Raw genomic sequence first — 283,291 nt, 5'->3', positions numbered from 1 at the left:
TTCTCCAAACGTCTGAGGGCTCCCAAGAGCCACTGAGTATAGATTGAGGATGCCTGCAGGAAGTCTGCATGGGCTTCTGCCCCTGACCCAAGAAGTAAAGGATGAATGTCGGAAATGCAAACTCAGGAGTCCTGATAAGAATCTCCATGTCATACATCCTAAGCTCTGATGATCTGAGAGTTGTTGGCTCACTGGGGCCTCTCTACATCCTTATGAACCCACTTCCCAGATGAGGACGTTAGGCCCAGATGAGGAGGGGTTGGCCCAAGGTCATGGTGCAGGCAAACAGCTGGGTCAGGATTTCACTCAGACCTGAATCCAAAGCCATGCACACACTTAACCATTATGTGGAATTGCTTCCCTAGCCAGCCAGCGAGTACTTTAGGAATCTATTGCAGGGATTTGAGAGGTGAGACCCAGCAGGACTATTTGGTCCTATAGCTCCTCTCCTTTTCATCAATTTCAAGAGCACAGATTCCTTGCCTTCAAGGAATCCAAAGTCACCTCTGGCAAAGAGGGTGAGACATGCCCATTTACAGAGTCCCCATCTTATGCTGGCTCAGACTTCTCATGGAGTCTCCTATTTATTCCTCATCACAATCCCATGAGGGGGGTCACCATCATTCTCCCCATCCTAAAGATGGGAAATGAAGGTTCAGAGAGGGGAAGTGACTTGCCCAGGGTCACTTAGCTTACATAGAGGAGAACTGAGGTTTGAACATGAGACTACCTCCAAAACCAGTGCTCTTTCCACCACCTCTCCTGGGATTCCAGCCAAAGACCGCCCACCTGTCATCCCTGTGTGACCCTTTGCAAGGATCTTGTCCTCAGAGTCCTGATCTGCCAAATGGGAGGTGGGACATGGTGATTCTGAGCATTCTCGGAATTTATGAGATGGGTGGGCATCTCCTTGGGGAAAAGGAAAGAAAACACGTGCCTGAGGGCTATAATTATGATGTAAACAATGTGTAATGTTGAGGATGCAAACAGGACACACTTGTTAATATCTGTGGGCCTTGTGCCGACTGCCAGTACTGCCCCAGACACCACCACCCCACCCGTATCCCCAGACGGTTTACTCATTAAAGAACTCTCTCTCCTCTGCCCAGAGGTGATACAAGAGGCCAGCTCTGAGCTGCTCTGAGTCCTGGTAATAAGGAGAATGAAGGGGAAGGGAGGAGAGCGAGCTGGCACAGATATCCAAGAATGGCTGCTGCTCAGAAGTACCTGCTGCTAAGTGTGGAAAATTGCTGAGGCTGGGAGGTCACAGGGGAGGGAACAGACCCAGAAGGGGGCAGGTGGCTTCATCTTTCTGTGCCTCAGTTTCCTGATCTGTAAAATGGGCCTAAAGCCTCCCAGCATGCAGAACTGGCAGGGGGATTAGAAAAGTGAGAGATTATGAAGGGCCCTCCACGCGTTCAGTAGATGAGCACTGGCTAGCACTTCTTATTAAGACCCCAGGATCAAAAGGCACCATAATGGACAATTCATCCCGGATCCATCCGATGCTCTAGTTGCCTCTACAATGTCCATGTCAGGTCCCAATTGGGCTGAACACCCATGCCACTCTGGCAAAGGGTACTTTCTCCCCGACTGCCCTCATTCCACTTCCAGATAGCTCCCACAGTTAGAAAGTTCTTCCTTTGACTGAACTGAAATCTCATGTGATGTCCACACACGTCTGGTCATGTCTGTGTTTGGTCCACAGTACCCTTCCCTATCAAGTCTGCTCCCCTGTCTCATGGATCTGCAGGCAGCTCTCAGGTTCCAAAGGTTCACCAGGCTATGTTGCTGGGGATCCTTTGCCCCTCTGGGGCTGACGTGGCCCTTGCTTTGCTCTCCAGAAAACTCTCAGGACATCAGTCGTCCCCTGGCCTGCCTTGAAAGGGGGTTGGAGATCTACACATCAGACTTTGGGAATATCAGCTGGAGTCCCCATAAGCCACCGGGAGAGTGGCCCTACCCTGCCATGCCTAAAGGTGGGATGTGAGATAAACAACCTCAGAAGTAGGTGAACAGCTGAAAAAAAATCTGCCAGACAAATCTAAATGCTCACAAGTTTCTGCTCAGTACTATGAAGGCTTCCAGGGCAAATGTGAAATGCCCCCCACCTGACCCCCTGTCTCGACCTGGCAGTCATCCATCCCACATCAACATTGCTTCCTTCTAGCGGGAATCATGTTGGACTACCCAAGCTGTGTGCCCTTAGGCAAGCTACTTTCCCTCTCTGTTCTCTCAATAGTTATATGGGACTAAAAATAGTAGCTCTCTCACAGGGCTTGTCCTGAGGGCTAAATGCAGGTACCTGCTGAGAACAGTGTCTGGCACAGCCTGGCTGAGTGATACAAGCTAGTGGTTATTATTATTCTTTTGTGTCTGTCTCCCTTGGGAGCACCAGGCCCAGCAGGGAGCAGGGGCTTGTTTGTCTAGTGAATACATAATCATAACAGGTGCCCCCTGTGAGCACTCACTATCTGTCAGAGGCTTTGCAGGCCTGAGACGTAACATCACCATCTCCTTTCTGCAAAAAAGGGAATCAGAGCTTAGAGAGGTCAAGTCGTTCGTCTGGATAATAGGGGCAGAGCTAAGACTCAGACCCAGGGATGGAGGCCCCCAGCCTGTGCCATTACCAACTCTGTTAACAATGACAGCACACCAGGGGGACAGGATGCTCCTGGCCTGCAGGAAAGCCTGGGTGCAGGGTGACAAAGGGCGCTCACCCTGGCCCCAGGCCCTTGCTGACCGACTGGTAGGGGCTGCCTGGAGCTCTGGGTAGCAGCCGGGCTCAGGGGAAAGGATGTGGGTGCATGGTGACACCTGCCAGTGGCGGGTGGGGATGGCCGAGCACGGGCCAGCTTTTACCAGGCAGACACATCAGGAGCCTGAGCCCTAGTCAGGCAGGAGGAAGGGGTGCAGAGCTCCAGTTCACCTCTTCTCCTCCAGGGCAGGATTCCCAGAGGCCACCTCCACCTTTTTAGTTAGAGTCTCCAGGCCTGGGGTGAGATGAGCGGGGTTGGTGGATGGACCTTTTCTGTAGGCAGCATCATTCTGGCTGCTGGGGACAGAGGTGGTTCACCTTCCCAGGACAAAGAAGGTAAGAAGGTGTGCCTGCAGGAAGGACAGCTTGTGGGGAGGGGGGACTCAGGAGCTCAGGATGAGGCCAAGGGGCAGCAGCCCCAAGAAGCCCCCGGGGGGCAGCGCACCATAGTGATGGGGGAAGGGGCTTTGGGGGTCAGGCAGGCTTAGGATCAAATTCCGTTCTGCCACTTCCTAGCTGCCTGACCCAAGGCAGGTCTCGTGACCCTTCTGAGCTCAGTTTCCTCATCTGTGAAGTGGGAGACTACTTCTGGAAGGCTCGTCCTGATGGTTTAAAGGGGATGAAACAGAAAAAGGGCCTGGCATGGGGCGGGCGTGCTGCAGCTCTGACCACTCAGCTACACCCCCCAGGTGGGCGCTCACAACCTACCGCACGCTGGGCCCCTTCCTCTTCCCTCTCTGCTTTAAGCTCTCACCACACACCTGGCTTCTGGGCTTCTATTTTAAGCCCTTATAGAGCACCACCAAGTACAGAAAGCCCTTTGGTCCAAAAGAGGACAGAGCTGACTCTTCTTGTCCATGGGGAAGATTAAACAGCCTGTTCTGAGCAGACTTTGCAGTCCAGCCCAGCAAACACAGCACATCATCCTGGCAGGGAGTGTGGCATCTGAGAAAGCTAAGTCTTCTGACTGCAGGCCGGCCTGCCAGAAACCACTCTTCCTCTGACCTGACCTCTACCCACCGCTTTGACCTCATATTGCCACCCCCACTTGCCCTGGGACCCCCGAACTCTGCAGCTCCCCCTTCACATGCCCCGTTCTCCCCCCCTCAGGCCTTTGCACATCTAACCCTCTGCCTTGAACAGCCTTTCCCACTCCCTTGTGGCTAACTTCTCTGATTTCCGGTCTCAGCTGGATAGCACCTCCTCCAGGAAGCCTTCCCTGCATCCTCCTCTAGGCTCTCACAGCCCCCTGGGCTTCCCCTCCCCCACTTACCAAACTGCCCTGTCCTTGTTAGTCTCTCCCACTAGACCTGGAAGTTTGGTGAGCCGATACAAACTGCAAAATGCAACCTGCCAGGCAGATTCTTCTCCTCAGAAATGAGGTGTCTTGGACAGGGCTCAAGGAACCCTTGGGAACTGCTGTCAGTGCTATGAAAGGGATGACTCCCAATCCAGCCCCTCAGCTCGGGGCTCGTGGTCACCTGGGGCAGAGCTTTCAAGGCAGGAAGCGAAGGGCACTTGTCAGCCAGCCCCGTCTAGGGACCCCAGGGGCAGGCCTGAGGCCTCTCCTGTCCATGGTGGCAACAATAACCATGACAATGACTGCCCTGGACACTGTGCTAAAGCCTCCGCCCGCTCTGTTCCGTTTAATGTTCACTCCCACCAACTGCAGGGAGCTACGAATCCTCCCCACTTGCAGGGAGGAAACCGAGGCACAGAGAGGGGAGTCCTTGCCCAACATCACTCCACTGGGAAATGGCCGTGCTGAGATTTGAACCCAGGTAGCCTGACTCCAAGATGCATGTCTAGACCCGGACACCAGACCTCCTGCTGCTGTAGACCAGTGAGTGGGCTCACCATAGCCCTTAACCACTGTGACCCATGGAGAGAAATGCATTTGACATTGCGACACGCAACACGCACAGGTGCACGCACACGTGCACAACTGAAGGCAAAGTTTCTGAGGCAAAAATACTCTTCCTACGTGAAAGCACTCGGTATTTTATTTTTTATCCTATTCTATGTCATTAGGATTTTTTTTGAAAGGGGGTCGTGCATGACCCACAGTAGACAGACAACAAGGCCAGGCCTTGTTCGGGGAGTTGGGCATCGGCCCCTCCTTCTTTGAGGCACAGGGTAGCAGCACCTTACGCTCTGCAGTGATATAACCAGTCACGTGACCTGCTCTACTAGAGCATGCTATCCCTCTCCCACCAGTGGCCAGCTCCACGGGGCCCGCCTGTGGCTGTCCATCCCATTCAGGGCGGAACCCCAGGGCTGGCACACGACACATGCCCAACAGATGTCAGATAAGTGAACGAAGGTGCACAGTCAGGAAAATGCAGAGCAGGGCACGCCCCAGGGTCACCCAGCCTGGGCGCACGGCACTTAAGCGGAGATCGGGATGGCTTTGGTGCAACTGAGCTACAGAAGACCCTAAAAGCAGGCAGAAAAAGATGACATTCGAATGGGGGAGGCAGACATTCAGTTGGACTTTCCTTCAGATGTCGCCTCCCCCAGGAAGCCTTCCCTACCCCCCTTTCCTGCCTAGGGAGAGAGAGAGGGAAGGGAGAAGAGGTGGGATAAGAGGGTAAAAACAGAGGGAGGCCCCAGTTCCTTCTGGCTCCAGATTCTCCACAGGCAACTTCTCCGTGTTTCCTATACATTGGACAGACCCATTCCTCTTCCTCACTTCCACTGATGGATAAGACTGCTCCATCCTTTCCCCCAACGCCCATGCCAGCCCCCAGCATCCTCGCAGGCCCTACCAAGGAACCTTGACTAGCCAGGGCCCCTGACCATGTGTTGACAGCCTGGTAGGTTTCAGGGCTGTTGGACGAACCACTATCACTTTGAGAGGCTCAGGCTCAGGCCTCTGGCTCAACTGGGAGGCTATAAAAGTGATTCTTCATGACCCAGTGGGAGAGCGGCAGATGGGGCCAGATCAGATGGGCAAGCCCAACCTAACTTTACATTGTGACTGGGTAAAGGAGGAAGAGCCGTGCAGAGAGAGGGGAATGTCACTGGTTGGGTCATCCGTGCAGCCACCGTGATGGCTGTGAGAGTGACAAAGGCTGCTGTCCTCCCTAGAGCTGAGACAGTCCAGATCCAGGGAAAAGAGTGGCTGCCGGGCCCTCGGAGCATTACCGCCCACTGCCAGAGGGCAGCAGATCTGACCCATGTAGGCCCAGTAGCCACACGGTTCTGCATTCAGGTCAAATAAAGAAAGAGGCTCTACAGGGAAGGCACCTGAGTGGCTCAGAAGGAGCAGATGCTTCCGGTCTGGACGTAGCATTTGCAGACTGACCATCTAGGTTAGGAAGATTGGTTCTCCCCCTTATACCGGTGAGCCTTTATCCTTTACCTCTCCAAGCCTCCATCTGCCTCCCTGTAAGATGGGGATAAATATAGCCCCTCTAAAGCGTTGTTATGAGGATCTGAAATAGGTAATGTGGGTAAAGCCCTTGACTCAGGGCTTGGCACAGAGCAGGGTCAACACGCTTCCCTCACTCCAGAGCTCCAGGATACCACTCACTGAACTAACACTAGAAAGGGCCGTTGACTGGGTCAAGCATGGACTGACTTAATGATTAAACCCAACTGACAGTTTGAATTCAGCCTCTTCCTCCAACCAGAACTACGGGTGAGCCCCAGAGGCGTGTGGAGGGAAGGGACTGAAAACATGCTGGTGGGAGAAGGGGGAGAGTTCCTCCTCCCATCCCCCTCCCTGCTGGAATTGTGCCCTCCTCTCCCCCCCACCCCACGCACGTTTACACGTTCTTTCTTTGCTTTGCAAAACCCAGATTAAGGCTAAAGGAGTGCAGAAAAAAGGACCATGTAGTATATTACAAACAAGACAGGCCTGGGTCTGCTAAGCCCAGCTTTACCACTGCCTTACTGTGTGAGTTGGGGCAGGTGTCTCAACCTCTCTGTGCCTCAGTCTCCTCATCTGTAAAATGGAGGAGAATGGCACCTTATTTTGCAGGTCTGAACTGCAACTAGAAAGGGAATGGGTAATGCACACAGTAAGAGCATAGCAAATGCAAATTCCCATGCTGAACCCTGCACACTTGTTTATAGGCCACTGATCTGAATTGCTGGTGCCCTTTGTGAGGGCCACCAAGGGCTTTCCTCAACCGATCATAAAAGACATTCTTTTCTGGGGACATTTCCTTACTGTATACAATAGCATGCCAGGTGTACTCTGGGGCACCCAATAAATGGTATCTGAACCATGGATGTCAGGGGAAGACTGCAGGACTTTGGAACTAAATAAACCTGGATTCAATCCTGGTTCTGCCAACTGGATGACCCATGTGAAATGGGATGAGTCATTTTACCTCTCTGAGGCTTGGTTTCCTTATCTGTAAAATGGAGATGATAATCCCTACCTGGCAGAGCTGTTGCAAGAACTACATTCATTTGTTCAGCAAATATTTACTGAACATCTCCTGTGTCCCAGCCACTGCTCCACATGCTGAATATACCACAGTGAATAAAACAGGCAAAATCCTCCCTGGGGAGACAGACAATACACAGCTACCTACATGTACAGCATGGCACGTGGTGAGCCATGCTAAGAAAAAACACAAAGCAGGGGAGAGGGAGTGGGAGACGATGGGGGGCAGGGGCAATGGCAGGAGTCGCGTGGAGCAGAGACCTGAAAGAAGCAGGGGGAAACCATGTGGAGATCTGGGGTAAGGATGTTCCAGGCAGAGGGATCGGCAAGTGCGGAAGCCTTAAGGAGAAGCATGCTTGGCATATAAATGAAGCCACATATGCAGGAAGCCTGGCATGGAATCCAGGTGCTCGGCAAATGCCAGCTCTCTATTTTCAAGTCCCGTAGAAGGAACCCCACGCATGTGTCCTTTTCCTGAGAATGAAAGCACAAGGATTTCTACAGGGCAACACTGAGCCAAGTGTTCTTTCAGCCTAAGATGCAGGCAACATGTGAGCTCCACCGCCAATTTTTGGGCTCCCGCCAGGCACCAGGCTCTGAGCTGGGCAATCAGGGATACAAGATGATCAAGACGTGGGCTCTGTCCTCAGACAGCCCCAAGGCGAGTAGTAGAGACGGGTGATGACAATGCAAAGTGGTCTGATGAACAAGCAGAGACAAGAAGGTATTTAGGTGGCAGAGCAAAGGTGTGGGTGGTCAGGGAAAGCTTCCTGGAGGAGGTGACAACTGAGCTGGGTTTTGAAAGATGGACTAGACACTGAAAGGATATTCCAGGTGTGGGGAGCATCACGTACTGAGCACAGAGGTGCAAAAAACAGCACAATGTGTGTGAGAAACTAATTACAGGCAGGTCAGAAAACAATAAATGTTTCTTCAGGTTTTTGGCACCTACAGCCTGATGTGGCACAGGAATGCCAGTTCTACCTCCTTCCTCAAACTCAACGCAAGCTTCAGCACCAGTGGAGCTTGAATTTTCCACGATTAGCTACTGCCATGAGTAACCGACCTTAACCTCAGGCTCCCAGCGCGGGGTGGCCCTGTCCACAGAGAGAGGGCCGAGTGGGATGGAGACTACATAAATATCCAGCTATATTTAGCCCGCCTAGCGTGCCTCTGTCCCTTCCTCTACCCCAAGGCTGACCCACAGGTGGCAGAATGGCTTTTCTACTAGAACAGCATAAACATTTTTTAATTAAGAAATCCCACAAAGGGGCTCATGTCTTTGTGGCTGGGAGGACATCTGCTGCTCTATTTGCCAATATCCCTGGACACCTCCAGACTGGGTGGTGGGTTCTCCCCATCCCATCCCCATCCCCATGCCGTCAATAGCCTTGGCCATAGGAGGCGTGGCCACTCTCAGGTAAGAGGACCTGGATTCGAATCCCACCTCTGCCACTGATTAACTGGTGGCGCTCTGCTGGTGACTTCACCTCTCAGAGGATTTGGTAAATTCTGTGTGCAGTGGCCTGAAAGCTGCCCAGGGGCTTATAGAGTAGAAGGAGGGGCTCCTCTCCTATAAGTGGGCCTTGGGAATGTGGGGCTCAGCATCATCCATTTCAATCCCTTCCAGGGGAAGAAATAATTATTTTTTGATATATAATTATGAAGGAGAGAGCTATATGGGACTGTTAGAGCACAGAGGAGGTGATATCTCCCTCTCCTCCTAAAACCTCACATATGTGTCTCTCACCTTCTGCCTAAAGGCTGCTACAAATGCCCAGCCTTAAGGCAAAATAAAGATTTATTCTAAAGACTTGGCAGGGAGGAGGGTGGGCAGAGAGACATAGGTCCCAATCCAGACCCCCTCCCCACTAGCAACATGGCCTTGGGTGTGTCATTTCGCCTCCAATGAAACTCAATTTCTTCATTATAAAATTGGAATACACACCTTTACCGTGAAGCTTCTTTGCATATCGCGCTGGGGTAGGCAAAGTGCCAGACACTGAGCCTCCAAGCCTTTGAGCAGCGCTGATCTATTCCCACAATTATCAGGTATTTTCTAGCAAGGCCTCCTCTGTCTTCACACCCCCACCTCCTTCCAGCTCTGGATCCCCTTACTCTGGCTCCGGAAATTCTGGGGCGGTGTTAACTAGGGGGCGATGCGCTCGACAGCGGCGACTGCAAGGGGCTAGAGAGCTCCCAGCTGAGCAGACACCAGAGGGGGGCGCAGCCAGGGTGCGCGTGGGAACGTGGCCAAACCAAGGGAGCATGTACCGCGGGGGCGCTGAGCGGCTGGTAACTGAGGTACCCCTGTGAGCACCCCCCCCCCAACTCTCAGCCGCTGCAGTCTCGGCACAACGGGCGGCTTTTGGCCGTCGGAAGCCCTGCGGAGCCTGGTTCCATTCACCCCCCTGGAGCGCCCCGGGCTCCTTCATCAGCGCCCTTGGGCTGGAACAAAGCCAAGGGGTCGCGCAGCATCGTCCCAACGGCCCCTTCGTGCATCTGGCCAAAGCCGGGAGAAAGAGCACCGGGGTCCCCAAGGTAACCAGGACGCGGTACCCGCCCTCCCAGAGCGCAAAGCTCAGCCGGCTCCGCGCGCGCTGAGCCGGGAGTCGGGAAGCACCAGAGATTCCAGCCCGCCGCGCCCGCCGAGGGCTCCAAGGGTAGGTGGGGTGGCTCTCCGGAAGTCACCCAGAGGGTCCCCCGAGGAGAGAAGAACCTCAGCGCCCGCCTCCCGGGAGGGGCTCCCCGGCGTACCTGGCAGGGTCCTGTGCACAGTGTTGCCCATAGCTGCGTCGGGGCGCGGCGTTGGCGGTGGCGCGCTCGGGACGCACGGAGGCTAAATAGGCGGTGGGCCGGGAACCCGGGCCGGGGTCGGGCTCGGGCTCCGGGGCATCGCGACTGCACTGGCGAGCCGGCGGGCTGCAGCTGGGGAGGGTGCGGTGAGGGAAGCAGCGGCGGGAGGAGGAGGCGGAGCCACCGGCCGGGGCCTGCCGGCTCCGCCCCCGCCTCCCGCCGCCTCCAACCACGCGGAGAGGGGCGGGGCCGCGGCCGCAGCATCTTTTGAAAGTTTGCACCGGGAGGCGGGAGGGGAACGGCCGAGCCTCCCGCCCTCGCGGCTCCCGCGCCCGGGGCAGGAAGGCGCGTTGGGCAGCTGGGTGCCCTCAGGGTGCCAGGCTCGTTAGCCTGCTGGCCTTTCTGTCATTAATTGCAACACTTTAAGAAGGCCTACTGTGTGCCAGGCGCTGGGCCACAGGGGGCCAAGCCCTCGCCCTGCGGAGCTTCTATGCGGGGTGTTGAAGGTGCGGGGGTAGGGGTGGGGGATGAGGAGGTCCGGGACGGAAACACAAGCACAAGGTCACCTCGGACAGTGTAAAGGGCTTGAAAACAGTTCAACCAGGGTGATGGGTTGGGGTGGGATCTCGTGCCTACAGGTAGGAGAAACCTAGGCAGTGTCCAAAGGTTGGGAGGAGGGAACATATATTCATCAATTCACTCACTCGCTCATTCATTAAAATATTTATTGAGCACATCCTATGTGCCACAGGCTGTGCCGGGCACTGTAGATACAGACAAGCCATGCTAGTCTGGTGGTGAAGACAGAAATAGCAAGCAATTAAGATCACATAATATAATGATCAAAGCCAGGAGGAAAATAAAACAAGATAAGACTGATGGGGTAACTCTGCGGGGCTCAGGGAGAACCTGGGGGCGTGTCAGCTCCATCTGATGCACGGCAAAGAATCGGCATGGGGAAGAGCTGGAGACAGTGTCTCTGGCAGAGGGAGTAACAGGCATTCCTTATTCATTCATTCACCCCACAGATCTCAGTACCTCTCCTGTGCAGGAACCCAGACCACACTCAGTGGGGCATGAAGCCTGCTAACCCCTGCCTTCATTGGGCTCCATTTTTCAGATCAGAACACTGAGGCTTAGGAGGTGAAATGATTTGCCCAAGAAGACCCAATTCCAAACCAGTTTTTTTTTTTTTTTCCGGCTTTACTTTCCATGCTCTTGTAACCTTTATGACCTTATGAAATGTGTTATTACCCCCACTTCACAGATAGGCAGATTGAGGCGCAGAGAGTGGAAAACAGGTACTCCAAATTTCCCAGTAAGGGGCAAAGCTGGCCTGGAGATATGTGATTGAAAGATGGGTATCCGGGAGAACAAGCCCCCGCCCGCCCCCAGCCCCCGCAGCTCAGTTTCTCTGGTGCCTTCTGCCTCGAATGCCTGACCCATCCCAAAAGGGTTCTCGTCCTTCAAGATCAGCTCAAAGCCTCCACCTCTGGGAAGCCTTCTCTATTCCCCACCACACCCTGATTTATCATATACGTCTGAACATAAGGTTGGCTTGTGTTTGAGTCACAATTTCTCATATTACGGGTACTCTCTCAGTCACTTATTTTTTAAACACAAAGTCCTGTTTGGGAAAGGTGCAGTATTTCCATATACCCTCAATCCATGTGAGTTTGGGATGGTCAGTATTATTATAAAAGGAGTCTAGGAAATTTTACTCATATAAAGCAGTGCAGTGCAAATAGGATTTTGTAACTGCAAGTGTCACAAAGGTAGGGTCACAAAGGGTGACGGCAAGGGAGGTTGTCGTAAACAGGCCTTTTAAAGGTCACTTTCAGAGCACCCAAATAAGTGGCAGCGTTGTGCAGATCACAAACGCACCCCTGCAAATGAAGCCCCAACTGTCCTAATGCAATGCAGATGGTACCTGCAGAGGGGACGCAGTGTCCAGTGGTCACCTGACGCTTGGATCCAAAAGGGCTGTGTTTTAGCATCTTGGTCCCTGTGATTAAGATGTGCTCTGGAAAACCAAAAATTCTTTCCCCCCACCCTCCCACCAGCTGATGGTGACACTAGTGTCAAAGCCACGTGTAAAGAGTTTGAACCAAGTAGTTTCTTGAAATTTTAGATTGGACAAAAGCAGTCTTTCCAAATTAATATTTTATTAAATAAATGAAATATTAAAAATTTAAATATATAAAAGTGATTTAAAATATATCTCTCTCAGTAAAGAAATAAATATTACAATAGCCGTTTGACTATTTCGTCTCCACGCCTTAAAGTTTATATTATTCAACTTTACTGTGCATCTTCTCATTGGGAGAATAGGGATTGCCCTTAACCTTTACTTGGGTGACCTAATATTTGGGCATATATGGTAGTTGCTCACCCCTCTGAGGTCCCTCTGCACTTTGTCTTTCCCTCAAGGCAGGTGCTTTAGCTGTTACCCCTCTGTCCTCTCCATTGGCAGATGGGAAGCCTCCTGTGGGCAGGACCCAGGACATATTCACTTATGAACCCCCAGTGCCCAGAGTAGGAGTAGCATGCCCAAATGCTCAATACACATTTGAAAAAGCTGACTGCAGAGGGGCATTGCTCTAAAACGGGAGAAGAAAGGAAAGAAGGATGGAAGAAGGGAGGGAGGAAGGGATGGAAGAAGGAAGGGGTAAAAAAGAGTTGTGAAGGAATGAGTTTTAGTTGATAGCAGCCCTGGACTTGGGTGTCATCAATAGTGATATGTGTGGGGAGAAACAAATAAAATAGGGATGCATTAACAGAAGTATAGTCTGTAGAGCAAAGGAGGAGCTTGTCGCTCCAGTGCATGATTAGACCATTCTGGGAGAAGTTGCTTTGGTTCTGGGCGCCACACTTGAGAAGGAAGACAAAGTTGCAGGTGGCTTTGGGAGAGAGGGAGATCCCAGTCACAGGAGGTGTGCAAACAGAAGCAGAGGATGCGGGGCATCCTTCGGCCGGGACAGCAGCCTCTAGTCATAACCTCTCCTGGCTTTGACTTCCACACTGCCCCCCACCCTTAGCCATATCCAAAACCGTGGAGACAATGCTACCCTCCCTTGGCACCAAGACCCGTGCTTGGGTTGCAGGGGCCCCTGGGTGGGGCTGCCTCTCTTGACTGTGCAGTGTTGGCACAGTCTCCCATGGCAGTGGGTAGAGGGAGGGCCCAGGCTCTGCTCCCTGGCATTGTTCCCTCTGGGCATGCCCTAGCAGATCCTGCCCCATGCATGGCAGGCCGTCAAGTGCACCTCGTAAAAAGGGCACGCACTGAGCTGGTGGGGGTTATGGCCACTGCAGACCCCTGGGTAGAAGACCCCTTCCTCCAGGGAATCCAGGGGTCTTTGCACAGACTCGTCCTTGCAACTCAAGAACTGAGAATCCAGGCTACAGTCAAACCACAAAGCTTGGTTTTAAAATTGCTACGGGAGGCCTCTACTTTTCAGCAAACTCTGCCCATCAAACCTTCGATTTCCAAACCCAGCGGTCTTCACCCACAAAAGCAATATATTTTCAGTTCCTGGTTACAAAGTGCCAATCATGCAGTGGGCACCAGGCTGTGCCCTTTGAGCGATCCTCCTCACAACCTAGTAGCGTGCTCATTAACATAATTCCTGTTTGACAGGAGAGGAAACGGGAGTGAAGGGCGAAGAGGGAATTGCCAAGTTCACACATCCAGGAGGAAGTAGAACTCAGAGACTTCTAGCTCTCTCTCTCTTTTTACAGAAGAGGAAACAGGCTCAGAGCCACAAAGCCACTCATCCAGTGTGGCACAGTGGTGAACAGAGGAGCCAGGTGTCTTGAGTTTTTCTGGCTCCCATACCTATGTTCATGCAGGGCCGCCCACAATGAGCAAATCACGTTTGTGTGGTACTAAATCTGGCCACAGTTTCCCTGGCAGCCAAGGCAAAAAGGGAAAGAAGCCCTGGCACATGGCTTTCCTTGTCCTGTTCCCTTGCAGATACATACTTGGTGCTGGCATCAGTTCCAAAGGGGAGCTCATCACTGGTGCACAGGAAGGCTGAATGGACAGAATCTTCCTCTAGAGTCTACCCAGAGACACGTCAACAGCATTCCGATGGATGGGTCCCATGGTGGCCATCCGAAAACGCCAAGCACTGGCATTTTCCTGAAATCCAGTGAAGGCCTCTCTGCCACAGGCTGGGGTCATGGGTGTCCTGGACTCAGCTTTCTCATAACACAAGGACAGAGCTTAGATGCTCTGAGACACGTGGTCGTGATGGCCATGGGATGGAAGCCTGAGGCAGGGGGTGAATTGAAATCAATTTATCATCCCAACAACTTGCACTTACTGTGCAGTTACAATGATAATTACGATGCAGTGATAGCTAACATTTATTGAGTGTTGGATGCTGTTTTGAGTCCTTTAGATGTATTAAGCTAACAACAACCCTAGGAGGTAGTATTATTAATATGCCCATTTTATAGATGGGGAAACCAAAGCCCAGAGAGTGTAGGTAGCAAGGCCCCGGTCACATAGGCAGAGAGCAGTATGACTGAACATGTTAGGTTCTGGTTTATTTAATCCTCATAAAAACCCTATGAGTGAGAAAAGGAGTGAAGGGTTGTTAAGGAGTTGCTTGTATTTGTTGCCTTTTAAAATCTTCATCCCCTCCAGCAGAGGTAGGGGCCATTATCATCTCCCTCCTATATGACATGCTGAGAGGCTCAGAGAGGTACAGCAACTTGCCCAAATCTACGGACCCAAGAGGGCAGGACCCGAACAGGAGCCCAGCCTGCTCTGACCCCAGAGTCTGTGTGTTCCTCCTGTTGGCCCCTCAGGTGGCTGAGAGTTTGCAAAGAGCCCAGCCCATCCTACCTAGAGCAACTTGAGGGCAGGCCTGTGCTGATCCATCCCAGGGTCCAGCGCACAGCTTGTCCTGGCCCTGGGAGAGCCCACTCTTCCCTGCTGCCTTCCTAGAGCTGTGGAGAACCCACCAGGGGGACATGGACTTTTAAAGAAAAACTGGAATAATGAATGTGGAAAGGGCCAAATCCTAGCTAGGCTACTTACTTGATTACCTTGAATCTTGTTGGCTATGTGTCTCTGCATAGTTACTTAACCTCTCTGGACATCAGTTGCCTCATTTGTAAAATGAGGATGATAGTAACGCCTACCTGATAGGCGCTATAAACTTTCAATGAGATTATGATTGCAAAGTGCTTGACACAGAATAGGTGGTCAGTAAGTGTTTAATTCATGAATGAATTGATGAGTCCATAGATAAACCCCAGGGACAGGGGTTGGATCTCATCCACAGATGATGTGCTGGCTAAGGGCTCAGTCTCTGGAACCAGACTACCTGGCTTCATAGTCTGGCTTCCCTCCTATCTAGATGTGTGACCCTGAGCATGTTACTCAAATTCTCTGTGCCTCACTCCCCTCGTGTAAAATGGGCTAATAAGGGTACTAGCCTCATAGGATTATTTTGAGGATTAAATGAGATAATACATGTCAAGTGCTTAGAACAGTGCCTGGCACATGGTAAATGCACAATAAAACTAAGCCACCATTATTATTAATTAGTAACTCTTGTTATTCCTGGGGTCAGTTGCTTGGGGAAGAGGACATTTCTTCTAGAGGGAGGGAACAGAGTGGGGACAAGGGGTGGGACAGTAGAAGAAGCTGCTTCTCTTGGCCTTGAACACTGTGGTGTCTCATGTCCTGGGGGAGCTCCTCAGAGCTGGGTCAGGAGCTGCCAGGTCTGGGGAGCCTGAGCAGGGGACAGGAGGGGTTATGCCAGCCTGGGGCCCAGTGGTGCCACTGCAGGCCGTGTGAAGCGTGGGTTATGCCTGGCAGGCCTGGGACGCTTGGCTTCCTGTGGCCCTGGGGTCTTTCAGGCAATCTTCACCTCCCTCAGCTGGCCCTGCACTGGCCAGAGAGCATCAGGGGAATCACGGAGGCTCTGGGGCCATGTGGGCTGCAGCAGGAACCTGGTTGTCAGGGATTTGAGGCAGATTGGGATCTGGGACAGCTGGGATGTGTGTATCTTAATGCGCAAGGCCGTGTTGGTCCAGGAGGCCAGGCCACTTGCACCACCAGTGGGTTCGGTGGGCTCCAGGATTGGGGGGCAGACCCAGGTCTTCCTCCGGCTCTGATGGGAGATGGTGCAGAGGGAAAGAGTCCAGCTCCGGGCCCCTGGCTTGGGTGCACACCCAGCCCGCTACTGCCTAGTTGAGGGTCTTTGAGCATGTCACGTGCCTGCTCTGAGCCTCAAGTTCCTTATCTGTAGAATGAGGACAGTCGTTCCCAGTGTGGGAATGAAATGCGAAGCAGCCTGGGAAGGGATCTGCGCAGAGTGGAGGCTCAGTCCAAATGGCCTGAGGTTAGAATTACCGCGAGTTTGGAATAAGATCCAGTGTGGAGCACACTTTTTCTCCAAAACACATCTGCAGTGTAAAACGCGATTGGGCTGCATTTCTTGAGGCGTTGCCAGGAGCGCAGTGAGGCTGGTAAAGGCCAGAGAACAGAGGCAGACCTTGGTGGGACAAGTTGGGGGTGAGGTGGTGGGAGGATGCCACCAGGGGCCACAGCAGGTGCAGCATGGTATGGTTTGGACCCTGAGGCCGGGCTGACTTGTTCAAAACCCCTGGCTTGCCCTTTCTTGGCCATGTGGCCTCTGACCAGCAACTTCCTTCACTAAGCCTCAGTTTCTCCCCCTGAAAAGTGAGGACGGGGGAAAGGGTCTGTTTCTCTGACTATTGGGAAGAGTAAATGAGGCCAGTGGCCCTTCCGTTGCCCCAGAGCCTGGCATGGAGACTGGCTCAGACCAGGCTCTTCATCTCAGCAACCACTGTTACTGTCTCAGGAAGAGAAAGGCTGGGGCCTCTGTCTGCTCTCTAGGCTGAGGGACGCTATTCCTTGTTTATGTAGGGAATCCATAAAGCCACCCCAGCCCGTGCTGGAGGCTTCTCACCATGGTCTGGTTCACGCTCAGAGGTTTCTTCATCATCGTCTGCCCAGCCTGAGGGAAGGTGTCTGTGCCGTGTGGCTGGGGGAGCTCTGGTACCGACTGGGACTTGGAAAGCCCAGGATCAACTCGAGGCTGCAGCACTTACACAACTGAGGCCTCAGGCAGGCCTCAGTGTCCTCATCTGTAAAATGGCCAGGAAAAATCAGTTTCTGGGTTTACTGGGGATCAGATGGGATTCGTCTTGGACTGTGATATTCAGGCTGTGCGTATTGCAACACTGCAGTCGGATGCACAGGACCAGGTTGGCAGTCCAGGATTTGGTCCCACAGACCAGGGTTCAAATAGTGATTCGCCTTCTTACTTGCCCTGTGACTTGCCCTTATGTCAGTGACAGGCTAAACTCTCGTGAAACAAGGACCATTAATTCTATCAGAAGTATAGATATAGAAAGATAAATACCCTCTTTTATCTCCCACTCCTTCCCCCAACAATTTCTGGTCCCTGCTTACTCTGCCCCCACTTGTCCCATAACTGGGTGAAATCTCACGAGGGCTCTTTAAAACTCAGTCCCCCAACAATTGCAGGAGCACCCGTTCTGCGCCAGGCCTAGGGTCGCACCCTCGCTGGCTGGAGAGGATCAGGCAGTACAGGTGGGATGGGAGGAGATGGGACCCGAGCCAGCAGAGGTGGGTGACTGGGAGGTGGCCCTGAGAGCTGGTGCCAACGCACTGGCCGTGGAAGCCCAGCACCCGGGAGCGCTGTCCAGTTCACCGAGCATTTCGCTTCGTGGCCTCTTCGCCCTTTTCACTGATGAAGAAACCGAAGCTCAGAGAGGGGAAGGATTTGCCCGTGTCACACAGCTGGACTCAGGGAACTCGTGCCAGTTGTGGGACCCTTATAGTCGGGTCCTCACTCTCACTGACCCCTCACCTGCAGAAGGAAGAGGCTCCTTAGACCAAGAGGAAGGAGACCATGAGAGGAGGCAAGCATGTGGAGAAGAGTCCACATTATCCTCCATCCTCCCGGAGTGGTTAAGGGTGGGAGCCCTGGGGGCAGAGTGCCTGGGTTCGAATCCCAGCTTGGGTACGCACTGCCTGTGACCTTGGGCTAGCCACTCCAACTCTCTGTGCCTCAGGTTCTATTTCTGTGAAACGGGGCAAATGATAGGAACTCCCTGAGAGGTTTGTGAGGAGGGAATGAGCTGACAGGCCTGAAGCATTTACAGGGGTGTCTGGCAATAGTGAGTTCCCAAGAAACACATGCGCCGCTGGGCAGCCACGGTTACAGGTTCTAACTCCTGCTTTGAAATGCCTCATAAGATTCTGTTTGCATTCTTTGAGTCTGAAAGACACTTCTAAGCATCTATCCTGAGGATGTAATCCCAGACGGATAGGGACTAAACTAAGAAATGCCCAGAGTTCTTCAGTACACATTGTGTACGCCAGTATGACTTCACAAACATCTCCCACCACAGGTAATGTTCAGTAAACAGGTGTTGCTCACAGAACCTTACAGAGCTCCTGGCCGTGATGCTTCTGAAGAGTCTGGAGTCACAGGAGAGAAAGCTTACGTCATAATGTTAAATGAGAAAAGGTGAACAATGCGTGTAAAAACAAGGTGAAAGGAAATGCGTCAAAACATGACAAGTCATTTTCTCTGAGTAATAAGGAATATGGGTGTTTTTTTCCCCTTCTATCTGTGGGTAATTTTTAAATGTTCTGTAATGAGCATGTACAAAACTTTTCTAATGGTAAAGGACTCAATAGACTACTTTTCAAAGGTAGAGTTTTATCTAGTAGCTGAACCACTGCCTGACCGGTCCTTAGCATTTTGGCATGGATTGGGTTGTCAGTTTTCAAGCAATGAGTTGAACGCTGTGGGATGGGAGTGTGGCAGGCAGTGCTTAGTTCATGCATATTTACTAAGTCCCAGCCCTGGGTCAGCTTCAGAGTGTGCAAAGTGTGCAAGGGAAGTGGGCCTTGGGGGAGGGCCCAGGCACAGCTTGAAGTCCCCTTGATACCAAGCTGGCAGGAGGTACCGAAAAATATTCTGGGAACATTGCTGTCTTCATGATGTTGCCATATCCAAATGTTGCCTGTACTATCACTCACTTCAGAGTTTTAAAAAAATTGGTTCACCCAAAAAATACTCAGAAAACTGTAAAACATTATTGAGAGGAATCCAAAAACTAAATGGAATGATATATCACATTCATGAATTGAAGATCCCGTGTTTTAAAGAAATCAATTCACTGCAAACTGATTTATAGATTCAATGCATACAACCCCAATCAAAATCCTAACAGGTGTGCGCGTGTGTGTGTATGTAGTATGTATTATAACTTGGAAAACAAGTTTGTAAAGCCTGTGTGGAAACACAAAGGGTGAAGGATAGCCATTTTTTGAAAAAGACATTTTTTGATAAAAAGGAACAAAGTAGAAGGATTTGCTCTACTGGATGCCAATACCTATTATATAGCTAAGTGACTAAGATAGTGTGGTATTGGTACAGGATAGACAAATAGACCAATGGAAGAGAGACAGATGCCAGACATACATGGACTCATGTTTTTTGACAAATGTGACATTACCAAGTAGTGGGGGAAAAGGAACATCTTTTCAATGACTAGTGCTGTGCCAATTGGATACCTATATAGGAAAAAAAGAAACTTGATCCCTACCTCACACCACTCACAACATCAATTTCAGGGGAATTATAGATCTACATGTTAAAGGCAAAACAGGAAAACTTCTAGACAATAACGTAAGAGAATGTCTCGATGACCTCAAAGTGATAGAAGAATTCTTTAACAAGACACAGAAAGTACTGACCATAAAAATGGATCGATAAAATTGACTACAGTAAAAGTGAACATTCTTTTTGTCAAAAGATATTAATGAGAAAATTAAAAGGCAAGTAAGTTACAGAGTGGGAAATATATATCATACACATATAACCAACAAAGGACTTATTTGTTTCCAGAATAAATACAACTACAAATTGATATGAAAAAGACTAACAACTCAATACAGGAATACTTCACTTTATTCAGTTTTGTTTACTGTGCTTGACAGATACTGAATGTTCTACAATTTGAGGTTTTGTGGCAACAATGTGTCTAACAAGTCTATCGGCACCATTTTTCCAACAGCGCTTTTTCTCACTTTGTGTCTCTGTGTCATATTTTGGTAATTCTTGCAATATTTCAAACTTTTCATTATTATTATATGTGTTATGGTGATCTGTGATCAAGGGTCTTTCTTGTTACTCTTATAATTGTTTGGGAGTGCCATGAACTGCCAACATTATAAGACAGAGAACTTAATTGATAAATGTCATGTGTGTTCTTACTCCTCCACTGACCAGCTGGTCCCCTGTCTCTCTCCCTCTCCTCGGACCTCCCTATTCCCTGAGACACAGTAATGCCAATTAATGACCCTATAATGGCTTCTGAGTGTTCAAGTGAAAGGAAGAGTCGTACATGTCTCACTTTAAATCAAAAGCTTGAAATGATTAAGATTAGTGAGGAAGGCATGTCAAAAGCTAAGACAGACTGAAAGCTAAGTCTCTTGTGCCAAACAGTCAGCCAAGCTGTGAGTGCAAAGGAAAAGTTCTTGAAGGAAATTAAAAGTGCTACTTCAGGGATTCCCTGGTGGCACAGTGGTTGAGAGTCCGCCTGCCAATGCAGGGGACACGGGTTCGTGCCCCGGTCCGGGAAGATCCCACGTGCCGCGGAGCAGCTGGGCCCGTGAGCCATGGCCGCTGAGCCTGTGCGTCCGGAGCCTGTGCTCCGCAACGGGAGAGGCCACAACGGTGAGCAGTGAGAGGCCCGCGTACCACAAAAAAAAAAAAAAAAAAAGTGCTACTCCAGTGAACACATGAATGCTTAGAAAGCGGAAGAGCCTTCTTGCCAATATGGAGAAAATTTTAGAGGTCTAGATAGAAGATCAGACCAGCCACAACATTCCCTTAAGGCAAAGCCTAACCCAGAGCAAGGCCCTAACTCTATTCAATTCTATGAAAGCTGAGAGAGGTGAGGAAGCTACAGAAAAATGTTTGAAGCTAGCAGAGGTTGGTTCACTAAGTTCAAGGAAAGAAACTGTCTCTATAACATGAAAGTGCAAGGTGAAGCAACAAGTGCTGATGTAGAAGCTGCGGCAAGTGATCCAGAAGATCTAGCTAAGAGAATTCATGAAGGTGGATACACCAAAAAACAGATTTTCATGTGGACAAAACAGCCTTATATTGGAAGAAGATTCCATCTAAGACTTTCGTAGCTACAGAGGAGAAGTCAATACCTGGCTTTGAAGCTTCAAAGGACAGGCTGACTTTTTTCTTAGGGGGCTAATGCAGCTGGTGACTTTAAGTTGAAACCAATGCTAATTTACTATTCTGAAAATCCTATGGCCCTTAAGAACTATGTTCTTATGCCTGTGCTCTATGAATGTAACAACAAAGCCTGGATGACAGCACATCTGTTTACAACATGGTTTACTGAATATTTTAAGCCCACTGCTGAGATCTGCTGCTCAGAAAAAAGATTTGTTTAAAAATATTACTGCTCATTGACAATGCACCTGGTCACCCAAGATCTCTGATGGAGATGAACAACGAGATTAATGTTGTTTTCATGCCTGCTAACACAATATCCATTCTGCAGACCATGGATCAAGGAGTAATTTCGATATTCAGGTCCTCTCATTTAAGAAATACATTTCATAAGGCTATAGCTGCCATAGATAGTGATTCTTTTGATGGACCTGGGCAAGGCCAGTTGAAAACATTCTGGAAAGTGTTCACCATTCTAGATACCATTAAGAACAGTCATGATTCATGGGAAGAGGTCAAAATGTCATCATTAATAGGAGTTTAGAAGAAGTCGATTCCAACCCTCACGGATGACTTTGAGGGGTTCAAGACTTCAGTGGGGGAAATAACTGCAGACGTGGTGGAAATAGCAAGAGAACTAGAATTAGAAGTGGAGCCTGAAGAGGGGACCGAATTGCTGCAATCTCATGCTAAAATTTGAACGGATGAGGAGGTGCTTCTTCTGGATGAAGAAAGAAAGTGGTTTCCTGACATGGACTTTACTCCTGGTGAAGAGGCTGTGAAGATTGTTGAAATGACAGCAAAAGATTTAGAATTATGACATAAACTTAGTTGATAAAGCAGTGGCAGGGCTTGAGAGGATTGATTCCAATTTTGAAAGGAGTTCTACAGTGGGTAAAATGCCATCAAACAGCATTGCATGCTACAGAGAAGTCATTCATGAAAGGAATAGTCGATTGATGTGGCAAACTTCATTGTTGTCTTATTTGAAGAAAGTTCCACAACTATTCCAACCTTCAGCAACCACCATGCCGCTCAGTCAGCAGCCATCAACATGGAAGCAAGACCCTCCACCAGCAAAAGGATTACTACTCCCTGGAGGGTCAGATGACGCTTAGCATTTTTTAGCAATCAAGTCTTTTTTTCATTAAGGTTTACCATTTTTAGACATAATCCTATTGCACACTTAACAGACTGCAGTATAGTGTAAATATAAAATTGTATGCGCTGGGAAACCAAAAACTTCATGTGACTTGCTTTATTGCAATATTCTCTCTATTGAGATGTTCTGGAACCAAATCCTCAATATCTCTGAGATATGCCTGTATAAAAATGGGGGAAAAAAACAGGCATTTCAAAATAAGAACATTCCAATGGCCAATAAATATATAAAACAGTACTGAATCTCATCGATAATCAGGGAAATGAAAAATCAAATTCACGATGAGATAACCATGGCACCCCAGCCGGATTGGCTAAATTTAAACTTTTGACAATACCAAGAACTGGCAAGGATGTGGAGCAACAGGAACCCTCATACACTGTTGATGGGAGTGTAAAGCCATACAATCACTTTGGAAAATCATTTGGTGGTATCTGTTAGAGTTAAACATACATGTACCCCCGTGATCCAGCAAAACCCTCCTAGATGTAGACCCAACAGAGACCTGTTCATGAATGCTCCTAGCAGTTTTATTCAAATAGCCCCAAACTAAGAACAACCCACATGTCCATCAACAGTAGAATGGTCAATAAATTGGGATATACTCATACAATGGAATATAATTCAGTAATGAGAATGAAGTACAGTCCACATACCAACCTGGATGACTCACCAACATAATGTCCTGTGAAAGAAGCCAGGCACCAGAGAGAACATACGACATGACTTTATTTATGTGACGTTGAAAAACAGGTATGTGTAGGTTATAAAAGTGTAGAGAAAAGCAAGACGTGACTATCATAAAGTTCAGAGTAGTGGTCAACTTTGAACAGGAGGGAGGGGTTCCGTTTGGAGGGGCCTCTGGGGAGCGAGAAATGTCCTATTTCTTGACCTGGATGTTTGCCTTTTGATAAATTATTGAGCTGTACATTTTAGTTTTGATGCAAGCTTTAGCCCCACACAATGTGGCTTCTCTGTGCATGTTATATTTCACAACAAAAAGTTTAAAAGAAAAAAAACTTCCAGGGCACCAGAGGGAAGGCAATTTGAAAGAGTCCGGCTCCTGAGAGAGCACCCCTGGGGCAGTAGATCAAGATACTGTCAGTAAGAAACACAGAAGACATCAAAGCCTTATTTTATCTAGGCGTCAAATGCCTTACCCATCTTAGAATTAGAAACAGAATTCAAGAGAGAGAGGGGCAATGCAGAGATGTGCATTAGCATGTTTACACACTGGAAAATAAATGCATATAGTTTTCTGACTGAAAGTCAGGCAGACCTGGCTGCACTGTTTGGCAGAGATGGTCAGCTGTTCAGTTTGCGAGGTGGAGTTTTTTGGAAAATGTATGAGTGGAATCTACAGCTCCAAAGTTGTGATGAGATTTTATTTAAAGCACTTGTTGGGTATACAGCATGCCGGAAGTTACATCCTTTGCAACTATTTGCTTCTATGATGAAAACATTTAGGTGCCAACTAAAAATGTTTGTGTGCTGTAGGTAGTTTTCAAAATTCTTTTAGGGGCTATGTGAGCTCCCAGTGTGAAGACCCCTGTATGAATGGACAGGTGGAAAGAGGCAAGCCGGGGCCTTCTAAGGGTGGTAGAGAATGGGCAGAGGCCTGGAAGGTCAGCTGCGCTGGGAAGGGGCTGGGGGAAGAAGAATGGTTGTCTGGTCTGTGGCGGAGCCCCGAAGAGTCACCCCTGAGGGCCTGCAGGAGGGAGAGCAGGAAGAGGCCTAGGGACTGGGGAAGTAGAGCCCAGGAGAGCCAGCAGGAAGAAAAGGCCAGGGGCTGGGAGCCTTTAGGTGAACAGGTGGTCAAGCAGATGTAGGAGAAGAAAGCAAAGAAAGGGGGCATCCCTGGCCCCCGTTGTGTGCGGCCACAGCTCTTGAAAAGACCCAACAAAGCCGGCCCCCTACTCTGGCAGCTGCCTTGAAAAGGCCTTGTGCCCACCCATCTGCCACCAGCTCCCATCCCCCACTAGCGCCAGGGTCTCCCAGCAACACTGGCCTTTCCTGGCCAGGGGTGGGGCAGGGGAGGGAGGTGGAAGGCCACCCAGCCACCTAGCCCTGTGCCTGGGGACAGAGACCGCTGGGGGCGACTCTGTCCTTCACATCTCTCTTCTGAAAATTGTCAATACAAAAGATAGTGGCTATAATAAAATTTGAAATTTCAAATAGTGCCAACATTGACAGAAAGATCAAAGTGAAACTGTGCTCTCTGTAAATCTCCACTGCAGCCGGTTTGCTATGTATTCTTATTACCTCTGGTCAAATTCTCCCCAAAAGAAAATAGCTGGGTCTTTAGACTCAGCCAGTTAGGATGTGCATCCCAACTCTGCCACCGCTGTGGGATCTTGAGCAAGTTCTTTACCTCTCTGAGCCTTATTTCCTCATCTGCTAAATGGAGCTAGGTTTAGTACCAGTCTCAGAAGATTGATGCAATATTCTGGGTCCTCCACGGCATGAATTCCTACCCCCATCCCTCCTCCACCGAAGTTGAAAGGGGTGGGTTGTGTCCCCCAGGGAGGAGAGTGGAACACTCTGAGTACTGTCCGCAGCCCACCCACACACTCAGAGGGAGCTGAGGCCCCTGAACTAAGGAAAGTCCATTCTAGTGGACAAGACAGATAAGAAACCAGGGTGATATGTGGAATGAGGGAAAACAGATCAGTGGGATGGGTGGGTAGCAGTGGCCTTTCCAGCCAGGCAGTCAGGGAAGGCCTCTCTGAGGAGGGGACCTATGAGGGAAGCAGGAAGGAAGCCAGGTGGACGTCTGAGGAAGGGTGCACCAGGCAGAAGGGCCTGCAAGGGCATGAGCTGGGAGGCAGCCTGGTGTGCTTGCACATGACATAGGTATCACCTGAGGAAAGGGGAGCTCAGGAGGACAAAGGATCTCGCTCAAGGCCACCTAGGATGCTGAGTGGCTGAGCTAAGAGATTTCAACCCACATCTTTCTGACCCCAGAGTCTTTGACCCTGAAGCCTCCCCCAGCTGAATGCTGGCTGCCTTGCATCTCTCACCTTATCAAAAGGTCAAAGTCCTCCTCTCTTCCTTGCAAGAGCAGGGGTGGGGGTGGGCGGGGCTTAGCGCAGGATGGTTCCCACTCAGCCAGCCCTGGTCACAGCCCAGTGGAGTGCTCCCCACTGATCCCTCCAGGTTCCTGTCCCTCCGGTCTCTACTGCCCCTGAGCTGGACCCTGCGGGAGGAGTTCCAGGATCAGGCATCACTCTAAACTGTCCAGCCACTCTCGGCCACCTTGTCAGAGACTGGGATTCCCGCATAGCCCAGCTGGGGTCCTCTGGGGTCCTCGCGACCTCCTAGGACTCAGACAGCTGAGGGCGCAAAGCCATCTCCGGCCTGGGCTTCCTGCCAGTGCAGGCCACTCTCTGGCCTCAGGTGCCCCAGTTAAGGACCAGGGCCACTGCTGAATATTAATGAGGAAATGAATGAATGAAGAGGGAGTGGCAATGAATGAAAGGGATGCGCAAGCCGGGTGGCCTGGAGAGCTGAGAGGCAGGAGGGTCCAGAGAGGTCAGACAGGGGAGGAGGTCAGAGGGGGATGCCATGAAAGGTTAGACTCAGCTGGGCCTCCTTTAACCCCAACCCCGAGGCTCATGTGCCCATCTCTGAAATGGACCCATTATGGACTCTGCGAGCAGTGAGTGCCTCTCCCTCCAACTGACCCAATTCTGGCCACTGGCCAGAGGCCATCAGCTTCTGAAGGCCCCTGGCCACACTTGAACTCCACAGCACTCACGATTGCGTGAGGGGAGCCTCTGGGATAAGCAGCTCTTGTTTGCGGTGCACATCCCTGCCCTGAGTGTTGGCACTGCCAGTCTCTAAGCAGCCCTCACAGTGGGCGCTACTGTCCCTGTAGTCTAGGGGCAGAAGCAGCCCCTTGGACCTGGCATCCCAGCACAAGATTACACGGGGTAGTGAGAGCCAGAGTCACTCCTGGGAGTTGGACTCTGGAGGCCCTGTGTGAGCGCTTGCCCCCCGGGGGGCAGGCCCTCTGTGGCCGCAGATCCTTTCCCGGGCAAAGCTCATCCTGGGCGGGTCTCTGTGAATCTGTCCTGACCTTCAGCTTGACATGGGGGTAGGAAAGGCGGGGGCTATATTTCAGGACCCATCACATGAAAACAGACTGAGGATCCCCCTATTTTTAGCAACCAAGCTGCATGTACCTGTTCCCTGCCACCCGCCACCACCACCACCCCCACCACCAGGAGCAAAAGCTCAGATGAACATTCATTCACACCAAATAATTCCTTAAGTAAAGACAGCTACATTTCGGCATCCCCTGTGCTCGAAATATATGCTCCTTAGATTTTTAATATCACATGCAGTCTGCATAATTTTAACCCAAGCGCATCAGCTGTTGACTGTCTTATGATGTGAGTCACCATTTGGGGTCTTAAGATAACAGGAACAGACTGGTGGGCTCAGTGAGTGTGGATATCTTGGTGCTCAGTCCTGGTGGTCTGTCTGTGGGGTTCTCCTCATCCCCCAGGGAAGGGGCTGTAATCATAGTGAGGCCTACCACCTACTGAGCTGGGCTTCCTGTACCCATTTTGCTCACAGCCGGCAGAGTTCTCATCCCTGCGGCACGCCCTGGCTGAATCCCTCCCGTGGTGTCGCGTCCAGTGCATAAAAGCTCACCTCCTGCCCTGCCCACAAGGCCCTCTCTGATCTGGCTCCTGAGGACTTTTCCAACGCACCTTCCACTAGGCTGGCCTGTGCTCGCCGTGCTCTGTAGGTATTCCGAGCTTCACCTGGCCTCAGGGCCTTTGCACCTGCTCTTCACCCTGACTGGAATGTTTTTCCCCCAGATCTCCTAAGTGGCTTCATCTCATCACTCAGGTCTCAGCTCAAGTGTTGTGTCCTCAGAAAAGCCCCCTAGACATTGACCATCCTGACTAGCTGGGCTTAACCTTCCTGCCCCTCTTCCCTCAGGCACAAGTTATCTCAGCCTTCTATTTTATTGTCTTCAAAGACTTCCTGTAATACAGATAGGGCTACTCATTTATCGTCTTCCTAGGAGGCCAGCAACATGAGAGCAGGAATCTCAACTGCCTTGTTCACCACTGTATCTTCAGAGCCTATGTGACACACAGCAGGTGTTCAATAAATATCTGTGAAACCAATGAATGAACCCTCAGCAATGCTATTGCTATTTCTCCTGTGTTACAGATGAAGAAACTGAGACCCAGAGAGGTTAAGTGACTTGTCTAAGGTCACACAGCCTGTACACAGGGATCCCCCTGGTCCCATGAGCCCCACAGGAGGTCTGGGGTTGAGAATCTCACCTGGAGCACAAACCCTCCTTCTCTCCTCAGGGAATAAATCTTGAGAGGCAGGCAGTGAAAGGCTGAGCAAAGTCTGTCTAATTAACTGGTGCAGGGGCCTCCATGCAGAGAGGATGGACCTTTGATCACAGCCCACAGGTGACAGGACAGGAACTCCACCCATAAAGACGATTGTGTCATTCAGGCCAGCGGCACTGACAAGCAGCTCACCAGAGCTTGCTCTCATCAAGTCAGGTTATTACAGGGCGTTACTGTCCATAAAGGGCCTTGGAATGAAGGTGACTAGGGAGAGGTCTTTTTAGAAATTTCTGAGCCAACTCCCAAAACCTTTCACCAGCTTAGGGGGAAGGGAGCTCCCGCTTACTGGGTTCCTACTGTGTGTCAAATGCCACGCTAGGTGCTTTCCTTACATTTTTCCATCAAATCCTCCCCTCAACCGTGGGAAGCAGGTACTTTTGCCATGGTGAGCCAAAATTAAGATGCCATCCATCGTAAGATGCGTTTCGATTTCCGACACACAAAAAATGTGAACAAACGTGCCTTGTAGACTCGATGAAACCTGGAATTATCCTCATCTTACAAACAAAGATGCTCAGGGCTCAGAGAGGACAAACGATGCTCAGTTGTGGGTGGGGGAGGTCCTCCAAACTGCTTGGTCTGGTTCCCCACCCTCTCCACTGTGTGGCCAGCCACCAAGCCTTTCTGCTGTTCCTTCTGTTTGGAGCATCCTTCCCAGTCATCTGCCCCACTTCAGCCTGGTGAGATGCCTGGCCCCGACATGACCCCCTCTTTGGCCCTCCCTGGCCTCTGTGCTCTGTGGATGAGCCTCTGTTGGCAGCCTGATCTGGAAAGCGGTCCATCAGTTCTTCCAGGGCTGTGACAGTCCGGTTCCCCATCGTCTGTCAGCAGTGACATAGATAGGATCACCTGAGGGGCTTCGTTCCTCCTTGTCATGGACTATCAGACCTCAATGGACTTAAGAATCACAAGGGGGAGTGTGTCTGAAATGCAGAGTCCTGGGCCCTCCCCTTAGAATTCCTGATTGGCTAGGTCTGGGTGAGGCTCCGGAATCTGCACTTCTACAATCCTGCCCTGTGATTCAGTTGTGGGAGACTTTGCAAACCACTGCTCTAAGCTTTAGAGTCTGAGGTCGTCTTGACTGGCAGGATGGCCCCCAGGGAGGTTGCCCCTGTGAACTGAGCAATCAGGACCCTCTAGTTGTAAAGTGGGAAAGCAATACAATAACAAACCTACCTGCCCCAAACGTTTATTAGTGTATTACACCATCCCACCCAGGCTGACCTACCTGTTTATCCCCACTGGAGTCGAAACTTACCCCTCCTAAATCAACTGTACTTCAATAAAAATAATAATAATAAACAAGTCACGGGGATGTAAGGTTCAGCATAAAGAATGTAGTCGATAATACTGTAATAACTTTGTATGGTGACAGACGGTTACTAGACTTACCGTGGTAATGGTTTTGCAAAGTATTTGAACATCAAATCACTATGTTGTACACCTCCAACTAACATAATATCGTATGTCAACTAAAATTTAAAAAAAAAAACAGACAAAATACCTTACCCCTCCTATCCATGCATCGCTTAGAGTTCTGGTATTACTGGTAGAGCTCCGGCTCCCTGACACCCTAGCCTTTTTGGGGTGCCAAGGTAAAAGTGTACAGTGTAGGCGCGAGTGTTCACTGCTCTGTGTTCACAAGGGCTGTCGGGAGATAACACCTTCACGCAAAGGAGCAACGCCAATGGTGGAACTCTAGGCCCGGTTGCAAACGGCTGGTAATAGGTGGGGGACTGACAATGTTCCTGTGTATGTCCCTGGCACTTGGTACGTGGTCCAGCAATAGTTTATAGAAAAACCGAAGGGCCCGGGCCTTCCTCCTGAGCTCTCCAATTTATAGCCTTGCTTTGATGTCCTTATGGCTCCTCAGACACCACTTACCAAAGCGCAAGGCTGGAGGGATGAGCGCGAGCCTGGATGGTGAGAGGCCTATAGGCCTGAGAGTTTGCCTGCTACTCTAGGATAATGGGGATTTTGAGCAGGTGGCAAAGGGATTGGAGGACAGAGAGAGTGGAGACATGTACCCCGGTGAGAAGGCCGTTGCAATATTTTCTCCAGCCATTTACGGAGTGTATTCGGGTGAATAAGGAAGGTCCCTGCCTCGGAAAGCCCACAGCCTGGACACTCAGCAGTAGCCAGAGGGCATCTGTCATGCTCTTCCAGGAAGCACAAGTTTATTTTACAATGGATGACAAGGCCGAAAGAATCTGCCCGCTAGAACTCTCCTCTATTCTCGTTCTATATCTTAGAGGCCAATGACCTGGGGACTTTGATTCTCCTCTCTTCTGCTTAGAACCTCAATTGCCACCTCTGTAAAATGGGTACCAAATAAAATCTGCCTCATAGACTTGTTGGAAGATTCAAAGAAGGAAAGAGATATGTAACCATGCCTGGAGTGTAAGTGGCCTGTAAGGGTTAGGGGTGGGGACTATGTCGGGGACATGCTAATAGAAAGAAGGAGAGGGGCAGATATTTCTACTAAGTCTCTCAATGAGTAGGAAGTGCAAACAGATCAGAGAGACATTTGAGAAGGAGGTTGATTTTCTACAAGACTGTACTGTGTGGTTGTTGCCCCAGTGCCTTCTACCTTTCCAGCCAGCCTGACCAAGGCAGCACCTCCAAGCTTACAGATAGCCCCATGCAAACTAAAGCTCTCACCTGCAATAATCTTTTTTCTCCTCAGGACCTAGAGTCTCTTCCCCACAAATCTGATCATGTCATACTTCTGCTTAAAACACTTAAGTGGTTTCCTACCATCTTGGTGTCAAACCCCAGTTCTTCCCTATGGCCTTTTGATCTTTGCATGGCCTGACCTCTGCTCATCTGACTTTATCTCATCCCTCTTGGTTCTGCCCATAGGATCTCTCCCTCCAGGTACCTGTTCTTGGTCCATTCTGTTTCCTTTGCCTGGAATGCTTCCCACCCCTCCTTCTTCCCCTGGGTACAGCCCTCAGACCTCAAGGAAGCCTTGCCTTTACCCCTTCTCTCTCTTTTCTTGCTCTGAGCAACCTCCCTCCCCCATCCCGCCACACACACACTTTTCCTTTGTGGAACTTTTCAAGGGGACAAGTATGCATTTATTCATGAGGTTATTTAGTTGTTGCTTCTCCCCGCTAGACTAGGAGCTCACGTGGGCAGCAACGTAATCATCTGTTCATGTGGCATCCCTGGCTTCTGGCACAGGGCCAGCATGTAGTATGTACTCAACGAATGCTGGCTGAATGAACAAAGGACAGACAGAGCACAGAAATCATTAGGGAGGAAGGACCTACTATGTGCACAGAGCTGAGTCGTGCAGAGAGATCCAGATGGGTGAGGGGAGGCTGGGAAGAGACCAACCTTGATTCCCTAGGCCAGTGGCTTCCGCAAAGGACTCGTTCAATCCCATGCAGCCCCAAGGGTAGGGGACTTCTTCCCCATATCTGAGTCAGAGAGGCCTGGACCCACTTCCTCGGCCCGCACACAACTTTCTGTGTGACCTGGGCAAATCCCTTGGCCTGTCTGGGCCTCAGATCCCTCACCTGGGAGATCATCACAGCTGCCTTCTGCATTGTCAGAGGTGAGCAATTGGAGACAGATGCTGACCCTGTGCCCGACACACAGTATGTGCTCAATAAACATTCATCTCCCTCCTTGTTGCAAATAAGCTTGTAATTTAATCCATCAGGAGAACCTGTTTATCCCAGGATCTTTCTCTCTTTACATTAGCTAGTAGGCTTTAAAAATCCCATTAACACCATATTTTTAAAAGCTGTGTTCTTGGGAGGAGGAAGGGAAGGGAAGACATTTCCTCGTGAATTTGATTTAGTGGGAAATGATCTTTGAGTTAGGAAATTCTTGTTTGGGGTCCAATCGCATTAACAGTGAAGAAGGCATGATGGGAATGGCCAGTGGACCAAGGCCAGCTCTCGCAGCTCAGGGTACGGGATACAGCCCGTGCACCCATGGCACCTACGGTTCTGCCGTTACCATCACCCTTTGCATTAACTGTGCTCTCTAGAGGTCTCTGTAGAAAAATAGCTCTTTGGTCATAATGGGTCCCTGGGGGGATGCAGTGGGGTTGGGGAGACACAGTGTGTGTGTGTGTGTGTGTGTCTGTGTGGAGTGCGGGGATTTTGTGTTACGCCTGTAAAGTGTAAACCTCCTCTACCTGAAAGAAGCTGATAGAGAAGCAGAGAGGGACCCACACACAAAGAAAACAAGCTAGGGTTTGTTTTTCCACAGCTTAGGAGAGACCGTGAGTCAGCGGGTGGATCAAGAGGGGGAAGGTTCCAGCTGGAGACGCTCAAAGCAGCCCTCGGTTCTCTGAGGGAGACGCATGGGAGCTGGCCTCAAAGCTGGAAGGCACCCCCATGAGTCAGTTCTAAGGAAGTACCAACACCGTCCTGCTATGCCATTCATGTCATAAAAAGGAAGTAGCTACTACATGCCACACAGTGTAACGTGACGACTGCTCTGAGAGGTGAGGGATATCATACTCTTTTTATAGATGAGGACCCTGAGGCTCAGAGAGATTAAGTCACTTACCCAAGGCAGCACAGGGAGTCAATGGTGGGACTCTGGGGGCTGTGAAAACTACCTACGGACAAGCTGACAATATGCAGAAAAAGCCCTCAAAATGTGCCTGTTTTTGACCCGGTTGCCCCACTTTGAGAAACTGAGGAATATAATCAGGCAAGGGCCACCACCTCAGCTCTGTGCATGTTCTAGGAAGCGTCCTTCATCATGGGAAAAACTAGAGGCCATGTTTCAGCCATGAGGAATTTGTGAAATAAACTCTAACAATGGAATACTATGCAGCCATTAAAAATAATAGATGCATGCTGTTTACTGTTGTCAAAAACAGTCACAGGGCTTCCCTGGTGGTGCAGTGGTTGAGAGTCCACCTGCCGATGCAGGGGACGCGGGTTCGTGCCCCAGTCTGGGAAGATCCCACATGCCGCGGAGCGGCTGGGCCCGTGAGCCATGGCCGCTGAGCCTGCGCGTCCGGAACCTGTGCTCCGCAACGGGAGAGGCCACAACAGTGAGAGGCCCGCATACCGCAAAAACAAAACAAAACAAATCCCAGTCACAAATGGCAGAGCCAAGATTTGAATAGTCCGTGAAGATCCTGGATCCCAGGCTGGGCTCAACCACTGATCAGCTGTGTGTTGTTGGGCTATTGCTTAACCCTCCGGGCCTCTGTTTTTTTATTTTAAAGTGGGGATAAATCAAGAATTATAGAGCTTTTATAGGCATTGTAAGAAGTAGATGAGTTAATGTGTGTAAGCACTTAGAATGGCACCTGGCACATAGCAAACCACCTGTAAGCAGTAGCTATTATTTCCTCGGTTGGGAAATTTGAGGCCATTATTTCTTCAAATAGTTTTTCTTTTACTCACCTAATTACACGTATATTAAGCAGCTTGAAATTGTCCCACAGCACCAGTGGATGCTCTATCCTTTAAAAATAATTTTTCTTTTTTTGTTTCATTTTTGGTAGTCTCTACTTCTGTGTCTCCATATTCACTAATCTTTTGCCATGGAGCCCATCCAGTGTAATGTCTCAGAAGTTGTAGTTTTCATCTCTGGAAGTCTGTTTTCTATCTTCCAAGTCTCTATTTAACTTCTTCGACATATGGAATGCAGTTATAATAACTGTTTCAATGTCCTTGTCTGCTTGTTCTAACATTCATGTCAGTTCTGGGCCGGCTTTCGTTGATGGATGTTTCTCCTTACTATGGGTTGTATTTCCCTGCCTCTTTGCCTGCCTGGACATTTGTAATTAGATGCCAGACATTGTGAATTTTACCTTGTTGGGAACTGAATATTTTGTTCTGGGATGAAATTAAATTATTTAGAAATGGTTCAATCCTTTCAAGTCTTGCTTTTAAGATTTGTTAGGTTAGACTAGAGCAGTGCTTAGGAATTAGGGCTGATTGCTCTCTACTGCTAAGGTAAGATCCTTCTATGTATCCTGCGTGTTGGTCCGTGCATAATGAGGTTTGCCAGTCTGGGTGGTGCGAACGGGCACTGTTCCTGGCCCCGTATAAGTACCAGGCACTGCTCCATCTAATTCTTTCAGGTAGTTTTCCCCCCAGCTCAGATAGCTTACTTGCTGTGTGCACTGGTCAAAGGAGGCCCCCTGAGTTTCCCTGGATGTCTCTGTCTCTGGAGCACCCTCCTGTCCAAAACTCTCTTCTGGAAACTCTAGCCACTTGGGACTCCCTGGGATCTCAATTCCACCTCTTCAAATTAAAGAGACCATCGAGATCTGCCTGGTTTCCACCCCTCGCTCTGCCCCATGCTATGGTCTGGGAACTCTCTAGCCAGTGAGCCTGTCCTCCTTTGTTTCCTGACACTCCAGAATCACTGTTGTCTCCTGCCCAGTGTCTTGAAAAGTGTTATTGTGTATATTATGTCCCGCTTTTGTTTGTTTCAGGTTGGAGGGTCGATCCAGATTCTGTTCCTCTGTGGCGGTCAGAAGCAGCAGTCCCTGCGTTAGCTGTGATTAACGACTATCATTAACCCCATGCTCTAGTGCGTTTTTCAGGGCCCAGGATCTTTGGCAAGGGGAGACACAGAGAGGTTAATTGACTTGCCCAGGTTGCACAGCTAGTAAGTGCTAGAGCCAGGATTCGCACTAGACTTGGCTGATTTGAAGTCCCTTCCCTCTACTCCAACTATTGCCTCTGGGCAGAGGGCTGGCCTGAACCGGGCGTGGCTGAGTAGCAGCGGGGCAGGAGGCCAGCTTCGTGCTTCAAGCTTTGGGATTCACAATCACCAGCTGCAGGGTGGGCTGGGACTGAAGGCCAAGCTGAGGCAGGACAAGGCCTTCGCGGGTTCTGGAGCCCAGGTTAGCTGTCCTGCCTGTTCCCTCCATCCCCTGGACCTTGGTGGTGTGGGAGTCAGGAGTGGGGCTTGCCAGACCTCTGCAGCTGGGGTGGGGTTCCCAGTACAGGTAGCAGGCAGAGGCGAGGGCAGCAGGTGGGCCTGTGTGACAGCTACCCTTGCCCTCACCTATGGGGCAGGACCCCTTCTGCGCCCTGCACGGCTGTGGGGTGGGCTGATGAGCAAGGGCCTCCTCGTTCATCTGTGTATGGAAGGGTCAGTGGGTTTGCTGCTGCTGAGAGGATGGAGCAGGGAAGGTAGAGTGAATTTCCAAAGACTGATGATTATCTCTTAGCCATGGCCATCCTGCAAGAGTCCCTCAAGTCTAGAAGGAAACCATGTCCTCCAGCATCAGAGAACCTGCATCTAAAGAAATACCTGGGCAAGTGTCCTCGTCTCCCTGAGCATCAGTTTCCTCAACTGTTAAATGGGAAATATTCTCATCATAATTCAAGGCTTAGACACAACAGGTATCTAACCTGGATCTGCCCCAGAGGAGGTACCTAGGAGCTAGGAGTGAAAGAATTCACTGTAGGAATGAATGAATGCATATTTGATCACAAAGCCACCCTGCCTACTCACCTCCCCAGGCTCGCAAATCTCACTTCCTCCCCAAGAGAGGCCTAGGCTTTCCTAAGCCTGACCCTCGCACAATATCTACCCTCCCACCTTCACCTCCCAAAACCCATGCAACGGAGGCTGGTCACTAAATTCCCTGACCTCAAATCTGCCCTGAAAACCCCACAGCAGGAGTCAAGTGATGGCAGCCTTTACTCGAACGCAGCGGTTTTGCCGGCTTCCCCTTGGGACCCTGGAGCTGGGAAGCCATTTTTCCTGTTATCACCATAAAATCTTGTTTCGTTTTAAACGGATGCTCTTGACCCATTAGAACTGATGATCCTAATTCTTGCAACACGCTCTTATTCCTCCCAAGAAAAGACCTCACACGTGAATCAGGTTGCCATTTTTCTGAAAGAATATTGTACTCGTATGCAGAAAAAAGCATGAAGCAAAGGAAACCCAAAAAAATAAATAAAACTTGAAAAAAGTCCTCCATAGTCTGCTAACTAACAGATGGTCCTCCATAGTCTGCTCCGCAGTCCTGCTAACACTTTAGCATATATATGTCCAGTCTTTTTTTCTGTGCTGGAGTTAGAAAGGTGCTGAGTTACATTTTGATGAATGTATTCTTGAAAAAGTTTAAGGAAAGCATGCTCCTAACAAAATCTCTATGGTGAAAAGAGTCCATAGTGAGAAAGTAAGTTCCTCTTCCAACCCGGCGCAGCCCCCCTCTTTGCTTTCCCTAGAAATAACTCATGCTACATCTTGTAGAGACTTCCATGCAGTCTGTCGTTATAGAAGGTTGTGTGTGTGTGTATGTGTGAGCACACATATGTGTGTTTGATATCAGAATGTACCTACTGTACTGTAAATACTTCTTCACTCAGCCTCCTTTGGGAATGCGTTCCCATGTCCATCAGTCAACACTCCTTCCCACACACTATTCTATTTGATGGCTGTACTTATTTATGCAACCAATTTCCAATTGTCGGGCATTTCAGTTGTTACCAATTGTAAATCATCTTGACCACCCGGTGTGTTAAATGGGTAAATGTTAGGCTGTCTGGGGGAGAAAAAAGCCCTGCTTTACGGTGCTTGCCCATTTCTATGGTGTAAATATTCCCATTCCACCGTGGCTGATTTTAGGCTACTGAAGACCCCAAAGGAGCACAGTCCACGGAACCCTGTGTAAGCAGCTTCCAGCACACCAGAGCCCCACCGATGACCCTTTGGGACCACCTTGGTTCATATTCCTAATTCTTTCCTAAGAATAAATTCCCCAAACTGAAGGATTGTCAAAGCATATGCTCGATCCCAAAGCTGTGGATGAGCAATACCAAAGTGCCCTCCAGAAAGATGTGATCAGTGTATGCTCCCTCAGCCTAGTGTGAGAGACCCTTGCTCATCTCACCCTGCCCCTCCAACCATGCCTGTTATCCTGCCTTTTCATGTCTCCTGTCTGATAGATGAAATAATCGTAGCTCATTGCTAGTTTCATTTGCATTGTTTTGGGTGAATAACTCTTTTTCTCAAGCTTATAGTCAAGTGAAATTTTATTTGGGCAACTTTCAGAACATTTCACAAAGTCTCTGGGGATTGTCAGTGTCCGAGAAGCAATTTGAGAACATGGCTTTTCTTGCATGGCTTTGTTTATGGATGAGATCTAACAGGAGATCCATTCACTCACCAAACAGCTTCAATGCTTTGCCCAGAAGGTACCTTACTTGCCGTGTTACCCAATCTCATTTTGTCCCAGTCACTCTGCCCCCTACACCCTCCCCGCTCCTACCTTTGTCTCAGGCAAATACATCTGGAAATACCAGAGCATCCACTCAGCATGCTGTGGATACAGGCGCCAACTAAGAGCTGTGCTTGGGGAAGGTGGAGGTGGGCAGTATGAAGTATCTGAGGCGCTTTACAAAGAAAGGAGATGTTCTGGAGAGGCAGCTGTGTGGCCTTGGACAAGTTATGTCGCCTCACTGAGCCTCAGTGCTCTTATCTGCAAAATGGGGGTAGGGGGTGAGGTGGCAATAACACAGCCTATGCAAGATTGCAGTGAGAATTAAATGAGCAAATGCATTTTAAGTGCTTAGCACAGGGTCTGGCATCTGGTAGATATGCAGCAAATAACAATCGTCACCATCATCCTCATTTTATCGCACTGTCAGAGTGCCTTGTAAACCACAGGGGTATATGCAAATGTGAAGTAGTACCATTACCGTCCTCCATGTTTCTTCTAGCCCCTCTGCTCTGATCAGAGAGGTCACCATAGACCTCACATGTCCAGTTCCAAAGCCAGTCTTCTCTGGAATGGACTGGACCCCCTTTGAATTCTTTGAACACAGTGCCTTCATTTGACCAAACATGACTTTTCTCAGAGCAGAGCTGAAGGCTTCTTCAAGGACCTTCCTCCAATAGGTCCTTTCTGCCTTTGCTTGGGTGGGGACAAACGTGTCTTAATGGAGCTCTTGCCTCCTGTCTCCCCCAGCCAATTTGTCCTGCCCAGATGTCTTCATGAGTCTTTCAGGACACAGCCTTTAATCCATCCATCCATCCATCCATCCATCCATCCAACAAATTGATTGCTTACGTCTGTTCTCAGCTACAACACAGTATCACAGAAATCCAGGCATTTGCCAGGGGTTCTACTTTCAAGCAAATTTAAAAAAACAACCACACCCAATTTTACCCTGACCTTCATGATATTACCCTAGCCATCTCTCCAATTGCATCTGCTACCACCCTCCCCCTCATCCACCACATTCCAGCAACACAGTCAACTGATAGTCCCTGGAACACACTCAGCTATTTCCCTACTCAGGGCCTTTGCCCATGCTGTTCCTTGGCCTGGAGGGCTTTTGTCTCTCCTCTTGGCCTAGCCAGTTTCTTTTCATCATTTAGTTTCCAGATTAAATGGTATTTCCTCCAAGACCACTTGCATTGCCCCACCCCAGTAGAAATCATGCCCCCTTCGTGATGCTTCATTCACAGACTTATCATACTATGTGAAGCTGTGTTTTCTCTGGGTTTTTACTCATTTAAAGTTTGTCTCTTCTGGAAGATTGTGGGTTTATGAGGATGGGGATCCCGCTTGCTGTGCCCATAGTGGTGGGACTGGAGCTTAGGACTCTGCCTGGCAGCATACAGCCTCAAGATAAATGTGTTGAATGAGGGAGGCAATATTTAGCCAAAGCTCAGTGAGAGAAACAGTATTGAGAAAGAATTGCTTTAAAGACAGATTGTCCACCTTCCTTTCCAGATATTCTCCAATCTTTCCTGGAGGCAGCCAGATGGCAGCCATTTGGGAATGGCGACTCTCCATGGGAACTGGGGCTGCAGACATGAAATGTGTGTTACCGGGAAAGTGTAAATGCGTAGATGGATGGGATAAAACATGAAATTTCTCCTGTGCCTACTTCAAGAATGTTGGTCATTACACACCATCCACACTTGTGAGAATTCTTGGGAGAGACTCTTGTCTTAGAACCACGAGATGGATTAGAGCTGAGGCTCTGAATTTAGATGGTCTGTATTCCAACGTTTGTTCCACCAAGCGTATGACCGGGGACAAGTTGTGGATCTTTCTTTTCCTGTTAGTGAGGATAAAAATAGTGCCTCCCTTGTGAGAAGTAGTAAACACCTAATAGATGCTAGCTATTATTATAATTCTCCTGGGTAACTGGTTTGTTCAAATGGCATGATCATTGTGATTTATGTCACTGACCAAATTTCCCTTTTCACACTGGCTGCTAGGAAGCTCAGCATCACTCTTGTTCCCCAACCATAGCAAATTTCTAGAACCTCATGTGTGCTTTTTGTAAGTGAGCTTTAGTTGTGGTTTCATTTATGTCCCAGCTTAGTCGTTTGTTTCTTCACTTGCTCTACTATTTATGTGTGTAGCTTGCTCTAATTTATGTGTCCTTGGAGACTGCCTTTAATCTTTCCAGTAAGAGCTCTGCTATCTCGTATGAGAAGTTTCTGCTTGCATGTGGCTACTTTCTTCTCCTTAGTGAAACGATAGTGCCTTCTAAGCTGAGTGGATGAGCTGATAAAATGTTAGAAAGGCGAGGAACTCAAAGAAGCCCCCTGCCTTAGCCCCAAGAGAGGATAGAGCTGACCCAGGAGATCTCTGCTCTCTCAAGTGTCCATAAAACTGAAAACAACTCCATGTGGGAAAGGTCGGTGACCAATGGGCACGTTTCCTGTGCTTTAAGACCACAGAGAGCAGTGAGGATGTCTGGAAGAAGGAGACGGCAACTAGGGGGAGACTTTAGTGGTCTGGGAGCTGCCTCATTGGTTGGCCAACATGAGGAATCAAGTTCCATATTGATTCCTGGGAAGGGTAGAGATTCCAGTGGCTAATGGCTCCCTCACCGACATCTGTGTCACCCTCTTCTTTCTGGATTCGGAGGACTCAGATCGTATATTTCGTACCTTCTCATGAAAAATTGGACCATTGGGCAACTCTGGGCCCCTAGTCCTATATGGCAACCATTGGTGCCTCTTCTGATGGGCACAGATCTTTGAGTGTTGTGCTGGTCCCCACTGCCTGGCCTGCCTCACCTGCCCACTACCTCTGCCTGCCCCAGTTGGCATCTGATTATGGTGGCCCTGGTTATGGTGAGACCTGGGCAGTTTTCCTGTCTCCTTGGAGACTTTTACCACCCTGGCCGACCCTGGCAGGCCCTCGTCCTCTCAGACACCCTCTGTTTTCCCATTTGTAAGTTGTAGTCTTCTCCGTGGCAACTCCAGTCCCTTCAGACAGCCATCCTCACCCCAGCCCATTCAGCCAAATCTTTCCTGTCCTTCAGACTTGAGACGTCTCATTTCTGGAAGAGCTGCCAGGATCCCCAGGCAACCCTGTCCACATGCCCTCGTGTTGTTCTGTAATTATTAACCCATAGTCCTGCCACAGATCCATAGACCTCGCACCCGCTCGGGGCTCAAAACATGCTTGTTGAATGAATGAATGAGTTAGGGAATGAACCAAAGCATGAGTGAATAGATTATAGCTGCCCAAGTGCAAGTGGGCCCAAGGAGCAGAACCCAGAGTTGAATATGGGACTCAGAATCCTGTGCTCTCCTACAGCATCACTCGGCTGGGAGACCCTGGCCCACCTGCTGTCCCCCTGACTGTCCCTCCCATGTCAGGCTTTGACCACTGAGCCACTGTCAGCCTGGCCGCCCTCCCCAGGCTGATGTCCAGGGAAGAAAGATGTCACAGCACTGGACAGTCACACAAGCCTTTGCTGAGAAGAGCCGCCCCCTCCCCCCTACCGAGGAGTCTTTCTTTTCTCCTCTCCTTCCCCCCTCACCCAGTCCTCTGTTTAATTGCTCTTCCAGGGAGCAGGAAGAATGTCGTAGATGGTTGGTCTGTTTCTCTGGAAGACTGTGAAGCCGCATTAAAATATGTGCTCTGTGCTGGGGCCTCTCTCACAGCTTAATAAGGGGGGTGAGCTGAGGAAGGAGGAAATGGGAGGGGCAGACAGAGAAGGGGACACTCAGAAGTAGAGAGAGAACACAGAGAGTGACAGAGACTCAAAGAGAGATGGAGAAACAGAGAATCAGAGTCAGAGTCAGAAACAGATGAGAGAGAGAGAGAGAAATGGGAGGAGGATTTTGAGCTCGTGGCCATCGCCACGTTCCTCTGATTTTCAGCATTTTTCTAACGGGCCCTGGACAGAGATTTACGAGGGTTTATCTTAAACATCTGCACGAGGCTGACAAGATACACATTGCACTTATTCTCAGGAGCAGCCAGTGAGCTGTTCGTGGAAACCCAGACGGGCCAGGGCCCCGAGGCTGCTGCCCGCCTCCCTGGTCCCCTCTGTTTCCGTGTCTTCTCCGAGATGCTGGCAGGAGACAGGACTGGGTTTCCTTCAAAGTTCATGGGTTCGAGTCGCCGAGGCTGGGAGAAGGCCCTTTGCGTAGACTGGGCTGGTTTGCAGTGAGTGGGGGTGGGGCTGGGTGGGGGGCGGGCAGCCTGGCCTGCGGAGGAGAGACGCCAGGATGAGGGATGCCTAGAGAGATGGGGAGGAGGTAAGGAAAGTGGGGGAGCAGCCCAGGGGCTCTGGGAGGGAATGTTCTGTGAGTACAGACTACGTTTAGTCATCATCGCTAGTCATGTGGTGAGAGTCATCAGTCCCCCCATTTCACAGACAGAGAAATGGAAGCTCAGAGAGGGAAGGGGCCTGCCCAAGGACACACAGCCAGGGGGAGTGCGTATCTGACCACTGGCCTCTCAGTGACCATTCCCTGGGTCCCTCTCCCAGCAACTCCTGTTTCCATTTAGGGATCTGAGTGATTTGGGGATGCTGACTCCACTCGGAGTCTGGGAGGAGCCCGTGAGCCAGCCTAGACAGGGGAAACCATTCTTTCCTTCTGGCAACAGTGGCTGTAGCAGTGGGCAGGAGGCAGGGTTGCAAGGATCATGATGCCTGACCAAGGGGCTTGGACAGGGTCATATGAGGGCAAAGATGTCTTTCAGGAGGATCCTAAGCAGAGCCTGGAGAGGATCGGGGTGAAGGGGTAAGGTGGGGTGGGTGATCAGACCAGGACATGGGTGACAAAGGCAAACATTCAAATATCAATAAATCCAGTTACCAACGTGCTGTCCCAAGCCAGGGTGTGACTGATTAAAAATAAATAATAAACCTACATACAAAGGCCACAGAGAACACATAGTCTAGCTGCTCACCCATTTTACAGATGGAGAAACTGAGATACAATTTTATTCAGTACTGTGTGCTCAGAATTGTCTTAGAGTAGTTCATCAAGGAGAGTGGGGTGGGAGTCTTAATGATTTCCTACACACCATCCTCTACCCTCTCTCTATCCTAGTTTTCACTCAACAACCTGCCCAGCTCCCCAGATCGTCTACCCTCCATGGAAAGCTGACACTCATCCCAGACTTGGGTTGGACCCTATCGCCTTAAGGCCCCTGGCAACAGTCATTGGTTAGGGGGAAGAGAGAGCCAAATATACCTAATCACAGTGAATCTCCAGAGTCTTGTTTGGAAATGCTGGGACAGAATGCTCTTTCTGACTTTTTGGATTTGTTTGAGGATGCATGAAGATTCCTTTTCTGGCAGATGTTAGAAGCCATCTGGCTACCAGGAGGGAAATCAGCTTAAGGATGAAGCTTACAGACACACAACGGAAGGTAGAACTGAGAGAACAACTGAAAAATGGAGTCGGAGCCCTGATCAAGCCTCACCCGAAGCTCATACACTCTTAATTTCCCAGCTACGTGAATCAATAAGTCTCTTCTCTTATCTGCATCAGCTTGAGTTGGGGTTTTTTCACTTGTATCTTGAATGATGCATGTGGTATAGTAGGGTCAGGCCGCAGACCTGAATTTCAGACCTAGCTCCAGGTGTGGGATCTCTGGTGGGTCACTTCCCTCTCTGAGCCTCAGTCTTCCCACCTGTAAGATGCTGATGGCAAGCCCTGATGGACTGGGCTGTTGGGAGAGACTAGCATGATTGACACCTCTAATGTAGTGCTTGGCACCAAGTGTGGCTCCAGGATTGCATGCTCTGGGACCTTGCCCTTGGGCTACGGACCAATCTTGCTTCTGGGCTTGTAAGAGGAGCCTCCTAAAATCCTATCCCATGGGCCTCGGGTAAAGCAGCTTCTTGGAGCAGGGGTTGGAGGTACTCTGATTTGGGCCCCGGGGGACCATCCAGGAACCTGGGTGCAGCACCCCAGCTGGCTCTCAGGCCTGTCTCTGGTAGGCCAGGTGGCCAAAGATAGTTGCTTTGCTAGGTTTTTAATGGGAACTTGATTCCAGGCCCAGGGAGAAGGACCTCTTGACCTGTCCTCTTGGAACCTCAGGGGCCTCTACACCGGCCCTCACAGCCCCAAGGCCTGCTTCCCAAGGAAGGCAGGGCCAGCCCAAGGTGACCAAATGCAGGGCGGGTCTTTGTTTTCATCATGAAAGCAACACAGGTGGTGAAAACTTTACACCCTGTACTTTATATTGAGACATAGAGCTCCCTCTGTGTGCAGCCCCAGTGCCTCTCCTCAGAGCATCCCTAGCAGACAGTGTGTTGGCGACACCTTTCCAGAGGATTTAATACCCAGACAAGCATACCCATGTATGTCTTTTTTTCCTCACACATGTAGAATCATACTATAACTGCTTTTCTACAACCTGATTTTTCAAAGAGCTTTATTGAAATAGAATTCACATGCCATAAAATTCACCCTTTTTTTTTTTTTTTTTTTTTTTGCGGTACACGGGCCTCTCACTGTTGTGGCCTCTCCCGTTGCCGAGCACAGGCTCCGGACGCACAGGCCCAGCGCCCATGGCTCACAGGCCCAGCCGCTCCGCGGCATGTGGGATCTTCCCGGACCGGGGCACGAACCCATGCCCCCTGCATTGGCAGGCGGACTCTCAACCACTGCGCCACCAGGGAAGCCCAATTCACCCATTTAAAGTGTACAACTCAATGGCTTTTACTAAATACACAGTTGTGTAAGCTTCACCATAACCAGTTTTAGAATATTTTGTGTACCCCAGAAAGAAATCCCCAATCCTTAGCCATCACCCTGCAATCCCTCTATACTCCCATCCCTAGGTAAACACTTACCTACTTTCTGTCTATACAGACCTGCCTATTGTGGACATTTCATGTAAATGGAATCATACAGTATGTGGTCTTTTGTGACTGGTTTCTTTCATTTAGCGTAATGTTTCTGAGGTTCAACCATGTTGTAACACATATCAGTACCTCTCCTTATGGCTGACTGATATTCCATTGCATGGATAGACCACAGTTTATGCATCCATTCCTCCACTGGTGGACATTTGGGTTTTTTCTACCTTTTGGCTATGATGAATAATGCTGCTATGGATGTTCATGTACAAATTTTCGTCTGGATATATTTCTCCTGGATATATACCTAGGAGTGGAATTGCTGGGTCATGTGGTATCTCTTTGTTTAACCATTTGAGGAACTGCCAGACTGTTTTCCACCCCAGCTATATCATTGTACGCTCCCACCAGCAATGTATGAGGGCTCCAATTTCTCCACTTCAACACCAACACTTGTTATTATCTGTCTCTTTGATTCTAACCATCCTGGTGGGTATGAAGTGGGAGCTCACTGTGGTTTTGATTAGCAACGTGGCTTCTTTTTTTAACTTAATATATCTTGGTGGTGTCATGGACCCATTTCAACCTTTTCAATACTCACACAATATTCCTCTATAAGATGTATCCTATTTAATCACTCCCCTATTGATGGGGACTTGGATTATTTCCTGCAAAGAACACCTCCAAGGCAGGGGAGAGGTCCTGAGCAGGTTCTTCCCAGGCCCCTGGAAGGGTGTTTGGAGGAGAACTCCTAGCCTCTGGCTAGAATCGTCTCAGTGGCACAGAGAGAGGGCTCCCTGCCCAGTTCTAGCCCAGGCTCTGCCCCTGAAATGCTATGTGACCTTAGGGCAAGTCACACAACTTCTCTGGGCCTCCTTTTCCTTATCTGTAAAAAGCAAGGTTTGAACTAAGTTCCCCAGCATCTTGCTTTCCTATCCCATAGCCTCCTTATTCTGACGATCACCCTTATCCCCTTGGCAGATGCGTTGAAAACATTTTTCCTTGCCATCTCTATCACAGACCCTCTGCTATAGTTTCATGGCTTCATTTGCCTCTCCCAGAACTCTTGAGACAGAGACCCTGCTGGGCTTATGGTCTGACTGGAGGTTCAGAAAGGTTCAGAGAGTGTAAGTGACCAGCCCACGGACTCCCAGAAGGTATATGGACTCTTGTACCCATTTTACAGAGAGGAAAACAGAGGCCTAGAGAGTGAAGTGGCTTCCCCACGGACACACAGTGGGACAGAGGTGGAACAGGGGTTTGAATCTAGGCCAAGGACATTTTCTTGGCAACTGTGCTCATACTCTTGTGTTCCAACCTGCTCACTGCAGGAGACAGGCTTGCGCTCAGCTATTCTAAAAATGGTGAAAGCAAGAGGCCAGCCAGGCCATGCGTGGGGAGGGGACAGGATGGCGAGCCGGTGCTGGGGGCACTGGGGAATGATGCACCATGGGCCTTTGAAATAAAGTTGAAAAGAAGACCTGATTTATAAATAGAAAAAAAAAAAAAAAAAAAACCAAGGTAAAATGACAGCTGTCCTGCTTTTTTTCTTTTTTTTCTTTTTCCCATAGTTTCTGTTATTCCCAAAAGCCAGCTGGTGAGGGGTGCTGCCAGCTTTGGAGGTTCCCTACTCTACCTGCGGCCTGGTCCCCTGCTTCTCCCTAGACTCACCATGAGAGGACAGACACCCTCAGTGGGTCCCAGGTCAGCTCTGCAGTGGCCCCCTTGGCCGCCCCTCCTTGGATACCGCTGCACACATGGATGAGTGGATGAGAGAATCAAGGATGAAGGGACAGGTTTTTCCCAAGCTTCCTTGCCAGTGAGATCTTCCCTTGTTACTCCATGTAGAATTGCCACCCCTCCCCTAGACAGTCAGCCCTTCTCCCACCCCCAGCCCTGCCTCTACTCTCTTTCCTCCACAGCACCTGCCACACCTGATGGACCTTGAAGACCTTCTCCCTTCATCATTGCCTTTGTCCCACACTAGTGCAGAGGCTGAGGGCGGGGATCTTGGTCTATTTCATCCTTGGGCTGGGCCCAACACAGGCCTGGTCCAAAGAGGGTCACCTCCTCTCTCCATCCCCCTCCTCACTGGTCTCCCTCCCTCCAGTCCATCCTTGGCATCTTCTCTACAACCAGAGCGCTCTTGGTAAGATGCAAACCTGACTTTGTCATTCCTCAGACCAAAACCATTCTCCCTGCTCAGAAGGAAGCCCAGGTTCTTTAGCATCTTTGCAAAGCCCTCCATGATCAGGCCCTGCAGACCTCTGTGGCTGTCCCCCACCCCAAGCTGCCACCAGCCTCAATTCACTCCTGGCACTATGCCATGTTTCATCTCGCTGCCAAGGCTTTGCCCTTCCTGGGGTATCTGACTCCTACGTACCCTCGGGTCCAGACCTCTCTTGCTCCAGGAAGCCTTCCTGGACCCAAGGCTTAATAAATGCCTCCTGGGCCCCAGAAATTAAGAGCCTGCTCATTTTTCTTGGTCTAGCTGTGGGTACTGTGGGGGCAGGAATCACACATTTTCTGCCTCTTCCTGAAGCCGCTGACCCAGCCTGCGCCTGGCATATTAAAGGGGCTCAGGTCATGGCTACTGATCTGTATCAAGATGAAATAAACAGAATTGAACTGAATGAATCCAATCAAAGTGAGCCGTCTAACTGGAAATTTAAGGTAAAGCCATATAAAGCAGTTTTGAATTCACATTTTTGATCCACAGGCATCTAAGATCCTCATTTACAGATGGGGAAACTGAGACCCAGAGATAGTAAATATCAGAGTCCGGATGACATCCTCTAACTTATTTCTCCCAGTACAGGAAATATATATATTTTTTTCTTTCTTTTTTGAGACTGTGGCTACAAGGACCTACTGCTCCACCAAGCCTTCTGGCCTTGTAAAGACCCTGAGGCAGCGTGGGGGGAGGAAAAGCTCAGAGAGGTAAAGTGACTTACCCAACATCACACAACTAGGAGGAAGCTGAGCTAGGAATAAATTTGAGATCCGTTTGACTCCAGAGCCCCTCCATACGCTGTAAAATAATGCTCATAACAAAGGGTAGGAGGTGGACCTCAAATGGTATTATTCTGAGATTCTGCCTTCAGTCTACGTTTCCTAACCTTATCTTAGCTGTTGTCAGTGATGCTGCAATGAACATGAGAGTGAAGAGATCTCTTCGAGATCCTCATTTAGTTTCCTTTGGATGTATACCCAGATAGGGGATGGCTGGATCATATGGTAGTTCTATTTTTTATCTTTTGAAGAAACTCCATGCTATTTTCCATAGTGGCTGCACCAATGAACGTTCCCACCAACAGCGTATAAGGGTTCCCTTTTCACCACACCCTCACCAAACCTGTTATTCTTGTCTTTTTGATAATGGCCATCCTAAGAGGTATAATAAGGCAACATCTCATTGTGATTTTGATTTGTATTTCCCTGATGATTAGTGATGTTGAACACCCTTTCATACACCTGTTGGCCCATTTGTAAGTCTTCTTTAGAAAAATGTCTATCCAGGTCCTTCGCCCATTTTTTAATCAGGCTCTTTGGTTTTTTTCTTATTGAGTTGTATGAGTTCCTTATGTATTTTAGATATTAACCCCCTATCAGACACATGATTTGCAAATATTTTATCTCATTCTATAGGCTGCCTTTTCAGTCTGTCGATGGTCTCCAGTGCCCATGCTTTTGGTGTGATATCTAAAAAAATCATTGCCCAGACCAATGTCAAGAAGCTTCTCCCTCGGTTTTCTAGTATTTCTATGGTTTCTTTTCTTATGTTTAAGTCTTTAATCCACTTTGAGTTGATTTTTGTATATGGTGTGAGTTAAGGGTCCATTTTCATTCTTCTACATGTGGATATCCAGTTTTTCCAACGCCATTTATTGAAGAGACTAAGCTTTCCCCATTGTATGTTTTTGGTACCCTTGTCAAAAGTCAGTTGACCGTAGATGCATAGATTTATTTCTAGGATTTCTATTCTGTTCTATTAAGACTAATGTATCTGTTTTTATGCCATTACTATACTGTTTTGATTATTGTATCCTGTTAGAATGGCTATTATCAAAAGGACAGAAGATAACAATTGTTGGAGAGGATGTGGAGAAAAGATAATCCTCACGTACTGTTGGTGGAAATGTAAATTGGTACAGTCATTATGAATAAAAGTATGGAAGTTCCTTAAAAAAATTAAAAGTGGAAAAACCTTATGATTCTGCAATTCTACTTCTGGGTATATATCTGAAGGATATAAAATCAGTATCTCAAAGAGATATCTATACTTCCATATTCATTGCAGCTTTATTCATGATAGCCAACATATGGAAACAGCCTAAATGTCCATCGATGGATGAATGGATAAAGAAAATGTGGTATATATTTACACAGTGGAATATTATTCAGCCTTTAAAAAGAGGAAACCTTGCCATTTGCAGCAACGTGAACGGACCTAAAGGATGTAACGCTAAGTGAAATAAGCCTGACACAGAAGGGCAAATACTGTCTGATCTCACTTATATGTGGAATCTAAAATAGTCCAACTCATAGAAGCTGAGAGTGGAATGATGGTTGCCAGGGCTGGGGTGGGGAGGGCAAGGGGGAAATGGAGAGAAGTTTGGTCAAGGGGTACAAAGTTTCAAGTATGCAAGATGGATAAGTTCTGGAGATCTTATGTACAGCATGGTGACTCTAGTAAACAATACTGTATACTTGAAATTTGCCAAGAGACTAGATCTCAAGTATTCTCACCACACAAAAGTTAACTACACAAGGTGATGGATATGTTATTTAGCTTGATCGTGGCGATTTTTTTTCACACTGTATGTATATCAAGACATTGAGTTGTACACCTTAAATATATACAATTTTTATTTGTCAATTATGTCTCAATAGAGATGGGGAAAAAAAAAGGACTCCAGGGACCACACCCTCTGAACAAGCCATCACACTTCAAGGATATATGTATACAAAGCAGTCATGGTATACAGTAGATTCTCGTGATTTGCGGTAGTCCTGTTCTAAGAAGTCACCCGAACGCTGAATTAGCAAATGCTGAAAACATTGCTTCTAGGGGAAATACAGGGTGAGGGTCCTGCGAACATCTGGTCACTACATTTGATCAACCGATCAGTACATTACCCTGTTTTATGCGTGTTTCTGTTTAAAGACACCTTATTTAATATATACTGTTAATTAATTAACACTGAACCCACGGCCAGTGGCACTATAACTCATGCCCGAAGGACGCTTATCTAACACATGTATTTTCTTCATAAGACACATCCCGGCTGTCTTGAGCTTAGCATCACCGGACAGCACTTCAGTGCTAGCTTGGGGGGCCATGTCAAAAAGCAGAATCACCACCAAAAAGCACAAAAATGTGGAAAACGTGGCACTAAATAGATCGCAGAAAGAGCTGAGACAAGAAAGCAGCACCTCCCCTTGTTTGCCCTCAGCTGGGGATGTCCGTGTGGGGTGACTCACATTTTTTGCTGCTCTGCGCGTGTCTGCCAATGACCATGAAAGCGCCGCAAGTATTGATTTTGAGACTGCAAATACATTTTAGTAAGTAGGCAAATTCGAAAGTATGGAATTTTTGAATAATGAGCATCAACCGCGTGCCAAAAAGCTGTTGATGGCGACATTGTGATAACACAACCACTGGATGTGGCCTAAATGCCAATTCGTAGGGATTGACTAGGCCGAGGTTTCTCAGACCTTGGCACCATTGACATTTGGGGCCAGATAATTCTTTGTTACTGGGAGTGGGGACGCCGTCCTGTGTCTTGTAGGATGCCTAGCAACATCCTGGACCTTTATCCAGTAGTTGCCAGGAGCACCCCACTCCCTCCAAGTTGCGACAACCTGAAATGTCCCCAGACACTGTTGAATGAGAATCGCTGGATCAGGTAAACTAAGAGGCAGCCGCACAATGGAATGCTGTGTGGCCTTTCAGAAGGATGGTTTATAAAATGACTTGGAAAGATTCCCATGACATTTTTAAGTAGAGAAAAAAGACGGGTGGCGAAAACTGGATGTAAACTAAAATCCCATTTTTATACACGTAGAGAAAAGAGAAAATAAGAGAGGGACGGTGAGTACTTTAATGCTTTCCTGCTGAGCAAGCATGTTCCAGGCCTTTGCACCACAACAAAGTCTTGAACCTGAATTTTAGGGTCTACTGGAGACACAGACTTGAGGGCCACAGCACTTGCTGCCCTGGACTCAGACCCTTGCCTAGGATGGTTTGGGTTATAGAGTCAAGCCTTGCTCCTTCCTCGTACTCCCAGCAGCTGTCAACAGCCCCTTGCCTGGTATGCAGGACCTCTCTGACACTGGCCTGCCCCCCACCTGTATCCCCAAGGCTTCAACCTGCTCTCCACCGTACAACCTTGGTCAGTGGTTCCCGCTCAGTTGGGACTCTGGCCCTCTGCTCAGCTGTGGCCAGCACCCTCCCCTGGGGACAGGATCTGTCCCTATTACCAGTCCCTAACTGGGGTTACCCTCAATAGATCAAAAGCCCTGGTATAGGCCATGCTCCCTCTGCCCCCCAGCTGAGCCCTGCCCCCAGTCTGGATGCCTTGGTTTATCTAGACAGTTCCCCAGCAGACCAGAGTTCCTCCTCACCATCTTCTGGGGCTTGTATACGAATTGATGTAGCTGCACCCCCCCAGGGAACAGCGTTGGCAGCTGGGCTAGCTGGCCCACCTGTCCCCTCCAGTCTCGACAGCCTCCAATGGCCCCCTCAGACATGGTGGGCTCTGGAGCTACACAAGCCTGGACTCCGATCCTGCCTTGGGCACTTACAGCCTGTGTAGCTTTGGGCAAGTTGCTGTCCTTTCCTGAGCCTCGCTCTCATCTGTAAAGTGGGTTCATCTCAAAGCTATGGGGAGGGTTAGCTGAGCTGATGAGTGTAAACCACATAGTACGTCCCCCATCAGTGGTAGCTTAAAGGGTTTCTGTTTGAGGTGATGGAAAGTTCCGGATAGTGGTGATGGTTGCACGACTTCGTGCATATTCTTACTGCCACTGAATTGTACACTTTAAAATGGCTCAATGGCAATTTTTACGTTATGTGTATTTTACTACAATCAATCAGTCAATCAACAGTGGCTCCCTTCAAGGCCCTGTTGCAGAGTTCATGCTCTGGCCTGTCCGGGCTTAATCTTTGGACGCCTTTGCCTCCTCTTCCACGTCCACGTGCTCCTTAGAAAACTGCCCTGACCTTGAAGCTGACTAAGACATCCTGTTTTTCCCTCTTCCTGGAAGGCCCCGCCCCTCCAGAGACCTTCCACAAGGCGGTCAGGCGGGGGGGAAGGACCAGAGGAGGCACAGCTGACCCTCCTTCAAGCCCTGTGACTACAGCTGGCAGCCTGAGAGGGGAGGACCCCACCCAGCCCAGGAGTTTGGAACGAACCCTTTGTCTCTCAGGGCGGTGGCTCTCAGCAGCTGGCGGTCCACCTCAGGGTCCGTAGCTAAGCCTGGTCTGGGGAAGCCCCTGCCTCTGACTCTGCCCCAGAGTCTCCTCTGTCCACAAGCCCCCTCAAGGCAACCTGTCTAAACCAAGCTCACCCTCACCATCTCTGCCACTTCTTTTCTCCCGGGTTCCCATACCCAAGAGTGGCACTGTCCACTCAGCGTCACAAGCCAAAAACCCAGAGCCCGTGTCTCCCCTTATGACCTCACTCCAGACACCCAGGACCCCAGAATTCTCTGCCCGCATTTCCAGGGCCTGAGCCCATCCTCCTGAGGGTGGACTGTATCGCTGGCATGTGGGTGCATCCCTAGACCTGAGGGGTGGACGAGGACAGCTGTTTGAGGCAGGGTAGGACACTGCTTAGAACTTGGAAGTACAGGCTAAATCCACTACGTGGCGGGGGGCAGATGAAGGGAATGCAAAGAGAAGAGGGGCAGATCCTGGGCAGCAGCCTCTATAAAAGACTAGGGTGGGCCTGCCTTCACCACCCCGAGGAGGAATTGTTTCCTCCATTCCCAGCTGCCCAAACTTCCCAAGCAGGAGGCGGGGCCTGATCCCCATCTCCGGGCTTCAGAAGGGTGGCTTTATGTCAGCTCCTAAGTGTGTAATCCTGTGTTTTCAGTACATCCATCACTCCACTTATCTCTGTGCCTTCCTTGGCGAGGAGCCAGGCTTCCCACCAGTGAGGCTGAGGCTTTGCCTGATGCTACCTGGGAGGTACCCTGCCAAGAAAAAGAAAAGATGGCAGTAGATGCCCCCTGGGCAGCTGTCAGCTGGGGCTGAGCTGGACCCACTCAAGGCATGGCTCACACTTCAGCTTTCCTCAAAGACTGAGGGAGCAGCTGTGGATCCTCCAGGCCTGACTGCTTTCCCCACCCCTATTTCTCCTTGTACAACTGGTCAGCCTGCCCCATTTCTCCCTTGTCTCTCTGCCCCAGCCTGCTTTTCCCATCCATCCTCCGTGCTGCAGCCAGAGTGTACTCTCCAGAATCAGCTCTCTCCCTGCTGACACATTTTCAGGGGCTCCCTACTGCTCTCTGGATAACGCCCAGACTTCTCACAGGGCACAGCCTTAGCTGACCTTGCCCAGCCACTCCCCACCCCTCACCACACACTATAAGCAGGGAGCAAGTTCTCCCTCCCAGGGTGAGCTGGTCAGTTCTTTTGTGCCCTTGCAGCTACCATATCCTCCACCTGCTTTTTCACCTGGCAAATTCTCCCTCACGCACAGCCATCAAGACCTGTGGGGTGAATCTGAATAGCATCCTGACGTAATAATGTCTCAGAGGCATCTCCATGAAAGAAGGCAGTGTCAAGTATTATATTAGTCTGCTAATACTAGATGGGCCTGGGTGCAAATGCCAGTGTACTGATTATTGGCTGTGTGACCTGGGGCAAGGTACTTAACCTCTCTGTATCTATTTCCTTACGTGTAGAATGGGACCAAAAATATTGCCCTTATGTGGTGGCCATGAGATTTACATTAACATGAGATATGCATGGACTTGATCCTGCCATTGTAATGGCCCCAAAACCTACAGCTATGACCACATCGTTATTATTTTCTGCATCCAGAAGGAGACGTAGGTAGTGGATTCCCAGATGTGATAGGGAAGATCTAATCCAGGGCGTGAAAAACAGCAATTAGAAAAGGCACTACATAACATCAGGTGAAATAAACAGATCCCACTGGTGTGCACAGGATAACTGAATTTTTGCAAAAACAATAACATAGTTTTGATAGAGGGGAGAGCATCCCAAGATATTGGAGTGGTTATCTCTGCGTGAAGCAAATTTTAAATGATTTTATTCATTTATTTATTACTCATCTTTACTTTCTATATTTTTTCCTATAATGAGTGCTGTGGGTCGAATGGCGTCCCCCTACAAGATATGTTGACATCCTAACCCCTGGTACCTATGAATGTGATCATATTTGGAAATAGTTATCTGTCCAGATGGAATCGGGTTAAGAGGAGGTCATCATGGATTCACGTGCACCCTAATCCAATATGACTGGCTTCCCTAATAAGAAGAGAAAAGACACAGAGACACACACAGGGAGAATGCCATGTGACTGCAGAAGCAGATCGGAGCGATACATGGACAGGCCAAGGAGCACCGAGGATTGCCAGCAGCGCCAGCAGCTAAGAGAAGGACGAGGAAGAGTTCTCTCCTAGAGCCTCCAGAGAGAGCACAGCCCTGCCGACACCTTGATTTCAGACTTGTAGCTTCTAGAACTAGGAGGGAATGAACTCTTGGTGTTTTAAGCCACCCAGTTACGGCAATTTGTTACGGCAGCTCTTGGACTTGTCATACTTGTGTACTAGAAAGGGCTGAGAGTTTAAAAAAAGAGACAGGAGGAGGAGAGGGAGGGAGAGGGAGGGAGAAGAAAGCAGGAGCAGAAGCTTGGAGTGTGTCGGCTCAGGGCTCAGCCCAGAGGTGCATGGAGTGTTTGTTGAATGAATAAATATATCTCTTTCCTATAAAGTTGTCCTCCCTGTGCTGTCCCCCCACCCATCTCCTGCTCCAGCCCAGGGCTCCCTAGGCCTCCCTTGTCAGCCAGGAGCTCTCCCTCGAGACCCTGCCCCATGCAGGCCGGCACAGGGCGGATGGGTGCGGGACTGAAGGAGCTGTGCGTCAGCGTCTTCACCACCATCGATCTCACCGGGGTCCCTGTGGGACACATGCCCTCCCCGCCTTCTCTAAGCATCAACCCTCTGCTCAGGCCTCTCAGCGGAGCCGTGGAGGGCATGGCCTTGCTCAGCTCTCCTTCCAGGAAGAGGGAACTGAGGCCGGGAGACTTTTAGCTGGATGGGGACTCTATCTCCAGCAGGGGAAGAAACAGCAGATGTCTGTCTTCTGTTCCCCCGTGTGACCCTGCGGGCCTTGAAGAATGGCAGGAAGTGGCTCTGGGCCTTGCTAATTAGCTTTGGCCGGCTTCCCTAAGGCCTGGTCCCCCTTGACCTGTCACCTTGGCCTGTCTTCTTCCTTCCAAATGCCCCCTTCCTCTTCCTTCTCCAGGAGGGAAACACATGATGACAAGCCTGCAGGTAGAGCGGCAGCCCAGGCAGAGGAAGCCCGGCTTGTCTCCAGGTTGGGTTCGCTGTAAACAGTTCTTTTCTTCAGCAGGGTTTTGAGGACACCTCAGCTTGGTCAGGGACTGCTTGTTTCTCAGGAACAGAAAACCCCGTCAAGATAACCTGGAACAACATGCGACACGAGGACCAGCCTACAGAGGAAAACTGTCAGACACCAAGGTGGTCACATTCTCCCTCTATCTGGGCCCACCTCTCTCAGCCCGTCTGCACCCTTTCTCTGATTCTTTGGAGATCAGTTCCCTTTGTTTACTTCCCAGAGTCCCCAGATGTCAGCCTTGTTCTCAGACCTTACACGGTCCGCAGGCCCAGCCGACAAATCCAGTTTCTTCATACCTGGGAGCAAGAATTACCAACTCACCTGACTGCAAACACACGACCACAAGCACTTGCACCCCAGTTGTGTGCTGGGCACTGGTCTAAGCCTAAATATGGGCTTTCTCATTTAATTCTCAGAATAACCCTACAAGGCAGGTTTTATCAGTATCCTCACCCTAGAAGGGAATAGGAGCTCAGAGTGATTGAGTAACTTGCCTAGGATCACTCAGCTCGTGAGTGGGGAGGTCGGGGTTTGAACCCTGACAGCCCAGCTCCAGTGTCTCAGTCCTGAAATTGATTAGCCCCACTCAGCTTCTGAATGATTGTCCTGGATCAGGTGTCCCTTCCTGGTCCCATCAGCAATGGCCACAAGGGTGGGGTGTCCCCTAGCACTCCAGAGCTATGGAGAGAGGAGGGGACAAGGCTCTGCCCCAGGACAGAAGTTCCTCCAGGGCCGGAATTTTTGTCTATGTTGTGCCCTGATGTATCCAGTGCCTAGAACAGTGCCTGGCATACTGTGCGAGCTAAGAGACGGTTTGCTGAATGAATGAACCCCAGCACCTTGGAAGAGACAGAGTTAGATGTAACCTTATTCGGGCTATATTTGACCATCTCACCCTTCGAAAAAAGATAACCTTCCTCTGCAGGGGCCTCCTTGTCACTGGTTTCATACAGGAGCACCCGCCCAGGAGCTCTGCTCAAGGCAATGCCGTAGGATGTGAGCAGCTGTAAAAGGCAACAGGCTCTGTGTTCAACACGGTGAAACGGCCAGTCTGGGTTAAATAAGACCAGGCCTGCATTTCTTTCAGAGTCTTCCTTCACCAGCCTAATGAGCCCTGTGACTTATACGCATTTCTTCCCATAGTTATTTGACCATGAAACCCTCTGTTCCGAAGGCGTCTCGGGAGGCCAGTAGGATGAACAATACACTATGAGGAGTGAAATTTCAATCCGTGTTGTTGCACCGATTTCATTTGAACAGCACTTAAGTCCCTACTGTGTGCACAGGGAGAGTCTCTAGTTCCCCCAGCATTTCTGAGCTTAGAAGGGCTTCTGGAGCAGCTCGTCCACCACGCTCTCTGCCCACCTTCATTATCCTTGCTTGTTGGAAATCTCTCCTGGGAACTCCCTGTGCCTCCAGGCCTCCTTGGCCTCTGGTTGGTCTCGGAGATGGAGCTTCTCTTCCTGCACTTGGGTTGCCTGGCCTCAACCCCTTTCTTTCACACTGCAGTTTAGCACGCAATTACATTTCTCTACACAGGTTCTAGGCGGCATATTAAGCTCAAAAACAACTGCAGAAGATTACAGTAATTATTTTCTTTTCATCTTGTGAACCTGGAGGTTGAGATCTTACATCAGGATATGCGAATGAACGAAAATGAGACAGCGTCTTGTCAGTTAATGGGTTTCTTTGGTGCCAGGTAGGTGGCTCCATGCTCTGGAGATTTACATTGTCAAGGCCCTTTCTGCGTTCCTCTCAGCTGCCTGATGCGTGTATCATCTTCTGGAAGTTTCCAAGGCACGTTCTTGGAGTCGGCTATCCTTTGTTTTCTCCTGTATACATTGGCATAATGAATTAAATCTATTATTATCAAAAACTTGTTTTGGGAGTTTGATTGCTCTTAACCATTCACTCCAAGCAAAAATGATGCAGGTCTTGGTGTCTGCCTTTCCCCTCCCCCACTACCAGAGAGCATCCTGGCGTGGATGTCTGGTCTTTGTCTCTCCAGGCCCCTCTCCTCTTCCTACCTGGCTTGGTGCTGCACTGACCTGACCTGTGTGGACCTCATCAAGGGCCCTTCATGTCCTTTGACTTCCAGTTGGGTGGCCCAATGGGTAGCACTGTCAGGAAAAGGGAGGGAGGCAGGAGAGTGAGGTCATGGATAGAACCTCGGGGTTCTGCTGAGTGGCTTCCTCCCCTCTTCCCTTCAGCCTGAGGGTGGGTACCTTGTGGTTTCTAGCATTTGCCTGCCCCTCTGCAACTGAAACTCTGTAACCCCTCTTTGGGAGACTTACTTCCCCTTGTACCATCTGTCTCCTGGGACCTGCACTGGTAGGGCCACTTGGCTTCCCTCCCCGCCCCATCCCTCCCAGAAAAGATAAACTGCTGCTGGCAATTCCTGGGGGCTGTGTATGATGCCAATCTGGGAGAAAAGAGGAGGGAGAGAAGATTCTGGCAGATCTGTGGGGCATAGAGGAGACAGGTGGAAGCGAAAAAGAGGATTTGGGGGCTTCCCTGGTGGCGCGGTGGTTGCGAGTCCGCCTGCCCATGCAGGGGACATGGGTTCGTGCCGCGGTCTGGGAAGATCCCACATGCCGCGGAGTGGCTGGACCCGTGAGCCGTGGCCGCTGAGCCTGCACCTCCGGAGCCTGTGCTCCGCAACGGGAGAGGCCGCGGCAGTGAGAGGCCCGCGTACCGCAAAAAAAAAAAAAAAAAGAGGATTTTGAGAAAAGTTGTTACACGCTAGGAATTCCTTTTCTGGTGTTTGAGAGACACAGGCCGAGACGCCTAGCTACTCTGAGCATCCTGTCTGGGCTGTACGGGGCTTCTGACCTCAGCAGCGGGCCTGGGCCCAGCCCGCAAATTCCCAAGTTAACTTATTTTGCGGTCTCTCTGTAGTGGCTGAATCTCTAAACCCCCGCATCCATTTATCCTACCACTACCAAAATGGAAACCCCCAAAACTAAGCTTGATCTCCCCCCGCCCCACCCGAAAGCAGGCCTTAGACAAATCCCCAGGCTTCGAGGCAACCAGTGGAAGGCTTGGCAAAGGAAATTTATCACACGGAAGAGAGCCACCTCCAACCCTGCATGTAGGGGCATGGTGTGTTTGATGAGAACCAGGGTTCAAATAGTTCCAGAACTGACTGTGCCGGGCACCCTACCCTGGGCACTGGGGAATCAGACGGCTCAGACATGGTGCCTGCTCCCCAGGAGCAGTGGAAAACGTGGGTCCCCCCAGACAACTGTGACATCATGGAAATCTTGAGACAGAAGCCCTGCTGGGGCTGTGGTCTGACTCTAGGAGCATCTCAGAGGGGCCTGTGGCTTCCTGGGGTAGGAGCGAATGTCTCTGTCAAGTCTTAACCCGTAAGGAAGAGTTGGTAGCAGAGGAATGGGGGAGTTAAAAGGCCATTCTAGGTAGAGGAGCACAGCAAATATAAGGCTAGAACCAGCATGGGACACGGGGAAGCTGAGCTGGCCGGTGTCACCAGGGCATTATGTGGGGGCCACGCATGCAGTTGGGAGGCTAGAGAGCCAGGTGGGGCTGGGTCCAGGGGAACCTTGAATATCGTGCCCATGAGCTTGGATGCTAACCTGTAGGTTAACCTGTGCGCTACCGCAAGGGTCAGGCAGGTGTGTATTGGAGGATCATTTGGGGGCTGTGGAAAAGTGCGACAGAGGAGAGATCCTGAAAGCAGGAGGACCAGCTGGAAGGCTGCTGCCACACACCAGGGGAGAAGCGGGTGGGGAGTAGGTGGAGATAAGCGGCAGTGACGAGGCCTCGGTGGGCTTGTCTCCTACTCTCCAGGTGGAGTGCCATTTCCAGGGGCCATGTGGAAGCCAGCCAGCTTGGGCCAAGAGCGATGGTATCACTGTGACACTCAAAATCTAGAAACAATAAATGTTGGAGAGGGTGTGGAGAAAAGGGAACACTCTTGCACTGTTGGTGGGAATGTAACTTGATACAGCCACTATGGAGAACAGTATAGAGGTTCCTTAGAAAACTAAAAATAGAACTACCATACAACCCAGCAATCCCACTACTGGGCATATACCCTGAGAAAACCATAATTCAAAAACAGTCATGTACCAAAATGTTCGTTGCAGCTCTATTTACAATAGCCAGGACATGGAAGCAACCTAAGTGTCCATCATCGGATGAATGGATAAAGAAGATGTGGCACATATATACAATGGAATATTACTCAGCCATAAAAAGAAACGAAATTGAGTTATTTGTAGTGAGGTGGATGGACCTAGAGTCTGTGATACAGAGTGAAGTAAGTCAGAAAGAGAAAAACAAATACCGTGTGCTAACACATATATATGGAATCTAAGGGAAAAAAAAAAAAGGTCATGAAGAACCTAGGGGTACGGTGGGAATAAAGACACAAACCTACTAGAGAATGGACTTGAGGACACGGGGAGGGGGAAGGGTAAGCTGGGACAAAGTGAGAGAGTGGCATGGACATATATACACTACCAAACGTAAAATAGATAGCTAGTGGGAAGCAGCCGCATAGCACAGGGAGATCAGCTCTGTGCTTTGTGACCACCTAGAGGGGTGGGATAGGGAGGGTGGGAGGGAGACACAAGAGGGAAGAGATATGGGGATGTATGTATATGTATAGCTGATTCACTTTGTTATACAGCAGAAAATAACACACCATTGTAAAGCAATTATACTCCAAAAAAGATGTTAATTTAAATAAAATTAAATTAAATTAAAAAAGAAAAAAAGAGATAGGCTCTTTGATACCTGCCCCCGCCCCCAGCTCCAGCCAGCAGCACGTCGGGTGAAGGGTGTAGAATGGGGCAGCCAGGAGTCAGGTGCCCGTTGGTCTTCTGCCTGTGGGGGACCAGTTCCCATGGTATTTAGAATCCTCTGGGGTGCGTGGTCCTTGGCTCAGAAGACAGTGAGGCTGTGAGGTTTTTGACCCAAATGGGGCTTTCAGCTCACAGGACTGGGATGGGATTCTGGCTGTGGTTATCTGTCCTTGTCCCGTGCCGGTTCATTTGGGAGGGGGGTGTCCTGGGAATGTCTGACACAGAGTCATGCTCTGGCACAGATGTCTCTCCATCCTCTCTCCCAGGTCACAGTGTGGACTGACGCAAGGCTGCTCCGAGCACGTCCCAGCTCCGCAGACCGGGAATTGGAATGAGAGACCTGAGCTGGAAGCAGCAGGGGCAGAGGTGTATAGCTCTGGATGTTGAGAGGCCAGAGGGCCACAACCAGCCATGAGAACGCTGGAGCCATGAGAAAAAAGGAGATAGAGGAGAGTGGGAAGGAGCCCATTGGTGGGAGGATGAAAATGACAGTGACCCAGAGTCCCAGCAGGCAGAGTGCAGGCAGGTCACATCATGGGTGGAGCAGAAGAGAGCGAATCTATCACCCCCAAGGGCCCCCTGAAATATAACCCCATGCCGCCAGGCCGGAGTTCCTCATTAGCCTCTGTGTATCTTACGTCAAACCCCTGTCATCCTGTAACCAACAGAGCCAAACCAGATGGCCCTGTCTACCTTCAGATGCCAGTTTAGGGCATCCCACCTCCCAGCTGCATTTACACCTCTCCCAGACTCGAGGGACTGAGGAAACCTTGGTGGCCCCCTAGGACAGCACTCCCCAGGTGGGGGCCACTGGGGTACATGAGAGGATTTGGGGGGACACAGACAAGCCTTTTCTTTAAAAATTTAATATGTGTGCATTAACTTTAATTAGAAAAATTACATAACTAGGCCATAACCTATGTGATTTAATGATACAGTTTAGAATGAGGATACATTTAATTAAATAAAAAGTGGGAGATGATAAATGATAAATGTGGAGCCTCAGTATAAGTGGTGGGGCTGATGTGGTTGATGTTGAACTTAAGAGACTGACATTCAGGAAAAATTGCTCATGGTTGGTCCTCTCCTCTCCACCATGCTCCACGCAGGAGCCACTCACCTCCGCTTGAATGCTTCTCAAAATGGGCAACTCACTACCTAGTGAGGCAGCCACGGCCCTCTCTAGATCTGAGAATCCGACTCGCCCCAGTCCTGCAGCTTACCTCAGCCAACACGCATCAGTCACCAATTATGCACCGCCTATGAGCTAGGGGCTGGCAATATGAAATTTAACAAGACACAGCTCTTCCTCTTTGCCCAAGGGCCTTTCCCTCTCTGAGCCTTCCATTTCCCCATCTGTAAAGTGGGTATAATATCCCGTTAAATAAAGTACTTGACACATGGTAGGTGCTTAGTGAATGTTACATCGCTTTCCTTGACCCTCTTACCAAGCTCTTGCTTATGCAATACAGATACTGTATTAGTGTAATCGAAAGAGCATGGGCTTAGGGGCTTCCTTGTGTGACCTTGGGCAGGTCATTCAATCTCTCTGAGCCTCAGATTCCCCATCTGTAAAATGGGGAGAACAGATACCATTTATTGTGTGTTTATGTGGATAAAATGAGATGTGACTTGCAAAGCACCTAGCACAGCATTTGCTCAAACTTCCCCTTAAAAACTCTTCTTGTTTGAACGAAAGCCATCTCTCTGTGGCTCTCTCTAAGCGCCACCTGACTGCAGAAACATCAAGGTCCTGTGAACCCACTGGGGCTGTGAACCCATGAGCTCTGGCATATGATACAGAAAATAAACACTGTCCCTGCCCTGGTGGCTGTGAGAGCTTCTGCTCCCCTCTGCCCAGCGATGTCACTGGAGGGGTGTTCTCCGAGCTTGGGGGGGCTCTCAGATCCCCTTCTAACAATCTTTCTTCTGTTTACTGTGCATGTCATGGACTAAAAGCAGAGTGGTCATCTCACTTTCTCAAGCCCGGCCCTGTGTGCAGCACTTGGGATCCAGTCAGGAAATGTTTGTGGAGGGGACGGAGCAGAGCCTGGAATGGTGGCGTTTGCATGACAGCAGCCTTCTTTCACTGCCCACTGATATTTCTTTGCAAGGGGCTTCCTCAGGCAGCGTTATCTGGCCAGTTCCAGAAATGCATATGGTGGTCCGTGGCCTGGGGCTTGTGCTCCGGTTGGGAGAAGTATCATTTGCGAGGCCAGTGAGAATCCCCACCCTTGGGCCTTCGTGCGCGACACTCAAGCACCCCTGTGCCTACATGGGTAACATGGCCAGGGCCACAGCGCCTGTGGGCAGGAGCCGGTGCCACGGGCTGGCCCAGCAGGGCAGTTCTCCAAGATCGTCATCGGGACAGCGGCAACGTGCCCGGCCCGGGGCCCACGGCCCACACGGTGCTTCTCACGCATACCCACAGTGATCCCCTGGCAGGTACCCATGCCTCCATCATGAGAGGGGGAGACTGAAGCACACAGAGGTGGGGAGATTGCTTCAACTCACACAGCAGTCAGTGCTGAGGCTGGATTTGAACTCCTGTCTGTCAAGTCTGCCCTTCTGAGCACAGGCTTTGCAGCAAACAGGGCTAACCGAGAAGGGACATAGGGACTCCCCACAGTGCACGGGAAGCTGTATGCTGGGGTGGTATACAGTGTCTTTGGCATGCCCAGATCAGAAGACAGAAATCCCCTCCAGGGGTGAGGGTGGACAGGGCCACAGTGGCTTAAGGCCCACCGGATGCCTGCAGGGCCGGCCGCAGAGAGGGCTGAGAGGAGTGGGGAGGGAAGGAGAGGTCCTGTGTCCCAAGTCCAGGACTGGGCCAGAAAGCCTGTGCTCTGGGCCCAGGTGGACCTCTGGCCAGCTGTGTGACACGGGGATGTCACTTCACCTCTGCTCCAAAGTCTGCACAGCAGGGTGGTTACAGAGAGGCAGCGCTCTGTCCAAAAGAACGTGGCACAGAGGGGGCGCCTAGCAAACCCGTACCCTCTCCTTTCTTTCCTTCTCTTTTTCCTCCCTCCCTCCCTCCCTTCCTTCCTTCTCTTTACCTCTCTCTCTTCCTGTCTTTATTTTCTCCTTCTCCACCCCTTTCTTGGAAACTTCTCTTCAGAGGCTTTGCAGACCCCTCGTCCTCCTTACAAGGTGGATCCCGATGCCCTGTAGGACGCCACATGGAGAGTCGACTCCCAGTCACCTTCAGTGGGTTTTGGGGGTGGGGGTGGGGTGATGCTCTGGGGGCCCCTCCCAGGTGCTCTGCACAGCCACAAAGGCCGCCTTCCAGCAGGGCCAGAAAAAGCAGGGCTCCCAATCCCCCACAGACTAAACCTAGCAACAGACAGGGTTCCTATGGCAACCCAAGATTTATTTTTAGTCCTACCTTAACATTAACATGATGTGAGGGGATCTGAGACTTACATTACTCTCTTTTAAAAAGTACCAAAGAGGGGGGCGGGAAAAAAGGAAAGAAAGAAAAAAATGAATGTCTCTTTGCCAGGAGGTATGAACCACTGGGGGGAATAAAATGACTGCCCAGTGGCGCTTGCAGGGACTGTCTCGGGGAAAGTCAGCAGCTCCCTGTCTCCTGTGTGGGGTGGATTTGGGGAAGACGACAGGGTTGTGAGCTGGGTCATCCTAACCTGGCAGGAACAGCTGCAGCCCTTCCCCTCTGCAGCCTCATGGCCAGAGTTGGGGCCGGGTGCATAAAGCAGCCTGGTCACTCTGTGATCAGGTCACTCTAACAAGCGAGGAAAAAAGAGAAAGCCTCAGGCAGGCTAAATAACTGTGTGTGACCTGGGTACCAGCCCCTCAGAGATGCCAGCCGGATCCTTGGGGACTCAGAAGGAAGCAAGGGCTGGGCACCTGCCCGCCACCTAGAAGAACTGGGGGTCACATGTCCCCCAGGAGAAGGCAGGGCTCGGACGGCAGAGAGCAGAGGTGGGTTCAGATGCAGGCAGTGGAGAGGATGCAGGATGCTGGTTGTAAAGATGTGGCCTCAAACCCTGCTCTGTGCACAGCCCCAGGACGGACATCAGGGCCACAGAGGTGCAGAGTCCAGTCCCACCTTGAGGCACGCCCAGGCAGGGCAGACCCAGTGTGGAAGGTGCTTATGGGGCAAGGGGCGCTCAGGGCGGGAGAGGCGCCTAAACTTGTTCTGGAAGGGAAAACTGGAGCTGGACAGCTGAATAGAGCAAGAAAGGCCTTAATAGGTTTTCAGCTGTATAGCTTGGCCTTCTCTCTCATAAAAACTTCCTCTTTTCTGTCCAGTGAGGGCTCCTTATTCCTCTGGTATTAGACGTTGCCACCTGGCCATAGGCCTGACCACTTAAAATACTCCATCCCTGATCAGAGTGATTGGTCCAAGAAATGGGCACTTGACCCAAGCACAGCCAGTCAGATTCCTTCCCTGGGACTGAGCTATAGTCCCAGGAGAAAGCACCTCTCCCTCCCCTGTTTGCTGAGCAGAGGATTCTGAGAGCCTCAGTCTTGGCCTCTTGAAGATGGTGCAGCAGTAGGAGGAAAAGACAAGGCTGACAGGCAGAGAGAGGGAGAGACAGAATGTTGACTGACCAGCACCCACACTGCCTCCTTCAGTGCTGGGCCCTTTGGCATTAGCCTCTTCCGTTTTCCCTTAAGCCAGTTTGAGTTGGCTTCTGTCTCTGACGACAATTAAACCAACCTGACTAACTCAGGTTGGTCACTGTGGTTTTGCTAACATAGCAGGACAAAAGCACCCTGTGAACGAAGGGAGAAAGAAAGAAACCATGTCTCTTGTGCCTGCTGTGGATCAGGCACCATGCTGGGTGATCTATTTCAGAGCTAATCCTCATAACCACTTTGGAAATTAAGCCGTAATATTACCTGCAAGGAGCTCAGGGCACAGAGAGGCAAAGTAACTTTCCCAAGGACACACAGCCAACAATGCCAGAGCTGGACTGGCACCCGGGTCTTTCTGCTTCCTTATGGAACTACACTGCCTTTTCTTCCTAACCCTGGAGCAGTGGCCTCAGCGCTGGTTGCTTAGATATAGCCTGTGATTCCCAAAGGGTAAACCACGGACAACTCACATGGGGAACACCTGGGCGCTGACTGAAAGCCGATTCCTGGCCTCTTGACCCCAGACTTCCTGGATCAGAAGCCAGTCTCTCCAGCCTCCCCTCTGACCCGCTGCCACTCACACACCCTGACCCCCACCCATGCCCCGGCAGCCTGTGCTCCAGCCACAGCTCTTCCCCAGACACACCATGGGCTCTCTGGTTGCCATGCCTTTGCTCACGCCGTTCCTGCTGCCTGGAGTGCCCTCCCTCCCGTCTCTGTCTGTCCGCCAACAGAGCTCACATCTTACCTTTCTCACCTTAGCTATCCATGACTCCCAACATGCCCCTGCCCTAACACACACATGCCTGGCCCTCAACCCAGGCAGAATTCATGGCCCCCTGCCCTGGTCAAGGTCGTTGACTCTAAGGGGCCATATAGGGCTAAGGCGGTGATTACATCCCCCCTCCCCCCTCCCCCTGTGCAAACTCTTAGAGAGAACCTCAGCATCCCCAGGCTGCCCAGGCACTTGGCCACAGTGAAAGATGATCTGACAGAGTCATTCCCTTCTTTGCCTTTAAAGGAAATGCCCAGTAAACAGCGTTTCTGCTCTGAATCAAGCACAAATCGTGGGGCTGTAGGCTCTCAGGAGGGAGATGTCTTCAGGTCAGTGTACCACTGAGAAGTGGCCCCATCCTTGCAGATGATGAGAGCTCACCCTTGAATGGACGCAGCTAGGCTGCCTAACAGGGACAGGTGGGATGGGACTGGGGTGAGGGCAGGAGAGAAAGCAGATCTCTGAACCCTGTTCCAGCAGGGCTGAGCTGTAGTACGCTCGCCCCCAAGAGCTTCCTGAGCAAGAGGCTTTTCAGCCAAAAACTGGGGACTTTCCATGTGGACAACGTCAGATTCCTGTCTAATTCAGGTTCAACGTAAACAAGGTGGGGTGGGAGTGGGGAGCACTGGATGGTGAATCGGGAGCCGGGGGAGGGCTAGTCCCAACCTCATCCCCTACCCCTTGAGGCCATGAGCTTTAACTCCCCAAGCTGAGCCTCAGGGCCCATCTGTAAGTGAACCACTAGACCAGGCACTTGGGAAGGTCCCTCCCAGCTCTGCCCATTAGAACAGCCATGGCAGGAAGAGGAGGGGGTAGAGATGGGGAATGTCTACCAATTTCCTGGCCATTGAAACCAGGAAGTCTGAGGCCTTAACGAACAGTGGACACGGAGGTTTGACAGGCCACCCGAAGAATACCTGTCAACCAACAAACAAGTGTCGTAGGAGCCGGGTGGCACTGTATCCCAATCCCAGCTCCACATCCTTTTGGGCCACCCAGGCCTGAGCTTCAGTTTCCATTTCCTCTCCTACAGTTCGCCCCGCTGCCCAGTTGTCAGGGCCACATTGTGACTTATGTGCATCCTGGCTACCTTCCTCTTCATAGCCCTTACTCCACAAAAATTTATGAGAAATGAGAACATTTTCATGGGTCCCTAAAGGTCTAATAGGCTTAGGCACTGTACCTATGGTGCCTGGTGGATGTCAGTCCCGGGCCCTGTGATATTTCTAACACTAATTGTGAAATGTCACATCAGCTATTGAATCAAGCTTAACACACCTGAGAAAACCACTGTCCTTCTGGGTATTTTCAGGGAAATCCTACTGGCATCAGCGATGCCCACAGCAGGATGGGGCTGGAGGCTGGCAGTCTCCGGGACTGTGGATGGGGATGGATTAGGCAGGTGAGGCAGAGCCTGCTGATTTCCCACCCAGTCAGATCCAGGAAGCCAAGCATTTGAGTCCCGGAGAACCAAGCGTCTGATTGGGGCACGCATGGAGATGGGCTCAGGACCTGGGCTCTGCGCGTGCTGGGCTGACACCAGTTCTCATTTACCCACAACCTTCCAGGCCAGGTCTATGCCACACCACGTGATCTCATTTAGTGAGGGCAGGATGGAGATCCCAGTTTCCAGATGGGGAGACAGAGGCTCATAAAGGTTTTACCTTCTCTTTCCAACTCCATCTCTCTGGCGTCTCCTTAACTTCAGCAGATCCTGATACATCCTGGCAGTCCTACCTCTGGGTCTTTGCACATGCCATTCCCTCTGCCAGGAATCCCCTCTCTCGTCCTTCCATCCCCTGCCTCGAGGCCAAAGTCAAGTTCCACCTTCTCCAGGAAGCCTTCCCTGATTTGGGCTCCTTATGACCATTCTTCCCTTTAAACTCCCTGGACACTTGCCATCGGTACACTCATTTAACTCAGTAAATGTTTATCACACATCTATCTACCCTGGGCCACGCCCTGTGTTGGGCTCAGGGGGCACAAAGGTGACGTGTCCGTAGGCTGGACTGGAAGGAGCTCCCTTCCTGTCCTGCTGGGGAGATGGGCATCCGCAGAGTGTAACAATGCAAAGGGATCCAGGATTCAGGGGTGGGGAGCCCTGATGCTGAGGAGGCTGAGAGGAGAGAGTCCTCACCTCTCAGGGGGCTGACATTTGAGCCAGGTATGGGAGGATTCACAGGGTTTCACCTGGCCTGGAGGAGAGGACAGGTGAGGGGACAGGAAAGGAGAAAAGAAAGAAGGACAGAAGAAAGGAGGGAGGACGGAGGAAAGAGCGACTGAAGGTAGGATCCAGAAGGAGCCTATGGTACACTCAAGCTGGGTAACTCGAGGATGTTTTCAAAGGTCTGGGCCGGGTGTAGGGAGACCAACATGGTGTAATGCTGGTTACCGGGGAAGCCAGTTTTACTTAATGAAAGGGTAAGGGGACAGGTTACCTGTGTGGTCATACCAAGCAGGAGAGCTGCCCTGGTGGAAGCCCCGTGGGGAGGCAGTTGGGGAAACAGTGCCCTGACCCCTGCCAGACTCCTGTCGACCAGAACCAGCTAGAAGCCATTGTGCAAAGGAGCAGCTGAATGAGTCCAAGCAGGTCGGCTTCCTGAGGCCCAGGTCATGGAGCAGAGGATGGAGGGTGAATCCAGAGCAGCGAAGGAAGAGTGGAGGCCAAGCAGGCGTGGCTCTAGGGACCACAGGGCTCCCCTGAGGCCCCATCCCTATTGCTCAGCTAAAACCCAGCTCAGGGCTGCACTGGGTCAGGGACACCTCCCTCCCTGCCCATCAAGGCTCGGATCCTTGGTAGGAAATGGTTGTTTCGCCAGGTCCTATCTCATTTCAGCATTGTTAAGATGTCACTAGGTGTCATCTGAAAATAGAAACACCGACCAGGTCTGCCATGGAAACGCTTTGGCTTCCCGATGCCATGTGGGCAGACTGCCCGCCTGCAGATGGAAGCTGCTCTCACCCAAGCTTGTTCAGCCACCAAGAGAGGGCCCGCGCTTCCTGAGAGCGCCCTTGTAACAAGCGCCAGGTTACACTCCTTACAGATGGGGTCACGCCATTTTATTCTTGCGTGAACTCTGAGGCGGCCTCTTCTTCCCATTTTGTAGATGGGAAGCTGAGGGTCAGGGTGATCATTACCTGCTCAGGATCACTGCTGTCATCCCAGAGGAGGGCATGGCTCCTTCCTCCCCTCTTCAAGTCTGCCAGGAGGCCCCCGCCTCCCGATTTCATCACTGCCCCCAACATCTCGCAGGCCTGATCCCCCTCCCTATCCTGCTCTTCTTTTTCTGGTGGGGGATAGGGTGGGGGAACATAACCATTATCACCTAACACACCAGGTAACTTATTTATTATCTTTACTGTTTGTTGTCTGTCTCAGCCATCCTGCTTCCCCTGGAATATCAGCTCCAGATGGGCAAGGATCTTCATTCTGTAAAAGCACCTAGAATGGCGCCTTGATACGCAAAAGGAACTCAATCAATATTTGCCGAAACCATCAAGGAATCAAGGAAGTCCCCCAGCCCCAGAGGCGCTCTACTGTATCACCCTGTTTTATTTTCTTCATAGCATCTATCATTTTCTGAAATCACAATATTAATGTTTTTAGTCTCTTTCCTCCCCCTAAATGTTTAGCTCCAAGAGGGCAGAGACCTTGACTCTCACATCTCCCCCTATATCTCTGGCACTGGAACCACACCCAGTATGTGGGAGGTGTTCTCCCAGTATTAGCTGAACCACAAGTGAACAAATGCAAAAATTCTGGGAGTATGGTGTCAAGTCTGAAGTAGCTGGCCTTGACAGCAAGATATCTCTTTGAAATCTTGCTTTTTTTTCTTAAGACTTCATGTAAATTTTGCATTTTGATGCATTGTATCTGTGTTTTGATTTTTGAAAATGGGTTTTTGACCCTTAAAAAGATGAGTAACACTGATGCTCTAAGAGGATGCATTTCATTTCTCCTGTATCTTGCGAATGCTTGCACTGTGTGGAGAATGACAGATCTAGCCCAAGTGCTAGCCAAGTGCACAGACTCTGTGTGGGTGATGCTGTAGGGAAATAGTCCTTCCTGCCCATTGCCCACGCGGTGCAGACTGGACCAACCACTTGGGGGGGCAATTTGGCCGCATCCAATTAAATGGGATGTGTGCCCACTCAAAAACTGTGGTGGATTGATTGCAAAAAATGGCCCCAATTCTATCCCCACCCCCACCTCCATCCACATACTTTGCAATGTGACTTGTCACTCTTCCTATCAAGAGGTGGATTTTAGTTCCCATCCCTTGAATCTGGGTGGTCTTGTGACCTGTTTTGGCCAATAGAATGGAGCAAATATGATGGTGAGCCAGTTCTGAGCACAGACTTCAAGAGGCCCTGCACACTTGCCCGTGCTCTCTTAGACCCCTGCCTCCACCGTGAGAACAAGCCCAGGCTAATCTAATTGGGGAAGAGAGGCCATATAGAGCAGAGATGTGTTGTCCCAGCTAAGGCCATTCAAGACCAGCCATCCTCCAGCTGACTCGTCAGTGAACCTCAGACACATAAGTAAGCACAGCCACAATCAGATCTGCAGAGCTGCCCCACCACCTTGTTAACTGGTTAGAAAGAATAAATGATTGTTTTTCTAAGCCATTAAGTCTTGGGTTGTTTGTTACACAGCATTATTGTGGCAAGAGATAACTGATACAACAACTACATCAAGTTCTACTCCTTAGAATCTGCTTTGAGAAACACACATGGCAACAAAGGAGGCAAGGACAAGGATATTCCCTGCGTCATTGTTTGTAACAGCAAAATACTGCAAGCTAACTTAAATATCCAGCAGTAGGGAAATTTATGAATAAACCCTGATTCACCTTACAATGGAATTCTTAGCAACTAAAAAGAACAGGGCAGATCTATAGGTAGTGACATGGCAAGGTCTTTACGATAGTTTCATTACTGGAACAAGCAAGCTGAAGAGTTATTTGTATAGAATTATATTATTTATATAAGAACACACACATACACACACACATACACACACACAAATAAATACTTGGTATTTTTCTATGGGAACATGTCTGCAAATATAAAGAAGGACCTCTGAGGAGATGCAAGTGGATTAGGAGGGAAGCTCTTGGTCAAAGGGATCTCAAGTCTTACACAAAATGTTTTACTATTCTTGTCATATGAATTTATTTACATATATTACATAATGAAAACTTCAAGTTTAAAAATTAAGTTAGTTGAGATAAGATTATGGCACATGGTCCTCTAATTCCCTCCCAAATCTCCAAATTCTCCTCATGAGAAGGTCAAGGGCCTGGTTCAGGACTCACGTTTCATTTTCAAAATCCCATGAAGGATGTAAACCTATGAAACGATGCTTCACATTGTTTATCACCAGAGAAATGCAAATTTGAAACCGTGATAAGATACCACTACCTACCACCTGAACGGCTACTATCTAAAAGATTGCCAATATCAAGTGTTGGTGAGGAAACAGGGCAACTGAAACTTTTAGACATAGCTAACGGGAATATAAGATGGTATGACTACTTTGAGAAAAGGTCTGGAAATTCCTCATGAAACTACATGTACACTTATCATATGACCCAGAATCTCCATTTCCTGGTATTTGCTTGAAAGAAATGAAAACATGTGTTCACGTAAAGACTTGTACGAGAACATTCATAGCAGCTATATTCATAAAAGCCCCAAACTAAAAGCAACCAAAGTGTTTAACAGTAAATGAATGGATAAAGAAATTGTGTTATATACACATAATGGAATACAACTCAGCAACAAAATGGAATGGAGCACTGACACACCACCAGGTAGATGAATCTCAGAAATGCTTCATGAAAGCAGCCTGATGAAAAAGAATCCATGCTGGAGGACTCCACTTATATGACATTTTAGAAAAGATAAAAATAACATATAATGACAGGAAGGGGATTAGCGGTTATTTGGGGTAGCGGTGGGAGTATTGACAGAGGGCAAGAGGCAAGTTTCATCCAGAGAAGGAAATGTTCCATATCTTGATTGGGTTGGTAGTTTTATGTGTTTATTGGTTTTATTGGTTTATGGGAGTTTTATGCAAACTAATTGAACCGTGTCCTAAATCATGTGCATTTTATTGCATATAGATTATTTGTCAGTAAAGCTGAGAGCATGCAAAAGACTTAACTCATCTGCCCAGCGCTGCTGCCTCCTTAACCAGGAGAAAAACAGCAACCAGCCTCCTTTCTCAGGCTCCTGGGCCAGTCCTCCAAGACAATGAGTAATTAGCCATGCAGGAGTCTTAGATGGAGAGCCAAAAACAACAGCAGTATCACATCAAATGCCAAGACATCTCTGGCTAAGAGCTAAGCTCAGCCACCCCTACCCCCAAAGCAGCCACAGCCAGCCTCAGAAGGAAAACAGCTCCGCGGGGCAGAACACAACCAGGGCTCCCTTCTCCACCCTGTGCAAGCCATTCTGAGTTTCCTGCCGCAGAAGGAATCGCTGGGAGGTTACCAGTCCCACGGAGGCTCGCACAGAGCCTCTGGGCCAGGCACAGTTCTAGGCCCTTCCATATGCTGCTTCATTTTCTCCTCCCGCCAGGCCCAAGTTACAGGTGAGGAAACCGAGGCTCTGAGGGATGACTGGCCAAAAGGGCAGGAATCTTGACCTGCGTGACTCCCTCCCACCTGCCCCAGCCCCTGGGGCTTAGGGTCCTTCGTGACAGAAAGGCCCCCGACCCCAGCCCACCTCATCCCAATGGTCTCCAAGCCCCTTCCCCTCAACACACCACCTCCTCTAACACCCGCCTCCACCTTTCCTGGTGCGGAAAGACGGCCAGGCTGGGCCGGCCCCCAAGCTCTCCCAGGCTGGCCTCCCATATCCTCCTAAAGCATCATTGTTCCCCTCTCACGCAAAGATCCCTCCTGAGGGAGGCCCTTGACGAAGAAGGAAAGGATACAGGGGATTTCTGGTCACAGGGAGGACGGGGTTGGGAGGAGGAGGGTTTCTGGGGGCCTTGGTGTCATATCCTGCCCCTCTCAGAGGCCCTGGGTGTGGAGTCTGGACGTGAGTTTGGCCGGGCGTGGGGCTGTGGTCTGGGAGAGTCTGGCTCCCGGCAGAGGGGTGGATGCTACTGGGGCTGGAGCCTCTAGAACGAGCCTTCTAGAGTCTGCCTCTGCATGCCTTGCTTAACAACATGTCCACTCAGTCTCAAGTCCAAGCTACATAGCAGAGCCCTCAGGGTCCCACACATTCTGGGCCAAATTTTCCAACACCTGAGACAAGAACTAGCCCTTGAGGAGGCTCTTTGTGCAGTGTAGCTGTGACGTGTATTAGTTATCTGGAGGCAAAAGACCTAGTCCTTAGTGACCAGTTGTAGGAATCTGTCACATTGTCTCCTATGTGCCCTTGGGCAACTCACTCCACCCCCCTGATCTCTGGATACCGGCACAATAACAGGACCTAGAGTGGTTGAGAGTATTTAATAGGATCACATGTACCTTTCTTGACCACGCTGATGCTTCTGCCTGCAGTCACTTTCTACCTGTCAAGTGCCTCTTCACCCCAGCAAGGCTCGATCAAGTGTTTTCTTTCTGGGAAGCCAAAGAACATTTAACTCCAGGCCAGGGGATCCTACCCCACTCTGTCCCCAGGGGACTCCTAGGACTGTTTGGAGTCCATGTAGAGCTGCTCTGAGGTTTAAATGTATTAATGCTAACAGGTACTTAGAACAGCTCTCGGCACATAGTGGGTATTCAGGGAAATGTGATGCCTCCTTGTCATTACTTTAGTAACTTTCGTCCTGGGTTATAGCCATTAGCCCTCCCTACTGGCCTGCAAGCTCTTCTAGGGTGGGAGGAGGCTTTATTCTCAGCTATATCCCTGTTGCTGGCACACCGAAGGAATCCTTACTTGGAATCCTTACTTGGAGGAAGAGGAACTTGCCTTTGGGATGGGGATAATAACACTCAGTAGTCCTTGGAGGGTTCATGATTTAGCCCGTGTCAGTTTTGTGTGTCCACTTAACCCTGGCTTGGCTTGGGCCTGTCAAACTCTGGGGGATAAGAAGAGCAGACCATGATGCTGAAAACACACCCCAACCCCAAACCACTCCTATTTCCGGGACACACATGGGACAGGCTGAGATAAATACTGGTGGTTTGTCACAGGAAGGTCTGTCCTGGCTCAGGGAGAGCGAGCGTGCATGGGTATGCAGCCAGATGATTTATGGTGACCGGAGCGAGCGAGCGCCGAACAGAGCGAGGCCATTTATCTACTTGGTTGGAGGAGGGATCAAGAGAGAGAAGCCAGAGATTAAGCTAAATGCGTGACTTGAGTGGAGATAGGAGCTCAGTGCCTTTGTTAACTCCTGGGTGTCTCTTAGTTGTGAGCCCCTATGTGAGTAGAACCCACATGTCATGGGGAGGGCTGGATTCCTCCCTGGGGAAACAGCCCTGGCCCAGGGCAGCAGTGATGGCCGAGGATATTCTCGGCCTCCCTGGGTTGCCATAGGGAAACACAGCCTATAGGAAGGAGGCTGAGGGTCTGAGAAAAAGAACCCATAAGAGAAGAAGACGTCCTGTCAAAACGGAACCACAGTCCAACTCCTTCTCACCACTTCTGCCTCCGTCATAGCTCCCCTGAATATAACCTTCCAAGTGGTCTCCCTGCTTCTACCCCATCTTGCCCAGAATAAAGTCCAAAGTGCAGTGAAATGCCACCATAACCTGCCCCACGGTAACTTCATTGGTGATTGGTCTCCTTCCTCAGCTCAACCTCTTTTCACATTTCACTGTCTTTCAGTAGCAAATTCTAGTGTTTTATATTCCTGAATATCTTGGCTCCCACACACAGCATTATGGCAAGGTTTCACCATAGCCCCCCCCCCTCCACTATTCCCTCTCCTTCACTTCTCTGACCTATTTTTCCCCCTCGCCCACTGTGCTCCAGTCCCACTGGCCTCCTTGGTTTTCCTCTAACACTCCAAACACACTTGCACCTCGGGGCCTTTGCATTTGCTGTTCCCTCTGCTAAGGATGCTCTTCCAAACAGATACATTTGCTTTTTTCTCTCCTTCAGATCTTTGTTCAAATATCATACTTTCAACGAGGCCTCCCTGGAGCATCTTAGTTAGACTAGCACTCCCCCACACACAAACAACACCCTGATCACAGTCGATCCCTTCCCCTGCTTTATTTTCTCCATAGTGCTAAATGCCACCTGACGTACCTATGTATTTATTTGTTCACTTATTGTCGGACCTGTTTGGGATTAACTGTTAGATCCTAGCTCACATGTTGAACTAGGCACTTTGTAGGCACTCAATAAATATCAACTCAGTGAATAACTAATGATAGCTAATATGTCATGACTGCCTAATATATGCCTAGATAAATTGTGTATCTAATCTTATTTAACACCTCAGTAACATGATGTAGATACAGTCTTTAGGCTCAGAGAGGTGAAGTGACTTGTCTGTGGTCACACAGCTGGAATCAGGATTCAGACTCACCAGCTACCAGAGCCTGAGCTCTCAGCCTATATCCAAGAGTGGACATGGGCCATGGACTTGTGTAGAGGACTAGTCATGCCCCAGCCCAGGGCGTACTGGGGGAAAAGGACCTTGATCTGAAAAGAAATACAAAAAAGCCAAGTGCGGGAATATGTTTTTTTTTTTGCCCCAAAATGACTCGGATGATTGAAGAGGAAACTAAATATCAAAAGCGAATTTCACCTAAAATGAAATCACTACCATTTACTGAGAACCAAATGTGCACCAAGCTAAGAGCTTCACACGCATAACCCTGTTTAAGCTTCACAGTAACCCTGAGCAGAACATACTGTTATTATGCTATTTGACAGTGGAGGAAAGCACAGCTCGGAGAGGTTACGTAATTTACCTAAGGTCACCAAGTTATTGAACAGCATGTCTACCTTATTCCATAACCTGGGAAGTCATCTCTTTAACCTGCTTCCTCTAATTTCTCATTCTGTTAGACATAAATTTGGATGCTCCCAAATTGCCCTGTGTACTTGGCAAGGGGAGAGTCATGGTCAGGCTTATCTTTTTACTCTCAGCACATGCCTGGCAGAGGTGGTGCTCAGTAAGGACCTGCTAGTTGGCTGGCCGGCTGAATAAATGAATGAATGACTTGGGTGAAAAGGGAAGTGGTCTCCGGCTGTATAACTTGATCTAAGCCCAGGCCAACATCTCTGCTCCTTCAGAAGCCCACGTGGGGTTCTGAGATGTGCAGATTCCTGGACCGCTGGGCAGACCCTGCATCAGAAGTTCCCTGAGGCCCGGGAAACTGCATTTTTAATACAGCCGCCAGGAGATTCTGACATTCCCCAAAACTTGGAGAGCCCCAGCTCTAAGGTCAGCTCAAACATCTCATCTGAGCTGAGGCCCCTCTCACACGAAGCCCTTGGACTCTCCCAATGGTCACCTGCCTGCTGCATACACAGAGGCAAGCTGAAGGCGGTTCAGGGAAAAGTCAGAGAGATTACCAAGGGTGAGGAAGATGACTTATTAGGAAAGATGGAAGGAACCGAGGGGGCAGTGTTTGTGTGAGGGAAAGCAGGAGCCACACGTAAATCCTGGGGGACGGCTGGCAGCCCCATCCGAGAGGCATCGTATACCCTGGTGTGCAGGGCTTAATGGGGGCAGGAATCATACATGGGAAACTCGAACTCTGTCCCAGGGAGACCTTTATAATGGACAGCTTAAACTGCTACCCCATCACGATTTTGCAAGAAAATTCATCAGCTCTGAGTCTGGAAGGCCCTTAGAGAATGTCTCATCCATTTGTTTGTAAGCTTTCAAAGAGATTTTTTTGTTTTAAAGCAATAGATTCCTTTGTTCAAATGAAATCTTATACATAATCCCAGTATATAAGACAAATGAAGATAAAGATACTTAGTCCACGCCTCCCTGGGAGCATCTCCATAGAACCCCAGGGTTCCAGGGAACCCAGTGTGAAAAACTCTGATGTCAGCTATGGTCCTCATTTTGCACAAAGAGAAGCTGAGACTCCGGATTGAAAAGGGACTTGTCCAGGGGCACCCGAAATTGGGTTGGGGCTGCTGGCGACACGTCGTGGACCAGACAAGTGTCGCATCCTAGAGGAGCACCCAGACAAATGGCAGAGGCAACAGTAACAACAACAGTAAAAGTAATTCAAGCATTGAGTGCTTCCCTGTGCAGGCCCCTGCTTTCAGTTCTTTACTTGCATGATCTAGTTTCATCCTCACCACAGCCCCGTGGTGGGTTATTAAGACACGTTTTATAGATGAGGAAACAAGGCACAGAGAGGTTGAGCACTGTCACCAGGATCACACCGCTATAGGAAGTGGAGATGGAATTTGAAACAAGGCTGTGGGCCTCCAGAACATGTCCTTTCACAGCTCCATCAGGCTGCCACCCCAAGAGCACAGAGGTCTCAGCTTAGTAAGTTGGAGCTGCTCTTGCCTCGTTCACATTATTCTCCCAAGAGAATCCAGACTCGTTTTTAAGGCACAAATCTCAATGAGCCCCTCTCCTGCTCAAACACCTTCAGTGGCTCCCCATTGCCCTTCAAGATACCCCTTCAGCCTTATGTCCATGCACTGCCCCACCCCTTTCTGAGCTCCAGCCACACAAGCCTCCCTTGCTCTTTCCAGCCTCCCTACCTTTGCATATAAACACCAGGGGCCTCCAAAGTTTGTTGGCATGAACCCCACTCAAAAAAATTTTTCAAACCCACTCCCAATGTCTGCACATTTTTAAATTTTAATAATTATTCCCATGTACGTCTGTGGGATATATTTGTATATATTTAAAATATACATATTGTATATATTTATACAATATGTATATATTGTATATATACATATTGTATATATTTATAATATACACAAATATAATTTAAATGAATGAAACGACAATAAAAAATAAATAGGAATTTTATTGTTTTCTTCCAGTACCTCCAAGGAACTGCCTTGGACACTCCTCGGGGTGCCTGAAGATCATTCCTAGGCTCCAGATCTATAACATCCCTTGGCTTGGTACTCTCGGCTGGAGCCACCCGCTTCCTTGCCTGGTAACTACCACTCTTTCTTCAGATCCAGCTTCCTCCAAGGAGCCTTTGCTGTACCAGGGCACCCTGCATCTCTCCTTTACAGCATGGGGGTTACTCCTGATCATTTGATGGACTAATTTAAACCAGTTATTGTGTCTGTCCCCGCGTCCAGACCGCGTATGCTCTCCATGAGGACAGGGTCTGGTTTCCGTGTGACCCCAGCGCCCATCACTCAGTAGCTAAGATCGTTTGTTGACTGATTAAGTGACTAGCACAGGGCACCTCATGGGTGCTGTGGGCTCTGTTTGGGTGGTTTCCACGCTTGAGCACCCACCAGATCCACCCAACCGTCTTTAAAACACAGACTGCTCTGTCCCAGAGTTTCTGATCCATGAGGTGTCATGGGCTGATTTACGTCCCTTCAAAATTCATAGGTTGAAGCCGTAACACCCAGTTGCTCAGAATGTGATTGTATGTGGAGATAGGGCCTTAAAGAGGTAATTAAGTCAAAGTGAGGGTGGTGAGGGCTTTAATCTAATCTGACCGGTATCCACTTACGCAGAGAAAATTAGGATAAAGACAGTGAGAGACACGTAAGCACACAGAGGAAAGACTGCACTGAGGATATGGTGAGAAGCTGAGAGGAGAGGCTTCAGGAAAAACCAGCCCTGTGGCCACCTTGATCTTGGACTTCCAGCCTTCAGGACATTAGAAAGTACATCTCTGTTCTTGAACCCGCTCAGTGGTATTGTGTGACAGCAGCCCAAGCAGACTGATACAGGAGGTCTGGAGTGCAGGTGTGAGTTTTGAATGGCTGACAGGCACCCAGGGGTTGTGGTTGCTGTGGGTGCAGGGACCACACTCAGAACTGCTGCTCTGGACTCCAAGTAATGGGGAGGGAGTGGCTGAAGAATGAGGGAGGACTGGAGGGGTGGAGGAGGAAATTACTGGCCAAGAATGCTGCCCTGGCATTTCCTGGGCTCCAGGGAAAGAGCTCTCCCCCACGAGTGTGAGCCCTAGAATGGGCCAATACGTTCTGAGCTGTTACTCACTCTCCCTGTCCCTGGCCGGAGACACTGCGAAGGAATGTCTGGGAATGGGGGTCTCCTCAGACACCTCATATCTCCCAGGTGGGGCTCCTAGAGCCCAGTCACAAGGAGGCAGGCTCAGCCTAACCCCTTCTCAGAGAGCTAGCAGTCCCAGGCAGGCAGAGGTCAGTGAGAGCCAGCAGGTAGATGAGGTCCTAGCTTGCTGGAGATGCTCCTGGCTAAAGCCCACCACCCCGTATCCTAGCAGGGGTCCTGGAATGGGAAGCCAGGCTCAGCTCACATCCTTCAGGGGAAGATCTGGTGAGCCAGATCATTCCTGTGGGCCGTGAACCTTCTCTGAGACTCAGTTTCCTCATCAATAAAATGGGTGTGATAACATCTACCTCAAAGGATGGTGGCCAGGATTAAATATTGAAAATAAGTCAGCTTTTATCCTATGTTTATCAAGGGGGATTCAATTTCATGTCAACCTTACAATAACCAAGAGGCAAGTATAAGCCCCATTTTATGGAAACTGAGGCTCAGAGAGGTTAAATAAGTTACCCAAGTTTTCAGGACTAGAAAGTGAGGTAGCAAAGATTCAAGCCTGACTGCCGAGCCCACACTCAACCATTCATAAACTTCCCCTTAATGTTCTGGCTCAGGAAGGCAGTTGCTGTTCCCTTGGCTTAGTTCAAATTCTTTCAACCCAAGTTAACTCCTCTGCCAATTCTGGAAGAAGGAGAGAAAAGGAGACTTACTATGTGTCAGGCCCTGCCCTATGCCAGGCACTTTCCTCCCCTCTCAAGGAGGGCCTCAAGGCTGGACACCATGCATCGTTTTTCTGCCACATCTCCTTTTTGTTAGATAAATGACCAATCTTGCTCTATCCCCACAAGAACCCTATGAACATGATTATATGCCCATTTCACAGACATGGAAACAGAGGCTCAGGGAAGTTGAGTTAGAGATTGTCCAAGTTCTCCCAGCTATAAGAAATGGTCATCCTGGAGCAAGACCCCTGATCTGTCTGATTCCTAAGCCTTGCTGATACTACATTACACTCCTCTCCTGGTTCTCTCATTCAGATTCCTTCAGATCCCTTCCTTGAGACAGAAAGCTCTGCCCAAGAGGGAAGATGTAATTTTTTCTCCCAAAGCTCTGAGTCAACTCATAGGGTGTTATCTTGCTGGGCAAATCAGTCAGGCAAAGGAAAAGACCTTTGCCCAACTGTCTGTGGCAGTCAGGTTCTACCTCAATGAGAAAAAGAGATGGAGAGGGAGATGCAGATGGAGATGGAGATAGAAAGGGAGAAAGAAAGTCAGAGAGAAGACCAAACCAACACCATTTTGGCTGGTTGAATTCTCCCAATCCTTCAAGGCACAGTTCAAATTCTCCCTCATTCAGGAAGCCCTTTCTCCAATTCAGCCATGCCAGTCACGTCCTCCTCCTGGTTTGTCATTTCACAAGGCTTGTCTGGTCTCCCACGCTAGATGATTCTAGCGGGTACTCTGGTTTGGGTTGCAAGTGACAGAAACCCAACTCAAGCTGGCTTCAGCCAAAACACGCATGTATGTATTTGCTCGCAAAACTGAAAGCCCAAGGGTAGAGCTGGCCTCAGGGGCTTAACCGTGCCATCTGGAACTGACCTCTCTGCGTTTGGGGCTCTGCTCTCTGCGTTCACTCCAATCGCGGGAGGCCCACCCAACAGAGGCAAGATGGCCAGCAGCACCCTGGGCCCCATCCTGCCAGCTCAGCTGCCCCAGCAGATAGAGCACCTCTTCCCCGACCCCTTCTGGCCCTTCTTGTCTCCATTACCCACTCCTGAACCAGCCACCAGGGGTGGGTACTCTGAGCATCCAAGCCTGGGTCACATTTGCGGAAGGGTATCTCTCCAAAGGAAAATGAAAGCCTTACTGGCAGACGAAGGGAGCAGAGGCTGGGTGGGCAGAAACAGAAAGGCACACTCTCCAGGGCCTTTATCCAGCTTCCCAGCTCGCCCTCGGCTTTGCTGTGTGACCTTTGACAAGTCATGTCCCCTCTTGATCCTCAGTTTCCTCATTTGGAAAATGGAGGTGATACCCTAACTCTGAAAAACGTTTGAGAGTGTTCAATAAATCAAGGCACATAAAAGACCTCCCACAGTGCCCAGCAGACAGGAGGCATCAAGGTTTTGCTGCTCCTTCCCCCCGCTGAGCACCCCATACCCTGGCAGCAACGCCCTGCATTTGGAACAATGGTGCTCCTTAAACATTTGGCTATTGATTTAATTAAATGCATTTCTCCTTGCAGACATCTCCGTCTGTGTGAACTGTTCCATCTGTCTTTTCTCTTACAAATCTCTCCGAGGCTTATGAAGCTCTAAGTGGAAGTCCCCAGAGACAGGCAAAAGCTGTAACAATTCATTCAACACATACCCACTGAACCCTGTTAGGACATGATCTACGCACTGGGAACACGGCAGAGAAGACAGACCCAGGCCCTGCCCTCGTGAGTGGGGAGGGGAGGGTGTCACACTCACTCACAGGTGTGCTCCACACTGAGTTAGACCCATGTGTGTTATCTCTTTAAATCCTTCCCAGGATTAAGTTAAATATCGTCTCACGGATGCCGTCAAACATTATCATGCCCATTTTACAGATGAGGAAACTGAGGTGCAGAGGAGCTAAATCTCATCAGGGGAGTTGGTCCCTCAGCAAGTGAGTGGCAGAAACGAGAAATTGCTTGCCTATTCTTCCCCCGGGTGAAGCCTTAGTCAGGCCCCAGGCAGAACTCAATGAAGGTTAATTACGATGACAGCGCTTATAAAAATCAAATGGGACATCTTCCAGGAAGCCAGGGGAGACAGGGAAAAAAAAGACATCCGTGTAGAAAGTCAAACCAGGGATGAGTCGTGTCAAGTCCATACAAGGAAATCCACATCCACCAGGATTGGAGGCGGGCGAGGAGCCCCCAGTGGGGCCCTAAGTGTAGGAGGAACCGCATGATCCAAACTACAACCTGAGGCTGAGAGCAGCCAGGAGCTATTGAAACGGTTGGCGGAGCGGCCACTAGGCCCAAACCCACACTTGGGGAGAGCCCTGGGGTCCACCCGAAGGCCCACACCCCCTTACCCAGCCCACCAGCAGCCACCAGCCAGGACAATAAGAAGGCCAGGTGAGGTCACATCACTCCCCTGCCTCCAATCCCTGAAGAGGTTTATGAAGGCCGAAGAGCTAGCCTGCCCGTGCCTGAGGCAGAGATTAGCAGTTAGCAGTGACTTTGGAACCCAGCAAAACTAACTTCCCAGCTGTGTGACTTTAGTCGATTAACTTCACCTTTCAGCCTCGGTGTTCTCATCTGCAAAGTGGGGATGGCTAATACCTACCTTACAGAGTGAGGAATAAATGAGGCATCGATGCAGCCACTCTACACGCATCATACCACACAATCCAGGCAATTAGGGATTCACATTCTCAGTGCCCTTGTAGAAACCGAGGCTCAGAAAGGTGAGTCCCTTGTCCCAAATCACCGTCACCCAGCGGGTCAGCAGCAGGTAGAGGTTTGGAACCCCACTCGGCCTGACTCCACAGCAGGGCTGTGCCCACCTCTCCCAATTCACAGTAGGCCCTCACTGCATGCCAGGTGCCTGCTCTGCACACTAACATTCTAGCAGTTTCCAGCTTAATGCCGCATCCGTCCTGCTGGGGTGATGGTTCTGAAAGGGGTGGCTGTGTTTGCTCCTGGTATGCCGAGGAAGACTTGGGGGTTCGAATATACTGACGAAATCCAAACAGATGCATTTATTAATGTCCCACAATCAGGCAGAGCCTATTAGCCAAACAAGCAGACAATAAAAGGGCTTCTTCCCGTGCAAGGGAAACAATAGACTTTCTCGCTGCCAGAGGCTGGGCGGCCACTTACCTCTCTGGGGAGAAGGCAGGTGGGGACAGCTGCAGCTCAGGCCTCTGCTCGAGACACAGGATCCGGACAGAGGAGGTCTCGTCATACATCCTCCCACCTCCCACGCCCTCTCTGCGGTCACGAGCACACTTTGTTGTGTTACCTCGCGCAGGCGTGAGGGCTTCCCAGGACGAGGTGGTACAGCAGCCTTGCAGGCAGCAAGGCTCAGAGAGTGAAGGTACCGGAGGACAAAGAAAAGAAAGGCTGGGGCACCGGCTCCCCTTCCCAATTTGCAGTCAACACCCTAGCCTCGAGCCCCTCACCTGCTGTGAGTAAGGGGCCGCACATTAAGTGTGAGAAGAGAGTCAGAGAGGGAGCTGACCGAGGCCCAGCTTTCAAAAAGCAAGGGGATGTGCTACCCCAGCTTCCCCGGAGTGATCAGGCTTTGGGATGCTAAGGTGAAAAGGTCAGAAATATCAGGCCTTGAGCAAGTTCAAGGTTTCCTGGCTGTGTGATTTCTATCCCCCTCCTGGTGGTTCCCAGCAAACGCTTCGAGCCTGACTCCATTTGGAAGGGGGATCATGCTGCCAGAATGGTTTGGAAATGATGGCACCGACCTTCCTAGGCTGCAGGGGGATGAATTTGACTGGCTAGTCTCCAGTTTAACCCTTGAAAGTTTCCTGGTGCCCCTGCAGACCTGCTTCAAATCCCAGCTCTGCCTCTTCCTCCCTGATGACCTTGGGCAACTCCCTTCCCTTGGCTGAGGCTCCTTGTCCCCATATGCAGAATGGAGGTCGTGTTGATGGGACCTCAGAGGTGTGGAGGATGTAGAGCCCAGCACAGCCCTGGAGCCGGCCAGTGAGTCACTTGATGGACACAGCTCTTTAGGATGACTACCCAAAGCTCTCCCTGGTGGGGAAGAGCACCCTTGTCCCAAGCAGACAGGAAGGACTTGGATTTGGGACCCCCACGTCTATATCTCTAGCCTGGATCTCTCCCCTGAAATGGACTCATATATCCAATGGTCTCCTGGCCCTTCCCACTTGGTTGTTTAATAAGCAACTCACACTTGACATATACCAGGCTGAACTCTTGATCTCACCCCTACCCTCACCAAACCTGCTCCTCCCATACCCTTCCCCATTTCAGTACATGGCCTCTCAGTCACTAGGGCCAAAAATCTTGAGACCATCCTTGATTTTTCTCTTCCATCCCATAATTCACTTCAGTTCTTCCTCTAAAATGTACCCAGAATCCAGCCATTTTTCACCTCCCCTTTGCATCCACCACCCTGGCCCAGGCGCCCACTGTCTTTCTGGGAGATGATTGAAAAAGCCTCCTGACCAGTCTTTCTGCTTCCTCCCGACACCTTCTTTAGCTTATTCTCTGCGGAGGAGCACAAGCTGTCTGTATCAGCTTCCTGTTGCCGCTATAACAAATGACCACAAGCTTGATGGCTTAAAACAACACAGATTTGTTCTCTTACAATTCCAGAGGGCCAAAATCGGTTTCACTGAGCTACAGTCAAGATGTCAGCAGGCTACGTTTTCAGGAGTCTTCAGGGAGAATCTGTTCCTTGTCTTTTCTAGCTTCTGGTTTCTGCATTGGCTCCCATCACCCCAATCTCTTGCTTCTGTTGTCACAGTTCTTTCTCCTCTTATGGAGCAGTAAACTCTTTCTGCCTCCCTCTTATAAGGACACTTGTGATGACATCAGTGGGCCCACCTGGATAATCCAGGTTCCTCTCCCCATCAAGGACTTTAATCTTAATCACATCTGCAAAGTCCCTTTTGCCATGTAAGGCAACGTATTCACGGGTCTGAGGATTAGGATGTGGACATCTTGGGGGGGCGCATTTTTCAGTGGATCACAGGATCACTTTTAAATGTAACTTGGGTCATGTTAAATGTAACTCTGCTCACTCCTCTATTCCCAGGCGCTCCCCTTCTCAGTGTAAAAGCCACATCCTTACAACAGCCCACAAGGCCCTCTGTGATCTGGACCCTACACTTCTCTGATCTCAAATTCTCACACCCTTCCCCTCACTCACTCTGCTCAAGCCACACTGGCCTCCTTGCTGTGCACTGTAAGTGCCAAACCCAGTCCCACCTCAAGGCCTTTGCACTGGCTCTTCCTTCTACCCAGAATGTTCTCCCAGGTACTCTCATGGTTCACCCCCTCCCATCAACGTAGGCCTCTGATCAAGTCACTAATGAGAGGCCTTCCTGTACCTCCCTGTACAAACAAAGCTCCCCACACATCCCTCCCCCATCCCTCTCTGGCCCCTTACTCTGCTTTATTTTTTTCTTGACCCTCATCACCACCTGTGATATATTTATTGGTTTATAATCTGCTTCTCTACTAGGATGTAAGTTGATTCGGAGCAAGCGTTCTGTTCATTGCTGTATCCCCAGTGCTGAGATCAGTGCCTGGTACATAGTAGGTGCTCAATATGTACTTGTTAGAAGGATGGATCCATCTCACCCAGACCCTCAGCTCTTTCTGAAATGGTTGAACTCTAACCATTATATACTGTGTCAATGCCCAAATTCCCTCAGTACTTTAGCTGGGGATATGCCAATTCAAACATGAAAATACAGAAAATAATAGGATTTAGAATATGGCCCCAGCCCTCCCGCTCCACTACTGGCTCCTGGGCTTTCTCACCAGACAATGTGCAGAGCTAACAGTGGTTGCAGGTCCTACGTGCCTACACCCTGTACAGGTATTAACTCATTTAATCCTCAGCATAGCTCTCTGAAGTAGGTGCTATCACAGTCATCCCCATTTTACAGATAGAGAAACTGAGGCATAGGGAAGTGCATGCTGATGGTCTGTACACCATGCTTTGTTTTCCCCAGGGCCGGGGCCTAAGCCTGGTTCATCCCTGAATCTTCCTGAGGAGCCTGGGAATGGGCAGAGGGTGGGTGTTTAGAACTTCAAAAAGGCCAAGAGGAATGGAATCTGAGGGCCCATGGATCCCAACCCCAGGCTGTTCTGTGAATGCTCCCGTCATTGGTTTAGGGGCCCTGAGGGGGTGGGTGAGGGTAGGAGGCTGGGGAGAGAGTGGGGGCCTGAGGCACTGATTTCTAAGGGTCACTGAAGCAAGCCTGGGGGTGTGATGAGATGGGGACCCTGGGGTATACCCCTTATCTCAGGAAGGGACTGGAAGGGTTGGGAGGGGTTCTTCTACAAGCTCCTCTGGGTGGAGGTTCGACCCCACCCCAGTCTCACCCCTCAAGGTGAGAGCCTCTGTACACACATAGGGGCATTCCACTGGGTGAGGGGACAGTGGGTGTACAATGGGGCTTGTTTGGAGGCTGGGGTTCAACTGCCAACCACAGTACAAGAGCAGCTGTGGCCACCACCGGAGGGGCCCTGCCTTTCACTGCACAGGGAGCACATTCAGCTCATGCAGTGAATGAGTATTTAAGGAGTGTGTGTTTGAGGGCAATGCTAAGTCATATCCCACCCAGGGTACCAGCGTGCTGGCCTTGCCACATGCATGGTTCGGTCTTCCCATCAGGAGGAGGCAGTCTGGGCCTCCAGAATACCGAGACCAGTGCTATGGGCTGGAGCTGGCTCCATCTGCCTGCGTCTAGTGGGCAGCCACCTGCACCAATAGGACCTCTCAGCCCCTGCCTGCCCCTGCCCCGTCCCCGAACAATCTGGGTCAGCGTGCCAAGGTGGAGTCTGCAAAGCAAACAAGGTCTAGGGTGATTTTGGTGACTTTGGGAGGGTAGGGCATAAAGTCAGTGAAAATATAATGAACGAATGAATGGATGGATGCACGCATGGATGCATGACGTGCACCCCAGAAGGGCAGCGTTTGTCAAAACCAAATACTACCTATTCTCCCTGACAGACACCTTTCCATGGCTAAGATCTTCCAGCATCTGACCTCACAGATTAGATGATCTCCAGCTCAAAGCCTCCACCTCACGAGAGGAGATCTCCTCGTTCACAAGCAGTAATAATAACAACCATCTCATATTTCTCATATCCACACCCCAAAGCCTGTACTGAGCTCTTCATATCAGCATTCTCAGTCATTTTAACAGCCGTCTGCAGTAGGTCTTATTATTTCTATTTCACAGGTAAGGAACCCAAGGTAAAAGGAGGTAAATTCACTTGCCTGGGGACACACAGTTTGTAAGTGGGAGACTCAGGACATGAGCCCAGGTCCTTCTGCTCCAAAGCTTGCACTGCTAACACTCTAGGTAGGCACTACAAACCTGTGACCCATGTCACAGTGACACAGTTAGCTCATGGACCCTGTGCTTGTTTATCCCCGATAACGATCTATATTAGTACACACATGTGCACACACGCCCCGACAGGAACACGAGCTCTGTGGTAGCAAGAACTTTGTAAACCACGTTGCTGGCACGTAATAGGTGCTTGTTATAGACTGAATGTTTATGTTCCTTCAAGTTATTGTGTTGAAGCCCTAACCCCCAATATGACTATATTTGGAGATGGGGCCTTTATGGAAGTCATTAAGGTTAAATGAGGTCATGAGAGTGGAGCCCTGATCCGATAGGATTGTTGTCCTTATAGAAAGAGATAGGAGAGTGCACACTCTCTCTCCACGTGAGAGCACAGTGAGAAGGTGGCCATCTATGAGCCAGGAGGAGAGCTCTCACCAGAAATCCACACTACTGGACCCTGCTCTGGAACTTCCAGCCTCCAGGACTGGGAGAAAATCATTTTCTGTTGTTTAAGCCACCCAGCCCGTATTATATTGTTATGGCGGCCTGTAAAGACTAATATTGAGCTCAGTACGTTTTGGTTGTGGAACACAAATCTGGTTTGCTGCGTCTGTTTTTAAAAAGAGGATTTGAATGTCCCAGTACCCACTGGCCTCCTCCCCCCCCTCGGCATCCCTCATCTTCCTGCTCAGCCCCACGGGCCCTGGGTTTGCCACTCTGCTCTGAGCTGGGCTGCTCTGAGGCTTCAGGCTTGAGTCAGGGCTCCATCCTCGTGCATTGCTGGGTACATGTACGGAAACAGGTGCTCCCTCTCGTGGCCCCCAGAGTCCCCCCCCACAATCCCACAGTTGTGTGTGTGCTGGGGAGGGCTCTCGGGGCCAGGAGGCCTTCCCTACCTTGTGGCCACTGGCAGCTGCTGACCGTCAGCTCGCTCCTCACAGGCAGGGTCTCGCAACCCCCGTGCGGCCGCTGAAGACAGGTTCTCTGGGAAACTGCTCTCTCCATGGTGGCTGGTCAGGGCTCTCCAGCTCAGGCGGCACCCCTTGGCCTGGGAGCAGCAGAGTGCAGTGAAGTCTCTGAGCGCTTCACCAGCCCCCAAATGCCCACCCCTTGCGGGTCCCTCGAGTGAGGAAATCCAAGAGGGTAACCAGAGTGGCTGCCAATGCCCAGGGGAGAGGCCCGCCCCTCAGCCACCTGGCCGGCGGAGCCCAGCTGCCACACTCACCACCCCGCCACAAAGCACAGGCACCTGGGCGCCAGCAGGACTGTGGGCTCTCCAACTGGGGTGGGGGCAGTTGGGGGTACAGAGAACGAAGTCCAGCCTCAGTGTGGTTGCCAACCACACCCGGATCAGGGGTCTATCCCTTTGCCTGGCTGGGCCTTGCTTTTCCTCTCTGTAAAGTGGGGACAGCAGACTCTGTACATCACTTGCCTCACCCTAGTCCTGGCCCTGGTGAGAGCGCCCCACATCTGAATACGGTACAAATGTGGAAGCAAGGGGAGGGACGACGCAAGATGAGGGCCAGCGGAGAGACAAATACTGAGGGAGCACTGTTGGGTGTTTATTCATATCTTAATCATCATAGCTGGCCTTGACTGAGTACTCGCAGAAGGCCAGGTCCCGCAACCAGCACTTGCCACGTTATCTCAATTAATCCTCACAAGACATCTAAGGACAGATAGTATTAACTTTGATTAGTGAACAAGGAAATGGAGACGCAGAGATGTCATTTGACAGCCCCGCGGTCACGGTCACACAGCTAATGAGCCACAGGGCTGGAATCCACACCAGGGCTCCCACCACTGTTTTATACTGCCTAATGGATAAAACCCCAAAAAGCTCAAGTTCATGGAATGCTTACTGCAATCTTCTCCGCATCTGCGTATATTAACCTACTTAATCCTCCTGGTAACACTTTAAAGTATATACATCTATTATGCCTATTTTATAGATAAGGAAACTGAGGTGTAAAGAGGTTAAGTGACTTGCTCAACGTCACACAGCAGCTAATAATGGTACCAGTAGGATGTGAACGTAGGCACCCGACTGCTCTAAAACCACAATGCAATGCTTCCTCTCTTCACCTCTTGGAATCCTCATAGGAACCCCCCCCCCAATACAAGGTGTTATTACCCCCATTTTAGAGTGATATGGCTTGTCCAAGGTCACCCAGAGGGCTAAGGGCAAAGCTGTGGTTTGAACCCAACTGTTTCTTGTTATACTCTTACCATAATAATCATTATAGTTACCATTCAATGAGGACTTACTACCTGTCAGTTCAAGTACCAAGAGTGTTGCACACAACTTCACACTGGATTTTCACAATCATCTGAGGAAGGAGAGATTTGTATCAGTCAGAAGAGGCAAGATTATGCTGTGGTAAAAAATAGCCCCCTGCAATTTTAATGGCTGAAATACAAAAGGATTTGTTTTTGCTTACAAGACATATATTAGCAGGGGGTTCTGTTCTCTGCTATCTTCACTCGGTGACCCAGACTGAGGGAGGTCCCATCTATGTGCAGACACAAGACACCAAAAGGGAAGATTGAATTCTACTAGTTAAATGTTTTAGCCCAAAAGTGACATGTCACTTCTGCTCACAGTTCACTGACCACAACTAGTCATGTGGCCCCACCCAACTACAGGGAAGCCAAGGAGCACAGCCCTACTATGTGCACAGAAGGCAGAGAGCCATACAACCCCAACATTATCCCCGTTCTACAGAAGAGGAAACCCAAGGTCCCAGGTTGTAAGGAACAGAGCCCAGGGCCAATCCAACATGGAGCCCATTGGCTTTCAATCACACACAGCCCCTGCAACACACAGCAGACCCACCCATAAAACCAGATTGAACTTTATCATTTACAGTGAGCGATGCCACCCGTTGTCTCACTTCACTCACTCAGTCTTGGTGCAGGTGTGAGGATAATGCTCCCCAGCTTTCTATTGGCTTCCTCCAAGTCTCTTAAAGCACAGTTTCCTCAGCAGAGGAAACTGAGGTTCAGAGAAAGGCAGTCTCGGTGAAAGCCATGACTAAGAGTTGAAAGGTGGGACAGGGATAAGAACTCGATTCTCCTGGCTCTCCACCCTCTTGCTTGATGTCAGCCTTCCTTCCCCCTCAGCTCCAGGAAAAGGAAAAGAAATGTACACCTCTTTTCTTGTCTCCCCTACCATTTGGAAATTGGAGGGACAGAATTGGTATTTTGAGACTTTCTAGGAGCAAGGTGGAGACACAAGCCGGTCATAGACCGAGGTCAGGGAGCCTGACGGTTCCTTGAAGACCTCCACTCTCGGGCAGGAACTGCTGGGAATACAGCCCTCATTGAAGTCCTTATCAGCTTCTGTGTTCCCAGAATCTTATCCAGTCCTCACAACAAGCAGGTGCCATAGATATAATCATTTGGCCCATTTTATAGATGAGAAAACTTCCTAGTGGTCCATTGGGTAAGTCTCCGCCCTTCCGATGCAGGGTACATGGGTTCGATCCCTGGATGGGGAAATAAGATCCCACATGCCGTGTGGTGTGGCCAAAAAATTAAAATTAAAAAAGAAAAAACCTAACAGAGAGACTGACCCAGAAGACTCAACAAAAGTTCTGTGGGCAGGTGGGTGACTCGATCAGAGAGGCTAAGAGATTAGCTCAAGGGTTCCCAGCTCACAAGGGCAGGAATTGGTCTAGATCCCTGGTGAGTTTACCCAGACCTTAGGTTTACTGAATGAGAGGCAGTGTGCACTCCAGAGCCATCTGCCCAGGGCAAAATCTCCAAGCTCTGCTGCTGCCTAGCTGGGTCCTTGGGCAAGTCACTTAACTTCTCACCTACACAATAGGGATAAGACAGATCTTCTGGACTTGTCATGGGGATTGGTTAATACCTGTGAAGCACAGTGGCTATCACATAGGAAATGTTCCATAAAGGTCAATTCTTGTTGCTGTTGTGGTTATCCGGTTTCTAGTTTGAAAAGAAAAACACTTCCTAAATCAAAAGAATAATATATACAAACTAATAGTGAAGGCAGTCCATGAGCCTGAAACAACAGACAGGAAATATAAAAGTTCAATTGGACGACAGTTTTGAACAAAGGGGGTAAAAATAACTATTGTAAGAGAGGTCAAATTGCTATTGGCTTTTTCCAAGTCTCTTAAAGCACACAAAATTGTAAATGGGCAGCGTTGCTGGAGTTGGTAAACAGCAGCATACCAGTTCTGGAAAACATTTTGGCAATATATACCAAAAGCCTTAAAGCTGTAACTGCCTTTTAACCTACAATCCTATACCTGAGAACTAATGAGTATCTAATGATAATCTTGGAGGAGAGTTGTTTTCTCCCATTTTACAGTGATGCAACAGAAGCTCAGAGAGGTTAAATAACTTGCTCATAGTCACACAGCTGGGAAGTAAAGGGACCTGAATCCAATCCAAACGTTGGTCTGATGGTAAAGCCAGACTCTCATCAGCTACACTTCACGTTCTCAGAAGGATGAGTCTACAGGACTACCATAAAGGTTCGACTGTCCCTATTTGCAGAGATGTAATCTCTATGTGGAAAATCCCAAAGAATCTATGAAAAAGCAACTTGAACTAATAGGTGAATTTAGCAAGGTTGCAGGATCCAAAGTCAACACGCAAAAGTCAGTTTGGCAATGAACAACAAATTTGAAATTTTTTAAAGAGTAAAATTTACAATAGCATCAAAAACCATGAAATACAGACAAATCTGACAAAATATGTGAGAGGTCTATATACTGAAAACTATCAAACTATAAGGCATTAAAAGACATCAAAGAAGTCCCAAATAAAGAGATATACTATGTTCATAGATTAGAAAACTCAATATTCAATATAGTTAAGATGCCAGATCTCTTTGAATTGATCTACAAATTCAACACAGTATCAAATAAAATCCAAATAAGATTTTTTTTGTAAAAATGGAGAGGCTGATTATAAGATTTATATGGAAAGGCAAATGAATTATAATAACCAAAACAATTTTGAAAAAGGAGAAAAAGTTGGAGGATTTGTGTTACCTGATTTCAAGACTTATTATACAGCTACAGTAATCGAGACAGTGTAGTCCTGGTGAAAGGATAGACCCATAGATAAATGGAAAGAAGAGATAGTGCAGAAGTCCAGAGTTCAGTGGTTTAGCAGAAGTAAATCCACAGGTATAGGCCAATTTATTTTCAACAAAGATGCAAAGGTAATTCAGTGGAGAACGGATAGGCTTTTCAATAAATGATATTGGAACAACTGGACATACAAAACAATGAACCTCAACCCCTAACTCACAACATATACAAAAAAAAAAAAAAATCACTTGAAATTGTTCATAAACCTACATGCCCAAAACTGAAAACTATAAAACTCCTAGAAGAAAACACCTTGTTTTTGACTTTGGTTTAGGCAATGATTTCTTAGGACACAAAGAGCACAAACTATAAAAGGAAAAAAAATAGATAAATTGGACTTTGCCATAGTTTTAAATTCTGCTCTGCAAGAGACATTATTAAGAGAATGAAAAGACAAGTTACAGATTGGAGAACATATTTTCAAAGCACATATTTGATAAAAGACTTGTATCCTAAATATATAAAGTGTTCCCACAGCTCAATAATAAGAAAATAAACAATCCAATTTTTTAAATGGGAAAAAGATTTGAATGCATACTTAACCAAAAAAGAGAAGTGGATAGCAAATAAGGATGTGAAAAATGCTTGACTCCATTAGTCATTAGGTAAAGGCACATTAAAACCAAAGAGATAACACTACACATCTATTAGAATGGCTAAACATTTCTTTAAATGCTGACAATACCAAGTGCTGACGAGGATGTGGAGGAATTGGAATCCTCATTACATTGCTGATAGAGCCACTTAGGAAGACAGTTTGGCAGTTCCTTAGAAAATTAAACATATACTTACCCATGTGACTCAACTATCCCACTCCTAGCTATTTACTCAGGAGAAATTAAACACAACCACACAAAGACCCACATGCAAATACTTGTAGCAGCTTTCTTCATAACAGCCCCAAACTGAAAACAACCCAAACGTCCACATATTGAGACACAGTGGAATTCTACTCAGACATACAAACACATATGTGCAACAACACGGATGAATCTCAAAAACATTAATGCAAATGAAAGAAGCTGAACACAAAGGCTACATTCAGTATCAATTCCATTGATACGACATTCTGAAAAACAAATCTATAATGGCAGAAATCAGGTCAATCATTGTGGGGGGTTGGGGCTGGGGTATTGACTGCAAAGGAACAAGAAGGAACTTTGGGTAGTGATAGAAATTCTCTGTATCTTGATTGTAGTGGAGGAAATACAGCTATATACATAAATTCATCAAATGGTACAGTTAGAAGTGTGAATTTTACTTTAGGCAAATTATGTCTCAATAAACCTGACTTAAAGAAAAAAATGTACACCAACAAAACATTCATTTGACAACAAAAATGTATTGATCATCTACTATGCACCAGCAACAAGATGGACAAGGGTCTCCCTCACACAGAGATTCTGTCCCTCTGTAATGTGTATGTGTGTGTGTGCGTGTGTGTGCATGTGTGTTTTGTGTGTGTCAGTATGTTGGAGTCTTTCTTGTTTCTGTCTGCTTTTGTCTGCTCTCTGGCATCTTTAAATGGTTGTTTTAAAATGTTGTCCAGAGTTTATAATTGCTGCCTGTGGAAGGATTAGTCTGATACAAGCTACTCCAGCAGAACCAGCACTGGATCTGAAGCGAGACTAGAACATCAATGCTGACAAAATGTGATGGCTTTGAAGACAGATGTCAAATAAATCCACAATAGTCATATATGATTCAAGAGTCAGTGTATGGTTCAGGTATTCTTGTATTTCATGCCAGCAATTCTGAGTACATACAGCATTGTCAGGAAATGGAAAAGAATGAATGTGTTCCACTTTTTAATAAAAAAATATTTATTTGGTTAGTCTTTCATTCAACACACATGAGCTGGGGCAGGGCCAGTGCAAAATGAAAATTCAGAGGTCCTTGGTCAAAGAGTAGGAAAAAGTGCTGTTAAAGAAAGGTGCATAGGGCTTCCCTGGTGGCGCAGTGGTTGAGAGTCCGCCTGCCGACGCAGGGGACACGGGTTCGTGCCCCGGTCTGGGAAGATCCCACATGCCGCGGAGCAGCTGGGCCCGTGAGCCATGGCCACTGAGCCTGTGCGTCCGGAGCCTGCGCTCCGCAACGGGAGAGGCCACAACAGTGACAGGCCCGTGTACGGCAAAAAAAAAAAAAAAAAAAAAAAAGGTACATAGAAACTTTCTTCTTCCTTCCATGGTCTCTCTCTTGACTTACGGTGCTTTTCATTTGTTATCTGGTGTCGTTCTAAGTAAAGAAAAATACAAATTTTAAATTATTAACATGAATTTACTGTCTGTCTTTATATTGTGTGATTCCAGTTTTAAACGTAAACACCAGGGCGTTTAATTCGTAAACAAAATCACTGAAATTACACCGTTTGTATTACGTTGTTCATCCCAAGAGGATGTTTGAAGCTAGCCACAGAGATAAACACGCCAGACACAGGAAGGTTGAAAGGAGGAAGAGGATTCTGAGACATCGCCTCTCTCCCCTCCCCCGAGGCACACAGCCAGCTGCAGGAGCACTCCAGGATTCAGCGATACGAGTGGGGAGAGCACAGAAGCTCACAGGTGCCCAGGGATCACCCCTGCAACATGGCACGGGCGTTCTTATTTGGGTCTGATGAATGCTAGGTTTCCCCTACTGCTAGTCACAGGCCCTACACCATGGCCCTGGCTAGGGCAGGGTCTGGAGCAGTGGATCCAGGCATCAGGCCCAACCTACCACAGACTGGAGATCCTCCAGAATATTTAAACCTCCATGCTAACACACGCTGGGAACCTGGATCAGGCTTGACCTCCTTGCCACACGGCCTCTGGCTAGCCACCCACCAGACTGCTGTTGTGTTTAACCCAAGGTGGGAACCATGCCTGCTACAAGATGCCACCTAGTGTGCATGCCTGGCCCCAACCCTCCAAGTGCCTGGCTCTGGCCTCTGCTAGGGTAGCGGTGGGAGGGGGAGGCCAGGCAGTATCCTGGAGTGTCCTGGGCACCAGGAGAGAAGGAGTCAGTGTCCGAGGCACAATCCTGGGGAAGTGATGGAAGGTGGGACTGCACATGAGCTGAGGCTCCAAGTCCCTAGTGCATGCTCTGTCGTCCCACCACAATTCACTTATAAAACACAAATTCAATGATACAATCATTAAAAATTTCAAGATGGTGACCATGGAGCATTAAACCCCGTGTGCAGAGACCTTCTGTGCAGGGTGCCCTGTGTGATTGTTATGGTCACAAGTTCATGAAGCTGGCCCTGGCTGGAGCTGGTCCAGGGATGAATCAGACACAATCCCAGCCCTCCAGGGGCACTCGGAGGAGGAGCATGGGTCAGGCTCTATGGTAAGCATCAGGGAGAGAGGAGAGACCTCGAGGGAAGGTGGTTTTTCTGGGTTTCTTTATCTTTTTCAGAAGGAAAGGAAAGGTTTATTCTTTGATCAAAAGCATGGAGAGGCACGAGTTTGTGCTTTAGAGTACGTGCTCTCCCCAAAAACCAGCAGGGCTGCTTTATAGGGCTGGCTTATATGGTTCTTGTCAGTGGGGAGGGCAACGGAGTTCCCTGGGTTGGGGCAGCTGTGCGGCTCACAGCTCCAGACCACAGCGCCGGGCGCAGGATCGCTGTTCCCCGCCCACTGCCGCCATCTTGAACGGCAGTGTCGCGTGCAGCGCTTCTGCACACGGCCCGCGGCCCGCCGAGCTGAGGTGCGGCCATTTCACACTAGGGACTCCGGGCTGAAGGGCCGTGCGAGGCCTCTGCACGAGGCACCCTGTGAGCAAGTGAAACTCGACCCGGCTCCAGATTGGTTCGGCCAGGTTAGGCAGCCTGGTTTCTGCAGCCAAGCGGCTTTCCCAGCGGTCTGTCTGTGCTTTCTTCTGGATACAAGGTAGACTGACCTGCGCACGCCGCCTGACTCAGGGGAAGGAGGGGGGAGGGAGGTCCGGGTGAAACCGCATAACTCAGATTGGGACTTGAACTCATGCTGGGTTTTTTATTTAAGATTTATTATTTATTTATTTTATTTATTTATGTTTGGCTGCGTCGGGTCTCAGTTGCGGCACGCAGGATCTTTCATTGCGGTGCACCGGCTCTTGGTTGTGGTGTGAGGGCTTCTCTCTAGTGGCGTCCGGATTTTCTCTGTCTAGTTGTGGCGTGCAGGCTCCAGGGCACATGGGCTCTGTGGTTTGTGGCACGTGGCACGTGGGATCTTATTTCCCTGACCAGAGATGGAACCCGCGTCCCCTGAGTTGGAAGGAGGATTCTTTACCACTGGACCACCAGGGAAGTCCCGAACCCACGGTCTTTTAATTGAGATCACCCACGTGGTCTCAGGACTTAATGAAGCTCAGGTTCTTTATGTCTCATCACAAAAAGAATTCAGTGAGAGACAAAGTGGTAGGTAAGAAGTGGATTTATTTAGAGAGATACACATTCCATGGACAGGATGCCCTCCGTCTCAAAAGACGAGACTGGCTTTGGGAGAAACACACTCCACGGAGTGTGGGCCAACTCAGAAGGCCAGAGGCCCAAAAATATGGGGTGGTTAGTTTTTATGGGCTGGGTAATTTCATAGGCTAAGGAGTGGAAGGATTATTCCCACTATTTTGGAGAAGGGGTGTCATTTTCCAGCAACTGGGCCACCACCCACTTTTTGGCCTTTGATGGTCAGCCTCAGAACTGTCATGGGGCCTGTGGGTGTGTCGTTTTGCATATGCTAATGTATTACAATGAGTGTATAATGAGGCTCAAGGTCCACTGCAAGTCGAATCTTCCATCATCTTGGGCCAAGTTGGTTCTAACCAGTTTATGTCATCTCCTCAACGGCTACGCCATTCTTTTAAAGGTTGTGCCCTGCCCCTTTCCCTCCTGTTTCACAGGCAGTCCTCTGAGAAAAGTGGCACTTATGCTGCTACCTGGCACTTATGCTGCTACCAGGTGGAAGAGATGGAGGCAGAGCGTGTCAGGCAAAGGGAATTGGGTGTGCCAGAGCCAGAGGCTGGAGCGAGCCCAGCATGCTGGAGGTACTGAAGGAACATATCATTATTCAGAGTGACAGGCGCTGTGCCATCCCCCAGAGAGGTCCGAACTGGTGTTTCTTTTTTTTTTTTTTAACTGCATCTCAGTCTCCTGTTTATTACTGTGAGATGAAATACAGTTGCCTGATGACCCACCTTGGACACACTGTTTCCACAAGTCTTGTGGGCGGTTATTAGTGAAAGTACAAGGAGTGCCTGATTCTCTCCAGTTTCATTTATAGCCCTGCTCCTCCACAAATGAGCTCTGCCTGCTGGGTTCAATCAGGGGCACTGCTGGCTGCCAGAAGCCAAGTTAGGGCCGGGGATTCCGCCCCCCTCCCAACTGTGGACTGAAAACAATGCACAACCTAAAAGTTGAAAGTTATGTTTTATTCGGCAGGCATTCTTAGGCCTTCGGGCCCGGGAAATAGCATCTCGGTTCTGAGAAAACAGCTCTGAAGAGGCAAGGCGGGGGAGCCAGGATATATAGAAGTTCTTGCCACAAAGGGCAGGCAGTCAGAAAGTCAAAAGATTATTGTTAATTAAAGAAAATCAGATATCTCAAGTTAAGGAATTTAGCGCTTTTCTGTGTCTGGGAAGATGCAAGAGCCTGGGGTTGCTGAAAGCCCTCCTTTGATATGCGCCTCAGCTATCTGGGCCAGTATCCTGAGTTTTCTCACCCTGAGTTTCCTCAGGCTGCACCTTTGCAGGTAGCCGCAGTCTGACAACTGCTAGATTGTATGCATTCCTTGTTTCCATCCTGAGTTCCCTCAGGGCTCGCCTTTGGGGGTCGCTGCAATTGCTAATGTCTGTGACATCCTTGGTTTACTGATACGGCAGGCAGTATCTTGTGTCTCACAACCTTCACGTGTGGTGGGCACACTGGTTCTCCTACCCACCACATCTGCAGCCCTTGCCCCTGCATTTCAAGACCACTGCCACAGCGCAATCCTCATCTTCTCAACGGAAGCTTCTGCTCCCACACTCCAGCCTGCCCCTGCCTTCAAGGTAGGCAAGAAGGAAGCCTCTTTCCAGAAGCTAGTCTTCAAGCACCAGAACTCACTCTGATTGAACTAGCTTGGGCCACGTGCCCACCTCTGAGCCAATCGCTGTAGCTGGGGAGTGTCAGTATATTGACAGACAGGTCAGGAGCAGGGATCAGATCTCATTGCTGTTAATTTCCAGCTATAGGACTGGTGTAGTGGAAAGAACACACTTTGAGGATGAGACAGACGTGGGTTTTAGGTCTGCCTTCTCTCCTTTACTGTCTGTGGGTCTCTGGCCCACCCCTCCTTGAGCCTCAGGCCCCCCTTTATAAAACTGCAGATAAGAATCTATAGAAATCTGTAAGGATTAAATACATGTAAAGTGCCTGGAACGTGGTAGGTTCTCAGTAGATGGTAATTAGTAGCCATGTAAACCATGTCTTGCACCCACACAAATATACAGCCTTTGATAACACTGATTCATTCTCCTGGAATATACTTCTTTCTTTTATCAGCGCATCCTCTCAAACCCCACTTTCCACATCCCATCCCCAGTGACTGCCTTCTCCTTGTACCATTAAGTAGCAGAGTGGTGAAGAACATGGGCTTGGAGTCAGAAAGGACCAAGTTCAAACCCACCTTACTTCTCTGAGTTCCAATTTCTTCATTTGTAAAATGGGCCTAACAATACCCGTATCACAGGGTTTTATGGAAATTAAGTGAGGTCATTCAGGCAAAGGCCTCAGCACATAGGTGCTCAATGAATATTAGTCTTTATTATTATATGCATCCCACCATTTTGCAATTATCTTTCATATGCCAGCCTCTTACACTAGAGTGTGAGCTTCTAGATAGCAAGAGGTCTCCTGGACTCGCCTTCATTTCACTTTCTCATAACCCTACCCCAAATACCCAACCAGAGCCTGGTTTCAACTCGCTGCCCTAGAAATGTTTATGGGATGCTTGGCTAAAAGCCAATACTTGCTGCAGGAAAGCTTACCCCCTTTCTCACTTGCCAGCTGCTCTTACTGACTCTCCTGGGATTGGATAGGCACGTCAGGGAGAACAGAGGAGAGTAAGAGGGAGCAGGAAAGATCTCACTTGGTGGGTACTGCCTTAAGCCACCATCTAGTCACATGTCTAAAGATGACACTTATGGGGTACTTTTGTGAGTTCTTCAGAGACTCCCCAGTACTAGTCCCTCAATGTGAGTGACATCCTCTCTTGAGGCTCATTGCTCCCTCCATCCACAGCCTTTTGGAATCAGCTTCCCCTCCAGCTGCCAGCTGTTGAAGGCCCATCACCTTCCAGGTGGTCCTTTTTTTTTTTTTTTTTGCGGTACGCGGGCCTCTCACTGTTGTGGCCTCTCCCGTTGCGGAACACAGGCTCCGGACGCGCAGGCTCAGCGGCCATGGCTCACGGGCCCAGCTGCTCTGCGGCACGTGGGATCCTCCCGGACCAGGGCATGAACCCGTGTCCCCTGCGTCGATAGGCGGACTCTCAACCACTGCGCCACCACGGAAGCCCACCAGGTGGTCCTTTTGAACAGAACTAGGATGGACTCATTTCAGCCCTCTCCTCTAAGTGGCTCCAAATGTCCATGGGAAACATGTATAAATGTCTTCCCGGAGAAACCTGGGGAGTTGGTCAATCCCAGTACAGCATCCACCTCTTTTCCACATCTGCTGTTGGAGCAGTCAGCGAGATATTCTTACCTTGTGGGTTTTCCAAGGGACAGAGATCAAGTCCTCTGAGTGGTCTACTGAATTTCCTCTCTCTTGACTTGAAGTAAGGAGAAGCTCTCCTTAGAGGTATGGTGGGGCTCCCAGCACCAACTCCTCTCCTAGACTTCATTCCCTATCCTTTTGAATCCTCGGTGACAGTGAAGGGCTTAAAAATCAGGTAACCAGAAGTTGAGTAAACCATTTTACATGTGCCCAGAGTGATCCATCTCATTGTGTACTTTGAATTCTGAAATTTATTGTGTAATGGAGATTTCTCTGAAATTTCCAGTTTAATTGCCTATAACTTGAACTAGTAAATGGCTCAGACTTCATTTCTGAGCGTACAGTTGGCTGAATATTCCCCTCCCCAAAAATGTCCATGTCCCACTGCCCAGAGTTCAAGAACCCTGAGAGAGTCACTTAACATTCCCAGGCCTTAGCTGACCCATTTTTCAAAGGAATAAACAGGCTCTGGAATCCTACATCTGCAGTTGATTTCTGGCTTCTCCTCTTATTAGCCGTAATTTTAGACCACTTGTTTTTATCCACTCTGTGCCTCAGTTTCCTCATCTGTAAAACAAGGACGATAATAATAGGGTATGCTTGAAATGTTGTTATGAGGGACCTGACAGGCCTGTGTCAAGTGTGAGAATGGTGCCAGCAAAGGGCTCAGCATGGACTCCTGCTGCTGAGAGGATCCAGCCCACAGCCTGCGTACCTAGCACGCATCAGCAAGTTGGAGCTCCTTTTGCCTCGCCCTCAGCAGCCTGCACATGCAGTGAAGCCAGAGGTAGATCTGAAGAACTCGGGAATTGGCCGTTCTCCTCACCACTAGGCAGTTCCTGTCCCTTGACATTCACTCAGTGTCTTCTACCTTCTACCTTGCAGCACCATCCTGAGTATTTTCTTTAAGTCTCTGTCAATTTCAAAATGCTTCATCGAGTTGGACATCTGTCTTTTTTGAGGCTTCCCGGCACCTGACCACCACCTCAATTTAGGAAACCTCCCACCACATGTACTCCTGGAAGATTGGGGGCCCCCATTGCTCCCAGGGGCTCTATTCTCCCTCTCACCACTCCCTGTTGACCAGGGTACATCAGATGCTCCCACATGGGGCTTGGCATCGCAAGTGCCAAGTAGTACCAAAGGACAGCCGTGGTCAGGCAGGCATGTCTGGGCTGTACTATTTCTCACGTGGACAGAAGCAGATAGCGTTCCTCGCCTGTTACCTCTACACTCACCCAGCAGAGTCTTATCTGCTCTGGAAATTCAGGATTGGAAATCTTGAAACTCCATCTCCCAGTCTCCCTTGAGATGGCTTCCTTTTAGGATCTGCCAGTGGGAAGCACTCACGGCAGATTGGAAGGTGGAACACGGGAGAAGCCATCTCTTTCAGGCTTCCGGCAATGTTTTTTAGCAGCAGGCAACTGTGCATGACTTCCGGCAGCATTGGTGGTGGTTCCAGCAGCACCTGCAGGAGTAGGGCCCTGGGATTCCTGCTCTGAGGTTCTAACAGCAGGACCGGCAGCACCTCCAGCAGCTTAGCGGGTCATGTGGATGCTAGATTCGGGCCCACGGAGTGGCAGCAGCTTCCTATCCTGCAGATAATAGCCTTATTTCCCCTTCTGTTCCTTCTCTCTTCCGCTCTTCAGCTCTTCCAGCATTGTTGTAACCAATCCCCTGTATCGGGTACCTGCTGCTTGAAATAACTAGAGTGGCTTCTTCTTCCTTTGGTCACAGTGCTTCCTGATTCTCGGTCCCCCAGATCTATCTTGTGTTCCACCCGTTGATCGAACCCGAGTATCCAGTCTCCTGTCATTTCTGTGAGCCCTAATATTCCCCCCTAAAAGTCCCCTTTCTCTTGAAAAGTCAATTTCTATAACTTCCAGTCAAGACCCCCGATGCTACAACCATTCATTTGATTTCATCTTTGGGGATTTACAAACATGTAAAAACAATAGCTAACTGTTATGGGGATATTTCTGTGTGTCTGATAATGTGCTCAATCATCTCCGCCTTCTTATTGACTCCTCACAACTCGACAAAAGAGCTATTGTGACTGGCACCATGTTGCACACAGGAAATAGAGGTGCAGTATGGTTAAGTAATTTGATCATACAGCTAGGATTTGAATGAACTAAAGTCATCCAATGATAGATTTCTCACTTTTAACCAACACACCCTACTGCCTAGTAACACATGAAATATGCACTTCAATTGCAAGATGCCTCCTGATTTCAGAAACATAAAGCCCCACACCGTTCTAATATACAGTAGATACACGCTAAAGTCTTTCGTTCTGGGAACTGGCTGATGAGACACCTCTGGCAATGCAAGCATTTGCCCGTGCTCTCCCCTCACTCCTGCCTCCTGACCAACCCTGGTGCTTCCCCATGTAGCCCTGTATACAGGCAGTGGCTCCTGTTTCTAGGGATCTGTGAGTATAAAAACTTCTTCCTCTATGACAGTCATTTCTGTGTCAGAATGTCTTACCACACCTGATTGTAAAAATCATTTTAAAACAGAAGGCCTGGTTTCAAATCCCAGCCTTGCCACTCACCTTCATTGGAACCTAAGCCAATCATTTTCTCTCTCTGAGCTTCTGTTGCTGTGTTGAGAAAAATAAGGCTGAGGATAATAATAACTGCTTCATGGGGTTGTTGGAAGGAATAATATAAACCCCAAACAAAAGAAAACACACACACTCTAACTGGAAACCACTCTGTCCATATGAACTATTACGTTAGTCCTCACTGGCAGTAAAGACCAGCCCCAATTAGAGCATAAAGAGCAGATAGCTTCAGGTCAAGGCCATAGAGACTTCCCTGATAGACACGCACTCCTGAGTCCTTAAAAATCAGGGAGCAGTGTGGCCATAGAGAAAGGGAGGCCAAGGAGCACTCCCAGCCAAACAGAGAACCACTGGTGGGGGAGCAGCAGCCCCAAATGGGGAGCCACAGTCTGTCCACCAAGTTTCCCTCACCCGCCCTGGCCTGGCTGCGGACTCCACAAAGAGAGGGAGGATCCAGGAGAGGGGACAGAAAATCAGGATCCAGAAGGGTTACATCAAATCCCAGGATTCAGCTGCCAAGGAGAAACTTACACACTTAGCTTTGAGCATTTCTGGTTATTCTCTGCTAGTGCTTTAAAAAATCCCTTTTGCAGATGAATACAATTGATAATATCCAGTGTGGGCAAAGGGGCAGAGAGATTGGCACCCCTGTGCCCTGTTGGAAATTGTGTAAATTAATGTACTTTTCAAGTGCAATTCATCACTGAGTATTGAAAGTCCTAAAATGGCATGTTATTCTTTGGCCAGCAATTCTGCTCTTAGCATTTATCTTCAGGATTTACTCAGACAAGCACACTAAGATGTATATACAATGATATTCATCACAGTAGTGTTTATAACAGCAAAATACTGGAAATTATCTAAATATCCATCAGTAAGGGATTGTCTAAATAAAGTGTTACATCCCTACTATGGAATGCCATGCAGACTTCTAAAAAGGATGTTGCAAATCTCCATTTGTTTACAGTGGAAAGATGCCCGTGGTATACTGCTGAGTGGAAAGAAAATGGGCTGCAGAACAGCACGTATAGCATGAACGTGTTTCTGTCACATTATACACATCTATAAATTTACATGTACACACGCAGAGAGAAATTGGAGCCAAGATCACCAAAATGTAGACAGTGGTCATTTCTGATTAGGGAGATTTGGGGGGATTTTTGCTTTCTTCCTTATGCAAGAATTGTATTATAGCAAGAAATAGACCTTTTAATTCAGCAAAATTCCTAGAATGGGATTTCTGAACCTCAGCACTGGAAAATTTTTAATTGGGCTGGAGGGTTCTTTTTTTTTATTTTAATTTATTTATTTTTGGCTGCATCGGGTCTTCGTTGCTGCATGCGGGCTTTCTCTAGTTGCGGAAAGCGGGGGCTGCTCTTCGTCGCGGTGTGCCGGCTTCTCATTGCAATGGCTTCTCATTGCAGAGCGCGGGCTCTAGAGCGCAGGCTCAGTAGTTGTGGTGCATGGGCTTAGTTGCTCCGCGGCATGTGGGATCTTCCCGGACCAGGCTCGAACCCGTGTCCCCTGCATTGGCAGGTGGATTCTTAACAATTGCGCCACCAGGGAAGCCTGGCTGGAGAGTTCTTGGTTGCACAGGACTGTCTTGTGCATTGTAGGATATTTAGCAGCATCCCTGACTTCTACCCACTAGATGCCAGTAACACTCCTCCATCCCCCCAAGTTGTGACAACCAAAAATGTCTCCAGACATTGCTAAATGTCCGCTGGCTGAGAACCACTGTCCTAGAGGAAGGGGAAGACAGGCTGGATGATAGGGCTGCTCCCTAGATAAGATTTGGAATGGGAGATCGGAAGACACTGCCCAGACTCCAACCTATTCCCCCTCAAGTCTCCTGTGAAGTTCAAAATCCTGAGTGAGACTGGATGTATTGCAAAAAATTGTGATGAAGCCAAACAAAGATGGCAGGCTGAGTGCAGAAACAGGGACTTGGGAGGATCAGCAAGAACTCGGCTAGGAGCTGACAACATCGAGAGAGCTCCAAACTCACACAGGCTGTGAATGTGAGGTTCCGAGCCTGTGAAGTTGGGGGCTGAACAGCTAGCTCCCTCAGGCCTTTACTAACGCTGTGCGGCACAATTCCTTAGTTGTCCCATGCAAATGGTATCTCCCTCCAAAACAGGGCAGTCTGGAGTTTGTCAGGGCTTTGCGCCCAGGGTGGACTCTGACTAATAAAAATTATTAACACTTATTGAGATCATAAGTAAGTGCCAGGAACTGCTCAGAGACCTTTACATGTTATCTACTCAATCCTTGCATCATCCCTGTGAGGTAGGGGATAGTAACGATTCCCAAGTTACAGATAAGGAAAGAGAGGCACAGAACAATAAAGTTAAGTCACCCAAGGTCCCCTAACTACTGCATGTCAGAAATGGGTTTTAGGCTTAGTCAGTCTGGCTCCAGAGCCTGTGGGCTGACCCCACCCCACCATTCTGCCTCTGGAAAGGTATGGGTGGGGCTACTGGAACCCCAAAGCAGGAGTGACTACATTCCTGGCCACTCTGCTGAACTGCCTCTTTAATGAGAACACTTGCCACCAGTCCAGGGCCCCACATGTGCCAGTCCAGTAGAGGGTGCTTCACACATGCTATTTTTATATCTCTAACAGCCATATGAGACAAGCACTATCATTACTACTCTCGTTTTACAGATGGGGAAACTGAGGCCGGATTCATTGTCGTCTCCCCCCCACTGTGGGGCTAACACTGTACCCCTTGGGTCCCTATGTTGCAATTGTTTGTGCATCTGTGTCATACCCCATGGCAGGGGATGGGCTGGATTCTCCTCCTCTCCTTGGTGTCCAGCCCTGGAGGCCACAGTCAGTATTGCTCATCACTTTGGGGGCTGCCCAGCATCTGAGCCCCCTTCCTGGGTTTGGAGAAATGGCCACCATGTGAGTCCTGATGAGCCGCACCTCTCTCTACAGAAGCCAAAGACCCAGACACGTGTTCTCCCAATCCCAGCAGTTCTGCCTGCCTGTCAGATGACCCCGTTCAGGACACAAATCTGGATGAGGGACAGAGAGAAGAAGAAGTTCTGATTCCATTTCATCACCAGGGTGGTGTCCTCTGGGATCCTGAGTGCTGGGTGGCTGTGGATGGAGTTGAGAGTCCAGGGGTCCAGCGGCCAGTGGCAGCCAGGGCAGCAGCCACATTCTAATCGGACTGCGCCCTCGCGATGACTTATCTGTGCCCTTGACCCATCCGCATCCCCTTCAATCCATTCTGCGAGCTGTCTACCCAGTATCCTTACAACATACCCCTTTTCTGTAAGTAGGCCAAGATTTATTCCTGTTGTTTGCTCCTGAGAATCGTAGTGTGGACCAAGAATAGACAAAATAAAGAAGAGAGGGAGGGGGGGAAGCCATGCATCACTTTCACCCCACAAGAGTCACTAGGTCAAGTTAAACATCCCCAGCCAGTTTCCACTCTTACTGCTTGAAGTGGTCAGGGAGTGGCCTGCAGGTGGTCCGAGTGGAAGCACTCACTTGTACAAATTCCCTAACCAACTGCAAACGTGGCCAAAACAGATGCAGGCGAGGGGTGGATAAGGCCAGCTATGGGGACCTGAGCAGAAGCCACTGTTGGAAAATCCAGTTTCTACCAAAACCCCTCTCCAAGCTGACCTCATTGTAGGACCTGCCTGAGATCATTTCATCTTAATTACTCCTGCAATATACAGGTGTTAGTGGGGGCCCCTTTGTTCAATGCACTTGAGGGAGAACTACCCTGAACACCTTCAGTTCCATGGCCTGTGGATTCCATGACCCCAAGCTTGCAGTGGGTCAGCCAACTGGGAGTAAGGGTCACGTGATACTGAATATGGCCAGCCAGCCCAAAGGGCAGCCCAAGAAGGTCCCCAGCACTGGCACACTGGGGCCAGACAGGACAGGCCAGGGAGATGAGGAGGGATCTGATCTCTCCCGCCTTGCTCTGCCCTCATCACCCTGTCCCTTGGGACCTAACCTGCACTCGTTAAGGGGTGGTCAAGGAAGCCTCAAATTGTGGGTGGTTGTGCATGCGCGCCCTGGCTTCATAACTTCCCCTTCTTGCCCTGGTCCCTCAGTACCATGGGCAGAGCCTTGACCCTTCCAGATATAGAACCTGCCAAACACCTCCTTGTATTTCTGGGGGAAGATCCCTCTCAATGTAGACAGGCTGAATGGGGCCTCCCAATGGAAGCATAGTCGCTTCCTTGGCTTTTTACAGTGTAGACACTTAGGTACCTCCCTACATAAAATTATTTAGTTTTGCCTGTTTTTGAATACTTTTGTAAGTGGAATCATACTGCATGAATTCTTCTGTGTCTTACTGCCTTTGCGCCACATTATGTTTTTAAGAGCCATCCAAGTGTTGTGGGTATTTATAGCTCATTCATTTGCATGCACGAATATACCACAATTTATCCGTTCTACTCTCCATGGATATTTGGGTAGTTTCAGTTTAGGGTGTTACAAATGATGCTGTGAACACTTCTGCATCCTTAAAGTGTATTTTATAGGAATTTAATATTGCTATGTTAATTTTCTTGGTCAAAAGAAGAGTATTTTCTTTTTCCATATTTTTATTTTCTACCATTCTGTATTCTTATGTTTAAGATGTGACCCTTATAAATAGCATATATTTCGATTTTGTATTTTGTCCTCAGTCTGACAGTTTTAATCTTTTAATAGAATTATTTAGTCCATTTGCATTTAATGTAATTACTTAGAATTACTTATTTACCTATGCTGTTTTCCTCTTATGTATTAACTTCCTTTGAATCATTTTTTACCTCTTCCTGTTTGGAAGTCACATACCTTTCTAGTGCTTAACATGCATCCTTGACTTAATTGAGGTATAATTGATTAGTGCCTTTATCTTCCTCATAAAGAGAAAAGACTTTAGAACACTTTAACTCCATTTATCCCCATCCTGACTTTTACATCATAGTTTCTGCGTATTTTAATTCTACATATATTTTTAAGACTCCAGGAGACATTATTAGTATTGTTTTATTTAGATTTACACTCACGTACCACTTTCTTTGCTGTTCTTTCCTTCTTTCATTTCTTTTTTATTTTGTCAGTGCTGAGGGTTTTTTTAAACCCAAGTTAATTGGGTCATAATTTACATATCATACAGTTCACTCACTTAAAGTGCATGATTCTGTGGATTTCAGGGTGCAACTGTGACCACAGCCAATTTTAGAATACTTTTATCATCTTAGAAGGGAACCCCAAACACTTCAGCTATTACCCTTCTGTATGCTCATCACCACCGCCTCCTCAGCCCTAAGCAACCACTAATATACTTGCTGTCTCTATAGATTTCCCTACTCTGGACTGTCATATTAATGGAATCCTGTAATATGTGGACTTTTGTGACTGACTTCTTTCACTTAGCATATGATTTCAAGGTTTTTCTATGTTGTAACACGTATCAGCACTTCTTTCTTTTTTTAATTGATAAACTTTTTATTTTTTAGAGCAGTTTTAGATTCACAGCAAAATCGAGCAGAAAGTACAAACGACTCCCATACACATCCTGTGCCCATACATACACAACCTCTTCTACTATCAACATTCCACACCAGAGTGGGTATATGTGTTACTATCAGTGAACCTACATTAACACATGATTACCACCCAAAGTCTGTAGTTTACATTCAGGCTCACTCTTGGTGTTGTACATCCTATGGGTTTGGACGAATGTATAATGACACTGTAATATCATACAGAGTAGTTTCACTGCCCTAAAAATCCCCCGTGCTCTGCATATTCATCCCTCTGTCTCCACTACCCCCCACCCCTGCAACCACTAATCTTTTTATAAGTCTCTATAGTTTTGCCTTTTCTAGAATGTCATATAGTTGGAATCTTACAGTATGTAGCTTTTTCTGATTGGATTCTTTCACTTAACAATATGCATTTATGTTTACTCCATGTTTTTTCAAGGCTTGATAGCCAATTTCTTTTTAGTTCTAAATAATATTTAATTGTCTGGAAGTACCACAGCTTATTTACCTACTGAAGGACATCTTGGCTGCTTCCAAGTTTGGGTGATTATAAATAAGGCTGCATCTGTGTGCAGGTTTCTGTGTGAACATAAGGTTTCAATTCATTTGGGTAAATACCAAGGATCACGATTGCAGGATGGTATGGCAAGAGTATGTCTAGCTTTGTAAGAAACTGCCAAACTGTCTTCCAGAGTGGCTGTACCATGTTACCTTCCCACCAGCAATGAAAGAGAGTTCCTGTTGCTCCACATCCTTGGCATTTGGTGTGGCAGTGTTTTGGATTTTGGCCATTCTAATAGACATGTAATGGTATTTCGTTGTTTCAGTTTACAATTCCCTAATAACATATGATGTTGAACATCATTCCATATGTGTCTAAATTCTTTTTTTGCACATGGATGCCTAGTTGTTCCAGCACCATTTGTTGAGAACACTATCTTTGCTCCATTGTTTTGCCTTTGCTCCTTTGCCAAAGATCTGTTAACTGTATTTTGAGGGGTCTATTTCTGGGCTCTCTCTTCTGTCCCATTGAACTATGTGATTATTCTTTTGCCAACACTGTGTCAATTACTGCAGCTTTTTAGTAAGTTTTGAAATCAGGTAGTATCAGTCCTCCACCTTTGTTCTTCTCCTTCAATATTGAGTTGGCTATTCTGGGTCTTTGCCTCTTCATTTAAATTTTAGAATCAGTTTGTCAATATCCACCAAATAACTAAATGGGATTTTGTATGGGATTGCATTGAATCTATAGATCAAATTGGGAAGTAATTATATCTTGACAATATTGAGTCTACTTAACCATAAACACAGACTATCTTTGCATTTATTTAGTTCTTTGATATCTTTCATCTGAGTTTTGTAGTTTTCCTCATATAGATCTTATACATAGTTTGTAAGATTTATACCTAAGTATTTCTCTTTTTTTGAGAGCTGATGTAAATGGTATTGTATTTTTAATTTCAAATTCCACTTGTTCATTGCTAACACATAGGAAAGCAGTTACCTTTTATATTAACCTTGTATCCTGCAGTATGGCTATAGTTGCTTATCAGTTCCAATTCTTTTGTTAATTCTTACAGATTTTCTATGTAGACAGTCATGTCATCTGTGAACAAAGAGTTTTACTTCTTCTTTCCCAATCCGTTTACTTTTTATTTCCTTTTCTTGTCTTACTGCATTAGCTTGGACTTCCAGTATGATGTTGAAAAGGCATGATGAGAGGGTCATCCTTGTCTTGTACTTGATCTTAGAAGGAAAGCTTCTAGTTTCTCACCATTAAGTATGATGTTAGTAATAGGCTTTTTGTAGTGTTCTTATCAGGTTGAGGAAGTTCCCCTCATTTTAGTTTACTGAGAGTTTTTTATCATGAATCAATGTTGGATTTTGTCAGATGCTTTCTCTGCATCTATTGGTATGATCATGTGAATTTTCTTCTTTAGCTCGCTGAGTTGATGGATTACATTAATTGATTCCTGAATGTTGAACCAGCCTTGCATAACTGGGATAAACTCCACTTGGTTATAGCTTAGAATTCTTTCTATGCATTATTGGATTCAATTCGCTAATATTTTGTTGAGGACTTTTACATCTATGTTCATGAGAGATACTGTCCTGTAGTTTTCTTTTCTTGTAATGTCCGTGTCTGGTTTTGGTATTAGAGTAATAGGAGTGACATAGAATAAGTTAGGAAGTATTTGTTCTACTTCTGTCTTCGGGAAAAGATTATAGAGAATTGATATACTCTCTTCCTTAAATGTTCAGTAGAATTAGCCAGTGAACTCACTGAGCGTGGTGCTTTCTGTTTTGCAAGGTGATTAATTCTTTTTTTTTATATATAAATTTATTTATTTATTTATTTATTTTTGGCTGTGTTGGGTCTTCGTTTCTCTGTGCGGGCCTTCTCTAGTTGCGACGAGCGGGGGCTACTCTTCATCGCGGTGCGTGGACTTCTCATTGCCGTGGCCTCTCTTGCTGCGGAGCACAGGCTCTAGATGCACAGGCTCAGTAGTTGTGGCTCATGGGCTCAGCCGCTCCGCGGCATGTGGGATCCTCCCAGACCAGGGCTCGAACCTGTGTCCCCTGCACTGGCAGGCACCTGCGCCACCAGGGAAGCCCAAGGTGATTAATTCTTAATTCAAATTCTTTAATAGATATATGTCTATTCAGATTGTCTGTTTCTTCTTGTGTGAGTTTTAACAGACTGTACTTTCAAATAATTGGTCCATTGCATCTAGGCTGTCACATTTATGGGCATAGAATTGTTCAAAATATCTCTTTATTGTCTTTTTTTAAATATCCATGGGATCAGTGCTCTTTTTTTTCATTTCTAATATTAGTAATTCATATCTTCTTTCTTTTTTTTCTTAGTTAGCCCAGCTAGAGGATTATCAATTTTATTGATTGTTTTAAAGAACCAGCTTTTGGTTTTGTTGATTTTCTCTGTTGATTTCCTATTTTCAATTTCATTGATTTCTACTCTATTATTTTATTATTTCTTTTCTTCTGCTTACTTTGGATTTAATTTGCTCTTCTTTTTCTTGCTTCCTAATGTGGAAGCTTAACTTATTGATTTAAAAAATTTTTTTTCTTTTGTAACATATGCATTCAATGCTGTAAATTTCCCTATAAACATTGCTTTCACTGCATCCCACAAATTTTAAGTTATATTTTAATTTTCATTTAGTTCACATTTTTAAAAATTTCTCTTGAGATTTCTTCTTTGATCCGTGTGTTATTTATAAATATGCTGTTTAATCTCCAAGTATTTGGAGATTTTTTTCAACTATCTTTCTGTTACTGATTTCTAGTTTAATTCCATTGTGGTCTGAGAGCAGACACTGTATGATTTATCATCTTTTAAATCTGTTAACGTGTGTGTTATGGTCTGGAATGTGGTCTATTTGGTGAATGTTCCATGTGAGCCTGAAAAGTACGTGTAATCTGCTGTTGTTAAATGAAGGAGTCTATAAATGTCAGTTATATCCAGTTGATTGATGGTGCTGTTGAGTTCAAATATGTCCTTACTGATCTTCTGCCTACTGAATCTGTTCATCAGATACAGGTGTGTTAAAGTCTCCGATTATAATAGTGGGTTTATCTATTTCTCCTTGAAATTCTATCAGTTTTTGCCTCGTGTCTTTTGCCTTCTACGTCTTCTGAGGTGAGACAGGATGGCTACAGAGGGATGGAGTTGCCCTCCAGCTTGGCTACAGAGGGATGCCCTCCAGCTTGGGGGGCAGTGGTTTGCTCTGCAACATCACTTCTATGACAGATCTGAAAGAGTTGATTTTTCAAAACTTCAACTTTTAACTTGTTGTTAGAGTGGAGCTCCTTACATAATGGACCTGAAAACTGAAGTCCCCTCCACTCCTTTTTATAGCCAAATGCCATTGCATTTCATGGATATGCCACATATTGTTTATCCATTCATCAGTTCCTAGATATTTGGGTTGCTTCCATCTTTTTGCTATTATGAATAATGCTACTATAAACATTCACATACAAGGTTTTGTGTGTGTGTGGACATATGTTTTCATTTCTTGGATATGTATCTAGGAGTGGAGTTGTTGGGTCATATGTTTAATCATTTGGGGAACTGCCAGAATTTATTCCAAACTGCCCGTACCAGTTTACATTCCCACCAACAGTGTATGATGGTTCCAATTTTCCCACATCCTTACCAGCACTTGTTATTATCTAACTTTATTCTAGCCATTCTAGTGGGTATTAAGTTGTAGCTAAGTGGTTTTGACTTGTATTTCCCTGATGACTAATGATGTTGAGCATCTTTTCATGTGTTATTGGCCATGTGTATATCTTCCTTAAAGAAATCTTATTCTGATCTTTTGTCCATTTTTAAATTGTTTATTATTGAGTTGTAAGAGTTTTAAGAAGTATATTCTGTATACAGATTCCTTATAAAATACATTATTTGCAAATAGTTTCCCCCATTCTATGGGTTGTTTTTTAACTTTTTTGATGGTGTTCTTTGAAGTAGAAAAGTTTTTAATTTTTATGAAGTTCATTCATTAATGTTTTTCTTTTGTTGCTTGTCTTCTTTCATTTCTAACCTTACGTTTGAGATAATTTTCTTCTGAAGAATACCCTTAGTGAATGTCTACTGGTGACATTTTGTCAAAAATTATATTTATTTCACATCCATTCTTAAAGGATATGTCTCTGGGTATAGAATACTATGTTAGAATTATTTTCTTTCAGTGCATTAAATATATCATTTCACTGTCTTCTTGTTTCCATCGTTGCTCTTGAGAAGTCAGCTGTCCTTCTGTCACTCCTTTGAAACTACTATCCCTTTTCTCTCATTTCTTTTAATTTTTTTCTTTATTGTGGTTTTCTTAAGAATCACTATTATGATCTAGATATGGATTTTTGTTTTGTATCCCACTTTGGCTTTTTCAATTCACAAATATTGAACAGAACTGGAAATTTTTCAGCCATTATCTCTTTATATTTCTTTTACCTTGTAGAACTCCACCCCAATTAAACATGCGTTAGATGTTCTCACTGTATTCTCTCATCCTTTCTTCAATATTTTTAGTCTTTTCATTTCTCCTGCTGCATTCTGGATACTTTCTTTTATTCTGTCTTCCAGTTCATTAATTTTCTCTTCAGCTACATCTAATCTGCCATTAAACTGACTGAGTTTTTAATTTTTCAGTTCTCAAAGTTTATTTTGGTTTTTTTCAAATATGCAATGTTGCTTTTTATAGTTTTTACCCTTTGTATTTCTTTAAAAACAGTAAACATTGTTATCTTATAGTCTGTTTCTGATAATTCTAATAGCTGAAGTTTTTATGTATATTTCTGCTGTCTGTGGTTCTCACTCAAGTTTATTATTTCCTTGAGTCCCTGATATTTTTCACTTTGTGCTGGACATTTTATTTGAAAAATTACTTGTAAGAATAATTTGTCACCTAGGGGGCTTCCCTGGTGATGCAGTGGTTAAGAATCTGCCTGCCAATGCAGGGGACACAGGTTCGAGCCCTGGTCCAGGAAGATCCCACATGCCGCAGAGCAACTAAGCCCGTGTGCCACACTACTGAGCCTGTGCTCTAGAGCCCACGAGCCACAACTACTAAAGCCCATGCGCCTAGAGCCCATACTCCGCAACAAGACAAGCCACCGCAATGAGAAGCCCACGCGCCACAACAAAGAGTAGCCCCCGCTCACCACAACTAGAGAAAGCCCGTGCACAGCAACAAAGACCCAGTGCAGCCAAAAATAAATAAAATAAAATAAATAATTTTTTTTTAAAGAATAATTTGTCACCTAAGATAGTGCTATTTTCTCCAGAGAGGATTTTCTTGTTTGCTTCTGCCAGGAGTCTGGGTACCCTACCAGCCTGGAACCGTTTTAATAGAAGTTCAAGGCTTGAGGTTCCCTGGATTACCCAGATGATTAGAACTGGAAAGTCCATGAGATAGTTGGTTTACTTATGACTCATCATAACTTTCAGTATAGCTGTTCGGGATCCCAGCTTAAAATGAGGAAGGAGGAACATTTAAAAGTCCCCACTTTTGGTAGATTCTGAGACTTAAATTTTTTTCTGAGGCCACCAAAACCACAGCTATTTCTTCTGGATTAGCAAATGTCCTTAGGGAAAATGCAGCTTTGGGTAAGAGGCTTACTTCTCTGGGTTCTTACTTTTTAGTATATTGTGGTCAGAAAATTCTTTACTCTCTTACTGGCGCTTTGGTGCTTTAAAGAGGTTTTTATATTCCATATATCTTTTTCAGTTGTCCTCTGTGGAAGATTTGGTCCTAATTAACTATCTCCCTATTCAGTGCCTCATGCAAGCTTCACACCAATCAGATACATAGGATTATTTACATTTTTGTAATAACAGGAATATTTACATTCTTGATGTAGAAAGTAAGACTCAGAGTAGAGAAGTGATTTGTTCCAGATCACACAAAGGATGTGGCAGAGCATGGATTGGACATCAAGAAGCTAAAACTTCTTTGAACCACATCCTTCACAAAGCAGGTGACCTAGAGTCTGTCATACAGAGTGAAGTAAGTCAGAAAGAGAAAGACACATACCGTATGCTAACACATATATATGGAATTTAAGGGGAAAAAATGTCATGAAGAACCTAGGGGTAAGACAGGAATAAAGACACAGACCTACTAGAGAATGGACTTGAGGATATGGAGAGGGGGAAGGGTAAGCTGTGACAAAGCGAGAGAGAGGCATGGACATATATACACTACCAAACGTAAAATAGATAGCTAGTGGGAAGCAGCCGCATAGCACAGGGAGATCAGCTCAGTGCTTTGTGACCACCTAGAGGGGTGGGATAGGGAGGGTGGGAGGGAGGGAGACGCAAGAGGGAAGAGAGATGGGAACATATGTATATGTATAGCTGATTCACTTTGGTATAAGGCAGAAACTAACACACCATTGTAAAGCAATTATACTCCCATAAAGATGTAAAAGAAAAAAAAGCAGGTGCCAACTGTATCTATAAAACAGGTACCATGAACTTCTTTTTTTTTTTTTTTTTAACTTTTTTTTTTTTTTTTTTTTTTTGCGATACGCGGCATGCCGCGGCATGTGGGATCTTCCTGAACCGGGGCACGAACCCGTGTACCCTACATCGGCAGGCAGACTCTCAACCACTGCGCCACCAGGGAAGCCCGGTACCATGAACTTCTGCACCACTCATCTGGGTGGACCAACTGAGATAACAGTTACGAAAGAGTTTTCCAACATGGAAAATTCTCTTCCCACTGCAGAAATGATTACAGTAAAATGTTACTCACTGGTGACAATGACCTTTCATAGAAGTGGCTTTGAGTCTCCCTGGGAGCTGCATCTGTTGGTTAGGAGCTGAAATCACATTTAGAGTCACCTCCTCATTCACTGTATCCATTCTTTAGCATTTAATTAGCACCTACTATGAGCAGGCCTGCTCTTAGAGATCTCCTGTCCAAGGGAGAAGAATTGAACAAGAACTGTGTCATATGGTGGATCAATGCCTGGGAAGTGCTAAGAGCAGAGGAGAGATAGCAGTGAGAATAAATAAAACAACTCCTGTTTACTGGGCAATTCCCATGTGTCAGGCACTGACTGCCCTGAAATACACACACACACACACACACACACACACCGGTATCAGTATGAACATTCACAGATTCTAGGAATTAGGACTTAGATATCTTTAGAGGTCATTATTTAGTTGGTGTATATATATACACACACACACACATATCACATATGATACATATAACACATGATAATATAACATACATTATCTCATGTTTTTATATGTAGCATATTATCCATATAATACAGCATATAGCACACACATATACATATATATAATTTGACCCTTAAAAGAGGTCTAGGGAGATACAGAGATCTTGGGCAAGTTATTTTACATCTTGGTGCAATGAGGCTAATGCTAGCACCTACCTCCGGAATTCGTTGGTAGGAAGCACTTAATAAAGGCAGCTCTTGTACACTAGCCCTGCTGTCAGATGAGGACACCAGGGCCCAGAGAGTAGATTCCACGTGTCTGCATCCCACAGATGATAAGCCAACATTCCTGATCTCCTCCTGTGTGCCAGCCTCTGTGCTAGGGGCTGGGGACGTACATATACAGTGCAGACCGGCCCCCTTTCTCAGGCAGCCTAGACCAGCCCAGTAGCCAGCTCGAAAGGCTATTACTTCACCTGCAGCCTGGGCAGCTCAGCCTGGAGGAGCGGTGGAAGGCTGCCCTGGGGAGCTCTCTCCAGCCAGTTTACGAAGCACAGAGAGGGGTTTTCCAGATGGAAGAGCGGATTAGGGGGTTTTAGGCAGGTCGACAAGGTTTGGAACATATCAAGGCAAGGGCCTTTCTCTTTCTTGCTCCACCCAGGGAGGAGTGCGTCCTACACCTGCGTTTTCCATCCAAATGCTGAAGTAGCTTCCTCGTTACAAGGAAGTAGGTCACATTTCCAGTCCCCAAAAAGGAAACTGCTATCTCCATTGTGACAGGGTGTAAAAGAGCCACCTCCACTGCCTCCCCCACCTGCCTCCCCAGGGTCCTCTCTTGCTGGGGTCCTCTGTTCCCAGAGCAGCTTTCCTCTTCCTGCCCAGGGTGTGAGGCACACTGGAGAATTCATTAGCGGCTCCCGAGCTGGCCCTAATAGCAGTGCGGGTGGTGTGGGCAGAGCCTGCTGCTGGCATGGGTGCTGCAATCCACTTTCTGGCCCAGCTGATCCATAGCAACTAGGAGGTGGCTTTTCCCAGAAGAAAGTTCAGGCAGCGCACCTTGCAAGCGTTAGCTCAAGCTCCCCCTTATCTAGGATCTACTTGCAGGGAGCTTTGTCCTTCTTTGGGGACTGTGGAAACTCTGAGGACATCTCTGGATGAGAGTAAGCCTAAACCTGGCATCCAGTCACATGAGGACCTGCCTTGGTAGGTTCCATGCTGCCTGCACCTGCTTCCTGGAGTTGTCACAAAACTTCCTGAGCTGAGGCAGGAGTTATGTCCCCAAATGTTAGATTCAGGCTATGGACACGAAGTTCTCCAGGGAAGCCTGCAATGCAGTAGAAATGGTGTGGATCTGGGGACAGACTGGTGCAGTGGGCAGAGCTGTCTGAAAAGGGTTCCAGAATCTGGCGCTGTGTCGTCCAAGCAATGAGCTATCGGGGGGCAGCCTGCTCCCACAGGCCAGCAGCTCTCTCTCCCCACCACCACAGAGGGCAACTGCAACATCCCACTTGCCTCCAGAGGCTCCAAGGCCCCTGGGTGCTGACAGGCAGACAACACCTGTAATCAGCCAGCACCCCGACTCCACTCTGCCTGGTTTTAAGTGGTCTGTGATTCCCACTGCCTGGGCCACTCTCTGGCATTTGTCCTTCCAAAGGGAGACCCAGGGGAGGTCCCTCCACTCTACTAATGGAGGGGACATGGGGAGGCCTCTGGTTCAGGAGGCTTCAGCCCTCATGGCCACATCTACCCTATCGGGAGAATCATGTTTGCTGTCTCTTCCAACCTACGGTGAAGAGGGAATGAAGCCCTGGTGTAGAGAGTGCCATCCAGAAAGGGTTCCTTGTGGGCCAGCAACTTCCGTCTATTGTTTTGCCAAAGTTCATTCTTGTATTAGTTTCCTGTGGCTGTTGCAACAAATGACAACAAACTGGGTGGCTTAAAACAACAGAAATTCATTCTCACACAGTTCTGGAGGCCAGAAGCCAAAATCAAGATGTTGGCAGGGCTGGACTCCCTTCTATCCCGTGCCCTTCTCCTAGCTCCCGGTGGCTGCCAACAATCCTTGGCATTTCTTGGCTTGTAGCCACATCACTCCAGTCTCTGCCTCCATCTTCCCATCACCTCCTCTGTGTGTCTGTTGTAAATATGACACCCATCATTGGATTTAGGGCCCACCACATAACCAGGATGATGTCATCTCAAGATACTTAATGACATCAGCAAAGATGCTTTTTCCAAATAAGTTCACATTCACAGGTTCTGGGGATTAGGACATGGACATACCTTTTGGGGGGCCACCATTCAACCCACTACAACCCCCTTCCAATTTCTCCAGAAGATGTGATGGGTCTTATTACTTCACCAGCTAGAGAGAGGTAAGAGAGAAGAACCTGTTATGTGTCAGGTACATAACATTATCTACGTTATCTCTATACTCATTATCTTGACTCTTCATCCAGCATCTCACCAAGCTAAGGATTCTTATTTCCTCTTTCCAGATGAGGAAGTAGAGGCTCAGAGATGTTAAGTGGCTTGCCCAAAGCCACACAGCTAGGAAATGGCACAGGGGTATTGGACCCCAGGTCTGTCCATGTCATACAAGAGGATCCCTCCTAGGTGTCCCCCGTCACGCACCAGGGCTTGGGATGACTCCTGCAATATCGCATGGGATGGGTTAAGGAAGATGGTTTATTGGAGAAAGGGACCAAGGGTCAGTGAGAAGACAGGGAGCTCCCAGAAAGAGGTGCTGGGGCCAGGGCGCCGCCGTGGTGCTAGGTGTACAGAGGCCAAATTCTGGGGCTTACATTCTAGTCGAGGAGACTTGATGTATAACCTACTGGCGAGTGAAGAACAGTATAGCAGGATAAGGGGGGTGGGGAGGTGACGCTAGAATGGGAAGGTGCGTCTGAGGGTGGAGGTCAGGGTGCTGAGTGGAGAGAGCAGAGGGGCAGTGGTGGGGGAGTCAGGCAGCGACTGTGCCACGTCGTCATGGACCTGGTGTGGAATTTGCATTTTCTCTGTGGGTGTGATGGACAACCATGGCGGGGTGGAAGCCGAGGAGTGAGGAGATCGCCTTTATTTTTTGAAAGCTCACCGTGAGAGGAAATATCAGACAAGCCCAAACTGAGGGACGTGCTACAAAATAACTGCACTGTACTTCTCAAAGATGCCAAGGGCGTGACAAGCAAAGACAGACGAAGGGGCTGCGCCAATTGAAGGAAGATTGAAGGGGCGCGGCGGCAGAATGCAGTTTATGCTCAGGACTTTTCTTTGGGGCAGTAGGCAGAATATGAAGAAGGTCTGGAGATCAGCTAATAATACTAGCTCAGTAGTGCATTTTTTGGTTTTGTTTTGTTTCTTAATTTAATTAATTTTTTATACAGCAGGTTCTTATTTGTTATCTGTTTTACACATGTTAGTATATATATGTCAGTCCCAATCTCCCAATTCATCCCACCACCACCAACACCCACCCCCAGCCCCCGGCCACTTTCTCCCCTTGGCGGCCATACGTTTGTTCTCTACATCTGTGTCTCTATTTCTGCCTTGAAAACTGGTTCATCTGACCATTTTTCTAGATTCCACATATATGTGTTAAAATAGCGCGTGTTTTTAATCATGGTACCGCAGTTATGTAAGAGAGTGCCCCTTTTTATAGGAAATATCCACTGGAATGTTTAGGGACAAAGGAGCATCATGTCTGCACTTCCTCTCAAATGTTGTAGAAAAAAATATGTGTATATACTGAGATAACAGATGATAAGGTACATGTAGGGGATTGAGTGAAGAGTGTATGGAGAGTTTTCATGCTGTTCCTAATATTTTTCTGGGAGTCTAGAAGTTATGTCAAAATAAACAGTTAAGAGGAAAAGGAGAGGCTGCCGTGCAGTGAGCTGGCTGTAGAAGAGGCAAGGATGGGAGCAGGAAGCATGGGGAGGGGGCTGTGAGCAGACCAGGAGACAGAGTGGAAGGTGGTGTGGACTACAGTGGTGGCAAGGGGGAGATTTGAGATGTATCCTGAAGGTGGAGGCAGCAGGATTTGCTGATGGTTTGGATTTGGGGGCTGAGGGAGAGAGAATAATCAAGATCTTTCAACTGAATGGAGGCCCTTTCCCAGGATGGGAAAGGCTGGGGGTGACAGTTGCTGATTGGGGGGAATATCAAGAATCTGTGACCAACAATAGCAAAGGCACCACAGCTTCAAAGGACACCTGTCAAGTCGATGTCATGGAAATGGGGTTTAATGCTGAGGAAGTGGCTGAGCCCATGCAGGGAGTCAATGTAGGGAGTGAGAAGAGGTGATGGGTACCTCTGATACTTAGAAGTTGCTTGAGCAAACAAAGGGAGTTTCATTTTAGCTCTAGGATGAGTGATTTACAATGACCTTTCATTGAGTGCTTCCTGTGTACCAGGCACTCTGCAAGGCACTTTAGACAATTTTTTTTCTTCTTCTCACAGTAGTCTTGTGAGATGAACGTCGGTATCTCCATTTAAAGCATAACGCAACTGAGGCTCAGAGAGGTGAAATGACTTACCCAAGGTCACACAGCCAGGAAGCAAGAGAGCTGGCTTTTGAACCCAGTCCATCATCCCTCCTTCCCCCACAAGAGAACCTGCCAGGGAGTTCCTGTTTTCTATAACATCTTGCCCTGTCCCCTCTCCCCCCAGGACTGAAGTTTCCCTTCTTTGATGGGAAGCCACGCAGCTGTTTTTCCTGACAGCTGTGAGGGTGTCTCCAAGGGAGGGAGCGTTTTGTTGCCGATCCAGCCCCTTCCAGGAAACAACCCCCGAACTGCAGGATTCCGCCCACCCTCACTCCTCTGACATACAAAATTATACCTGGCCACACCCAGTGAAAGCTCCGCACCAGCTCCCGCCGTTCTCCATTTCTCCTTCTCTGAGAACAGCTCCCGAGAGAGTGGGGCTCAGCATCCTCCACTCCTGATCTACCTCCTGGATGGGTGCCCACTTGCACTCCCTTATCGCTGTGGTTAACAGAAATCAATAGCAGTCGCTGTGAGTCACCGAGAGCCTACTGAGTGCCGGGCTCTCTCTGTACGTCATGGCTCATTTCCCCAGGGCCCCCAGTGAAGTTGGTATACCCATCCACTTTTTCAGTATGGGGAGCCTGAGGCTCAAAGGGGTAAAGGAATCTGCCCAAGGTCACCGAGCCAGAGAGCAGCTAAGCCAGGATCCTGCTCACCAGTGCATCCCGAGCACCAGGCACAGGGCTGCCCCACCGGAGCTCCATAACCACTTTCTGAATGGACTCAAGCCTACCTAGGAGTCTGACCATAAAGCTTCGATCTGTCTCTGTGCTTCAGGGTCATGAACACAGGCCAAGCTGAAAGGCACGAAAGGTTTTGCTCCCCTGGCCTCAGCCCCCGCTGGCTGCTAAGCTCTGGGTTTCCAACATCTATCCCTTCTGCCTGCTCTCTGTTCCAACAGAGCCTCACCCACCACACCCAGCCCAGCCCAAGCCGAGACATGGCTCGGAAAACTCTCTATTCCTGATCCCGTCTTGGGCAGCCCAGGGCCTGGAAGGAGGAAGAAGTAGGAGGTAAGGGCTAGTAGGGTGGGTGGGTGCGGCTGGGTGCAGCTGGGCCAGAAGAACAAAGAGAACTACTTCTCAGAGAGCTAGAAGGTTTGGCATTCTTCCTACTTTAGGCCCAGACACATTCCTCTGTGCATTGCACAGCCTAGAAAAACAGGTCAGTTATGTTCAGTTCAACAGCCAGGTACCAAGGTTCCATTGCATTAGTCAGGGCTGGCTAATTGCTGTGACAAGTGGCCCCCCATCTCAGTGGCGTAGCACAATAAAGGGTGTTTAGATTTTTGTTTTGTTGTTTGTCTCGTCTTTTTGCATGATGTCTGGGAATTACTTTCAAGTACACCAGCAAACAATTTGAAAAGTTGAGTGGAAGTGGTGAATGAAAGAAGCCTGGGAAAATGTTGATAATTTGTGAAGCTGAATGATGGATGGCTAAGGTGGGTTATTATACTATACTCTCTACTTTTGTGTATTCAAACCGTTTATGGATATTTATTTCTCACTCACACAAAGCCCAGTGCTCATGTTCCTGGCCTGTGGCTTTCCTGGGTGGCTTCCCTCTAATGGATGCTGCAGGACACAGGCCCCTTCCATCTTGTGTCTCCTCTGCCATCTTTTGGCCTCAAGGTTATCCTGGAATCATCTAAACAACATACAGGGAGAAGAAAGAAAAAAATGATATACCCACTACTTAGCACCTCATCTTAAAAGCACCCTGCAACCCTCTGCTCGCTTCGCATTGGTGAGAACTGGGCAAGGGATACTGGGAAGTGTAGTTCCTGGCTGGACGGGTACATCCCAGCACCACCACTTTATAATATAAGGGGAACTTGAAACTTGGTTGGTCAGCTGATCGTCTCGACTATACCCACTCTGTCAGTCCATGTTAAAGATGATGCCCAAGGTGGGTAGCCTGGTCTCCCATAAAGAGATAGAAAAGGGATTTGTAAGGGGTTTATAAGGATGAACTTGTAAGTTGCTATTACAAGGCTTCCCAAACTTGCTCCGTGACATACCTATGAGATGGTCTTGGCTCATAGAGGAAGGGGAGGTGATGGGAAAGGAGGCATCCAGATGCCCAGTCCTGGGCATCTGTCCTTCAACACACTGATGCCCCCATCCCAATATCCACCCTCCATATCAAAAGTGGCGAAAGAATCACTTTGCAAAATGTTACCATTGAAGGAAAATGGGCACCGTGTACAAGAGATCTCTCAAATTATTTCTTACAACTGCATGTGAATCTATAATTATCTCAATAAAATTTTCAATTAAAAAGGGAGAGTGGCAAAGGAGAGACTCTGGAGTGCCCTAAGGCACTAGAAGTTGCCCCAGGATGGACGCAGGGTCCCTGTTTCCACTCTCTGTGCCTCCCTCCCAGGCCCCCAGAGTGGTCGTTCCAAAGTCCAGATCGGCCTGGCTACTCTGCTGTGGCCTATAGGATAGTGTCCAGTCTCTGCAACAATGCATCACAGTCTGACCTTTTCCCACACCATCTCTTCCCTCCTTCCCTGCCTGCTCTGCACCCACCCCAACATACACACACACCTCAATCACTCTGAGCCACAAGCTGTTCTCCAAACTCATCGTGCTTTCTTCCACCTTGGTCCTTACGCATGCTGTCCTTTGGAGCCCCATCCCATACAACAAACTCCTACACCTGTTGCAAGACCTCTGCCCCTGCCATGTCACCTTCTCTGAGCTCTTACTGATTTTTTTTTAAAATAAATTTATTTATCTTTGGCTGCATTGGGTCTTTGTTGCTGCGCTCGGGCTTTCTCTAGTTGCGGCGAGCAGGGGCTACTCTTCATTGCAGTGCGCAGGCTTCTCATTGGGTGGCTTCTCTTGTTGCAGAGCACAGGCTCTAGGCGCACGGGCTTCAGTAGTTGTGGCACGTGGGCTCAGTAGTTGTGGCTCGCAAGCTCTAGAGCGCAGGCTCAGTAGTTGTGGTGCACGGGCTTAGTTGCTCTGTGTCACGTGGAGTCTTCCTAGACCAGGGCTCGAACCCGTGTCCCCTGCATTGGCAGGCAGATTCTTAACCACTGCACCACCAGGGAAGTCCCTAGGCTCTTACTACTTTATGTTCATCCTCAAACTCACCATTCAAATGCCTACATTCATTTGTGGGTCTTTCTCTCCTGCTGGACTGTGAGCTCCTTGGGTGAGCATTCATTTTGATGTCCCTGGTTCCCAACACAATGCCTGGCAAGAACTAGTTTTCACTAATATGTTAATGATTGGCTAAATGGAGAAATGAATAAGTGAGGGGATGGGTGTATATAACACTATGACCTCTGCCTGTCTAGCAGGGTTGTTGTCAAGTTTAAAAGGGTATTTGAAAAGGGCCTTTGAAAAGGGTCACTCTCACGCTGCTACTACCACTCTCCCTGACCCACACCTGTCCCACCACCTACCCCCAGCTTCATTTAGTCAACCCAGTGAATCCTTCTAGGCCATGGCCAGGCATCAAAGTGTAGGGAAAGACAAGGGGCTTTGCACTTGGAGAGACGTGAGGTCAGAGCCTGACTGTGCCAATTGCTAGCTGTGTGTTCTTGGCCAGATTAATTCAACTCTCTGAGCCTCAGTTTCCTCTTTTGTAAAATGGAAGCACCATTCCTCCCAGGGTTGATATGAGGATTACAGGAAGGGTGTATGTAAGAACGTGGTACAGCTCAATGAGTGTCTTTCCTCATCCCATAAAGCCCCTCCTCTTACCCACCAGTGACCTTTCTTTCCTTTTGAATCTTTTTTTTAAGACAGTTTTAGGTTTACAGCAAAATTGAGAGGGAATACAGAGTTCCCATACACCCCTACCCCATGCGTGCCTAGCCCACCTCACTACTAACATCCCCACATTTGTTACAACTGATGACCCACACTGACACATCATTATCACCTAGAATCCATGGTTTACGTTACTATTCAGTCTTGTGTACATTCCATGGATGTGGACAAATGTATAACAGCATATATCTGTCCTTATAACATCCTGCAGAGTATTTTCACTGCCCTGAAATATGCTCTGCGCTCTGCCTATTCACCTCCCCCTCCCCCCGCCTCATCCCTGGCAACCACCGATCTTTCTATTGTCTCCATAGTTGTGCCTTTTCCAGATGTCTTAGAGTTGGAATCTTACAGTATGTAGACTTCTCAGGTTGGCTTCTTTCTCTTAGCAATATGCATTTAAGATTCCTCCATGCCTTTTGATGGCTTGATATCTCATTTCTTCTTAGTGCTGACTGATATGCCATTGTCTGGATGTACCACAGTTTATTTATCCGTTCACCTACTGATGAAGGCCATCTTGGTTGCTTCCAAGTTGGGCAATTGTGAATAAAGCTGCTGTAAACATCCATGTTCAGATTTCTGTATGGACGTAAGTTTTTAATTCATTTGGGTACATACCAAGGATCACAATTGCTGAATCGTAGAGTAAGAGTATGTCTAGTTTTGCAAGAAACTGCCAAGCTATCTTCCAGAGTGACTGTACCATTTTGCCTTTTCACCAGCAGTAAGTGAGAATTTCCGTTTGATGCTTTAGTGAATGAATGGTGACCACTACATCGTCCGTGGATGCCAGCCCATAGTCCGTGTGAGAGAAAGTGTGAGAAGGCTGGGCACCACATGTGAAGCTTGACGTAGTAAATGGTAAACAAGATTTAGCTGTTGGTACTGTGAGCTGGGCCGCTGCAGGTATTTCCGTATTAAACAATGCATGAGAGCAGTTGGCTCAGGACCCCCTGAGCCAGGCCCTGAGGACACAGAGGGTGCAGCCACAGTGCCCCCTCAGGGGCTCACATACCAGCAACTGTGGAGGCAGAAACACAGACAATGACAAGACCTCAGAAGTGCCTCTGCCAGACAGGACACAGAAGGCTGTGGAAGCCCAGGAGGGAGCAAGAGACAAGAGACAGCTGCTTGGAGAAGGTGACGTAAGAATTTGTTTTAAAGGTTAAGGCCGAATTAGCCAAGTGAAGAAAGAAGGGCGGGCAGAAGGGCAGCGGAATAGTCCAGGCAGAGGACCAGCCAGCACAAAGGCACAGAGGTGTGAGAGGCGGGAAGCAGCATGAGGTGGGGCCCCCAGCCCTGGGGCTGGAGAGGGAGGCGAGACCGGTCACAGGCGTGCGGTGGGCCAAGCCAAGGGGTCAGCCTTCCTCCCCTGCATAAGGACAGGACGACGTAGGTGAGCGCTCACTATGTGCTAAGCACCAGGCACGAATTACTGATTTGTATCCCCACAGCTACTATAGGAGGTAGTTACTATTACCATCCCAGGATAGGTAATTTGCAAAGTTGCGCAGCTGGAGGAGATGGGCTGAAATTCCAGTCCAGACAGACAGCTGTTCCAGGACCCACGAGGGGCGACATAACCACAAGGAGGCTGGGAAGAGCTGCTGAGGTGGCGGTGGGGAGGGGGCAGGTTGGGTTTGTTGCACTGGGGGCGATGGGGACAGCCGAATGGAGGTCCCAGGAAGTGAGAGACATAAATGCTGGAAACAGGAATTGAGACCCACCATCGGGACCAGAAGTCTGCCTCGCTGTCAACGTTCATGGAGTGTGTGCCAGGGCAACTGCTTTTGCATCCCTTGAAATCCTCTCGCAAGCCCTGCAGAGAGGCTAAAATCATCTTCCTTTGGGGCTGAGGAGACTAAGGCCAGCAGCTAAGCCACGCCTTGCTGTGCGGGAGGCTGGGAATGCAGAGGCCTCTGGGCTGAGCGCGTTGCCACCCTGAGGAGGATCAGGGTTTCGTTAGGCAGGATGACTTGAGAAATGGCTGTCTAGTTGGAAATTGACAGTGTCTGCCTCGTGGAGGTTCAGAGAGGTCAAGATACTTGCCCAAAGTCACGCAGCTGATAAATGACAACTGGGATTTGAACTTGGTTCTGTCCACCCTCACAGAGCACATGGGTCCCGGACTCAGCTGCCTCCCAGGAATCTCTCTCCACTCCTCGGCATTGCACTAAAGCCACGTATCCACTCAGGCGCCGCTGGCTCACCCTGCCACCCTGCCCCCAGCCTCTGCCTCTGATTCCCATGTGCATTCCCCACCTCCTGCTACAACAGCTCTAAAGCTCCCTCACCACAGTCCACACGCCCAAAACTCTGATTCCTGTTTTCATCTGTCATTCTTTCCAGATTCTCTCCTCTCGAGCCCTTCCTCCCCCACCCCGCTTTCCCTAGAGGCTTCCTGAGCACCAAAGGCCACAGAGGATAAATGACATCATCTGTGCTCTGGACCTTGGGGGCCCAGTTATCAGGCTGTAAGTGGAAGCGCCCTGCATTTTCCCACAGGAAAGCGCCCTCCCTCACTCCTGACCCTGCATACTTCTGGGGATCTTGGCAGAGTCCATGGGCGCCTGCCTGAAGGAAACCGAGAGCCCTCTCCCCATGCACATGTCATTTGGGTATCTTTTCTATCCACTATAGACCCTCTTGGTTTCTTCCAACACAGGCACAGGTGGCTTTCGACAGAAGGGAGGCGTCACCACTGGATCATGAAAACCAGCAGTTTGGGAGTCTGATGGACCTAAATTCATGTCTAGCTCCTCCCCTTTCCACCTTTGTGAACTTGGACAGGTAGCTTCATGGCTCTGGGATTCTATTGTCTCACTTTTAAGTTAGGAATAACTTAAAACAGACGTCATCTCACTAAAACCTTTTAACAGTCCTCTAAGGTACAAGCAATGTCCCCAGGTTACGAGCGAGTTAACAAGGCACAGAGAAAGTTAGACATTTGCCCAAGGCCCCAAGCTAGCAAATGGTGAAGCCAGGGCCTGGATTAGAACCCCTGTCATCAGGATAGCTCTGAATTGCCAAGGAGCAAGCCGGAGAGGTGGGGAAGGCTTTTTGCAGCCCAGACATGCTGAACCTGGGGGTTGGGTGGAGTGAGATCAGGTGTCAGAGGACACCCAGGTTCCAGAACTGGCTCAGCCCTTGCCAGTTGTGGGGCAGAGGGAAAGTTAATTTCTCGGGGCTCAGCGTTCCCAGCTGTAAAATGGGGATGACAGTCCCCACTCCAGAGCTATCGTGAGGATCACAGGAGGTAACGCTTCCCAGACCTCCGCCACTCCTGTGTTGCAGGGCCAGTTTTTAGCACACCCGCATCTCCCCTGAATTATCCACTAATGTTTTTTTTCTTTAAATGGATCACAATTTATTCCTCAAATATATTTATTGGCACCTTATTGAAACTAACTTCCTATCGCTACCTTAAAATGGAACCTGGGCACATTTGCCACAAATAGAAGGTATTTATACAGTGAATGCTGGCAAACAAGTGTTAAAGTGTTAGAAGTGTTAAAGGACCCACTTTCACAGGCGGCCTGTCTCAGGTGCACTTCCTACTCCTTCCTGTCTCTAGGCTGGGTTATGGAAGGCCAGGTCAGGAGACCCTCAGGGCATCTTGTCACCTCCCTTCAAGCACACGGGGCGGGGCATGTCCTGGCTTGGTACACAGTAGGTGCCCAGAAACCTGAGCTCCTCTCTCCGGCCTCACTCCCCCAGAACAGACATCTCACAGGAAAAACCAGCCTTCCTCCCCCAAAGGACAATGTGGCCACAGCAGCAACCTCCAATTACACTCATGTTCCTTCACCACCATCACTTACTGCCTTAAAAAGAGGGCTGAGGTTTACTTCTGACCATGACTCAACGTGGCACGAGGCGTGGCAGGCCATGACGTGTTGTCCCTAGCCACCATCCTGAGGCTTCTGACACGGGAGCTAAATCGTTGCTCTGAGTACCGAGAACCGGCAGTGCTCTAAGACCTCCATGGCTCCCTAGTACCCAGAGGAGCGTGTCTACCTCCACATGTCTACTGACAGCACCCTCACCATTCTCAATCATGGTGCATTCTCTAACACAGTCCCCTGCATCTGAATCTTTCCTCAACTGTCCTAGAGGCTGAATGCCCTTGGTCAAGGCACTCAAAGTCCCTGAGGTCTGGAGACCCGGGAGGGGAAGAATATCCATTTCATTAGCTTGTCTTGGGGCCCTAACAGTAGAATGTCCATAGGCAGCACTGTCCCTGCTTTCTAATGGGCCCCTCAGGGCAGGTGCACTCCCTCTGGCTGTCTTAGCGTACACTTTTGCAGTCTGCACTAGTTTCCCCAGCACGCACCCCTCCCTTCTGCCAAAGGGCTTTTGCAGCACTGTTCCCACTGCTCAGAGTGCTCTTCCTCCACCTATGGGCCCGGTGACCACCTTCATGCTCAGCTGTCAGTTCAGGGTCACCTTCTCCAGGAAGCCTTCCCTGACTTCAGACAGGCTCAGATCCCTGTTACTGCTCTGGCAGAAACAAGTGCCCCCCTCAGAGCACTTCTCTAATTATTTGAGTTCCAGGCCCATCCCTAGACTCCATGTGGCCAGGAGCTGTGTCCCTTCTGTTGTCCCTGTGGCCCAGCACTTCATATAGAGCCTGGCACAGGACAGGAGCCCCAAAAATGGATGCCATTATTAGAATATTAGCATCTGCTGCTTGTGGGGAGGAGCTGGTGTGTTCTCCCCTCCACCCCTTGCTCCTGCCGGTGCCCCTACAATGCATGTCCCCCTCTTTCCTCCCCCATAAGATCCCAAACCCCCATCTGGCACCAGTTATGCTTTTCCTCTTTTTGCATCCTCTCAGCCACCTCGGGAGGCAGCAGGGTAGGTTGTCACCACATTTTAGATACAGAAAACAAGGCCCGAGGAGGGACATCAACTTGCCTGAGCTCCCGCAGCTGAGAAATGGGCAGAACTGGAGGCAACTGTGGTCTTCAGACCCTAGTTTGAAACTCAGCTGGGAGTTACAGGGGTTCTTCTATCCTTCCTCCTCCCCACAGTCTTCAGGACTCCAACACACGGCTCGTCTTGCTGCTCAACTCATTTCACAGACACTTAACTGTACTTCATTTCTTCTTCATTACAACCCCCCCCCACCACACACACACACACACAAACTGGTGTTATCATTCCCATTTTGGAGGTAGGAGAAGAGATGGATCCACTGGCTAGCAACTCACCCTGTACCACACAGTTGCTGAGAAGCGGAGCCTGGATTCAGACCCAGGTCAAGGAAGCCATGCGGTGATCTTCCCATCTCTACTACCCTTGTCCTGGTGCCAGCAGCCTGATTTCCTGTAGGGGTTATCATCCCCCCCACATCATGCATACAGTCCAGCGGGGCTGTCGATCAAAGTGCCTCGGCCTCCCGTGACCTAGACTAGCAGAGGGACTCCACACAGATGACCTTTGCTGAGTGGTTCCTGGGAGAGTGCCTGTTTATTCCCGCTGCCTGGATCCCCAGAGCCCCTGCCCTTTCTGAAGCCTCCAGCTTCTCTGTGGAATCTGGGAGCCACCCCATATTCCTCCAGTACATTCCTTTGAGCTGAAGTTGGACACTGTTTCTGTTGCTTGCAACCAGAAGAGCTGACTGCTTCTCCCGAGCTGGTGATAAGATCTGTGGGACTCGAGCCTTGTCTCCTTGTCTCACACGCCTTTTATATTCTCCTTGTGCCTGGCCAAGAGCAAGGCACTTGGTACACGCTGGAGAACCTGAGCAGCAGTGGGGCCCCTGGATGGTGCAATCCTTGGCCATTCTTAGTGTCGTCTTTACATTTTGTGTCAATTTCCACATTTTCTACAATAAACTTGTGTTGCTTGATTTTCTTCTAAAGAAATAAGTTATGGAGGCCTCAAAAAGTATCATGAAGTGACCATTGATTTCCCAATCCTCTGCCTCTATGGGAACTTTCGGGAGGTGTGGGATTTCACAGGCAGTTCTCCCACTTTGGATCACTGACTGCACACTCTCCAGAGAGCTCCAGAAACGAATGAAAATCCCTGGTTAGGAGCCTGATTCTTCAGCTTCAGCTGAGGAGAATCTGCCTCACTCCCCTCCCTAACTTACAACTGCAATAAAAATGGAAAGGTAAGATTCCCACCTTGGATTTTTAAAAGATATTTTTCCTAAGTACAGAAGTAATACAATTTGTTTTCTTGTATATACATATTTACTTCAACTTCTTTCTCATTGTATTACCTTCTTTTAATTGTATATATGTATCACCTGCATTGTTAAGGTTTTTAATGCAAATCAAAAAAAACATCATTTTTAGTCATAACAAATTTTAAACAGTAAAGAAAAACATGAAGAAGAAAATTTAAATCACCTCTTTTCCCACCACTCAGAAATAATATTAGAATTAGAATGTGAATGTATTTCCTTCCAGTCATTTTTCTGTGCAGATACCTGTGCTTTCAGGGTGTCTGTCTTTCTCTTTCATGGTATTTTATTCTTAAAGCCACCATCTTCTTAAATCATTTAAAAAGTATGTATGAGCTACATACTTATGATTATAAAAATGTCACATTATTGTACAAGTGTGATTTATCAGTGTATGCGCAATCATACACACTTACATATACACCCACATACTTTTAAATACTTTTAAACTGTCTATGTGCATATATAGTTCTGTGTTCATATACCTAGATGTTTGCTAGGTACTTGCATACACATCTACTCAGGTTCTCACCAAAAAGAAATATGTTTAAATGGATAAGAAAATAATACTGTGAGTGGAACAAATATGAAACCTGAAATAGAAATGTCAGGAAGTTATAGATCCCTGGGTAATGTATGAATCATCAGGGGATGGATTGACATTTTTAGGCCAAAAGTTGACCAGAGAAGTTCACCACATCTTTAACTTCACGTTCTTAATTCCATTACACAAAATAATTGAAAGGTACATTTTTTTAATGTATGTACATTACTCTCTTTCTAATTGTCCTAGTATCTCATAGTACTAAAATACACATCGTCTTAATTTGTTCTGTTTGATGACTCTGCCCTATAGTTGATTATTTTTCTTGTGTAATTTGTACACTGTGATTTCTGTGGGAGTATTAGGTGCCCTAGGTTGAAGAAATGTCTTTGAAAACAAGTTTTACATTTGCTCTTTTTTGCTCCTGACTTTCCGATAGTCAAGACCAATTTCTACAGTGTTTTCTTGGCTTGGCCTTCCTTTACTAATTGGATAGTATAAATTTAATCTCCACTCACTCACATGGTACAAGCTTGAGATTTCAAATTCTCCAGGGATGCTTATGCATTTCCACCCAGAGCCTGAAGTGGAGACCACGTTTTGGTTGAGGTTTATCCAGCTCCCTCCCATGGAGGGGGGCTATGGCAGTCAGGAAAGGCAGGGTTATGCTTGCTAATAAACAAGCCCAAACTCTTTGTGGCTTAACATAACAACAAAGGTTTATTTATAACTTATTCGCCATATCCATCAGGGATCAGCTGGGAATCCTTTTCAGTGTGTCCTCATTCAGGGACCCAGGCTGATGGAAAATCCGTCCCCAGTCTGGAGAACTGCACAGGCATTTAAATGCTCTGGAAATATTTGATGAACAATATAAGCAACCACTATAAAGGAAACGCCTTGCTGAGTTTCCTGCTTCATTAAGGCATGTCATTTCTACCTGCCACCACATTCGTGTCAAGCCCATGTCTCCTGTCCCAGTGGGGATTTCCCTTTATTTATTTTAAGCTCAGCTAAGTGTTTTTTAATACCTTTGTTTTATATTATCCAGCACTTCTAGATGTTTCTGTTCATTGTGGTGCGGATGGAGAAGTGTCAGCTCAGTTTGCCATGTTGCCAGAATCAGAAAAGTCTTTATCATGTCTCCTAGGCTGGGAGTGTGCTGTTTTGTAACCCTCTTTCATCTAACAACAGATTATCGTGATTTTCCCATAACCTTATATATTCTTCAGGAGCCCAATTTTCAACATTCTGCAGTAGTCTATGAATGTACCATCATTTATTTAACCAATCCCATCTTCTTGGACACCTAAGTTGTTTCCAGTTTCTTCCTATTAACATTAGGGAGGCAATGAACATCCTTAGATGCAGGAGCGACTTTCAAAATACGTAACAACTGGGATGGTCTGGGCTCGGGCACCAACGAGTTGGAGTGCACAGTAGTCATAAATGGCTGGCTTGGCGGCACCGTGTATCCCCACCGTGTGTACATTTACCTTTGCACACACCCTGTGATTCCCCCTGGATCCGTTCTAAGAAGCAGCATTTCTGGGTGGCCCAAAGGATAAGGGAACCCTTTAAGACGTTGACATCTCCTTCTAAATGTCTCCAGCCTCATTCTCACTCTAGAAGAGATTCTAAAAGAATCTAAAAGATTCCAACAGAACCTCCATTTTCCATTCTCACAGCTGCTCGTCTCGTAAGAGGTCAAAAAAGCGCTTGGATGGAATTTCTCACCAGAAACTCCCTAGTCAGCTGGGCTTGTGGTTCCCTATCAGAGGCTGGTAACGCTCATGACCGATGGGGTATCCAAGGTCCCTGCAGGAAGCCCGAGGGAGGGAGGTTGGAGATGTGAGCATCCAGTGAGTAAGTGCACCTCTGCCTCAACAAGGAGGGGTTGTGGGTCTGGAGGGGGGTCCCAGCAGCAGACATGGCAGCATCTTCAAAACCTGCCCTGGGCTAAGAGCATCGTCGCTGATGCCTGGGCTCAAATCAGCTCCACAGCCAGCTGTGTGACTTTGAGTAAGTCCATCCTCATGAACCTCTGTTTTCTCACCTGTAATGTAGGGATGCCTCCTCCCAGGGTTGCCATGAAACATACAGTAATCAAAATGCTGTGCACATCTCCCAGGCCTGGCACCTTGCAGCCAAGCTAAAGAAATGGTAGGCATGAGGTGGAGGTTGGTGGCAGCAGCTCTGCCGATGTGTGAAGACAGGACTTGTGAACTCCCATTTCTTTTCTTCTGCAGGCTGAGTGTCCCCTGGTTCCTTCAGAAGGGAAGGAGACCAGGAAACCTGGACTAACCCAGAGAGGCGATCATAAGGTACACAGTACAAATCTTCCCACTCAGGAACCACAGCACCTTGTGTTTCTACACAAGCATCTGTCCTTACCACGGCCTGCAAGGTCCCCCACATTCCGGCCCCTGCTCCCCCTCTGAGCCCAAGTCCTACGACTCTGCCCACCCTGCCTTCCTGTAGTGCTTTGAACACCCAAGAACCCTCCAGCCTCAGGGCCTTTGCACTTGCTGTTCTCCCCACCTGGAATGCTTTTCTGAATCTTTACAGGGTTCAATCCCTTGCTTTATACAGGCCTCAGCTCAAATGTCACCTTCTTAGAAAGGCCTGCCCTGGTCACTCCATCTATAACGGCAGCCTGCCCCTGCTGCCGCCATCCTGTCCTTCCTTGTCTCTCTTCCCTCAGCCCATTTGTTTTTCTTTCTAGCACTTATCCTTACTTAAAATTATGTCGTACATTTCTTTCTTGCTTGCTTACTGCATCCCACCTCACAAATAAAATATAAGCCCCTCGGGGGCAGAGACTTTGCTTTGTTCACTGCTGTATCCCCAGAACCCAGAGCAGTGCCTGGCGCATGGTAGATGCTGAACAAATACTGATCCCCTTTCAGATGAGTGATTCCCTTTCCTTCATTCCCAGTTTGGCCACTTCATAGCAGTGTGACCTTAGGCAAGTCACTTCTCCCTTCTGCCCCTCAGTTTTCTCATCCGTACAGTGGGGTTAACTAGCCATTATACATGGCACAGCTGGACGGCCACAACACTAAGGTTGCAGAAAGGCCTGGTGCTGAGGAGACCAGCTAGCGCGTGCCCCTCCCGATGCAGATCCTCTAGGAATAGGTGACACGGGTCACTTCAGAAGGCTTTAGCTTAGCTCCCCCTGACTGGGGAGGGAACTGGCCTGGAGGGGCTGCCACTGGGTGAGGCTCCTCCTGCTTCTTACCCCATCACCCCACCCTGCTCTCCAGCTGGGCTTTTTGCACGGGCTCCTTCAGGCCCCATGAATAATAGATGATGTGTGGGTCCCTTTCAGAGCCTCTCATAATCCCTGGGGAAAAAAGAAGTCTTTCTCTGTCTCGTTTGGATCCCCTGTCTTGGCCTCCCTCTCTGCACATGAGTCACCCTGTATTAATCCTACAGCTCATCTGGGCGGGTGGCCCAGAAGCAGGGCCCAGAGGCAGGGCTGGGGAAAAGAGCCTCCTAAGAGTGTGGGTGGCCAGTGGGCAGATCAGGCCCAGGAGTGGTGCTCCCAGGCTGGCCTGGATCATTCTAGAAGCAATTCTAGCCCAACCGTCAGACACCAGGCAGAATCCCCATTCCTTCCCAGGAGGAAGCCTGTAGCTACTCTGAGGGCAAGCATGTGCCCAGCGAATGGACCATCTGTGGCCCCGCTGGGAACCATGCACACTTCTTGGGCACTGGCCATGGGCAGGCACCACGCTGGACACTTCCCATATCCTATCTTGTTTCTTCCTCTTGAACCTCTGGAGAGGTAGGGGTGGTTGGTCTCATTATACAGCTGAGGAGGCAACAGAGAGGTGAATTTGCGTAGGGTCACACAGCCAGCAAATGGTAGGTCTCTCTGCCTCTGCATCCCCTTTCTTTCTATGACTCCAGAGAGACAACACCAAGAATTCAGGGTGAGCTTCTGGGATTTGCCCACCAGGGAGCAACCGGAAGCCTATCAGACAAGAGTGTAGAGCCACATCAGACTAGAAAGGGCCAAGCCCACCAGCGTAATGAAAAGACATCCCAGGGGTGATCCCCCGTGGCACACACCCCACTCATCTCCACTTAGGAGCATTTACTCACCATCCCGCCCCCCGAATGGGTGTGACCTTTGGTGCAGCAATTACAGCACTACGCTGAGCACTCCCCTGGGCATTAAGAGTCTTCAATTCTGCCATCAGCTGGGCCACAGCTTCTGTGTGATCCAGGCGAGTCATGACTTTCTTGTTTCCTCGTTCATGAAATAATGGGTCTTGTTCTTTGTTGGGAAATCCAGGTTCTAGAAGCTGGGATGCTCATAGGTGATTTTTAAAGCACTGCGGTAGTTACACCTCTTCTTCCAGGACACATAGCCCAGCTCCCGTGTATGGACACAGGCACCGCAGCCCTCACCTATGTTCTACTGAAACTCACTCCGTCTTCCAACCTTGCAGGTGTGAGTGAAGGGTGAGCGTTGCTATAGCCTTCAGGGCACAGGGGTTTGCTGCCCAGCATCCTCCCCAACCCTTGGTCTATGTGGCAATCAGGGAAGTTGGCTGACCCCACGCCAGGGTTGACCTATGAGTGGCCTGGCCACTTAACTGCCCATGGATCAGCTGGCCTGACTGGCTCGGGGGAGGGCCTGGGACCCAAGATGACCTGTCAAGGATGAATCTCGAGGTTTTGCTCTAAACGCTAGACTAGCTGCTTGTCCTTCTCTGCGTGATGTGAATGAAGAAAGATTGAACTCTGGGCGCTGCTGGCAGCCATCTTTAGACCACAGATGGAAGGTCTGCTTGACGCAGATGCCTTATGGAAGCAGCCAACCCACGGAGTAGATACAGAGAAACCCAAAAGTCCTGGATTGGTCTACCCTTGGCTGTTCAATTACATGAGCTCTTTTTTTTCTGTCGCATGCAACCAAAAGCATCCTAATGGATACTGACACACAGCAGAGGACCAATAAACGTTTATCAAATTGAAGTTTGCTTCAGAGTTCAGCACCATGACCTGAGGCACAGTAGGGCCCTTGGGTTAAGAAAATATAACCTGAGGCTGATGGAGAACCCACTATATGCCGGGGACAGAGCATGGTCAGTCAGGTAAGAAGGTGAAAGGCCCGAGAGGAGACTTGTCTCCAAGTGCAGCGCTGGGCAGCGAGAGCCTTGAGTCCTAGTTGATCTGATTATAAATTCTACAGAAGTAGGGTAAGAGGGCAGTCCTATTTCCTGCGGTCAAGAGGCTTACTTTATATCTCGGTGCTCTCTTTTTCCCTCCTGGAAGCTGCCTCCAGACTGGCCTCTTCTGTCCGGGAGGTCGCTGGACAAGCTCAGATCTCCTGGTCCATCCCTCCCACCAGAGCGGCTCTGACAGGCCACTCCCCCTCAGACACCGACTAGCCTCCCTTCAGAGGCACCATTAAGAACAGAGGCAGAGTTCAGGATATCTGATGTGGTGCCCAAGTGCCCAGGCAGAGGCAGTGCGGGGGCCCTTGCAAACACCTACTGTGCACCAGGCAGCGGGAAGACAAGGAACAGGACAAAGGCAGGGCTGCCTCATGGGGCAAAGTCTAGTGACATCAAACAACAGTTACCCAATGTGCACAGCCGGCTCCAGGCATGCTTAATAACCCTGCACACACATGTACACACAAGTACACACATACACAGATGTACACACAATACACATACACACATGTATACACACAGTACACACACAAGTATGCACACAGATATACACACACGTGTACACACACAGTACACAACAGTGAAATAGACAGTTTTATGAGTACAGGTAACTAGGTAGCAATGCAGGGGAGAAGCTCTGTAAGGATCCACATCAAACTGCTAACAGTGGTTGCTGGAGATGAGGGTTGTCCAAAAGGACTTGAGCCTCCTCTATAGTGTTCATCCCCGGAGGAGAATGTATTCTTGTTTGATTTGTGCTCCTAAAAATTAATTTAGAAAAAAAGATCAAATCTGGGAACATAGTTAACTCACGATAACTGCCTTTTTCTGGTAAAAGCATCCGGGGTGCTGACCACTTGTCTCAGGACAAAGAGTAGAAGAAACACACAAGGGAGAGGGGACAGACTCAACTGAAGGAGGAAGCCCAGAGGCCCCACCTCTCCCCACCTCTAATCACGCCTGGGATCGAGCACCCCCATCAGCCTGGCCCCCAGGGCTCGGGAATTTCCCGGAAGCCTGAGACATCCTGAGAAAACACATCTTCTCACGGCCTTTGGGCAAGTGCAGTTGGGTGAGTGTCTTTTAATTAGCATTTTCATCATTTTTCTGTATTTTACAAAATCCAACACATGATGGGGGTGGCAGGGGTGAGGCTTCAGAGAGGAGAGGTCAGGGTTTTACTAGGTCTGATACCCAGAAGAGAAATGTTTTCTGGACAAATCTAACCCCGGGGTCAAACAAACTTTTGACAATAATTTAAAAAAATATTTTGTATTCCATGTTTGAATGACACAAGTAATATATGAGAAGATTCTCTTAAAACTTAAAACCTTCCTGATGAAGTTGAGGTTCCCTCAGCCCTACACTCCCCATCCAGTCCCCTCTGGAAAGTGACCATCCTACACGACTTGATGAGCGCCCTTCCAGAACTTTCTTGAGGCCTTCATATATATATATATATATATATACACACACACACACACACACACACACACACACACACACACACACGGACCTATTGAAATGTGTCATCCTGGCTTGGCTTTGTTTTGTAATAATTAGTAACATGCTGTACATATTCTTCTGCAGCTTTTTTTTTCCTTAAGTGTTAGAGATCTAAGTCAGTTCACACACATCTTTTTTGTTCTTTTAAAATACCACAAAGAACCTAGGCGTTGAGGTGGCATACATTATTAACTATTTAACACAGTGATTATTTAAAACAAAACAAAAAATGTGTGTCGATTTATAAAGTAAAGAAAACTACGCCTCTCCCACCACAACACGTAACTCTGAACTTGAGTTTCCTCATCTATAAAATGGAGGCATCAGCCTACGTGATCCCTGTGGACATTTGTGATTTGAAACATTTTCTCTGTCCCCTGTGGATGCCCTTACTGGGGGGTCCGCCTGCGGCACCTGGTTTCCTCTTCAGCCATAGCTTTCCCGGGGTCTGTATGTGAGTCAGCCCTCCCCTCGCCCAGCCCCTGGCTTGCACTGGCCCCCCTGACCGACCTCTCAGGTTTGCTCCAGCTCCTCTTGACAAGCCTGTGACAAGAGAACGCACATGGAGCTCCTGTAGCTGCCTTAAAATAGTAGGTTTGTCTCACCCCCATGCTCCTCCGAAGCAGTCACGCTTGGTTTTGTCTGGAACTGTCTGGAAATGGAGAAAATGGGCCCTGGTATGCTGTCTCCAACTCTCAGAAGCTGGAGGCTTCAGACAAAGGACCAATCCTTTACACCAAGGGTCCTTTCTGATCAGTGCAGAGGAGTGGGGGGGCTCAGGCAGAAGCGGGAGGCTAGAATGGACTTAACGGCATGCCCCACTTCAGCAGGGCGATGGCCAACCCTCCCCTTGTCCTAGCTGCCCCCGAAGAGGGCTGCCCTCCTGAGGGACCCAGTTGGGGTCTGCCTCTGCACAGCTCTGTTCCCCACAAGATAACACCTGTGTGTTGTAAGTGCCTTTCATCCATAAGCTCATTTAGTGTTGCAAAGACCCTATGAGGTAGGTTCTGCTGTCATCCCCATCTGGCACATGAGGAGACTGAGGTCAGTACCCCAGGTAAGCACAGCTACTCAGTGGCAGAGCCAGGCCCAGGCAGCCTGCTTTCCAAACCATGACACTACAACTCTGTGATCCCACCCCTTTGGAGGGGATGGGAAGAACTTTTCATATTGAGGGTGCTGGTAATAAGAGGATTTACCTCAGGGTGTATAACGGAAAAGTCATTTATGGAGCCAAGGAGACATGAGTTCCAACTGTATTCTCTTTCTCACCCCAGGACCTTTTCACGTGCTATTTCCTGTGTCTGGAATATTCTTTCCATCCTACCCACCCTTCTGCTTATCCTCCTTTTACCTAACTCTTCCCATGGCTGATCCTTGTGAGGCTTATAGACCAGAGCTGGGCATAAAGTGTTCAGCCAAGAGACTGGCACATAGTAGGTCTTCAGTAAACAAAAGGCAGGCCTGAAGGAGTTATGACGAGGCACCACGAAGGACATGGAAGTGAGAGGGCATTGTACCTGGGCGTGTACCGAGCAGGCAGAGGCACTTGGCTGCCTCCCCCACCCCACCCCCATGCTTCCGGGTGCCCTCTTTCCAAGGTGGTGAGAATAGAGACTAACTGCCACCTCCCTGAGCCATTTCACAGGAAAATTACTGCCAAACCTCCCAGCTCCTTAGCAGCGCCCGGGCTGCTCTGAGTTCTCCATGTTGTGGTTGCCATGGCAGCCGAGTGGGTTCTCACCTGCCCCAGCATCCTGTTAACTTCATTGATTCTCTCTGTATTCTCTGAGGCTACTCTGTGCCAAGGCCTGTGCCAGACCCGCGGCACACAGAGGAAACAAGACATTCCTGAGTCCATAGAGAGCCCATCAGGAAGGAGCCTTGAAGGAGAAGATTGGTGACTTGACTGCGTACGCGCGCGCACGCACACACACACATACACACAGAGAGACATGCACATACACACTCTAGTACCTTGAGCACAAGCAAATGAAAAATCAAGGCATTCCAAGCTTGTGGGGGGCAGGGGAAGAGACATACACAGATTATGAAGTGATGCTCTGATTGTGAGTCACAGGCCATAGGAGGACCACCCCTTGGGTGGGGGGTACCGTGGTAGCCGCTGTTGTGTCCCAGCTGTATTAGTTATCTACTGCCACATAATAAATTACCCCAAAACTAAGCAGCCTAAAACAACAAACACTGATTATCTCCCACAGTTTCTAAGGGTCAGGAACCCAGGAGCAGCTGAGCTGGGTGGTTCCTGGCTCTAGGTCTCTCGTGGGGTTGCAGTCAAGCTGTCAGCAGGGCCACAGTCTCTGGAGGGACTGGAGCGTCTGCTCCAAGCATACGCACGTGGCTGTTGGCCGGAGGCTTCAGCTCTTGGTCGTGTGAGCCTCTCCTCAAGGCTGCTCATGACAGAGCTGCTTCCAGCGCAGGTGATCCAAGAGAAGATGAGTGTGCATGGGTGATCCACAGAGCAGCCAAGAGAGAAACCACAGTTTTCTGTAACCTAATCTCAGAAGTGTCATGCCATCTCTTCTGTCCAGTGCTATAGGTCACACGGACCAACCAGCACAATGGAAGAGGAGACTACACAGGATATGAATGCCAGCAGGTGAGATCATTGGGGCCACCTTGGAGGCTGACTGCCACACTAGGTAATAACCTTTCTTCCTCTCTTGCTAATAAAACCCCAGTTTCAATCAGACGATCCTTCCTTAGCTTCAAAGAGAGAATCTGATTGATTTGAGTGTGTCGGGTAATTCCATATTCCTCACCTGGAAGTGCTTCAGAACATGCAGTTGATCCAATCCAGGCCAAGGGAACCTGAGGGACTCTTGAGAAAGCTTTTGCCCCCTGCTACAAGAAAGAAATTATCACAGCTTCTCCAAATGTCATATGCAGATTTGTCTGGAGATGTGGCAGCCATTTTGCAACCCTGAGGAGAGTCATCAGCATCAATGAGATGGTAGAGAGGGAAAACCTAGTTGTGCCTAAATTAGCCAACTCTGGAACCGTCTTATCTCTAGACTATTCGTTAAATGAAATGATGTTTCTCATTGCTTCAGCATCTTTTCTTGGAGTATTCTGTTTTGTTCCACCGCAAAAGTACACCAATAGAAACAGGCACCTTGCCAAACATTGGGAACTCAGGCAGGCTTCTGAGAGGAAGTGCCTCGATGAATGGTTAGGAAGTCACCAGATTAACCAGTGGGAGAAAGCATTCTAGACAGTGGGAAGAGCATGACAAACGCCCCGAGGTCATGGGGTCAGGGGCTCACCTTCCAGTTAAGCTAAAGTGGCTGAACTCTATCCAGAGGGTGAGGGGAGCCGCAGGGAGGGATGTGATTTCGCTTTTCAGAAAGACCCCTCTAGAGGTGGTGAGGCAGGAGGAAAGCAGGTGAGCTGGCTCTACCTCGTGTTTGGACCTGTCCAGACCAGAAGCGTGGCTCCCTGCAGAGAGGTGAGCGCCAGGGCTGCACCAAGGCCGCTGGCTGGATGCAGGAGCCCTCACCACCCGGAGCTCGGAGGAGGGACTTAGATCTAGAAAGTGACAAGGTCAGATCACATCACACTACTGCCTGCTCTAAAATCACATGGAGAGTAAACTCCAAATTCCTCCCCTGGCCTCACAGCCCCCATGGGCTCTGGCCCTGGCCAACCAATGTCTCTGATCTCACCTTACCACACTCTCCTCCTTGCCCAGCATGCTCTAGTTACGCTGGCCCTCTACTGTCCCACAAACATGCCAACCCTGTTCCCACCTCAGGGCCTTTGCATGTGCAGTTCCCTGCCTGGAATGAGTCTTCTGTGGCTTCTCGCTTGGCTGCCTGTGGCTCAACCTTCAGGTCATGGCTCAGATGTCACCTTCTCAGAGGTGTCCTCCTGACCACCCCGTCCAAAGTAGGTCTTCTCGTTCCCTGTTACCCTCTATTACATCACCCTGCTTGTCTCCCCCTAGCACTTATCCCTACTTGAAATATCTTGTGTGTTTTTTCATTTGCTGTATATTGGCCGCCTGTATTATTGTCTGTCTGCCCCATTATCCTGTTTCCTACTATCTCTCCCTAGTAGTGGTAGATCCCAGTACTGTTTGCGGCACAAAGTGGGCCCAGATAAATATTTTTCAGCTCATACTCACGTCTTTGCCTTCATGTGGAGCATGAGGCCATTGAGGCAGATAAGAAATCACCCTCATAGGCAGTAAGATACCCAACCCATTTTCCCATCTTGTTGCTGTTATGTCTGAATCAATACCTGGCAGATTCTATAAGTAACTTTGAGGATGGAGACTGTGTCTTTTACTCCCCACAGGGTCTGAGTACAGTCCCATGTAGAGATATTTAACAAGCACTTGTTCGTTCAAACTGATGGTGATGACGATGACAAGCTTTGCTTTTAAGTACCAATTTGCAGAGATTACTCTGGACTTTCTGTTAGCCAATCATCAAACTTCTGGGAACTGTGGAAATAGTCATCTAAGGTAGAGCCCTTACCTTGAAGAATTTACAGTCTCAACAGAGAAGCCAATCGAAATTCTAAAGATTACAGCACAAGACAGAGGAAAGGGCATGGGCTCTGGAGTCTAATATGCCTTAGTTTCAAATTCCACCCCCACCACTTACTGCTGTTGACCCGGGAAAAGCCTTAACCTCTCCACGTCTCTTCTTCCTTGCCTACAGATGAAGATAGTCATTCTCACCTCAAAGGGTTGTAAAAACATAGTTCAGTAGGTAGCACTCCCCCAACAAATAATCGTCAGGAATATAACTGTAACCAGATTACAACACAGTAGTCTTACGGTCAACTACTGCTTGTGTTTGCATTCAGGTGTTCCAACAACCAATAAGAGCATTTGGAATATTTACTATAACTATTCTTTTTTTTTTTTTTTTTTTTTTTGCCATACGCGGGCCTCTCACCGTTGTGGCCTCTCCCGTTGCGGAGCACAGGCTCCGGACGTGCAGGCTCAACGACCATGGGTCACGGGCCGAGCCATTCCACGGCTTGTGGGATCTTCCCGGACCGGGGCACGAACCCGCGTCCCCTGCATCGGCAGGCGGACCCTCAACCACGGCGCCACCAGGGAAGCTCTATTATAACTATTCTTGAAAAGTTCTAATGGGAGTTCTCATCAGATCCAGTACATTTTATTAAAAATCCTGGCCACGGGCTTCCCTGGTGGCGCAGTGGTTGAGGGTCCGCCTGCCGGTGCAGGGGACGCGGGTTCGTGCCCCGGTCCGGGGGGATCCCACATGCCGCGGAGCGGCTGGGCCCGTGGGCCATGGCCGCTGGGCCTGCGCGTCCGGAGCCTGTGCTCCGCTGCGGGAGAGGACACGGCGGTGAGAGGCCCGCGTGCCACAAAACAAAACAAAACAACAACAAAAATCCTGGCCGCAGAGAATAAGCTCCGTGAAGCCTCTCCAAAGTTATGTTTTAAAAGAGAGTGTTTATCTTTTAGAGACACATATTGCAATATTTACAAATAAAATGCCATAATGATAGGGATTTGCTTCAAAATAATCCAGTGGGAAGGGGATGACATGGATGAAAGAACTAATGAAACAAGACTGTCTAGAACTTGAAGACTGTTGTAGCTACAAGGTGAGCACGTGAGCACATGGGACTTTAAACTGTATTTTCCATGGTTTTTATTTGTGTTTGAAATGTTTCCTGACAGAAAGTATGTTTTAAAGCTCTCTAAAGAACCTCATGAGAAAGATATTCTAATGTCCATTTCACAGATGAAGATGAAACACAGAGAAGTTCACTTACTTGTCCAAAGTCACACAGCTCATTTGGCAACAGAGCTAGTATTCAAAACCAGGTCAGCGTGACTCCAGAACCCAGACTCTGTCTACAGCACCAGTCACTAGGAAAAAAATGACAAGGCAATAAAAAAAATCTGTGCAGATGTTCACAGAAATATATGTTTAGTCAAACAACTGAAAAAGAACAGTTTTAAGAAGCCCAAGGTGAAATATAAGTAGAAGGAAAACATTCCTTTCGATCGTCAGTCTGGTGGAGGGGGAGAAACCCTGCTCCTTTATCCTCGAGCCTCGTTCTCTTGCTCTTCCTCCAGGGTTTCAGAGGGTAGTAATAAACAATAATAGCAATAAATGGGTCCTCTCTTGCCAACAAAGCTGACCCTTCTCCCCGAGTCTCCCAGAGACCCCCAGACAGGCCTGGGCACAGCGCTGACCCTCCACAAAGGCTGCCAGTTTGGTACTGGATGGAGAATGGGGGGACACATCGTGGTTCCTTAATGTCCAACAGCTGGGGTCAGATCCAGCTTGCCCCCTCCTAGCTGTGTAACCTTGGGCAAGTCACTCTCTCCCTCTGACCCTGACAGGGCCCTTAGTACATTGTTGGGCAGGTAGGACTCACTGGAGAAGTGTTTCCTCTCCATCCCCAAGCAAGCCTTGCCCGGGAACATCAAGCATTAATCCAGCCCCCTGAGTGAAACCGTCATAAACTGTGGATGAGTGAAAACCGACTAACTAAGCCTGGAGTTGAATCATGCCCTGCACCTTCCGCATCCGTGAGGGCTCACAGAGCAGAAGGCAGGTGAATGGGCTGAGTACGCATCTTGGACTGCGCAATTCTAGCATCTCCAAGCATGGCACTGCCACCAGACGACTCCCCTTTCACACGGAGGATAAGGCGGGGGCTCACCTGTGTACCTAGGCATGGTCTCTCTAGAAGATTGGGTCCCCAGCAGGGTGCCTGGAATGGGCGTGGCAGTCCCAGCCAGAGAGAGCTTGGAGCGATGGGCTGTCTGACCACCCATTTCAGACGAAGAAGCAATCGACTGAGAAACAAATTAGAATCTGATGGGTTTGTCTGTCACCCAGGACTCTTGTCTGTCCACTCAAGGATGCTTTTAAGAGAGGTGACAAAGCCCTCTGGTGGCGAGTGAGCCACCTGCTGGAAGAAGTCCTCCCCGAGCACTTAGGAAATAAGAAGGCAGTGGCTGCCCCCATGTGGCAGGAGTCAGGAAGACAGGACTCTTGATTAAAGAGCCCAAAACCCCAACAGCCCCCAGCTGACATGACAGACAGTAAAAGCTGCCTTTTAATGAGCACCTGCTATGTGCTGGGCTCTTTTCATGAGCCTTCTCATTTAATCCTCACCATAATCCTTCAAGGGCCCATTCAGAACACTGAGGCTTTTAAAGAGGTTTGCTGCTCCGGCCAGGGTCACTCAGTTACTCAGTAGGAGAACCAGGGTCAAACCCAGGCCAAAGAGCCCCAAAGCCCAGGTGCTATTTGCCAGATGGGGAGGAGAGAGGAAAAGGATGAAAATAACATTTTTTTGGCAGTACGCGGGCCTCTCACTGCTGTGGCCTCTCCCGTTGCGGAGCACAGGCTCCAGATGTGCAGGATCAGCGGCCATGGCTCACGGGCCCAGCCGCTCCGCGGCATGTGGGATCCTCCCGGACTGGGGCACGAACCCGTGTCCCCTGCATCGGCAGGCAGATTCTCAACCACTGCGCCACCAGGGAAGCCCCGAAAATAACATTTATTGAGCATCATCTGTGTCCCAGGCAGTGTGGCTCCCTGGTGATAAGAGCCACCAACACTTAAACTAAGTGCTTACTATGTGTCCGGTGTGTTCTTTTCTAGGGGCATTCCCCAAGCCAGGTCATTTCACCTTCACAATAACCCTGGGAAGTAAGTTCTATTCGTATTTCCAGTTTATAAATGAGGCCCCGGAGAGGATACGTACCCAGGGTTGCACAGAGGTTAAGCTGGGCTCTGAACGCAGGCAGTCTGGAGGCACAGCCTGTGTATGTAACAGCTCTACTGTGCAGCCTTTCGGATGAGTGCTCACCGCATCCGTCTGAGCAGGGGAAACTCGATGGCTGTCACCCTGGGTGAAGATAATATCGGCCAGATTGCTTCATTGTACCCTCGTCCTCTTGTAATTGATAAGTGTAGGACAGCTCTGCAGGATCATGTGACAGCTCTGTTCAGCAACATTTCATGCATGGGTTTTAACTTTCGCTCATGATCTTTGCCTGAAATCAGTTATTGGTTGCAAAATGGTGATTTTATACTTCTTTTATTCCTTCTAAATGTATTAGTTGATACTCTAAAAGAGAACTCTCTTTCCTCTTCTTCAATGTCATTATAAATTCATGGATTTTAAAAATTCAACATATTACAATCTATTCCCATTGCTTTTCTTTTTGATATTTAAATCATGCCCGAATTGACCAGTGGGAGCCCCTTCAAGCAGACTCCTGTGTCCTTTTTGTCCTTTCATCTTGTCCTCATCGGTCTTTATGCTCCAGACTTACCTTGTACTCTCCTTGCCCCAACCCAGGAATCTGCCATTTGGTCAAAGAGTTCCTTTTGGTGAGAAATGGTATTTAGAAACCAACACCTAGGGGATAGATGTGCTCACTGCTGCTTTATTTTAGTTTTAGTTATTAGTTTATGATGATTGTCCCTGTTCAAGTCCAACACCACAGGTTTCTTCGGCACTTGCCCCCATTCTTATTTGCATCTTCCTCCTTCCAGAGTGCGAACTCACTCACAATAACATCAGTGTATAACTCTGTTTCACAGTACACACAAACGACTACACCAATATCACTAGCAACAACAAAAACTCTACTAAGTAAAGTTCATGATTTATTTGAAGTCCTTTTCATCCTTATAATGTATCCAGTGGGGCTTCCCTGGTGACGCAGTGGTTAAGAATCTGCCTGCGAATGCAGGGGACACGGGTTCGAGCCCTGCTCCAGAAGACCCCACATGCCGTGGAGCAACTAAGCCCGTGCGCCACAACTACTGAGCCTGCGCTCTAGAGCCCACGAGCTACAACTACTGCGCCCACGTGCCACAACTACTGAAGCCCGCACGCCTAGAGCCTGTGCTCTGCGACAAGAGAGGCCACCGCGATGAGAAGCCTGCACACCACAACAAAGAGAAGCCCCCACTCGCTGCAACTAGAGAAAGCCCGCACACAGCAATGAAGACCCAACGCAGCCAAAAATAAGTAAATAAAATAAATTAATTAAAATATATATATATATCTGATGAAGAACACGTAGTCACAGTCATGGAACGACTTCCACTGTCTGGGTGGTTGGTATCAATTTGACAGACAGCTTCGTATGTTTCTATTTGTATTCAAATTTAGGGTTGCTTTTTCCATCATTTCTATTTCATCTTATTTTTTGATTAGGTAAACTATTTACATGGCTCAAAAGTTAAAAACTATAAAAGGATAGTGACTCTTTCTTCCATTCCTATCTTTTCTGCTCCATTCATACCTACTCCCATTGGTAAACATTCTCATGATTTCATTATTCTTCCCATGTTCCATTTTTACAAAACAAAAAGATAGATACATGTACATATATACATAGAGTCTTATTTCTCTTTCTCACAAAAAAGATCACATGCTATAAGTACTTTTTTGCCCTTTGCTTTTTTGCACATAAAAATGAATCTTGCCCAAATAGACAAAGCAATCTTGATAAAGAAGATCAAAGCTGGAGACATCACATTTCTGGATTTCAACTATATTACTATTACTATTACAAAGCTATGGTAATAAAAACAGTATACCACAAAGGATTAATATCCAACATTTATAAACAGCTCATACAACTCAACATCAAAAAAACAAACAACCCAGTTAAAAAATGAGAAGTTCTGAATAGACGTCTTTCCAAAGAAGACATACAGGTGGCTAACAGGTACATGAAAAGGTGCTCAACATCACTAATCGTCAGGGCAGCGCAAATCAATGAGATCTCACCTCACACCTGTCAGAATGGCTGTTATCAAAAAGACAAGAAATACCGGGCTTCCCTGGTGGCGCAGTGGTTGAGAGTCCGCCTGCTGATGCAGGGGACATGGGTTCGTGCCCCGGTCCGGAAAGATCCCACATGCCGTGAGCCATGGCTGCTGAGCCTGCGCGTCCGGAGCCTGTGCTCTGCAGCGGGAGAGGCCACAACAGTGAAAGGCCTGCGTACCGCAAAAAAAAAAAAAAAAAAAAAAGACAAGAAATACCAAGTGCTGGTGAGGATGTGGAAAAAGGGGAACCCTTGTGCACTGTTGGTAGGAATGTAATTTGGTGCAGCCCCCCTGGAAAACAAAATGAAGTTTCCTCAAAAAATTAAAAATAAGGACTTCCCTAGCAAACCAGTGGTTGGGACTCTGTGCTTCCACGGCACGGGGTGAGGGTTCAATCCCTGGTCGGGGGAACTAGGATCCTGCATGCCTTGTGGTCCAGCCAAAAAGTTAAAAGAAAAATTAAAAATAGAACTACCATACGATCCAGCAATTCTACTTCTGGGTATTTATTGGAAGGAAATGAAAGCACTAACTAAAAAAGATAAATGCACCAGCATGTTCATTGCATCATTATTTACAATAGCCAAGACACAAAATAACATAAGGGTCCATTGATGGTTAAATGGATAAAGAAAATGTAGTATACGTATGTGTATGCATGTATATAGATATACACTGGAATATTATTCAGCCATGAAAACAAAGAAATCTTGCTGTTTGCCATAACATGAATGGACCTTGAGGGCATTATGCTACGTGAAATAAGTCGGAGAAAGACAAATGCTGTATGATCGCACTTATATGTGGAATCAGAAAACAACAAAGAACAAAACATAAATACAGAGAAGAGATTGGTGGTTTCCAGAGGCAGGGTTCTGGCGGGGGAGCAAAAATGGGTGAAGGGGGTCAAAATTATCTTATAATTTCAAGTTATAAGATAAATAAATCATGGGGATATAATGCAGAGCATGGTGACTATAGTTAATAATACTGTATCGTATACTTGAAAGTTGCTAAGAGAGTAGATCTTAAAAGTTCTTACCACCAGAAAAAAATTGTAACTATGTGTGGTGATGGATGTTAACTAGACTTATTGTGGTGATCGTTTTGCAATACATACAAATATCAAATCATTTTGTTGTACACCTGAAACCAGTATGATGTTATATGTCAGTTATATCTCAATTAAAAAATGTATCTTGGAAACTACTCTGTATCAGTTCCTAGAGATCCTCCTCAATCTATTTGAAAAAGTAATGTTTAATTACACAAGCAATAATGGCTGTCTTCTGGTTTTTTAAAAGCTGGACCTTGTATGTAAAGCTGAAGGCTCTCTCAAGACCCCTCCAGTCCCCGCACCCCCATGCAGCCCTCCCCAGAGTTTGGTGTTCATCCTCCCAGATCTTTCCCCACACATGTGTGCAGCCATATGCATACTTGGAGAAGGTTTCTTTATGTAGATGGTACCACATAACAAACATCACTCTGCAGACAAGTTTTCTTGACTCAGCAATGCGTGGGGATTCAGCCATGTCACTACGCAGCATTCCCCCTTTCCTACCCAAAGAAATTCATCAGCCCTTGAAGGCCCAGCTCAAATGTCACCCCCTCTAAAAGCCTGGCACAGCATGGCAAGACTGAAGGCGTCCTTCCTACCCCTGGACTCCCACTGCCCATGGCTTAGCTTGACTTTATCTTGATAACGATAAAACACGTACAATCTGTGACACACAGCAAGCCCATAGCACAATTGTAGGCACATAGTAGGTGGTATGAGAGCTCCTGAGGACAAGGCCCATGTCTTTGTTCAATATTCTTTCAACAAACATGAACTGTGGACCTACTATGTGCCAGGCCCTGGAATGGGCACTGGGCAGAGAGAGGAAAAAAGGGCAGATGCAGCCCGTTGGTCAATTTCGAGTGCAGTATGAGGTAGTGGTTAATAGCATGGATTCTGCAGCCAGCTGCCTGAGTTTGGATCCTGCCTCAGCCGCTTACAAGCTGTGTGACCTAGCTGATTCCATTTTTATTTAAAATTCTGGTGTTTTATTCATCATAGATTTTTTTCTGCATTAATTATGGTTTCTTTAGATATTGCATTTGCGTAGTACTTATTACTTATCTTGATTACTGAGGGTCTTTTGCCCCCCACCCCTTTAAACTATGCATCTGCGGCAGGTGCCTCACTCAGCTCACCCTAGTCCCAGCTCTGCCTTGTGAAAAGATTTAATTCCTTTGTGCCTTAGTTTCTTCATCTGGAAAATGGGGATAACAATAGCACTTCCCTCTCAGTGTTGCTGTGAGGATTAAATAAGCTAATATATGCACAGAACTTACGCCAGAGCTCAGCAGGTGTTGGGTAAATATTAACTGTCATGTGACGTAGTGCCAGGCACATGGGAACACACGGTTAGTGTCGGCTAATAAATGAATACAACAGCTACCGCATGCTCGATATTTAATTCAGCACCTCTTACAATCTTCATTATCAAGCGGGGGTTTTCCACAGCTCTCTGCAATATGTAATGTGTTCAGCGCTTCTCTCGCCCTGCAAAGATTTGTTTCAAATGTGATCTTGCAGTTCTTTTCTAAAGGGTAAAAAGGTCTTCCCTCCAACCATCTCAGCATTCTTGAAAAACTCCATTCATCTTTGTCCATGATCATCTCTTAGTTTTCCTGCAGCAAGCCCTCCCCTGCTCCAGGACCCCTCCCCCGGACCTGAGTCACTAAGGCATCTCAATTGTCTGTCATCATTGCCTCCATGACCTTGCTTCCCATTTGCATTCAAGATACTAATTCATGAAGGACATTTACACAAACGTTCTTCCATTGTCTGTCTTCTGTCAGAGCAAAAACCCAAGGAGTGCCCAGGGAAGCCCTGCCGCTCTCATTACTTATGATCTTTCAACTCACAGCCATCCATCTTTCAACTCTCCCTTATGTTTACGCCAGCCCCTTCCTGCACTAGCTGGCTTTTAAATACAACTCAATTATTAATCTTTCTTTAATTGAATTGTTCCTTTTGCCTTTCTCACTCCATACATAGTCATTCTTTTCCCCCACTTTCCATATTATCTCTACTTGCTTTCCATTCAGAATCGGGATGTTCTAGGCCCAACTCTATTCTCTGGTTCCCCAGCCTGTTCAGATTCAAAGCAAGCAATATTGATCTCCATTTCTGTTTAGTACTTCCTGATTGTCCCCAGTGCCACTGAATGCATCCATTTGGAAAGCCTCTATCTTCCGGAATCCATTTCCCTTTTACTAATTAAGTTCACAATAAGGGCCACAGTCAAAGCCACTGTGGTCCTGGCTCCACTCCCAGGAGGCTCTTCTACCCTGGCCTTTGTCCCCAGGTCCTCCCACACCTCTCCATGCCTACAGAAAACTCCACTGTCTGTCCTTAACTCTGCTGAAAAAAGAAAATGGCCCTGGAGGCGGCGGTCAGACGCAGGGAAACCGGGGCACCCCTAACCCCTGGGACACAGGCAGAAATGCCAACTGATTCTTCATCACAGTAAAAGCACATTTATTGATTTCCCCCTGGGTCCAAGATCTATTCAGGAGAACGGTTTTTTGTTTTATTTTTTCCATTTCTAAGTAGTTCGGGTTTTTTCCTTTAGTTTAAACGTGTTATTCACATCTCATTCTATTGCTTTGTGAGCAAAGGGTATGGACAATACACTTTCTGCCTTTTGTGTTTAAAATAACTGTTCTTACTGTGCTTGGTCCTTGGGCACAGTAAAAAATGTATATTTTTTGCAAAGGACAAGATTTGGTGTGTCCATGAACTCCACTGTCATTCTAATGGTAACAGTAGTATGAGCCACCATCCACTCAGAGCTTGCTGTGTGCCAGGCTCTGTGCTGAGCCCTTTCCAAGAATTTTCTCATTTAATCCCCCCAGGATCCTGCAAGAAATGTCTCTTTTTTTGTTGTTGTTATTATTTTGTTTGTTTTGAGGTCTTTTTGTGTGTTTTTTAAAAATAATTTATTTTGCTTTTTAATTTTTTTATTGAAGTATAGTCGATTTATAATGTGTTAGTTTCAAGTGTACAGCAAAGTGATTCGGTTATACACATATATATATATATTTTTTTTTACAATTCTTTTCCATTATAGTTTATTACAAGATATTGAATATAATTCCCTGTGCTATACAGTAGGTCCTTGTATTTTTTATCTATTTCATACATAGTAGTCTGTATCTGTTAGTCCCAAACTCCCAACTTATCCCTGTCCCCTTTCCCCTTTGATGACCATAAGTTTGTTTTCTATGTCTGTTTCTGTTTTTTGAGTAAGTTCATTTGTACAATCTTTTAGATTCCACATATAAATGATATAATATTTGTCTAAGAAATGTCTCTGTGATCCTCATTTCACCGATGAGGAAACTAAGGCTTAGAGAGGTTCGATACCTTGTGTAAAGTCACATCACCAGAGACGTGGAGCTGGGGTTCAAATTTAAGTCTGATTCCTACATTTGGGTTCAATTATGATTAAAGTCTTCAGTATCAGGGATTCAGGGAGCTCCTGGCTGGTGGAATGAGTCCCTCAGATACATGTAAAATACTAACCTACCTCCAGATGTGCATTTTTCTGGAGCAAGAGTTCATCGAGCTCATTAGATTCTCCAAAAAGTCAAGAACCAATTCTCCGTGTCTGTATGTGGTTTTTACCTATTTGACCTACCAAAGAAAGAGATGGGTGCTTAAACCTGCCCATCTCCTCTTAGGTTTCTTTTTTCTTTCTATTCTGCTTTATCTGTTTTTTGCTGCAATGTTTTCCAGCACATCCAGGCTGACGATTCATATCATTAATTCAAATTGTACCTCTTTCTCAACATAAAATGACTCTCTACAACTAAATAATGAGCTCTGGAATCCAAGTTTACTGCTTGCCAGCTATGTGACCTTAGAGCATACATTTCCCTTCTCTGAGCTTTGGTTCTATAAAGTGGGGACCCCCATACCTGCCATGGGGACCCTGGTTAGACTCAGCAGAGACCCCCCTTCAAGCCCATAAGGCCAGAAACACGTGCCTACAAATGACTTCCTGTTTCCTCCCTGTGGACATCCCTTCTTCCCTGACATAAGCAGGTAGCAGGCTCCGGGCTTCCTTGCCTCCTGGGAGACTTAAAACAGGGCTTTTCCCTTCCAAACCTGAGCCCCCTGAGGAGAACAGGGTTTGAAGAAGAGGGTGAAAAAGGAGGAAGCAAGCCTGCTGGACGACAGCCAACAGCTGGCCTCTTGCTCCCGGCCAGGCTGTGCCAGTCCGTCCTGAACATACACAATTTCCCAGAACGTCAGTGTCAGATGAGGACGCCTTGTGACAGTGATGGAGCAGAACAAAAAGTGAACACTCCTTCATCACACCCAAGCAGAGGTGAAAACAGCCACCCTCAGGCCACCTCCAAATGAGCAAACATCCCCCTCCTGCCTGACCCAAGTGACTGCTGCTCCATTTCTCCTGCCTCCTAGGTGAAAAGTACTGCCCGATCATCCAATTACCCCTGCTTCCTGACAGCACCCAACCTAGAACAAACCCTGGTTCTTCGAGCCCTCCCTTACACCCTCCAACACAGACCCCAACCCCCTGACAAGCCCCTCCTCGTGCTCCCTCCCACAGATGCCCCAGCTCCCCATGGTGTGTGTCCCTCTTAAAGAGGCAGGTAACACACCCACAGGTGTGTCTTCCTACACGTGTGTTCTGGGGTGCTTGGCTAGTGGGCATCAACAAGGAATTTCCCCTAGGACAAAAGGAGCCGTCCCCAGGCTTGGGAGGTGCAGGAGGGTCTGTAGATCTGAGAGCAGAAGGGAGCTGTGCCTGCTCCCAGACTGCACCTTGACGAGGACGCTGGAATTACCAGGGACGCTGGACCCCAAGCTTCCCCAGGGATCCCGTGCCCGTAGCAGGGTGTGGACCTGCCATGCAGGGGACATGAAGGGACCATATGGGCCAGAGCCAAGGGTGACTCGGCATGAATGGCTGGACATGATGAATGGAAAGAAAGCTACTGGGGCTCCACTTAGTGTGAAATCCTGTTAGAACCTTGGGAGGGGTTACCCCAAGAGCGGCTGAGCAGTTTGGAGGCAGGATCAAAAATTAAGCTTATTTAAGAAAATTAAGAAATAATGTCGTTCACAGACACCTATATCTGTGACCTGAGTTTCATACCTACTACAAGTAAAAAGAGGGATTAAAGGGACACTGATGTGTATTAAGTAAATACAGGACAGAGATGCAGTGGGGCTTCTGGAAGGGTCTGACCCTGGCCTGAAAGGAAGCCCAGACTCTGTGTTCAACTCGCATTTCTGCTTCTCTCCACAGGTCTGTCTGATTCTTTTCTCTCTGCCATTTCACATGATCCACAATTCGGTCCCTGTGGCAAGAGGTGCCACTTCGCAGCTTCCAAACAGACCCCTCTCTCCCAGTCTGGGATCCTGGGAAAACAGAGCCTGAGGCCAAGGCAAGCACTTTGCTGGAGATGGGGATTCAGGGACCCTAGGAGACAAGCAGGAAGGAACCTGATTGTATCCCCCCAGTTGTCTTCAAAGCCACTGCAGCCTCCTTCCCTATCGTCCTGGCTGTATCTCGGGAACGCCTATAGCTCTGTCTCTCAGGGTAAGCTTTGTAGGGTCTTTTGAGGCTCCCACTACTACTGAGACTCTTTTCTGCCCAGTCCCTGGCATTGGTCTCTTTGTGACTCTCCTTCAGAACCCCTGCTCTGAAGGCCCACCCCTCAGTCTCTTTCTGGTGGGAGTAACCAGGCACAGAGCCCTCAGAGGTCCCTTGTCCTGGGGCAGGGGGCTTTCAGGTAGCTCTAGCTCAGTTCCCCTCCCAGTGTGTGTCCTGCTGGGTTCTGGAAGTGGAGGCCATTGCCTCCTGAGCCCTGCCGCTTGGATCGGTTGTTCATAACACACTTTACCTTCTGACGTGCTGTACAATTGCCTTATTCCTTATGCTTATTGCTTTTTAAACATTTTAAATTATTTATTTATTTTTGGTTGCATTGGGTCTTGGTTGCTGCACGCAGGCTTTCTCTAGCTGTGGCCAGCGGGGGCTACTCTTCGCTGTGGTGCACAGGCTTCTCATTGCGGTGGCTTCTCTTGTTGAGGAGCGCAGGCTCAGTAGTTGTGGCGCACAGGCTTGGTTGCTCCACGGCATGTGGGATCTTCCCGGACCAGGGCTCGAATCCGTGTCCCTTGCATTGGCAGGTGGATTCTTAACCACTGCGCCACCAGGGAAGCCCTGTTTATTGCTTTTTGTTTGCCTTCCTTGCTAGAACATGAACGCCACAGGAAAAAGGATCTTCCAAGCACCTCATACCGTTGCCTAGCACGTTAGGGACTCAGTAAACATCTGTTTGTATAAGTGATAAATACTTGCATACAAGTGATAGATAAATACTAGTGAATACATAACTGGGCTCTCTGAGCTACCTGCCCTTTGGGGTCCTGGTCTGATACACTTTATCTGAGTAGTCAAGGCCGAATCATAACCTTCATATCCATTGGAACAAACTTATAGGGTAACTAAGCATGTAGATTCACCTTGGAATGTTGGGTGTGAGAAGCACTGGGGATGATTAAGCAGTCATTGTTGCTGCTATGGGCTGGTGGGGGCTTGGTGGGGGGGGAGGGCGGGGTTGGGGGTGTGTGTGACTGCTGTGGTGCCTTGGCGGCCATGACAGGCTGCCACCTTGTGGCTAAATGAGGAAATGCACCCAATCTGACTGGGAAACAGCTCAATTGCAGGTGACCTCTACTTTTTTTTAACACACTTAGTCTTTGCAAATTTCTGCAGGCTGTGTGAACAAGATGAGAGTCACCAGGCCTGGTCCCCTCAGAGGCCTCTTGAGTATGTGCTCACTGATCTGAAACGTTAAGCCCAAATCTTTTTTGTGATCAACACGATCTTTCACACACTCATGCATTCATCCATCCAGTCATCCACCCATTCATTCATTTATTCAACAAGGATTTGCTGAACGGTTAGGAGGGGTCAGACACTGTGGGAAAGAAGAGGTCCTGCCCTTCCTGGGGAGAAGACAGCCATTCATTAGTCGGCAACTATTTATTCAGAGCTGGCACCGTGTTGGCATTGGTGGATAATAACTGATGAGACAGACTGAATTGCCCTCATAGAGCCCACCTTCTAGTTGATGATAGATAAAAGGATGATGTGAGATCGTAAAATATACACATATATTGGTCTTTGTCCACAGTTTCTGGCACAGAGCTCCTAAAACCCTTGTAAATTCCTAAGTGATAAGAACACTACGAGCATCTTTTGTTCTAATGAGGCTGCTCTGGATGGTCTCCTGAATGGCTCCTGGTTGGGGGCTGGTCACCAGAAAGACCAAGCCATCATGATTAGAAGCTTAGAATTTTCAGCCCCACTCCAATCTTCCAGAGAGGAGAGAGGGGCTGGAAATGGAGTTAATAACTTATCATGCCTACGTGAGGAAGGCTCCATAAAATTACAGTTGTAGGGGGTTCTTTGAGGTTCCAAGTTGGTGAACACATCCACAGCAGGGGGGCAATCCAGCCCAGCTCCATGGGGACAGAAGCCCCTCTGCACAGGACCCTCCCAGACTTTGTCCTATGTATCTCTTCACCTGGCTGTTCATCTGTATTATTGTTTTTTTCCTGGTCTTATTGAGATAAAATTGACATACAGCACCGTCTAAGTTTAAGGTGTACTTCCATACATCATGAGATGACTACAACAGTACGTTTAGTGAGCCTCCATCATTTCATATAGATACAGAATTTAAGAAATAGAAAAAAATACTTTTCCTTGTGATGAGAACTCAGGATTTACTCTCTTAATTTTCATACATAACATACAGCATTGTTCATTGTATTTATCATGTTGTACATTATTACATCCTTAGTATTTACTTACCTCATAACTGGAAGGTTACAACCTTGTCTACCTTCATCCAATTCTCTTTACCCACCCCCAACCCTGATAACCACAAATCTGATCTCTTTTTCTATGAGTTTGTTTGTTTTTGAAGTACAAAAATTACAGCACTGTGTTAGTTCCTGTTACACAGCATAGTGATTCAATATTTCTATACATTTCAAAGTGATCATCGTAATAAGTCTACTTATGATCTGTCACCATACAAGGGTATTGTATAATTATTAACTATATTCCCCCCACATTTCACCCCCATGACTCATTTATTTTGCAACTGGAAGTTTGTGCTTCTTTTTTTTTGCAGTACGTAGGCCTCTCACTGTTGTGGCCTCTCCCGTTGTGGAGCACAGGCTCCGGATGCGCAGGCTCAGCGGCCATGGCTCACAGGCCTAGCCGCTCCGCGGCATGTGGGATCTTCCCGGACCGGGGCACGAACCCGTGTCCCCTGCATCGGCAGGCAGACTCTCAACCACTGTGCCACCAGGGAAGCCCAGTTTGTGCTTCTTAATCTCCCTCCCCTATTTCTCTCCTCTCCCTTCCTCTGTACTCTTTATCATATCCTTTAATAAACCGGTAGACATAAATAAGCATTTCTGTGAGTTCTGTGAGCTACTCTAGCAAACTAATTGAACCTGAGGAGCGGGTCATGGGTAGCCTGGGGACCTACTACTTACAATTGGTGTCTGAAGTGGGATGGGAGCAACCTTGTGGGACTGAGCCCTTAACCTGTGGGATCTGATACTATCTCCAGGTAGATAGTGTCAGAATTGAGTTAAATTATAGGACACCCAGCTGGTGTCACCAGAGAGTTGCTTGGGGGGAAACCTCCAGATATTTGGTGACCAGAAGTAAAGTGTTCTGTGTGAGTAGTAAAGGAGACACACAGGAGAGAAACAGTTGTAGGAGGGAAGAACTGCAGTTTTTCTTAATACAGATGACAATGATGATAAGTGCTGTGAAGGAAATACACGTGGGAGAGATATGAGGGGGGCTACTTAAGGAAGAGCCACCAAAGAGATGACATTTAAACTAAAGCCTGAGAGACAGGAATGGGCCAGTTGAAGGAAAAGCATTCCAGGAGGAGGGAACAGCATGTGCAAAGTGGTGAGTGTTCTAGGAATGGAGAGAAGGCCAGACTGGGTGGAGGGAGTGTGCCAGGGGAGGGGCATGAGATGAGGGTAAGAGGTCAGCAGAGGCCAGATCCTGCTGGTCCTTGAGGTCTGGGGTGAGGACTTGGCTTTTATAGATATTATCTAACTGGCCTTTTCTAAAGACCCATCTAGCTGGGGATAGAGGATGGCTTTACAGGGTGTCTTTGTCCTTTTGGGCAGCTGTAGCAGAACGTTATACACTGGCTGGCTTATTTTTTAAAAAAGAAAACAGAAATTTACTTCTCACAGTTCAGGAGGCTGGGAATTCCAAGATCAAGGTGCTAATTTAGAGTCTGGTCAGGGCCTACTTCCTGTTCATAAATGCCTGTCTTTTCACTGTGTCCTCACATAGCAGAAGGGACAAGGGAGCTCTCTGGAATCTTGTTTATTTATTTATTTATGAAATATTACATTTAATAATAAAAGAATTAGGAGCCCTTTACAGCTCATGTACATCTAGATACCATGTAGTAACATAATGTTTCACTGTTAATTTTTGCAGCCTTGAAATTTTTTGTTTTCACTGGGCCTCATTTTCAGTCTCTGAAGTTTTTGCTATTGTATATTTACTGTAAATAATGAGCTCATGAATAAACGCAAACTGATGTTTTCTTTACATTTACATTTCTAAAAATGTTCGTTCATAAGCTTCCTTTTGCGTACATCTCATGACTTTTTGATTTTACACAATTTTGTTTTTTTAATTGAAGTGTAGTTAATTTATAATGTGTTAGCTTCAAGTGTACAGCAAAATGGTTCAGTTATACATATATATATTCTTTTTCAGCTCCTTTTCCATTATAGGTTATTACAAGATATTGAGTATAGTCCCCTGTGCTATACAGTAGGTCTTTGTTGTTTACCTGTTTTATATCTAGGTGTGTGTATGTTAATTCCAGGGTCTCTTTTAAAGGGCACTAATCCCATTCATGAGGTCTCTACTCTCATGACCTAATCGCCTCCAAGAGACCTCCCACCTCCAAATACCATCAAATTAGGGATTTGATTTCAACATGAATTTTGGGAGGACACAAACATTCAGTATATAGCAGAGAGACACCTATTAATGGAGGGGAGCGGATACAAACATTTAGAAGACACCAGCCCTTCCTCAAGGGGGCTCTGGCTTCAATGGAAAGAACACAGGTCAAGCAGCCCAGTTATTCTGAGTTCACATCCCAGCTTCACCACCTTTCCATGCTATGACTCTTGGCACCTTCTCTAAGCTTGGTTTTCTCACATGAAAATGGGGAAAATAATTCTCACACTGCAGATTTTTGGGGCAAATTAGGGAAATGGATATGGAATGCTTGGTGCTATACATAGCACTTGGTACGTGCTGGATAAAAGTTACATTACCACACACACAACTCTTTAAAAAGTAGGGGAAAAGGGCTTCCCTGGTGGCGCAGTGGTTGAGAGTCCGCATGCCGATGCGGGGGACACGGGTTCGTGCCCCGGTCCGGGAAGATCCCACATGCCGCGGAGCGGCTGGGCCCGTGAGCCATGGCCGCTGAGCCTGCGCGTCCAGAGCCTGTGCTCCGCATCGGGATAAGGTTAGATGAAAGCGGTACTGAAAGGATCAGGTCATGGTGGCCTTGAATGCCAACCTAAAGCACAGGAACATCTGTGAGCAGTGGGGGGTTCTGAGCAGGGGAGCATCACGAACAGAGCTTCCTTTTCAGAGCAAGATCATTTTGGCTTCCAAGAAAGAGGAAGAAGGTGGGAGATGGGAGGAAGGAACTCATGATTGCCTTCTTGCCGCTGAGGAAACTTCACTCAACCTCTTCCCCACTCCTGGAGGCTCTGCCCTGCCGCCTGGGCACCTGGAATTTTGCTTTAAGGCCTGCTTCCTTACAACCTATGACCTATTCCACGGGACCACATGTGCCTGGCTACTCGGTATTCGCAGGCCTTGCCGTGTTAGTTACGAGCCTCTTGCCATGCCAGCCAATCAGACAGCAGTTGGGGGTGGGGTGGGGAGGAGTCTCTTTCCAAGGCTCCTGCTTTGTCCTGCAAAGAATCCTGGTGCCTTCTCAGAGGCGGTTGACGGAGAGAAGCAGAAAAGGAGCAGGCCTCAGCTTCCTGGGCCTGGCTGCCCATCCTGGAAACTTGGGATTTGGGAAAGGTGCAGCCTGCCAGCCCGGCAGACACTAAAAATCACAAAAAGACCAGAACTTAATTTATGCTGATGGACTCAATGCTCCTCGAATGTGCAGCCCTCCTCCCAAATAAACCTGCCATGTGGAATTCTGTGGTCCACTGGCTCTAGCATTGATTTTCTATGGTCTGTAGCTCTCAGACTTGCAAAGTGCACTTCTGAAACAGGAATTTAGAAGGATAAAGTCAGCTAAAGCAGCGGATTTACCATCTTTTCTACCCTGTCTGCTCCACACTACAATCAGGAAGAATGCCAGTGTTCCCAGAAGCAGTGTGGATAGAATGGAGCTTGGCGTGAAGACGTCTCTGGGGCATGGGTAGGGACAAAACAAGCCCAGCCTGGAGTTCTGATTAACCAGGCGGGTGAGGACTGAGTTTCGAGTTGAGATGGAGATGGGTTCATTCATCCTACAAGTATTTCCTCAGGGCCTCTCTGTGCTAGTCTGTGCCGGTGCTGGGGGGATTTCAGACAAATAAGACCCATTCCAGCTCCTTGGGAACTCAGAGTCTGGCAAAGTCATCAGTTACAGCCCAGTGTGATGGCTGCAACAAGACACAGTGTTAGTGAGGAAAGGAAGTGATATCTGGGAGGCAGAGGTTCCTGTAAGAAGTGACATTCAGGCCGGGCTTTGAAGGCTGAATAAGAGGTCACCAGCAGAGAAGGTGGGGAAATAAATAGCTTATGCCAAGGCATGTTGGTAGGAAAAAACAGAACATGTTTTCTTCTGGAGATGACAAGTCATTTCTATTGTTGGGAGAAAATGGAGACAACTGGTGGCAGGTGAGGTGGGACACGCAATCAGGGGCTATAAAGAGGGTCCGGACTGGGAAGAGTGAATGTAGGTCAAGGCAGAGTCAGAATTAAAATTAGCTTTGGGATTTGGATGCAGGTTAAAAGGAGATATTTAGGGGTAACAGATTGGCTGGTAGCAAAGTAACAAAAATACACGTGCTTTACCTGTGTTATCTCATTTAGAGCTCAGAACAAGCCTATGTGGTCCGTGGCTATTCTTATCCCATCTTACAGATGCGGAGATGGAAGTACAGGCAGGTCGACTTGTCCAGGGCCTCACACTTGGTAAGCGGTGGTTGCCAGGGGCTTAGGGAGGGCGAATGGAGAGTTAGTGTTTAAGGGGTACAGAATTTTAGTCTGGGAAGATCAAAAGAGTCCTGGAGATGGATGGTGGTAATGGTTGCACAACCGTGTGAATGCACTTAATGCCTGGAACTGTACACTTACAAATGGTTAAAGTGGTAAATTTCATGTCATGTATATTTCACTACAATAGAAAAAAAGAAAAGAAAAAGGAAGGGTGTGGAAAGATGCAGGTATTGTATCTCTGCTACGGGCAGGTGGGGGGAAGGTTTGTCTCCCCTGGCCAGGTCTGCCACAGCGCAAGAGGTGAACACACTCGGGAGGGCTGGGGACTGGCTCTGCTGCTCAGGGTGCGACTGGGGACAGGTCTCTTTGCCTTTCTGGGAAAACTAAGGAAGCCGGCTGATTCACAGACTTCCTCTAGCATCTGCCCTCTGTGGTTCTGCCTTATTAGGAGGGCTTGGCTCATGCAGAGAATTGAGGCAATAGGCACAGAAAAGCCAGGCCTTCAACATACTGGACCTTTCCACACTCTTTGACTTGCAATTACGATTCAGAAGAAGGTGCCTTACAGGAGTTATATCAATGAGGGTCCCAGCATGAAAGAAATGCCACCCACAAACTGGGTCACAAAGGAAAGTTTATTAAAGAGTCCATTTATAAAGGTGTGGGCAGGGCTTGGGGAACCAAAGAAGGAGGGTGCAGTATTGGCAGGACAGTTACCACCCTTAGAGGGAGCCCTGAGAGAGCCGGTATGGGGAAGGTACCTTTGGCAGGGATAACCCAGCAGGAAGGAAGCTTGGGAAGTGAATACCCAGACCTCTCTCTTCTCCTGCCCTCAGTCTCCTGCCAAGGACCCCCCACTAACCAAGCCCAGCAGGAAGCCAGAGGACAGGAAACCCATCAGTGAAATCCATACCGGACAGCCTCCAGAACCAGAGCAAGGTAAAACCTGGCAAGAAAGTCAGAGGGGCAAGTGGTGGGGCAGATCCAAAGTGAGTCAGCACCAAACTCTCCAGTGGCCTGGCCAGGGCTGCTGAAAAGCGTCCTCTCTGGATGACTCCCACCCTCTTTCAAAGACTGACCTTGGACCCAGGGTGGTAAGGGGCACTGGACTCTTTCAGGCCTGGAGGGGAGCTGTGTGGTTTGTTGGAAAGAGCCCTGCTTACTGCTTACTAGTGTGAGAACACTGGCCAGGGGCCTAAACCTCCTAACCATGCATTATGTGTACACTCATTCAGATGTTTGCTCAGCCAATACCGCCTGAAAATGACTCAGTGCCCAGCCAGGGCTATAGGAGGCACTGGATAAAGAAATGTGGAGCAGCTCCGGCCACCCTTAACTTTAACTTGTGAAATATGCCTCAAGCCAGCCAGTGATGGGGTCCCTCCACCAGCTCTGTGACTCCAGAGGCTGCTCTCAGTCACCTCCTCTGTAATACGGGTGAACCACCTTCCCCCAACCCCCCACCGCCGCAGTTGTCCTGAGAATTCAAAGAGAAATTTTCAAGGAAAAGCAGGAGGCACTGCAGCTGGCATAGAGTGAGGGCTCCACATTTGGGAATCAGTGGCCTTGTTAACAAGCATCCACTGCCCATCACGCAGTCACCACCCTCTTACCCTGTTTTGCTGCTACTGTTGTCATTATTATCATACTTGCATTTGTTGGGGGGTGGAGAGGGGGCGGCTTTTCTTGCTCCTCCCTGAATCCCCATGGCTTGGGGCTGTTTACTACGACTGCCAACATTTATAGTGCCACCGACGTCACACGCACTTAATCTTGAGGACAGCCCCGGTTGGTAGGCTGTAGCACTAGGGCCATTTTACAGATGAAGAAACTCAGAGAGCCCAGAGAGGTTAAGCCACTTGCCCAAGGTCACAGAGTCGATTAGCATTAGAGCCAGAGTTTGAACCCTGGAGTCTGGCCCTCACATCCGGCGCCAGACTGCGGGTATCAGAAGGAGTGAGCGCGGGAATGAATCCACCGGTCAATCAGTGATCGCACGGCGGATGCGCGCCCGTCCCTCCCCCAGCCGCGGGGGCTCGCCGCCGGGACAAAGGCCCTGCCGAGGCCGGACGTGGGCCAGCCGGGTCCGCGCTCCGGGGGCGGGCGTGGGGGGGGGGGGGGGGGGGGCCGGGCCCTTTAAGGGGGGGCGGGCCAACGACGCGGAGGGCGGGCCGAGGGGGCGGGTCGGGGGCGGGCCGGGGGCGGGCGGCGGCGGGGCCGGAGGGCGCGCGGAGCGAAGGGCGGCGGCGGCGGCTCGTGCTCGGACCGGGCTCTGGATCCCGCTCGGCCCCCGGATCCCGCTCGGCCGGCTGTTCCCGGCCCGCTGTGGCGCGCCCCAACACCCCGCGTTCCCCGCACCCGCACTCGGCCCCGCGGAGGAGAGGCCATGCCGCCGCGGCGCAGCATCGTGGAGGTGAAGGTGCTGGACGTGCAGAAGCGGCGGGTGCCCAACAAGCATTATGTGAGTGCCGCGCGACCCCCACGCCCCCTTGAGCCCGTGCCCCATCGGGGGCGACCTAGAGCCCCCACGGCTCTGAAAACTTCTGCCTCCTGCTCTTTCTCCCCCACCTCCCCTCCTCTCCCCTCTCGGCACTGCTGCTGCGCGGCCCGGGTCTCTCCCGGCTCCTCCCTCTCTCCCCCTCCCCCTCCTCTCTTTTGCCCTGTTCCGCTCCTCCACCGTGTCCTCCCGCCTCGTACCCCCCTCGTCTCTTTGCCGCCCCTCTCCCCATCTCCGTCTGCTCCTTGTCCCCCCAACTCCCGTCCTGCCCATCCGTGGAAAAGTCTGGCCGGTGTAGGGGACAGAGAGACAGAGAGAGGCGCCTGTTCTCAGGCCGCCCGTCCTGTCCCTCCTTGTCTGGAGGCGCTCAGACCCGCAGTGCCCAGCCACAGGTAGCCCCAGCAGGGATCGCCAAGTTGGCTCCGTCCTTTTGGAGGAGCCAGCCGGAGCGATAGAGATCTCTGAGAATGGATCCTTTGAGTGCCTGCACCATTAAAAAGTTTTTTTAAAAAAGAAAAAGATCCCTGCCCTTTCTCTCCAATAACTTCTGTTTAAAAATGTATGAAAGTTTTCTCCTGGTTATCTCCCTGGCAAAATGGGAATCTTGTTTAGAGCTGGCGGAGACTTGAAAAAATGGGCCAGTAGCCTCATTTTGCAGACAGGACCCTCAGATGGGCTGAGGCGCAGGGAGGCTTCAGGTTCTGGAACAAGGAGGAGCTGCATTCGGTTTTCCCTGCCTCTGGAAGGTGTACCTGGGGTAGATGGTGACCCGCCAGATGGGAAGTGGGTTCCACACCAGCCTAGGAGCTGAATCTGTGGGTTCAAGGGGCCCTTGGACTACCTCAGAGGTTCTGGGTAGAGGGATAATGGGGCTGTGGGGTGTTGGGCCCAGGTGAGGCCTTGGGGAGGCCTCTCTGCAGGAGGGAAGGGGGCTATGGTGTCTCTGGTGGTGAGAAGGGAGCAGTGGCAGCGCCTAGCTGCAGAGAAGTTAACCAGGAAGGAAAAAAGAGCAAGAGGGAGGGAAAAAAAATCCTAACAAAGAAGTATAGAACAATAAAGAGCAAGGGGCGTTGGCTGGCTAAATTCAGCTCCTTGACCTCCCTGCAAGTCGTCTTTGGATCTCTTTTCTTAAGAGGCTCGTTCTTATAAAGCAGATCTACATGCCTTACACGAATAGTCTATACAATTCTGAAAGGAGATAGCGGGGAATCCACTCTGCACTCCCTGCGAGAAAGGGTGTGCTGTGTGAGCCTGTATTGTTATTGGCTGGGCAGCCAGTTATTCAAGCCTTAGCCAGGCGGTGGGAAGCTATTTCCTGGACCTGTGGCATCTTTAAATAGAGTGAAGTTTCCCTTGATTCCAGAGCTGGGCTAAATTGTCTCCCCCGCACCCCCTTTCTTTTTAACTGTTTCAAATGCTGCCAAATCTTGGTTCCTTGTTTGAGCCTGTTGAGTGTATAACTGAGTTGCCTCTTTGCTATGAAGACAGTTTTTACCAACATGGCAGACAGGAGGAAGTCTGAAATTCCCCATGCTGCCTCCCACCAGATCTGTGAGCTGTGAACACCAGAATACATACAGCCTCCAAGAAATGGGCATCATCATCCACTCTCTCCTGTCCTCTCTCATCACACGACTATCAGGCACAGGTGCTTAAGCCCATTTGACAGATGAGGAAACTAAGGCTCAGAAAGATGAGGTCCTATGCCTGAGGTCACAGTCAGAGCCAGAACAGGAATGTAAATCCAAGTATGTTCGACCCGAAAAAGTGTTATTCTACCAGGTCACACCACTTTGCAGATTTCATACCCCGTAGTTTCCCTACGCAAAGTCCTCTTAAAAACTGGGAATTTTGCCATCATTTGTGTTCACTCTGAGGCTTTTCATTCTGTTTAGATCCCTCCCTGCCAGTTTTTTGGAGGTGCGGCAGCTTTGAGGGGCATCTCTGTAAGGCTTCCACCACTTTTTAGGGGCTCCTTCAGACAAGTCTCTAAATATTAACATGGATTTGGGTTTAGATCTTGGCATCCAGCTTGCTGTATAGCCTCTCTGACCCTCAGTTTCCTCATCTGTAAAATGGGGGTAATGGTGCCCACTTCCTAGGAGAAGGGATCTTGTGACTGACAGGGTTGACATTCCATAACCGTTAGATGCCTGCCTCCCTGCCCTGTGGTATCCATGTTACTCTGACTGGGAACATGCCAAAGTCACATGAGGAGGGATTTCACCAAGAATTTATTTTTCTGCATGTGGGTTTAGGCACTCCTGTGATTCAAGGGAGCCCCCTCCCTTCTAGCCAGCCTTTTGGGTTCATCGGATGAATAGGGGCAATGGGTTGAACTGAAGCCTGAGTCATCCACAGGAACAGAGAAAGTTAAGTGCTGTGATGGCAGGAAACCCATCAGCAGCTGCCAGTGACCCCTGCTCCTGTTCCCAAACCATACCTGCCCCTGCCACTCTAGAAAGAATGGGCATGGAGGTAGCTATTGGCATGGGTCTGGACTTTTTTCCCATTTGGTATATCCTCCTCTCTGAAGTTGGCCCAGCCACTCTGGAGAGATGGCATGAGCAGAGGAGCTGGACAGCCCTGGGCTCAGCCACTTCCTGCTGTGTGACCTTGAGCTGGTCAATTTACCTCTCTAAACTGCTTCTATAATCTGCAAATTGTAAATAGTGCTGCGTCCCTCTAGGGCAGAATTTCTCAGCCTCAACAGTGTTGATATTTTGGGCCAGATCGTTCTTCGGTGTGAGGGGCTGTCCTGTGCATGGTAGAATGTTCAGCAGCATCTCTGGTTTCTACCCCCTAGGTGCCAGTAGCATCCTCCTCCCTAATTGTGACAATCAAAAATGTCTCCACACATGTCCCCCAGGAGGGCGAAATCACACACACCCTGACTTCTAACCGCCCCGCCCCAACCACTGCATGAGAACATACAAGTTAGTTACTGAGGCTTCCCACCACCATGCTCCCTATTTACAGCTACTTCAGCCTCCACCTGTCTCACCACTCAGTTGCCTGGGAGCGAACAGGTCACAGGTGCTGTAGATCTCGTTGGAGAGCTTCACCAGGAGCTCAGGGCTGCCCATCAAGGCTGGGCCACTTGTTCCACCTTAAGTGGCGTCTTCTCCATGATCAGGGCGGCATCTTCATCACGCCTGGCCCCAGCCTCCTTCACCTGTGGGCAGAGACATCATCAGTGGGCCCAAGGGCAGAGCCATAGGCCACATCTGGAGAATGCAGGGGCAGAAGCTCCCAGGACCTCCGAGATCCCCATGGGTGGGTAGGGATCATTGTTGACAGTATTATCATCTGGAGAAAGCTCCCCTGGAGCCACTGCACTCTGTCTGTTGGCCTTTCTCTGCCTGCATCTTCCTGCCGCGGAGCCTAGGGCTTTCTAAATGAATGGAAAGGGGGCTTTCAAGTGTGACACCCTGGGACACCCTCCCCAGCTAGGTTATCTTCCAGCTTGAGGGGAAGAGGAAGTGCTCCCTGTAGGTTTTGCAGGGTTTTTTTGGATCGCCCCATTTCCAGCACTGGAGAGGGAGGTACAGAAGCCTTGGGGTTAGAAAAAAGTCTCCCTTAGCAGGGGCCAGGAAATACTGGCTTGCTCTGTCTTAAGATCTTTAGATGTTAAGAAGAGCAAGGTGCTAGAAGTAGTTATAGAAGCAGTAACCTCAACAGCTGAAATTTAATCCATTGTTGTGGGCTAGGCACTGGATTAAGCTCTCTATGTGTATTTAGTCATTACAACAGCCCTTTAAAATAGGTACTTTTCCGATACACTAATACATGATTTCAAATATACAGATACATAGCATAAGTTAAATATCTGTCAGTCTACCATCCAGCCGTCAGATCTTTACCTTTTGCCCTGTTCACTTCAAATCATTTTTATTTTTATTTTTTAAGCAATGAAATATTGCACATGCAAAACCCCCAGTGCACCCACTCCATCACCCCCCCAAAATAAAAACAGTATCCTACATTTGGTGCTTGTCATTCCCATGCACATTTTAAAAATAGACCAATAGATATGATTTTTTTATCCAGTAGCTTTACTGAGGTATGATTTACATACCATAAATTCACCCGTTGTAAGTGTACAATTGGCTGATTTCTTTAGATAAATGTGTGGAGCTGTGCAGCCATCATCACAATTCAGTTTTATAACATTTCCACCACCCCCAAAAAGATCCCTTGTGCCCTGTGGCAATCAGGCCCCTTCCCAGCTAGGCCTCGTGTACCTTTTAATGTTTGTACCTTTTCAGCAGTCCCCAAGATCTTGTATGGAAAGTTTTAAAACTACAAAACATTCCACTTTTGAGATCTGTGTTGGTACATGTAGCTTCAGTTCATTTTAACTGCTGTTTCATATTCCATTTATGAATATACCCCTGTTTGTGCGAGCTCCTGTAGGAGATGTTTAGGATACTTTCTTGTAGCTGCTTCCTTGCACGTACAGCTGAGGTGGGATTGCTGGCTCTTGGGGTTTGTGCCTTTTCACCTGTGCATTTAACGTCCCTGGGAGCAGTGCCTGTGGGTCTCTTTGCTCTGGCTCCTCGCTAACACTCCGAATTGTCAGACTTTTTAGTGGGTACGGAATAGTATCTCATGGCAGTGCTTGTTTGCATTTCTGCTTGCTAGTAAAGTTACGTATCTTTTCACACCTTGGTCAGCCTTTTGAGTTTCCTCTTCTGTGAATTAATTGCCCATTTTATCTTTTGCCCCTTTTTTTGGTATATTGAGTTATTGGTTTTCTGTTCAGTTATAGGATTTATTTATACACTCAAGATCCTGGTACTTCAGATGGTTACGCTAGTGTTCTCGTTTTCCCCTTGAGACCGGAGGCTCAGAGAAGTACAGGCACATGCCTGAGGTCACACAGCAAAGAGTGGCAGTGTGGGGATTGGCGCACGTGTATGCGGCAGCCCTGTGATCCCACCCCTGAGCCAGGTGACCTTGGGTGGATCATTTAAGCCTCCAGGCCCCAGTTTCTCCATCCTGGCCCTTCCCTCATCTCACCGTTCATTCGTTCAGCCTGGACTGACGAAGCACAAGCCGCCACCAACCCTTCGTCGTTCTCGCCCCAGGGAAGCTCTGGGTTGATGGTGCCCCTGGAGTGATGGGTTGGCAGGCTCTGTGCTGCTGGCCTTGAAGCCTCCCTCTCCACCTGCCAGACTCTAAGAGCAACGGGTCTCTCCTCTGAGCAGCTGACTTTTGCAGGATGGGTCACGCCCTTATTAGGCATTATTATCAACATTCTTGTTTCAGTCTGTGGGAGACCTCTGGCTGGCAGGCTCAGTGGTCTGGAACAAACTGAACGTGCTGCCCAAATTAGCTGCATTCTGTTTCCCAGCCTGCCCCATCCCCTGCTGCCCCCAGCATCCCAGCCATCCTGGCAGCCTGTTTTACAGACACATGGCATGGCAGGCCAACAAACTTGAGTGGAAAGAACTTGGGTATCAGAGACAAACATTTAAGTTCTGCATGGTCTGGGGTGACTGACCTAACCCCCAGCCTTAGTTCCTGTATCTGGAAAATGAGGACAGTGTCACCCTTCTAAGATGATTGTGTGCTCGTTTAGATAATGTATGCCTTCAACCTATTCTCCATCCCTCCTGCCGAGGGATAAATGCCAGCTCCTAGCACATTCCTTATGGACGCACCATTACTGCATGAAGAAAGGACCTGGATTTGAGTTCTCTTCCTGAGCTCCTGGGCTGGGTGACCTTGCAGACAAGCTCCCCAAGGGTCTGTAAAATGGGGCCAGTAATAGCGCTTACCTACAGGTATAGGGCACTTCTCACACACTGCTGATGCCTTCTGTATAAAGGGCACTCAATCAGTGGTAGTCATGAAAACTAGCATTAACGATAGTGATAGCCATGCTCCACATCTCTGACTGTCTCCTGCCTCCTGCCCTAGGGGCCTGCTATTTGCTTTCCATGCTTTTTCATTCATGAGGCATTTCTGGGGTGCCGGGCCCCCAGGCGGGACACCCTGCTGCCCTGGGACAGGCCCGTGAGCAACGCAGAGCCCGCCTACCTCCTCTACAGGTGGTTCTTGTCCTGCACCCTGTCTGCGTCACACAGAGGTAGTACCCTCAGTAGGCGTTAAGCCCCCTCGGGTAGGTTTTTTTTTAATGGCTCTTGCTTTCTTCTGACTGAAAATTGATGGACTTTGTCACCTGTGCTGTGCCATCCTGTTCCCTCTGGTCCATGGTTGCAAGAAGCCAGGCCTCTCACCTCACCTGCCGGGTCATCCTCAGCCTGGACTCTTACACTCTAGGCTCTTGCAGTTGTCTCAAGATCAAAGCGGGTGGGGCTGTCATATCTTAAGAGTTACTTAAATGTCCCTTTAGTTCAGACTTGGAATCTGTGCCATTCCTTCCTTCTGGTAAGCAAGGAAAGTACACCAAACAGCATGCGTTCAGATCCCTGCCCTGCCACCTACCAACAGTGTGACCTCAGACAAATTACTTACCCTTTCTGTACCTCACCTGTAAAATGGGAATAATGATAGTTCCAATCTCATAGGGCTGATGTGAGGATTAAATGGGCCTGGCATAGAGTAAGGGCTCAGTAACTATGAGCTATATTAGGAGTGTACAAGCATAGTATCATTTATGATAGTAGAAGTTGGGGGCCACTTAAACACCCATCTGTAGAGAACAAGATAAATGAAACGTACTATATCCACAAGCTAGAATACCATCGAGCTGGCAAAAATTCCATCTTCTGTCATGGGAATATGAAATAGTAAAAGCTGTTGGCAAAACAACGTGCTCAGGCTGACTCGCACCTGGTCACAAGTGAAGGCATCTGTGAAAGCACAGAAACATAGCTGATAAAATATATGTCACTTTTTTTTTTTTTTTTTTTTTTTTGCTCATCTGTGCATTGCATTTCTCTATTTTCCAAATGTTCTGTGGGGAACACGTATTCCTGTTTTTAGTAAAACTAAAAAAACAGTGAATGCTCATTTTAAAAGAGAAGCAGTGCCACACCGTGGCGGCTCCAGCCAGGTTCCCACATCCCCGCCACCTCATCCTGTCCTGAAGCAGCAGAATTCTCCAGCTCCTCCGAGAGCCTGTCCTCCCCAGATAGATGCTGGCCTCCGAGACTCTCCCCCAACTCCTGCCACGGAACCGGGGCTCTGGGTGTGACTTTCCAGTCCTCCAGCCCAAGAAGTGGCAAGAGATGAGTTTAAAATACCACAAGGGGAGGAAGGCCTGAGCAGATGCTTTTCTGGTTGAAATGCTCCTTGCTCAGTGGCCTGGCCCTCCCTCCTGTAGTGCTTATATCTGAATAGGTTGGAGAGACTTGCAGGCCGGAGTTCAGCAGTCTGCACCCTGAGGTCATTCAGGTTAGAGTTGTGTCCCACTCCCCTGGGCAGATCATCCAACCGCTTGTCACCCACCCGGAGGTGCACGGGCGTCAGCAAGCGGCAGAGTTACCACATTGCCAAAAAAGGCCTAGGGGACCACTCCATGCATGGTACTACTTCTCATCTAGGACACTCATATCCTGTTGCAAATCATGCGTGCTTTCTTCCTTGGAGAAAGAGCTCTGATAGGGTGAACGGTCTTGGTTGGTGTGACTCAGTTTTCTCCTTCCCCTGGGAGGCCAAGGCCAGCTGCAGGTCACTGCAGCTGCAGGAAAGGGAGCCACTAGATGAGCATCCTGTCGGCCTGGTGGGCGCAAGTGATGAGGCGTGAACACCCTTGGCCCAAGGAGAGAAGATGAGGCTTCCTCAGTAGGCCGCGTGGCCGGAGGGTTGTGAGCATGGCTTCTGCGCCCAGCAGCTGGGCTCTGGTCTGAAGTTTGAATTTCAGAGAAACATGTAATATTTGGGGCCTACTGTCATCCACTCGCTGTTGGCCCTGAGCCTTCTCCTCTGGGAAGTGAGCAGCTTTGGTGGGGAAATTAAATGACCTTTTGTGCGGAATGCCTGAGAGGATGCCGCTGGGGCAGCCGTCCTTGCAGCTTCCTGGCCCTGGGTACTGCCCAGAAACTGGGGCCCTGTGGTCCCTTTCACAGAGCCCTTGCCAGTGGGGTCATCCAGATCCTGGGTGCCAGAGCTGGCATCCCCGCCCCCTGCCGGGACATGGGGGCGAGCTGACGTGATAGACTTGGGAGACCTGGTGTCTCCTGCCTGGGGGCCAGTGGGCAGGGGCTGGTGTGGCTCACTCCTCAGGGACTCTGCCAGGAGCCCACAAGCCCGAGCCTTGCCGCAAGCCATCCTTCTTCTGCCCCATTATCCAAACTACAGGGCATTCTCTCCTCATACGTGCTGGCCCAGGTGCAGGCCTGCGGGCGGGCAATGAGCCCAAGCCCGGGCCCTTCTTTAAACGGTGAAGGGAGAAGGGACCAGAGGTGCATCTGTCGTGCCTGCGTGTGTGTGTGTGTGCGCGCGCCCATGCGCAGAGCTCTCCCGCCTGCTTTTGCAGGCGTCTCCCCGGCCATCCCAAAACTTAGGGCTGCTAGATTTACCAAATGAAAACACAGGATGCCCAGTGATGTCCGAATTTCAGATAAACATGTAATATTTGGGACCTACTTATACTAAAAAATGATTCATTGTTTATTTGAAATTCAAATTTCCTGGGACATCCTGCGCTTTATCTGGCAATGCTGCCGAGACTACCACTTTCAATAAAACAACAACCAAGAAACCTTCGTACTTTGTAATACTGATAATGTTTCTTGAGAATCCACTGAACAAAGGTAAGTCCCTTTAGGGGCCATGCACTTTTGAGCACAGGGAGGATACACAGATATGCAAAGTGGGGATTCAGACCCCAAGGAGGTCAGTGTCCTGAGAGACAGGTAGATGGCCTTTCAGGGCTAGCCTGGAACTTGGGAATGAGCAGGGGCCTGTGCCTTAGGGTTTTGGGGAAATTGGACTTGGAGAAGGCAACGCAGTGCAGGTGACCCAGGGCTGATCACAAAGCATGGGAGGGGTGCTGTCAAGTAGAGAAGGGTAAAGGAATTTTAGTCAGACAGAACAGGAGGGAAAGGAAGCTGAAACCCTGGCGTGTGGCGTGTTTGAAAAGAGCAGGAGAGATTTGAGTAATAGAGATGGAGCTTGACAGGTGGCTGGGGGCCCCAAGGATCTGGGGGCTTCTGACTGGGCCAAGCCTGGTGGGGGACCTAAAATCCCACAAGCCACGTGGTGTGGCATAAATACATACATAAGAAAGCGTAGACTGTATCCTCAAGAAGGCCACGCCTTCCCCCCCCCACACACACACGCACACACACGTGGCTGGGTGGCCAGGGCTCAGGATCAGAGGTATCCAAGATGGAAGTGGTTGGGAGGAGCTGGGACTCAGGGGCACTTCCCCGGCTTGATGGGCTGGGGGAGCACCTTTCACAGGAGAATGGAGGGGGCAGACACAGACAGACCCGGGAGAGAGAGAGCACCTGTCCACAGGAGGACTGTGCAGACAGTGAAGATAGAGTTAGAGAGGGAGGGAGGGAAGGGAAATATTAAAGAGGTCTATGATAGCCAGTAGGAATTCTGAAATTTGGGAGGGATTAAATAATTCCAAATTCGTTTTGTTCTCAAGACTTAACAATCGTTTATTGTTGTTATTATTATCGAATAGCTATCGTTTATTTGAGTGCGTACTGTACGCCCCAGGCTTTTCATGCTTTATGTCGCTGGATCTGAGCAGCAGTTCTGTGAGGTAAGGAGTATTAGGATTCTTGGGCTGCAAGTGACAGAAACGAACCTAACGAACTTAAGCCATAGGAAATGTATTGGAAAGGTGGCTCTGGCAGAACTTGGCTCAGCCCCCAGTCACAGAAAGGACAGGGAGTTGAAACTGCTTGTGGGCATCAGAGCATCACCAGAAGCAGGCACCTGCTCCATCCCTCAGTCCCTTTGGCCACTCAAGAGTCCAGTTCTAGGAGGAGAGAATCTGATTGGCCCAGCCAAATCACCTGACCATCCTTTGGTCAGGCAAGGGCAGGATACTGTGATCCACAGTCCCACTGAAATTGCCAATGGCTGTAGGAGATTCAGAGCACTGTTGCTGGAAGAAGGGGGCATGGAGCCTGGACAGGTGGAAACAACAGATGTCTGCTACACAGGTACTGTTATTAGCCCATTTCACAAATGTGGAAACCGAGACTTAGAAAGATAAAGTACTTTGCCCAGGATGACACTCAGCTCTGCTGCCTATCGTTGAATATAAAGAAGGGTATAGTCAACTCACCCCCTAGATTTGAAGGGAAACGTTGCCTTAAAACACATAACAATAACTCTGCTTAATTAAGCAGAATTGCATGGACCCCCTGCCTACTGCACTGGCGAAGCAAGCCAGAAACCCACTCAGTGGCGTCAGCATTTCCTCCTCCCCAGCCAAGGTGTGAATCACAGCCTGTGGCTTTGGGCCACCATTGGCTGCCAGTCAGTTGCACAGATGTGGGTTTGTTGTCTGCCCTGGGCCAGGCCTGGCCCCAAGCCGAAGAGAGGCTGAGATGACCAGGCAGCCTTTGTCCTTATAGAGGTCACCATCTGTTTGGAACACGTCACCACGGCATAAGGGCTGTGGTGGGGCCTGCAGTAGGGCTCTGGGGACAGGGCAGGGGTCTGAGGCCTGGACTGCCCATTCCCCATTCCCTGCTGGACCAGAGAGGTGGCGCTCTGAGCTGGGGTCAAGAGGAGGTGGGTGCTCTGGAACAGGGAAAGCCAACTGGCAGAGTTTTTAATATGGGTGGAATTTGGAGGGTCCTTGAACTTGGAAGGGGGAAGAGTACATCTTTATTCTCACTAACCTCCAATAGCAATTTAGCATTGCCTTCCATTATGAATGAAGGCAGCGACCCTCAGTGATATTAGTACTACCTGTGACTTTGTCACCAGTAGAAATTCACAGATATTTTCACGTCACTTTACAGTTGTTGCATTTATCCTCATCACTGCTTCAGAACTGTGATGTTACTCGACCCACTGCTGGCTTTTGTTATTTATTGCATTAATAAAAGTGTACATATGTTCATAATTTTATTTTTTGAAACATTTTTATTACAATTCAGTATTTCATTTGGAATGCTATGTGCTTTAATTTAGTCATTTTTAAATCATTTTGAGAAGCGGACCATAGATTTCATCAGATTGCCAAAGGGCTCCATGGCACACAAAAAAAGGTGAAAAACTTCTGGGTAGAAGTTTAAGAGTTTGGACTTGGAAGTTAAGCATGGATTTCACCTGCCTCTGCCGGCGCCCAGCAGAGTGTGTGACCTTAGTAAGTGACTTAACTTCTCTGTGCCTCAGTTTCTTCATCTGTAAATTGAGGGTAAGAATAGTACCTACTGTGGGTTATTTTATGTAAAGGGTTTAAAGCAGTGCCTGACACATAAGAGTGCTGAATGAATAGTTACCTGTTAGTGTTATGTTATCTTTACCATCATCATCTTCACCATTCCCTGACTAGTGATGCACTTTTTTAATAAGCAACCTCGAATGACGTGACACAGGTCATCTGAAATGACCACACCTTGAGAAACATACTCTAAATGGACTAGTCCAGGATGCACCCCCCTAAGATTTAAAAGCAGTCTTCCCCAAAGATTTGTATATTTAGCAGTGTGGTAATTAAAATAATGCTGAAAATGTTTATCATTGGAGGCATGATTAAATAAATGGACTACTAAGGATCCTTTAAAATTTTTGCTGGAAGAATTTTTAATGAAATGGGGAAATGCTCACCATATAACACAGGTGAAAAAGATCATGTATATGCAATGTGATCTTAATTTCATAAACTACTTCAACATATAGAAAAAGGGTCTGGGAAGAAGTATAACCAAAGCTTCGTCTCTGGTGGTAGAAATGTGGATGCTTGTTAAGACCTCAGCCTCTGCCATCAGACTTTATTACCAACTCTGTGGAACAGGTTACTTCACATGCTGGGTCTTACTTTCCGCCACTGCTGGGTGGAGACAGTAATACAGTGTAGCTTTATAGGAAACACATCAAGACCATTGGTGGTTGTGAGCCGTTACATTGTTTTACATTGTATTATATGTTTATGTATTATCCCAGGTTTCTCTAGAGAGGAGAGGACAGTGTAGGACAGCAGAGTCAGGAAAGCTTCCTGGAGAGAGGGAGAAAGAGGGGACCCTGCTTCCCTTGTTCCCTTTTTTCCTGTCTCATAGACTTGTGTATGAAGTGCAGGAAGCTGGCAGAAAAGTCCACATAGGGGTTCACATCAAGGCCGGGAGGAATAGTCTCTGCCAGATGAGGAGCCCAGCAGGGCATGGGTGCGGGGGTGGCCAAGGAACCCACAGAACCTGACCGTCAGGGCCACGTACGATTTCATGTGGGAGAAGGGGCTACTTGGCTGTACAAAGTTTGGAACCCACTTCTGAAGCCCCCCTACTTTATCTGGTGGAGGAATCCCTACTCCCCTTCTGATACCCCCAATAGACGGCTGTCCCCAGGGTTTGAGAGCTCAGTCCCTCTTCATTCTCATCTAGTTCTTTTCTCCTCTTTCTTCATGTCCCCAAGCCCAGTGGGACAGGGAGATGAAGCTGCATTTATATGGAGGGGGCAGTTGTTCAGGGAGTATCCTAGAAATCCTAATTGACCCCTTTCTGCCTGTCACCCAACCAGGGCACTCAGCTTTGATGCTGAGGTTCCTAGTGGACCAAGCCCATCGTGGTGCTCATCCATTGGATATGACTCTGTTGACTCGTCTCCTCCTCTCCCACCAGACCCTGAATCCCTCATAGTCTAAGGACAGGTGCCAAGTGTGTTCCTTGAATGAAACCATAACTTCTTGGGCTCTCTCGGTCCCTGGGTCCCATGATTCTATGATGATGGCCATTGATGATATCCTTCAGCTGACTCAGAATTGGATTCCTTGTGATGACCCCCCGCTGACACCAGACTGAGCATTGTATCATAGCAGTTACGGCACAGGCTTTGGAGGCAGCCAGACCTGGGTGTAAATCCTGCCTCCGTCACTCTACCAGTGCTATTTAGGGTACGTCACTTAAGCTCTCAGAACCTCAGTATCTTCATCTGTAAATGGAGGAGTCATCCCAGTTCCCGACACATAGTACACACTCAAGAGAAAAGTAACTAATTCTCAGTCTAGTCCAGTGGGCACAGATATAATATTAGAACCCCTTGGGATGCTACTAGGTTGAACCATATGAAATTGTCAATTTTTGACTTAACAAGTGGCAGTTTCACTTAGTTCAGCCTAATGCTCTGGGTTTGATTTGGGCCTGAGGAACTTGCTTTTGCGTGGAAGGGGGTAAAGGGCCACCACTGTACCAGGTATCTTACAGACATTATCCCATTTACACTTTACGACAGCCCTGAGAGACAGGTAATACTATTCCAGTCATCCCCTGGTATCCACGGGGGATTCGTTCCAAGGCCTCTTATGGATACCAAAATCCACAGATGCTCAAGTCCCTAGTATATAATGGCGTAGCATTTGCATATAACCTTTGCGCGTCCTCTCCAATACTTTAAATCATCTCTAGGTTACTTATAATGCCTAATACAATGTAAATGCTACGTAGATAGCTGTTAAGTACAATGTAAATGCTATGTAAGTAGTTGCTGGGTCACAGCAAATTCAAGTTTTGCTTTTTAGAACTTTCTGGAATTTTGTTTTTTTTTTAATCTGAGCTTGGCTGAATCCTTGGGTGCCAAGGGCTGACTGTATTAGCATCCCCATTTACCAAATGGGGAAACTGAGGCTCCTAAGTAGCTTGCTCAAGGAAGTGGTGTAGCCAGGATTGGAACCCAGGTCAATCCAACTGAAAGTCTGTGCTATTTGCATCGCTGCTGTCTTGAGACTGGGCTGCCTATTCCACATGGTGTGGCTAGAGAGTTCACAGCATTCTCTTGGGCCTCCTCGCCCAGGAGCTGGCAGCTGTAGCCTGAAACTCCCCGAGACTCTGCCTGTGGGACCCCACATTTCTTGTTCTGGTTTAGACAGCTTCTGCAGTTTTCTTCTGCTGTGTCTCTGGCTTTGGTTGGGGGACTGGAAGGGGCATTCTGGAGTCAAACAAACCTGGGTTCAAATTCTGGCATCCTCTATAAACAGCTGTGTGGCTTTGGACCAGCCCTCTGACCCCTTTGAACATCAGTTTACTGTGGTGTGAAATGGGATGGATAGTAAGCTTCACTCCATAGGGTTCCTGAGAGCAGAGTGCTGGGGATTTCACAAGTGCTCATTAGTGTTGGTCCTCAGCTGGAGAACTCCTATGCATCCCTCAAGATCCAGAGCAGTTGTTTTTTCATCTGGAAAGCCTCTCCAGGTGCCACCAACAGAATTAGCCCTCATCCCCTCTATGCTCCAACAGCAGCTGTAAAGCGCTTCTCAGGGGGCCTGTGGCCTATGAGAAGACTCTACTACTGTCTTTTCTGTTGAGTACCTACTGTGTCCAGGCACTGTGCTGGGCCCTTTAGGTGTGAACCAAGACCCGTCTGACCACACATGTCAGGCTTTTTTCAACATGTCCCACAGCCCTGGTTTATTTTATTTTATTTTTTGGCCACACCACGTGGCATGCAGTTTCTTAGTTCCCCGACCAGGGATCAAACCGTCCCCCCCTGCAGTGGAAGCACAGAGTCTTAACCACTGGACCACCAGGGAAGTCCCCCATGGCCCTGGTTTAGATCTTAGCTCTGTCACCTGCTGGCTGTGTGACCTCGTCTGAGCCAGTGTCACCACATCCCGTGACGTAACATAAATGAAGGACTTAGAGTAGTGCCCAATCAGCCCAATAAACGTGGCTCATTTTGATTCTTTTTCATTACTCAGACAGCTTTACTCCTACTGCCTGTGTGCCCCGCACATAGTGGGTGCTCCCGTCGGCTGCCCAGTTCTCCCCCTAGGCAACCCTGCTAACACAGGAGAGGCCCTCTCTCGGCTCCATTTCCTGCATTGCCCCGGGCTCCTCTGAGGCCTGGCAGCCTCAGAGATCTCCACGAGGCCTCAGTGCCTGCCTTGGAGGCTTTCCTAGAAAGCTAGCCTTCAGGTTGGTTTCGGCCGAGCCTGGCTCCAGCTGCCAGCACCTCTGCTTGCCATTGGAAAGCTCCCCGTGCCGCTTCGGGCCAGATGTGTGCAAGGCTGTGAGTTGGCAGCCAGAGGCCCGGGCTGGCACTGCACACCCAGTCCAGCAAGTGTTTCCACCAGCTCCGTGTCTCCATCTAGAAGAATGGAGGTGCTGCACCCAGCCGGCCCTGCAAGTGGGTCATGCTGCTTGCCATCTGGATGACACTCTGGCAGTCATGGAAGGATGGGCTCCAGGGAGAGGCTGTTGATTGGATTTCACAGAGTGACATTTTGTGACTTTTCCCTTTCACTTAGTTCACCTCAAAAGATTTGAGTTGGCCGGCCTGAGCCACCAGTGCCTCACCTCTGTAATGGGGTTATCAGTGATTGCACTCAAAGCTTCCTGTAAGTCAGGCCATGTGCCAAGCTCCTGTCCTGCATTAGCCTGTTGAATCCTTAGCCAGCCCTATAAAGTAGGTACGACGATTCTCTCCATGTTACAGATGAGAAAATAGAGGCTCGGAGCCATGAAATGACTTGTAAAGTCCCACAGCAGCGTTAAGCTATAGAGCCGAGAATCATACCTGGGTACCCTAAAGCCAGTGCCTATCTTTTTTTTTTTTTTAATGACACTAAGGAGTGATTTTTATTTTTAATTTTTGACTTACACGTGTGCAGGAAAATTCCCTTTTTTGGTATAGCATTCCATGAGCCTTTACACATGCGTAGGTTCTCGTAACCACCACCCGAAACAGGATGCAGCGTAATTCCATCACCTCCTAAGAATTCCCTCGGGCTGCCCTGACTCTCAAATGGTATGGGATGCTGCCTCCACCTGCCGTTGGAATTGCTCCTGCGCTGTTCTCTTTTTCTCCATCGCCTGTCCATAGAGGTCTTGGGGTGAAACGCGGACTTCTCTCCCAGGGCTGGGCCCTGTGCCTGCATTCTTCTCTGTAACAAAGCTGGTTCTGTTTCCAGCACCCTTGGCAGTTGAGCTGTTCACTCAGCCATTCCAAGAGCATTGTTACCCCAGACTCAGAGAGCCTTGAGTGAGGTCACCTTGATTTATGACCGTGTGGCCCTGTCTTGGCTTTTTGTCTGTCTGTCCGCCTGTTGGTCTCCCACCAGGCAGTTCCTGAGAGCCCAGTGTCACCAGGCACTGGAAAGATCGTGGTGAATGAGACAGACCTGGCCCCTGCCCCTTGAGGGCTCCCAGGGGAGTGGGGTGACAGTCACGTGAACAGAACAGCACACCCAGAGGAATGTATGCTGAGCGACGGCAGCCCTAGTGGCTGTGGGAACCCAGAGAAAGGAGGCCAGACCCAGACTGGGGGTCTCCAGTAAGGCTTCCAAGAGGAGGCAGCCTCTAAGCTGACACCTAGGAAGTGAAGAGTTGCTACAAAGGTGAAGGGAGAGAAGATCCTCCCTCCAGAGGCAGTGGCAGGTGCAAGGACCAGAGGCAAGGGAGCACCTGGCCAGGTGCCCCGACATGCCTTTGTTGTCTTCCTGCACTAGGCTGAAAGCTCCAGGTGGACAGGGACTTCTGTCTTCCTCGTTCACGGCCATATCCCCAGCCCTCGGAAGGGAGCCTGGTCCACAGTAGGTGCCCTTGTCTGTATTTGCTGAATGAATGAAGGAACGAACTGAGGTGTTTGAAGCAGAGGAGAGACACGATTCAATTTGTGCTTTAGAGAGACCGACGCTGTCTCCCACCTCCTGACCTGGCACCCCTCTGCCCCCAGGTACAGTCTGAGACCTCAGCTTCACCACCCACCTGAGTGGGCTGGGGACAAAAAGCATCTTCTCTGCCACTCACACCACAAGCACTTGTCTTCGGGCCCTATTCCAAGCAATCACTTAATTGAAAAGAGAAAAATTGGCAGCCAGCCACCCCCAGAGTGTCACTTGCTGTGGCGCCTGAGCTTGGTGATTCCTGATGCTGACTTGGGACAGGAAAGCTCTGGCCTGGGACCAGGAGAGCCGAGGCCTGGCCTTGGGGGTCTGGAAGGAGGAGAAGGGACTTCAGAGGCTGAAGGAGCTGGGCTTGGAACTGAAGTCGCTTACTTCCCAACTGCGTGACCTCAGGCGTGGTGGCATCCTGGGTTTCCACCTCCCCAACCTGAGGGCGGACCCCCCCCTTCCTGCCAGGTGTTTCATGATGATTGACAGGATGTTGGTAAAGCACCTTGCACAGGGCCAGCGCATAGCAGCAGGTTCCTCAGCGTGGTTGCTGATTTTATCTCGCCCCCCCCCCCGCTCCCGCCACTCATCTTGGTCCTGCCTCACTCTGACATGACACTCAGGCGGCATTTCTCAGGATTAAACTTAATGTACCTTCTTTAAAAAGATAAATATGCGTTCCTCAGCACTTCCGGTGGCGATGCTGCTCTGGGTGTTAGGAAATCAAATACACTGTGGGTGTTGCAATTCCAAAAAGAGGTTGGGAGTGCTGACCTACATAGGCCAGATGCTGGGCAGACAGCTGGAGAGAGCTGACAGATCGGAACCAAAGGGAACGTGTGGTCTCCACGGGGACAGCAGAATCGTGTTTCCCATTAGTTAAGCCGGTGGAGCCCATCCAACTGCCTCTGCCCTCTCCTCACTCTCCCCCCTCTCCTTGCTCTCTCCCACTCTCCTCCACCCTTCTCTCTTTCTCTCCCTCCCTCCCTCCTACCCCCACCCACCCCCGCCCCAGACTGTGTCCTCCACCTTAAGCCTGGGCAGCAGATAGCCAACGAGGTGGATCTGGAGCCCAGCCAGTCATTACCAAGCTGCTCCCAGAAACCTAGCCAGTGTGGGAGCTTTATTGGGGTTGCCGGGGAGATCACACTTACCTTTTAAAGCTGGTTTCTTAAACCAGGGTTTATAGACTCTTGGACTCCCTCGGACATATTCCCAGGAGCCCTCTCTGCAAGGAGTGGGTTCATCTAGATCTCGAAACTAACGCTGCTGCTTGATTTCAGGGCTGCACGTGTTTTTGTATTTAATGAAGGTTGCTCTGGCTGCAGTGCAGGACAGCTTTAGTTATCCTGGGCTAAGGACTTGCTGCAGAAATTGCGTGATCTGTGAGCAGAAGCCATAGCCCCTCAGTATGCTGCGTGAGAGACAGAGTGTTTCCTCCCTCTGGCTAAAAAGGGCTCTGCTGTTTCTCAGGTCTGAGAAACAGCATTCTGGAGTGGAACTCCGACGTGCTCAGCACCTCCCAAGAGGAGCCCTAGGTCTGGTTCCAGCTCTCCTCCTTGCGCGCTGTGTGGCCTTGGCAAGTCCCTTCCCCTCTCTGACCTCGTAACCCCAACTATAAAATGAGGGACGGTCTAGAGCAGGGTTTTTGTATATTTTAAAGTCTTGGAACCCCCTGCTGTCGGCTTGAAGCAGGCAAAGGAGGACTGTGGGCAATGGAGGAGCCCAGGCCCTGTCTAAAGTCTCCACTGATGGTTGCCTTGTGGCAGCGCGGACCCACAAGGTCTGGCGATTGGGCCTGCAGGCTGCCAGGTTACACCCTCTTCCATATATAGAAGAGCTAAAAGTGGGAGTGCCTCGTGGAATCCAGGATGGAGAACCCAGAGCCCGACCCACCTCACCAGGAGCCTGGGGCTTCTTGCAGGACAATTTGACCGCTGGCCTAATCACCTAAGAACTCTCCAGATTTAAAGTCCCCTGGGGGAGTCGTTGTGCAGGAGACCCAGAGGGGCATGAGGAGCTTGCAAGGAAATTTGGATACTGCCGTGGAAGTGGAAAGAGTCCATAGCTAAGAGTGGAACCCTTAGTAAGTCGCTACACCGCTCAGTCCCTTTGTTTGTTTGTTTGTTTGTTTTAAACAGGACGAGACAAGGTGTAGTAAGCATCAGGAGTCAGGAAGGGCTTCACAGGGGAGATGCTTTTTTATTTTAAGAAGATGTTGGGGGTAGGAGTTTATTAATTAATTAATTCACTTTTGCTGTGTTGGGTCTTCGTTTCTGTGCGAGGGCTTTCTCTAGTTGCAGCAAGCAGGGGCCACTCTTCATCGCGGTGCGCGGGCCTCTCACTATCGCGGCCTCTCTTGTTGCGGAGCACAGGCTCCGGACGCGCAGGCTCAGTAGTTGTGGCTCACGGGCCTAGTTGCTCCGCGGCATGTGGGATCCTCCCAGACCAGGGCTCGAACCCGTGTCCCCTGCATTAGCAGGCAGATTCTCAACCACTGTGCCACCAGGGAAGCCCCCCTCGGTCCCTTTGTTAAATGGAGGGGTTGCTCTGGAATCAGGGATGTGTGCCGTACACATCCTCCCAGTCCCAGGTGCCCAGGGCAGACATTGCTAATGGAGCACGGATCTCTGTCTTGCTGATGTTCCTTTCTCACAGCCCTTGCAGGAAAACAGCCCCAACTCTCTGTCCCACTGGTGACCTCTCTTTAGATGTTTTCTTTGGTCTCCCAGGTCATTCCAGGTTCCCCACCAGCACTGTAGAGCCAGGAGAGGGCTTCCAACTTGAGAAATGTGGGCTTGTTGGCCTGTAAACAACAGAGCCCCAGACAGAGTGAGAATGGCAAGGAGTTCACTAAAACAGCACCGCCCCCATTGTTGATCATCCTACCGGCACCATCACATTTGGCATAGCCACAAACCCCCTGTACTACATATTCTTAATTCAGTATTCTTCAAAGTGACTCAGTTTTTTACTTCAATTATTTTTAAAGGGAAACTTTAGCTGTCCACCATAAATGGAAAACCAGCAGCCGTCGCTAGAAATAGAAGGAAACTAAATAGAAAGGAAGAAGAAAATCAGTGTGTTAAAGTTCTTCCTGGCAAGTGTTGCCTGCCGTGAGGTCTTCTGTCCCTTCTTCAGGAAATGAGACCAGCAAGTGTTGGAAGGGGTGTTGAAAAGCCGCTATTGCCAACTTTCTGAGCCAGTCAAGGCCGGAAGGGAATGGCAGAGGCTAACTTTCTCACTATGGGATTCCCTGCAGTTTAGTGCCGAGCCCTGAATCACCTAAAACCGGCTGGTGTGCCCGAGCTCCTGCCCGAGCTCCTGCATACGTTGAGACAGTGATCTAAGGACCGTCACTTTGAAAAGCGCTTGGACCAGACCCTCCCCCAGATTTAAACCTCTGGCCACTGCAACCCAGATCAAAATGTAATCACTTTGTCATGTGACTAGTGCAGAAGCCACACCCCTTCTAATTAATATCAGCGGGGAATTACAACCAGATTCTTTGCCAGCCCTAGAAACCCCACCATAGAGATTTGCAAAGCAAAGTGAGATTGGAGGACATTCCCCCGTGCCTCAGGGATCTTATTCACTGGGCAAAAACACCTTCTCGTGTTCTCTAGTTCACGTGATGAAAGCATATGAGATCACGGTGCTCCCGAGGTGGGGCAACAGCTGTTTCATATCATCCAGCCCTGGGGATGGCATATCGATGGAGTTCTGGGACCTTTCCAAGAGTTGCGGCCATGGGCAGAGGTGTGGGCCAGTGGGTCTGCAGGGATAAGGCCTGTCAGTTAAGCAGAGCTGCCTGGAGCTCGCCTGTTTCTGTTACGTAGCCATGCCCAGTCCTGGCTCCAGCTGTTGTTCAAGGGCCTCTAAGCTTTGTTCTGTTTTAAATCTTTATTCATGGATGACCTGACCTTAGAAATGGAACATAAATTTCTGTGTGTCTAGTGGGATCCCTCCAGGCACTGGGAGCCCACACTCCATTGGGCTGGGTTGGACCTGCCAAAGGAGGCGACTGTGGAGGAGTTAGGAAGCATTTATGGAGCATTCTCCCTCAAATCCCAGCCACAAGCAGAGATTCTAACCAACACAGATTTCATTTCTGGAGCTGTAAAAAAATATCTCATTCGATCTTTGCCGGTGAGGTAGGAAGGATGAGTGTCCTTATCCCCATTTTTCAGAGAACACAAAGGCTCAAAGGGGCAAAAGACTTTCCCGAACTTAGAGTGAGGTCAGGGCTAAGACACCCTCTGCCGACTCCCAGCCTCCTCCCATCCCACACTCCCACCTCTGTCATCGGCTGTACCTGCACCCAGGAGGTGCTCCGTGATCTGGAAGGATGTTCCAGAGGAACGGCCCTAGGACTGAGCCGAGATAGTGAGGGAAGATGGGGTTCAACCTTGGTGTTCCAGACGAGAGAGTGTGTCAGACACATTTCTTCCTGTTCTCCTAGGAAAGTGACATTTTCGTTCTGATTATAAAAGAAAATACACAGTAGAAAATCTGGAGAATACAAGAAAGCTTCAAGAAGAGAATTTTTAAAGTCTTAACATATTCCTACCAACCCAGAGCAAACCATATATATACATGTTTTTATATATATATATACGTATATATCAGTGGTTTATAGACATACACACACACTTTATATACAATATAGTCCATCCACATTATTTGCTGGTTCCATATTTGGGAATTTGCCTACCTGCTAAAATTTATTTCTAATCCAGCATCAGTACTTGTAGTGTTTTCCCGGTCGCTTGCAGATGTGGGCATGTGCGTGGCAGCAAAAACTGTGTGGCCTGAGGTGCATGTTCCCAGCTGGGGTTGAACGAGGCAACCTCTGCCTTCTTGTTCCAGCTCTTATACTCTGAACAAGTGTCTTTTTCATGGTCTCTTTATTGCCACATTGTATACATCTCGTGCTTTTTTTGGTCATTTCGCTGTTTAACATGGCCTCAAACCTAGTGCTAAAGGGCTGTCCAGTGTTCCTAAGTGTGATGTGTCTTTCGGAGGTGTTAGCTAAGCTTCGTTCGGGCATGAGTTACAGTGTCACTGGCCATGAGTTCAAGCTTAATGAATCAACAATATACATTAAATAAGGTGTCATTAAACAGAAACGTACGGCAAGGCTGTGTATTGATCGTTGGATGAAAATGTTGTGATCGGAGGCTCACAGGACCCCAGCCCTCATTTCCCCTGGTTCTGTGTTCACTAAGTCGGCATTCACCGTAATACACAAATGAAATATACACAAGCACACACATACACTTATATACTGTATGCATAATTTTTTTGAGATTAGATTGTTGTTTTAGACTGTTCTTTTACCTAAGATAATGCCTGAACTTTCCCCTGTATCACAGAATTCTTTTAGTGGCACACAGACCTTCTTCATGCTAAGAGGGAAATTAATTAGAAGGCTAGTCCCCTGCATCATAGCGGCCCTGGGTGGGCAGGTGGGCCCTAAGAGCAGGAGCTAGAGTGCGGACGGGAGCCAAGCAGGGCTCTCCCTGCCTCTCCTTTCTCCGCCTCTCCTTCGTTCGTCCCTCTCTGCAGACCAAATGTCTGTCACAAAGTGGAGGTGGCTCAGGCTGCAGGGGCATCCTCTCGGATGGAGCTGATATATTCAGGTCTGATTTCAGGTTCCTGAGAAACTGACCGTGCCTGGACCAGTCAGCTGTGGCTGTGAGATGGAACAAGTGGTACTTCTCATGGAGGTGGGGGTCCACAGATGAACTCTTGGCATCTGCCAGGGGGCTTTTTTCTTTTCTGTCTTCCAAAAGCTGTCTAAGTTGAAGAAAAGTGGCCTCTGGAGGCCCTGGGACAGGGTGGTCCTCAGAGGACAGGGGTCACTGTGGCCCAGGCTACAAGACACCTAATTCCACCTATGAACAGGTGGGATTTCTCACCCTCTTTATGGCAGCTCCTGGCAAGTCAGGCTGACCTGGGACTCCCTGGGATGGTCCTCACTCTCAGGTAGAGGAGGGAAGGCCAGGGCTGCTAAAGCCCCAGCACCAAGCAGGCTCACATGTGTGGTGGCCCAACATTTGCTCCCCTGCGCTCAGGCTGAGGCCCAAGGGTTGGGGTGGGAGGTGGCAGAGTCTTCCCCCCCAGACACCAACGGGGAGGTGTCAGGGCCCTGACTCACCCAGCAGCTGGGAGACCTGTGCCCCAGGCTCAGGAGAGCTGGACCTATGTTCCCAGGCCCTGGAGGGGCAGTCCCTCTGCACGCCCCTGGGGCCTGGAGAAGACAGTGGAAGAGGCAGCGCCCCGGGGGAGATGGGGACAGATGGGGACTGGAGGGTGGGCTGCAGGAGGGGCTCACCTGTAGAGACCACGAGCAGGGGTGAGGTCCCCTCAGCTTTATGTCCCTGTGTTTAGCTCACAGTGAGGGGGAGGATGATAGCTTCTTCTCTTTATGGAACATTTACCGTGTGCCAGGCCCCAAGCCCAGCACCCTCCATGCATTTTCTCATTTAATCATCATGCTGTTACGATCCCCGTTCTTTACGGAGCAGGAAGCTGTGTCGCAGAGAGGTAAAGCTGCTTTCCCAAGACGATGCAGCTAGTTGAGATGGAGGCAGAGGCTGAATCCAGGCCCTCTTAAGCCCTGAACTCAAAAGCCTCCCAGCAGGTTCTGAGGAAGAGGTAGAAAAATGAGCAGCCATCTCCTTGGTCCAGCTGTGGCCCAGCTACTGGGTGGGGGCGTGATTCCCTGGTGCAGCAAGGCCGTCAGGGTTAGAGGTAACCTGGGTCAGAGACCTTGCTCTGCGCTGTGTAGCCTGTGACATCAGGCAAGTCACTGCACTTCTGAGCCTCCATCCCTCTCTAGGACAACGTGGGAGGTATTAGCCTGGCCTGCAAGCTCGCGAGGATTTGGGGGAGACCAAGACCCAGTCGTCTGCCCACCTAGACCCCAAGCACCCTGGCGTGGCTGACTTAGAGGAAGTTTAGAAACCCAGGACTTCTGGCCCTGGTGACACAGAGGCCCTGTGAGAAACCCGGACCTGGGGAGTCTAGAATTTGCAAATCACGCAGGCCCTGATGCTGAGGTTGTGTAAGGAGGGATTTTGCTGGTGGCTAATTCCGGTTTAAGGCCTCCTCCGTGGCCCTCGGACACCATTGTGGTCTCTGTGCTTTGCTCATTCCCAGAGGGAGGGGTTGTGGTGAAGCAGGACAGGGGCCAGAGAGGGCTTGACTTCCTGGCATCTTCGTGTGTTCTTCATTTTTTTCCCACAAAGTACAGACTTTGCATTGTGCTCAGAGCTGGGCATACGGCATTCCGTGTTATGTACAAGACAAGCATGGTTCCTGCTGTCAGCAGTTGCTGTAAAGTGTAGTCGACTTTGTGATGGGACCCAACCTAATATTGGTGGGGCGGGAGCAGTCAGGGAGGGCTTTCTGGAGGAGGTAGCACTTGAGCTGTGCCCTAGGAGTAGACTTGTAGACCATCCCACATTCTGGATTATCTGATTGTTTCCTCTCATGTCATTTAGCTTGCTCCTCTCCCTCCTGTACTTCCTATGAAGTGGAACTTAGGTCAAGAGACTTGAGATTCAGGTTAAATATTTTGGTGACAGTACCTGACAGAAGGTTTTGTATACTTCCTATTGCATCACCTCAGGGTCTAATTATCCCTCTTATTGGTCACGCTAGGTTTGATCACCTATTACAGTTGTGGTCGCCAGATCTCTCCATTGAAAAGGGACATTTTTCCCTTTGCTGCGAGACTAATCCCTGGGGTGATATCTTCACCCTGTATGACTCTCCTTTTCTCCAACAACCTTTCATCCCATGGTTCAGCATCCATCAAGGATCTTTCCAGAGTGGCTGTGCCATCTTGTTTTCCCCCCAGCAATGTCTGAGAGTTCAGGTGGTCCCACATTTTTGTCAGCACTTGGTTTTGTCAGTATTTTTTTTAATCTTAGCCATTCTAATGGATGCGTGGTGATCCTTCATCATGGTTTTAATTTGCCTTTCTCTAATGGCTAATGATGTTGAATATCTTCTCATGCACTTACTTGCCATCCATATATCCTCTTTTTTTTTTTTTTTTTTTGCGGTACGCGGGCCTCTCACTGCCGTGGCCTCTCCCGTTGCGGAGCACAGGCTCCGGGCGTGCAGGCCCAGCAGCCATGGCTCACGGGCCCAGCCGCTCCGTGGCATGTGGGATCCTCCCGGACCAAGGCACGAACCCGCGTCCCCCGCCTCGGCAGGCGGACTCCCAAGCACTGCGCCACCAGGGAAGCCCTCTCTTTTTTTTTTTTTTTTAAATAAATTTATTTATTTTATTTTTGACTGCGTTGGGTCTTCATTGCTGCACGTGGCGTTTCTCTAGTTGTGGTGAGTGGGGGCTACTCTTTGTTGCAGTGTGCTGGCTCTAGGTTCTCAGGCTTCAGTAGTTGTGGCTCGCAGGCTCAGTAGTTGTGGCACACAGGCTTTGTTGCTCCGCGGCATGTGGGATCTTCCCGGACCAGGGCTTGAACCCGTGTCCCCTGCATTGGCAGGCGGATCCTTAACCACTGCACCACCGGGGAGGTCCCCATGTATCCTCTTTGATGAAGTGTCTATTCCGATCTTTTGTTTATCATGTACTTGGGTTGGTTGTTTCCTTACTGTTGAGTTGTGTTTTTTTGTTTGTTTTTTTCTTAAAATATATTCTGGATATAAGTTCTTCTTCAGATAGGCAGCACGTGTTTTGAGGGCTACACCAAGGAGAAAGTTATAAGTGTCACTTCCAGGGAGCATGACATGTACTATGTAAATCTCTGAAGGAAATCTGCTTATTTACTTATTTATTTAAATTGTGATAAAATATACATAACATAAATGTTACCATCTCAACCATTTTTAAGTGTACAGTTCAGTAGTGTTAAGTACATTCACATTGTTGTGGCCGCCATCACCACCATCCACCTCCACGACTCTTCATCTTCCCCAACCCATTAAGCACTAACTCCCCATTCCCCTTTCCCCAGCCTCTGGCAACCACCATTCTACTTTCTGTCTCTATGAATTTGACTACTCTAACTACCTAGTATAAGTGGAATCACACAGTATGTGTCTTTTTGTGACTGGTCTTTTTCATTTAGCATAATGTCCTCAAGGTTCATCCATGTTATAGCATATGTCAGAATTTCCTTTTTTAAGGCTGAATACTATTACACATTTTGCTTATCCATTCATCTCTCAGTGGACGCTTGGGTTGTTTCTACCTTTTGGCTATTATTGTGACTAATGCTGCTACGGAAAAGTCTGCTTTTAATTCCTTAACACCAGGCCACTGAGTATTAACTGGGTTTGGGATATAATCCAAAAGCCAAGGTCAGATGTGTTAGGAATACTTTGGTTGCAAGTAACAAAAACTAACTCATACTGACTTTAAATAAGAAAAAAGGTTTGGGCTTGTGTGTGTGGAATGTCCGGGATGCCGGGTCCAGGGGTTCAAGCAGTGTCACGGGACATATGCCACTTTTCTCTCCCTCTGAGCTCTGCTTGCTTCTCTGCTTTCTACATCTTAAATCACGGTGTAGAGTTCTCCCAGCTCGCCACTGCAGTGGGGAAAAGGGTCTCTTTCCTGATCATGCCGTCAGAAGTCCCAGAATTGAGTCTCATCAGCCTGGCTTGGGTGACGTGCCCATCCCTGAACCATTGTTGGGATCAGGGACTGGTAGATTCTGGTTGGCCAGGCTTGGGACACACGATACTCCCTATCACAAAGACTAGGGGAGGGAGAAAGGTGACCCTCCGAGGGAAATCAGGGTCTATTACCAAAAGGAGAAAGGAGGTACCAGATAAGGAGGAATACCGGATACCTGCCATGAGGGAAAAGCGAACCACACAGCTCGTGTGTACCGGGCATTGGCAAAGCCCTATATGTACCTTAGTTATTGCAGTGAGTCCTCAGGGGAGATTGCTGTCCTCATTTTAGAGAGAAGGACACTGTGGCCAGAGAGATTGGTACCTTGTGAGTTTCACCCAACAGCAGGGCTGGCATTAGAACCCAGTGCATGGGCTCTTTCACCAGCCCCCAAACCGTGGGCAAGGCCAAAGCCCTACATTGGGACAATTCTCATCAAAAAGTTAGATCTGTGCCTAAAAATGCAGACATTGTGCTCAGAGGTTGATTCCAATAAACCAGTTAGATCTGCTACAGAGTTCTTGTACCATAGGGACAGAACTTTAAAAATTGTAAACAGGGCTTCCCTGGTGGCGCGGTGGTTGAGAGTCCACCTGCCGATGCGGGGGACACGGGTTCGTGCCCCGGTCCGGGAGGATCCCGCATGCTGCAGAGCGGCTAGGCCCGTGAGCCATGGCCTCTGAGCCTGCGCGTCCGGAGCCTGTGCTCCACAACGGGAGAGGCCACAACAGTGAGAGGCCCGCGTACTGCAAAAAAAAAAAAAAAAAAAGTAAACAAGGACTTCCTTGGTGGCACAGTGCTTAAGAATCCGCCTGCCAATGCAGGGGACATGGGGTCGAGCCCTGGTCCAGGAAGATCCCACATGCCACAGAGCAACTAAGGCCCATGCACCACAACTACTGAGCCTGTGCTCTAGAGCCCGCGAGCTACAGCTACTGAGCACGTGTGCCACAACTACTGAAGCACGCCTAGAGCCCGTGCTCCACAACAAGAGAAGCCACTGCAACAAGAAGCCCACGCACCACAACAAAGAGTAACCCCCGCTTGCCGCAACTAGAGAAAGCCCACATGCAGCAACAAAGACCCAACTCAGCCCAAAATAAATAAATAAATAAATATTGGGAGATTGGGGTTGACATGTATATACTAATATGTATGAAATGGATAGCTAATAAGAACCTGCTGTATAAAAAAATAAATAAAATTCTAAAATGCTGGATAAATAAAATTTTATAAAAATTAAAAGAAAACTAGAAAATATTACTGACAGAAATGAAAAAACACCTAAATAGAGTGACACACCTAAATAAATAAATATAAATAAATAAATATTTTAAAAATTGTAAACAAGAGATCAAGAATGAATTATGTAAGCAGAATTTTTTTTCCTGTTTATGGGTGTATGCTTTGAGTTGGTTTTAAAATCTTTGATGATCTTTTATTTTTTTCTTGTTTTTAATCCACATTGGCATTGTCCTTCACAGATAGTCATACAGACTTTGTTTATACATCCCCCAGGATGGGGACCTTTGGTAGGGTATTTTCTGGGACTCCATTTACCCATCTGGAAGGTGGGGCCATTGGGTAGGCTGAGTTCCGTGGTCCCTTTCAGGTATGGAAAAGCCCCCTTGCTAGTTTCCCTGTCCCTTTTCAAAACCATTTTCTGCACAGCAGCCAGAGGCATATATAGATGGATATTTTTTTAAAACATACATTAAATTATGTCAAACGCCTCCTCCCCAGCCCCCTGTACCCCTCAAAACTTCAATAGAATAAAAATCCCTCACCGTGGGCTATAAGCCCTATAAGACCCTTGTGATACAGCTGCTGCCCCTCCTGGCCACATCCCCTTCCCTGACAGCTCTGTCCTGCCATAATGGTCTTCTGGTTCCTCAAACATTCCAAGCATTTTCCAGCCTGCGTGTCTTCATTTGTACTTTGCATTCTGTCTGGAATACACTTTCCTCAGCTCTTCCCCAAGCCAGTTGCTCAACCTTCAGGTCTCAGTTCAAAGGCTGCTCCCTCAGAGGGACCTTCCCTTCCAAGAACACCCACCGCCACCATCCCCACCCTGCGATACCACAGCAGGCTTTGGGGTCCTTCCTAGCACTTACTGGAACTTAAATTATATACATATTTCCTCATCTGATGGTTTATTGCCCATCTTCCCACTGTCCAAGGGCAGGGTCTGAGGCTGTCCTGCTGCTCATTGTAACCCAGCACCTGGCAGAGGGCCTGGTACACAAGAGGTGTTTTAATAAATGTTGTAGAGTGAATGAGCGAATGGGAGCCATTCTAAATCGACATGCTGGAGGCTTGCTTAAGCAGAATTGATGTTTTCTTTCTTTCTCTCTCTCTCTCTCTTTCTCTTCGTTGCTGCGCATGGGCTTTTCTCTAGTTGCGGCTAGTGGAGGCTGCTCTTCGTTGCAGTGCGCAGGCTTCTCGTTGCGGTGGCTTCTCTTGTTGCAGAGCATGGGATCTAGGCGCGTGGGCTTCAGTAGTTGTTGCACGGGGGCTCAGTAGTTGTGGTGCACGGGCTTAGTTGCTCCCCGGCATGTGGGATCTTCTTGGACGAGGGCTCGAACCCATGTCCCCTGCATTGGCAGGCGGATTTCTAACCACTGCACCACCAGGGATTCCCCTGCTTTCTTTTTAATAAGACTAATGACTATTCAGGTGGCTTTGGAGACGGCTCTTTTTGTCGTAAAATCACTTTTCCAGGGTGACTCTGCCTCCCAAAGGATGCCCTGCCCTGTCTTTTGGCTCTATGAGGTACCCAGGACTAGTGGACACAAACAAGGCGGAGGGAGGTGGGATACCTGAATCCCTGGTGTTGAAATAGTCTGTCTTTCTGAACTGGGGCCGGGTAGACACTGGGGACTCAGAGTGAAGGGTACTAAGATTTCTTGAACTTTTCCTCTCTGCAAGGAGCTCAGAGCTTTACCTCTGATAATCATCACAATTCTATGTAAGATGGGCTCGATGACCCCGTTTTACAGATGGAAACTGAGGCCCTGGGGGTTAGGAAATTGCGTGAGTCTAGAGTCCAAATGCCTTCCTTCCTGCCTTGCTTCGCTGAAATGAAATAGATGTTGGATTTAGAGTGGTTGTTCCTGGTGAACCCCTTAGCTGGGCATTCAAGGGCACCCCCCATCTTGTCTTGATTTGTCTTGACATTTTTCATCTCTTCTCACCTGGAAAATCTTCTCCCATAAGTCCCTGGTGTTCACAATGGGCTCTGGCTCTGGCCCCCCATAGCTCCTCCTTTTCCTGTTTTGAATGAAGGTATCCTAGCAAGAACTCATTTGGGAAGAGACTTTGTCTAAAACCGCTTTGGAAACCACTGCTAGGCGTGGTCCCCCGTACTCCCTGAGCTCGTCTTTGCTCCACCATCATCCCTTACCACCGACGGTCTCTTCTTTCCTCTCCTGCTATCTAGATCTACATGTCCTTCAAGGTACACCATGATGACTTCAAGCTTCAGAGATCTCTCCCGCTCCCCTTACTGCATCCGTCAGGACTAAATTACATGTGTCAGAAACCCAGCTTAAACTGGCTTCAGAAATAATCCCAGAGTGTGGGTGTTGCCCAGGATTTACTGGCTTAGGAAACTGAACAGACAAGGAGTAGATAGAGCTACAGGCAAGGCTGGACCTAAGGGTCAGACTGTGTCATCAGGATTCCACTGATACTGGCCTCATTCTCAGGCAGGCTCCTCCCAAGCGATGATGAGATGGCCCCCTGGCATCTCCATGTTACATCCTAACAGCCTAGCAACCTCAAAGAAAGAGAGCTTATCCTTCTCAGGGGTCAGAGCAGAAGACCCAGGGCTGATTCTTACTGGCTGTGATTGGCCCGGCGTGGGTCATGTGCTCACTCCTCAACCAATCACTGTGGACAGTGGTACCCACCTTGGTGTCTAAGGGACTGTGTTGAGGTAGGGAAGGAGGCTCCCAGGAGGAAAGTCAAGGCACTCTGGTTGAAGGAAAGGTTAATCAGTACCGGGCAAAAAATAACAGACGTCCCCTGCGCACATGTTACTTATCTTCACTTATGCACGTGCTGTCTCCGCAGCTCACCCTCCACTCACAGAGGCAGGAGCCCTGCCTGTGTACCCCCATGGCCTCTTTAACAACACCTAGCCTCTCGTGTTTATACAGCATTTCTCTGTTTCCAGATAGCTTTCACGTATGTATGTTTTAAGTGTCAAAATTACCCTGTAACCACAGATAATTTGTGCAAGCCAGGAATGGATGTGCTGATCCCTTATCCCTTGAGTATCCAGGTGGTGTCCAGGGACACCAGAGCCCCCAGCCAGATGCTGTGACCTCCTGCGGCCACCTTGGTTTGCCCGAATTTGTTGTCAATGCATTATTTTCTGTGTGTGCTGTGACTTGTGACAGAGATTGAAAACCTGGCCCTGTGGTTTATAAAGTGGCTCTCTCCGTCCTCCGTCTTAATCGAGTCCTCACACTATCCCGGGAGGCAGCGGAAACAGATGCTGTTAACCCAGTTTACAGAGGGAGAAACTGTCATGCAGAGGGAAAAGATGAGTCAGCCCGGGCCGTAACTGGAGAAAGTGGCACGATGGCTCAGCTTATGAGAAATACAAGAGAGCTGAGAGCCGCAGGTGGCTGTGCCTTCCGACAAGTCGAAGTGTTAAGAATGATACTGACGAAGCAGCCAGCCCTGTGGCTCTCTGAATTGAGCGGGGAGTAAGAAATCGTGACAGTAACAGCATCTCCTGAGATGAGCAGGGCGCTTATGCTTTCCTATACCTGATTTCATGTAATCCTTTTTTACAACTCTCAGAGGTGGGGGTATTTAGACCTATTTTATTGAAGAGGAAGCTGGGGCTCAGAGAGAGCAAGTAACCCGTCCAAGTCATACCGCTGGTCAGGGGCAGAGCTGAGATTCAAACCCAGGTCTTTCTGACTCTGAACTGCTTTGGTCTTGAGTCCTGGAGATGGAAAGACCCCCTTGGTGTTCACGCCTGTCTCCATCCCTCTCTGCAGGTCTACATCATCCGTGTCACGTGGTCCAGCGGCTCCACGGAGGCCATTTACCGGCGCTACAGCAAATTCTTTGATCTCCAGGTAAGGATTTGGGGTCTCCGGCGAGCTGCAAGGTGGGAAAGAGTTTATTTGGACTTACTTTCCACTTTGACCTCAGAGCCACAGTGTTCTTGTTTAAAATGATGTCTATGTGCTCACCTCAGCGGCACATATACTAAGATTGGAATGATGTAGAGAAGATTAGCCTGGCCCCTGTGCAGGGGTGACGCGCAGATTTGAGGAGCGTTCTATATTTTTCAAAAGAGGGCCCATCGCTCTGGGGACATAAGTAATGGGCTGTATTGCCTTATGCTTTGATATTCAATATTTTCCAAATAAAAGAAAGGCTCCTGTTGACTGCTCTAGAAGGGAGGCTGATCTGGAGATCGTTTCTGTTGGCCTTGAAGTGCAGATCTTGAACTGGTGTAGTCGTGTTGAGTGCGTTCAGACCTCGTGGACCTGTTCTGCTCTCAAGACAGACCCACGTCTGTTGCCTCACCTTGGCCTCCTCTCCCCATCAGGCTCCTTGCTCGGCTCCTAAAATGCCTGCCGTGTTCTCAGGGCACCGTGCTCGCCTTCTCCTCTCCTCTGAGGCCTTTGCATTAGCTCTTCCTCACCTGGAACACCTCCTGCACCCTCCAGCCCCCTCGTTGTCTCATCCTCTGGGAAGCCTGGTCTGACTTCATTCCCTGGCCAGCGAAGGCCACCTCCTCTGCACCCCACAGCTCTGCATCCCTCTGTCCTGACTCTGTATTGAACTTGTCTGCCTGTCCCCCTCTAAACTAGGACTCTCATGGGCAGGAACCACATCTTCATTATCCTCTCTTTCCTTCATGTTTTATTCAAGGACACCGTATGTATCCAGTGAATGTTTGGTGAATGAATGAATGAACAAACGAACAAACGAAGGAATGAACTATAACCCCCATGAGCACCACCAGTCTCACAGGAAGACTATGTGGACAGCTCTGTGTAAGCCCCTCCCCAGGAGGGTAAAAGATCTCTAATCCGTGGGTCAGCAGCATTATCCTGACGTCACCAAAGGCCAGCAACTCAAAGCAAGTGTGTCATGAAAAGTCACAGTGCCTGATATGATGTAACAAAATTCTTTAGAAAACACAGACCTCGGGAGGAGATGGGAACTTGCCCGGCTTCCTGAATCCATGAGTGTTCCCTGCCACTTGGTGAGGGGCTCACATAGCTCACAGGCCAACGTAAGGCCTCATCGAGATGACTGTCTTCTTTCCCTCTGTGTACCAGTTAGGATCCTTTGGTTGCAAGGGACAGAAACCCAACTCAAACTGGCCTAAGTAGATGGGGGGGATTTAGGGGGCTGGTGTGACAGAATGTCCTGGGAGAAGGAAACTGGCAGGCTTCAGGTGAAGCTTGATACGGGGTTCTCCTCTGTGTCCTCTCACCCAGCTTCTTCCTCTTGTTCTGAATTCCCAGTTCCTGATGTTGCTTTATCCTCAGATCCCACATGGTTGCACAATGCTCTGGGCCCACACTTAGCAGGAAAGAGTGAAAGGTCACTTTGCAGAAGTCCCAGCAAACACAGTGTTGTGTTTCATAGGCTCATCTCGAAGCCAGTCGGTATGGTTGAGGAATGTGATGGCCAGTGGGCTTATCCGGTCCCTGCTCTGCCTCTCAGTCAGGGAGGTGGGGACTGAGACCTGGAGAGAACAGCTGTGATCCGATGTACAGAAGGTATTGTGGGGACATCAGGAGACAGCCCGGGTCCTCCACACACCAGCCTGTCTTTCTGCCTTCCATGTTCTCTCTGGAGATGATATTAACCACCGTCATCCTTGGTTGAACAGACCTAATCTGCTCCTAAAAATGTCAAATGGAGAATTTTCAGAGCCTGTGCTCCAGTATTTTAAAAGGGGGAGGGGAGATAATAATATGCCCCTGACCTGTTTCCCCAGCATCACCAAACAATCTACATTATAAATTGCCAAGTCATTGCATACTGGACAGCAATTGACACCAGTTACCTAATTACTTAATATGTCATGAACTCATAAGTGATGTTTTGTGTTCAGTATGCAACAAACCAAACAGTATCATATACAAATGATATTTTTCTTCTGGTCCGCAGCAGACATGTACCAAATGTCAATACCCAAAGAGGCTCTATGTTAAAGATGTTAAGATACCATCTAAAAGGGACTTGGCAGGAGCAGACAAGGGCGTGGGCGGGGGAAGGGCTGACCCTGGAGGAAAGGCAGGAAAGATGATAGCAGTAATGCCCAACACCTCCGAACGTGGTCCTGCGTGAGAAAGACAGAGATCCATACCCCCTGCTCGGACGCAAGAGTGATTTATGTAGACCCATTTCGGCAGGTCTTTAGAGCGTGGGTGTCGGGTAAATATTTTGCAGGTTGCTAGACTGATTTTTCATGCACCGAGGGTCCATGTTACAGGGGCAGCGGTGCTACCTATATTTTTGCTTTCAGAGGCCTCTTGGCTGCCCGATGCTTCCAAGAAGGAACAGAGGGGGCAGAGATGAGTGACATGGGTGATTGCTAGCCTAGGGATTATTGGCATCCACAGAGCAGACACCCACTCAGCTAGCTTAGGCAGAGAGAAGTGGGGGTGGACTGATGAGAGGAGGCCAGTGTGCCCCCATGGAAACCAGAGCCGGGAGTACAGCCGGCCTCACAGGGGCCCGGAACCAGCAACAGAATGACCCACTGGAAGCCTGGCGGCTCCCGGGCCGTGTGTCACGTGGCCACAAGCTCTCCCATCGAACCCGCTCCCTTTCCTGCCAGCCCCTCTGGACCAGCTTCTTCCGCCAAACAAGCACCTTCAGTCCCCAAGTTGACGTGCCCTTCCCTGTGTCAAGGCACTGGAGTTGGTGGGTTCGGCTCCAGTCTCTGGGAGAGAGCATCTGAGTGTCAGCCTCCTGGGTCCAGAGTCCACCCCCCGAGCCTGCTAGCTGTGGCCAGAGGGGTGGGGCGGGTGGGACAGCATCATCTAGAGGAAGAGATTGAATGAGAAGAGGGTGGGGAAGAGGCCCTGGTGGCACGGACAGAAATGCTCACTGCTGCCCTTTGGCAGCCTATGGGCCAGGCAGTGTGTGGGGAACTTGACTGTGTTACCGGGTTCCCTATTCCAGCCTCGCCCAGGGCTTCAGACCTTGACTTCTGGGGTTAGGCAAACCTGGGTTCATTCACATCTCAGCTTTGCCTTTTCAGGTCTCAGCTCAGTGTCACCGCTGTATGTTTCCGAGCCTCAGTTTCCCCATCCACATACTGTATTAAGAATGAAAGCACTTTGCTCACATTTGTCGTGACAGTTCAGTCAGTTGTGCTTTGCTCGGTCAGCGTTATCTGTCATCTGCTGTCGCTCTGCTCACATGGGATTTGCCCAAGGTGACATTGTTTGGGAACGTTTTCGAGCCAGGGTTGGATCACAAGGCAACCTGGTCGGAAGCCTGCATTCCCTCCACTCTCCTGTTCTAACTCAACTTTCTTATTTCTACCAGAACTTAAAAGTGAGGTTTCCTTTCCTCCAACCCCAGCATAATTAGTAAGAATTGGAGGTTTGCTGCAACATAGACTCCCCTCCTGTAACAAAGTCTTCTAAAGACAGGACTTAAGCCAGCTTTAAATAGTCCCAGATGGGCAACTGGAGTGGGAGAGTCCTGGAATTCCAGAGGGTCCTGCTGTCCTGGAAATGGCCTGCCCTGCCCCCCGGCCCTGCACCTGGGAGAGGGAAGCTGGAAGAAGGGGCTGATCCCAAGGACCAGGCAAGGAGGCCGGCCCGCGTGGGGCTTCGACACCCTGAAGTTGGATGATTTCATGATTCCCCTCTCCCCTCCCTCCCTGTCTGGCGAGTAGCCTTGGCTTTTGCAGCAGTAACTTGGCTGAGAGTATGGGGAGGGTCAAGCTTTCGTGGAGGAACAGCTCGGCCAGTGTGGCGTAATGGAAACAGCAGGCGACTCAGTCAGGAGACTTGGGGCCCAGCCACCTGTTCTGTGTGGCCATGGGCACACCCCTTAACCCCTCTGTGCCTGATTGTGATTTCTTCATCGGTAGCATGGGGCTGATGATAGGGAAACAGCTGGCATTCCTGAGGTACTGCCTGCTCAGCATCAGGATGTAGTGACTCATTTAATCCTCATGTCAAGCTTATCAAATGATACAGATGAAGAAACCCAGGCTCAGAAAGCTTAAGTCATTTGCCAAGGTCACACAGCCGATGAGCATTAGAACTCGGCTTTGAAGCTGGGCAGGCAATACCAGGGTCCACAGTCTTGGTCACTCTGCTCTTACCAGTGGCTACTTCACAAGGCTCCTTTGGAGTTAAAAGTGATGATGTGTGTCCGGAAGAGGCAAATCCATAGAGACAGAAAGCAGATTAGTGGTTGCCGGGAGCTGGGGGGAGGGAGAACGGAGGAGAGACTGTTAATGGGAACTGGGTGTCTTTTTAGGGTGATGAAAATGTTCTGGAATTAGATAGTGGTCATGGTTGCACAACCTTGGGAATATTCTAAAACCCACTGCATTGAACACTTTAAAAGGGTGCATTTTATGGTATGTGAAGTATATCTCAATTTCTTTTTGTAAAAAAGTGATGATGTGTGTGAGAGCAGTTTCTGGGCTGTCGAGCCCTGAGCTAATGTCAGCTGTTGGGATTATTGATAGGCGTGGGTTGCTGCTAGGAATTGGCATGAAGATTAGAGCAGGCGGTGATGCCAGTTTAATAGAGTGGTTAAGACCCTGGGCTTTTATCCAAATGCTGCCACTTCCTGGCCATGAGACCTTGTTTCAGTCAGAAGTGTTTTAGTTGCAGATGACAGAAACCCAGTCCATATGGATTATTCAAAAATTACATTGATTAGCTAAATGGAACTGAGAGGACTAAGGGTACTTGGCTTCAGGTATGGCTGGATCTAGGTGCCACAGGGTGAACCAGGACCTGCCTTTTCCACTTCTTGGTCTCCTCTGTGTCCAGGCAGGGTGTTGTCTGGTATGGTGGCAGCCACAGCTCCCAGCTGTATCCAGCGGTCAGCTCAGTGACTTCAGGGAAAAAGAGAACACCCCAAAGGTTTCAGCACAAGTCTCATTGGTTCATCTTGGGTAATGGCCAAGCCAGTCAGGGCCAGCCCAGGAACTGGAGTAGAATCAGCATCACATCCATGCTGACTAATAGAGGAGTAGAAGATTCCCCAGAGGAAATCAGAGACGTGCTGCCAAAGAAGGGAAGATAACCTGTAGATGACAAGTAAATGTCCTCTCTGGTGGGGGCAGGACACTCAGGCAGAGGAAACAGTCTGCAGAGAGGCCGCTGGGGTAGAAGGAAGGAGCATGACTCAGGCTCCTTCATGGGAAAAGAAACTCACAGTCACCAGCAAGAAAGTCCCCTTTCTGAAAGATCACCTTCTGATGTGATTTCCCAACTTCCTTGTCTTAGGAAAGCTGGACTCTGATAGTCATGCCTACCCCTACTGGTTAACATCTGGCAACGTGTCTCACTCACGTGAGTGCGCAGGTGGTAGAGCCCTGGGCTTGGAGTGGGAAGACCTGGTGTCAGGTCCCAGCCCTCTGTCTGACTGGCTGTGTGGCCTTGGGCAGGGCCCTCAGCCTCTCTGAACCTCTCTTTCTGCCCTCATCTGGGCACATTCTGGAGAGTCTATCAGAGTGTAACAGAGGGAGCTGGCCTCCGAACAGGGCACTGGGTGGGGACAGGAATACCTGGAGAGCTGAGGGTAGCGCCTAACAGAAATGTGGTTGGTTGAGTGACATCATAACAATATCGGCGACTGTTTACTAAAATGCACTAAGTGTCCATATATACGCCGTCTCATTTAGTCCTCACTTAGAGGCATGAAGTCAGTGTTGTGTCCACGTCACAGATGGGGGAAGGGAAGCTCAGAGAGGCAGAGTCACGTGCCTAAAAAGGAGCATGGCTGGACTCAGGCCCAGGTGTGGTTGAGTCTGAAGCCTGTGCTCCTCCCTCCCGAAGGTCCAGGATTGCCTTCGAATCTGTCTGCTCTTAGAGTTCTGTCCTCTGAAGACAGCTGCCCTCTGAAGGCCCATTCGGTACCTCCCTGTGAGACGCAGGCATAGTCTATCCTGCAGAGAGGACTGCTCTGAGCAGAGCACGAGCCCTGCACAGACACGCCTCGGATGTGTGACGGGTACACTTTACCCTGTGCCATGTGACCTTTGCCCTCTGAGTTTTCCCACTAGTTCATTGCATCCCCCAGGCCGAGGGTCATGGTCATCCCTGGAGCCAGGGCTTCCCTCACAGAGGGCACAGTGAAATGTTTGCAAGTGTTCAAAGAGTGTCCTCTGTGCCAGCCAGGGAACTCAGGCAGGGCTTGCTTCCTGGAGGAGGTGACATCTGAGCAGGGTCTTGATAATGAGTAAGGAGTTGCCCCACTGACAGGATGGGGGAGGGCATCCCACACAGAGGAAACCATGTGTGCAAAGGTGCAGAAGTGTGAGAGAGCAGGACTGTGAGCTGGGCATCTTGCAGAATTCCGACAGCGGGGGTGGCGCCAGGGGGATGCACAGAGCCAGCTGGCTCACCCTGCCCGGCAGGGAGTTCTCGAGAGAAGCACCAATGACATGTGTCCTGTAAGCAGGAACACTCCATGCTTAGGGGACTGCTTCCAGGCACGGGGGCTTTCCGGGGGATCCGTTTCCCAAATGCAGCACATCACAGAGCTGAAGGCAAGCCGGAGGCGGCATCTTGATCTGTGCCTTTGTTTTTCCCCGGAGAAGGGAACCGGAGACAGGAGAGGCTGTCCCAGGTCACACAGCAAACATCGTTTGTTTCCAGTTTCTGTTGAGATAGAACTGGCCTGTCCCCCTTCTGAGAGTTTTGTAGCCCCAGATGTACTGAATGAGCTTTGGGGACTGTCTGCCCAGAAGCCCCCAGGCTCCACCGCAGAAGCCAAGGGGAAGGGAGTGTTCTTCTCCCATCTTTTCTGGGAGCAGGTGTAGGAGGGGCAGGGCTGAGGTTCTCACTCCCTAGGCGGGCCTTGCCCAGCTGGGAAGACATCCCAGCGAGCTCCTAGTCAACACCTGGCCTAGGATTCCACCAACCATCTATACCCAAATACTGCCTTTGCTGAACCCTGAGACACACTCTTTCCCCAGACATTGTCTTCTGAAATTGGGGTGTGCCTCCCACATGTTTTATATGCTTAATGGAATATTTGTTCCCTTCCATCTGAAAAGCCGTTGCCATACTGATGGTATAGAGCTGAGAAAATATGGTAGCTGCCTTTTTTTCACACAGCACAGTCATCCCTTGGTATCCCTGGGGGAATTGGTTCCAGCACCACTCCCTTCATGCCCCCCGCCCAACAGATACCAAAATCTGACGATGCTCAAGTCCCTCATGTTAAATGGCGTAGCATTTGCTTTTATCGTCCTCCTGTATACTTTAAATCCTCTCTAGATTACTTATAATACCTAATATGATGTAAATGCTATGTAAATGCAAGGTAAATGCTATGTAAATTGTTGCCAGCCATGGCAGAATCAAGTTTTGCTTTTTTGGAACTTTCTGGAAGTTCCCCCCCGCCCCCCCAAATATTTTCGATCTGCCATTGGTTGAATCTGCAGATATGGAACCCAAGGACATGGAGGGACCAACTGCAATTCTTAATTTGGAAAACAGAAAGAGGCAAGGTGTGTTGGTCAGTTGCGTCTAAGGCCCAATGCAGGTCCCGTTGCCACCACCTGGAACATAATTTCTCCTCTCCTAGACAATGGCTGACCAAACCAGTTAACCACTTTTTCATTCATTTGTTCATCCATTGATTCATTCACTCTTTGCATAAATATATCCCAAGTGCCTACCACGTGCCAGTGAGGGGGGCGGGGCAGGCCACAGGGCAGCCCAGTAAGGGGGTCGGGCTGAGAACATGCTGCCTTGACTGGGAGGGACAGCAAGGAGGAAAGAAGTGGACAGACAGGGAGGGGCGGCAGGCTTCAAGGGGCATGGCGACATTTAGACAAAGCAGCTCGTCGAGGGGACAGAGTCCCCAAAGACAGCCAACCACGTGCTGTAGAGCAGGCCCAGCTGTGTTGTCGCGTCCTGCTCTGAGAACCACGCGACTCCCCGCCAGCCTGCAGCTGCCCACGATGGTCACCCCGGCCCTTCTGCACGGCCTGCTCTCGCTCTTCTGGGACGCGAGGCCTTTGTCATAGTGAGGGAGTAAACCCCTCCCAAGTCCAGTCTGCCGCTAACACAAACCACGTGTGGACCTCCACGCCAGCCTCCACGGTATTTTCCTTGGACAGCCTGTCTCCTCTCCCTCCACCACAAGCTGTGTCTTAAAAACTGCTGATGGAGTGTTCTCTCGTTCCCCTTGTGATGTGGCAGCTTGACGTGGCTCTCCCTCCCTTCCTACCCCCCAAGACTGACTCACTTTCCTCCTCAATTTTCAGTCCCCTGCACCCTCAGCCCGACTTCCTTTTATTATCTGGGGGGAGGGGGGTGGACTTCCCAGTTTCCAAGGATACCGTCTGCAGTTGGACTTTGCCTGGCATGCCTCTGGTCCTAATGCTGCAGACATCCCCGGTCTGGGGGTCCCTACAGAGGGTCTGGAATGCCACCCATGTCTGTTTCAAAGCCTGTGAGCGCCAAGTGTGACAGTTCCCTGGATAGAAGCAGCCTGTGGCCTGTGAACCCAGACACACTAAGACCAAAAACAAAACAGCTCGCAGGCCTCTGATCACCTGTCCTCGCAAATAGCAGTCAAACAGATTGCAGTTACCATTGACAGGAGGATAAAATGAAATAAAGCTAGATATGGCTAAAAGAGGAGAATGAGTCCAGCCCTGTGCCACTAGTCACGTGAGGCTATTTCAATGTAAATTTAAGTTAATTAAAATTAAATAAAATTAAAACTTCAGCTTCTCAGTCTCAGGAGCCACATTTCAAATGCTCGGTAGCTAGCCATCCAAGGGCTGGTGGCTGCCATAAGGGACAGCAGAGATACAGAACATCTCCATCATCGTAGAAAGTTCTGTTGGAAAGCCCAGCTCTGGCCACTGAGGAGACCTGGGTAGTCGGAGGAATTTTACCAACCTTAAAACACAGCCTCATTGTGGAATATTATTCAGCCTTAAAGAGGAAGGAAATTCCAGCACATATTATGAAACGGATGAACCTTGAAGACATTATTCTAAGTGAAAGAAGCCATACACGAAGGACAAATGCTTATATGCAGTGCCAAGCGTAGTCAGATTTATAGAGATAGAAAGTAGGGTGGTGGTTGCCAAGGGCTGGAGGAGAGGAATGGGGAGTTGGTGTTTAATGGATATAGAGTTTCCGTGTGGGATGATGTAGAGGTTCTGGAGATGGAGGCTGGTGACGGTCGCACAACAGTGTACTTAATGCCGCTAAATTGTACACTTAAAATGGTTGAAATGTTCGATTTTATGTTATGTATACTCAACACAAAAACACACACACAGTCTCAGTAAATAATGAAAATTTTCCCCAAATAATTCTCAGAATAACATTCATTGTGGGCAGAGTGCAAGGAGGGGGCATTTCTTGTTGAGCACCCAGTGCATCCCCACTTAACAGTTCACATACAACATTCATTTACACAACCCCCCTGCAAGGACACACAGCTGGCACGAGGAATCATTAGGATTAAACCCCAGGGCTGTCTGGTCCCCAGGGATAATGTCTGTGGTTAGAGTTTGTAACATTAAACCCAGGTCCGCTGCCTCAAATTAATAACACTTGGGGAGACACTTCAGCTCTTGGAGCCCCACTTATTTGGGTAGAAGCAACTGAGGACACAGGGTGAGAGAGTAACTCTCTAAGACAGAGCTGTGAAGACCACAGGGAAATACAGTGCTGGGCAGGGCTTCTTTAGCCGGTGCGTGCACATTCAGATAGGGGCTCAGCAGGAACCCGGGAGGGCGCATATAAGTGGGGTACAGTGGACAGATTACTGGGGTGTACCTTTAAAAAAAAAATAGTTCCCCTGAATGGTGTTCCAACATTGTCTTCACAAATAAAATTGAGAAGGAAAAGAAAAAGATAGTGTTAGGTCAAAGCTATAAATCTCTCAAAAGATGCTGCCGCTAAGATTGGTTAATCACCCTGCCTTTAAAAAAGAAGCATGCTGTTTGCCTGTGCATGGAATACGAAACGTACCTGGTCTCAGGCTGACTTTTCATGTTCATGTGACACTCCGAAGCCACCTAAGAGAGTGGTCTTAGGGGAAAAGAATGGGATTTAGATTAAGATACTTGAACTGGCTGGACCACCACTTAGCTGTGTGACCTCAAACAGTTCATTGTGTCCTGCTCCCCAGTTTCTCCATCTGTGACATGGGGGTGGTTCATCGCTTTCACAGGATTATTATGAAGGACAGATAACATCATATGTCTGGAAAGGATGAACTGTAAACAGTCGAACCAGTTAGTAGTGGTTACTAATTATTACTAATTATTATTTAATATTAGTAACATGAATATTATTAATCGGAGGTACTCAGCGAACATCTGAAGCTGCCCCCACTCCCAGATCTCACTCAGATGCATTCATTGGTCTAGCCAATTTTTATTGAGTGCCTAATATGTGCCAGCGTTGAAAAGCTCCTGGATTCAAAAAGGGAAGCCTCCCTTTCCAGCAAGGCCCACCGTGGCCTCACCAGCTGCTGAATGATGGTGAACCAAGCATTTCCCCATCACCGCACAGCACAGAATAGGGGCCAGTTGGAAATCGCAAATAAAACCACAGCCTCATGGGCAGCCCTTTAGGGTTGCCAGCCAAGCTGAGTCTGACCCTCCTACGCAGGGGTGTCACATAAAACAGTGCTAAGGAGGCAGGGGGCTCCAGCCTGGATAAATGGCCCTGTTTCCTGAGCGCTGGGGAGCAATCCTTTTTAATTGCCTTAGAAGCATCTCAGAGGCGAGTGATGCAATGGCAGAGAAGCTGTGGGCTTCTGTCTCTGGCCCTGCCCCTTGCTGGCTGCAGGCCCATGGCAGATTTCTTCACTCCTCTGGACTTCAGTTCCCTGGATAATAATGTCCACCTTGAATGGGGTATTCTGCAGATTTCGTGAGAGGATATGTCCAAAGAATCTAACCTGTGCTTGGCATGTAAACTTGTTTCTCTTCTCTCCCACTTCAGGTCTCTCCTCCCTCCCCCTACACAATAGCTGTGCTTACTTCTCCAAGCTATTCGAAGCTGCTTTTATGCTATCAGAGGGATACACCTTTTTTTTTTTTAATTGAAGTATAGCTGATTTACAATGTTATGTTAGTTTTAGGTGTATAACATAGTGATTCAGTATTTTTGTAGATTGTACTCCACTATAGGTTATTACAAGGTAATGGCTATAATTCCCCGTGCTGTACAATATATCCTTGTTACTTATCTATTTTATACATAGTAGTTACTATCTTTTAATCCTGTACCCCTAATTTGTCCCTCCTGCCTTCCCATTCGCCTTTGGTAGCTACAAGTTTGTTTTCTATGTCTGTGAGTCTGTTTCTGTTTTGCATAAACATTCATTTGTATTATTTTTTAGATTCCACAGATAAGTGATATCGTATAGTATTTGTCTTTCTATGACTTATTTCACTAAGCATAATATTCTCTAGGTGCATCCGTGTTGCTGCAGATGGCAGAATTTCATTCTTTATGGCTCATATTCCATTGTATGTATATATGTGTGTGTGTGTGTGTGTGTGTGTATACGTATATGTGTATACACACACACACACACCCCACATGTTTTTTTTTTTCCTCTCGTGAATTTGTTTTTATTTTTATTGCTTCTTAATCCTGTTGTCTATTGATGGGCATTTGGATCGCTTCCATGTCTTCGCTATTGTAAATAGTGCTGCTGTGAACCTTGGGGTGCAGGTATCTTCCTCAGTATATACCCAGGAGTGGGATTGCTGGATCATATGGTAGTTCTATTTTTAGATTCTTGAGGAACCTCCATAATGTTTTCCACGGTGGCTGCATCAATTTACGTTCCCACCAACAGTACACAAGGGTTCCCTTTTCTCCACATCCAGAGGGACACATCTTGAGTGCCAGAGTGACTTTCTCCTTGAGGTAAAATGATGGGCAGGCCTCTCACATTCAGCCATCACTTCAGGAGGCTCAGGACTCCCTTTTCTTCTGCTTGAATCCTGGGCCCGTATACTAATCGGGATGGGTTACTATATGCTGCTATGACAACTAGCCTCACTGTACACAGGGTTTATTTCTCACTAGGGCTGCATGTCCATCAGAGGTTGTTGGGGGCTCTGGACCCTTGCTGGCAGAGAAGCCACACTCTGGAGCATGGCCATCACGTGGCAGATGGAAATGAAGTGTGGTGAATCAAGCACCAGTCCTAAGTCTTCCACCCCACAGTGAGCCATGTCTCTCCTGCTCACAGTTAATTGGCCACGTCCCACTTCAAGGGAGTGGGGACGTACAAATCTACCAAGCGCTCAGGAGAAGAACCAGAAATCTGGTGACAGCATTTATGACCACACAGCCCAGCTTTAATCTGTAAAGCCACGTTGGCAGTTGGTATCATTATGGCCAACTAAGGATGAGGCCCGAGGTATGTCACTTCCCCCGACCGCAAGTAGCAGATCCTGGTGACTTCGTATATCTAGTCAAGATACTTCACATTTATTCCTTAAAATGTCAGAGAGGCATTTAATGTTATCAGAAAACACAAAAGGTTTTCGTTTTGGGTGCCCCATCCCTGTGCTTCCTCTAGCCCCACAGCAAGCCTGCACCTACCTCTCTAGATGCTTCCTACACCACCCTGCAATGACCATTCTACTTTTCAGTCTCTCTCTAGACACTGAATCTTTTCATCGCTGCACCCCGTGTGCCTGACACAGAGCCAGGCATGGAGCTGAGCCAGCCTGGGGAATTCTTAGTGGGGCAGGGGCGTGTCATGATCTCACAGGTAATGATTAATTGAGTCTCCATAGTTTGTTCCTGAACACAGCCTGGCAGTTCTTAGGAAACAGGATGACCTGCCGTCTGTGGAATTCTGGGGGCTCTGGGGGTGTTGTTCACGCTTCAGGTCCTGTGGCTGGAGCGCCCGGGGGAACTGAGAATGGTCTCTCCCAGCTCTGAGCCTTCACTAGTCTGGCAGCTGGGACCTAGAGGATTGTTTGCATGGATATCCTAGGTCCAGTTGACACTGCCTTCCTTCCCCATTAGTTTGGAAAGCTGAACAAAGTGAACTTTTATATATCAAATCACACAGTTCACATAATTCCTTTAAAACGTCAGAGATGCATTTATCAGGTTTTTTTTGTTATTCTCCCCATTTAGATGCAGATGTTGGACAAATTTCCCATGGAAGGAGGACAGAAGGACCCCAAACAGCGAATCATTCCCTTTCTTCCAGGTAAGTGAGACACATGCTCTCAGCTGGGGCCTCTGGGCTCCCAACACAGCTCTCAGATCTCTCCCCTCCTCCTCCTTGAGGCATTGTCCCAGTGACCAGACCTTAGCCATTTGTTGAAGTCAGTGCCTAAGGATATGGGCTTTGGAGTTAGATGCTTTGCTGTTTACCAGCTGCTTGACCTTAGGCAAGACACTTCACTTCTGGGATCCTCGGTTTCTCCCATCTCTAAAATGAGAATAATTCAAGGTCATACAGTTTGTGTGGTGAGTGGCATCTATTATAATGGCTAGTGTATTTGTTTTCTTTCTTTCTTTTTTTTTAATTGGGGTATAGTTGTTTTACAATGTTGTGTTAGTTTCTACCATACAACGAAGTGGAGTTCCCTGTGCTATACAGCAGGTTATTAGTTATCTATTTTATACATATTAGTGTATATTTGTCAATCCCAATCTCCCAATTCATCCCAGCCACCCCCCACCCCCTGTATTTGTTTTCTGTTGTGCATAACAAATTACCACCCAGTTAGCAGCTTAAAACGATACCCATTATTATCTCACAGCTCTGTTGGTCGAAGTCCAGGCAGGCTCAGCTGGGTTCTCTGTTTAGGGTCTTAAAAGACCAAAGTCAAGATCTTGGCTGGACTGGGCACTTACCTGGAGGTTCTGGGGAAGAGTCTACTTCCGACCTCATTCAGGCTGTTGACAGAATTCAGCTCCTTGCAGCTCTAGAACCCAGATACCTGTTTCCTCCCTGGCTGTCTGTTGGGGACCCCCTCAGCTTCCAGAGGCTACCTGTATTCCTCATCCATCTTCAATCTGGCAACAGGGCACTGAATCTCTCTCCCGTTCTTGGAATCTCTAACTTCCCCTCCTGCCACCAGCTGGAGAAAGCTGTCTGCTTTTAAAGGCTCATGTGATTACCTTGTACCCACTTGGCTAATCCGGGATAATCTCCCTCTCTTGAAATGAACTGAGGCATATCATATAACATGGAGTGAGATTCCATTGTATTCACAGGCTCTGAGATTAAGGTGGGACATCTTTGGGGGGCCATTTAAGAAATTCTGCCTGCCTGCATACCCGCCTGAGTGGGCCAAGCACCTTCTGAGTGTCAGGCACTGTGGAGGAGTTAATGCAACCATGGCTGGTCCCTGCTCTCAAGACATTCAGTGTCCCCTTCCCCCCAAAAAAATTCTTACCAAAGGGATAACATCAAGGCTTCAACTCAAAAAACTGGGTTACCCAAACCAATGTTACAGCTTCAACTAATAATAGCTACCATTTATTAGATCTCTATTGTGGGCCAGTCACTGGGCTAAGTGCTTTACATTCATTAGCTTGTTGAATCCTTAGAACAATCCTGCAGGGCAGCCATTACTATGCCCATTTCACAGATGAGGAAATTTGAGGCTCCGAGAAATTATAATCGCTTGCATAAATGGCAGAGCTGGGATTCAGTCACAGGTATGGCAGGCTCAGAATTCGTGCCCAAAGTCAGACAGCCCAGGTTCAAATCCCAGTGCCCCTAATCGTCTACTCTGTTCCCTTGGGTAAATTCCTTAAGCACATGGAGTTTCATTTCTACGTTTGCACGTTGGAGATCATAGTGGTACTTAAATGATAGAGTTGTTAGAAGGATTAGGTAAGTGCCTGGTATGTAATTAGCAATTAAGCACTCACTAGTATCTTTATGTACAGGTAATCGGCAAATTGACAATCACCCTAAATCACAAATATTTAGAGCTGGCCAGCCCTTTAAATCTTTTTCATAATGCAGACAAGGGGGCAGGCACTGAGATGGATCACCCAGGGGCCCATTCTCCCCTCCCCCACTGCAGGATTCTGCAATCAGCACATCCGTGCGTTCTTCTGGATAGTGTCATCATTGAGTGAGTTTAGAGACGGGGTAGATGTATTTGCCAGGCCCCCATTTACTGGGAGATCACTGGCCTAAAAAAAACCTAATGTTTTTAGTTCTTCCACGGGGAGAGAACGCTGGAATTTTTTTCCTTATTGGAGGAAAGCCGGTATGCCAGCTGCAGTGGCCACATCTCAGCACCCGAAGCATGTGCTTTGGAGTTCAACAGGCCCAGTCCTGTGACCTCAAGCATACGACATCTCCCCCCCACCTTTGAGCCTCAGTTTCTCATGTGTAGAATGGGACAGTGACCCCTGCTTCACAAGCTTCTCTCCCTGGCGCGTGGCAGGTTCTCAGTAAAGGCAGAAACAGGGTCCTGGGACGTTCCTTTGGAATTTTGGGGCCTTTCATGTCTTGGAGTCCTACTTAAATGATCAATCTGGAGATTTAAGTTGAAATGGGCTCTAAATGTATATTTTTCTTCAAGGAAAAAAAGGAAAGCAGTGAGTTATAACTCTTTGCTGGTGAAAGGCAAAACCAGCTGTGGAAAAACTTCCCAGGACAGGGAAGAACTTGAGCCGACCCTCTCCCCAGCCCCTGAAAGCTTTCGTGGTTATGTAATCCTTTTCCACCCACGAATTCATGAAAATGCTGTTCTCAGGGACTTGGCTCCATTGTCCCTGCTCAGGACACCCACTTGTAGCTTGGAGAGGCCTCGTTGGGCCCTAAGACCCCTGGAGCATCCCTTCCCAGCCCACCTCTTAGCTTTTCCTTGAGGCCGAGCCCAAGGGCGGGGACGGGTGGGAGAAACGTCCCCTCTCCTAGGGGTCAGTTTTCTGCCAAGACTGCCACGTCAGCAGAACAAAAGCGAGTTTCATGTTAGCACAAAGGCCGGGAGGGGGGCGGGGGCGGGGAGAGCAGCCCTGTGCAATTTTCCATCCCAGCAAGAGCTGGGGAAGCCAACTTGGCAGAGGATGCGGCTTGAAAAATAAGAATTACAGTTTGGCCTTCCTCCACTATGGAAAACAAAAGCCTGCTGGTTCCCACCAAAGGCTGTTCTCTCCTCTGATCACCCTTCCCATTCCAGGAAGGCTGGCCTGAGGGGAGGGCTGGGTGCGGGCTCTCTAGCCCTCCTTCTCCGTGACTCACACAGAAGCTTCACAGCAAGCAGCAGATCCGCATTTCACCTGGAGGCACCGGCCAGGGGGACGCTGGCCACTCTGTTCTGCCCCACAGCCCGGGGCCTGAGCGGTAACTCCACTCCGCTGTGGATAAATGATGAATTAGCCTGTCAGAGGCAGGTCTTAAGAAGCCAAGTTAGGGGTTGAGGACAGGAGAGGTGCTCTTCCTTGTAGAATATAGGTCAGTATCATGTAACCTATTTTTTAAACAAAGTAATTACCCTTATTTAAGCACCTAGGGAGGGCCAAGCCCTGTACTGGTGTACCACGGAGATGACTACTAAGGGATAGGGGCTGCTCTCCCATTTTACAGATGAGGAGACTGAGGCTCTGCCAGGTAAATGCATTTCCCAAGGCAGCACAGGAAGGAATAGACCCCCCTGGGATTGGCTTGGGGCCTCACTGACCCTGTGGAGCCTGTGGCCTCCGTGCTACTCCTGCCGAGGGGACTTCCTGTCCCCACTACTGGCAGGGCACCTGACATGTGCCCAGAGACTCACTGAGGCCACACAGGAAGAGGAGTGACATTATTGTGCCACACCCCCAGGAGACGTTGAAGGCGCCTGAGTTCTTTTTTTTTGTTTTTTTAACATCTTTATTGGAGTATAATTGCTTTACAATGGTGTGTTAGTTTCTGCTTTATAACAAAGTGAATCAGTTATACATATACATAAGTTCCCATATCTCTTCCCTCTTGCGTCTCCCTCCCTCCCACCCTCCCTATCCCACCCCTCTAGGTGGTCACAAAGCACCGAGCTGATCTCCCTGTGCTATGCGGCTGCTTCCCACTAGCTATCTATTTTACGTTTGGTAGTGTATATATGTCCATGCCACTCTCTCGCTTTGTCCCAGCTTACCCTTCCCCCTCCCCATATCCTCAAGTCCATTCTCTAGTAGGTCTGTGTCTTTATTCCTGTGCCTGAGTTCTTGGTCCTCTCCCAGCCCCTGCAGGCCGGGCCTCGGGCAAATTCTCTTGGGCCGTGGTGGCTCTGAGGTGGCCCTGTGCCGGGGCGGTGCTAACACCATGCCCTTTGTAAATTTTTCTAGTCAGGTCGCAGCCTTCTCAGTAAGAGACCTGTACACCCCTCTCTCCACCCTTCCTCTGATTTTATAGAAGGGGAAATTATACCAAACTGGGACCACAGTGTTGTTGGTAGGCACCCCTTCGCCCATTTTGAGAAATAGATTAGAGGGCAGGAAGCGTTTGCTATGTAGGATTTCTCTTCACAGGCACACACTTCTTATTTTTCCTGAAGGTTCAGGATTCTCCTAGGAATTCTGATCTTCAAGTGGTCCCACCCATGAGGGTGGTGATTATTACTCCCACCCAGGGAAGGACTGCCCCACCCAGAATGTCAACAGGGGCCCTCCCTGTTGGAAAGCACTAGTGCCAGGAAGGCAGGCCCCCCCCGGTGCCTGTGCACAGAGGGCTCACACAGAGCCTGCACCTAGGGAGTGAATGAGGGAATATCGTTGGCTCTAGGGAGGCCAGGTTGTAAACTCCTTCCCACTTTGCTGAACAATTTGCTTTTTTCGTTTTAAATGACATGAACATTTTCTGATTCCCAAAGCAGTCAATATTTATAGTAGGCACTTTGCAGAAAGTATAAAGAAGAACACAAAAAGGCTTTGTCTTCTACCCTCGGAGACAAGCACTATGAACCCTGTGAAGCATTTTCTTCTAGATTTTTTTTCTCTTCTAACAAGTGTGGTGTATCAGAAATTTGACTCACTCATCAGAATTAAACCCATCACCATTATAAAGAAAGGAGATCCTTGTTATTAAGGAATATAAGGAGTATGTATTTCATCTCATTGTGGGTTCTTTTTTAATTAAATGGAAATGAACAAAAAAAGAATTTCTATTAGGTTGACCATATCGACTTCATTTCCTGATTGTGCCTTTTTGCCCAAGAGCACGTTGTCAGATTATTTTAAATGTGATCTTAACCATATGGTCTTTTTGGGTACAAATCTCCCTGACCACCTTGCATTGCAAATCTTTAAAAGTCAATAGGCTGTTTCCCATCATCCCTTTCGATTCTGTCCTATGATGAAAACTCTTTATGGGCCTTTCCTAGCGTCTTGTCCCTGCTCACCCAAGGTTGACCCATGGAGACAGCAGTCTCACCAGCACCATCTCAGATGAGTGGTTAACCTCTCCTCACCCTGCCAGCCTCGTAACCCAAATTCTTCTCCAGGACCTACCTCGTTGGACCAGAAGTAGGTGAAGTTCTTAGTAGGTCTCCATGCTCTGCAGTCTGGAGAGCTGTGGTCTCCCTGTGCATTCCTTTTTGACCCCTAGAGACCTCCTGGTCGCCCCGCATGAGCGTGGCAGGGGGTCTTGTCTCCATCCCCCACCTCTTTGTCGCTCCTTGATGTCTTATTTCTGATTTTCCAGCCCCTGCCTCTGTGACAAATCCAGAATGGTGTGGCCATGCTGTCTGGATCCTCAGTGCGTGAGCTTGGCCACCATCTCCCCATGAGAGGACCTCCTTTAAGACTCTCGGGAACCCGCTGATTTGCTTGAAACAAACCTCACCCATAATGTTTCAGCATCTTGGATATTTCCTGAGACCCTCAGTGGCATCATTTATATACTTGTCTTTGCCTGTGACCCATGTCCTCTGCCCATACGTCACACTGGAGAGTCTGGTACCACACCCCAGGGCTCAGATGTCACCCAGCAAGTAGTGAATGGACTGTTAGTATTCGGTGTGGTAGGAGGGCTTGGAGCCCTCTGTTACAAACACTTATTGGCGAAGGAATTGAAGGGATTTGTCGTCCTGGCAGGTGGAATCCACCTTCATGCATTGATCAGACGTGAGTGCCATGTGGCAGGGGCAAAAAGTTGACTAAAGCCGAGTCAATCCCTATTTGGGCGGAGCCCCGTGACTAGTAGGAAGGAAGAAGACATGTAAATCGACAATGTGATGTGTACAATCAGAGACAGGAACTCTTTTTTTTTTTTTTTTAATTTTATTGAAGTGTAGTTGATTTACAATGTTATATTAGTTTCTGGTGTACAGCAAAGTGATTCAGTTATACACATATATATTCTTTTTCATATTCTTTTCCATTATGGTTTATCACAGGTTATCGAATGTAGTTCCCTGTGCTATATAATAGGACCCTATTGTTTATCCATCCTATATAGACTACTTTGCCTCTGCTAATCCTAAACTACCAATATTTACCGCCCCCCCCCCCACCCTTGGCAACCGCAAGTCTGTTCTGAAAGAGATAAGAACTCTTAACCTATTTGAAGTGTGTAAGAGTTTCCCAGCAGGGGTAGTGGGTGGGGAAGGTATTCCAGGCAGAGGGAAAGGCACAGAATTATGAGAGAGCGTGGAGTACTGGGAAAACATCAGACTAGAGCAGAAGGTATACAAAGAAAGAGGAGGGAGGGGGACTGAGCTGTTGGGTGAGGGCATATCTGAGTGTTCGCTGAACTGCTCACCGCATCTGAGAAGCTTATGGTTGGACAGGGGACCTCCGATCATCAGGTCTTCCTTCCTTGGTTTGATTTCAGCCTCCCTTATCTCACCAAAACTTGTCCACTGAGCCCCACTCCCTCAAGCCCTTGCGCTAGAGCTGTGAACAGGGCTTTGGAGGACCAAGCATGGGGTCATCCAGGCCCTGTGGATGTCCAGCAGCCAGCAATTTAGGTACCACTCAGGCCTACCTACCAGAGGCAACTACATCCTCACCCTCCCAGGTTGCTGAGAGCTTGTCACTGCTCCCTTACAACGCTGTATGCACTCTCATCTCCCGCAGGCAAAATTCTCTTCCGACGGAGCCACATTCGGGATGTGGCCGTCAAGCGCCTGATACCAATCGATGAATACTGTAAGGTGAGTCTGAGAAATGCCAACACTTCCTGTGTCTCGTGTCTTCCCTGTGGGTAGTTTTGGGGTTTTTTCGTTTGTTTTTTCTTTTCCTTTTCTGACTACAGGATGCCCATTGTGAAAGATCTGTACGGGTGAAAAAAATATAAAGAAATTAGAAAAACCAATCACCCATGATCCTTCAACTCAGAGGCAACAATTCTGAAGGTTTTTACATATTTCCTTTCTCTCCTTTCTCTCTGCGTGCATTTCTTTATGGTATTGAGATCATCCCATATGTGTTATTTTTGTCGCTCTTTCTCTTTTCTCTCCTATTAAAAGAATTTCCCCATGCTATTAAAAAAAATCTTCTTGAACCTGCTTTTAATGGTTGCATAGTATTCCACTGTGCATAAATATTCTAGAAGTTATTCAGCCAACCCCTGTTGGACAGTGCAGCTGGCTTCCAATCCCTTAAATGTTCTCAACCACGAGGGGCCTCCCTGCCTTTTGGTTATGTTTTGTTTGACTTGAGGCTGAGGTCAAGAAAGAAGCATATTTTTCTTTTGTTTAGCTTCCCTAATCTTTAGTATTTATTCCTCTAACTTAAGATCACTAGCGGTTTGATTGGAGAAGGGTAGGAATAGAAAAAATGCCTTAAAAATGGAGCAGTGAATGCTTTCTCCGCCTAAGATCAGGAGCAAAAGCAAAGTATATTTGCTCTCTCCACCTCTGATCTACATTTTACTGGAGATTCTAGCTGGTGTAAGTTGGCAAGAAAAAGGAATAAAAGGCATACAGATTAGAAGGGACTGCCTTGATTCACAGATGACATGATTCTACTGTAGAAAACCATAAGGAGTCCACAAAAAGACTTATAAATGAGCTTAGTGAGATTACAGGATTCAAGACAAATATTAAAAAATCAATTGTAGGGCTTCCCTGGTGGCGCAGTGGTTGAGAGTCCGCCTGCCGACGCAGGGGACACGGGTTCGTGCCCCGGTCCGGGAAGATCCCACATGCCATGGAGCGGCTGGGCCCGTGAGCCATGGCCACTGAGCCTGCGCGTCCGGAGCCTGTGCTCCGCAACGGGAGAGGCCACAACAGTGAGAGGTCCGCGTACCGCAAAAAAAAAAAAAAAAATCCACCTGCCAGGGGCTTCCCTGGTGGCGCAGTGGTTGAGAATCTGCCTGCTAATGCAGGGGACACGGGTTTGAGCCCTGGTCTGGGGAGATCCCACATGTCGCAGAGCAACTAGGCCTGTGAGCCACAACTACTGAGCCTGAGCGTCTGGAGCCTGTGCTCCGCAACAAGGGAGGCCGCGATAGTGAGAGGCCCGTGCACCACGATGAAGAGTGGCCCCCGCTTGCCACAACTAGAGAAAACCCTTGCACAGAAACGAAGACCCAACACAGCAAAAATAAATTAATTAATTAATAAACTCCTACCCCCAACATCTTCTTTAAAAAAAAAAAAAAAGAATCCACCTGCCAATGCAGGGGACATGGGTTAGATCCCTGGTCGGGAAGATCCCACATGCCGCGGAGCAACTAAATGCATGTGCCACAACTACTGAGCCCACGTGCCACAACTACTGAAGCCTGCGCACCTAGAGCCCATGCTCCGCACAAGAGAAGCCACTGCAACGAGAAGCCTGTGCACCGCAACAAAGAGTAGCCCCCCTCACTGCCACTCGAGAAAGCCTGTGCACAGCAATGAAGACCCAACACAGCCAAAAATAAATAAGTAAATTATTTATTTATTTACTGGGGAGAGAAAGGAAAGACTGCAGTACTGGTGTAAGGATAGGCAGATGGACCACTGGAAGAGAACTGAGAGTCTAGAAGTAAACTCTTCAGATTTATACTCAACTGATTTTCAACAAAGGTACCAAGGAATTCAGTGGGAAAGGGTAGTCTTTTTAACAAATGATGGGATCATGGGATATCCATATGCAAAAAAATAAATTTTTAAAATTGGACTGTGACCTCACACCATGCATAAAAAATCAGCTCAACTCAAAATGGATCATAGACCTAAATATAAAAGCTAAAACTATAAAACTTCTAGAAGAAAACATAGAAGAGAATCTTCATGACCTTGGTTTAGGCAAAGAGTCTTAGATATAACACCAAAAGAGAAAAATTGATATGTTCCACTTCATTAAGCTTACACATTTCTGTGCCTCAAAAGATGTCATGAAGAAAATGAAGACATGCCACAGATTAGGAGAAAATATTTGTAAGTCATATATCTGAGAAAGGACTTGTGTTGAGACTATATAAACAACTCTTACAACTCAAAAATAGAAAGACAACCCCAGTTTAAAAATAGACAAAAGAGGGCTTCCCTGGTGGCGCAGTGGTTGAGAGTCCACCTGCCGATGCAGGGACACGGGTTCGTGCCCCGGTCCGGGAAGATCCCACATGCTGTGGAGCGGCTGGGCCCGTGAGCCACGGCCGCTGAGCCTGCGCGTCCCGAGCCTGTGCTCCGCAACGGGAGAGGCCACAGCAGTGAGAGACCTGCGTACCGCAAAAAATAATAATAATTTAAAAAATAAAAATAGACAAAAGATTGAATAGAAACTTCACCCATGAAGACATACAATGCTTAATAAGCACAGAAAAAGTTGTTCAACGTCATTAGTCATCAGGGCAATGAAAAATAAAACCATGATGAGATGCCTACACAGCCTCCAGAATGGCTGTAATCAACAAGGCACACAAGAGGTGAGGATGTGAGAGAAAGCGGAGCTCTTCATTCTGCTGGAGACATATGATGGAAACCACTTTGGGAAAACAGTTTGGTAGTTTCTTCAAAAGTGAAATGTATCATACGATTACTCTCAGGTACATACTCACGAGAAGTGAAAACTGTCCACACAAAGAATTGGATGCAATTGTTCATGGCAGCATTAATTCGTAATAGCCCCAAATTGGAAGCAATCCATATGTCTATCATCTGGAGAATAGATAAAAAAAATGTGGAACAGGCATATGATAGAATATTGTTCGACAGTGAAATCCTGATTAAGGCTGCAAGATGAAAGAATCTCAGAAACATGGTGCTACGCAAAAGAAGCCAGATGCAAAAGACTATATGTTGTATGATTCCATATACATGAAATGTGCAGAAAAGGCAAATCTAGAGAAAGCAGGTCAGTGGTTTCCTGGGCCTTGGGGCAGTGGAAGTGGAGATGGACTGCAAATGAGGTTGGGGACATTTTTGAGGTGATGGAAAAGTTCTAAAACTAGAATGTGGTGATGGTTGCCCAACTCTATAATTTGAATTTGAATCATTGTGTACTTCTAATGGGTGGATTTTATGGTGCATAAATTATACTTCAGTAAGTCTGCAGAAAAAGTTTGAAGGGAGAAAGTGTGGGGATAGACACCCCTCTCTTGGCAGGAAATGTCACAGAAGGGCAGAAAATCACTCCTGATTGAGCATCTTCTCTTTACCAGACATGACCACATTTCATCCCTCCGATAACATGGAGTACGTGTTCTTTTTCCCTTTGTGTTGATGAGGAAATGGAGGCCCAACAAAGTTACTCACAATAAGAGTATTCGAGACTTTGAGAGATGAACCCAGCCCTTTTAGGACTTGGCACTCGCATACCACTTATGGCCTCTCTAAGAAAGTACAAATTCAAGAGGCCAAAGTAGTTAAGCACGTGTTTCCTAGAAGCAGTTAGACTCAGGCTCTTCTCTCTCCTAAGGATACCCTTAAAAAAGGGATGGCGGGCTTCCCTGGTGGCGCAGTGGTTGGGAGTCCGCCTGCCAATGCAGGGGACACGGGTTCGTGCCCCGGTCTGGGAAGATCCCACATGCCGCGAAGTGGCTGGGTCCGTGAGCCACGGCCGCTGAGCCTGCGCGTCCGGAGCCTGCGCTCCGCAACCGGAGAGGCCACAACAGTGAGAGGCCCGCGTACCGCAAAAAAAAAAAAAAAAAAAAAAAGGGATGGCGATGAGGGGCGGGGCTCGTCACTCAGGCCCAAAGACACCACTGCTGCCTCCCAGATCTCAGAGGAAAGTTCAGATCTTTGCTCTTTGTCCTTTTCCAAACCTCTGGAGCCTAAAATTCCTTTGTCCAGGCCCTGCTGGCAAGAACTTTGAACCCTTGCGGTCACCTTAGCCAGCTGGCAAGTTCCACCTGGTACCTTCCCAGAAACCTCAGCCCGAGTGTGCTCTCCTGCTTCTTCCCCAGCCCACCCAACTTCTCTCCAGTCACACCTTCTTCTCACCCAGGGCTTCCCAAACCCCTGGACATTTGATTTGGAAAAGGACATATAAAATCTTGGAGGGATAAGGGACAGCAGCAGCTGCCTGTATCTGGCTATGCCTGGAATGGTCCAGAGATCATGAACTGACCTGGATTAACCACAGGGAGGAAACTGCTTATGTTACCTTATGTTACATGAGCCGCATGGAAGTTACCACCCCTGCTATTAATGCATCATAAGAAGCAGAGCAGTTATTTGGGGGTTTTAGTTGGCCAAATTCCCTGGGCTTAGCTTCAAGGGTACTGCCCTCCTGGAAGGAGATGAAACCATCCCTTTTGTTACAAGGCCTGTGAAGTCTTTTAGAGACTGCTTAGACCTTTATGTAACATTTGGTCTCTGTTATTGACATTGTTGTGAGCTGACTTAAGCCGATTTGATCTATCACTGTCAGCCTTATCTTGGTAGAAATTGGTAGTTTCCAATAGGTAAAGATAGAGGAAGGCTGTAGATGTCCCCAAACCTAGCTACCAGCTAGGAAGAAACTTTCTGCTCTACCAGACCCATCATAAAGTTACAGTATTTAACATAGTATGGTGTTGGCACAACGATAGACAACTATTGAAACAAAATAGAGAAACAGACCTATGTGTATTTGGACACTTTGATACTAACAAAAGCAGCTTTGTAGATCATTGAGGAAAGGTAGGATTCCTCGGTAAATGGGTATCCGTGTTGGAAAAAACAAAAAAGATAACTAACCCCTGCCTTGCACACACATGGAATCCTTTCCAAGTACATTGAAGACCTAAATGTAAGAGGTAATTATAAAAGGTTTTAGAAGATAAAAATAGGAAAATATCTTCATAATCTCTTAGAGGGACTTCTAAAGACACAAAAAGTACCAAGCATAAAAAGATTGATTTATTTGACTACAGTAAATTTAAGGACTTCTGTTCATCAAAAGACACAATGAAAACGAGACTCGGGCTTCCCTGGTGGCGAAGTGGTTGAGAGTCCGCCTGCCGATGCAGGGGACGCGGGTTCGTGCCCCGGTCCGGGAGGATCCCACATGCGGCTGGGCCCGTGAGCCACGGCCACTGAGCCTGCGCGTCCGGAGCCTGTGCTCCACAACGGGAGAGGCCACAATAGTGAGAGGCCCGCGTACCGCAAAAAAAAAAAAAAAGAAAACGAGACTCAGCCAAATCCTGCCACACATACAAGCATTTGTTATCAAGCAGCTCCCTAAACAGACTCTCAAGTGGTTCTATAAACTCAGTCAAATACCAGCTGTCTTGTCTGACACTGCTTTGCATGAAAGTTTCCTTAAGACAGATGCAATGGTATCCTAGTGGCAGGATCAGCTAATCCTAACCATGGTCTGACAGTGAAATCTTCAAGAGGTAGAACACAGAGGGTTCAGAATCCTAGAACCAGGGTACCATGAAGAAGGATGTATAATGCTGGGCTCGCCATGTTCTGTTCATGCAAGGGCCACCGCTCATTTCACCAGTGAAGAAAATTATTTCTAACAACTGTTATGCTAGTAAATAGAGGCTATAGTGTTGGTCAGAGGTGAAGATAGCTGAAGCCCCAAAGTAGCCTTTTCTCAAATGAGAACTTGTGATTAGAGTCTCCTACTTGCTGAAGTGTTCATTCCCGATGAGGGTACTTCAGATATTAACTCACCATTATTAGAGTGTAGGTTAAATCTAACACACACACACACACACACACACACACCTATGAACGTGTGAGTGTGTATGCCCATGCTGTAGTATTTTATTTTTTTATTTTTTATTTTATTGAAGTATAGTTGATTTACAATGTTGTGTTAATTTCTGCTGTACAGCAAAGTGACTCAGTTATATATATATATTTTTTCATATTCTTTTCCATTATGGTTTATCATAGGGTATTGCATATAGTTCCCTGTGCTATACAGTAGGACCTTGTTGTTTATCCATCCTGTATATAATAGCTTGCATCTGCTAATCCCAAACTCCCAATACTTCCCTCCCCCACCCCCTCTGCTGTGCTGTAGTATTGGGTTGACCAAAAAGTTCATTTAGGTTTTTCCGTAACATCTTACCAAACAAACATTTTGGCCAACCCTAATGTTTTTTTTTTTTTTTTTTTTTTTTTGCTGTACGCGGACCTCTCACTGCTGTGGCCTCTCCCGTTGCGGAGCACAGGCTCCGGACGCGCAGGCTCAGCGGCCATGGCTCACGGGCCCAGCCGCTCCGCGGCACGCGGGATCCTCCCAGACCAGGGCACGAACCCGTGACCCCTGCATCGGCAGGCGGACTCTCAACCACTGCGCCACCAGGGAAGCAACCCTAATGTTTTAAAGTAAACTCTAGGCAGTATAACAGTAGTGTTTACCAGACTCCAGTCCCTTGAGACCTCCCTTGAAGATTTTTACCATATTCTACTACCTATATTATTATTAATATTTTTCTTTATATTAATTCACTTTTTTAACCTCTTTAAAAATATATATTTTAGAGAAAATTTTATATCACAACCATAATGTGAAACTGGTATCACATACCCTAAAAGTAAAAATAAAAGCAGTGATGCAACAGCAACAAAAACTGTTTTTAAATGTAGCCAGCTTCTGTTGCTCACTACCAGAGGAAGCTCTGCAGAGCCTGGTCACGCTCGCAGGAAGCAAGTTGGGGAAGTTCTTTCTTCTAGGAATTTTGTAGTTTCAGGTCTAATGTTTAAGGCTTTAATCCATTTTGAGTTGATTTTTGTGTATGGTATAAGATAAGGGCCCAATTTCATTCTTTTGCATATGGATATCCAGTTTTCCCAGCACCATTTGTTGAAGAAGCTGTCCTCTCCCCGCCATGTATTCTTGGCACCTTTGTTGAGGATCAGTTAACCATATGCGTGGATTTATTTCAGGGCTCTTGGCAATGATCTCATGGATATGACACGAAAATCACAGGCAACAAAAACAAAAATAAAGAAGTGGGAATACATCAAACTAAAAAGCTTCTGCACAGCAAAATAAATAATCTATAGAGTGAAAAGGCAAACTACAAAATGGGAGCAAATATTTGCAAATCACATATCTGATAAGGGGTTAATCCCCAAAATATCAATATGTAAGGAACTTATGCATCTCAATAGCAAAAAGAGCTAATACCCCAATTTTTAAATGGGCCAAAGGCTTGAATAGACATTTCTCCAGAGAAGATACACAAATAACCAACAGGTATATGAAAAGTTGCTCAGTGTCACGAATCATCAGGGAAACGCAAACCAAGACCACAATATGATATCACCTCACATCTGTCAGCATGGCTAGTATCAAAAACAATAACGTGAAGTAAGTCAGAAAGAGAGAAACAAATACTGTATGCTAACACATATATATGGAATCTAAAAAAAGTGGTTCTGATGGACCTAGGGGCAGGACAGGCATAAAGACTCAGACGTAGAGAATGGACTTGAGGACACGGGGAGGGGGAAGGGTAAGCTGGGACGAAGTGACAGAGTGGCATGGACATATATACACTACCAGATGTAAAATAGATAGCTAGTGGGAAGCAGCCGCATAGCACAGGGAGATCAGCTCGGTGCTTTGTGACCACCTAGAGGGGTGGCATAGGGAAGGTGGGAGAGAGACGCAAGAGGGAGGGGATATGGGGATATATCACATATATGGGGATATATGTGATATATATGATTCACTTTGTTATACAGCAGAAACTAATACAATGTTGTAAAGCAATTATACTCCAATAAAGATGTAAAAAAAAAAACCAAAACAAGACAACAAGTGTTGGTGAGGATATAGAGAAACTGGAAGTCTTGCACACTGTGGGAATGCAAAATGCAGCCACTATGAAAAGCAGTATGCAGGTTCCTCAAAAAATTAAAAATAGAACTACCATATAGTCAAGCAATCCTATTTCTGGATATTTGTCCAAAGGAATTGCAGTCAGGATTTGGAAGAGATATTAGCACTCCCATGTTCATTGCAGCACTATTTACAATAGCCAAGATGTAGAATCAACCTAAATGTGGCCTGTACATACAATAGCATACTGTTCAGCCTTTAAAAAGAAGAAGTTCGGCAATACGCAACAACATGGATGAACCTTAAGGACGTTATGCTAGTCACAGAAAGATCAAACACTGTATGCTTCCACTGACGTGAGTTATCTAAAATCGTCAAATTCATAGAATCAGAGAGTGAAATGGTGGTTGCCAGGGGCTGGGGGGGGGGAGAAATGAGGAGTTTCTAATCAACAGGCATGAAGTTTCAGTCAAGCAAGAAGGAATCAGCTCTAGAGGTCTGCTGTACAATGGCCAACGGTACTGTGCTATGCACTTAAAGTTCTGTTGAAGACACAAACTCTCTGCTGTGCTGAGTCTTTGTTGTTGCGCGCGGGCTTTCTCTAGTTGCGGCGAGTGGGGGCTACTTTCTTGCAGCGCGTGGGCTTCTCACTGCGGTGGCTTCTCTTGTTGCAGAGCACCGGCTCTAGGCGCGCGGGCTCAGCAGCTGTGGCTCGCGGGCTCTAGAGCGCAGGCTCAGTAGTTGTGGCGCACGGGCCTAGTTGCTCCGTGGCATGTGGGATCTTCCCAGACCAGGGCTCGAACCTGTGTCCCCTGCATTGGCAGGCGGATTGTTAACCACTGCGCCACCAGGGAAGTCCCACAGCACGCTGTTGTACTTGGCACAGTTCGGAGAGCCAGGGGGTTGACTGAATGTTTATCAAGCAGCTAGTCTATGATGGAAACCTTACAGCCACTTGCTCTGTAGCACAGCCCTCCAGGATGGGTGTTAGTTATTTCCATTTTACAGATGAGCAGACTGAGGCTCAGAGGTGATAGGACATGGCTAGAGCCAGAACCAAGAGCTGGATCTGTCTGACCTTTCATGATTACACAGGCAAGCAGGACTTGCCCTCCTCACCTCTCCTCTCACCTCTGCATCGAGCAGCCATATCTGTCCAAAGGGCCAGGATCCCATGCGGAACAGAACCAGAGTTTTCTTGGAACTGCGGTTCTTTGTCATACTGACCAAACATGAGACAATTCTGGGGTATTTCAGAAGCAGAACTATTGCTGTGCCCCAGGTCATGTTTTTGCTGTTAGCCTGTCGTTCCAAAATGAAAGGGGCAAATATCAAAGCATTTGGTGCTGCCTTTTATGAGTAGCCTGGCTTTGTATTATGCTTTGGGGGTTTGGTTTGGCTTTTACCTCCTAGGATTTGCTCAAAACCTTAAAGAGAACTTGGCACTGTCGGGAGGTTTCCATGGGCCTCGTTGTCCCTTCCGCACTGGTCCATTCGGGGTCTCTGCCTATTTCAGCAGAGAGGCCCCCTGTAGGCAGAAACCATGGCCACCTCAGGGCTTACCCAGGGCCACGTGTCCACGGCCAAGCCTCCTCCTCACGTCCTTTATCCAGCAGATACTTTCAACCAGGCATCAGGGTCCTCCCAGCACTGTCAAGGCATGTGGGAAGGTGCAGGAGGAAATCCTTTGGATTTGGGGTAGAGGAGCTGGAGTCGCTGGGGGACTCAAGTCCTAGTCACTTCCCAAGAACCTCTGTTTCACCATCTCTAAAGTGGGCCAGCCCTTTCAGGGTGACATGACATGATGCAGACGAACACATTTTGGGAGTCACCAAGTGCTGAGCCAACATAAGGGAATGTCGTGTTTGCAGTCTGGGGGGAGCCGCAAGATTTCTGCCCACGAAGCAGCCAGGACATACCACGGTCCAGCATATAATCAGCCCCTTCATTATGTGGTTCCAACTGCAAGAGCTGCAGGGTTTCAGAGGAAAGAGCCCCAAGACAGCAGGAAAATGAATACTCGCTGCTCCAAACCAGAAAGAGGAGGGGCTCAGAAATGGGAAGTGGGATGTATCCACTCTCTCCCTCTTGGGCTCTCTGCCTCTGGCCTGGAAAAGGCTGGTCCCTGGGGATTTGCTACAGAGCAGGAGATACTTCAAGGCTAATGAAAAAAAAATCAGTGAGCCACAAATACCAGGCCCTTAGGTCAGCATCCTTCATCCTATCTTTATCCAGCATAGAAAGTAGACAGTGACCAGGGAAGGCACCCTACTAAAACATGTCCACTTACCTTACAGATGTCCCCACTTTAGTTCTGGGCCAGGTCATACATCAGGAGAGGGGAAGTGGCTTAAAGTCAGAGCCTGACTCAAGGGTCATGTCAGGTCAGCAACCCAAGTGACTACCAAGGGGTGAATAAATAAACAAAATGTGTTGTATACATGGGATGGAATGCTGTTCAGCCTTGAAAAGGAAAGACCTTCTGACACATGCTACAATGTGGATGAACCTTGAGGACATAATGCAAGTGAATCAACCAGTCACTTAGAGGGTAAATACTGTATGATTGCACTTACATGAGGTACCTGGAGTAGGCAAATTCATACACACAGAAAGTGGAATGGTGGTTACCAGGGGCTGGGGAGGGCTAGTGCAAAGTTGTTGTTTGATGGGTACAGGGTTTTAGTCTTACAAGGTGAGAAGAGTTCTTGGATGGATGGGTAGTGGTGATGGTTCCACAACAGTGTGAACATACTTAATGCCACTGAATTGTACACTTAAAAATGGTGAAGACCGGGGGCTTCCCTGGTGGCGCAGTGGTTAAGAATCCACCTGCCAATGCAGGGAACACACGGGTTCGAGCCCTGGTCCGGGAAGATCCCACATGCCGCGGAGCAGCTAAGCCCGTGCACCACAACTACTGAGCCTACACTCTAGAGCCCGCGAGCCACAACTACTGAAGCCCGTGTGCCTAGAGCCCATGCTTCACAACAAGAGAAGCCACCACAGCGAGAAGCCTGTGCGCTGCAACAAAGAGTAGCCCCCACTCACCGCAACTAGAGAGAGCCCGTGCGCAGCAATGAAGACCCAACGCAGCCAAAAATAAACAAATAAATATTTTTTTGAAAAGGTGAAGACAGTAATGATCTATGTGTATTTTACCACAATAAAATTTGTGGTAAAATTTAATTTAAAAATTAAAGCTTTTTAAAACTTGGAAAAATAGATCATACAGGTCAAAATACCTCTGAAAGTGTTGTAGAAGGTACCACATTGGAGACCCCCATCTATCTTTCCATTAGTCCATCATAACCCAATGCTAGGGTTGGAAAATCACTTTGTGAGGGGGTAGCTTTTAGAGGCTTCTTCTGCGGAAGATACAAGACATGTCTCTTCCACTCCAGACTCAACACTCAGCATGGCAAGAAGGCACACGAGAGGCACCAGGGAACTGAGCCCTATCTGCGGAGAGAGCAGGGTCCCGCCTCACTCCACAGCACGCCTGTGTTGTTTAAATTCACGCCTCTGCACTAGCCCTCTCCCTGCACAGTTTATAATAGAGTGTGTGCACGAAACAACCCTACTGCGCTCAGGTTTGCATCCTCAGAACCTGTGCCAGAGGGGGGCTTATGTAAACATTTGTTAAACTAAGCTCTTTATTCATTTTGGAGCCATGTCTTTGTTTCAACTCCTTTCATAATGGGATGTACCCTATAATTCTGTCCTGTGTCCACAGAAATCGGTGCAGTGCTGGGCATAAAGGAAATGTCTATTGAATCACTGAATGAATACCTGTTAGTAGAGAAACCAGCATAATAAATGCCTGGGCCCACTTCGTGCCCCTCACCACCTCCTCCAGCCCATTGGCAGGGACAGATGAGGCTCCTGTAACTGATGAGCCGAGGGGGCAGATCAACATGGACTTGGGCATTGGGACGTCCCGGGTGTTTCAACCTTTTGTTAATCTGGGAACTTCTAACTTCTACCCAAATCATAACATAGTCCCTTCACTTTAACACTTCAGATCCATGAGTTGGGACGTGCAGACATGTTGGAAATAACCTAAATGTTCACCGGTAAGCAGCTAGTTGAATAAAACATGAGATATCTATCTGATAGGCACCAGTATCCAGGAGAGATGGTGATGTAGAAGAATAATGACATGGCATGAAATTCACAATTTTTATTTTTATTGAAGTGTAGTTGATTTACAATGTTATATTAGTTTCTGCTGTACAGCAAAGTGATTCAGTTATACATATATATATTCTTTTTCATATTCTTTTCCATTATGGTTTATTACAAGATATTGAATATAGTTCCCTGTGCTGTACAGTAGGACCTTGTTCACAATTTATTGCTTTGTCTAAATATGTACATATTATTTGTCCAAATATGCCTGTAATATATATGTGTGTATATATACTGTGTGTGTGTGTGTGTGTGGTCCCCAAACCAGCAGTGGCAACATCACCAGGGAACTTGCTAGAAATGCACATTCTCAGGCTCCACGCCAGACCTACTGAATCTGAAACTCTGGGAGTAGGGCCCAGCCCCCCAGGTGATCCTGATGCCTGCCCAAGTCTGAGGACTCCTGACTTAATGGCATTCCTGACACCCCTTCCCTTCCTTTGGGCTCACCTGTGTGTCTCTTCTCCAGGCCCTGATCCAGCTGCCCCCCTACATTTCTCAGTGTGATGAGGTGCTGCAGTTCTTTGAAACGAGACCTGAGGACCTGAATCCCCCCAAAGAGTAAGTTGGTTTGTGGATCTCCTTAGAGCATACTCTAACAGCCCTCCTTCCTGCTGGGCCGGCCAGCCCCAGGAGGAATGGGAGGAAAGCTAAGTAAAAATTAAACTAGATTACATCAGTGGAGCCCCTGCCGGGCCTCACTTCATGTAGTCTTCGTAGTGACTGCAGGTAGCCATAGCTGAGTTTTACAGGTGAAGGAAGCTGGCTGAGTGCACTACTGAATTCCCTAATGCCCTGTGTTTACCCACCATACCTGAACAGGGGAGACGGTGAGCCCTTGAGTCAGAGACTGTGTGCCTTGTCCTCAAAGGTAGATGTGCCCAGGACCATCAGGGATGTGAGCGAGTGACTGACTGAGACCTGCTCAAGGTCCCATCGCTAGTGAATGACGGGGCCAGGGTTTGATCTCACTTCTCCCCGCGGTGGACAGGCTGCGCTCCCAGATGCCAGGCAGTGCATCTCCCCAGCCCCGCAGTGCACATCACACAGAATCTCAATACCACCCGCCTGCTGGCCTTTACACACCAAGAGTTGATGGCACCAACAGCTGTGCCAGCATGAAACACTGACTGATGCATGATGCTTTTTTAAAAGCCCTTTTCGGGGAAAGGCATCATATACGTCTGCAGAAAGAAAGGATCTGTCTAATGGAGAAATCGCAGTGGGGGAGGAGGACACAGACCACAGGTGCTGGGCTGTCCTGAGTCACAGGAGCAAGAGCTGGCAGGGTTAGGAGTCCACTGGGGCCCCGTCAGGAAGGGCTGAGAAGTGCCAGCCAGGCGCTGTTATGGGAGAAGTGTGAACTGGTCCTCTTAGTTCTGAGTGTAACTCACTGCCCAGGACAGCAGTAATGACCCAGGCTTACATCGGTTCAGCGTTCACGTGCTAAGTACTTTATGTAGGTTGAGCTAGAAAAACTCATGTTGCTTTCTAGAAGTGAATCTGGTGAACTCACAAAGCTTACTTTTTAAATAGACCTGTAAGGAAAGCAGCAAAGAGCTTTAACACATGAAATCAGGCCATTTATATATATACATGCGGCTACATGCAGAATCAAGTTCGGAGATCACAGAGGGTGAGCTGATCGCTCAGGACTAATGGCTCAACTACCACACAGATGAAACTTTCTACAGTCAACATATTGCAATAAATACCATTTCCTGTGACAAGCACGGAGTAAGTGAATACAGCTTCTCAGAGCCAGCACACAGAAGCATGGGAATGACATTCCGTAAGGGACCACAGTAAATCTTTTGAATCAAAACATCGCAAGGGAACGTCTTGCCAACACATGAATTTCTTTTGAAAAGATACAGAATAAGTGTAAATCTGCTAATGGGCCTGCAGCCCATCCTGGCTAATATTTCTGTTCTTGGTGTCTTTAGCATTTGTGCCTGGTAAACAGTCCCCAGCTTTTATGGACATAACAAGACATGGTGATAAATTCTCAAGGGACCTTTGTCTACAGTGCTCCCAGGCAGTCAGGGTTAAACTGCTAACTCAGGCTGGTAGCCCCTGGCTTTGATTCTAATTTCTAGGTGAAGTGAATCAAAGAATATGGAGCTTAACATATTCAGTTTCTACTTCATTCTATCACAAAACTGCCAGGTAGGAGCTGTCGTTCCCATTTTACAGATGAGGAAGTTGAGGTTCAGAATAAGGAAAGAGACTTGCCCAGGGTCACACGGGTTGGAAGAGGCGAGGTGGACCTTCCCCAGGTCTGCCTGAGCCTTCACATAAGCTCTGTGTGTGTGCCTCCCACAGAAGGGACAACTGGGCTTAAGAGTCTGGGTGAGTTTGGGTTTGCATTTGGGTGCATCCAGGTTCAAATCTTGCCTCTACCACTCATGGGCTGTGTAGCCTTGGGCCTCGATTTCACCCCTTGTGAAATGGGAATAGCAGTGAGCCTCACGATTACAATGGTGATGGAATGGCTGCCGCAAGTAAAAATTCCAGGCACCTGCCAAGCGCTCAAAAAGTGGTGGCCCATGGTATTTTTCCCTCTCTGGATACCCAACTGTAGGTGTTTTTACTCCCAGAGTTGTTCAAGACGTCCAGTTGATGGACTTTCACAAGGAAGGTTGCTTGGCCACTTTTAAGCCGAGTGGTTCCGGGCAGCCTGTTCCCCACCCCTGCGCCTGTCTCCTGTCTCGTGGTGACATCTAGATTTTCTTCTACCTCGTCTCAGCCTCCCAGAGATCTTAACTTTGGGGAGGATCGTGGACCATTTGGAGAATCCAATAAAAGCTTTCTTTCTTCTCCCGAGAAAAATGCCCCCTGTTTCAGGAGGTCCTCAATTGTGCCAAATCCCGTTCAGGGACTTGAGGTTAAGAATCGCCGCCCAGGCGCCCCTTCTGAATGTTAATGCTCAGATGTCTTTGGCCTCCTGCCTGGCGAGGATGGTGAGTGGGTCCCCAGCTCCGAGCAGGCATCAGCCCAACTTATCGACAGAGATGGGAGAGAGCCAGGCCAGGGGCAGCCCGCTGTGCTTGAGAAGAGTCCAGGCACCTTCGTGCAGGGAGGAAGGACACTGGGGAACATAGGGTGGGAGCCAGCCCTCTAGAGGAGCCGGCATGTCAGGGAGGCTGTTTGGGGGCTTTGTCATGCTCTCTGGTGGCCACAGCCCCACATTCCCTACTTGCTGGCTGGCTTGGGCTTCTAGAAGGAACATAGGACTGGGAATTCTAGACCCGGCGCTGTTCCCGGTCCGGAGCACCAGCGTTGTTCATCCATTCAGGAAATAGGTATCGAGGACCTGCTGAATGCCAAGCCCACGGGCTGGGCACGGGGGGACAAAGAGATGACATGGCAGATGCAGTCTGTGCCCACAGGGAGCTTCCAGTCTGCTGGCCAGACAGCCAGCTGTTCCACCCGGGCAGAGCAATCCCCTCCCCTCCCCTTCTGCCTCGCTTACTTCATCTGTGAAATGAGACCACGTCACCTGCCCCACCCACATTATGGGGTTATTGGGAGACTGAAACGAAATAATGGTGGGAAAATTAGGACATGCTCAGCAGCTAGTTTTCTGGAGTTTGGGGGCTGAAATCGTGGTGAGCCCCCCAGGGTATTATGCTTGATAATTCAAAAGATAGACCTGGGCTTCCCTGGTGGCGCAGTGGTTGAGAGTCCGCCTGCCGATGCAGGGGACGCGGGTTCGTGCCCCGATCCAGGAAGATCCCACATGCTGTGGAGCGGCTGGGCCCGTGAGCCATGGCCGCTGAGCCTGCGCGTCTGGAGCCTGTGCTCCGCAAAGGGAGAGGCCACAACGGTGAGAGGCCCACATACCGCAAAAAAAAAAAAAAAAAAAGATAGATCTGTTCCCCAGTTTCCTGGAGTTAGAGTTTTGTTCCTATACTTTTAAGGTAAATCCATTTCCTCACTTCTTCAATGGGAATAATAGTACAGTCGTCCCTCATTACCGGCAGGGGGGTTGGTTCCAGGACCCCCCATGGATACCAAAAGCCACGGATGCTCAAGTCCCTTATATAAAATGGCATAGTGTTTGCACATAACCTACGCGCATCCTCCCACGTACTTAAAATCATCTCTACGTTACTTATAATACCTGATACAATATAAATGCTCTATAGTTGCCAGGCACACAGCAAATTTAAGTTGTGTTTTTTGGAACTTTCTGGAATTTTTTTCCTGAACATTTTCAATCCGAGGTTGGTGGAATCCGTGGATGTGGGACCCACAGTCACTGTGAGGCTTGAATCTATGTGTGTGAAGTGCTGAGCACAGCGCCTGGCACATAGTAGGTACACAGTTTTCACATCTCCTTGGCTGCCAGGGCCAAGGTGCATGGGTTCTGCGATCTTTTATGAGATGGTAAGAGAGAAGCTAATTGGTCCGTTTGATTGTTGTACATCACTGGAAGAAGTGGGTACCATGTGGAGATGCTTGTTCTCATAGGGGAGGACCAGAATCTTTCATCTCAGGCCTTCCAGATGGCTCTCCTTTCCCCCACATCTCTGGGCGAAAACCAGCAAAGACAGGGTCAACCATTCAAGTGTGTTAACTCGCCAAACATTTCCCACAACTGCCACCCACACTGAAAGTCCAGAAAAACAAGCCTAGTTCCTGCCTTTGGGGCCTTAGGGGCCATTGGACATTTTTTGAGCTTTTTTTTTTTTTTTTTCCGGTATGCGGGCCTCTCACTGTTGTGGCCTCTCCCTTTGCGGAGCACAGGCTCTGGACGTGCAGGCTCAGCGGCCATGGCTCACGGGCCCAGCCACTCCACGGCATGTGGGATCCTCCCGGACTGGGGTATGAACCCGCGTCCCCTGCATCGGCAGGCGGACTGTCAACCACTGCGCCACCAGGGAAGCCCTGAGCTATTTTTATTATTGATTTGTACAGGCTGTTTATATAGTAAGGAATTAGCCTTTTCCGTATTTGTGGTAAATATTTGTCCCTTTTATTGTGCATTTGTATCTTGTTCCTGGATTTTATGATGTACGTAAGTTTTATATTTTTGTGAAGTCAAATCCAGTGACCAATTTTTTAGTTGTGATTTCTTTCATTTGCTTTCAGTCTAAGAAGGACAGTCACCATTCAGACACAAGATAGTTCCCTTAATTTTTTTCTAGTTGATTTATGCTTTGGGTTTTCTTTTAATATTTACTCATTAAATCAATTAGAATTCATTTCAACATTTGGCATGTGGTGAAAATCTAAAGTTTTTTCCTCTGGTTAGAACCTTTTGACCGGCTAGAAGAAATCTTATTGCTCCATTTATTTAAAAACAAAAAAGACCACAATCTGTAGTGTTTAATGATCACTTCCCTTTCTTCCTTCAGGAATAATACAAGAGAAAAACAGCACCTGCCCTCAGAGGGGCTTCTATACTGGTGGGAAAGGCCATGTGAGCATGTGGATACGTGTGGCCTGTGCGTACACGAACACATGCACAAATAGAACATCCACTAAAAATACAAAACACAGCCTAGACTGTACCCCAAGAAAGCACAAAGTAACAGCTGAGATAAGCTAACCAGCATCCTGCTGAAATAGATGTATTTAGTTCCAAGAGGCTTCCTGGAAGGAAAGGGACGTTTTCAATCTCTTTGTGTGTTCCCCTCTGTGTGACCTTGGACAAGTGACTTGACTTCTCTGAGCTTCTCTTTCCTCATCAGTAAAATGGGCATGGCTAACCTTGCTCTCATCTTGGTTAGGCAATATCCTGCTCATAAAAGGTAGTGATAGTGTCAGGCACATGGCAGGTGCTTACCTAGTGATGCCTTCCTGTCCTTAAGCCGGCCTTTGAAGGAAAAGGGAGGGAGGGAAGGAGGGAAGGAAGGAAGCGGGGAGGAGGGAAGAAAGGAGGGAGGGAGGGAAGGAGGGAGGGAGGAAGGAAGGAAGGGGGGAGGGGAGGGAGGGAGGAAGGAGGGAAGGAGGGTGCTGAGAACCCCAAGGGTGGCTTTGGGGCCACAGCAGGCAGCTTCAGCTGGGCCTCGGTTGTTTAGGCAGTAATGAATGGTGAGGGCAGGTGCTCAGTGAGGTTGGTCCCTTGGTCAGGATTCTGATACTCAGACCTGAGTTAGGGCTTGTGATGGAGACTGGGAGTCTTTCCCAGCAGTTTCTAAGGGAAGAAATGAATGGTGCTCCTAGAGGAGCACCATTTCGCTACCATTCCTGGGTAAACTTGAGATCACCCTAAGCATGTCGCACAGAAAATAACGTGCCTGCTTGAGCTCACACAAGCTGCTGCTTGAAACCAAGAGCCCCCTGCTGCCCCTCACCCCCGTGCTCCAGCTAGGACAGCGAGACAGCTAGCAGGGGTACGCAGTAGTGTGGGAGCTGGGATTTCAGGTATCCCAGACCATGGCTCAGGCCGCAGCCTGGATGGCAACGAGGGAAGAGGGCTTTACATGGAAGTAGACTTAAGAGACCTTTGCTGGTGTGTCCTGGAGCCAGCAGCTAAGAGGCAACTTGCCCCACAGGACAGTCCAGGGTGTGGTCAGGAGAGTGAGCTCCAGCCAGGCTTCCCGGGTTCCAATCCTGGGAGAGATGCCTCACCTCTCTGGCCCTCAGTGTCTCCATGTGCGAAATGGAGTGACCCTTAAGGGTTGATGTGAGGGTTCTGTGGGCCAGTCCAGGTAGCATTCTGACCAGGACGCTGTCCACAATGAGTGGCAGGAAATGTGAGCTGGGATATTCCACTGTCACCCTCCCCCTCCCCTGCACAGGAGAATGACACTGAGTGCCACTGGGTAATGGCTGGCCCAGCCCAGCCCCTCCTTCCAGACACACAGGAGGGCAGCCCCAAGCTCCAGGGCTTGGCTTAGCTCCCTGCTCCCCCACTTTCGAGGTTACACTGAAAGCATTATTACATGGTGGTTAGAAATCCAGACTCTAAAATCGGACACTGAATAGACATTTCTTCAAAGAAAATACAAAAATGGCCAAGAAGCATATGAAAAGATGCTCAGTGTAGCGTCCTTAGCCATCAGGAAATGCAAGTTCCAACCACAGTGAGATACCACTTCATACCCACTAACATGGGTAGAATCAAAAAGACAGATAGCAACAAGTGTTGAGGACGTGCAGGAACTGGAACCTTCCTATGTTGCTGGTGGGAGTCTACAATGGTGCAGCCCCTGTGGAAGACAGCCTGGCAATTCCTCAAGAAGTTAAGCCTAGGGACTCCCCTGGCAGTCCAGTGGTTAGGACTTGACCTTCCAATGCAGGGGATGCAGGTTCCATCCCTGGTCGGGGAGCTAAGATCCCACGTGCCTCGGGGCCAAGAAGCCAAAACATTAAAGCAGAAGCAATATTGTAACAAATTCAATAAAGCCTTTTAAAATGGTCCACATCCAAAAAAAAAAATCTTAAAAAAAAAGTTAAGCCTAGAGTTACCATATTACCTAACAATTCAATTCCTACATCTGTAATCAAGAGAAATAAAAATATATGTCCGTACAAAAACTTGTGTACAAAGTTCATAAAAGCATTATTCATAATAGCCAAAAAGTGGAAACAACCCAAATGCCCATTGGTTGATGAACAGATAAAGCGTGGTTTATCCACACAGTGGGATATTATTCAGCCATAAAATGGAATGAACACTGATATGTGCTACAACGTGGACAACCCTTGAAAACATGTCACATGAAAGAAACCAGTCACAAGAAGCCACCTATTATATGGCTCCATTCATATTAAATGTCCAGAATAGACAAATCCTTAGAGATAGCAAGCATATTAATAGTTGTCCAGGGCTGGAAGGAATGGAAATGGAGAGGAACTGCTAAGGGGTACAGGGTTTCTTTTGAGAGTGATGAAAATTTTCTGGAATTTGCTGATGGCAGTAGTTGCACAACTTTTTGAATATACTAAAAAACAGTTAATTCTACACTTTAAAAGGATGAAATTTATGGTATGTGAATTATATTTCAATTTTTTAAAATGGAGATAGGCCTGGGTTCAGACCCTGGCTGTGCTTCTTGCAAGCTGTGTGACCTTTGGCAAGTTACTTAACTTCTCTGTGCCTCATTTTCCTCATCTGTAAAATGGGCACCAAGAGAGTACTTATTTCCTGTGGTTATTATGAGTATTAAATGAGTGAACTAAAAGTGCCTAGCAGGGTCCTAGCACAGGGTAATAACATTTATTAGGAATTTTGTAGTATTAGCTAATGTTACTGCTGCCACAATATCTATCTCAACCCAACCATCCTATCACCTCCCTATCACCTCCCTTTACTTTTTATAACATCGGAAAGCTTTTTACTAACGGGATAATTTACTTAAAAGTATGTTGTAAAACCTGCTTTGTAACATTTTGTTCATAATGCAGTTGTGTGTATAAACTCTGACGTGGTTGACAAGTTTATGGGAGCGATTACTCATTCTGTATGGATTCTAGCCCATAATAGTGTCCTCTGTGTCACCGTGAGGGAGATGTGCAGGGTTCACTGCTAGCCAGATGTCTCCCTGGTTTTAGTGAATTCCACTCACCACCGAGCGCTTCCTGCTCCAATTGTACAGCTCAGGGCACTGCTCGTAAGTGCAGCAAGGCCTCCACCATGCCTGATGAGGTGGGCGTCAGGCTCAGTGCAGTGTGAGGTCCTAACTCCTGTTTTCAGACTGCATACCCACCTCTACCCCCTGCCTATCAGCTCCTCCCCAGAGCCCCCTACTCTACAAATAGAGTGGAGATGCTGGTCCCCAGGGCACCAGAGCACTTATCAGGCAAAGGGAGAAAATTAAAAGGAATTCTTTTTTTTTTATTTTAAAGAGTCTAGGTCCCTGGGACTGGCTTGGATTTTACACTCATTCACTGGAGATGTTGTGGGATGGAAAATCTCAGTTTTCTAATGGAATAACTCATAGCAATACAGAAAAGATATTGACTCATTACTCTTTCCCACCCCTTTTCTTTCCTGTACAGGGAACATGTTGGGAAAAAGAAATCTGGTAAGAATATTTTCCGTTTTCTCCTACTCATTTGATGTTTAGCTTACCCCTACTGAGCGATGTCCAGGCCCTGGGCACTACGTGGGGGATACAGTGATGTGGATGGATGGATGGATGGATGGATGGATGGATGGATGGATGGACTCTGAAAGACATTCGGGGCTGAGGGGACGGCGTGCAGGCTGGGAGGTGCAAGCATACAGTCGATTTGGACCTGATCCATTTGCCAGCCTCGGCACCAGGCCTGGCTCTGTGCTTCCTTCCATCAGCCGCTGATCTGGGCGGTGACAGCTGCTCTTGCAGGCAGCTCCCATACTCACTTCACTCTCCCCACAGTCAATTCTCTTCCTTCCTAACACCCTTTCCATTCCCTGGACAGCAGGACCCTTATGTCAAAAAAGAGAAGGTGAGAATTTGAATATGCACAGAGGAAAGATTTGAGTTCTCACAGGCCTGGGGTTGATAAGCTTAGATTCACAATCGCCCAGCTTTGTCCTCCTGCAACCCAAGAACATCCTGCACATCTGCAAAGGCCCTAGCCCATACCACATCTGGAGCCAATGTGGTCTTCAGAGCTTTCTGGAATTCTAAATTCTTTATCTAGAACTCCAGGAAGTTTGAGGAGGTTGATAAGGATGGGTGGAGAGGAGGCCAAGCAGAGATTCCAAAAGTGGAAAAGGATGCCTTCTCTCGTGGGCCTCAGTTTCATCATCTGTAAAATGGGCATAAGGATAGTAATCTACCTTGTAGGAGTATCAGAGGATTCATAATAATATGTATAAAGCACTTAGAACAGTGCCTGGCATGTTGTAAGAGACACGGGTTTGTGCTGTTTTTATGCTACTGCTATTAATTCAGAACACACAGGTGTTCTTGTCCAGCATCAGCAACAATTCCAAATTCAACAACTCTGGTCCCTTTACTGCTCCCTGGGTACAAGGCCCGTGGTCAGCTTTATGGGCCCCAAGGCCACTCCTGCAAGGAAGAGTGGAGAGGAATTGGATTTATTCGCCTCAAGGTATGGCATCTGGAGTGAACTCCGGTCTTTTCCCAACCAGTCTGTTTACAGCTCTGCTTTCTAGCTTAATAGGTACTGGCTGGAGCCGTGGCATCCTGCTAAAGCTACAAATAGCCCTTGAGCCCTGGGGATAATGATATGTTTCTTAGAAAAGAGCAGAGAGGAGAAGAGAAGCAGACAGTCTTCGTCTGGTCACAGAGTTTCTGGCTTTGAGTGTGCGGAGACTTTCCCGGAGGGGACGGGTGGGAGGGAGAGAGGAAACAGACAGCTCTGGTTTGTGAAAACAAAAGTATTCAGTCAGGACAGGCTTGATGAGGGGACTGGTCTGGAAAAGAGAGAAGAAGCTCTAATTTGTGGTGACCACTGTTACATCATTCACCTGCAATGATGGGGGATGGATTTATTTATAGTTCGACTGGGTGGAAAATAGCATCTTTCTTCATTCAGACTAAGAACCCATGCTGGGACTTGCCTTATTTTTTTTTTATCTGACCTTTGAACACTTCCTTTATGTTAGAACAAGCCTCCTTGATTAAATTGAAAAAGGATTTAAGGTTGACAGCCCAAGCCCTGAAATTTCTGTGTGAGAATTCTGAGTTGACGAAGGCTTATCTCGCTCCAGAGTTTCCCTGTTGTGGCTGACTGCCTGGCTGGTTCCTGCAGACTTTGGCTAATGTGGTCTCAAATCCTGCTTATTCTGCAGGAAAAAAATCTTCCCACCAAAATTTCACAGATCATGTGATTATTTAAGGAGCACCTTTTCTTCCTGATTTTTCTACCCTTTGCTTATTGAAATATTCTCTTGTTTACTGGCTCTTTCCGCAAGACTGGCAGTATAGTGAATTTCTAGGAAGAAAGGCCTATTTTATCATTACTCATCATTTTAAAAATTCTGTGGTAGATGAGGAACTTTACCTTCGGGGAATATTTTATGTTTGTTTGGAGTTTTTTTGTTTTTTGGCCACACTGCATGGAATGCGGGATCTTATTTCCCCGACCAGTGATCGAACCTGAGACCCCGGCAGTGGAAGTGCGGAGTTTTAACCACTGGACCACCAGGGAAGTCCCATGAATATTTCATAGCACTTCCTTAATGATAAAATCACCCTTACACTGTCAAAGCTCCTCCTTTCTCCTGGACTTTTCCTTCCCTCTTATTCCCTGCTGGACCACAAGAATGACATTTCTCATCTAGGAATACTTTGATTTCACACTTGTAGCTCCTAGAACTTAGTTCTATCTGCATCAACTTTTAGCTACTGCAATTACTATGCATTATAGAGCCCGGTTGCAGTATCACACTCCACCAGTAGATGTCTCCACCTAACACCTAAATGGTCTATGTAGCCTAGTTTGAGACTCCTAGTAGATCAAATGAATGGTGTTTTGATAAGTTGAGTGCTCTGGATAAAATGAAGGCAACCTGCCCTGGAAGAAGTGGTCCTGAAAAGGCAACTCCATGCACTCTTTTCTGAGCCACTTAATGGCAGGAAACTAGTCTAAAAGCTACTGTTGGACTTCCCTGGTGGCTCAGTTGGTTAAGAGTCCGCCCTCCCAATGCAGGTGGCCTGGGTTCCATCCCTGGTCAGGGAACTAGATCCCACATGCATGCCACAACTACGGAGCCAGCAAGCTGCAACTAAGGAGCCTGCGAGCCACAACTAAGGAGGCCGCCTGCCACAACTAAGACCTGGCTCAACAAAATAAATAAATATATATTTTTTAAAAAAAACAGTGCTAACACATTCTTATAAAAAGTAAATAAATAGAAATAAAAGCTACTGTCATAGAAGAACAGGAAGGATATGTAAGGCTCAGACCTGGCCCCTGAGAAAGTCTTGGAAGAAGTGCCAGCCCTGAGCCCTGTGCCAGCACCTTATGTGCTCGTGCCAGCCTAGAGTCCTCAGCCCTGTTCCCTGCCCTCCTCATTTCCTGGCTTCATGTCTTGTTTGCGGTGAGTCCCCCAGTTCCTTTCCCTGCTCATAGTTAACCCAAGTCAGTTGGCAACTTGGTTAGGAGAGCTGGTGCAGAAATGAATAGATCAGCCCATTGATCAGAATCCTGGGAATTGTATGTGGTACAACTGGGCCACCATTAGTTGTTAAAACCGGGTAGCAACAATTGAACTTTTTGGACAGAGTAACCTGGCTTAAGTGGACCTTGACTTATCCAAAGTCTCTGTCCCTTCTTACAGGCAAGAAGTAGTCTTTGGTTGCTTGTAAGATAGACAGGTGCCTGCCAGGAACTCAGCACTGTGTGTTCTCAGGAGGAGGCCTGAGCAGTGTAGGGCAGGAAGGGTTTCTAGATGCCTCCATTCATCCTTTGTTCATTCACGCCACAAATGTTCATTGAGCCTCTGTGCTGAGTGAACAGGACAGACACAGTTATTCATTCAATGCTTATTAAGCACCTACTGTGTGCCTGACAGTGTTCTAGGTCCCCGGGAAATGCAAAAGGTGTTCCCACCACGGGAACACCACGTGGGAAGTAACCTCACGGTCTGGTAGAAAAGACAGATACGTAAACAAAACTAAATGTTGTAAGTGCTGTGAGAGGAGGCATTTGAATGTCTCCCTGAGGTTGGAAGTCACTTAAAGCTGTTTTAAAATATTCGTTCTTTCATTCAGATATTTACTGAGGCTTTGTAGATGCCATTCAAGTTCTAGTCCAGGGGTTGGCAAATGTTTTTTCTCTAAAGGTCCAGATAGTAAATATTTTAGGCTTTGCAAGCCCCATGCAGACTCTGTCACTAATAATAATTTTTTGTTTCCTCTTCCTTTCATTCTCCTTCTCATTCTTCACAAATCTTTAAAAGTATAAAAACACATTCTTAGCTCCCCTTGCACAAAAATGGACCATCTTTGTGACTTCTGAGCAAGCTCTCTGGCTGCAGTATGATGGACGGACTGGAGGGGCAGGATGGAGACCAATCACGGGGTGTCCCGCCTGCACATCCCTGGCCACAAGAAGCCTTTCTCAGACCCTGGTGAAAAGGATGTGGCGTAGTGAGGATGTGGGTGAAGCGAGGTGATGGAGTGCTAGCAAGAAGGTCCTCCCGCATCAGACCCATGGCTCTGCGGGAGGGGATCCTGACGGTTGCCACAAGGGGCAGCAGAGATTCCCCACACGTGAACACAGACACCTCCTGGCCCCTCGAGCCCACTGCCTGGGAGACCTGGGCTGCCTGGGAGACCTGGGCTGTCTCTGGCCACTAACCCGGGCAGCAGGCTCAGCTTCCAGCCTGACTGTGAAGTGGGTGCTTCTCTCCACTCTCCAGTTCTTTGTCTCCAGTTGAGGCACAGGGAAGCATGGCTACCTGGATGCAGCCCACGTGAGGTTAAAACAGAAGGGCAGATGCATTCCTAGGGTTCTGAGCCCTGAGGCAGATTATATTCTGGGATAAAAACTGTGGACCCCAGTCTCTACGTATTGCATTCACTGGGGAATGTGTCCCAAGCTCACAATGACCGGGACAAGTAACCAGGAGCCTCCAGCAAGCCAGCGTCTGCCTGCACTCATTCACATAAGAGTACCTCTTAGAAGCACAGTGCCGGGGGGGTTAAGGAGACGGTCAAGAGATCACTGTCTAGAGGGACAGCAGAAAGGGGGCAGTGACCAGCCTGCTCTGGGGCCACTAAAAGACGTAACCGCTGAAGTAGCCGGGCTGTCTTGGGCGGTCTGTCATGCTTGAGGCTGGAAGGAGATCAGCTCTGCGGCCTGACCTGGGTGGGAGGTGACAGAGGAGGAGAAGGCTGGCAGTAGTGAAGACAACCCTGAGAGCTGCAAAGACATAAGACTTGGGAGGCGGTCATGGGGACCTGTGGGGTAGGAGAGCAAGATCTCAGACTAGCCTTCCTTCCTATCATCTTTTCTTTCCTCACCTACTGCTACCAAGTGGACCTGGTTCGGATCTGGCCTTGTCACCAGGTAGCGGTGAGATCTAAGGCAAGTCACCTGATATGTCTGAGCCTCTGTTTTCTTGTCTATAAAATGGGGGTAGTAATACCCACCTTCCAGGGCAGTTGTGTCGAGGTAGTTTATGTACAGTGTATAGCCTGTGATAGGCATTCATGTGGGGCTACTTCCCTCCCAATCTACTTCTGAACCTTCATCCCACATCTTCCGTCTCTTTTTTCTCCTCTCTTTCTCTCTTCTCATGCTTTTTCCACTCAGGGTGCAAGGGGCAGAGTTGCCCTGGGGCCCTCCCATTTCCCTCCGTTACCCTCAGCCTGGGAGGGTGAATGGCTAGAACATGGTCACAGAGCCAAGAAGCGGTGACCCTTCTTCACCCGGCTGCAATGCCCTGCTCTGATTTTCCGCATCAGAAATAGAGAACGCATGGTTCTAACAGAGGGCTTTTGTGCTGCTTCTAGATGCCAGAGGCTGGGGTGCAACGGCGTGCTGGTAAATACTTCACGACCAGCTCTCTGATGGGAAGCCCTGCTTTGTGGCATTTGCCATTTTCCATGGTGTAAACACTCCCACCATGGCCAATTTCAATAAGATACTACCCAACAGAGTTGGGAACAGATGCACAAAATCGGCTCATTATGGGTGTATTTGGACACAGAAATGTATAAATGGATATTTCAGTGGTTTATGGAAACAATAGAAGGGAATCCTTTGAATCAGGACTTTCAGAAAACCAGGGCCCAGTGGCCGCAAAAGCCAGACTGCCTTCCCATCACATTCAGCCTGCTTCTCTAAAAGTGCTGCCCCCTCTCTCTGGAGTGTCTGAACTCAGATGTCCCTTTACATCATCCATATTCTGTGATATCTTTTCATTTACTTATCAGATATGTCTTAGTATTTAACCAGGGCCACACGGCACTGCGTCCTGTGGAAATGGCCTCCCCAGGGGCTCCTCTCCCCAGCTGCCCCTGCCCTGGTCCAAAGCTACCATCATCTCTTGTCTGCAAACACCATGTCCTCCATCTGGTCTCCTGCTTTTTTTCTTGCCAGGCTGTCATCCAGTCTCCATGTGGCAGCCAGAACTGTCTTTTTAAAGATGTAAATCTTGTCATTCCCTTCTTAAAGCCCTTCAGTGGCTTTCTACTTCAGGGTTTCAAAAAATCCGAACTTCTTGCCTTGGCCCAGCATGTCCTGCCTGCTCTGACCCATGCCTGCCAGGGTGATCTCATACAGGACCACCCTCTGCTCACTCCTGGACTTCAGCCAGTTCCTAGAAGGCTCCAGGCCCTTTCCCATCCCACAGTCTGCCTGCACCACTCTGTCCCCATTCTCCTCATGCCTCCTTGCCTCAGAGGTCTTTGCTTTATGTCACCTCCCTAGAGGGGTCTTGCTGACCACTCCATTTAATGTAGCATCCTTTTCCCACTCACTCTTTGTCTGGCATCCTGGCTGTTTCCAGCAATGCGTCAATCAAAAACTAGTATTATCCTGTATACTTAGCGATCATGTATACTTGTGTACGTGTCTCTCTCCCCAGCTAGACTGAGCTACTTGAGGCTGGGAGTCATGTCTGTTTCGTTCACTTTAGTATGCCCAGCATCTAATAGAGTGTTTGGAACATCACTGGTGACTTCATGAATTAATAGATGAGTGATTCGGGATGGATGGATGGCAATGGATAGCTAGACAGATGGATGTTTGGTTGGATGAGTGACGAATGGATGTTTAGTTGGGTGGACGATGATGGGTGAATAATGGCAGATGGATGAATGGATGGATAGATAGGAATGGATGAACTTTCCCACTACGCTGTCAGCTTCTTCAGGGCAAGTACCACATCAACTCTGAGTCCTTAGTGCCTAGCACAGTGCCTGCACAAGGACAGGCACTTGGTAAATTTTGGTGGTTGAGTGAGCAAATGAATGAAAGAATAAATGGGTGAGGTGACCCTGAGACAAGTCCTGTTGCAGCTTCTTTCTCTATTTGGAATGTCCTCCTGACCCACCCCACCCCCTGGCTCCTGTTCCTTCACACATGGGTTGTGTGTTGGCATTTTGTATCCCCAGGGGGCGACCTGACCTCGGTGGACCCCATGGTCCTGGAGCAGTACGTAGTGGTGGCAGACTACCAGAAGCAGGAGAGCTCGGAGATCAGCCTCAGCGTGGGGCAAGTGGTAGACATCATCGAGAAGAACGAGTCAGGTAGGAGACCTAGACCACCTCCCTTCCACCCTACACCCTCACCAAGCCTCTGGGACAGGAAACGCTTGGGAGTGCAAAAGCTGCAATGGCCAATCCAGGCTGCTCCGTTTCCACGGATCTGGTTGATGGCCTCCTAGAAAGCTGGCCTTGTTTGATCACAGTGCTTGAGTACTCCACGTGGTCACAGCTCACCAGCGTCCTGTTGGGTCAGCAGCGCTGTGTGGCCCGACTTGTCCTGAGGCTCACATTTTAGGAACATTCCTTCTGGTTTCAGAGTACTTGGAGACACGGAGTCCAGCATTCCACTGGAGATTTGCTCTGTTGATTTGCCTTTGGCTACCATGGGAGTCCTCATGAAGGTTCTGTCAGCTGTGGGCTCTGGTGGGATGGACACACTGCCTCAGCCCACCTGCCCTCAGAGGGACCACTGGTCACATACAGGCAGACCTCAGAGATATTGTGGGTTGGGTTCCAGACCGCTGCAATAAAGCGAGTCACGTGAATTTTTTGGTTTCCCAGTGCAAAAAAAAGTTACATTTATACTATACTGTAGCCTATTCAGTGTGCAGTAGTCTTATGTCAAAAAAACAATATACGTACCTTAATTTAAAAATACTTCATTGCTAAAAAATGCTAACCGTCATCTGAGCCTCCAGCAAGTCGTAATCTTTTTGCAATAGTAACATCAAAGATCCCTGATCACAGATCACATAACAAATATAATAAGAATGAAAAAGTTTGAAATATCGGGAGAATTACTGAAATGTGACACAGAGACACGAAGTGAGCAAATGCTGTAGGAAAAATGACACCAATAGATTTGCTTGATGCAGGGTTGCCGCAAACCTCCAATCTGTAAAAAACACATTATCCGTGAAGTGCAATAAAGCAAAGCACAGTAGAACGAGGTCCGCCTGTACACTGGCCGGGACAGAATGTGATGTGACGGAGACACTTAGCCTGGGTTTCCACCTGAACTCCGCATTTCACAGCCATCCAGGTCACTTCGTTGAGGAGGCTGCTTCAAGGATTAAATGAGGCAGTACATAGAGAGCGCCTAAGCCTGTGTTTGGCACATAGGTACTCAAAAATGTGTTTCCTTCCCTTTTGCCCTCTTTAGCTGCAATAGGGCATTGGTACCATTGAAGACAGAGAGCAAGGAGCAGGGGATGAGTGGATCCTCTCCAGGAAAAAGTGGCATTAAACCCCCACTGGCTTTGTTGTAGCTAAAATGTGACATTGACTAGCAATATTAGTGGGCCAATCTCTGTGATACCCCAGTGGCTAGTTAAGGTCCAACAAACAGGGAAAGACTGTTTCCAGCAGCCTCTGGAGCATGTTCCCATTAGTCAGGAGATGAGCATTAGCCAACCAAAGCTTCTTGATTACACAGTACAGCAGTTGTTATCCCTGCTTCACAGCTGAAGACACCAAGACTCCAAATGACTCAGTCACTCAGCCCAGATCTTGTGACAGGTTGCCGAGCTGGAGTTCCTAACCAATTCCAGCTGGCCCCGAGGCCATGTGATGTTCTAATTCCTAGAAATGAGTACAGGCAGTCTGTGGGTATGACTGGGATGCTCTGTGGGGATGGAAGAAGGGAGCACCCACCCACCCCCACCCCGCTTTGCTTTGCCAGCTTGAGCGACGTCAGGAAGAACACGTTGCTGGGAGAAGGGGAGGAGGCAGGATGGGGTGGGGGCCAAGACTGGTGTGTCCAGAGGACAGCAGGGAAAAGGCATATGTCCAGATCTTCAAGTGGCCAACAAACTGAACATTTGTTTTCAATTACCTTTTACTTACCCAAGTAATATATGGATATGTTCTTCTTGAAAAATTAATGATAAAGTTAAAATCTATTTTTTTCCGCTAGCTTCAGGCCTAGTCCCCTTCCCAAACCCAGACTGCCCTTCTATCAGTTTGGGGTGAATGCTTCTTGATAACTGTATACACACATGTGTATAAATATGTGTACAGGGATAGGACTTCCCTGGTGGTGCAGTGGTTAAGAATCCGCCTGCCAATGCAGGGTACACGGGTTCGAGCCCTGGTCCAGGAAGATCCCACATGCCACGGAGCAACTAAGCCTTTGCGCCACAACTACTGAGCCTGCGTGCTGCAACTACTGAAGCCTGCACACCTAGAGCCCGTGCTCTGCAACAAGAGAAGCCACCGCAATGAGAAGCCCGCGTACCGCAACAAAGAGTAGACCCCGCTCGTCGCAACTAGAGAAAGCCCGTGTGCAGCAACGAAGACCCAGCGTGTCCATAAAGAAATAAAGAAATTTATTTATTTTTTAAAAAACTCTATACAGGTATATACGTATGTACACAGTATACACATTTGTACACATGTGTGTATACATATATGTGCACATGTGTACATTTATATAACTGTATGTACACACATACATACACATCATATTTCATGCGTCTATATTATAATTTTGTAGGTTTTTAAAGCCCAGTGGTGTATCATTCTATACATTTTGACCTGCAACATGCTTTTTCTTAAGTCAACATTTAGCTCTTATTCTTTTAACATCTGCATACTATGTGAAAATATGGCATACTATAAGCCATATCTTCCTTTAGGATGAACAGTATATCTGTGTGCACATTGATGAGTGTTTCTTTAGGTTAGATACACAGAAGACTGCTGGACCATAAGATACGCATACTTTAAATGTTAAGATACAGCCAAATGACCTGCTTCCAAACTGTGGCCATACCAATTTACTCTCCTTCCAGCAATGCATGAGGCATTTGTGCCAGTAGTTAAGAGCTGAGGCTGTGAAGCCAGATGGCCTGGGTCGAATCCCGGCTCTGCCACTTTCTTTGTGACTTTGGTCAAGTCACTGCCCCTCTCTGAGCTTGGCTTCTCCATCTGTAAAATGGGGCAGTAACAGAATGCAGCTCACAGGCTGCTGTGAGGACTCAGCCCGTCAGTAGTAGATGCGAAGCACTGAGACAGTCTGGCGCATCTTTGCTGTCATTGCTGTTGTGACACGTTCCTTAATCCCGCACGGATACCTACAAATAGGAGTCCTTAGGAAGGCATATATGGCATATTTCTGATTTCTGGTTTTCTGCAGGTTTATCAACCCCATTCATTCACACAGACACACGCACGCACACACACACACACACACACACACACACACACTCTTCCCAGCCACCAAAACGTGTATTTTAAAAGGTGCACCCAGTCAAGTAAAGCAGAAGGTGGCTTCTACCTCAGGGAGCTCAAAAGCAAAGGCCTCCCTGTAAGACCGGGAAGCTAGTCCAGAGTCTGCCCCTTCCTTCTCTTCTCCTTTGGGGTCTCCGGGGCCTGGAGGTTTGTGATCTTGGGGAGAAGATCCTATTTTTCCATTTATGCAGTGCAGAGCCAGCTGGGCCCTGTATTAACTTCCTGTGGCTGCTATAACGAATTACCACAAATTCAGTGACTTAACCCCAACACAAATTTATCATCATATGGTTCTAGAGATTAGAAGCCCAAAATGGGCCCCAGTGGACGAAAAAAAAGGCAGTGCTGGGGCTGTGTTCCCTTCTGCAGGCCTGGGTAGCATCTGCTTCTTCGCCTTTTCCATTCTCTAGAGGCCAGCCACATCCCGTGGCTCGTGACCCCTTCCTCCACCTTCAGAACCAGCAGTGTTGCCCCTCTCTGTACCTTCCTTCCTCAGCCACATCTCCCCCTGACCCTCCTTCTGCCTGCCTTGTGATTAAACTGTGCCCACCCAGATAAGCCAGGATAACCTCCTGTTTGGGAGCTCAGCTGATTGGCAACCTTAACCCCATCTGCGACCTTAATTCAAGCCCTTTGCCATGTGCACTGTTATTCTGCCTACCACAGGCTCCATGAGAGCCCTTTCTCTAAAATGGGAGGGCCTGAGTCTCAGTGAACGGCCTCTCAGACTGTTTGTTATATCTGCAGCCAGATGTACCTTGACATGAACAGACGCAAAATCAGTGTCTCAGATAAGCTATTAGGGCAGTGGTTTCAGTATCAGAGAGCCCTGGGTGCAGGTCGCAGCTCGGCCGTAAGCCGTGTGAACTTGCACGAGCCTTGCCTCTTGGAGCCTCAGTTTCCTCGTCTGTGCAGTAGGGATGATGATGTGAAGATGATATAAGATAATGCAAGTAAAATGATTAGTGCCTTGCACACCTTAGTGAAGGGAGCTACGTTCTTTACTCTCATCCTTTAGGACAACATTTCTCCCCACCCCCATCCCCGACTCCCCTCCACAGCCCCGTCCCAGGCTCAAGAGCAGGTTTCCTCTTAGCCTGTCTCTAGCAGTTAGCAGTCAGCTCACATGGGTAGTTGTGTTCTACTAATAAAATGGTGACTTTTGAGCCTGACGCTGAGCGTTGGCTCCTGTAGCGGCTGAATCTAATATTATATTCTGACGCCCGGCCCTCACACCTGACCCAACTAATATCAGTCTGCACTCTCATTTTCCCAGGTTGGTGGTTTGTCAGCACCGCTGAAGAGCAAGGCTGGGTCCCCGCAACCTGCCTCGAAGGACAGGACGGTGTGCAGGATGAGTTTTCCCTACAGCCTGAAGAAGGTAGGAAGCAGCCGGGGCCTCGGGCTCACTGGGGAGACCGTGAGGGCCGGCGGCACCCAATCCCTTCCCTTCAGCCTCTGCCTCCCAGCCTCCTAGACTAGAGCCTCTGGACATGAAGCCAGGCCCTGGGGTTGGGGCAGAGCAAGCCCGCCCTTTCTTAGGGGCCTTGGGGAGCCAACCCAGGTGAGCCTGGCTGGAGCTGGGGCCCTGATACCTCCATGGGACCTCAGTGGCGCCCAGCCAGATCGCTGTCAACACCTCACTCTTCCTCCCTTGAATTATCCTGATAGCCAAGGTGCTGGGGCTGCTCCAAGCTCATTTACAGGACATCTGAAGCCATCCGTAAAGATTTCTGCTTTGTCTGCTTTCTGTGTTGGTTTAATGGCCCTGACTGGTGTCAGGATCAGAGCTGACCCTCCTAAAGAGTGGTTCCGGCTGTGTCAGAAATCTTAAGGCTCAGCCAGCTCCCCTTTCCCCCCAGGAGCATTCCTCAATCTAGGCTATGAGTTCACTTTAGCTAATAAACAGGAGGGTTTTGGAATCAGACCTGAATTTGACTCTCACCACCGAATTTGAATTTGTACCACTTACTGGCTGAGTGGTCTTGGGCCAGCAACTTAACCTTTCTATGCTTCAGCCACTTCCTCTGAAAATGGAAACGATGGTATCTACGTCATGGGATTTTTTTTTTTAATTAAATGAGATCCCACATGCAAAGCACTTGGCAAAGAACCTAAAACAATGAATAACTAGGAACAGTTATTATCATAGAGCTATGCCTTACCTAGGGTTGAATATTTGGGGCTTTTAGTTGACTGTTTAGAAAACACAAAGCCACTTGAGTATGTATTTAACAGAAAAGAGGGTAAGGAGAAGGGATATTTCTATGCTCAAAGGTTAGCCAAAAAAAAAAAAAAAAAATGCATATGTGGTTTGCATTTAGTTTTATTGCAGCCAGCACCCGCAGAGTCAAATGCCTTTTGTTTTGCTCTGCGTTTGTGGGGCCCACCAGGCCCTAGGGGCGGCGCTAATGAGGAGAAAGTGCAAAAATCAACTCAGATTAAGGGGTAGTCATGTGCTGCGTGGAAACTATAGCTCCCTTAGACAGTTAATGATTCCTACCACGGGGCGTGTCTCTGTAAGGGACTGATTATTGTCCCCATTTTACAGATGAGAAAAGAAGCTCAGAAAGTAGAGACACTTGCCCGGGGTCACACAGCTAGAAGATGGGAGAGAGACCACATTTTCCTAAGGGTTTGTACATTTCTTCCCCCTGCCATGAGGGCTTCTCTTAGTGCCTCTTTATAATCATGCTAGGAATAGCATTGTGTCTATTGGGTGGCTCTTCACTCAAGTTCAAGGTTAGTACTCAGGAATTTGGTCCTTCTGAGACGCCTGGGGCGTGGCATAGACGCAGAAATCATTGCTCCTAAGTGGGAGCACGGGCTTGGTGCCGCCTTTGCCTCAAGACACTGGAACTGCTTTCTTCTTACCTCTGCCTTCTGCCCTTCGCCTCTACATGCTGCCTATCCAGTCTCATGGAGATACTGGTCTCTGCCCCAGCCCATGGGCCGCCGCCGGACTCTGGGGGACCTGTATGCCATCAGCTGGCGTCAAGGTGCCTACCTCAGAGTTTTCCTCCCCGCTCGATATTCGGAACTGGGTCCCTGCATCTGCATGCTCTGGGACTGCCCGTGCCTGTTGCATGTGAGAAACGGTGATCTGGTCTGTACCGTGTGTGTTGGCATGTAGGTTTGGGAGGAGGGAGCTTAGGGTGTTTGTCAGCCTGGGGCCCTAAAGTTTCCCAGGGTAAAAAATGATGCCTGGGGGCCCCTGTAATGCTGAGCCAGTGACCTGTTCCCTTCATCAGGTGCATTTGAGTGGCCAGGGAAAAGAAACCCACGTCAAACCAGCTTAAGCAAAAGGGAAGTGTATTGACTCATGTCATTGAAAACCCTAGGGTAGGGTCAGCTTCTAGCATGGCTGGATCCAGGAGCTTGAAAATGTCTGCCAACTGAAGAAAAATGCCCAACCTAGAAGTTGTGAGTTAAGTTTTATACAGGCACCTTATTGAGGACTCTAGCCTGGGAGACAGCCTCTCAGATAGCTCTGAGGAACTGCTCCAAAGAGGTAAGGGAGGAACCAGGATACATAGGAGTTTTTGGCTGGAAAAACAAAACAAAACAAAACATGTAGTCTAACATCAAAAGATTACTGCTAATCACAAAAAACAGATATCTTTTTTTCTATATAAATTTATTTTATTTGTTTTTATTTTTGGCTGCGTTGGGCCTTCGTTGCTGCTCACGGGCTTTGTCTAGTTGCAGCGAGCGGGGGCTACTGTGCGTTGCGGTGCGTGGGCTTATCATTGCAGTGGCTTCTCTTTGTTGCAGAGCACAGGCTCTAGGCATGCGGGCTTCAGTAGCTGTGGCTCGTGGGCTCTAGAGCACAGGCTGAGTAGTTGTGGCGCATGGGCTTAGTTGCTCCATGGCGTGTGGGATCTTCCCGGACCAGGGCTTGAACCCGTGTCCCCTGCATTGGCAGGCGGATTCTTAACCACTGCGCCACCAGGGAAGCCCCAGATATCTTAAGTCAATGATTTTAGTGCTTTTCTATGAATGGAAAGATGCAAGAATCTGGTCTCATTGAAATGATTCCTTAGGTATGCATCTTAACTGTCTAAGGCCAGTATCCAGAGCACAGAACGCTTCTTGTTTTCCTCCATCCCAAATGCCCCTCAGGGTGCACTGTTGGGGGTGACTGCAGTGGCTCATGGCTTGATGGCAGGCAACATTCTTTGTTTACTGGCATGGCAGGCAACATTCCCTTTCTACCTGTCCTTGGCACCTGAGGCTTATTCTCGCCACCTTCAGCTCCCATTCTCTACCTCGCTGGAACCACTGTCTCGTGGTGACAGTAGTTCCAGGCACCCTTCGGGGCACCCACCAAAGAAAATGCTTCTCCTTCAACAAGATCAGTTGGTTCCAACTGACCCAATTGGGTCATATGCCATCCCTGAACTCATCACGGTGGCCAGTCACTTTGGCCAGGCCAGCGTTATGCACCCTCCCCATCCCTCTGGGTGGTGGCGAGGTCGGCCTCACCCAAACATGTGGCTGGAGGCTAGCAGTGCCACCAGAGGAAGGGCAGATGAATGGCAAGCAGGCAGTGTTACCCATCACGCAGTCTACAGGTTCTCCCACTTCCCTTTGTTAGGGAACCCTGAGCGTCCTACGGAGCCCAGAGAGGGTCTCTGGTTGCTAGAGAATCCCCAGGAGTCCAGGGCCTGTAGGACCAACAGTGCTTAGTCCGGAACCCAGGCAGCGCCCCTTCTCACCTGGCCAGACAAAACTTCTGTGCATCCACGGAGTTGAGTTGCCCCCAGCACCCTTCACAGCACCCACACCGCAGCCTGCATCTGTGAGTGAGGAGAACAGCTGACTGCGCTGTATACAGAATGTATGCAGCTCTAGTCAGCTCAGCCCCCACAGAGCAGGTCAGGGGCTAGATCAATCAATAAATAAACGCCCTGTGTGTTTTTCCGCCTCCCTCTGCACCAGCTGGGAAGGCCACAGACAGCCTGTGGTGTTTTCCCAGCGAGGGAGAGAGAGGGGCAGCCCGGACACACTAACTATCAACGTCAGCCCACAGCTGGCTCAGTCCCTCCCTGCGGGCTGCAATGTAACCAAAACAGGAAAGCGGGCCTATCCTCACTGGCTCCCCTGGGACACTCATCTGTTATCTGTCTCAGCAGTCACTGCTGACAGTGTTGGGGATGGGAGCTATTCTCTTGCTCTCTGGAGGGCCCTGCCTGAGTGTGACAATGAACGACCCTGCCAGCGGGGCCCTGCAGGGGGTCGGGGGTGAGGTCCTGCTGTGCGAGGGACACAGCCCGAGGCAGCTCTCTTGGCTTTGGGGGTAGGAGCAGGAAACCACTGAGAGTGGGATGGAAGGCACCCCAGTGGCGTTAATGAAAACAGAAGCAGGCAATCATTTCATGATATATATCTCAAATCATTATGTTGTCGATTATATCTCAATTAAAAAAATAAATTTAAAAAAATAAAATTGAAGCTTCAGGCGTGGTTGGATCCAGGGGCTTGAAAACAATGAAAAATGGAGATCAGCTACCAGCTAGGTAATGAGCATTGCTAGCTGTCTCCTCCCTGGTAGTGATTCCACCCCAAACCGTGTATATGCTGCCAGATCTAGCTTGTCCCTGACCCTCCACCACTAAGAACTGCAGGGGAGCCACAGAGGGTTTAACATCCACCCCGCCCCTGCTGCAGCATGAGCGAGGTGCCTCCCACCAGGCTTTCGGGACTTGTTCATTTACTAAACATTGACTATTTTACTAAATAGTTCCTAAATATTCCCAGTACCGTGCCCAGTGCTAGAGATAGAGGAATGAACAAGACAGACTCAAACCCCTGCCTTCCTGGAGCTCTTACTCTAGCGGGGGAAACAGACATGGAACATAATATAAGTAAATTATCTGGTATGTTAGAAGGTAATTCCTGGTAAGGGGGGAAAATAAACCCGGGTAAGGGGGATGAGGGTGCCATGGGTCTGGGTATTACATAAGGCAAGGTCAAGGAAGGTGACCTTGAGGCACAGATTTGAGGAAGGTGAGTGCAAATGTATGATGCTGAGGGATTTCAGAGGAACTGACCTGCCGTTTGTCCTGTGTCCTGTTGCTGCTTGCACAGGGTCATCCAGGGCTAAGTGAGGGTCGCTTATTGGGGGCCGGGGGCGGGGGTGGGGGGGGTGGGAACAGAGATGGTGCACAGAAGTCTTTGGAGGAAATCCCTCCTTACGAGGGCATCTCTCAGATCACAGCCTTGGCCATCAACGTCCCAGGGCTTATATAGTGTCTTTGACTTACCCCAACATCTGTTTGTCCCCACAGAGGAGAAGTACACAGTCATCTACCCATACACAGCTCGTGACCAAGATGAAATGAACCTGGAGAGAGGAGCTGTGGTGGAGGTCATCCAGAAAAACCTGGAAGGCTGGTGGAAGATCAGGTACCCTCTGCAGCTGGGTGGGTTTCAGGTCATATAGGCTCCAGCTGCACAGATATCTATCTGTAAGCAGTTGCAGAGGAGGTGAGGTTTCAGCCTGAGCTATAAAAGGACGCTTCTCCTCTGTGCTGTTTGGCTTCTTTCCCTACCCATATCCTTCTCTAAAAATGCATAATAAGCAAAACCGTGTCTAAACACACCGAACCACCGATAGCAGTAACCCAATTGAGCAAGACTGGTCTCCACCTCCAGATGTGTCTCATAATGAGTAAGTGGAGGCTGAAGCTGCCCTGCGTGAGTGATTTCCCACTCCAGCCCCGCTCTGAGAGCAACAGGACGCTAAACACCACATGGACAGTAGCCCGTCCTAAAGCTGATCATTTGCCGTCATCTCTCAGAGTCCAGTGGAGACCGGCTTTCCAAACAGTTTGTCACAGCTCTTTCACCCATGTGATGGAATTGAAAGCTCATAGGTAAAGGTGGCCAACTCATCTTGCTCTCCTTGGGACTTTCCCAGTTTTAGTAATGAAAGTCCGGGGAACTCCCTCTTTGGTTACCCGGGCGGGCAGGGTGCAGCCTCAGGAAATTAGGGCAAGAGAAGAAGCCTGAGGTCCCTGCCACCTGGTGTCTGTGCCGTGATGTGAGGCCGGACATGAGGCAGGACATTGGGACCACTCACATGGGGCTGAGTGTGTGACCCTTCATTCAGCAAACCTACACCAAAATCTATTTTGGGCCAAGCTGTCTGCTGAAAGCTGGTGAGTCAACAGTGAGAAAGAGACAGTAGTAGTTCAGACCCACAGGCATAGAAGGCAGACTCAGACACAAGTACAGGGCAGGGAGGCGAGTGGGGGTGTAGGAGGGCTGCACAGGGGACTTTGGAGCACAGAAGAGGCCTCCTCAGCCCGGGAGTCAGGAAGACTTCCTCAGAACTGAGGTTTGAAGCTGGAGTAATGACAACAGTAACTCACATATCTGGATTATATGTGTTACCTTGCTGTATAACAAATTATCCCAAAACTTAGTGACTCTGGAATTCAGGTGGCTCGACTGGGCTCGGGGTCCCTCATGAGGTTGCAGTGGATGTTGCCACGGTCATCAGAAGCTTTGACTGAAGCTAGAAAGTGACCGAGCCAGGTTTTGAACCCATACCTTTCTGACCCCAAAGCCCACTCAGCATTGCATGTGTTGCCTCTCTCCTTATGGCCTTGTGCCCCCAAGTGATGAACTGTCTCATAGTGATGCCCGGATTGTGTGTAGTCTGACGTTTTCCAATTAGCACAAGATTTAGTCCTTCTCAGGGGATATTTTAAGATTGATAGACACCAAACTGCAGATTTCTGCCTCCTTTGAAGTTTGCTTCTAGTTATAAAGGACTTTTTTAAAAAATTGAAACGCAGTGCTACTTAAGGTGATTCTTGACGAGAGATGTGACCCTGCCATATATTATCTCCAGTCTGTTAGATGTCGTCCCCAAAAGTGTGGGCACCTGTTTTGTGGTTCAGACGAGTGGGATGCTGGCAATTTTAACAGCCAGCTCTCCAGGGGAAAATGCTCTTGAGTTGCGGTGTTTGCCAATTTCCGTGGTGTAAATACTCCCACCGTGGCAGATTTTAAGCTCCCAGTGTGATGGCACTAAGTGTCGAGTTGGGAAGAGATATGAACAGCTGGCTCTCACCAGTGCTGTGAGCTGACTCCAGCACACCTCTGGTCCCAATCAACCCTTCTGGTCATGCTATTCAACCGAGTTCCATAGTGCAGAGAATTAAATGATTGTTACATTCGTTCAGTTCCCTTTGGAATTCAGTGAGCTGGTCTATCAGGGTCTCAGTCACTCCGAAGCTCAGTGACCTGTGGTAACCCTGGAACCAACCCCCGACCTGCTTCATTCTCATCTGAACGCGTGTTTAATCTACTTGTTGAGCAATATGACTGGAGGCCCACCCTGCCTATGCCAGGCTTTGTGCCAGGAGCTGGGGCTTCTGGGAAGAGGCAGCAAAGCAGCACAGACTCTGGTGTCGGCTTTCTAGGTCTGGATCCATTTCTGCCAACCCCCAGGTTGGATGGATGAACTATAGCAATAGCTATCAAGTGCTTGGAACAGGAAGGACATGGAGTAGGTGCTCACTAAGTGTCACTTACCGTTATCATCATGGTCCCAGTAGTGACGACTGTACGGGACAGTGACTGTAGCAGAGCTTTGTGGCTGCTCACCCTTGCCAGGCCCACTGGCAGTTTGTCCACTTGTCCCCTTTTTTCTTCACTCAACTCACTGGGAGCGAGGGCCCTCACACACACAGATGAATCATCCATGATCCTCGCCCCCAGGAGCTCGAGTTCTAAGTGGGGAGACAGGACCGTCACAGCCAAGTGTCACTGTGTGTTATAGGTGCTGGGATTGTGGGGTGTGCAGGAGACAGTGGGGGGCACCGTGGAGGGAGGCTCGGGAAAGGCTTGAGAGGGGGCACGGTATTAAGCAGAGCTGGGAAAGAGGAGCACAAAAGAGAATGGGCTTGGGCTTCCCTGGTGGCGCAGTGGTTGAGAGTCCGCCTGCCGATGCAGGGGACGTGGGTTCGTGCCCCGGTCCGGGAAGAACCCACATGCCGCGGAGCGGCTGGGCCCGTGAGCCGTGGCCGCTGAGCCTGCGCGTCCGGAGCCTGTGCTCCGCAGCGGGAGAGGCCACAACAGTGAGAGGCCCGCGTACCGCAAAAAAAAAAAAGAGAGAGAGAGAGAGAATGGGCTTTCCAGGCAGAGGGTCTCTAAGAGCGGGGGCAGGGGGGTGAGAGATGGTGGAACTTTTGGGACAGCACAAGCTGTGTGGGGTGGGCAGGACATGAGGGTTGCCGTGAGAGCCAAGGCTGGGGAGGTAAGGAGAGGCCAGACTGGGGAGGCCCAGCTGAGGGCTTAGGCTTCATCAGGAGGCAGCAAGCGGTGTACCAGCCCCTGGCCCTGGGCAGGTCATGGTCCACCGTCCCTGCCATCTGGGACCCGAAGTGGGATTCACCGTAGGAGCGCAACTTCTTCCCATGGGCCTGGCAGAGCGGCCTGACGGGCATCCTTCCCCCTCGTCCCAGGTACCAGGGCAAAGAGGGCTGGGCCCCAGCCTCCTACCTAAAGAAGAGCAGCGGGGAGCCTGTACCCGCAAAGTTGGGCCCCGGCTCACCCGCCCACGCGGGCGTCCTCGAGCTGGATGGTGTCTCCCGGCAGCAGAACTCGGTGGGCCGGGAGAAGGAGCTGCTCAACAACCAGAGGGATGGCCGGCTTGAAGGCCGCCCGGCGCCCGACAGTGACGTCAAGCAGAGTAAGTGCCGCCCACCCGAGCTCCCGGCAGCTGGGCACCTACTATGTGCCAGGCTCTGTGCCCAGAGGTCCTCACATGTTGTCCCTCATCCTCACGGCAGCCCTGCTGCCCACCATCCTGTAGATGAGAAAACAGGCTCACAAACCCCAGGTCACTCGTTCCAGTTCATTCAGCCAGCAAGATGCAGAACCTGAGTGGGGAGCCGTGGCTTTCCTACTCGAGCCATGTTTTTTCCACCGTCTCATATCACCAGAGCTCCTGTTTCTCAAGCCCCTACTAGGTGCCAGGAATCTTATAATCAGTCTCACTGACTCCTTGTAACAACCTTTGAAGGACCTACTCCTTTTATTTTACACGTTAGGAAACAGAGATGAAAGGGTTTGTCCAGGGCTACCCAGCTAGTGAACAGTGGAGCCAGGACTTGAACCCGGGTCCCTCTGACTCAAGTGCCAGTGGTCTGTCTGCAGGGCCTCATTTCTGAGCCAGGGGAAGAAAAAGTGGACCCTGTGTTGGGTTTATTCCGAAGATAGTTCTTTACTCATCTTGCTTTTCAAAGCTATTTTACCATTTAATGTTCCCAGCACACCTGAGAGTAGGTTCATTATTGTTGTCTGCTGCATACCCAGGATGCCAGCCTCAAGCATGTGACCCTGTACAGGGCAGAAGGAGTCTGTCTGTTGGGAGAGGACTAAAAACTAGTCCCAAGGATGCAGTCACTTGCCCCTCGCTGGGCTTCTCCAGCTGTTTAAAGTGACTCTTATGGTCAGTGAACTTCATGAGTCTCTCAGTTGTTCTCAGCCACGCTGAGAAAACACTGACATGCCATGGCAGGATCCTATCATGCATGGCCAAGAGCATAGGAGGATTCCCATTAACACTAGAGGAGCAAGTGAAAATCTGAAAGCCCGTGTCTCTGTTAGGATATATAGGTTCAGATGCTCAAGCAAAGACTCCCCACTAGTATCACACACATACACCCAATAACAATGGCTCAAGTAATTTAGATGTTTATTTCTTTCTCACCGAGCAGTCAGGTATATGTCCAGAGCTGCTGTGGCAACTCTATCCAGTCACGAGTCTTGTTATGCTGTATCTATCTTGTGTTGCCCTCATCCTCCTGGTCCAGGAGGGCTCACCACCAGTCCGGCCAAGGAAAATGAGGCAGGGAGAACTGGGAGACTGGACTCAGAAGCTACAGACTTGTTACTCTTTCACATCCCATCGGCCAGAACTTAGTCACATGGCAGTACCTAGCTGCAAGGGAGTCTGGGAAATGTAGTCTTTACGTAGGCAGTCAAGTATCTGGCTAAAACTCTGTTGTGATTTCTTTCTAATAGAAGACAGGAAAAATGGGTATTTAAGAGTTTGGCAGTCTCCTCTACACGCCAACTACCAAACTACACCTCTGTGAAGACCCATGCTAAACCAGCTCTGACAGCATATGGGGTGCCTTCCTCAGTGTTCTGCCCTTAGCCAGGAGCCTTGGACCACTGCAGAGTCGTCCTCTTCTTGATCCTGAGACCCAGAGCAGGGGCAGCCCAACTCCAGAGTAAAAACCCCTGAAGTCCTCAGTCCAAGTTTGTTTGGCTCTGTTTCTGCATTGTTTAATTTGGGTTTGTTCCAGAGCACAAAGCCAGGGGCAGTACCATTAATGTGTGCTTGCCACATGGCAAGAGCCTCACCTGTATTGTTGACTTTCATCTCCACCACTGCTTCCAGGAGGCAGGCATTATCACCCCCTCTCCAGAAGAGGACCATGCAGCTCAAAGTCACATAACTTGTAGCCTCACACCTCTGCGTTACTCTGAAGCCTGCACTTGTTGCCTTTGCTGGAAAGCTTTCCATTGCTCCAGGACTGGGCACCATCCCCTTGTTGATGGAGAGTCCTGAACCCAGTCTGAGTGTCCCCTTTCTAGCTGGGCTCTCCCACAGGAAGCCTCGCAGTCTCTCGCTGATGCCTGTGCTCTCTCCTGCAGGAGAGAATAGATCTCTCGTGGTGTCCACCTCAGGAATTTTATCTGTCGTCTCTTTATAGGATCACCCAAGATGAGACAGAGACCCCCTCCTCGCCGGGATATGACCATAGTAAGTGGACCCTTGCAAATGGGGAGCCAGACCCTGACCTGAGATTAGCCCCCCGACACTCACCTCACCCTCTCCAAGGATGCACTCTTCCCTGCCCACACAGCAGCCTTGTGAAGCTAATCCCACGGACAGGTGGAAAGACTGAGGTCCAGGGAGATCAAACAGTTCGCCCATGGCTTTGTGACAGTTAGGTCTCAGGATGTACTTTCTGCTTCCTGAGCCGACTCCACTTTATCTTAGATAAGTCTCCTTGAATAGCGTAACTTGAAACCAAAATGGGATAAGGCACACGTTTCGCTTGTGGTGCCATTCTGATCTTTTACTTTCATACTCCATTTTTAACTCTGTAAGCAGTACTTTGAAAATGGGCTTTCTTTTTTTAATGTCTGCCATTTATTGAGCACCTTTTGGGTGCCAGGCAGTATGCCGGTGTTTCACTACATGAACTCATTGAATGCTCTCCGTGACCCCACCAGGTAGATCCTGTTATTACCCACATTCTACAGGAGATAAAACTCAGGCCTCCAGGAGGGGAAGGGATTTGCCCAAAGTCACACCAATGGGTCTAACCTGCAAACCTGTGTTCATTTCACAACACTTGTTGCCTCTTAAGTTCAGAGAATATTGTCTTGCCCCAAATTTTCATGATTGTAGGCAAATGTCCCATGTTTTTTCTCATTGCCCTAAAGCTGAAAGTCCAGTGACCTATCTAGAAGACGATGATCTGAGTGGTCCCCTTTGTTTTGTCCTAGAATCCAAATGGGTCCGCCAGAGCCCCCTTGAGGGTGATTGTGTGCCCCAATCCCTTAGCGCCTCCCATTCAGCGCCATGGGAATGAACTTACAGTGGTTTTAACACTGTGTTTAATTGTACCAGCCTCGAGGTCTGCCCAAGCCTCCCATCCCACCCCAAGTGGAGGAAGAATATTATACCATTGCTGAATTCCAGACCACCATCCCCGATGGCATCAGCTTCCAGGCGGGCCTGAAGGTTGAGGTGAGTGGACGTGGTCTCACTTTGTCTACCTGTGATTCCTTTTTTTTTTTTTTAATTTATTTTTTTGAAGTATAGGTGATTTATAGTGTTGTGTTAATTTCCGCTGTACAGCAAAGTGATTCAGTTATACATATATACGCATTCTTTTTCATATTCTTTTCCGTCATGGTTTATCCCAGGATATTGAATATCATTGCCTGTACTATACAGTAGGATGTTGTTGTTTATCCATCTTATATATAATAGTTTGCATCTGCTAATCCCAAATTCCCAGTCTGTCCCTCCCCGCCTACCTCCCCCTTGGCAACCACAAGTCTATTCTGTCTATCTATGAGTCTGTTTCTGTTTCATAGATAAGTTCATTTGTGTCATATTTTAGATTCCACATGTAAGTGATATCATATGATGTTTATCTTTCTCTTTCCGACTTACTTCACTTAGGATGATAATCTCTGGGTCCATTCATGTTGATGCAAATGGCATTATTTCATTCTTTTTTCTGGTTGACTAGTATTCCATTGTGTGTGTGTGTGTGTGTGTGTGTGTGTGTGTGTGTGTGTATACACACACCACACTTCTATCCATTCATCTGTCAGTGGACACTTAGGTTGTTTCCATGTCTTGGCTATTGTAAATAGTGCTGCAGTGAACATTGGGGTGCATGCATCTTTTTGAATTAGAGTTCTGTCCAGATATATGCCATTCTCATATGGCAACTCTATTTTTAGTTTTTTGAGGAACCTCCACACCGTGCTCCATAGTGGCTGCACCAACTCACATTCCTACCAACAGTGTAGGAGGGTTCCCTTTTCTCCACACCCTCTCCAGCATTTATTTGTAGATTTTTTAATGATGACCATTCTGACCCATGTGAGGTGACACCTCATTGTGATTTTGACTTGCATTTCTCTAATAATTAACGATGTTGAACATCTTTTCTTGTGCCTGTTGGCCATCTGTATGTCTTCTTTGGAGAAATGTCTGTTTACACCTTCTGCCCATTTTTCAATTGGGTTGTTTGGTTTTTTGTTGTTGAGTTATATGAGCTGTTTGTATATTTTGGAAATTAAGCCCATGTCGGTCATATCATTTGCAAATAATTTTTTTCAGTCCATGGGTTGTCTTTTTGTTTTGTTTGTGGTTTCCTTTGCTGTACAGAAGCTTGTACTACTTGTGATTTTTGATTCTAGGCACCATCTCCTATTCCTGTGTTCTTTTTTTTTAGTAGCAGCTTTATTGAGATATAATTCACATATCATACGATTCAGTGATTTAAGGTATAAAATTCGGTGGTTTTTAGTTTAATTACAGAGTTTTGCAACCATCACCACCATCAACGTTAGAACATTTCATCACCCAAATAAGAAACCCTGTACACATTAGCAGTCCCTCCCCACGTCCCCTCAATCCCTCTCAGTGCCCCTGCCCCAGCCCTAGGCAACCACTGATCTATTTCCTGTGTCTATAGATTTGCCTCTTTTTATCACCTCCTCCTTCCTTGATTGCCTCTCCTCTCCCCTCTACTTCCCACTTCTTTGCTTGTCCACTCCGTTCCTTGCGTAAAGGCCATCATAAATCCTTTCTCCCCTCCCATTTCTCTTTTCTTTCTCATGGGGTTAGAGCTTGAAGGTGTTTCCCATGTTTCCAGGAAAGCCCGTAAGTAATGGGATAGCAGTTAGGTGCCGGCCACTGCACTAAGCACCTCACATGCCATATCTTGCCTAATCATATCGTCATTTACTCTTGTGAGGCAGGACTATTACAATTCCCATTTTTCAGAGGAGGAAGCTGTGGCTCAGAAAAAAGGTGCTGTCCAAGGTCACATAGCCAAAAGGTGGCAGAGTCAGGATTTGAACCCATGTCTGTCTCCAGATTAGAACCGGGGCTATTGACAGCCTGCTGTTTATCTGCCCAGTATTTGGGGGATCTCAGGAGGATGGAGACCATATCTGTTTTTTACTTCTGTATCCCCACAGCTAGCACAGTGCCTGGCACGTGATAGATTTGCAATAAATGTTGTTGAATCAATGAAAATCCATCTCCCCACTAGCCTCCTGCTAACACCCAGAATACCAGGGAGTGTTTTCTTCTTCATTCTCGTCCCTAACCCTGGCCTTGGGGCTGGTCCACAGTAGGTGCTCAGAGAGCCATTCCTTTATGAATGAATGTTTGAATGAACGAAGGAAATAAAGAGTGAACAAATGATTACTGAGCCAGTGCGTAAGTGTGGCACGTGTCCTAAGGGTCTTTAGTCACTTCTCTAGGCCTCCAAAGAACCCACCATTTTCCCTCCCGCTCTGACACCTCCTGACCCCCCCACCTCCCCCTCAAGTCCCAGGGCAGCTGCCCAGTGAGCCCGGGAGGAGGTGACTTCCCGAAGGTGCATCCTGGGTCTCACCACCACTGATTCTGCCCAAACCTCTCTAGAAGGTTCTCCTCAAGCCAAGTGTCCTTTAATCCATGCAGACAGCAGGAGGGCTGTCTGCAGGGGTGTTTAAAGAACCTGGGTTGAAGCCTGTCAAACTAATTTTTTAAAATGCAAATCCCAATCCTCACAGAGAAACTGAGGGGACGGTGGAAATACCTCCAAGGCTCTAAAAGGCTTTTTATCTGCTTCTTTTTTTTTCCTCCCAATCTGTTCTTTCTAATTTCAAATCCACAGAGAGAACTCACAAGGCATCTTGCTTGTGCTTCAAGATAATTCTGTGCCCAGTTCCCCCATTTTGCTGTCTAAAACATGTATGTTATTCTGACATGAAACATATGCCTGTCTCTTAACATCTTTCCACATCAAGGGCTGTTCTTCCTCCCACTGCTATTCAGCCTTATTTTCACTGCTTTCCTCTGAACTCCACTGGTTCAGCTGGCCCTTCCCCACCTCTCTTGCTCTCTCTGCCTTTAACCTTCCTTTAACCCAGCTCCTAGCCCACTACGTGTTTTCTTATAGAAGGCTCTCAAGGCCATTCTTAGAACTGAACTTGGCATATCAAAATCCACGTCATTCTTCAAATCCCTGCCTCCTCCGGGAAGCCTCCCCAGGTTCACACTGGTGTCCCTTCCTACCCTTCCGTTAGCTTCTATGGGACCATACATCTCAATCCTTAACTAAGGACAGGCCCTCATTTGTGTACATAATGCTTTCTTGACATTATGAAAAATATTCTCCCCTCATTCTTCAGTGACTGAGTTTTGAATTCCAGTCATCTTCCCTTGGCACTTTGAATAGATTGTCCCATTCTTTTCCTGCATCTAGTGTTGCTAGGAAGCAGCTACTCTCCACCTGGTCCTTGTTCTCTTTTTCGTTAGCTGTCATTTCTCTGATTTTCTCAGGAGCTCCTCACTGTCTTTAAAATGCCGACGTTTCACTAAAGCATGTCTAGGTATGTTTCTTTATTTTTATATCCTGCTCAGCATGTGGTGGGTCTTTTCAATCTAAGGACTCAGGAGATCTTCCTAGAAATTTTCCCACTTTTACTTCTTTTTTTTTTTTTTTGGGGGGGGTGGTAGGGGAGCCCCACCACATGGCATGCAGGATCTTAGTTCCCTGATAAGGGATCAAACCCTTGCCCCCTGCAGTGGAAGCACAGAGTCTTAACCACTGGACCTCCGGGGAAGTCCATCACTTTTACTTCTTTAAATAATGACTCTCTTCACTCTTTTTATTCTTTCCTTTTGGAATGGTTATGAAACAGTATGGGAGCTTCTGCCCCTATTTTCCACGTCTCTTAACGTTTCTTTCATATTTTCCACCTTCATCCCTTTGTACTGCATTCCTAGAGCATTCTGCTTCATCTTTTAGTCCATTAATTTGCTCTTTAACAATTCAGTCTGTTTCTTATTTTATTTCAACAACTATCATTTTTATTTCCAAGAGCACTTATTGATTCTTTTTCATAGTTACGTGTTCTCATTTCATAATAGCCTGTTCTTTCACGATGTCGATGCCCTTCTAGATCTGTATAAGGATATTAAATATGTTATTGTTCATGATCTCTCTCCTCGGTTGTAAATCCTTTGCAGTGGTGTTGGCATTATTTATTTCAGTTCTTTTCATGGTGTTCGGACTTGTCTTGGGCAGTACAAGAAGAGGCAGCTGTCAAACAGCCCAGTTGGGGAGTGTACACAAGGGGCTGGTTGACTTCCACTGGCTTCAGTGCCAGATCGGGGACTTCTGAGCCAGCCACTGAGCAGTGTCTTGTCTCTGACCCAAGCTCATTCTTTCACTGTTCCACTCATGAGCAATCACCTCCTTCATACCACCTACCCTACAGGAATGGAACAAAGGGCATAGAGGGGGGTCAACCAGCCTTGTTGCTTCTGCCGTGGTATCCCAGTTAATCCCCTGTCACTTGCCCCTGGGCCTTCCTAGTCTCAGATTCTACCCCCTCAAAGTCTGGCAGGCCTCACACTGCTACTACCTTTTGCAACAAAACCCCCTGCAGCAGTCCTGGGCCACAGCCCCCCTTTGCAGCTTCTGCCCATCAGTGATTCCTCACAATTCCTAGTCCACTAACTTCTCCCCTTCCTCTTTCTGCGCTTGGCTTTCTACTGACATTCATTTGTTTCCTGGCTTTATTGCATTAAGGGGAAACTGCTGTTCATTCCATCTCCCATCTTGAAACCAGAAGTCTGGCTTGCATATTATAAAAGTTTTTTTGTTTGTTTGTTTTTTCCCAAGAGCACTGAAGAACATGATAAAACCTTCTCCTTTAAGACAATGAGTTTCCAGCACTTTGTACAAACACACACCATTGTTTGAGCGTGCTGGCAAACAGGGCATTTGCCAATACGCACCAGTACTCCCTGGCTCAGAGCATTCCGAAATCCACCTAGGGCAGCTCAAGGTGTTCCGGACGATGCACTGAAGCTGACGGCTGACGCTGTGTGCAGTAGGGAGTAAATGGATCCCTGGGGTCTTCTGGAGATGCTGGGGAGTCTCCCTCCAAGGCTGCACCCGCACTTCAGCCAGAACCATTCCCCTGTCTCGTTTCTGGCTTTTATTCTGTCTGTTTTTGCTAAAGCTGAGCCAATAAATAGCTCACATACCCAGCATTCTTTTCCAGGAAGCACAAATGTAACCCATCCTTGAAACTTCTCTGCTTTATTATTGTTCTGTGATGTCAGCATAGGTTCTGCTAGTGATGACTTGAAGGACTTGAGTGAGAAATAGTTGACCCTACAGTTTTTGGTTTAACCAAGAGTTCTTATGATGAACACTGTATCCTTTGTTTTCTTCTCCTCCAGTTTTGCTTCCTGGTTCAATTCAACATCATCTTAGTGTTCAGAATTCATTAATGGAACCACAGTATTCTAGCAGTGGAGCTACAAGGAATACCAAGATTCCTTGCTTGGTCTATGTATCTTCAAAACATGTTTTACTAATGATGATATGATGATAATGATGATACAGACACTTATCTGCGCTGAGTACCTTACATCCTTCATAACTGATCTTCACAGAAGTCCCAAGAGGTCGATACATTCAGCCCATTTTATTTTTATTTATTTATTTTTAAAAATTTATTTATTTATTTTTGGCTGTGTAGGGTCTTCGTTGCTGCGCGTGGGCTTCCTTTAGTTGCGGCGAGCGGGGGCTCCTCTTCGTTGCGGTGTGCGTGCTTCTCATTGCGGTGGCTTCTCTTGTTGTGGAGCACGGGCTCTAGGCACGCGGGCTCAGTAGTTGTGGCGCACGGGCTTAGTGGATCTGTGGCTCCGCGGCATGTGGGATCTTCCCAGACCAGGGCTCAAACCCATATCCCCTGCCTTGGCAGGCAGATTCTTAACCACTGCACCACCAGGGAAGTCCCCAGCCCATTTTACAAATGTATCTGAGACAAAGAGAGGTTAGGTAAATGTCCAAGGTTACATAGCTGGTAAGTGGTAGAGCTGGGATTTGATCCCAAATCTCTCTGGTTTTAAAGCCCAGGCTATGTTCTTTCATCTCCATTCTTGTGACTTTGCATTTGCTTTTACAGACCAACCTTGGAGATATTGTAGGTTCGGTTCCAAACCACCCCTATAAAGCCAGTATCACAATAAAGCAAGTCACATGAATGTTTTGGTTTCCCAGTGCATATAAAAGTGTGTTTACATTATATTATAATCTATTAAGTGTGCAATAGCATTATGTCTAAAAAAATGTGCAGACCCGCCTTCCCTGTGGCACAGCCCGTGTGCCACAACTACTGAAGTTCGCGCACCTGGAGCCTGTGCTCAGCAACGGGAGAAGCCATCACGATGAGAAGCCTGAGCACCTCACTGAAGAGTAGAGAAACTAGAGAAAGCCGCAACTAGAGAAAGCCCGCGCACAGCAACGAAGACCCAACATAGCCAAAGATAAACAAATAAAATAAATAAATTTATTTTTTTAAAAAAGTGCAGACCTTAATTAAAAAATACTTAATTGTGGGGCTTCCCTGGTGGCGCAGTGGTTGAGAGTCCGCCTGCCGATGCAGGGGACACGGGTTCATGCCCCGGTCTGGGAAGATCCCACGTGCCGTGGAGCGGCTGGGCCGGTGAGCCATGGCCGCTGAGCCTGCGCATCCGGAGCCTGTGCTCCTCAACGGGAGAGGCCACAACAGTGAGAGGCCCGCGTACCGCAAAAAAAAAAAAAAAAAAAAAAAAAAAAACAACTTAATTGCTAAAAAATGCAAGCCATCATCTGAGCCTTCAGCAAGTCATAATCTTTTTGCAATACTAACATCAAAGATCACTGACCACAGATCACCATTACACATATAATAACAATGAAAAAGTTTAAAATATTGTGAAAATGAGCAATTTGTAACAACAGCAAAAAAAAAAAACAGTGCAGTATCTGCAAAGCGCAATAAAGTGCTGGGGACTTCCCTGGTGGCGCAGTGATTAAGAATCCACCTGCCAATGCAGGGGACACGGGTTCGAGCCCTGGTCCGGAAGATCCCACGAGCCGTGGAGCAACTGAGCCCATGCGCCACAACTACTGAGCCTGAGTGCCACAACTACTGAAGCCCACGTGCCTAGAGCCCGTGCTCCACAAGAGAAGCCACCGCAATGAGAAGCCTGTGCACCATGACGAAGGGTAGCCCCTGCTCACTGCAACTAGAGAAAGCCCTCGCGCAGCAACGAAGACCCAATGCAGCCAGAAATTAATTAATTAATTAATTAAAAAAATTTTTTTTCTAATTAGGTATGACTGACTGTATTCGTAATAGCTCTTAGCTTCTATCTAGTAAATGAAAACTCCCATACATCGCAATTAAGGACACAAATGTGGAGAGCTTCTGCCATAGTACGTGGTAGGATATAAGCTTAGCAAATCCTCATTGATAGATTTCATTTTGATTAGTTGTTCTATTTTCATTTGCTCACGTACATACTTAGTCTTACAGTTGTTGAATTCACGGATGTGCTGACAGTGACTTGTATGCCCAGAATCACCTTCAGTCATTACCAGAGCTACCAAGTGTTGATAAGATGTTGGTCACCAGCACGTAAAGGGCTTCCATTTATCGGTACCCTTTCCTGGAGAGACTCCAGTGGGACGTGTTAGGTGTATGCCTGCCACATGCCTGCTGCGTTCTCAGTGCTCTCCCCTGTAATTTAATACTCATAGGTAACATTTTCCTTTCAGCCTTTACCAAGTGCTATTGCATGCATTAGCTTATGTGGTCATCATGGAAACCCTACAAGTAGGCATTACTGTTCTTAACCATCCTCTCTGTTTTGTGATGTAGCATCTCAGGCCCGTGGCTTACCCAGGGCTGTTGAGGCAGCCGGAACCAGAACCCAGGACTGCAGCCCCAGAGGCCAGCCTCTGCTCCTGCACTGGGTCTGTGGCTGCCTTTCTCTCTGATCTGGGTGGCAGAGCGCAACAGCAGGACCATACCCACAGCCCTCGGCCCCTAGCGCTTTCTCACCTCAGGCACGGCTCCCCCGCCAAGCAAGGTCCACTTTCCAGGGCAGGGCTGGGTAGTAAAGCCTCAGGCTCTGGAGCCCACCAGGCTGCCTTTGACTCCCGCCTCGACCACTGACTTTCTGCGTGACCCTCTGCAAGCTCCTCAGCTCTCCCGAGGCTTGGTTCTGCGTCTGTACAATGGGATGACAATCCCCATCTCATCAGGTGGTTGTAATCATTAACCAGCTCTCCTGTGCACAGAGCCTGCTGTGGTATCGCTGTTTATTAGTTTGCTCAGGCTGCCATCACAGAAGACTGGGTGGTTTAAACAACAGAGATGGATTTTCTCATGTTCTATAGGCTGGATGTCCAAGATCAAGGTGTCAGCAGGTTTGGCTTTTCCTGAGGCCTCGCTCCTTGCCTCACAGCTGGCCACCTTCTCTCTGTGTTCACCCATGGTCGGCCCTCATTCTGGATGTTCTGTGTGTCCTCATCTCCTCTTATAAGGACAACAGTCATAGTGGACTAGGGCCCACCCTAATGACCCCATTTTAACCTAATTACCTCTTAAAAGGCTCTGTCTTCGAACGCAGTCACAATCTAAGGTACAGAGGTTAAGGCTTCAACATATAATCTGGGGGGGACTCAGTTCAGCCCGTAACATGCAGCGTGTGCCCCTTTCACCCGTGTGAATTTAGCCACATGGTACTAAACAAAAAGGAGACAGGAAACGTAAGATATTAAATAACATGAGTGATTCCACCCGCCATTCCAGTCAATGGGTGTGTATCCCAGAGGGAAAGGGAGATGAGATGAGTTTGTGGTACCTCCATCAGCATCAGTTCCCCTGTACCTAAACGTGGGCTAGGATCCCCACATTTAAGGATGCACATTTTTCATACGGCATGGCATATAAACACCAGCCAACTGAAAGGAGCAGCGATCAAGGCTAGTTTGGGCTGTATCGGGGGTTTGCCTTGAACTTCTTCAGAATTTTAGCAGACACTGCTGGCGGCCTGCCCCGTATCCCAGCCCCGCAACTGCTTCCTACCTCCTATGCCCGCCTAGGGGCATCACCCAGAAAGGGGGAGGGTTAATGTCTTGGGGAGGGGGAGGGACTAGGGGTCAGGAGATAAGTGTCCCCACCCCCAACGTCTGATTCAGCACAGTCTCTCAGAGGATCCCTGTTAAATTAAGCCCCACTGGCCCTGCTCCTAACTGGCTCTCCCTTTCCTCAGTTCCTCACTTGGGCTTCCTGGAATCATCTCTCAGATTAACTACCTACACCCAAGTTCATATCTCAAGGACTGATTTTGAGGAAATCCAAAATTACACGAGCACCTACCCCCGTGTAAGATGTTTCTGATACACAGCAGTCTCATAGATGGTCCCCCATAGATATTGTCTGGGAATCTGACGCATGTAAAATCCCTGATTCCAGAACCCCAGCTGCATGTGGGTTCTCCCAGACCATCCCAGCCCGCTGACCCTGACACCATACCTACTCAGTGCTTTCCTCTGGCCTCCCTTCCAGGTGATCGAGAAGAACTTGAGCGGCTGGTGGTACATTCAGATTGAAGATAAGGAAGGGTGGGCCCCAGCGACTTTCATCGATAAGTATAAGAAAACCAGCAATGCCTCAAGACCCAACTTTCTGGCTCCCTTGCCCAACGAGGTGACGCAGCTCCGGTTGGGAGATGCGGCAGCAGTGGAGAACTGCACGGGCAGTGAAGCCGTCGGCCCGTCCCGGCCCCTACCCGATGCACCACATGGGGCTGTGGACTCCGCCATGCCATGGTCCAAAGACTGGAAGGGTGGTAAGGAGGTCCCAAGGAAGGCATCTTCAGACACGTCCTCGTGTGCAGGCTACGAGGAGATCTCGGACCCCGACCTGGAGGAGAAGCCCAGCCTCCCTCCCCGGAAAGAATCCATCATCAAGTCGGAAGGGGAGCTGCAGGAGCGACAGAGGATGGAGCAGCTCAGAGGTTCTTCACCCAAGCCTCCTGGCATGATCTTGCCAATGATCCCAACCAAACACACGCCTCCAGCCCGGGACAGCAGGAGACCAGAGTCCAAACCTGACAAAAGCAAGTTGTTCCAGCTGAAAAATGAGATGGGGCTGGAGTGTGGACATAAAGTATTGGCCAAGGAAGTAAAGAAGCCCAACCTCCGACCTGTCTCCAAATCCAAAGCTGACCCACCGGAGGAGAGGCCGGAAGCTGTTCCCCAGAATCCCTTCTTAAAGTCCAAACCTCAGGTTAGGCCAAAACCAGCTCCTTCCCCCAGGACAGAGCCACCTCAGGGCGAAGACCAAGTGGACATCTGTAACCTCAGGAGCAAGCTCAGGCCTGCCAAGTCCCAAGAGAAACCCTCGTTGGACGGAGAGAGCAGCCCCCAGGCTGGGGGAGGCCAGGACGTGGCCATCAGCCGTGGCTTCCTCCCAGGGGAGGGGCCTGGCCGTGCCCAGGACAGGACGAGCAAACAGGATGGGCTCAGCCCAAAGGAGACGTCCTGCAGAGCCCCTCCAAGGCCGGCCAAGACCGCAGATCCTGTGCCTAAGAATGTGCCAGTCCCTCTCCAAGAGGCCTCCCAGCAGAGACCTGTGGTCCCTCCTCGGAGACCACCACCCCCCAAGAAAACCTCCTCGTCGTCCAGGCCCCTTCCAGAGGTCAGAGGGCCGCAGCGGGAGCCCACCGAAGGCAAGGCAGCTCCTGTCCCAGGCCGGGCCCTGCTTGTCCCCCCAAAAGCCAAACCTTTTCTCTCCAACTCCTCAGGGGGGCAGGATGACATGCGAGGCAAAGGTGGGCTGGGGCCACGGATGATGGGCAAGATGGGAGAAAACAAGGAGAAAGTGGCTGCAGCCCCCTTCCCCAATGCAGACGGCCCCAAGGACTTGTATGTGGCCGTGGCCAACTTTGAAGGAGACGAAGGTACCAGCAGCTTCCAGGAGGGGACGGTGTTCGAGGTCCGGGAAAAGAACAGCAGCGGCTGGTGGTTCTGCCAGGTGCAAAGCGGGGCCCCCTCCTGGGAGGGGTGGATTCCTTCCAACTATCTCAGAAAGAAGCCCTAGCCTGCTCCCTTCCTGCCTGGACGTCCTGCACGACCCTGCCGGCTTTACCTGCATATTTAATATGCCTCTTAATTTAGCATCCTCCACGCAGCTTCAAAGGAAGGAAGACTGGAATACTGTGGTTTCTTCCCTTCTCTGGGTGGAGAGGGATCCCTCCCATCACAGCATCCCCTGGAGGCTCAGAGGCCACACCCCTTTCTCTCTACTCAGCATCCCTGCCTTAAGGCCAGTGGCATTGCCACCCAGCTTCCCTGCCCACCCAACAGCTGGACCATGACTCTCTGACGTCTCTAGGACCGGAATCCACCATCTGGAGAAACTACAGGAAGGGTCTCTTGTTGATCGGATCAGGCAGAGTATGGGTAGCCCTCTGCCGACCCAGCACCCCACCCAGTTCATTCATGTCAAGCAACTTGATTCACTCAGTTTCCAAAATGCCTGGTCCCAGAAAGAACTTCATCCCGTAGAAGTCAGCTCCGTTGCCAGTTCCAGGGAGGTGGTGTCTTCCCCGAGGCCTCAGGTCCACGGGCCTCTCAGGTTCAAGCAGATGCAGCTGCCCCAGGAGTGGGCCTGGAGGTCCTCCCAGCCACGCTGCCTCCCTTCTGTGCTGGGACCCTGATCAGTTCTAAAGGAGTACTTCCAGCTCCAAGCATGCTCCACTTTTCCTGCCGCAGGCTGGGGTCCAACCCAGGGCTTCTAAACAAGAATCCCCAGCCCGCTTTTGGGGGGGCCTTTCACTTCTGCCTACCTAGAGCAAGAATGTCAAGGTTTGTTTGAATAAGGGGACTGTTCACAAGCCACGCCCCTTAGTAGGTGCCAAACGCTGTACTTGGCACTTTACATTCACGCTGAACCCTCACAGCAGCCCTCTCTGATACTATTACACCTGCTTTATAGATGAGGAGACGGGTTCAATGGGCCCAAGGGCACACTAGCTGGAAGCGGAGCAAAGGGGATTTGCATTCAGGCTGGCCTGACTTCTATGCCTGTGCCCTTCCCCTGTAAGAGGCAAACCAGGCGGGGAGAGGGAGATGCCAGCTGGCTGCCCTGGGCTGTGCATGTGGGAGCCGGGTGGCTGCTCCCACACCCAGCACCCCTACAACCCATTGTAGCATCTACTGAAGGCTGCCCTGGACCCCATATGGTTGCTCCACACAGAGGCTGCCCACGGCCCCGGTGCTGCCACAGAGCCCTGTTTCCTGCTCCTATGCTGGTGCCCACCCCAGGGGATAGAACTTATGGAGCAAAGGGAGCCAAGGTGGTCTCACATGCCAGCCTTGAGGGACCCTGGTGGCTCAAGGGCCAGCAGCGGAGTCTCCAGCAAACTGGGCAGAGTAGGCAGTAGTCCCATAAGGAGACGGGGACCCGGGGGCCAGGCAGAACCTCCTGTCTCTGCTGCTGCTTCCTGCTCCTCTCTGGCACTTGAAGAGTAGTTTTCTCTTCTTCTCTTTCCATGCACTCTCCCTCTCTGTGGTCTCACTGGAAGGAACCCAGGGCAGCCCTTGCACCCATTTTGACTGATGTGGTTCACTGAGTCACGTAGAGACACAGCTACACTGCAGAACGAGAATCAGGACCCAGGGTTTCTGGCTTCCAGCCCAGAGCTCTTGCCTGGGGTCCAGGCTGCCTTGGGGGGTGAGAATGCAGCACCCCTCCTCATCCCACCCTACTCTGCAGAACGAGAGGAAGTGGCCCTCTGGCCCTGCCCCCAGAGATCTCTCATGCAGGGTAGTCATCTGCTGCTATGCTTTTGGGACCACAAGAGCAGCTTTCCCAGGGATGCTCGCCGTCTACCTGCAGTGCCAAAACTTATGTGCAGACAGCTCTCCTCCACTCTCCCCTCCCCTCTCCACGCCTCCTCCCTGCCACATGGGCTCTGGGTCCTTTCCTGATCCACAATCGCATCTTTATTCCTTCCTTCAGTAGGTCTGTAAATCCCACACCCCGAGAGTCTTGGGACAGGGCCCTGAGGTGCCCTGCCGTGCCCACTTGCCCCCAGCCCTGTTCCCAGAACCTTGGGGGGAAGATGGCAGCCAGGGGCAGAAGGGAGAATGGCAGAGGGCCATCCACCCTCCAAGGTCCCCTCACTCGGGAGGAGGCCCCACAGCACGTTTTCCTGAGTTTTTGACCCATTTTGGTGTAAACACCATTCGTGAAGCTGTTGCGCAGGATTTGACTACATTTCAAAAGACAAAACTCTAAAAATTTTTTTTCTGATTATCTCTCAGCTTTCATTGACCTTTTCTAGTATTTTGCGAGTGCCTACTATGTACTGGGCGCTGGGTGTAGACCAGGCTGCGAGTGGCTCCGTGCCTGGCTGTGAAGAGCTTTGATTTTCGGGTGCAGATCCCACTGAAGGCGTTTGTCTTTGGCTTCATTTCCTCTTCCCAGGGGTCAGCTGGGTGGGAGTGGACTAATTCCGCCTTTTTCTGGATAGAAAATTTTCCCTGCACGTGAAAAAGTAATCAGCCTTTTTATTGTTATTATTCTGGCGTGAACTGAAGGTACTAAAGCCACATTTCTCTCTGTTCACTGTTCTTTCCTCAGGACACATCTGTGGCCTGAGGACTCCTCTCTCCAGCTCCTCCTACCACGGTGAGGGCACTTCCCCAGGCAGCTGCAAGGGACGGTCTTGATGGCCAATGGCTCTCTCTAGCTGTCCTCACCTGGGGGCTTAGGTTGATACCATCCAGGACTGTAGCCACCATTCTGTGCACATTTGATAGAGCAGATGCAAAATCCCCTGGAGTCACCACCGTGGCAAATGTCCAGGGCCATAGGAATAACTTTCGTGCCAGCCTCCGGGCAGGTTACCGGTGCCTATGCACGCTCCCTCCTTTAATCTCATCCTCACTTCAACCCTGTGAGGTGCCTAGGGTCAGCCCCAATATGTCATGAGAGCGCTGAGGTTCAGAGGTTGAAGTCAGCGTCATCCAAATATTGACCAAGCTGAGACTTGAATCCACTTTTTTCTCCCCAGTGCCCATGACGTTTCCTCTGCCATCAACAATGACATGTTCATGGTGCTTCCAGGGAAGCAGGTGACCCTCCCTCTCAATTTAGGTTTTTCCTCTCCTGACCCCACGATCACACATGTCCGTAGGTCACAGGCCAATTGCCAGCCCGGAAAGGCAGGCAAGGATGGGTTTTATTCCTTTCCTCACCCCTGCATACTTTCTTGGGATGGCTATTTTATCTTACACCCTAGGGCAAAACTACAGCTTGTAGTCATAACGCCAAATCTTTGGAAAATCTGCGTTTTAGGACCACCCCTTGATAAAATAGGCCTTTACTCAAGTTTTTTACTCAGAATTTCTTTGCCATTTGGTGGGTTTATGTCCTTGTCCCAGGATGAGACTTGGGGAGCTGGGCTGCCGCTCAAACCATTTTTAATGCCCTGCCCTGCCGGGAAATTGCTAGAGCCTCACCAGGCTTCCAGTAGTCGTGTTACATGTCCTCCACAAAGCCTGTCCACGTGATTGATTTCTTAAGACAAAGTTCTTGGCCTTAAAACATTTCTGGGCCCACAGGGGATTTCCTTACCAGGTAGAATGTAGGAAAACAAACTTGCCACATTAAAGGACAGATGCCAAATCTCCCCAAGGTTGGAAGACCCTACTCTTAGGCTGAGGGATGGACAGTCTAGTATTTATTTAGTTTGTACCGAGTACACGGCACTGAGTGGGATGAAGTAGAAATCGCTCCTGGCCTCAGGTAGCTGGCAACTCAACATCATCAAGAACAAGAACATTCGTGCCTCGGCTTGGCTCCCATCCTTTCATTGTTTCTGAGTTTTTAAGTGTTGGGTCAGGTCTTGCCCTTCACTTCGGGCTGTGACAATGTATATGTAACAGCCTGAGTCACATGTGGCAGTCTTGTCCCCTCCTTGGTTGTCAGGCCCATCCTTCTGGGCTTCTGCTGCAAACAACCATACCAGTCCGTAGTCGAAGATTCCCTATTGCCAAACAGTGTGGCCTGAATGAGTAGGAGACTGGCTTGCATTGAGACCTGAGGGTGCGGCAAGCCCTCCCTTAGTCTGGAGGAATTGCTTCTAACTTGGCTAAGCTTCTAACGTCTAGATGGACCTTAGCCTGTGGAGGTCACAGACAGAGTTGTGGAGTTGCAGAGTTAAAACCAGGAGGCTCCAGAGTCTTTGTCTGCTCATGGACCACCTGCTGAGGACCCTTCTCACAGACTTGACCGTCCAGCCCCACGGGGTAACGTCTGCTTTCTGGTGCTACCTTGTGGAGTTTTCAAGCCACCCATTGTGTTTCAACATTCCACCTTTCCCGTTTTTATCGTCTGCTCCCAAACAGGCCTTCTTGGCTCCAATCAGGAACAAGGGACTCAACTTCTGTTGTCCTGGAAGAGGCCAAACCCAGTGCCACAGCCAGTAGCCTTCACTTTCAGGTCTTCTATAAACGTACAAGAGGAGGTGCACCCACCAGGCTTATGATGGCAATAAGCAATCCTAACACAACTAAGGTGTCCATATTTTACCCCAGTGTATGCCCGTCTGTGACATTGTGCCCATGTAATTGTTAGTAGCGGCACCCCTTCCACTCACGGGGTGATAACAAACTGGTCACCTTGGCTGCAACCCACATTTCCTGCTTCAGGGAGCCACCAAAGTAACTAGGCCATTTCTTGCATCCCTCAAGGAGCAGTGGGCTCTGACAGCATTGCCCCACCACCTCGCGTCTGCTCACAGGGTGATGCTGGGGCTCTCTGGACATCTCAGCACTCCTCATACCCTTGGCAAGCTGACACATTCTGGTGGTATCTTTGTTTCCTTTTAACACACACGAAAAATACATGAGGATACATACTGTGAGGGGGGAGGGGTGATGAACAATGAATTAGCTGTAGCATGTATAGACTATATACTTTACCATTAGACTTTTCTTTTTTTTTTTTTTAATAAAAAAAAGTGCTTGACTGGTTTCAAGCTTCATTGTGAAGATGTGTCTATGGATTTTATTTGGCTGAAGAAAGGGTGAGTAGCTTTGTGCCCTGGCACCTTGGCCTGGATTTGGGGATCAAAAAACAGAAGCCTGTGTGAGCTAGGTTTGGGCATTGCTCAGAAATAGGGCTGACGCCTCTGGACCTTAGTGTACTTTGATTCTTTTAACTACAATGTCCAGAAACCAAGAGAAATCTTCCTTGTATTCACTGGGTATCTCCCACATCTCGGCTCTGTGCCGAAAGGTGGAAAACTTTACATGTCCAGGGAGTTTGAACCTCTCGCTGGCATTGCCTGATGGGCAGGGAAGTAGGAGGGTGCAGCCACGTTTGGGCCACAGGGACTGCCCAAGCCGCCTGCTCCCAGGAGGTGGAGAGCATTGCCTGATGTTTTATTACTTTCCCAAAGGCAGCGCCAAGGCAAAACCAACCACCGGTGCGGAGCCTCCTTGGTCCCAGGTGAATCCAAAAGGACACCACCACCCCACCTTCCTAGGAAGAGAAGAATAGAACCAGCAGAGTCCCAGCGCAGAAGTTCAAAGGGGGAGGATTTAGATACAATATTCATCCCACCTTAGAGGAAACAGTTTAAAGCAATGATCTTCTGGTGCACCTTACTTAGGAATAATCTTCCTTCATATATTAAGCTCTGTTCCCATAAGAAAGGAAAGTCATTCTGTGGTTTAACACCACCACCTGTACCCCACACACCCCGGGAGCGTTTTGTCCCAAATCTCCTAAACCAGGAGCGCTTAGTCTCAAGAATACATCTGGTAATGACCATGGCACGGGCTTCCCGGGGCAGGCATGCAGGGGCCCCTGAGCCTCATGGGATGGGATGGAACTGGACCGCGGTCAGCAATCAACTTGACTTTGTGTCTCTGGGGCCTCTTACCCACTACCTTCCTTCAGTTCTGACTTGGAACTGGCACACTCACCACTGCTATCCTGTTCCAGGAATGACACACCAAGCACGTACCCGCTCACACACCTGCAAACGCTCTTCTCTAAGGGGTCATGGTGAATTTGGGGGTCCAAAACTCATATCGAGGGGCCACTCTTCTCCCAGTCCAGAGCGTTTAATGTCCACTCCTTCTCTAGTTCATGTCTATCTGGTCCAGGTGTGCCTCTTCACCATCTGGCAACCCATGCCTCCCAATCACTGGTTCTCAAATTTCAGTGACCAGAAGATTCAGTCAGGGAGCTCGCCAAAGTGCACATTCCTGGGCTGCATCCCCCAAAAGACAGAATCAGCAGGAATCTGCATCCTTAAAAAGTACATTGTGAGGAAATGGTCTGCATGCTCCACTCTGAAGAGATGGCCAAACTCAGCCCCTTCCTTACCTGGCATAGTATGTGTTCAAAAATGGTGCTTCATGCTATTATGATCAATGGCACCATTATTTTTCTGGGCATTTGCTGTGTTCCAGGCCTATGGGGCACTTTACCTACAATTTTATTTCATCCTCAGAATGCTCCCTGAAGTAGATATCTGCATTTTGCCTATGAAGTTGCTAAGTTTCAGAAAGGTGAAGACACTGGCCCAAGGTCTCGCATGGCCAGCGTGTGACGTGTCTCGTCCTAAAACTGGCTTTTTTAACCCATACTATGCCTCCTCCCAAATGCTAATCAAGACACATATCTCATCCTGATGTAATTCTTTCCTGGATTCATCATATTCAAGAGCTACTTTCTCTTTCCAAAACCTAACGCTGTAATTAAGGGGGAAAATTCTAATTTTTTTGAGTACATGCTCCGGGCTGGTTACCTTATAGATATTATCTCTTTAATCTTCACTACAATTCTTCTAGGTAAGAATTGTTATACCCATTTTATGGATGAGGAAATTAATAGTCTGAGAGATTGTTTACACGTTGTCACAGCTAGTATGAAGATGACCTTGGACCTCTCTAACGCCTTAATAGACCATCACAGTTCCCAAATCTATAATCTTTCCATTCAGCATTTTTTAGTGTTTTCCAGAACAAATGTCAACACATAACGTCTGAAATAAGTGTTCTGTGGGGGACTTCCCCGGTGGCACAATGGTTAAGTGGTTAAGACACGGGTTCGAGCCCTGGTCCGGGAAGATCCCACGTGCCGTGGAGCAACTAAGCCCGTGCACCACAACTACTGAGCCTGCGCTCTAGAACCTGTGAGCCACAACTACCAAAGTTTGCATGCCTAGAGCCCGTGCTCTGCAACAGGAGAAGCCACCGCAGTGAGAGGCCTGCACACCGCAATGAAGAGCAGCACCCACTCGCCGCAACTAGAGAAAGCCTGCACGTAGCAACGAAGACCCAACGCAGCAAAAAAATAAATTTTTTTTTTTTTTTTTTGCAAAAAAAGAAAGTGTTCTGTGGACACATTCGTTTGAGCAATGCTTGGTAAAATTAAGTTAAACAGTTTTTTGTTTTGGGGGGGTTTTTTGCAGAACTTCTTGAAGCTCCTTGCATAAAAATATTCAGTGTGATTATCTGAGAAGGGCGTTATCAATATCAGGTTCTTCAGCTGTACTTGACTGTGAAGCCATTCACAGAGCATCTAGCAAGGGCAGTATTTCATGTCGTAAATTCTGGAAAATGTCGAATTTTACATTTCAACTTTACCTTGAGTTCTTTTTTTTAAATTTATTTATTTTTATTTATTATTTTCAGCAGATGTGGTGCATGGACTCAGTAGTTGTGGCTTACGGGCTCTAGAGCCCAGGCTCAGTAGTTGTGGCATACGGGCTTAGTTGCTCCACGGCATGTGGGATCTTGCCAGACCAGGGCTCGAACCCGTGTGCCCTGCATTGGCAGGCAGATTCTTAACCACTGCACCACCAGGGAAGCCCTACCTTGAGCTCTGAACCACAATCCTTAGCCGATTCCTCCTAATTCCAGCTGTAACTCCACCCCTCACTGCAGCCCAGGCTTCAATGCTAACATTCACAGCATGGTGAATACAAAATACTTCTTTGAATGGACACGTGAACTTCAAGCTTTCCTATTTGCCATTGGTCTAACTTGGAGCTCTCTCAGTGGATTTCCCCATAGTAAGATCGCCACTCAAGTAGGAAACTGTTCAGAAAATAGCTGCCAGGAATGGAATTTGTTTTCTGGCTCAAAAACAAGTTTTCCTTTAGAGGCCTGTAAGTTAGTGGTGGTGTTCAGAACATTTAGATGCAAGTTAGTAAAGCCAAGGTTCATCTCCTCTTAAGACCCAGGAGGCCCAGATCCTACAATAAACTATGTTCTCCTATTCTTTTTCAACTACAGGGAACTTGGCCACATACTTGTACAGTATAGTATAGAATAGTGGTCTTCAGATGGTTTTCATTGTGTACCTGATGGTTTATTGATAGAAAAATGCTTAGCATATATGCAGTAATAACTATATAAAATACATATATTACTAAATAGATACATCATGTACAATATTAGGTGGAAAATTCTCACACCCAATGCATGGGGTTCCCTTCCACCTAAAGGAAGAGCTCCATTAGCATAATGCTCCAGCCCTTCCTCCCTCTCCCTAAGGGAGAGGGGGGAATTATCTAGATGATTGATATTTAGGGGGGCAGGAGCCAGGCATGCATAGCTCAGCCCCTCCCTCTCTCTTCTACGGCGACAGATGTCCTCAGGAAGCACACCTTCCCCTCTGTCCCTGACAGTGGGAGGCTTAGTGGTAAAGAGGACCCCACAAAAGACATCCTGTGCTTTTCAGGGGCATCTGTGACTGGATCAAAGAACATGACTATTTCTGGAATTCAGGCTTAGGAAGCCCATAACTGCCGCACACCTCACCTAAGACAGATTCTCCCACGGCTGTCTCAAGAATAAAGGTGGCATTTTGTTCTCCAGTCCCCAGATCCCTCTGTCTCTCTCAGTTACTTGGGAATTGAGGTGAGGTGAAAGGGGAGCAAATTATGAGGCTCCTAAAAAACTGTCTATTGGCTACTGATTTAGGCTAATTTTAGCTGATTTATTATTATTATAATTATTATATATTATAATAAAATACATATACGAAAGTTAAAGTGAAGGATAAGCTAAAAATACATGTAATGAAAAGATCTAATTTTTCACTGAGCTCCAATGGCTTGTCTTATCTGCCCACCCCCGGGATTCATGGACCCTACTTTGTAAACCACTGACAAAGGACCCATGACCGACTTTGGGGTTAGACCTGGGTTTGAGTTCTGACTCTGATACACACCTTACTTCTCTGATACTCAGTGTTCTCATCCATAAAATAAAATGGGGACCATAACACCTTTCTCACAGAGCTGTTGTGACGATTAATGGAAATAATACATGCCTAGCGCATAATAGGCACTTCTAACAGGATATCATAATTATTATTGCTTCTGTGAAGAGTCAAGAAGAATGAACAGTCTTCAAATATTTTCACGGCCTAGTACAGGAGTTGGCAAACTTTTTCTTAAAGAGTCAGATAGTAAATATTTGGGGCTCTGGGAGCCAAGAGGCAAAACCAGAATGTTATGGAAGAACTTACATAACTATTTAAAATGTAACCATTTGAACATGTAAAAACCATTCTCAGTTCTCTGAAAAAACAAGCAGTTTGATGGATTAGGCCCAAGGGCTAGTTTGCTGACACCCTGGTCAGGTGTATATCCATCTCCTATTTTATTACTTTTCTCTAAATGAAAGTTTCCCCAAAGTGCGTTTATGGAACATCAGTCCCTCACATGATCCTGAAAAAGCGTTGTGTGGTCAGATCCATTTGGCAACCACTTGCCTGAGTATTCTGCAAGCCTCCCCACTTGGAATCCGTGTCACACACTAGCCCGGCTCTGAGAATCCTGCAGTAAAGAAGCTGTTTAACCTGTTTAATCCGATGTGCCAAAATGTATTTCACAACAGAATTTTTTTTTCACGTAACATTTATGAATATCCCACAGAACATACTTTGGAAAATGCTGCTGTAGATCCTAAAAATGAATGGCTATGCAGAATTTTATTATTACTGTATTAAATTGAGTTTGTGCTCCATCATGATGCATCCACCTGAGAAATGTGGCTTGGATGCTGTGTATTAGTTACTATCTTCTGCAGAGTAAACAGGCCAACTTGGTCTTCAGTTTGCAAGAGCTGTAGGTTTGCTGATTTTTCTCCCTGTGTTTATCTCGGGACCAATACCATACTACCTTTATTACTATAGCTTTGTAATATAGTTTGAAATCAAGGCATGTGATGCCTCTAGCTTTGTTCTTCTTTCTCAAGATTGTTTTAGCTATTCAACATCTTTCGTGGTTCCATACAAATTTTAGGATTGTTTGCTCTCTTTTTGTGAAAAATACCATTGGAACTTTTATAGGGATTGCATTGAATCTGTAGACTGCTTTGGGTAGTATGGACATTTTAACAATATTAATTCTTCCAATCCATGAGCATGGAGTATCTTTCCATTTATTTGTGTCTTCTTCAATTTCTTTCCTCAACATCTTATAGTCTTCAGTGTACAGGTCTTTCACCTCCTTGATTAAACTTATTCCTAAGGTATTTTATTCTCTTTGCTATAATTATAAATGGGATTATTTTTCTTAATTTCTCTTTCTGATAGTTTGTTATTAGTGTATAGAAATGCAACATATTTTTGTGTATTGATTTTGTATCCTGCAACTTTACTGCATTTGTTATTAGTTCTAACAGTTTTTGTTGGTGGTGGTGGTGGGTTTTGGGGGGGCTTTTTTGTTTTGTTTTTGTTTTGGTGAAGTTTTTAGGGTTTCCTATATATAGTATTATGTCATCTGCAAGTAGTGACAGTTTCATTTCTTCCTTTCTGATTTGGATGCCTTTCATTTCTCTTTCTTGCTTAAATTGCTCTGGCTAGGACTTCCAATACTATGTTGAATAAAAGTGGTGAGGGTGAACATGGAACATTTATTTTTGTTTTTATTTTATTATTTGGCTGCGTCAGGTCTTAGTTGAGGCATGTGGGATCTTTTGTTGTGGCATGCAGGCTTCTCTCTAGTTGCGGCATGCGAGCTCCAGAGCACACGGGCTCAGTAGTCGTGGCGCGTGGGATTAGTTGCCTCACAGCATGTGGGATCTTATCCCCGACCAGGGATCGAACCTGTGTCCCCTGCATTATAAGGCAGATTCTTTACCACTGGACAACCAGGGAAGTCCCCGGAACACATTTTTGAGATAGAGTTCCTTATGTTTAAAAATGACTTTTCAAAGTTGAGTTTGTACCCACTCATTTTAAAGATAATAAAATTCTTAAAGGTTCCCAGTGTTTAGACTTAAATGAGTTTAAGTATAATGTTACCTAACATAAACCAGGCATAAATATGTTCCTTTTGTAGCGAGGATACAAATAAAATTGAACACTTTTTGAGGTTAGACACACAACTACAAAACCAACAGAATTTATCTTAACACCATTAACAGGAGAGCTGATGTTGCTTTTTTTGTTCATTTGTTTTAGTGGTAAATATATATATATATACATATGAGCTAATCTGGCTTCGTTGAAACTATATCTCCACTAACAATGACGGGATAGAAACAACCACATTGGAGCAGGTATTTTTGGAGTCAATGTGTCTATATATTCTGTGTATTATGACAATTCATTTTTCTCTAATGGAAATACTGGGAAAACCTTTGTTAAAGCAGCACATCATGGTGCATTTAGCCCTCATTTGGTGTAAATACATCACTTATGTCTGCATACTTTTTTTTCTTTTTTCGATTTTTTAAAATTGAAGTATAGTTGATTTACAAAGTTGTGCCAGTCTCTGCTGTACAGCAAAGTGACTCAGTTATACACATATAGACATTCTTTTTTTATACTGTTTTCCATTATGGTTTATCACAGGATACTGAATATACCTCCCTGTGTTATACAGTAGGACCTTGTTGTTTATCCATTCTAAATGTAATAGTTAATACATCACTTACACATTATCTTAGTCTATTCAGGTTGCTATAACAAAGTACTATAGACTGACTGGCTTATAAACAACAGAAATTTATTTCTCACAGTTCTGGAGGCTGGAAGTCTGAGACCAGAGTGATTGTCAGGTTCTCATGAGGGCCAGACTTCTGGGTTGCAGACTGCTGACTTCTCATTGTATGGTCACAGGGCAAAAAGAGAGCAAGCTAGCTTTCTGGCCTCTATTATAAGGACACTAATCTCATTCTGAGGGTCCCACCCTCATGATTACCTCCCAAAGGCCCCACCTCCAAACACCATCACATCAAGGATTAGATTTCAACACATGAATGGGGGGTGGGCACAAACAGTCCATAACATGTATTAAATTAAACTTGGCTCTTTTCTCGTTAACCCATGAAACTGAAAGTACTAGCCTGGGACCACAATTCACTTGCTAACAGAATTATTACTGAGGCCAACATTCAGATGATCTAGAATATGCCTATCCATTTTTAAAAAAATATTATCAAAATGGAAATGCAAAATTTAAACATTCTCATAGAGAAGTTGTATAACCAAGTTAAGAAACCCTGTCTTCCTTTTTAATCCTAACCCTCCCATTATCTTTACCAAGCCCTAGGGATGAGCAGACAAATGCTCTCCAGTGGGAAAGTCTTTTTACCACCAACCTCTCCACTTCCTGTAAGCACCCTCCATGCATGGAGGAGGGCTTACAGAAGCTCTGTGTATGTTCTGGAAGACATTTGAAAGGTGCTGGGATCACCTGGCAACTCACTTTCACCCTGGCAGGCTCTCTGGGAGCACACAGCAGCAGTATGTTAAGAGATACTCAAAGCTGCTTCTGGGACTTGATTTTTCCCCAAAAGTTGGTGATAGGAAAACAAGTTGGGAGTAGAGAGATGTAAGCAATTTCACCAGAAAGTTATTTTACACATTTTCATATGGAAGCAAACAGGGATATGTTACGCTATAGAATATAAAACTCGCCTGCATTTTCAAGATAAAACTGCAGACTTCAAAGAAATTGCTTCACTGGGCTGCTTCAGGCCAGGCCCCAGGCCCCAGGCCCCTTGAGAGAACTTTAATAAGCAAAGTTGAGGAAACTAAGCGATTAACCACTCCTGCCACTGGCAAGTGGGGCAGAGCCAATTAGGAGACTTCTTTTTTCCAGGTGCACCTCTGCCCATTGGGCTTATTATCAATCAAAACCAGATGTGCCATGCGGGACACGCTGTAGAGATTCTCAGAAATACGCTCCATGCTGGTGCTCTAAGTGTAGGCAGAACGGGTTTGTTTATAAAAGCAAATGCTTCCAAGAAGCTCCTGCTTTTCAAAAGTCTTTTAGTTCTGGTCCTGTGATGGGTAGTGCCTCCATTAAGTTCTGCCTGTATTTAATTACCTTAAAAAAAAATTCATAGTTTTTCAGCTAAGGGATGCAAGTCTGGGGTCGGGGCGGGGGGTGGAAAGGGAACTCCTGGATTCCCAAAGGTGCCCCTCGACTATTCAGAATCAGGACCAGGGACTCATAGAAGACCAAGGTTTGGTGTTCAGGTGCTACCTTCTCGTCTCCTGCCCTCCCCTACCAATACACATACGCAGGCCCGATGAACAGGATAAGGGTTTCCACTTCTGTGCTTATTACTCGTCACCGAAAGCTGGACATTCCAACATCAACTAGCGTGTCCCTTCTACGTGAGCTGAAAGACGGCTGCCCAGGGCCAGGCTAGCAAGTGGCCCAGTGGCAGGGAGAACAGAGTCAGCATCCCCTTACAGACCGCTCTCTTTCAGCCTACGGGGCCCATGTGTCCCCTTCAGGGTCAAAGTCTGCCCCTCCGCTCCAATAGTGGGTCAGTAACATCGGCCAAGAACATACCCTGGGCTATGTGGTTCCCCTGCCACTCACGTCCGTCAGGGATCCAGCGTGCCCCGGCTGAAGTTCCTTCCCAGACGTCAACGCGGACTCCAGCAGATCCATGACAGACAGACTTCCAAGGGGGCAGAACTGCTTTGGCACGAGGTAGCTGAGTCCTGATCCCGTAGGGACAGTCCTGAAACCTCCGTCTTCGTGCATGAGAGCACAGGGGCAACCAACTTAATCCTGGGCCTGCTCTGGGCCAGGTTCAGTCCTGGGAACTGAGGACAGAGAAATAAGAAAAATATAGTCTAGCTGGAAAGACTGCCCTACAGACAACTACAGGTAGGAGAGTTATAAGAGAATACTGCACAAAATTTCTGAAGGACACAGAGTGGGAAGGGAAAGCTGCCTAGGGGTGATGATTATTAAAAGCTGTCCAGGGCTTCCCTGGTGGCGCAGTGATTAAGAATCCACCTGCCAATGCAGGGGACGTGGGTTCGAGCCCTGGTCCGGGAAGATCCCACATGCCACGGAGCCTAGAGCCCGTGCTCCGCAACAAGAGAAGCCTCGGCGATGAGAAGCCCGCACACCACAACGAAGAGTAGCCCCTGCTCGCTGCAACTAGAGAAAGCCCGCGTCCAGCAACAAAGACCCAACTCAGCCAAAAATAAATAAATAAATTTATAAAAAAGTAAAAATAAAAAGCTGTCCAAAAGGTCAAAAATAGGGACCCCAACAGGTGAGGGCAGTGCTCCCTAAACTTGAGCTGAGTGGTACCCA

General features: G+C 48.4%; 1 protein-coding gene and 1 non-coding gene across 2 annotated transcripts; both read left to right on the top strand.

Moving 5' to 3' along the window:
* The first annotated feature begins 161,760 nt into the window (after positions 1 to 161,760).
* Positions 161,761 to 268,779, top strand: SH3PXD2B (SH3 and PX domains 2B). Its single transcript, XM_065874654.1, has 13 exons — positions 161,761 to 161,835; positions 193,250 to 193,330; positions 206,579 to 206,654; positions 213,470 to 213,546; positions 226,215 to 226,306; positions 234,701 to 234,726; positions 241,723 to 241,857; positions 246,323 to 246,427; positions 251,337 to 251,454; positions 254,526 to 254,752; positions 256,788 to 256,837; positions 257,714 to 257,833; positions 267,244 to 268,779. The coding sequence occupies exons 1-13, from the start codon at positions 161,761 to 161,763 to the stop codon at positions 268,777 to 268,779; spliced, it is 2,718 nt and encodes a 905-aa protein (XP_065730726.1).
* LOC136121735 (U6 spliceosomal RNA) lies at positions 193,440 to 193,546 on the top strand. The gene has a single exon (XR_010655756.1). It is a non-coding gene; the product is annotated as a U6 spliceosomal RNA (small nuclear RNA).
* Positions 268,780 to 283,291: the final 14,512 nt, after the last annotated feature.

The sequence above is a fragment of the Phocoena phocoena genome, chromosome 3 (genome assembly GCF_963924675.1).
Source record: "Phocoena phocoena chromosome 3, mPhoPho1.1, whole genome shotgun sequence".
Lineage (NCBI taxonomy): Eukaryota > Metazoa > Chordata > Mammalia > Artiodactyla > Phocoenidae > Phocoena > Phocoena phocoena.
Note: the sequence above shows the minus strand (reverse complement) of the source record. Positions and strands in the feature narration are given on the sequence as shown.

What these genes read in the sequence shown, in the direction of transcription:
- SH3PXD2B (XM_065874654.1), top strand. Translation starts at nt 161,761, where the DNA reads ATGCCGCCGCGGCGCAGCATCGTGGAGGTGAAGGTGCTGGACGTGCAG. An exon ending in TTCCCTACAGCCTGAAGAAG is followed by an intron (nt 246,428 to 251,336) that starts GTAGGAAGCAGC and finishes TTGTCCCCACAG; the next exon opens with AGGAGAAGTACACAGTCATC. An exon ending in GAAGGCTGGTGGAAGATCAG is followed by an intron (nt 251,455 to 254,525) that starts GTACCCTCTGCA and finishes CCCTCGTCCCAG; the next exon opens with GTACCAGGGCAAAGAGGGCT.